Source organism: Syngnathoides biaculeatus, chromosome 22 (genome assembly GCF_019802595.1).
Source record: "Syngnathoides biaculeatus isolate LvHL_M chromosome 22, ASM1980259v1, whole genome shotgun sequence".
Classification (NCBI taxonomy): Eukaryota; Metazoa; Chordata; class Actinopteri; order Syngnathiformes; family Syngnathidae; genus Syngnathoides; species Syngnathoides biaculeatus.
In genome coordinates this window covers 658,296-910,741 of record NC_084661.1, presented here as the reverse complement: position 1 = coordinate 910,741, position 252,446 = coordinate 658,296, and the positions used below count along the sequence as shown (strand labels likewise).

The window sequence follows — 252,446 nt, the reverse complement described above, 5'->3', positions numbered from 1 at the left end:
AGTAGTATGTACATGATTGATGTTTTGCTTTTTATGAGTTATTCATCTCAACATATGTTAATCGGTAAATAACTGGTTTTATGTTTCTGTACCTTTGCTTTATGGAGGTGTCTTAACTATTATTGATCATTTATTGAGATAAAACCCTCTGATGATCTTTCTATAAGACTAATCTGCGCTGCCAAGACGAATGTTGGGGGAGAAAATGGCTTGTTGATTTTACATGCGTAGTAGACAACATATATCTATTGGGTTTTTCATTTTTGTTTTAAAGTATCCATTAATCAATTTTCTTAGCCGCTTATCCTCACAAGGGTCACAGGGTGCTGGAGCCTATCCCAGATGTCAACGGGCAGGAGGCAGGGTACACCCTGAACTGGTTGCCAGTTGATCGCAGGGCACATAGAGACAGACAACAGTCACACTCTCAATCACACCTTGGGGCCATTTTGAGTCTCCAATTAATGTCGCATGTTTTGGGGATGTGGGAGGAAACCGGAGTGCCTGGAGAAAAACCTACGCAGACGCAGGAAAAACATGCAAACTCCACGCAGGTGAGGCCAGGATCGAACCCCAGTCCTCAGAACTGTGAGGCTAACGCCTTACAGCTACGCCATGATGCCACCTGTATTATTATTATGTAATTATAGCAATTAAAATATTTTAAATGGTATTTCACTTTTCAATTGGATGTTGATATTCTATAAATTCAAGGAAATGTTAAAAAGTTAATTTGAATCATAAATGAAGGGGAGTGCCAACCAAATAAAATCCAACCGAGGGCGTTAGATTGGGCAGGGCCAGCCCTGCGTTGAATTTGGCATTTTTGAGTGAAATGAAGCAAACAAGATCAAGAGATGTGATGAATTTCTCCTGCCCATTGTTGTTATTAGATTTGTCATGGAGGGTGTCATTTTTGATGAAGGCAGTACAGTGCATTACTTGCAAACCCCCTCAGGCAAAAACATGAACGGTTATCCATATTTCACAAACTTAATGTCCCCTCACCAAGATAAGCAACGCAAGTCTGATGTTTGATCTGTATCCTGTAAACCATTTGATGTTTGTGCAAGCCGTTTGATCGTTCCATATTCGTCTGTATGTCCCGGTAAAGTGGTGTTTTAGTGATGGCATATACCTGTACATGTATTTACTGTCAGGGATACCACCCACTATGCTGTGCTTTCAGGGAAATGAGGTCAAACTTTCTGCCACAATAACTAATAGTACTCGATGCAATAAGAATGCACAGTTTTGTCTGACCTTCCTTTTGCAACCCCCCACCCCCCATTGTGTGGAGCTGCATGCCGGGGGGTAGACTGAGTTGTAGGTTATATGTTTGTTACTTCTGTGCATGCATATTGGTTTATATGCTCCACAGCAGTGGTACTGAGGGATACAAAACACTAATGGATCCCGACAAAACCTCTCCTCAGAGCAGGATTTCCAAAAAAAAAAAAAAAAAAAAAAATTACTGCCTGACGATGGGAAAGCACTCAATGGCTGTAAACCTTTACTCCAGACCTCATGCTGACATAAACAGTGTATAAACATCAAAAGGGCTCCAAAAATACAGAAAATGCATGAATTATAAATGAAGCTGGATGTGGATAGCAGTATCAATGAGCTTTATATGAAATATTTGTCACAAATGTGTCCAACGTGTGATCATTGGCACCGTGAAAATGTCGAAGGCAGTATAGGAAGATGTGAAGAATTGATCAAAGAAAGGTCTTCAGTCGCAGATCACATGCATAAAGCAACATAACACGGTGAAACCGAGAAAAATAAAGGTGTGGAAGACTGATTTTCTGCTTCAAGGTGGTGGGCGTGTGCGAGTCTTGTTTATGCTTTCCCCCCAGGTCTTTGCAGAATGAAGCCCCTTGAGTAGGCACCATCTCTTGCTTTCATTTGGATTGAGGCTATTTTTTCTGGAGTATTTGGAACGGAGATTGCTGCAGAGGACCTATTTTCAGCTTCTGTCTTCCTACTCTGCGGGGTCATGCTGAAAGTCAACTTCCCCAATATTATATTATCGCTCGCTGACTGCTTTAGCACTGTGCACAGCGCTGAGAGCCACCTGACCTTGATGAGGGCGTTTTAAGGCAGGAGGTGACATCATCAGATGAGAACATAAATGAAGCTTTTCTTAAGTGTTCTCACAAAGGGGATGGAAATCACACAAAGGCTCGAGAAATATGCTTGTCTCATTTTATTTGCTACACCCTGGGGTTGGACGAATCAGCAGCCAATCGTAGGAGACGTATAGACAAACAACCATTCAAACTCACCTTCACGCCTCAGGAGAATTTAAGATTTCTTCAATGAAACTCGCATGGCTGTTTTTGGAATGTGGGTGGAACCTGGAGGACACGATGAGCAACCTACACAACCCTCAGGGACAACACACCACCATCATCGTCCCTATTTTCATTATTATTAAAATCTCAGTAAAGTGTCAGTCTATGTAATTTATTTCGTGTATTGTCTCGCAGTTGATATAGTTTTCCTACTCATGATAAGTAGGATTGTAGCAGTCCATTTAATGAAAGTCCAAGCTGTTATACTGCTGAATGTTTGCATTTACATTGTCCATCACATTTGAGAAGAGGGCAGAAAGAAGAACTATGACAAAATAACATTCAGATTTCAGAAAGGTGTCACGACGAGGCTCAAGGGCGGACCCAAATGCACGACTCCAGAGGCAAGCAGGTAGAGTACAAAAGCCTTTATTCAGTCTGAGGTCTATGATCAGCAAGTCAGTCCATAAGAGCAGCATTAGCAGAAGAGGCAGCCTTACTTGGATGGTCCGGGGACAGGCGAGGGTCGGTACACGGCAGGTCAGGTATACAGGAGAACGTTCGAAGCAGGCAGAAGTATCGAGGGAGTCAGGCTTACGGGGTGAGTCGGAGAACAGGCGAAGGTCGGTACACACAGGTTGTCGATCAGGGATACGAGAGTGCTGGAACGGGACATGAAGCTCAACGATCTGGCGGCAGACTAGTTGTCCCCCGTCTCCTATAAGTACTGGGTGTTCTCAGCCCAAACCAGGGTGCAGGTGTGTGCCGACTAATTGGCTGACCACACCCAGCCTGGGGAGGATGCCAGGAGCATGACAAAAGGGAGGAGTCAGTGATAATAAAAAACAAGAATCATTGCAATTTTGACCAAAGTGTATTATCAGGAAACTCTTGCGAGAGACACCACTGACATGACCTGTTATTGATGTTATTGAGGGAAAGAATCCATTATTAATAGTGTGACAATATGATGTGTTTCTGTGAGCTGAAAATGAAATGCACGGGTTTAATCGTTAGCGGGAGTAACATGTATTCCGGGCTCTTAAGGCCCAGCTAATTGGATACAGAAAAATAATTGTTTTTGTCATTCTTTAATAAACTCAATGCAAAAAACACAGTGACCAGAATGACCGAGTCAAACTTAACTCAAAGTTAACTCACTGTCTGGTAGAATTACTTAGAGCTCTTCGCAATATCACTGTAAAGGTTTGTGTACTTAAACTTACATGGCTCAACCTTTTGAGATACACATCCTTCAACTGAACTTTATTTATACTGCTCTTTAAAAATAACCCCCATGGTAACAAAGTCTTATCCTTAAATATTTAACAGAAATGGAATACAAAGCCTTTATTTTCATTGTATAGTATATGTAATGAGTCTATATATTTATATGTATATATTCCACATCCATCCATCTATTTTATGAGCCGCTTATCCTCACGAGTGTCGCGGGAGTGCTGCAGTACTTATTGAGTACTGGTATAGCATGAAACCCTTTCGACTCAATACCATTCACATTGACAATTCTTTCATCTCATTCAGATGACAATAAACAACACTGTCATTGGAAGCAACGCATATAATTTCACACTGTAGCAGTTGTACGTGATGTTTTTTTGCCTTGTAGTAGTAATGTATGACTCCTCCTGTTAACTTACAGGCTAACCGACTAAGTGACTGAACAGGTGGCTAGTCAGCCTTTTTTATCCCATCAGGCACATAACTCCAGGAAGGACGTGTTTATATCCAAGCACATATCGTTTGTGGGTGTTTAGAATTTTGCTAAGGGAAAATTGCATGGCTCCCATTTGGCTTGAACCACCTGTTGGCTCTCTGAGCAGCTGTGATCAATGAAATGCGTCAAATGCATGGTGAGAACTCAGATGCTGCGGCTTTTTGGGAAACTTTTTTTCGGTCCACAGAAATCTCCTTCCTCTTTTTATCAGTCAGTTTCGCTTTTAGATACAAAATTGCAAGTTAAAGAGCAAAAGTCTTTCTTTATAACGACACTTTTGACTAGTATACAGGTATTGAGGAAGTCAAGGAATTGCTCATTTCTCAGTGCAGGCAAGTGAGCTCATGGTAATGCAGCATGGTGCAAAGATGAGGGCTCACACGTTTGTAATACTGCTTAGTTTAATGCGTACAGATTATAGAAAGTGTACTTCTCAATACCTCTCTACCAATAATTGGCTCTCTTGGTGGTTTGCCAACAAATCAGTATTAAAATTATACAACCAAGTAAATTTTAAGTCATTTTCTACTCCTGAAAAATTTTCCATGAGCCAGCCATACTTGCAATTCTACCAGTTGTACACTGTCAGTATTGTAATCATTAAATTTCACACACATATTTAAAATTATTTATCTAATGGTGACATATAATTCATGTTTTCATCATTTAGAACAGATCCCGGTTGTTTTAATAACATGTACATGACGTGCTTTTTTTGCCATGGTGAATTTGGCTCATTTTAGGAGTGAGTCTTTCTCGTGCAGTGTGCTGGCCCAGTCTTGGGTCTGGTTTTCATTAGAATGACAACCACTGGGCTGGATCTACCGGCATGTTCTTGCTGGTGTTGGGCCATCTCCTCTGCAAAACCTACTCGGTGGCAGGTGTTCGTGGCAGCCGGTTGCATGCTTCCATGAACAGAGCCCAAAGTGTGTAATAAAAGCAGTTTCACGTTTATGTGGTCCATGGAGATATCGCCAAAAACATCACCCCTGTCTTGGCAGGGAGAAATCATGTAAATGCCTCATTTAGCTTCCGAGATACATTTGTGAATTGATGTAGCGATGCAGTGCAAAACACAAATTCCATGCCCCCCAACACGCACACACACTAAACAACCAAATGCTGCTCATGCTATCTTCACACTGAAAGTTGACTCCCCCCACCCCCACACACACATCTTTTGTTTGTGGATATAGATGGAATCTGTATCGGAGTGCAGTATGGATGTGCAGGTCATGCTCATTTCACTTCTATGCCGTCAAAAGGTGAAAACTGTCTTGGTTGTTGGACAAAACAGGCGTGTAAAGCAATGGCAGATAAAGGAGTAGCAAACAGTCAGTGGCGAAAAGTAGATGTTGTAGACCTAATAATGCGCTCTAACATCTCTAAATGCCAGAAACCTCTGCATATTTGTAAACCTGTGACTCTTATAAGAAATACATAATTCCCTATTCATTGAATATCTATTATTCATCATTCTTGTTAGTTTGTCTGTTCTTTGTTCATAATGTTGTACCAGAGTGGCACCGACTGCCGGAGACAAATTCCTTGTGTGTTGTTACATACTTGGCCATGAAAGCTCATTCTGGTAAATCCCAAGTATGGAGAGACCGGTCAATTCAAGTTCAAAATCCTTAAAAATTCCCACAAATGCATCAGGACGAGGGGTTAAATATAGTCAGGTAAAGACACGGTGTTTGTGAATATACACAACCTGCCATCCTGTTTTTTACGTTGTTTGTATCATGATAGATGCAATGTGTACACAACAGAAGTCGCTTCTGTGTATTTTTGTCACGTGAATGGCGAGATAAAAAAATCTGATTAAACCCCCCCAACCCACCCAGAATATCTATACATACCTGAAAATCTGTTAAAAACTTTAACGATGTATTTGTACTTTGTTGCTTGATACTTACAAACACTGTATATGTTCGGGTGGCTGCCTTTCCATTGAAGTTCAGTAAATATTAATAGAACTTTCGAACTGTGGTCAGGTGTTAAAACAATCCAAGAAAAATTTGCATTGACTTTGAAACGATAATGCATTAACAAATTTGTTGATTCACTTTGCACAGACTGGCTGAAAAGCCTGAGAATCGGTTTATCTGTGTGAAACCCATTGTTGCAGCTGTCATCGCACCAAGTTCAAAATAACAGCTAACAAGACTTTGTATTTTCTGTTTTATTTGACTAAAGAGACTAGAATCACTTCAGTGTCTCTCAGTAACCCGAGACTACCACAAGTTGGATTTTGGCTAATGATGGGAGGGGGGGGGTTTGACGGCATGTGAAGGCAATGCATCAAAATGCCTTTGTGGTGCTGCTGATAACACAGCACAGCCTCCTTGAATAATAGGTTTGATTGAATTAGCTCTCCACTTTTTCCACGCGTCTTCATTACAAAGTAGCTTCATCCTGCTATGAACAGAAAGCTTGCGATTGAAGAGTCAGGGAGGGAAATGTGAGGTGTAGGAGTGGAAAAAGATCAAGATGAAACAATAAAAAATAAAAAGTGTTTTATTTGTTGAAGGTGGGTTGAACTGGACTGTCCCAAAATGAAACCTTGTTTTGTAACCTCCACATCTTGTAACCAAAGGAGAGAAATGTGTCGTGCTTTCCGAACGAGAGCTTTCAAACGTCATGAAGAGAGGTCTCTCAACAATTAGACCCTTCCAACAAAATCAGCCCTTCGTATGAGTGATTAGATTGCATGGCACATTACTCAAAAGTGCATTGAGCTGAAGTGTGCTACTGTATGTCTGAAAGCATTTCATCCAGAAACATCTGAGACCAGGGATATAAAAAGGAACATGCTATCGGGCGTCTTTGTATTCACTCACCGGCAGAATGTGAAACATGAAGTTGGGGGTGGCCTCCAAGTGGAGAAGAGGTGTCACTGTGGATCATGTTAGCTCCTACAAGCTCTGACTTTGAAAACCATGACTGGTTATTAATATTCCTGTCTCACTGCGGGCTTTCGCGGAGTCTGAGATGGGATTGCCATGATAACTGGCGTACATGGCAATGGATGCAATCCCCTGAATTACCTGGAACATGACCAGCAAGCTGAGCTGCCTATAAAGCAGTCGGCAAGTAAATCAGGGCCTGTAATTGACTTGTTTCCCTCCCTCTTTTATGCTGTTGCTCACCCCTCTTGCATTAGACCATTGTTGACACAGTCCCAATTTATGGTTCGTCTTGATGTTTATGAAAAGATGGGAAATAATACATTCATCCATTTTCTGAGCTGCCTATCCTCGCAAGGGTTGCGGAAGTGCTGGAGTCCATCCAGGCTATCATATTTTCCTTGTTGTCCATGGTTTGCATCATTATGCAAACCTTTATGACAAAACGCTTGAAGTGAGGAAGTAGTCAACAAATTTTAGTGCAATAAAATATTGATATAGTCAAAATATTTTAATTCACTTTTACTAACTTTGCAGGGTGTTTTTTATTTTATATATTTTTTTCAAAAATTGGTGCATTCGTATGACATTATTGTAAGAATTCTGTTGAATCCAAACGTGTTTTACTTGCCTATTTTAAATAGCTGTGAGAAAAATTTATTTTATATCTGGCTATTTTTTATCTGCATCCGCTTTAGCATTTTAAAATATTGATGCTAAATTGACCAAATAAATGGAGCTTTTGTGTAATACTTAGCGGAATCATGTAATACTTAGAGGAAGTTGAATATTGTTCTAAAAATTGTTCAACTATTGCAATGGAAATGATATGAATAAAATGTGTATGTTGATTTTACATTATTTAATTTGTTTGTGTGTGTAATTTCTTTCTAACACTTCCATCCATCCATTTTCTGAGCCGCTTATCCTCACAGGGGTTGTGGAAGTCCTGGAGCCTATCCAAGCTATCATCAGGCAGGAGGTAGGGTATATATATTTATATACAGTATCTATATATACTGGTCACCAGCCAATCGCAGGGCACATAGAGACAAACAGTCGCACGCTGGAGGGAAATTTAGAGTGTCCAATTAATGCATGTTTTCTTGGGATATAGGAGGAAATGCAAGCATGGGGGGAACATGCAAACTCAACACAGGCAGGGCTGGGATTCAAACCTTGATCCTCAGAACTATAACGCTCTAACCAGTTGCTCAGTCATCCGACCCTTTTCTAGCACCTTCTTTCTTAAATTACATACTGTAGATATTGTATCATGGAATCTTTTCTTCCAATATATTCCTATATATAGCCTGAACCCATCAGCAAGAACAACAAGTTTTTTTAATTCAGCTGCACATCACAGCGTGTGAGTCAAAGTCAGTTTTTTACATATTCGCCCCCTCTGAACACAGTTAGTCAAAGTGAATGTTGACCGCAGATCAGAGTTTAAAGGTTGGTTCATTTTGCCTCTGCAGTCCTCTGCACTTATATGAACGTTGTACAACGAGACAGTATACAGTCCTCTTTAGCTTTGCCTTCTTCCTCCTCCAACTCTGCTACATGGCCTCGTTCAAATGTATTACTCATACGTACGTATACCTGCTGCTGTTAAATGATTCGACCCTGTAGCCATGCGGGGAGCGCATGAGTGCAGTGCCTCATTTGTGAATGAAATGACACCCGTATAAGCAGAGCTGAAGTGAGGTCAGACATAGCCGAATGAGTTGCTACGCCCACGTCAGTCTGCCGAGCACACAAGCACAGTGAGAATGTGTACACTCCACTCAAGGTTCAATCAACAGATAGAAGATGAGCGATGCTGACACTTCAGTGTTATCTTATTCACAATCCACAGAAAGCAGGAAGTGGAAATTCACACTTTTTAGCCTCCGTAGCAGAATCCCCAAAGGCCACGGAGACCAGCAAATAAAGGTGCAAAGGCAGAACTTCAGGTCGGAGGCAGAAGGTTGGGCAAACAGCCACAGGAACAGGGCAAAATGATATGGAAGAACCTGTGGTCAGGCTCAAAAGCAGGTTGTACCGTAACTTCTCGTATATAATGAGCAACATTTTCCCAAAATATTTTCAAAAAGTCAATAGTGTATTATATTTAGGCATGGATTAGAAATAAAAAGAAAATGACATTGTATAGTTCAATACAGGTCCATAGAGTGGTTAAAAAAAAAGGTATCCATTTACATTTCAACATGATCTCCGATGTCTTATTTTACACAAGTATGTACTACGGTAAAAAGCGCCACCAAAGTGAGCTGCTGCTGACCTGTGCACGGGAGTTTATCATTTTACCATTGTTAGTGTAGCATATTTGTTGCTACTGTACCGAACATCAGTGAGTTTGATTTAACTTAAACTAAGATGAAAAAAATGTCGACTACAAGGGCTAGTTGTGCAGCCACTTCTAAAAGAAAAGTGTTATCACTCCTGCCAAAGAAGTGGGCAACCCAGAAGCAGATGACATTTCAAAACAATGAGAGCTCAAGCTATATAGAATTAAGCAAAATGAGCCCATTAAAAGAAAGCGGGCATTTGAATTGTGCACATGCTCGGAAAAACAAACGTACAAACCTAGCAAAATAGAAATACAGTTAATTCCATATGGATACCAACAAATTGGTGGTGCGCATTGTACATTGGTAGAAGTGTTTTCTTGATGTTTTAGGTCAACTTTGGGGGTGGGTTTTATACTTCAGGACGCATTATACATGAGAAATTACAATATGTCAAACAATCTGACAGTAAATGAGCCATGAACAAAGTCTTGAAAATTTGGGTGTAGCTGACTGTGGCTGACAGACTCTCATTGCCTGCCATGGCAAACTGTGACAGCCATAATAAGACCAAAACATTCAGTGAAGCCACGGGCAGGAGGTGGGATACACCCTGAACTGGTTGCCAGCCAATCACAGGGCACATACAGACAGACAACAGTCACACTCTCAATCACACCTAGGGGCCATTTTGAGTATTCAATAAATATTGCATGTTTTTGGGATGTGGGGGGAAACCGGACTGCCTGGAGAAAAGCCATGCAGGTACAGGGAGAACATATAAACTCCACACAGGTGGATTCAGGATCGAACCTGGGACCTCAGAACTGTGAGCCCAATGCTTACCAGCTGATCCACCATGCTGCCAGTTTGAATACCACTGCAAAATAAATAAATAAATAAATAATTTGATAAATAATGGTGGCGCTACATTGGATCAGTTGGTAAAGCGTTGGCCTCACAGTTTGAGGACCCGGGTTCGCCCCGCCTGTGTGGAGTTTGCATATTCTTCCCGTGCCTGCGTGGGTTTTCTCCGGGCACTCCGATTTCCTCCCACATGCCAAAAACATGCAATACTTATTGAATACTCAAAATGGCCCCTTGGTGTGATTGAGAGTATGACTGTTGTCTGTCTCTATGTGCCCTGTGATTGGCTGGCAACCAGTTCAGGGTGTATCCCGCCTCCTGCCTGTTAACTGGGATAGCCTCCAGCACTCCCCGCGACCCTTGTGAGGATAAGCTGCAAAGAAAATGGATGAATGGATAAATAGAGGTTGGAGAGATACTAGTCTGCTTGCCGCCTACTTTTATGGTACCTTTGAGCAGAGCAGAGAATGATATTGAGTATATATATTTTTTTAAAAGTCACTTTTCATCAGTGAATGGTGCCTCATTTGACAATCTTTGCATTAATATAGGAATTGAGTTAGTACAATATGATGATGAATATGCCCGTGAAAAGAAAAGGACTGACATTTGTTCGGAACACTTACATTTTAGTCAAAATTTGCTTTTTGCCACCTCCATCCTGCCCCAGAAGAGGACGTTGTGACAGATGTCTTTTTCTTTCTGTTCTATTGATTAATTTATTGTACACTCTTGCTCAAAGAGTCTGTTTGTGTGTTCAATGGCAGCAGTGACAGGGGGGGTCAAAGACACTGCAAAGAGGCTAGGGTCCCTGTGTCACACGGAGATGGATGTTGAGTGTAATGAGGTCTCCCCAGGACCCCCGTCAACCTGCCTGTCATACACAAACACGCACACATCAGAATCACATTAAGCGCGGTCACTGTGTGTCACTCAAGTCGTTCCATTCACTTTGATTGCTATAAGGAGGGTGAACCAATGTCTTTCACTGATGAAAGTCAATACAGGCAAATACATTCCCTTGTGTACTTCTGATTTGATATAAGATGATCCTTCAAATCTCTTTTAAAAGCAGACTCCAACACCGTGAATGTTTTCCTATCGTAATGCGCACTAAGTATAGAAAATTACCTTTTTATCTGCTTTTGTACCAATCATTGGTCTCTGGCGTACAGGTCCACCAATTAATGAAAAATTAAACAACCAAGAAAATGTCTCATTGGCGCCTATTTCTGAATATATGTCTGTGGGCGAACATTTATTAACAAGTGAAAGCTGGCACATCAAATCTTGATGGGTGCTCGCTTTATGTTTGGGGACATGGTTAAATTAGTCAGCGGGGGCTCGTTTTCCTCAATGCATGGATTGGCATTAGCTACCATCCTTTATTTCTGATAAAAGGCACTTAACTTTGATTGTGTGGTGAAGTCGTGGACACAGTGCCGTTGGTAGCTTAATTCTGTTTAGTGATATGTTGGCTGCCACTTATATTATCCAACGTCCAATAATCCCTCATTTATCGTGGCTGTTTACGTTCCTGGAAACCCACACAATAGGTGAAATCCGGAAAGTATCAATTTATTCCATTATTTGCATGAATTCATTTCAAAAGGTGAGAATGCCCTGCTTGAGAGATGTGAACATCAATTTATGCGGACACAGTATTGACGTGTCATTTCCGACCTTAACAATTAGGCACTGTGTCTCACGAAGCATATGGGAATTAGGGCTAATTTAACCCTTCTGGTTCGGTAAATGTCTTTGAGGTGTTCTTTTTAATTAGAGTAATGCAGGAGTTGAAAAGCTAAACATTGCTCTTTTTTGTTACCATTGCTCCTCTTCACATCGTTGTGAATTTGTCCATTAGCTATAGGTCAGGCTAGCCAGTATTTGTGAATTCATCCAATGAAACTCTGACTGTTGGTCATGTTATAAACAGTGGGATTCCAGTCATGGTCATTACATTTTCAGGCAACTCCGTGATTAAAAAATTTATGAGTAGAAATTGCTATGTAAGGTTTATATTTCTGCACACTAGTATTCCATTTTCCATTTGTCCTTAGGAGTGTGAGTCCTGTCACGTCACAAACAAAAACAGCCATTAATGCCAACTGTACCAGAGATATGATTGTGAATAATTGCACTGATCAATCAAGAAAAACTCTTCGATGGACTGATTTCACAATAGATGAATGGAGATATAGCGAGGGATTACTGTAATTGACCAGTTGTAATTTGGTGCGGCTTCAACATGGGAGACGAGTCCATCGTTAAGCGGCTCGCATTTGGGTCACCTTTACCAGCAGTTGCACGTTCACATTTCGGCTCAAACTTCAGCCACACCTAGTTCCACCTCTAGCCTTCATGTGAACAAAGTCTGGACTCCATAAGTTTCTTTGAACAAAGCATGAAACAGACTAGAGTATTTGCTTGATCTTTTTTTTTTTTTATACTTGTCATATACATCTTATTATGATGCCTTGTAATGGATTTAAATTGTGTGGGGGAAAAATACAGATCATCTTTTAAATTATAACAGTTTTTTTAAACATCATTTCATTGTTCACTACAGCACAATAATTCAAATTGCCATCTTTTGTGACCCCAGCAAATCTTCTGAGACTTCAGCATGTCGTAACTACTCTGCATACATACATACATACATACATACATACATACTTGAGGTCTGTATAAAGACTGCAGACAATTATTTAATTTAATACAAGTGCTAACACAATATTAATGATCTCCAGTCCCTTCACAAATATTGTTGTAACCCATTAAAGATGGAGGGTTTGCCACTGGAATGACACAGCAAATAGATACAGTATATTTTCTTGGAAACGAGAAAACCGTTTCAAAGTGTGAGTCCAGGGGGATCTATATGAGGTATAAAATTTATTCAGACTCAAATGTTTGCTTTTATTTAAAGGGGTGTGGGTTCTTGATTGCTTGGGAACTTGAATATCTGACTTTTAAAGCTTTGTGTTGATGGGATGCTCTCTGTTAGGAATAAACACCGCCATCTAGTGTTGCTTGTGGTCATCGTGAGCGGGTAAGCAACTGGGAGGTTTTGCAATTGAAAAATGAAAGCTAGGAAAGTCTTCTAACGCAAAGTGAACTGTCACCCAGACCGCCATGACTTAAGCTCTTCTCTCTCTTGTCTTATCTGATCCCCAGAGAGCAAAACAGATGCACACAAGTGCCATAAAAACCCCAGCAGTAGACAGAGCATCTAAAATCAATACTTTTCCAGGAGTGCAGCCAGGAAAAAAACAACTGACAACTTGTCTTTCGTGAACTACGGCTTCGCTATCTCAAACCTACGGCCCGGGGGCCAATTGATGCCCACAGGACAATACTTTGTGTCCTCCTATCTGACATCAAAGTTTATTGTTAGTGCGGCCTACATATTTTTTCCAAAGTCATTCCCCTAGCTGTTGATTTTATCTATTTTAATTGCTTTGTGAGCCACAGAGAATTTGCAACATTAGTCAATTGGTTAAAAAGTAATAAGTTGACACCCATTGGAAGGAAATATATCCTATCATATATCCTGTCACCAAATCCCAGTCACGTCTTTCTAAGAAATATTTTAATTTAAATCTTACTAAATTGTCATATGTTTTTCATACGCCCAGTGGAAGACTCAAGCAGCACAAACATGACTGAACTTGTTGGGGTTTTTTCAATGTATTATTTTTCATTCAGTTGAAGTGGTTATGTCTGATGTAACAGACAGACAGAAGGCAGGAGGCAAGATTGCTTTTTTTGGGGGGGGTGGCGGGGGGGGGCTTATGAAGATAATGATATGGCTTGTGTTGGAGAGAGGAAACAGAGAAGGTGGGGTTTGATCCAAAAAAACATGTCTGGGGTTTATTAGTGCCTGTGGGCATGGCAATTTGGAGTTAAAAAAAAAAAAAAAAACTTGGACATGTCTTCGCCATAAAAAGCCAACAACAGCAGAAGTAACTCACTTGCTTTGAGAATACCTTTGATCAGTGCTGGACAAGCTACTTCAAAATTGTAGTGAGCTAAGGTACAGGATAGACTCCATTATATCCAACGTAACTATACCAAATTTAGCCATGTAGATGGATAAGTAATAATAAAATGACAAAAGTAGCTAAACTATGCATCTATCTTCAAATGCAATAAAAACAAATGTGGAATTGCAGCAGTGAAACAGAAATGCTTAATTTCTAAAGCCAGGTGGTGATGTGGCATCTTACAACAGGCTGTGATGTGGAACATAACATACTACGTATATAAATAAGACCTGTGTGTGCGTTGAACTGTAATGGGGAATGATATTAAAAATATATCTTAAAACGAAGACGGTCATTGGCTCCAAGAGGTTTGGGGATGGGTCCCTGCCAGCAAGGGGAATCATTCACGGCAGACCTGCCACTGAAGTGAGCCTTGGATCAGCGATTGCAAAAAAAACGTTTCATAAGAGAGTTTCCATAATTATTTGACCACTGGAAAACTACTTTAGCGTCAGAACAAGTAATGCCAGGATTGCGATACTGTTGCAGCATGCAGGGGGGTTTTACAGAAGGGGAAAACTGGTCTCTCAGTGTGGTATGGTGAAAGAAAGTGACAAATTGCAGCTAATAGAAGAGGAGAGAGGAAAAATAGATGCCTCTGGCTGCTTTGAGAGAAAGAAGAGGGGAGAAAATGAGATCCCTGCTTATCTTTTGCTGCAGTTACCAATTCACAGATTTTTATCTCAGTTGGTAGAGAGGTTCACTCTGCTTGATGATATATTTTATCAACTTTAAAAAAATAATACTAATCTTTTCCCCAGTTAGAGGGAGGGTGGTCCAAATAGATTGACTTACAGTCCTGGAGAATCCAAAGTCTAGTCCTCAATTAGGTTTTAAAATGCTGTACCACTAAGAAAAGCCTAAGCTTCCGTATTGGTCCGTTACAACCCATTCTATGAACTCTGTGTTATAACTAGCAGAAAACGGCCCATGTTGGATGACAAATGCTTGTACCAATTCAGAATCAGAATTGGCTTTCATGGCCAAGTATGTAAAAACACATCTCCAGCATTTGGATCCTGAAGAAGGAAGTAACACAGTTACTGTAGCTGTTGATTTCCCTTTGTCAGATTTTTGCCAAAGTGTCATTCCTTTTGTCCTTTAAGCCCATGTTTCGAGACAATTTCAAACAAACAATAGCTTGCGTTGAAAGGCGTAACGTGATTAACAAATGATCATCTACGTCAATAGCAGGAGCCAGTGTGCTCAATTGGATTATTAATGGGGAATGGAATTGAACATTGTTGTGGCAAAGGCAGCAATGTGTAGACTTGGATGAGGCCTGATTTATATTCTAATGCTGTGAGCATATTGTGTTGAAAAAATACGCTCTATAAATCAGGTCATTGTCCCATATGTAAAGAGCCATTTCATTTTCAGATGAGTGCCTTACAGACACCCCCAAGCATGTCAATTTGGAAATAAATTGCAAGATGCCCATGTCTCATTAATTTCACCAAATCAATTATTCTCCACTGGATCCTTTCCGTGTGACCAGATTTAGAGAGCCGAAACATCAGTTAACACATTCGCTGAAGAAAAATTGGCACTGTGAGTGATGAGAACATCTTTGGGATCCATTATCCAAGAGTCCTGTTTTGACTGATTTTAAGGACAAATCATAATATGACATGGCACTCTCGTTATACATTCCAGTTCCTTATGTGTCAGTAATGCGCATTGCATAGTCTGCAAACTCCCATGACCAGTCAGGGTTTTGTTTTACCAGTGGATCTGCTGCATCTCGTTGGTCTGTCCCAAAGTCAAAGATTTGTAACCCTGTGTGAAAAGGAGACAAATAATCTTGAAAACTACATTTAAAATATTTTCACACTTGGCTGAGGTTGCAGTTTACCAAGAGATGGCAGCAAGACAGTTTCCCCAAAAAGAAGCTTGTGCATAACTTTCATTAAATTGCTTTTTTTGGGGAGGACCCAAAGGATATCTTTGACTTGCCAAGTGTTTTGCTTGGCTTTAGTTGCCAGTTCCCCCTTAGGGCTGTTATGGTATACTTGAGGAAGATACTCAACCCTGTTTTTCAGGTTTATTTTGTGTATTATAATAATATTATTTATTTGTATTTTCCGAATGTACTGTACTCAATTGCTTCCATAATGTTGCCACGAGGAATGGGAAGCGAAAACCGGTTCTTTTTTCGCTGCTCGATCCCAGTAATTAAGTTCTTAGGAATCTTCTTTTTGCTTGCCTGATGATTTTGCTTATCGACTCCTCTTTCGTCTCAAATGAGTGATGGCGTCACACGCAAGAAGTCTATTTTAGCTCTAAACCTTTCCAACATGGCGTCAGGCCTCTGAACAATACAAACCTCTTTCATTTATATGATTATTTTGGTGTGTGGGGTATTTCGGTGGGTATCTGAGACAATATAAAATCTGCCTTTGTTTGACGTTATCCTCGTGCTTTATTCTCCAGGCAAGACCAATCAACCCACTCTTAAACTATCTGTGATTACATTAGCGTCATACCTGGATAGAGAATAAATTGATGAGTCATGTCTGGGGTGTGGGACAAGGGGGATTTTGGAGTAAAGAAGCCATTGTTACTGTTCTGCGACGCAGTGTTGATGTTTTTACAAATGCCTGTTCGTGTCAAACATCACTCCTTTGACAGCCTCGAGTAGGTTAACGTCCAAGGCGCTCAGTATGCTGGTTGGCACACTCGACTCTCACCCTTGGGGACTGCAGTGAAGTGGGTTTGAGCCTGGGGCAGGACCGTTTCAGATGACTGATGTCACATGTGCGCTCCAAGATAAAAGGAGTTCATGACGTTTCGTGTGACAAGGGTGACTTTACACAGCCTAAATCTCAAACGTTACACCGTCATTGGATGAAAAATAAAGGAAGGTTAATTTAACTGTTTCATCACCAGCAAATACTCATTTACAGCAGAGAGGAGCATAGAAATAAATGAGCTTTACACAATGACAAAGTACATTTCTTTCTTCTCTGTGCTGCACACTGTCATTAATTGGGAGAAATCCATACTGTACATTCTAACAATTTACAAAATACATTCAAAGTGTTTTATTAACAAATGCCAGCCATCAGTACTGCATTGTCTTAGTAATGGATTGTAATGAGCATAGACAATAGAAATGCAGTATGGAAAGGGTGCTTTCTCATTTCCTACAATCCTATTCTTCTCACAAACAAGCCAATCACTGTGACGACCTTGCAGAGGACAGTTTGGCCATAAGACACGTCTGTTTTCAACGTCTTCCCCTCTGCCTCCATCCATCCCCCATTTAATCCCTCCCCTTCACACGGTGTCTGATTTTAATGACCAGGGTGAAAACAATATCCACTCAGAGAGTAAAATAGCATTTGAGGGGGAGAGCTTTCATAGTCATTCACTACGTTCCCAGTTCTTCAGTTGTGTTCAAGTGAAGCAAGTACTACAACGATCAAAGCTGGAAGTGGCAAAACTGTAATTGGAGAGTAGATCTCTCAGGACAGCAAAGAGGAAAAACCCTCATAAAAAGAAGCAAAACTATAATGTGGTGCTCAGGAAAGTGCAGTTCTCATCCAAGGTTGAATCACAGACACTCTGACAAGAACAGGGGCTAGATTTTTTTTTTTTTACAGGGTAAATTAAGACTCTAAACAAAACAATTAATCACATTCTTTGTAGTACAAGAATAAAATTCAGATATCTCAACAATACATTGATATGGGCAGAATAGCCAAACACTATTTACTGTTACAAAAATATAACTCAAATGAAATAGATTACAAATAATGACTTGAGTAAGAGTAAGTAATCAGTGAAAAACCTACTTAAGTACATAAAAATAAAAATTGTAAATAAAATAACAGCCTAAGGAACATTCAGCTGCAAGAAATGGTCCTAAATGAACTGTTTACATACTGAAAGTTGAATTAGGCTCACCAGGCAGAGATAATTAATTTTTTAACTATACACAATTTCATGATAGTGAGTTTCAACATTGGACTTTATTCATATTTTGGGGATTTCAGAGAACAATATTTTGGCAATACTTTGCCCGTTTCACCTATTATGAGAGTGGTCCGCATTAGACAAAGAATTACTGCACAAGAAACATACAGCGGTCCAAACTTACTTTTTCGCAAAGCTACTGTCACAAAAGCAACTCAAAAAACATCAACTGCCAAACACAAAACTTCTATTCCTTTGTCCTCTGTATTGTATGATGGAAACGCGGGTCTAGAGTCGCTCTTCACCCGTGGATCATAGATGTTGCGATCACAGCGGGCATGAGGTCAGTTCCATTCGCCTCAAGCACTGGGGCTCTCCTTCAGTGAATGTGCCGCTGCCGCTGTAAACAGTCCACCATGGGTCCACACACAAGGGACAACAATACCAAATGACAAAAAAATACACTTTTTTTTGTACAATGAGACTACCGAAATTGAATAATAATAACTTAATAAAACGGAGAGTGTCAGATTTACTCATGACACATTGCTTCTCTACTGTGGCTTAACCACAGTGCATCAAAATCTATTGAATAAAGTAAAAACTGTCTCAGTAATGTGGCACAAACACCTGTACAATACAACACTTTTATGTATCGTGTGTGAGAAGATGGCGGCAGGGATGCAGTACCCAATTCTGGACACCAAATTCTGGGCCCCCAAACCCAGAAGCATAAATGAGGAGCTTGCGAACCTGTTGTTAGCAGACTCCCTATGTATCCTCCAGTGCACTGACATGATAATTTTAACAACATTTTAGCAAGTTAACCTTTAAACTATCAAGGCAGCAACCTGCATCATACACAGAGATTTGGCAAACGATAACCTGGTATCAAATGCAGGGATACTTGTCAAATTAATTTTGATCGCCATCAGTCGATAATATTGCCCAACAAAGTGCCATCCTGAATTTTCTGGACATCCATGAACTATTCTGTTTAGTTCTTATTCCACAGACATAATATTATCCAGAATACCATCTTCTGGCTAGTGGTGGCACATACAACATATTCTTGAAAATAAATCAATTAAAAGTATATATAATAAAAAATAGAAAATCTTGAGCAATCTGGTTTTCTCACTCAGACCGGCAATTCTTCATATGAGAACATTTTGCCCACTGCTGCTCACCCTCTGAACTTACATATATGGTTGGCAGCATCATGTGTTGGGGTTGTTTTTCAACAGGAGGGATTGGTGCACTACACAAAATAGAAGGCATCATAATGTCACAACATTATGTGGAAATACCGAAGCAACATCCCCTCATCTCAGCCAGGAAGTTAAAATTTAGACACAAACAGCTCTCACAAATGGACAAACCACACTGCCAAACTGGATGCAAAGAGGCATAAGCATCAATGTTTTGGACTGGGCATCGCAAAGCCGTACTCTCAATCCTTTGAAAATTCATGGGCAGAACAACCCTGAAAAGGGCTGATATCAGTTTGGAGTTGAGTCTTTTATATTTTTCCCCAATGTAAATTGTGTTAAAAATGCCAGGTGCCAAACATTGCATATCAAAAAATATTTGGTCATAACATCACTACAGTTAACATGGATTAAGATGAAGTTTAAAAAAAAAAATCAATAAAGCATAACAAGTACAGAACCCAGATTTGAACAAGGCCTGAGAACTGTGAGGTGAATGTGCTAACTAGTTGGAATCTAAAATATAAATTATTAATATGTTGTTGAATTTTACTGCTGAAAGGCCCAACCAACTTTCATGCACAACATACACAAACACTTACACACAAACACACACACACAACAACAACAAAACACACACAACAACATTACATTGACAACAGGCACTTTGGCCATCTCGGAGAAAAGGGGTAGGTGGTCCATCACACAATGGCGCACCCACATGTCCCTTTTTGTGGTGTGACCCAAAATAATAGTTTTATAAATAATTTAAGTTTTATAAATAATTTACAACACAAATCATAACATCTTGTACTTGATTAAAAAGATGGGAGGAATTCCAGCATGACTTAAAAAAAAAAAAATGTCATTGCCTGTCTGTCTTAGCTGGAAAATGTTTGCCATGTCATAACTCTCTTTGTATAGTCTAATGAACCATGGTAAATTACATTTAAGTTCCGTAAATCCCCCTTTTGGTGACAGTAAGCCAAAATAATGGAAAAATAATATATCACATTACAATTCAGATTATTATGACATTGGGCTGTGAATGGTATAGTATATGTAATGACTTTAAAATAACAATAAGTTAACTAGTAATTTAATATATAGAGGTGTCATATTTTCAAAGTAATTCCCAAATACTGTTGAGAAGATATTAAAACTACATTGTGAACACAAGTAAGGTTCTCTATTGGATTTTTGGACTTCACTATTCAGAAACGAACAGTTTAAATCATGTCCTCATCAAAATCGGTTTCATAAACATGGGACAGGAACCAAATGCAGGACTCTGTGGCAGTGACATGATTTTGAGGATTGTTTTATTCCAGGCAGTGGTCATACACCGGTAAGCAGTCCAATAAAGGCAAAAAAAAAAAAAAAACAGGTGGCAAAGGGAAGGTCCAAAAACATGAAAATGAGGTCGGATAACTACAAGCCAAAAACAAGACTGAAAAATACTTAGCTATGGTCGCACAGGAACGCTGGGACGTGGCAACGAGGCAAATACTGTACTCACAACAAGCTTGCAACTCATGCTAAACTCCCACAGTCTCATACAACGGACTGGCCCTAGTAAGACAGCAAATAAGACTTAAATACATGGCATAATTAGAGCCAATGGGGCCTAGGTGAGGAGCTGCTTCCAGAGCCACAGGGCAGTGGCCTGGCCACCCGCCTGACAGAACCCCCTGTCAAGGCGCAGACCCCAGACACAACAAAACAAATGGAAGGGGGCCTGGAGGACGGCCCAAACCCCCACCCCAGTCTGTCCAGTGGCCGTCCAGGCCACCCAAAGCAAGGGGCTTGGCTGAGCAGTTAAGGACATGAAGTCGGTTATTCCCCTCTTCTGAGCCCATGAGAACCGCAACCAGTGAGGCCAGATGACACATTGTTCAAACCCACTGCTCCAATTGATCCTTGAAATGGTGCTCCAATTGATCCTTGAAACGGAGGCGGAAGGCAGCAAATTCTTCAACCCACTGCGCTTGAAGGGTGTCAAATTCTTCATCCCGCTGCGCTTGAAGGGCGCGGGTCTGAGTCCGATGGGTCCATGTATGGCCAGTTTGTTCTATGGGAACAGATCATGAGGTTGGACCCAGAACGCACAACTCACAAGAACAGGTACAGTTCGGGGAGAATATTTATTCAATCCAAGGTCGACACACAGGTAGGCAGTCCAAACAGGCAACAGTGTGAGAGTCACATGGCGAATAGGCAAGACATGAACATGAAACTGTGGGTATGTGACATCTAGGTACAGCGATCTGGAAAACTAGGACATACTGTACACATGCGAAGCTTAAATACATAGCCTAATTATCCTGAATGAGGTGCAGGTGAGGAAGCTGCTGCTAAAAGCAGCCACGCCCAGGGCAGTGGCATGGCCACACCCCTGATAATGAGTTTTTTGAAGAAAGGAATGGCCTTTTACTAAATTTCCATTGATCCAGTGAAGCCACAATTCCTGTAGGAAAAGTATGTCGACTAATTTGAGAGAACATACGCAGTCAACCGGCAGAGCTGTCAGAGTCAGTACATTGCCGATGGTGGGAATTAATGTGGGCGCAGACCTTGCACTTTAATAGAAAGCCTGGAGTCTTGCTCCAACAAAACCACTAGCCTTCGTAATGAAGCTATGAGATGAATTGGAACTGCAATTTGCCATTGAGTGACTGTTCTGCACTGTGAAAACTGTGGCCCCTGCAAAGCGTATTAGCAAATTAAACTTCTTCAAAGTTTCAGGTACTGTTGGCATAATGTATACACTACTCCTTTAAGTGTAATTATAAACTTTCATTCTTCCATCCATCCATCCATTTTCTAAGCCGCTTTTCCTCACGAGGGTCGCGGGATTGCTGGAGCCTATCTCAGCTGTCATCGGGCAAGAGGCAGGGTACACCCTGAACTGGTTGCCAGCCAACTGCAGGGCACACAGAGACATACAGCCGCACTCACAATCACTCCAAGGTGCAATCACTCCAAGGTGCAATTTAGAGTGTTCAATTAATGTTGCATGTTTTGGGGATCTGGGAGGAATCTGGAGTGGCTGGAGAAAACCCACACAGGCACAGTGAAAACATGCAATCTCCACACAGTCGGGGCCGGGATGGGACCCTGGACCTTTTTTTTCTTTTTTTTTTTTTTTGTGTGTGTGTCCCGTTCGGCTGTCAGATCAAACAGAAGAGTGACTCTGCATGGCCTTTTTGCCAAAACAGTTTTACTCTGTCACAGTTGAGTTTTTGAGCTTCCTCTCATTTCTTCTTATTTTAATTGAAGTTATATTGAGGATCAGTTGATCAGTTGAACACAATAGAATTTCCAGAGCTGAGAGAGGGGGAAAAAGCAAAGACTAAGCAAGCACTAACTGTAAACAGAATGTGAAGAGTAAATCTTTTCATATGTACAACAAAAAAACATTAAACATGGATGTGGCGCATGATGGGGGTGCAGCTGTAGAGCGTTGGCCTCACAGTTCTGAAGACCGGGGTTCAAATCATGCCTCTGGGGTGTTTGTATGTTCTCCCCCTTCTTGCATGGGTTTTCTCCAGGCACTCCGATTTCCTCCCGCATCCCAAAAATATGCATTAATTGGAAATTTTAAATTGCCCTTAGGTGTGATTGTGAGTGCAACTGTTTTCTGTCTCAATGTGCCCTGTGATTGGCTGGCAACATTTTCAGGGTGTACACTGCCTCCTGCCCGATGAAAGATGGGATAGGCAGTCCTGCAACCCTTGTGAGGAAAAGCGGTTCAGATGATGGATGGATGGATGGATGGATGGATGGATGGATGGATGGATGGATGAATGGATGGATGGATGGATGGCTGTTGTGTGAGACTGTAGTACTACACCCTGTGAAGGAAGATAAGGAAGGACAAGGACAGAAAAGAAGCATGCAAGACAAGGATAATGAACTTGGCTATACAACTGGAATGTGGTGGGACTGACTAAGTAAATTCTACTCGTAGAAGTCTATAAAACGAGAATATAAGTGGGGTGATACATAAGCTCTTAATGGATACTTGATTTGTTGCAATGAGTGAGTAGTTCCACACCCAATGAAAGAATCTCATGGGTGTGTGGCTACAGACGTGTGCAAATTAATTCACACCATTGTGCATGCAAAAAAACTGACAGAACTGTCCTATAATTGCTGTGTCCACAACGCGGAGGCGAAGGACCTCGCCAAATCAATCGAGGATTGAAACTGAGACCAGAGGGCCGCCTAAGACCAAGCATTTGGACAAGACATGTCCCACGCTGAGGAACCCAGGGAGGTTGGCCGGCACCCCCGAGCTGGCCTGCCAACTGACCACTGGGTGGTGGCCACAGGGACCCAATGCCACCCCCTAGTTACCCCCACTCCACCACTGTCCCACGCGCTGGTGATACTCCAACAATGGTTCTGTTCTCCTCTCCTACTCATCTTAACAATTGCAAATTTCAAAATAATGTACATTGCTATGAATGTCATGATCCTGCCGCTCCAGCCCGGGCTCTGCGGGTGCCCGCGCGGTTGCGCTGATTGGGAGGCACACACCTGCGCCTCATGCGGGCTGATTATCCTGTGCATTTATATGACCCCGATGACGACTGGTCAGGGCCAGATCATTGAGCTTCATGTCCCGTTCGAGTACTCCTGTATCCCTGATCGACAACCCGTGTGTACCGACCTTCGCCTGTTCTAAGACCAACCCCGTAAGCCTGACTCCTTTGACACTTCTGCCTTCTTTGATCGTTCTCCCATGTACCGACTGCTGCCTGCCCGCTCACCTGCTCTCTTCGCCCCACGTCCCAACTACCAATGCTGCACCTGACTGCCTGCCCGATCCCCGACCACGGAATAATAAACGTTTCTCCCCGAACTACCTTGCATCTTCCGAGCCTTGCATTTGGGTCCTACTCCCGTTCCGATGGGTCGTGACAATGAATGCTAAAAGAAAATTACACCCGCAAAATAAACAATATTTCCCTGACGGTGTGTTCTGCATTTTTTCTTTAGCATGTAGTCTCGTTTACACAGAAGTCCCACATCAGAGCCATAACAGCTAGAGGATCAGGTGCAGAGCCTCCTTCTCATTTTGTACATCACACAACAAAGGCTGAATATTGTCATAACTGTGCAGGCTTGTACAAAGTGACATAGCATTCAATTAATAATATAAATGCCTCAGGTGTGACATTTAAAATACCCAACAGTCAGCTGTGATTACTTTTAACAAAATGGGAATCAAGTGTGAAACTTTACATCCATGTCACACCTTTCCAGATTCCTTTAAACATTCAAAGCAGAAGACGGAGCCTCCCATCAAATAACCTGAAATGGCAAGGAAATGGAGATACCCTTGCTGTTTGTATATATTTTTTATTTTTTCTTTTGCTCACACTCCTACACTTCCACTCCTCAGGGAAGACGACTTCAAAACAATAATGTTAAGGACATTGGAGTTGAATACCATGTTCTGGTTTTCTGTCGCAAGTGCTGCAAACAAATCAGGATTGATTCGCATTGACTCACAAATTCTAATGAAAAAATTAATTCCCAAATCTGAATATTTGCATTTGAATAAAAAAAAGTCAACGAATAAAATATTTCTCATCAGGGGTTTCACTAAATTTTATGGGTACAAGGGGGAATACGGGGAGATGCACAGCATGTGAACGAAACGGGGAAATGCCTTTTTGACAGGATTTAAAACAACACAGTACTAGATAAATATTCACCGTTGTATTTGTTGTGTTATTTCAGTAATACATCACACAAACACAGGAAATATGTTAACAGCCTCAACCACAAAAATAAATGTAAAACTAGTTTCAGTGAGGAAGCCTGGTAGACGACTGGTTAGCATGTCTGTGTCACAGTTCTAAGGACCTGGGTTCAAATCTGGCCTCACCTGTGTGGAGTTTGCATGTTCTCCTCATGCTTGTGTGGATTTTCTCCGGGTGCTCCAGTTTCCTGAAAAATATGAATGTTTGGTTAATGGAAGACATTCCACATCCCTAGAGCCAGCTTCTGTAGACAGGGACCGCTTAGCTAAGGTCCCTGCTGTTGGGCATCACCCAGCTCACACTGCACCCGACCTCTATGGTCCGTCCCACAGTTGGTGAGCCCATGAGAAGAGGGCCCCATGTTACCCTTTCAGGCTGTGTCCAGCTGAGCGCCATTGGTGCAGTCCCAGAAACGAGGCGCTCGCCTGCGAGCCCCACCTCTAGGCCTGGCTCCAGAGCGGACCCCTGGTTACCCACGCCCATGCAAGCGAAACCTAGATCCAATATTTGTGTTTGTCATATGCGTTTCTGGAGTCATACTTTGTCTTGTCCCTCACCTAGGAACTTTTTGCCGTGGGTGACCCTAAGTCACAGAAGTCACACTGAAGCCCCAGACAATTGCACCCCTGGGATCAATGGGACACACAAACCCCTTCACCTCCATAAGTTGGGTCTAAGAGGGGATGACCAAAATGATTGGAGTAAAATATCACACAATTACTTTTAAATTAAACAAAGCAATATTGAAGTCATCTTGAAAATATATGAACCGGGCCTTGTATTTTTCTCTTAGCTCTCTTCACTTTCCAATCAATGTGCTCCTAAATAAAATTTTGAGTTAACAAGCTTTATATGGTGCACTTTCACAAACAAATTTCGTATTTCATATCCATCTACAGTTGCAAATGATTCCTAGACTGCATCAAAAACACCTCTTATGGTGTGAAAACCTTTTGACTCACATTTCCACTAGATGTCGCTCCCCTGTTATTCTTCCACTCATCTGTTGTGATTGCGAAAGTTCATCCATCCATCCAGTTTCTTTGCCGCTTATCCACACAAGGGTCGTGGAGAGTGCTGGAGCCTATCCTAGCTGTCAACGTGCAGGAGGCAGGGTACGCCCTGAACTGGTTGCCAGTCAATCAAAGGGCACATCGAGATAAATAGCCGCACTCACAATCACACCTCGGGGCAATTTGGAGTGTCCAATTAATGTTGCAAGTTTTTGGGATGTGGGAGGGAACCGGAGTGCCCGGAGGAAACCCACGCAGGCACGGGGAGAACATGCAAACTGGCTGGGATTGTACCCAGGTCCTCAGAACTGTGAGGCCAACACTTTCCAGCTGAGCCCACCGTGCTGCCTGCTAAAGTTCAGTAGTCTATTATTAATATGCACTCAAGTATAGGTGAATGATTACAGCTCCTGTTTTATGGTGTAAATTCACACTCACAAGATTGCTGTATAAGTTCCATTGTGTTTATGTAAACAGCCAGAAGCTTTACAATGCATTTCAGGGTAATTGACAAGCTAATTAGTAGCAGCATGGGACTGTGGTGTTTTCTGTGCGTCAGAGATAACTAATTGTTACTACCTTCAGTGAGGATGACTTACTTTCTTGAGAAACTTTCTCATGTCCATCCTTTACATTCTGAAACCCCCAAAATAGGTCTCATGACGCCACTGTTTCTTACTTTATTCTGACAAGCACTGCAATGTTACCCACGGGCGCTGCCATTTTGACTTAGTGCGCCTTGCTTCTGCGCATGAACGCATTGTAGCTTCATCGAGATCTAATAAAATTTGTTTTAAAAAACAAACAAAACAAACAAGCTCTCTGCTGAATGAGTCTTGTGTTTAGCATAGCTCTCCAATGATCTGCACGGATAACATAGAAGCCCCTCAATGGAGGCCATGAAGGAGCAATCATTGCAGAAGGCGGCGTGGCATAAGAAATCCAAATTTAGCTAGGGCAAGGGGGGGCCTTTTCTTGCAACATTTTAAGATACTTTTTAGAATGAACATTTCCATCATCTACAAAAAATGGTTAAAAAAAATTTCCACTCAACTCCACATCCTTGCCAGCAGCCTCGATTTAGTGGCACCTTGCACCTCATTTCGAGAGGATTGCTAATATTTCAATGAAGTCCATTTTGCCAGTTCACCTCTTTATTACTGGAAGACACACTTTGAAACATGTTTTGTTTTACAATGGTAATCATGTAGTGTTTGTTATAAAAAAAATAATTAAAATCCTTTTGTGTAAAAATTTTTCTTTTCTACGGAAGCTTGATCTATGAGATGCAGTTTAAGATTATTCTTTTCCTTCTTTTGAATCATCTTTCTTGCACAGTACACTGTTTTGTTGTATTTTTATTTTTATTTTTATTTTAATTTTTTATCAGCTGTTTGTTTTTAAATGTTTTTAATCATGTAAAGCACATTGCCTTCCCTTGTATTTAAAACACACCATGTAAAAAATGTGTTTTGCTTTGCTTTATGTCAGATAGAGCACGAGTAGAGGAAATGGTTCTGTTATTAGGATATTGAATGATCCAGAAACTCCTTGGAGAATAATTGTGTCCATGTGAAATTGCGACTTAGCCACCACGAATATCAGTTCTGCGTCGCCATGCTCAGGCCCTCAAGGATAACATCTAGAAAAGGTGTTCCTTTAAAATACATTTTATTAGAGGAAGTACATCCCTCCTGTTTTTGCCCTAGGTAGGAATCACAGAATTGAAACCCCAATTTCATTGAATCGCTCCCCTCCCCTCTACTTGTGAAAAAGAGCAGGGTAAACATTTAATGAAATGACTTATCCGACAAGTTTTTTTAAAACACTTTTAGAAGTTGTGCTGGTCCCTTTATACATCGCTAACAGGCAATGGGAACTGAAATGAAGCGTGGGCGGATAGAAGAGGCTGTAATACGGAGATGGGTGCAGTTTGTGAGGCTGGATGGGCGGTTTGCGTGGGGGTTGACTGTTTAAACACTCACAAACATCCATGCGTGTCGAGAATGCCAATCCTTGGGGAAATCAGGGCATAGGAAGCCGTCAAGCTCCCCCGGCAAGATCCCCATTTCTAAGCACAGCGATCTGACATTTTTCAAATGTGAAGCGGCCAAATCACCTGGCGCACTGAGAGGTTTGATATTAGCTTGTGATGAGATAGACAGGGGTTCTCGTTTGTCGAATTTTTAAATCTCATTACGGCCTTTCTCTTGCTCGCTCCCTTCGCTCCTTTTCTCTTCAGATTCATCATCGTTGAGCAATAACTTTCGGAAGTGTCTGGGTATCTCTGTGATGAGAACAACCCCCTAGATATTATTGATCTACGTCCTCAATTACCGTGCAGCTCTTGGTTATTTTATACAGTTCCAGCTCCTTTACTTGCAGAAGCGGTTCACGATAACATGACTCTCCAATTGTGCCGCTTTCTGGCAAAGATTAATTGTCACTACACTATATACTGGACCTTTTCTGATTGATTATGTGTCTTTATACAATCCCCAGAGATGAGCATGTTCTTTGTGATCCCACAACGCAATAGTGACTGGGTCACTGGATAATATCTCTACCCTTCCTGAACCATGCTGTGTTTCTTAATATCAAAATATGCTGCGTAGGCAGTGGAACAAGTTTGCATTATTATGGAATTTTACATGTTAGAAAACAGATGATGATGATGATGATGATGTTGAGTTAGAATAAAAATGAAATATGGGCAGAAGTGAATACAGACTAAGTGCCCCAAAGCAGGAAAAGGGAAAAGTCCCATCCAGTAATAACGTGGCTTTTATCAGTATACAGTACATTATTGTAATCCCTTGCATGCTAAAGATAAACCAACTTAACCTGGAGCATTTAGAGATTATCCTCAAGCAGGCACATCCTTTACCGAGCAAGCCAATCAAAATGTTGCAGTAAGAACTGTCGGTGCTCATCTCAGAACTTTTAGACAAGGAGTGGTCAAAGTGGAACTTTTTTGGACTGCATGTTTATCAGCATTGATGTTTTTATCCTTTCATTCATGCGGTATTCAGTTTTTGCACATTACTCTCGAAAAATATGTTATGACGGACAGACAGATTGGACTGTTTTAAAAGTGTGAGTAAGTGTGGAGGATAGAAGGGACAGAGTAAATGAAAAAGAAAAAACCTTCCAAAAGCTTCCCTCGTGCATGAAGCACTTGGAGTATATTCCAACTTTTCCCTACTTTTTTTAGATCACTGGTCATATCATATCAACTATGGCAAAATTCATTTCAGTTCTGTGTTTCCTAGTATATGAGTTATTTCAACACACTTCATGTGTGGTGTCAGATTTTACCCATAATGATGGATAGGCAGAAAAATCTAGTTGCGATGCACTCAGGACAAGTTAAATCAAACAAAAAATTTATGAGGTTGCTGCTTCCCCAAAATTATGAGAGCAATGGGTTTCTTTTCAATAACTCATTATTAGGTTTGTTTGGCTCTTCCATTAACACTTCCAGTTCCATCACTTCAAATTAAAGCCCAAGTGTCATCCCTATAAACATTCTAAAATAGATATTGTAATGAAAAATACATATAACATTATTCCCTTCAATGACTATACGAAAAAATAAATGTGAGCGGAGAGCGCATCAGCCACCGCGGCTCATCGCAGTCGGCCGGTGTGGCTTATGACAGAGCCGAGCGGTGCTGCTTTAGGGGCTTGTTTATAGACGCCGCAGTACGCGATGAATAACACAGTCGAGCCGGGGCGCTGTGCTCCGCGCACGCGGGTGAGTGAGGCATTCTCGGCTGGGTTCTTCAGAGCCGCCCCTGTCCCCAAAGCCTTCGCAGAAGTCGTGATCGCCAAACGCGGCGCCTCAGCTGGTGTGGCTGATTTTCAGTGCCGTCGTGGCATATAATGGAGCCGAGCCATGCTGCTTTTAGGGGGTTGTTCATGACCGCCGCAGTACACGATGAACGCCGTCGAGCCGGGGCGCTTTACTGCGCGCACGCGGCTGAGTGAGGCATTCTTGGCTGGGTTCTTCAGATTCGCCGCCATCTGACGCGCACATCGACACATTTCCTCCGCGGATTTTTTGTTATGTTATGAGAGACCGATTATTATATACTATTATTTTTTTTAGTAGCTGTATACACACCTAGCAGTTATTTGGAACCCACGAAGCTCTCGTCCTCTGCACCCGTGCAATTCTTTTTTCACAACGAACCTGGTCTCTACCTTCCCGGAGGTAAAACTAATGGAAACAAATGAGTCCACTTGGGGGCGCTGCTGTCCTTTACGTCACTTTCTGCTTCCTCTCAAAAACAAATCCCTCGAGAGGATTTTCATGGCGGGAGTTAAAAAAAGCTATATACATCAAAATCATGTTTTGTGGTGAAAAAACACATGGCCCCATATTGGCTGACATTTTTTTCATTAATAACATACTAAAAATCATCCATTTCATGACAGTAGCCCTTTAATTTTGCACTTGTTCTACCAAATCTTCCATGTTGAAAATCAAGAATTATATTAAGCTGCAGCATATATGAAGCAAAACAATACCAACAAATATAGGGATAAATGCAAGAATTTGAGGAGTAGACAAAGTTGTACTGCAAGTATCCCCTTTTACCCCAAGACCACCAAGTCCTCATAGCTATACAAAGAGGAGTTCTGGCCACAGATACTTATGCAGCTCCAATTCTGGGCCCGACCAGTACTAAAGATTGTGCTGCTGGTGTTCATTATGTGTTGTGCTAAGCTCGTGTAGCTAACCTCTTGCTAATGCAGTGCTCAGTCTGTCTGCCCTGAAGCTAGGGAAGCCCCCAGGACACAGAAGTCAAGGAATTACTGGAAAACAATGCCCTAAACATTCCAGAAACCGAGGGTGCTAGGTGGGTATCTCCCAAGGAAATGCCAGGACGGGGGAGGTCCAGGCGACCACCCAAACTATTTACTATGCAGACACCACTGCACCCCAGCTACCCTGGGACCACAGACAACGCCCTCTATTTGGGATCTTAGAAATTAGACCCTCACAGTCTCTGAATGTGCAAACATTGAAAAGTTTCCTTTAACTTGCTAATTTATAGGAAGTTGCTGAGGATATTTTTCACAGCACACTGTCGATCAGATAAAATTATGTGTTGCACTTTACGATTGCAAAGTTAGAACATCGGCCGCTGCAATCCACCAAAAGCACAAAATGTATGTTTGGGTTTTTTTGTCCATTTTTTTTTTACGTACTATACTGCATATGGAAAAAAATACAACTGGTTGTATGTATTTTGGAGTGGATGTCTGAATAAATCTAAATAAATGTTTTTTTTTCTTTCAATACTTCTTGTTTTTATGGCCTTTATGTATCCTTTTTAAATTTTCCTTTCAATGTGATTTGAACTGCAGTGCCCACCCTCCCTGCACAACTCCCATATAGCTATTTAAAAGATTACTGGCGCCCTCTAGCAGTCAAATGACAACACAGCTAAAGTAACAATGCATCAGAATAATAAGTACTATACACTAGTACTCGTGCATTCAAATCACGTACCAGTTGTGTCAATATTATGCCACACAAGCAGACCGAGTTGGAATTGAGTTATAGTAGAACGATCTTCTTTTCTTGATTTAGTTTCTGTAGGGTCGTTTGGAAATCTGAATTATCTTCAATAAACACAGAAATCAATTTGAGCCATGAAAGACATCATTGAAGACATTCAAATCCATGCAAGTCAACCATTTTATTGAATGTATTACCTATTATATGGTGTATCAAGGAACGATGTGCTTATTATGTCCAATTTCCCTGCTGAAGCTTTATAATTTCAAAGTCCAACTAAAAATGCTTACATCTCTGAATCTATTTAAAAACGTATCCCCGAACATAAGTTATTTAATTTTGGTGTGTAGTGAGACATTTTTGGTGGGCTATTGATTACTGTTCTGTTGCAGTGCCTCGGAAGACCTTAACGACGTGACAAGTTATAAGACATACTGTAAGCACTACAAAACTGTATTGGCACCTTATTAAGACTTAGATTAAGAAGATTAAGAAAGTGATACTACTCAGTAAGGTTAGTTTAGATTTTTCTTGAAAGGCCAGTCAATGAAGGCATTGTTTTCATGCCTTGGTGACAAGTCCGAGTTTCTAGATAGTTGACACTTACACTAACTGCGGGCGTGTTGTGTTTTGAGTGCAGCACTGGGGTGGGGACGAAGCAGCTGAATAACAAGCAAAAAGGCCACTCAGAGATATTTATGGAGAGCAGCTTGCAGGCCCGTTTATGGTTCATAAATCGCTCTTGAAATATCACTTTGAGGATGACGAAGTCACTGTTGTAATTTGTGACTTATTTGTGGTCTGAATGAGTTCTTCAATTTAATTGGATAGTTATTTTTTTCACTCTGACAACATACATGATAGATGTAGGGTCGGAGTCATGGGGGTAGCAGAGATGTTCCTCTCCCCAAACACTTGGTCCAGCACTTCTGGGGAATTCGCAGAGGCCCACAGTCTTTCCAAGATTTCTTCCCCAAAGCCTCTTCCCAGTGGGAAATGTCTGGACTGAAAAGAAGACCAAAAAAACACTTTACATGTCACATGTATTAAGAGCTGGCTACCATTGGTTTGACTTCTATGCTGTCAAAATGATGTATTGTATTGTATTCTCATTGATTTGCAACTGTTGTGACGTCAAGAACAAGAAGGGTTAAATTAGAGAATGATCGCAACTGAAAAAAATCCGCGTACTTATATATATGTTTTCTTAAATTTGATGGAGAATTTTCAAACCCCACAAGCTGGAGATTTTTGCTATGGACAATACTGTATTTGCCGAAAAAAATTGCAATTCTCAATACAACTGTCATTTTGATAAACGTTAACATACACACCGACAGTGTTGGTTGTTTTTTTTTTTTTTTTTCAGGAGTAAAACGGGCTTTTCTAGTAAGTACTAAAAATATCCCAAATTAACCTTATACTTATTTTGGGCACTATTATATGAAAATAATTGCACAACATATAAAACAAACGGAAGTTTTTTTCACTAAATTAAATGGTAATATATGAAATTACATGGACATGAGAAATTTTCTGCCTACTGGTATTCAGTTTAGGGGTGATTGAGCACCCCAAGAATGGAAACTGATGGGTTTGGGCGGCGGGAGAGTACCAAGCCCATTTTCACAAAGTAAGAAGTACAAAATATAGATATCTCTTTTCAATCGTAGGGAATAAAATTTCTAAAATCTTCACAAATTTTAAACCATTTAAACTTCAGAAACCTGGAAAAGGTTAATCTAGTATGGGAATGGTGTATAGTATTGTTTTGGTGTTGTTTTTTTGTGATACATATTTGACTAAATTTCATGTAGAGTGGGTGTAGGTAAATAAAAACAAAATACAGTATTCGGAAAGGAAAAAGAACATCTATGTAGGCTAATTTCTGTTTATCACACAATGTCCCTGAACGCACCACATCAAGGTGTCGGAATCCGCTGCTTAGAGTGACGTCAGGGGGGAAAAGGTGGGACTTGCTCGCAGGTAAAGTGGACCCGGAGCAGGTGTGCAATCGGGGACATGTGCCGACTGAAAATCAAGTTCAACAGTTGAGATTCGTTCTAGAGGCCAGCGTGTGGCCCTCCGCCGCAATGGCTGCCCGCTGCGTAGGCAACTGCGCGCCAGTGTTCTTCCTCGCCATCATTTTTGACGCCGCCGGTCTGGTTGTCATTCTGGTGGGGATTTTTGGGAATCTCAACGTGAACGGCCGCTTCTACGGAGACTTTCTCATCCACACGGGCGCCCTTGTCATTTTCTTCAGTCTGGTGTGGTGGGTGCTGTGGTACACTGGCAATGTCCAATCGGCGGATCACGGGAGAAGTACGCTGGACATCAGTTTTACGCACTGGGCGAGGAAACTGTCTGAGAGGCTCTCCAGAAGCGCCATAAAGTCTCTAGAGAAGAAGAACGTCGGCAAAGAGTTGAACGGAACCCCGGCTCGTGACGTTCCCACTCGGATTACTTGGCAATTGGCAGCAGGTCACGACAACAGGGGATTCGATGGCGGGACTGAGTGCAACCCAGGTGGCAAAAACGTGGAGTTGAGTGTCTTGAAGGACTAGGATGTTAATCTGTACGCTGTGGAGAGCAAAAACAAAAACAAAAGAGAGAAGGTGAGTCGAAACTCTTAGTTCCTTTCCCTAACGCCTTTCCGATCCCACAAAAGCGATAGTTTGACATTTAATGCCGATTTTCATCCCTGAACGTTGGAGGAAGCATAAAATGCATCAAAGCATACTCGTGCCACAGCTGACGTCCAGGCACAGGCATCGACACACCATTCGATTTTTTTTTTCCCCCAAATTTGTGTCTGTGCATGTGTGCAAATACTGTACATTTACAGTGACTTGGAAAAGTGTTTCAATAGTGTGTTTAACGTCTGTCAGAGGGATAAAATCTGCCATATTTGATGTCACTTATTTTTAAACCAATACCAGTATACTCGTTTAGGATTACTCAGATACTGACTACTGATACCATACAACTCGTACTTTTGATCTATGAAATGTCAATTAACATAATGGCAGGTAAGTGTGAACAAAGACCTTTTTTTATGACTCCCATGAAGTGAAGCCACGATCTTCTGGCAAAGAAGACTTCGGTTGTAAGTGGGAACTTTTGCCCAAACATGGTGCTTTTATTTATTTATTTATTTATTTATTTATTTATTTATTTATTTATTTTTCATTTATTGCAGGAAAAGTGTTTTTACATTGGGGAAAAAAAATTCATTTCTCAATTTCCTGCTATGATGTACTCTAAAAAAAGAAATGTGGTGAATTCCATTACAGTTTTAAGTAGGTGACCAAATAATAAAGAACTGGGTGATTGTTGAATTAAACAATTACTTTAAAAAGGACAAAACATGTATTGTTGAGTCACCTTTGTACTGTATATAATTCCATGTAGTGTAATCAGAAGCATTCTTAAGACTATGTATATACTATACTATAGTATATTATATCAGTGTAACATTGCAGGTACCTTGCTGTCTTAAATTTAAATGGACTGTAATCCTAAATCTGTATCTTCTAATTTATTTATTGTTTTACTCTGTTCAAATGACCACAATGAACATGTTCAAAGAACAGAAGCGCTGGTTATATTCTGAGTTCACCTCACCACCTCTTCTTCTGCTGCATCCTGTAAACATCGTTTTTGTTTACGGTTACTACTGAAATTTGATTCTTTAAACCTCCTTTGTCTTTGCGTTGTGTTTTGCGTTTTTTTCTGTTTTGAAAAACTTCAGGCGACTTTCAAAACACGTATGACCTACTAAAGTGGAGACCTGTGGAGCCAACAATCAATTTTGAACTGAGAGTAATAAATAAGGAGCACATTGGCCTTGGTATCACTCCCCTGTGGTTGTTTATGCTATTATTTCTTTGCTGCCAATTATGAATGTCTTTTATCATGCTGGCATCTGCTTCTGACGACTCATAATCATGAAACTGCTGACTTTTTGTTGGTGATTAAATAACACTTACAGTGAAGCCTGCGTTTTCAGGGAAAATAGACATCCTTTTACCTTGATCTTAACTTTCGTTTAGAATGGGTCGCACTTCTTATCTTGGCAGGTGTGTGGTATTTTTTTCTCATGGCCGCCTTTCTCAATGCAGCAAGTTTCATCCTCTTCCTTGTCACACGTTTCAGTTTCTGGGATTTTTCTCTTCTTCTCCGGAGCTTTCATCCTTCTCCTCAGCCTGCTGTTCTGGATCTTCCTGGTATCTGGGAAACCTGGAGGGGCGGATGGATGAGCACTTTGTCAGGTTACCTGAGTATGAGTGAAACCAGAACCGATCTTCAAATTAAAAACTGCATTAAATATGACTTGACTTCTAATGCATATGGAACAGCTCATACTGCCTTTTCACGATAATCGTGAATTAATTTTTAAGGGCTGCATTTAGGGGGCACATTTTTTGAGAAGTCTTTTCAACCAAGCGTTATCAGTAGTTGTACAGTGCCCTCCAAAATTATTGGAAAAGAGAGGTCATTTCTTTATGATTGTATACTGAAGACTTTTCAGTGGTCAGCCATTAAATTAATTTAAAGTGAATAACGTTTGACTTTTGGTGGCAAAACCAATACTTGCAAAAACTGGATTTAGCCTGAAAACCATTGACTTCACCAGACTGTTGCATTCATTTGCTTTTCCAGGACTTTACTGCAGCCTCTTTCAGTTCTTGTTTGTTTCTATGGGGTGCTCCAATCTGTCTCCTCTCCAGGAGGTAGAATGCATACTCTATTGGCTGAAGCTTGGGTGATTGACTTGGCCAGTCTTAGACCTTTCACTTTTTCCCCCTGATGAAGTTGGCACTGTGTTTTGGGTCATTGTCTTGTTGCATGATGAAGCGTCTCCCAATTAGTTTGGATTAATTTTTCTGTAAATTGCCTGATGCAATAGTTTTGTAGACTTCAGATTTCATTCAGCTGCTAATATAATCAGTTCAACTGTCAATAAAGACAAGTGAACCTGTTCCAGAAGCAGCCATTCAACCCCAAGCCATAACATTCCCTCTACCATCCTTCACCGATGATGGTTTGTGTTTTGGATCATGAGGAGATCAGAATCAAAATCAGCTTTAATGCCCAAGTGTGTAAAAAAGAAAAAACACAAGGAATTTTTCTTCGGCAGTCGGGGCTGTCCTGGTACGACATTCAAAACACAGACCAAGGAACAAGAACAAAGAACAAGATACATTTCTGTTTATAGGAACTATTCCTTATAAGATGTGCAAGATGTAAAATCTTCTTCATTTAGAACAGGTAAGCGATTAGTGTGTTAACATCCCACATTGTGTTAAGCTTGTGCAGCGTGGCTCTACCCGCTCGCAGTTCCCGTTACACACCAATGCATTGTCAATTGTGCAAAGGGAGCAGTTTAAAGTGACGAATCGTGCGGTCTAGAAAATATTTTATATATGTAGCATATCCTAACATGGCACAAGGCACAAAAATAGTCAGTTCGCTGATCAAGAATTTAATATCTTAATTGCCAGAGGGGAAAAAAGTGTTTGAATGCCTGCTACTTTTGACTTTCTGTAGCGCTTTCCCGACGGAAGGAGCTGGAAGAGCTGGTTGTCAGGATGTGAAGGATCCGAAAGGATTTTGCCTGCTCTGGACCTAGTTCGTGTTGTGTGCAAGTCCTCAATAGTGAGTAGCATGGTGCCGACAATCCATTCAGTGGTTTTGATTGTCTGTTGCAGTCTGAGTTTGTCCTTTTTTGTGGTGGCCCCAAACCAGTCTGTGATGGAGGTACACAGTACTGATTGGATAACCGCTGTGTAGAACTGTCACAGCAATTGCTGAGAACTTGAAGGTCTCGACGGTTGACACAAGACAGTTGGACAGCATCAGGGGCAGCTGTGGTGAAGGATGCCTCCTTGAAGTCCACAATCATCTCTGCAATCTTTAGTGTTCAACGCCAGGTGGTGCTGACCCCACCAATGCTCCAGTCTCACCACTTACTGTTGATACGCAGACTCGTTGCCGTCTTTGATGAGGCTGATGACCTCTTCAATGTCGGTCGCTCAGTCCACCAATAGATTATTTCGTTTTCAGGACATTACAAATTGTATTAGCAATGGCGATTTGTTTGTTCAATTGTTCAGATCCATTTTTCCCTTTTTTCTCAGCGTCAAAATGGTTTGCCTTTCTCCCACAGGCAGGTCTCTGGCCTTCATGTTTGCTTAACAGCAAATGCAGTTTTCAAAGATGAAACCCAAATCTCAAAACAAGCACTATTTAATGTTTAAGCAATTTAAAGGTGACACATGAGCAACATGTTCCAGTACTTTTGCTCAATTGAAAAGCTAGCAGCTTCAAACAAAAGGTTCTCTGTCCCAAGTTGTTTAAAGCATCTAGATTTAAATACTATTAAATAAAATCTGCTATTCATAATGTTTGTATCATATTCATCTTTTGTCTGAAACAGACATGTATTCAGTATCCAACAAAACAAAGTAATTAACCTTGCCTTTCCAATCGTTTTGGAGGGGACTGTAGATTTGTAAGTTAGCTGTTCAAGAATTTATCAACATAATTGCAAGAGGGGGCAGCACGGTAGCACGTCTCATCAGAGCGTTAGCCTCACTGTTCTGAGTACAGGGGTTCAAATCTCGGCCACCCCTAAGTGGTGTTTGGATGTTCTCCCCGTGCCTCTGTGGCTTTTCTCTGGCCACTCCGGTGTCCTCCCACATCCCAAAAACGTGCATTAATTGGAGACTCTAAATTGCCCTTAGGTGTGATTGTGAGTAACCAGGTTCAGGTTGGCAACCACTTCAAGGTGTACCCGTGACAGCTGTGATAGGTTTCCCCGCGTCCCTGGTGAGGATAAGCGGAACAGAAGATGAATGAATGAATGAATGAACTGCAAGCGGGAATAAGCTGTTGGAATGCCTACTAGTTTTGGTTAGGCCTTTTGGCCCATTAGCCTTAACAAAACAACCATCTGGGGCAGGTTTGTGCCTTTAACACACTAACTGGTAGTGTTCAGCAGTGTCCACTATTGAGCCTTTTTTTTTTTTTTTTGTCAGGCCACATTCTTCTCTATTACCTCTTTCTCCTGTCTATTGTCTCTATTACTGGGTGCAAAAAAAAAAAATTATTTTTCTGGTTATGTAGCAAGCCAGACTGTGTCATTACTTCCTTTTATCCGTTTACGACCATGACAAACAGGGACTCTTAAACAGATGCAGGAGGGGACTATGCCCCATCCTTATTGGGTCATTACTCTTGGGACATGACCAGTTCACTTGTTTCATGGTAATATAATAACTGGGCATTCAGATTTGTAGTGGTTTTCAACCTTTAAAGTACTCCGAGAACTTTAACACAGTCTCCACATTCAGCTACTGCAGACCCATTATCAGGAGGAACTGAGGTTTCCTTATCTTGTTCAAGGATACTTCAACTTAGTCACAACAATACAGGATCAAACGCACAACCTTTTGAGTTGGGAGACAACGCTTCTACCACTTGAGCTATACTGACAACTATATCTAATTCTAATTCATATTTTCTTGCCTGTGCTTGCATGAAAAGATGCACAGAAGCCCTTTTTTTAAATAAGTATTAATGAGCCAGACTGGATGTGCTCACTCTCACTGTTTTGTTTTGTTCCAGCCAATTTGTAATAGGGTACAAAGTCAGACAGCCTTTGGCCCATATTGCACAATTGCATTTTAATGGAGCTGGGCGATTTTTATTGATCCGCAGGACGGAAGTGGGTGGTAGGGAAACAGGAAAGAAGATGTGTAAGGTCTTTTCTCTCATAAGTCTGCCTTATGCACATTCACGCCACACACTAGTTCCAGTTAGTAAATTTGAATGTGCCTTAGCCAAGTTCTTATAATCTTGAGATATGTACTGTGGGAATTGGTGCAGTCAGAAGAACAAACACTGCACTCTGAATGACAATGTGTTCCTTCCCTTATGTGCTTTTTTTTTTTTTTCCAAAAGATAAGGCAATGTCATGCAGTATTTATGAAACTTCTGCATTTTGCTGCTTCACTCAGCTGTTCGCTGTGAAGAATTTTTGTGTAGGGCTTGACTGAAGAAAGATGAATTCATTTTTCATCTGAAAGTTGAATGACTCCACGTGTTCACATTGAAGCGGAGTTAAGAATTGCATGTCTGTGAGCATGATTTATGACCTTCCTGGAAACAATTTAAGTTGAAATGAAATTTTTCAGGGCTTGAACTTTTCAATACTTTTATCCATTTTCCATACCATTTTTTTTCCCTAACTTGGGTCTGGAACAAGCAAGACAGGATCTCACCTGACTTGAGAGGCACAGCACACACTAAACTGGTTGCCAGCCAATCGCAGGGCACATAAACAAATCATTCCCAGTCACACTTACACATACGTGCAATTTTCAATTTTTCAATTAACCAAACAGGTTGATTGAGGTGGCAAACAGGAGTACCAAGAGAAAACCCACACAGGGATGGGTCGAACATCCAAACTCCACACAGGCGAGACCAGATTTGAACTCTGGTCCTCAGAACTGTGAGACAGGTGTGCTAACCAATTGGCCGCCGTCAAATACTTATGTGGGCATCTGAGTGAGTCAAAAGATTTTTTTTTTTGCCATATTCTCAACTGTCATGAGTCAACTAAGGTTCACAAATTATGTGATGCTAGTTTTCTGTCTTTGTGATAATTTAATACAAGATATTAAATATAAAATGCACCATGCTATGTCACTGACATTACCTCTCTCTTTCTTCACAGGTCAGATTCCCATCAAAGATGAACGGGTGCTGCTTTTCAAAAGACTGAAAACCTTGAGATAAAAAAAATGCATCCCTTTTTTTTTTTTTTTTTTTAAGATTTCTTAATCAGGGACAAGCCCAATTCAAGGTAGACGGGCTGCACACAGAACATTTTTCATATGTAAATAACAAATTCATATTTTTTTATGTGCTGATTTTTAAAAAATATTTTTCAAGAAATAAAGTTGAACGTAGTTGCGGTGGTTCTTGCTTGATTCTAGATCACAGTTCTAGACCAGTTTCAGTAAGGGATTCATCTAATACAAAAATGCATTTTGGCAATACATAGTCAATGTGTTACGGAGAGGAGATTAAAAAAAAATCGTGTTTATAAAAATTGGCATCTAAGGAGGCTCTGCTATTTGTCAAAAAGCAAACAAGATGGTGCTGTTGAAAATGTTTTCAGCAGATCAGTCTTGTTTTTCCACTTCAAACTATTACCATGACTGGAAAGGTCAGCTAGAAAATTTGTTTATGTCCAAAGCATAATCCAATTCTTTAGAATGGATTACAACCCTTTATATCTTGGCTGCTGTCTGCTTTTTTTTTTTCTTGAAACTATCTTACTCGACACGACAGTCCTCATCCTCTTCCTTGTGGGTGTCTTCCTACGGTTTTTGGGCTTTTCTCATTTTCTCCAGACCCCCTCACCCTTTTCATCAGCCTGATGGTGTTCTGGACTTTTCGGTGTCTGGGGAAACCTGGACGTCCTGCCTGATGGCGAAGCTTTGGACCAGATGGAAAAACATTTTCAGGTTACTTGAACAAGAAACCAAAACTGATCTTGAAATAAAAAACAGCCTTAAAAGTTACTGAATTTCTACTGGGAACTGCTCAAAATGCCTTGTCATGATGATCATGTGACTAATTAATTTCTAAAGGATGACCATGACCGTGTAACTGACCATTTTTGCGGAGGTTCTTCAATCTCATTCTACAGCTATCTTACACTTTGACAGTTAATGCATTTTACTCTGTGTGTATTGATTTCCTGCTCAATGTTGTCTCCGTGGGGATTTTTATGTTGTCAAATTTCAGTCATGGTCGCGAAGCCCATTCAATAGAAACTAGTCAAACTGGATATATTTGTGACTGGGGCAGGGAGTGCTCTCATTTGACAAGAATTGATGTCTGTAAGGAGACAAATGCTCTCAATGACCACAAAGACAGGGCGAGGGGGTGTGGGTGGAGGGGTGGGGGTAGGGGTCCAAAGGTTAGATTCTAATTTTTCAATACATTTTGTTGGGCACCACCCTGCAGTGCAATCTTTACATATGTGGGCCACTGGTTCTGAAGTGGACGCACCCTGTTGACAGTGTGGTTTATATTTAAACTGAAATAATCTTTGTTTAACAGTAAACAGTACTATCCATAAACACTTTCTCTACATGCCAAACAGTTACAAAAGCTATGCAACACTTTTTTTTTTTTTTTGCCACACATCCATGCACACAAAAAAATTAGTTTGTGAGGCTTCACATAAAGATGGCATTAATTAATTAAGAATGTTCAAGATCACAAAGATAAATAAGTCAACGTGGATCTCTGAGGTGTCACAAACTCAATGTCAGGCAGTCTCCATGGGTTTAAATTTCCTCCTTACACCTCATGTGTCAGTCCCGCCTGCTATCACGACCACATTCAACGCACACACACAACACACAGTTCTGGGTCAGCTGAACATGACACCGTTTGACTTCACACTGCAGTGACAATGATGATTGAATTCTAGGTGGCAGGTCAGTAGATTGCTGTGCTGGTAGTTTATGATTTGACTGTAAAAGGAAGAGATTAGTGACAGTAAACTGTAAAAAAGAAAAAAAGCACAGTATGTATGAGTGTGGTATTTGCAGTAAGTAAGTGCTGGAGAATGTTCAAACAATTTGTGTATCAGTGAGGAATGCTTTTTTGAGTAAAGTTGATTTTGAATGCCTTGTATATTGTTTGAAAAGTATCACTGAACAAGAATTTATTGAAGTTCCCAAGCATGTTTTTAATGCTGAAGGAAGCAGGAGTTCATGGAGAGAAAACATCTGAGTACGGCGAGAACATGCAAACGCCACTCAGAGGGGCCTGAGCCAAGGTTTTAAACGGTGAATTTGATTTTGCAGATTGTCACTTGTTAATTAATGAAAGTAATGTTTAACATCATTACTGAACTGGAGTTGTTTTTTTTTACATTCAAATATAAAAAGAATACAGTAATTCAAAGATGGCTATTGCTAAGTAAATGTAAAACAGTATACTATACAATGCTTAAAAAAAAAACATTATAGCTTTTAGGAATGGGTCTACAAGAGCAAATGAACAAACATTATGGATTAAAGTTCATGTCCCCATAGGTGCCATAATTACAGACATCATAGTCGAAATATTTCACAACTCATCTCATTTCATGTAAGTGCCCATTGGGGGTTTGATGTATTAAAAATGTGTCCATAGTAAGGTGCTAAATTCTTTTTTTTTAAAGTCAAACCTTCCCAAGGTGCCCTAGTTGAATTGAGATGTACCAAAATGATTTCGGAGGCAAATGTTTTAGAGTTGGATGAATCCAATTACCTAGGTGGATGTTAGAGTGGTTAGAGCGTTGGTCTCACAGTTCTGAGGATTGGGGTTCAAATCCCGGCCTCGGCTGTGTGGAGTTTGCATGTTCTCCCCGTCCCTGTGTGAGCTTTTATTGGTCACTCCAATTTCCTCCCACATCCCAAATACATGCATTCATTGGAGACTCTTAATTGCCCATAGGTGTGTGTCTGTGTGCCTGCGGTAGGCTGGCAAATTAATGTCAAGAAGCGATTGAAATGAAAAGAACAACTTTTGAAAAAAATGTGAAGTAGACCCTTTAGTGTGCCACATAAAATACTCATCTATTCTCTCAGCCGCTTATCCTCACAAGGGTCGCGGGAGTGCTGGAGCCTATCCCAGCTGTCAATGGGCAGGAGGCAGGGTACACCCTGAATTGGTTGCCAGGCAACCGCAGGACACATAGAGACAAACAGCCGCACTCACAATCACACCTATGGGCAATTTAGAGTGTCCAATTAATATTGCATGTTTTTGAGATGTGAGAGAAAACCGGAGTGCCCGGAGAAAACCCACACAGGCACGGGGAGGATGTGCAAACTCGACACAGGCGGATCCGGGATTGAACCCGGTACCTCAGAACTGTGAGGCCAATGCTTTCCAGCTGACCTCAGCGTGCCGCCCAACATAAAATATCAATCCATAAAATGATGCAGCAAACCAGACGTAGCCCCTGTGTCTCAAGTTTGACACCAGTGGCCTCAAGGTTCAAATACTTTATCCACCCTGCATTTCAAATGTTTATATGGTCAATAAAAGAAATTGTGTGGTATGATTTCAGTCAGTTGTGACTTAGCTGAAGATCAGCTCACAATCTATGCAAAAACAAAAAACACGTCATTCCAAAGGGTTAATACTTGTACTTTTTCTTCCAGCTTGAGATACATGTCCATCAAGTATTGTAGTCTATTATCTATACAGACTATGGTTCCTTATTATTGGGAAACTTTGCAGAAACAAAGCTGGGACACAACATCAGAAGAACGATCGTTGAAACCCACAAAAAAACACCCAAATACGTGAAAACTCCAGTAAAGTGAATGCTGGCGCTTCAGGTGCAACTGCATGTTCCTGAAACGCCAGCAGAGAGCAGCCTGGTACTAGAAAATCTCTAGGCCTGTGCTCGTTGATCACTACACCACCACCAACCACAATAATAATAATAATAAGAATAAGAATAATTTGTGAGGACAAGCAGTTCGGGAAATAGATGTATAATAATAATAATAATGTACCTATGGGTTACACCTAAGTAGCTATAGTTTTATTTAATGAAAAGGATATTTCTTGCTGTACTATGTCCAATTATGGCCAAATATATGAAGTATGTACAGAAATGTACATTTAATGTTCAACTTCGTCGTAATGTTCAGCATTCGTCTTGAATGTAAAGCAGACGGTCCTGGTGACGTCATCTACGGTGAACACGTGTTTTGCGGTTGCAGCGTTTCCACGCGCAACACGGCATTCGGAATACACGACTGCAGGAGTTGTGCACGCGCACGCATCAATATCTCTGCATGACCAAACTCTGTGTATCCGTTGTGTTGTATTGTATCTCACTGCGACAAATAAAGGATTTTAAAATAATAATAATAATAGGAAGCTATTTTAGAACAACAAAGATTGAAATATAGCAGTACTTATGTATACAAAAGTCGAAAGGGAAAAAAAATGCAAATAATACATGTACGATTAATTTTGATTGAAAAAAAATCCACTCAAAATAGTTTCCCTCTTCAATTTAGTACAGTAATGAAGTACTATTTGTACCTATTTTTATGATATTGATTTTAAAATCTAGTCATTACACAAATTATGACTTCCGATCAAATGTATTTTAAAAATGGACTTGGCTTTGGGGCAGGAGACATTTGGAGAGATCTCAGTTCGGTTTCCAAGTTGTGCTGAAATGTTCTCAAGCAAAGGAATAAAACCGAATTGAAAAGGGAAGATTACGGAAGCGTATTCATACGCTGCCGCAGAAAATGAATCAGAAAGGAAAGTATAAAATGAAATCCAGCCACTGTTCAACAAGGCATTCTTTCCTATTACATGAGTGCGTTTCTTGCATGTAACAAACAATTATGTCTAACACATTCAACTTTGGGGGGCAGCCATGGCATTATTGAAGAGACAAACTTAGCTGCACACATGCTTTGCTTAAATTAATAGATGAACTCCATCCACGATGTGTGCCGCTTCTGCGCGCAAGGGTCGCGGGAGTGCTGGAGAAGCAAGCAAAGACCCTGCTGGGGTTGACTGAGTAGACGATGCGGTCATGTATGCAGTTAATGTGTATTGTTTGCGGTACTGACAGATTTAATTGACATAATATCCCCATGGGATGAGGTTTTCGGCGTAGGCAGCCCTTCTTGACCAAATCTTCCGTACTCGTCGGCTTGGGACCGGTTTCCGAGTTTCATGCAAACCACACACAAAGTCAGATTTGCATACAGATAGGATCCCGCTCCACCTCAGCGCAGTGCCGAGTCTTCCACACTTCCATTCATGTGCGTGTCAGTCTGCAGCGCAACCTACCGCACGTTGCTTCTGCTATTTTTATTATTGTTGCAATTGGTAAACAGTGCAGCGATGCCGATACCCAAAGCCGCTTTTCATTGGCCAAATAGGACGTCCGTCTGTGCACTTCCGCCCGTTTGTTCGATTTTGATTGGGCCGAGAGCTCCTTTTTTCCTCTCCTTCACGGCGGTGGGTCGGAGCCGCCGTAACCCTGGTGTGGCACGTTCCTTGCTATCTGAACCTTGTAAAATTGGGCCTGTTCCCCCCCTCCCCCTCGCCCCCCGAACTCAAGTCACCCCTTCACTTTATCACAGCTACCTAGACGTTATTGCGTCAAACACAACTCCAAATACCCAGCAGATACCTCAGAAGATGGCGGTGGTTAGCGGGATGTCGGGGTCGGCAGTAGCCCGGCTGGAGGGCCGAGAATTCGAGTATTTGATGAAGAAAAGGTCGGTGACCATTGGTCGGAACTCCTCGCAGGGCTCCGTGGATGTCAGCATGGGACATTCCAGCTTCATTTCTAGGCGGCACCTTGAGATTTTCACGGCGAGCGAAGATGGTACGGGCATGGGGGAATTCTACCTCCGATGCCTTGGCAAAAACGGGGTGTTTGTGGATGGGGTGTTCCAGAGAAGAGGGGCTCCACCTCTGCAGCTTCCACGAATGTAAGACGATTGAATTAGCGCGCTTGAAGCCACGACTTGTCAACACGTTAGCTTGTCCCGTGTTGTTGTTTTTGTTGTCCGGCAGCGGTGTTTGCACGTGCTGTGTCAAGGAACCCGTATGGCAATAACGTCATGCCAGATATGCCAGTGGAAGTAGGTTTATACCGGTCACCAATCAAATAACTCTTCCCAATCTTCAGTGATTTCCTCATTTGGGACGTTTTTTTTTTAATCTGCCTTATTCGGTGTGTGTGTTTTCACGTAAAACCACAGCACTGGGATACCTTTTCCCTAAGAACTTGATACGTTCATTTACCCTCATCTCGTTTTGTTAAGGGGAAACATGTAAGTCTGGTATTTTCATCATTGAACTACTTTGTTTGTTGTATGCCGAATTGAAGAGCATGGTGTAATATAACTGACATGACCTCGAATCTAAGTGAAACCCTTCATAGACTTGGATTAATTTGGGACTTTTTGGTTCAAGTGGCTGCATTTTGTATGGGCTATCGCCCTAGGTACTTGCTAGCCACAGGTTAGCTACAATCGTGTGTTGCCAAAACACTCACGTACGGCATTCGACACTGTGTTAACTCAAAAAAATTGCGGTTTAGTTTTGGTTTATTCTTGAAGCAAATCATATCTTACAAATAACACTGGCCCATTGGTGTCTAATAGGCTGGGCCAGTAACAATCAAGATAATTACTGTAGCTAATTTGATGTGACGGCCAAACTTTCCCTCAATGTGTTCCACGCTTTATTCTGGGATTGCAGTCGCTCAGAACAGTCAATAGGCAAACTCCCAATTTGTTATACTCCAAATACTGTATTCCAAGGGAATGTCACAGTAGGTGACCTAAAGCTCAATTCGATTTTTAAGAATAAATTAAAAAGATGCTATATCGTCATCTTCATTGATCCAGTAGTAGATGTATTAATTTCAAGTAGGGATGGGTGAGAACTGATACCAAGTATCTGTATCAGGCCAGTGTTGGTCTTTTTTCAATGTATGGGTCCCTCGTAAAGGCTGCCGATACCAGCCACTAATACTCAAAGACAAAAAGGTCTGACATGGACACATCAGTGAATCATCATGTCTCACAACAATCATTTTAATTTTAAAATGGTATCTAGCGCCTCTAATTTCAATGGTATGCTTTTTTTTTTTCTTTTTTTTTATGTTTTTAGATGTTGCTTCCGATTCCCTAGCACAAGTATAAAAATCACATTCACTGCACTTTTAAGTGACAAAAAGGAGCAGAGGAACGTGCCCGAATCACCGGTCAAGTCCGTACAACCTCAAATTTCCCCACTTACCATCAACATTCCAGACAATATTGCCCACCTTATGAGCCCACTGCCTTCACCTACTGGCACATTAAGGTGAGTCAGAGTGGCTGTTTTATTGTTTATTGACTCAAGTTGCTCTACCAGAAAAACACAAGGTAACATTTTGACCAATCTCATAGTGCTGCAAACTCCTGCCCATCAAGTCCAAGGGGGGCGGGACTGTCCAGCTATAGGAGCGGCCGAGTTCTGGCCTCTGACCTTATAGCAGATAACTCCCAGTCAGAAAATGACAAGGAGGCATCAGGTGAAGACAGCCCAAAGGTGCGTAGTAGTGGTGCTGGATGCATGAGTCCACTTGTTCTGACATTTTTATTTTTTTATTTTGCACAATAAAAGCTGTACACTGCAGAAAACCTTTAATGTGCTCAGAACGTCCCTGGTTACTCATTGAAGTCTAAAAATTGCCCAACACTCCTTCAGGGTAGACTTTGGAATACAGGACTTGATTGAACTATTTTGTGCGCTAGCGTGTGTTTGTGTGTTTTAGTGTGTATGAACAACTTTTGTTTTTCAGCTTGCAATATGCTCTCTGTTGAGTTTTTCTCTCCCACCCTGTGGTCTTCTCAACAGGGGGACTCCAAACCACCATATTCATATGCACAACTGATAGTCCAAGCCATTACCATGGCCCCAGATAAACAACTGACACTGAATGGAATATACACTCACATCACAAAGAATTATCCCTACTACAGAACAGCTGATAAAGGCTGGCAGGTCAGTGTCATGCACTTTATTGGTGATGTTTTATTTGTCATTCAGCTTCTCACAAATTGAATTACAGCTTGGGTGGCCACACTTTTTCAGCTTGTTACCAACTTTCAAAATGATCTATTTATTAAAAAAAAAAGGCAAAACTTGTATTTATGAATGAGTTGTGTTCTTTATTTTTACAACTCTGCATAACCGCAAGTATACACGTTGCACAATACAGCTCTACATTTTCCAGCAACAAACTTTCACTACATAGAATTAGGGCATGGCTATGTAGTCTCGGCAGTAGCTGTTTTTTGTTTCGTTTTAAGTCTTGAAACAACGAGTCAGCCACTTCACCAATAGCCTCTTTTCATCATCTCGTCTCTTGGTGTCGGTAAGATTTTTTTTAATAATGAAATGAGATACCCAGAACGAAGGATGTTTTGGTGTATACCCTGCCAAATCTTGTAAGCTTTGATAAGTTCTGCTGTGCAGAATGCATTTTAGTTCATTTACCCTTCTCTTTCTCAGCTTGATTTTTGGAGGGTTGTCAGTATCGTAGCTGCCGCTGACATCATAGATTGTTTTTTACGCTATGAGGACTGGTAGCTAGATCAATTCCACACACACACACACACACACGTAATTGTAAATAATACCTCGCGGTGGACAAATGTGCAAGGGCATCGGCCTGAGGTTCCGCCTGTGTGCTCAGGACCTGTTTTGGATAAGTCACACGAGTTGATGAGAACAAAAAAAACTCTTCTACCGCTTCTTGTGTTAACAGTCAATGGTACTTTTGCTCTGTTATAATGACCTAAATGCCACTCTCTGCTCTTATGAATTACTTATCAACTAAGTGCTAGTAATGTTTAAGTCTTGTTCACCAAACACCGCAAGAAAGTCACATGACTTCACACGTATTCTGTTCGGCTTCCCGGGTATTAACACTTCATAAGCCAGTTCAGATGATTGCCGTGCCTACGTGGTCACGTTCTGGTTAGGTCGTTGTTACCAATAAGCCAGTGGCGTGCTCCTCGTGTTTACATTTAAATGAACAAAAATGACAGTTTACATGTAGTGTTTGTCTACTACTGTCTGCCCAAGTGTTGACATTTCAGCTCACTTATAACCTGAGAAAACACCATGCAGTAAATTGGAGATTTTTTGTTGTAGTTTTGGCTGCATAAACACGCAGGCACACACATACCACAAGATCAAAATGTGCACATTCACGTTTTATGTTCATGCTGTGGTTGGGGGAAAAAACTAAATCTGATTTCTCGCTTTTTCATCGTTACTTGAGTAATTCACTGGTTATTTTTTACTCAAATTTTTTAGGGTACTACTTTTTACTTTTAGTTAAGTCACATTATTCTCAAGTAACAGTATTCTTATTTGAGTGCAATATTTGGCTACTCTATACACCTCTGGAGCGGACCGCCATGATTGCTACTCTTATATTTAAGCAACATTTTTGCTCATCTGATCAGCCAGTTTTGTATTTGTTGCACTGGTCTTTCATATTTTAGCATAGAAGTGCTGCGGGTTGGGCCCGATTGCGGTCCCAGTGAAACGGCAAAAGCCCACGGAACATTTTGCTGGATGATGCGTTTGGAATTAGCCTTTGAAGTTGGTAATGGAGAAAAATGAAGTTTCCTGAATGGAAGCACTTAAAGAGGAGGATGATGCTATTCATGTGGCACAGCCTGAAGCAGGCATCAGGTGAAGGTGGGGATGGGCCTGGCTCAAGTTGGAGCCCAAAACAAAAAAAGCAAAGAAATAAGTCGATTTTATTTTACTCTTAAATATGTACATCGACATTTACTTGAGTGGTGTAAATACTCCTGCCCCATGTTTTGTTTTTTTTGTTTTTTGTTTTTTTTAGTCCTTTGCTGTTTGCATTTTGGTTCAGCAGTATAATACTTGCAAGGACTTGGGCTTTGGAACTGCAGGGTCATGATTCGGCTCCCGGTGCAGGAACAAACCAAAAAATAAACACCAAAAAGGCAACAAGTTGTTGGAGCGATGTTTGTATGTTTCCAGTCTTCTATTGAGGTGTTGCGCATGGCACCTCCCTAAAATACACAGCATATCGTGAAACCTCCAAGGTCTAACACCATTTGTTCTGTGGCACTGACTTTTGATAACATGGAAATAAAAATAAAATACTTCAGCAATGTTTAAATTCAGAAGCTCCACTCTACTGTGAATAAATGTTTTTTTTTTTTTTTATCTTGGATTGAACATTTAAGTAAAAACGCATTACTTGCTGCCATAACACAATCCACCATAATTAAAAGCCTGTTGACCAGCATCCTTTTACAGACGAATTTTTTTTTTCATCACATCAATGGAACTATTCATGAATTTGTGTATGGCTCTGTGTGTCTAGAATTCCATTCGCCACAACCTATCCCTGAACCGGTACTTCATCAAAGTAGCACGCTCGCAGGAGGAACCCGGGAAAGGATCGTTCTGGAGGATCGACCCCGCTTCTGAAGGAAAACTCATAGAACAAGCCTTCAGGAAACGTAGGCCCAGGGGAGTGCCTTGCTTCAGGACCCCTGTAGGACCCCTCTCTTCTCGGTACTTCGCTGTTCTTAGCATTAGAATATTGCAGTGGGTTCATTGACAGCGTTCATGAAATGAAAAGTATTATAATTGACTTTTCCAGGAGCGCTCCTGCTTCTCCCAATCACACAGGGGCGCTGTCGGCTCACTCCAGTGGCGTGCAGACCCCAGATAGCCTTTCTAGAGAGGGGTCCCCAGTGCCCATGGAGTCGGAGCCAACCCCGGCACCAGCACCTACCCCAACTGCCACCGTCCAGCCCAAACTTGCTGTCATCCAAGAGGCCCGCTTTGGACAGAATTCCACTGGTAAAAATAAAAAAAAAAAAAGCTATTAGATACATCTGATGGGATCTCTTGTAAATATCTTTTAAAAGGGATTTAAATGCTAAATTCCTTTTTGCCAGAATGCGTTGTATGTGCCCACATCAGTCTAAGCATGGTATTCGGATTGCTATTACGTTTGTTGAAATGAGAATTAAAAGGATAAATCCATCTCAGCAGGCCACGTTTTGCTGCTGATTGAAATGAATGTCACAATCTTTGGGAAAGTCAGATGACCAAACCTGGAAAGCAGGTTGCGGACTCCCCCGTGTGTGGTGTTGTAACTAGCAGAACTATGGGTTGTTTACTTGAACATTTGAACTGAAAAATTTGTTCAACCCATCAGTAATGATCTTGTAGTTCTGGTGGTTATCGTGGTGTACATATAGTCTGCCAACTCATTTCTGGGTTTAATCACGTGACTTGCAACACAAGTGGAAAAGCAGTTGTGATGTGAGAGAGTTATTTCGGCCAACAGGAGAGGGTTGACTCAATGTCGGGTTTATATTTTGCTTTCCCTATTGGCAGCTTGTGTTTGCACCCATCATCAGTACCGGATACATTGAAGCCTGATACTGATACCGATATTGGTCCTCGCCCATCCCAACTATAAGTGTAATCTCAATAGATTGTATGCCAACCCCACAGGAATCAGTTGTGATAGCGTATAGATGACATCACTCGACAACTGTGTACGCCACCAGGTTCTTCACTTTCGAACCAGCCCGTATTGATTGCCGTGCAACGCCAGATGCCTCAGACGACCATGAAGCCTGTGACCTACGCCGTAGCGACGCCAGCCATCGTGACGACGACCGTCAGCTCGGCGCCCGTCATGCAGACGGTGCACGTTGTCCATCAGATCCCGACCGTCACCATGACAACAGTCAGCGCTCAGCCCACTGCTACACTGATGCCAGACTCTCAGGAGAATGGAGGGGGAGAGCACCAAGGGATTAAAGGTTTGCCCGCTTGCTTTTTTTCTGTCCCTTTTATGTGCAAGGGTTAGGACGTCTCCTTTGTGAATAGTGAAAGTGGAGCCGCTCCCGTCGATCTCCGCCTCGTCAATAGGTGGAGTCGGTCGCATCATCCAGAGCTCTCAGGCCGCTCCCCTGACTACAGTAACCATAATGCAACCGGCTCCGCTCGGCCAGCACCAGCTTCCCATAAAGGCCATCACACAGAATGGCACTCACTTGGTCCCCATTAGTTCTGCAGGCACAGGTGAACCTCTCTCTCTCTCACACACACACACACCACACACACACACACACACACACACGCATGGTAGTTCGTTATACTAAAGTCCAAGATTTCCAATTTGGTGTTTGATTTTTAAAGAGAGCGACTCCAAGTATTTACTAACAGCATTACGCTTTTCTTTATTGCCTAAAACAATTGTCTGATTTTGCTCATCCAATTATTTGTGTTTTTTTTATTGACTGGAAGTTGGTTTGGTCATTTCTGGCCTTTTCTGACGTCACTGTTCATGTCCACATAATGATGCATCCTCGTAGGCTGGCCTACTATTGCTGAGTTGCACGTGACGTCACATTTATTCATCCGGGTACTTGACCGCCATTGTTGCAGACAAGCAGTCAGATTTTTGTTTCGTCTACGGATGTGGAAATCACAGAACCGGAGACATTGGGAAGCCATTTTTTCGTGTTCCAAAGATTAGATTGCATGAAGGAGAAGATACAATGGAGTTATCGAAAAAAAACGGCAACAAAAGTGGCTCGCAAATATACGATGTGCAGATCTGAACGAAACTCAAGTACACAATGCAAATGGTTATTTGAAAGTTTGTTCTGATCATTTTGTAAGCGGTAAGCATGTGTATTTCTAGTGTCCAGATATTCTACTTCAGGGAAGGTTTTCAGATCCTTTGAAAGTACGTCATTGTGAAGAGTATACAGATCGATATCGTCACAGAGTTTGATCTTCTGTACATATCTAGCTTTGGTGACATCATCGAGTGAATTAAAGTAGGCAGAAAACATCCGCCGCTCGCTGCTAACACATGGGTTTGTGGACGTTGCCATGGTGATGTAGTCTGCAACGCCGAGCTTGTCTGTAGAAATGGCAGCGATTATCACGTGATTGCAACCCAAGAATATATCACCTGTCTCTTGCCTTTTCCATGGCCGTCATGGCAATGCATCCCCCCTCCCCCTTATACTAGCCAAAAGATCCTGACCTATTAATGGATGATGTGTTCAAAATAATGCCTACTGTCATTTGTGTTGACTAAATATAGCCCCCCCACCTCTAGTATTACAGATAAATATTTTCCAAAAATGTGTGTATATGTGTGTGTGTATGTATGTATATATATATATATATATACACACACACACACACACAGTACAAATGTTAGTAGAATTTATCATTCCTAATTTGTGGGTGGCCTTTTTTTATTTTATTTTTTTAATTCCATTTTAAGCAGCTGTTGCAAGCCCTCTCCACCTTCTGGCCACACACGCCTCAGCGTCCGCGTCCTTGCCCACCAAGAGGCAGAATGGTGAGCTTCAGGAAGCGCCCGCATCCAAGAGGGCAAAAATGCAGGATGGCAACGAGGGAGAGGCAATGGCCGCGAACGGCAATAACAACAATGGCTCTGCGGCTGCTGATGGTGCCGGAGAAGCAGAGGTTAGTGAAGCAGTGGACAACCAGTAGCCACCACCCACCCAGACCCCCTCCATATGCATCCTGAGCCCTGCCGTCGCCCATATTGAGCCTCACGCCGTCCACACTGACCTCTTCATTTTTACTGGTTATTATCTACGGCAAAGTGCCAAAAAGAGAAGAGATTACTACAGCAAAAGAGAATGTTCCAATCTCGTCCTTCCCTCTCCACGTGGAATTAAAAATCCAAGCATTGTCGGCTTTTGAGCAGGGAAACCCCTCTTGAAGCACAGGAAATTAGAATCCCAAATTCCAGCTGACTTATTGGGACGGAAATGCGCCAACAGCCTCACCCCGGTTACATTCTCAGCACTCGGTGTGTGGCGCGATCAAACATGCCACCTAGTGAAAATCCCCCACTAAGGGAAGCGCGTGGACGGGTGGACATTCCCATCTTCGGCAGCTAGCCTCCCTGACCCAGTTGTGAGTAGATCTATATGCAGTATTCTATTGTGCAAATGTGTCCTTGGATCTCTTCATTTCTCCAAGGACCAGTGATGAATTCATAAATCGTATTCAGAAAAATATAAAGTGGGGTCTTGATGAACATTTAAAATATCACCTGATATTTTGGTTAGCTTTTGTTTTGTATGTGAACTTTGTTCTGTGAAATGAATGTAGTCTTTTTTTTCTTTTTTCTTTGGAAAACACTATCTAATAGATTGGATTCTCTATTGCTCATTCATGCAAATATTTAGTTTTTCCACCACTGTACATGGAGACTTTTTTTCACATTTTACAAATGTCCAACAAGATGATTTAAAAAAAAAAAAAGTATATTGCCATGCGTATTTGACCATATGCTTCATTGAGCTTGCATGTTAACACATCTGGAGATATAATGTACTGGTTATCTGAATATGGAACTGAAGAACGTTTAGACTGAATCTATGCTTTTGAGTCTGCCCAGTGCTGCACTTACCCCTCTAAGTTTTTTTTTCTTTTTCTATTTTTATCATTTGAGCTTATTTTCCCCCCCTTTTTTTACCTTTTTGTGTTGGTTGTTGCAGTGTACTCAATGCTGTTCTGTTAACTAAACGTGTCGAATCATATTGTATTCTGTTACAAAAGGAAAGGCAAGTGATATTTGTTCTGCTTCAGTGGGTGTGTGTGTGTGTGTGTGTGTGTGTGTGTGTGTGTGTGTGTATATATATATATATATATATATATACACACACACACATACATGAATTTATTTAAAACACTGCCTTTTAGTTTGTATTTAGTAAAAAAATCTATGCTTGGCTAATCTGCATTCACAAAATCTGATAATTATTTTCTTGTCGATGAAATGAATTTTCAACTCTGTCAACCTGTGTGTTATTTACGGTCAAAAATAGGGATGGTAGGCGCATCCAATGGCAGGCAGTTAATGGGGCTTTGTCGACTCTCTACCTCCCCCTATGATTCGTAAATATAATAATAATAATTTTTGAGCCACTGTGTAAATGCATCCAATCTTCAGCACAGTCTGGTCGTCAGTCAGGATAAAAAATATATATATAATATGAAAAGTTTCCAGAACCCCACAGCTCAGGGGGCCAGTACCAGCCTCAATCATCTATAAATGGAAGCGATTCAGATCCACCAGAACCCTTCCTGGAGCTTGCTTATTAAAATGCTTTAATACATTTGCAACATTGAAAAACAAAATTATGATGGGATGTGTGTAGACTTTGGAGAAAAAATGATTTATATGGCACAATCCAGTAGAACATAAAGCACTGTGAATGTTTCCCAGGTTATTAAAGGGCTTTTTGGGGGGTAATTATATGTTATTCAATTTAAGTCATTGTTTCTAAGCGGGGCGGAACAGTCGGTTAAGCTGGTAAAACGTTGGCCTCACAGTTCTGAGGACCAGGGTTCGATCCCGAACCTGCCTGTGTGGAGTTTGCATGTTCTCCCCGTGCCTGCGTGGGTTTCCTCCGGGGCACTCCAGTATCCTCCCACATCCCACAAACATGCAGCATTAATTGGACACTCTAAATTGCCCCTAGATGTGATTGTGAGTTTGGCTTTTTGTCTCCATGTGACATGCGATTGGCTGGCAACCAGTTCAGGGTGTACCATAACTACAGTATATATTATATAGTGCATACTGTGCTTGCTGTCACAACTCATTGGTTGGTATCTTTTAGGTAAGACTGAAATTGTTGAATGTTAGTTATGTGCTTACACACAGAGAAACTCAGAAGAGATAAAACCATCAAACTTGTATGTGTAAAAGCTGCGGTTATATTTAACAAATGTAAATGCAGATTTAGTTTTACAATCAAACTCAATGCCATATATGTACTTAGCAGTTGGCTTGTCACTTTTGTGCAGCGTCCCTTCAATGTTCAGTGATGGTGAAACTATACAATCTGGTGAACAAGTGAAATGTTGCAGTGTAAGTGCTCTTACAACCTGATAGAAATGTAGATGATACAAAAACAAAAAATTGTTTAAGTACAGCTTTCTGCTGATGAGACCGGTTTAAGTAATTCACACTGGTGTCACAAAGACAACTCCTTGATTTGCATTAGCGGAGAGCAGAAAGAAGCAGGTTTTAAGTACAATATACTGATATTACACGTGCCCTGTGACAGTTGAAGGGCAAGTCTACATGGAACAACATAATTGGCTTCATTTCCAGACAAGCTCAACTCAATATTGTGAAAGAGTGAAAGAAATCAAAATTTCAGATCACCATGACCACTCCAATCATGAACATGCGCTGTTACATGTTGAAAAGAAAAAGTAGGGTTCTGTTTTTTCCCCCTTCCCCATTTAAATGTTATCTAAGTTACTTGGCTCTTTGTGGTAGTATCTTTTTTTTTTTTTTTTGCATTGTGACTACACTACCTCTTAACAAAAATCCACAATACATGGATACATGTTATAAAATGACTTGGGTATAGCAAGACGTTTACCGCCAAAATAGAAAATATATATATATTGCACAATGTATGGGGGCAGGGAGGTTGAGGCAAATATGATTTCACTTCATCCTGCACAGTGGTATGCAATTAATTCAGTCTTGTGTTCAAAGAGTGAAGGATGCAATATTAAAGTATGAACTCGCAGCTGTATGTATGTATGCTTGGTTGCTCTTTGTGACCCTGCTAGTAGCACACGCTCATAAACACAGACACGTGCACGCAGTGGTACATTTGTCTAGCCATGTCATGTGACATGACGTGTTTGCAGGTTCAGTCCACTTAGAGGCACTCCCTAGAATTAACTTAGGTGGTGTGAGTCGACAAAATCCCTCAATCACAATTATCTATGTGACTTAAAAAAATAGCCATCTACTGGAAAGTCATCGGAAGACATCATAAGAAAGGACTGTTGTCCAGAATCCTCACTTTTTTTTGTCTCTCTCCCTCGCATTTCAGTCAAGAGTCAGCATCCACATTGCCCTGCCAATCCAGAGACGGCTTGTCTTTTGTTTTCTGTCCTCCGCTCAACTAAAGGTCTTCCAGCAGAGTCATTCAAGAAGTGCAGCAGAGGGACCTCTCGTCCCTTCCAGATAATGAGGAAGAAGAAAGAGAAAAAAAAAAAAAAAAAACAAGGCTGCGTTATGGTGCCTCCTAAAGGGCGTTGAAAGGTCATATTTTATCATCTGTCATCTCCAGGAACTGAGCATAGACGTCTCTGGAACACTCCCCTTTCTGGTTGTACAGGAACTTGTAGTAGCTGCCATCGGCACAAATAGCTGCGAGACACACACAGGGTGGGGAAAGAAGGGATGAACTTAACTCTTAAGTCAATGCTGAGAAGCATTCACATTATGTTATAGAATGCGCACAAATATTGCTCAGGCTGTATGCGTGACTGCAATAATGTTGGGAAAAGATTACTAAATCACCTGACCTTAATTTGGGGTTAATCAGGCACTTAATATGGTGGCAGGTATGTGCTCACTCCAATTTAATTTGAGTTGGAATGTGACTGTGTTAGTTGTTTTCATCCTGTTGTCTGATGATATTAAAATTATCAGTTTGGCTATGACTAAACAGAATTGTTAGGTTTGGAGAGAGAAAGAGGGCGATAGCAAGCCTGAGAACACCATCTCAACTGTGAAATATGGGGGTGGCACCATCCTGTTGTGGGCTTGCTTTTCTCAAGGAGGGACTGGTGCACTTCACAAAATAAATATGTGGAATGACAAGTAATGTTTCAAAATATACCAAACATGTTATAAGTATCATAAAATACAAGGAAGTCAATGTTTTGGAGTGGCCGAAGTAAAGCCCTGATCTCAATCCTATCCTGAGCAAAGTGGTCAACAAACCTAGCTCAGTTACACACCAATTATGTCAAAAGGAATCTTGTTAATTATTGCGAGAAGCTTGTGGGAGAATATCCAAAACATTTGACCCAAGTCTAATAAAGAAATGTATGTAGACTTCAGACTTTGAAGAAAGTCATGAAAAATTGTCACCCCCCCTTCAAAAAAATCATATCCTCATTATTGTGGCATTTAGCTAATAAATTATTTTTCATCATCCCAACTAGTCTAAAACCAAAAAAGATTAGTCTAATTCCATGTCAAACAACCAGAAAACAAGAGCCCATCTTTTTATATAGTGAATTTAAACTTCTTGTTTCAACTGTACAGTAGTAGATATGGAAAGTATTCAGATCACTTAAATTTTTCAGTCTTATTTTGTAGCCATTTGCTAAAAATCATTAGAATTATGCCCCCTCACCCTTTAATGTACACACAAAACCCCATATTCACAAAAGAAACCTCGAAATTTTTGCCATCCATCCATTTTCTGAGCTGTTTTGCCACTTTGTTAAAAAAGAAAAACTGAAATATCACAGCCATAAGCATTGAGACCATTTGCTCTTTGCTTGTATTTTATAGAAGCACCCTTTTGAGCTAATACAGCTATGAGTCTTTTTGGAAATGATACAACAGATTTTTCACATCTGGATTTGGGGGTCCTCTTTCATTTGCCATTGCAGATCCTCACCAGTTCTGTCAGCTTGGCGAGTGAACGTTGGTGGACAGCCATTTTCAGGTCTATGCAGAGATGCTCAAATGGGTTTAAATCGGGGTTCTCGCTGGGCCATTCAAGAACACGCCGTCATTATTTTAATTTTGTGCTTGGGTCATTGTTTTGTTGGAAGGTGAACCTTGCGCCCTGGTCCTGAGCACTATGGAGAAGGTTTTTCTCCAGAATATCCCTATACCTGGCCACATTCATCTTTTGTTTGAATGCAACCAGTCTTCCTGTCCCTGGAGCAGAAAAACACCCTCCACAGAATGATGCTGCAACATCCATGCTTTACTGTTGGGACTGTCCTCGACTGGTGGAACACTGCAATGATGGCTGACTTCCTAGACCTTTCTTCCATCTCCAAACTGGATCCCCAGAGCTCAGCCAGAGTAATCTTTGGGTTCTTCTCTTTTACCTCTGTTACTAAGACTCCTCTCCCCCGATTGCTCAGTTTGCAAAGAAGGCAAACTTTAGGAAGGGTTTTGGTTGTCCCAAACCTTCCTAATCATGTCCAATCAGTATAATCCACAGGTGTCAAACTCAAGGCCCGGGGGCCAGATCCGGGCCACCGAATGATTTTATGTGCCCCGCGAAGGCAAATTATGTGTATTACCTACCATGCTTTTTGTTCAAATGTGTATCAAAATTTCTAATTGTAATATCATAAATGATAACACTGAGATACTTCAAACATTTTTGTGTTACCAAACATAGACACTAGTTGAAAAAAAACATTACCCTTGATTTCTGATTCCAAACGTAGTTCATAAATTTCATGAGTAAATATGATGAGGTGAAAGATTTATCATATCACATCAGTTCTATGATGGAAACCACAACTACACTGGGGCCCGCAACCAAAATGAGTTTGACACCCCTGGTATAATCAAACACAGTTGGACTCCACTGAGGGTGTAGACCCACCTCAAGGATGATCAGAAGAAAGTTAAATATGAGTTTCACAGCAAAGGGTCTGAAAACTTATGAATACCTAATACCTATATTTCAGTTTTTCATTATTAACAAATCAGCAAAAAAATTCAACAATTGTTTTTTTCTGTCAATATGGGGTTTTGTGTGTACATAAATGAGGATAAAAATGAACGTCAATGATTTAAACAAGTGGCTGCCATATAACATTCATTTTCTGTTCACTTCTCCTTAGCCTATCATCGGGTGAGAGGCGGGGTACACCCTGAACTGGTCGCCAGCCAATCACAGACAACGATGAAATAAATAATCATCCACACTCCCCTTCACACCTACAGGGAATTTAGAGTCTTTAATTAACCAACCATGCATGTGTTTGGGATGTGGGAGGAAACTGAAGTACCCGCAGGAAAGAAAAAAAAAAAGATGCTAACTCAGAACTGCGAGGCAGATGTAATAACCAGTCAACCACTGTGCCACCTGCAATAGAACAAATGTAAGAAGCTCTCAATACTTTCCATACCCACAGTATATGGTTGGCAGTTGATTTTCATTTTCAATTCTGAAACCATTTTTTTCTCACACTTACAAATAAGGAACAGCCAAGGACGTTCAATTGCTCTCACCTATGACAGCGTTCGGCTCTGTTCCGAAGGCACACAAACATGGGGAGCTCGAGGGCAACTGGAACTTGGAAAAGCTCCACATGGAGCTGAAATATTTGGGAAGAAAGCTGGCTGAGGCCAAGCTGGAGAAAGAATGGCACAAATAGCAGATACAGAGTGTTAAAAATGTCTAAAACACACTGATGATTCATTTTTGTATTTAACTTAAATATAACAAAATTGGCGTGCCTGTTTAATTCACCTTCCAGAATAATATTTTGTTGCAAACATAGTAAATAATTACAATACTAAAATGCTGACCCCAAAGTATGCTCACAATTTGTGATTATTATGAAGACTATCATTTTGATTTTTTAATCATTATAAATTTGTTAAATATTGGCTAATGGGGCAATGTGATAGCCATTATCTGCTGTGCTACAACTTCTTCTTTTCCTTTCGGCTTGTCCCGTTAGGGGTCGCCACAGCGTGTCATCTTTTGCCATCTTAGCCTATCTCCTGCATCTTCCTCTCTAACCCCAACTGCCCTCATGTCTTCCCTCACCACATCCATAAACCTTCTCTTTGGTCTTCCTCTCGCTCTTTTGCCTGGGCGCTCCATCCTCAGCATCCTTCTATCAATATACTCACTCTCTCGCCTCTGAACATGTCCAAACCATCGAAGTCTGCTCTCTCGAATCTTGTCTCCAAAACATCCAGCTTTGGCTGTCCCTCTAATGAGCTCATTTTTAATCCTATCCAACCTGGTCACACCGAGCGAGAACCTCAACATCTTCATTTCTGCCACCTCCAGTTCTGCTTCCTGTTGTTTCTTCAGTGCCACTGTCTCTAATCCATACATCATGGCCGGCCTCACCACTGTTTTGTAAACTTTGCCCTTCATCCTAGCAGAGACTCTTTTGTCACATAACACACCAGACACCTTTCGCCAGCTGTTCCAACCTGCTTGGACCTGTTTCTTCACTTCCTTACCACACTCACCATTGCTCTGGATTGTTGACCCTAAATATTTGAAGTCGTCCACCCTCGCTATCTCTTCTCTCTTGAGCCTCACTCTTCCCCCTCCACTTTTCTCATTCACGCACATATATTCTGTTTTACTTCGGCTAATCTTCATTCCTCTCCTTTCCAGTGGATGTCTCGATCTTTCTAATTGTTCCTCTGCATGCTCCCTGGTTTCACTGCATATCACAATATCATCTGCGAACATCATGGTCCAAGGGGATTCCAGTCTAACCTCATCTGTCAGCCTATCCATTACCACTGCAAACAGGAAGGGGCTCAGAGCTGATCCCTGATGCAGTCCCACCTCCACCTTAAATTCTTCTGTCACACTTAAGGCACACCTCACCATTGTTCTGCCATCATTCATGTCCTGTACTATTTTAACATACTTCTCTGCCACACCAGACTTCCGCATGCAGTACCACAGTTCCTCTCTTGGTACTCTGTCATAGGCTTTCTCTAGATCCACAAAGACACAATGTAGCTCCTTCTGACCTTCTCTGTACTTTTCCACGAGCATCCTCAAGGCAAATGCATCTGTGGTACTCTTTCTAGGCATGAAACCATAATGTTGCTCGCAGATACTTACTTCTGTCCTGAGTCTAGCCTCCACTACTCTTTCCCATAACTTCATTGTGTGGCTCATCAACTTTATTCCTCTATAATTCCCACAGCTCTGAACATCGCCTTTGTTCTTAAAAATGGGAACTAGAACACTTTTCCTCCATTCTTCAGGCATCTTTTCGCCCACTAGTATTCTGTTGAATAAGTTGGTCAAAAACTCCACAGCCATCTCTCCAAATTGCTTCCATACCTCTACCGGTATGTCATCAGGACCAACTGCCTTTCCATTTTTCATCCTTTGTAGTGCCTTTCTGACTTCCCCCTTAGTAATCATTTCCACTTCCTGGTCCTTCACTCTTGCCTCTTCAACTCTTCCTTCTCTCTCATTTTTTTCATTCATCAACTTCTCAAAGTATTCTTTCCATCTATTTAGCACACTACTGGCACCAGTCAACACATTTCCATCTCTATCCTTAATCACCCTTACCTGCTGCAAATCCTTCCCATCTCTATCCCTCTGTCTGGCCAACCTGTAGAGATCCTTTTCTCCTTCTTTCGTGTCCAACCTGGGGTACATGTCTTCATATGCCTCTTGTTTAGCCTTTGCCACCTCTACCTTTGCCCTACGTCGCATCTCGATGTACTCTTTCCCCTCTCCTCAGTCCTCTCAGTATCCCACTTCTTCTTCGCTAATCTCTTTCCTTGTATGACTCCCTGTATTTTGGGGTTCCACCACCAAGTCTCCTTCTCCCCTTTCCTACCAGATGACACACCAAGTACTCTCCTGACTGTCTCTTTGATCACCTTGGCTGTCATCGTCCAGTCTTCCGGGAGCTTCTGCTGTCCATCGAGAGCCTGTCTCACCTCTTTCCGAAAGGCCGCACAACATTCTTCCTTTTTCAGCTTCCACCAAATGGTTCTCTGCTCTACCTCTGTCTTCTTAATCTTCCTACCCACCACCAGTGATTCTACACACCACCATCCTATGCTGTCGAGCTACACTCTCCCCTACCACTACTTTACAGTCAGTAACCTCCTTCAGATTACATCGTCTGCACAAAATATAATCCACCTGCGTGCTTCTACCTCCGCTCTTGTAGGTCACTATATGTTCCTCCCTCTTCTGGAAATAAGTGTTCACTACAGCCATCTCCATCCTTTTTGCAAAGTCCACCACCATCTGTCCCTCAAAGTTCCTTTCCTGGATGCCGTACTTACCCATCACTTCTTCATCGCCCCTGTTTCCTTTACCAATATGTCCATTACAATCTGCACCAATCACAACTCTCGCTGTCAGGGATGCTCAGAACTACTTCATCTAGTTCCTTCCAGAATTTTTCTTTCAACTCTAGGTCACATCCTACCTGTGGGGCATAGTCGCTAACCACATTATACATAACACCCTCAATTTCAAATTTTAGTCTCATCACTCGATCTGATACTCTTTTCACCTCCAAGACATTCTTAGCCAGCTCTTCCTTTAAAATAACCCCTACTCCATTTCTCTTCCCATCTACTCCGTGGTAGAATAATTTAAACCCTGCTCCCAAACTTCTAGCCTTACTACCTTTCCACCTGCTCTCTTGGATGCACAGAATATCAACCTTTCTCCTAATCATCACGTCAACCAACTCCTGTGCTTTTCCTGTCATAGTCCCAACATTCAAAGTCCCTACACTCAGTTGTAGGCTCTGTGCATTCCTCTTTTTCTTCTGACGCTGGATCCGGTTTCCTCCTCTTCTTTGTCTTCGACCCACAGTAGCTGAATTTCCACCGACGCCCTGCAGGTTAGCAGTGCCGGGGGCGGGCGTTGTTAACCCGGGCCACGACCGATCCGGTATGGGATTCTTTAGATGAACGCTCATATTTGTTTGGCACAGTTTTTACGCCGGATGCCCTTCCTGACGCAACCCTCTGCATTTATTCGGGCTTGGGACCGGCCACCAGATTGCACTGGTTTGTGCCCCCATAGGGCTGCTCTGCTGTGCTACAACAAAACGTGTGAAATTTAAGGAAACATCACAAACTGTTTCAACAAACGATCAGAGGACCCATTTCATAATTATTGACCAAAAGATAAAAAAAATAATTTTTGGTTATAGCAAATAAGCAAACCTCGATTGTCTATTCCTCTTTGCGTCTTCAGCCGCGAAGATGTGGACAGTTCCGTGGTCACTTGACACACAAATGAGGGATGCATCCTGGTTGAAATTAATGCTATAAAAAGGATACAACAAAAGCAAGAAGAACAGATTAACCATGACCACTGTGCTGTCAACACAAACATAGAAAAGATTAGACTTCATTGTTGAATATATGTTGAGCCCCAAAAAACTATACTATCGAAAGACTATTGTATATTAAAAAAAAGCAACTACTTCTCATATACACAACATTTCTTGATTGCCTATGACCCATCATGTGTTTGTGCTTAGTGAGGACATACAGTGAAGAAAATAAGTATTTGAGCACCCTGCTATATTTGCAAGTTCTCCCTCTTAGAAATCATGGAGGGGTCTGAAATTTTCAGCCTAGGTGCATGTCCACTGAGAGAGCGATAATCTAAAAACAAAAATCCAGAAATCACAATGTATGATTTTTTTAACGATTTATTTGTGATACAGCTGCAAATAAATATTTGAACGCCTGAGAAACCCAATGTTAATATTTGGTACAGTAGCCTTTGTTTGCAATTACAGAGGTCAAACCATTCCTGTAGTTGTTCACCAGGTTTGCATACACTGCAGGAGGGATTTTGGCCCACTCCTCCACACAGATCTCTTAATCAGACAGGTTTCTGGGCTGTCGCTGAGAAAAACAGAGTTTCAGCTCCCTCCAAAGATTTTCTCTTGGGTTTAGGTCTGGAGACTGGCAAGGCCACACCAGAACCTTGACATGCTTCATCAGGAGCCACTCCTTGGTTTTCCTGGCTGTGTGCTTCGGGTCAGTGTCATGTTGAAAGACCCAGCCACGACCCATCTTCAATGCCCTGACTGAGGGAAAGCGGTTGTTCCCCAAAATGTCATAATAGATGGCCACGGTCATCCTCTCCTTAATACAGTGCAGTTGTCCTATCCCGTGTGCAGAAAAACACCCCCAAAGCATGACAGGGTTCACACTCACTCTGACCAAAAAAGTTTAAGGGCTTTTTAGGGACATTATTAGGGGCCGACACGAAAAATTTAGGGCCATCGTGGCAAATCAAGAATAAGGAAAAAAGACTCAGCCAATGGTGCCATAAACCATTATTGGTTCATCAAAGGTTCAGTACCTGTCACAGTGATCACCTGTCGCCCCTTGTGGTAGTTCTCATTGATATGACCATTGTCAAAGTCTTCACATAATTACTTCACATAACAGTCTACAGATTCTAACTACAATTGCAACTACATACACATATTTACAAATGTCTTCTACTGATGTCTGTCTCAGCACCCCTACTCTAGCTCCTTGAGCCTACCCAGTGCCTCCTCTATTTGTTGCTGCAGAGGTGCCAAAGTGGCTCTCTTGTCCTTTGCTCTGCCTCTGAGTGCATTGGCCTAGGTGATAAACCTCAGATTCCTCTTTTCTTCTGCCTCCACACACAACCTGTCAGCCTTCTCAATAAATGTAGATATGTCAGTCTCTATTCTGGCTTTGAGGCTGTCTATCTCTACCTTAGCTACCTTCCTCTTCTCTGCCTGTTTTGATGCATCTTTCTTCTTCTTTTCTTCCTCTAGATGCTGGACGTAACTACTTCTGGCAGAAGACGCAGTGACCAACAGTTCCTTTATTATAGGCACCATGTCAGGCCATCCATATTGCTGGACCACCTCCACTATTTGCCTCCGAGCAATCTTGACTCCTTGCTTAGGTTGTCTTCGGTGACCTCCTTGTTTGTGGAGAAGCCTCTTTCCACAGATGGCTGTCCATGGGACAGGAGCAGCAGCTGCTTTATGACGCCCCACAGCTCCTGGAACTGCTGGCTTTCCTGCTGATGGAGGGTAAAGTGGAAGAGAGTGTCGAGCCTGTCCTTAAAGATGTTGTAATCAGAGAAAGCGACCCTAATCTCCTCATCTTCTTGGATCTTTTCACTCAGTCTGGAATACTGGAACAGAATCCTGTCACAATGGCTTTCCTCCACCCTTCTGTGATCCACCATGATGTTCAAGGTTTTTTGGAGTTTTTTGTTGTTGTTCTCCTTCTTATCTTTCATGACAATCTGCCGAGGGTCGATCCAGCTTAGTAGGCGGACTAAACAATATATGATGGGGGCCTTCTCCAGCAACTTTTCTATCATCTTTACCAGGAAAGTTTGGCAGCTCATCCTAAATTCGTGGTTTACACGGTCAGTTGTAATGCCAGATTTCAGAAGCAGTCTCAGCAGCAAAGCTTATGCCTACTTTTGATAAATCCACCCAGTGTGACTTGTCACCGGCCTTGTCAAGTGACACGGGCCTTGAGAGAGGCTGCCTTTTCTTTAAGGACTTCAGGCTTGATGAACTTTTCCATCAGAGTCTTGATGAGGGTGCCCATGTCCTTTGCGATGAAGGGAAGCATAGGCTTGTCAGTCTGGTACAATTTCAGGAATGGTTCCACCAGCCTGGCGCGCACAAGAAAGAAGTGAAGCTTGCCAACAAAGATGGGGTCCTGTGCTGCTTTCTGAACAACAGTGAAGGAGCTGTTGGTTGGGCAGATCACCTTCTTCATCCTTGCTGCCTCGCAATAATCTCGTACGTGTGGCATCAGGGTGATGGCTCTCTCTGCCACATTAATGTTTTCAAGCCATCTGTGCTTGCAGAACATGAGAGGGACAGTGTTGACTTGTTTAAAGTCCTCGGGCCTGGCAGGTACAACGCGAAACAAGTTGTAGAGGCTGGACAGAAAATCTTCCACCCCCCATCCAACTGCATCGCAACCGATTCGAAATGCATTATGGAGGATATGTAGACCGCAGCTTCCAGTCTGCAGCATGCGGCGGGTGGTCATCTTTTCTATTTCTTCTTGAATAGATTTGTACAGCTTCCCATTAAATTTGGGGCCATCCATCGAGAGCTGGAGCAGCTTTTGGTGACCACACGATAGGGTCCAGATGCTCCTGAAGATCAGTTGCTGCTGAATGTCCCAGGAATTCAGAGGTGAGGTAGAAAGTGCGGACCCGGTCATCCATCCACAATCACACATGAATGTCCAGCTGATTCTCTTGCACCTCATGATTTAGAGACTCATCAAAGAGGAGGACATACACTGATTCAGCCTTCACTTTCTGCCTCAGTAGAAATTAAAAGTGGGCAGCGATGCCAAATGTAGCCAGGTACGAAGTCTTCCTTTCCCCACAGTGGTAGTTTTCAGCAATGTCACTGTCTAGAAACATGAGTGCAAACACTTTTGAATTATTTTCACAAGATTTGTAACTGTAACGGCTGCAGATCACTTTTAAAGTGCACAGGATGTCTCCCTTTAACGAGTCTGTTTTCGTGTATTGAACTACATTCATAGAGCCTGACTTCTGGCTGGTTGAAGTCGATGACTGGCCAACTGTAGGTGCACTGCCAGTACTGGTGATTGGTTGATCCTGACTACTGCCTGAAGTTGATGCTCCACTATCTTGATATTTTGACAGAAACAGATTCATACTAACAGAATAAAGGACAGTCTTCGCCAAAGCAGCGTGTCTCCTGTTCATCTGGTGCGACTCCAGTGCTTTCACGCCCATCTTTCCAAGCTGGTAACTCTGTTTGTACAGATGACAGTAGAACATGCGCCGATCTTTTGGATCTCGACGAACCCAGCTCCCAAACTCTTTACTTTCAACCCAAGCATCTTGAAAAATGCACTTCCCCATGATACATGTATTCTTATTGGATCCATCAAAGAACTACGCTATGAAGACGAAGTGAAATGCCTACTCACAAAAACAAACAATGGAATATCAACGACAAGATGGTGACTATAAGAAAAAAATTTGTCAACACAGAGTGACTTCCCTTGGCAATTTCCAGCTGTTTAGGACGCCAGACGGATCTTTTTTTTTTTTTAAATAAAAGATTTTTTTTTTTTAGGGAGAATTTTGGCGGTAGAGGTCCTCCCTTTGATTTTTTTTAATTTAAGGCCTTTTTAAGGGCTTGACCCGTTTTCTGTGAATTTTAAGGACTTTTAGGGGCCCCTAAATGGCCCCTCGGAAATTTAGGGGTTTTTAGGGAATTTTAGGGCCGTGTGCGAACCCTGCATGATGCTACTACCCCTAAGCTTCACAGTAGGGATAGTGTTCTTGGGATGAAACTCATCCTTCATCTTCCTCCAAACATGGTTAGTGGAATTTTGACACAAAAGTTCCATTTTGGTCTCATCTGACCACAAAACTTTCTCCCATGACTCCTGTGAATCATCCAAACGGTTATTGGCAAACTTAAGATGGGCCTTGACATGTGCTGGTTTAAGCAGGGGAACCTTCCATGTCATGCATGATTTCATACCATGACGTCTTAGTGTATTACCAACAGTCACCTTGAAAATGGTGGTGCCAACTCATTTTAGGTTATGGACCAAGTCCTGTCGTGTAGTCCTGGGCTGATTCCTCACCTTTCCAAGGATCATTGAAAACCCACAAGGTGATATCTTGCATGGGGCTCTAATCCGATTTAGATTGACCATCATCTTTAGCTTCTTCCATTTTGTAATGATTGCTCCAACAGTGGACCTTTTTTCACCAAGCTGCTTGGCAATTTCTCCGTAGCCCTTCCCAGCCGTGTGGAGTTGTGCAATTTTTTCTCTGGTGTCTTTGGACAGCTCTTTGGTCTTGGCCATGTTACAAGTTTGAGTCTTAGTGATTGTATGGAGGTGGACAGGTGTCTTTATATAGCTAACGACCTCACACAGGTCCATCTGATTCAGAATAATACATGGAGTCAAGGCAGACTTTTAAAAGCGAACTAACAGGTCTTTAAGGTTAGAATTCTAGCTGATAAACAGGTGTTCAAATACTTATTTGCAGCTGTATCAAACAATAGAAAAAAAAAATCATACATTGTGATTGCTGGATTTTTCATTTTAGATCATCTCTCTCACAGTGGACATGCACCTACGATGAACATTTCAGACCCCTCCATGATTTCTAAGTGGGAGAACTTGCAATATAGCAGGGTGTTCAAATACTTATTTTCTTCACTGTAACAATAGTCCGTCAATAACTATGCACTCCGAGTACATCTCATGAATGAAGTACAATGTTGATTTTCAATAGGTCATATGAAGGCTTGTAAATTAAAAAAAAAACTATAAAGAAAACTGTACATTACGTATGTATATGTTATTTTTAACAATTTGAAATAACATTGCCGAATGCTCACTTCATCTGAAAATGACAGTGGTAGCAGGGAACCAACCTGCTATAGAAGTAACTTTAAACTCAGAGATACTACAAGTGCTAATAATTCTCAAAACTTTCTTTACAATGTTTGTGGACTAGCGTTTAAAACAGAGTAATTTTTGAGAAGGGTGATTATAAATCACAAAAAAAATGGTGAACTCTGATGTTAAATCACACAAACTTTCATTGCAATGCTATGTAGACAAACAGGTTACTGTTAAACAGTAACAGGTCTTAAGACGTTATCACTTCAAGGCTTCCAAATCTCAAACCACTATTATAAAGCACATAAATGCCAATGAAAGCATCTGCCATTTTTCATTATTTATGTTTGTCTCAGTCTCACCAGTAAATGTTGGCTGTCTGAGAGCCTCGTCTCAGCTCCTGTATGAGCTGACCTGCCGACGTGTCAAAAATTCTGATAAGTGTCCCCTGTGGAAATACAACACACATTCGGTCGAATTTCACGTGGCAAAAATCATAAGTAGCCCCCAAAATGACGTTTTCCTCATTTGAACTACTGGCCTACTTTTTCTGATGCAGTTGCTATTCTGGTCCCCTGCAGGTTCAGGGCGATGCAGCACAGCGCCCCCTCGTGGGCAGGGATGTCCACAGGGGGCTTCTCTGTATTTGCCAGGTCAACAATCTGAACATGGCCTGAGTGAGTCCCAGGGAAGGCCAGAAGGGAGTTGTTGCTGTTGGGACACAGCACACACAGACCTGAAGAAAGAGGAGTGAGAGTGGCTTGTTATGTGGATTCACTCACTGTAGTAACTACTGGAATGGTCTAAGGTTGTACAGTTTGTAATTTGACTGAAAATTGCCAGAAAAATACACAACTTCAGAAGTTGCACATAACTTACAGTAGACAACAATATGGATAAGCCACTTAAAATAAAATGAGCTGTGTTAACTATATGCTCACATTTGAAACACTATACCATCAAATTAGAGTCTGACTATACATTTCATTCTTACATTTTATCAAACAGTCTTCTATAGATTTAAGGTTTTATGACTGTTAAAGAGCACATTTTCTATCTTCTGAGTCTGACCTAGGTGTTGTTCAGGTTTAAATATAACTACACTTCTGGTGTGAAAGCAACTGGGAAAGTGCGGGGACTGACCTTTGGGGTTGTAGCAGGTCTCAAAAACATGCAGCTGATGGGGGTTATGGGTAAAGGTGAACACTTTGATCATAGAGTCCAAGACCACCACAATTCTGACCACAAAAGGGCAAACAATTATAAGTTCTGCACATGGGTTGATGATTTGTTGAATTTAATTTATTGATGGTTTTGGGGGAGAGAAGAGTGAGTGGGTGGGTGGTACCTGTCACGCCGAAGTTTAACTGCTTTGACCTCAGTCGAGAACTCAATCTCAATGACAGTCTTTTTCTTCAGGTCATCCCAGATCATTACTGGAGTAAAGTCAGCCAAAGATAAAGAGATAAATATTGTTAACAAAAAAAATTAAAAATAACAGTATGAAGCACATTTCATACTAGAAGGTCCTGTTTTGCTTCAGATGCATACCTTTATTGGTTGGGTACTTTGGTTTCTTTCCTCCACCCACAAGAGCAAGATAGTTACACCTGAAGAGCATCTCCACGTGGCCGACCCCACCCTCCAAAAACTCTGATGGTGAAAAGAAATGCTTGTTATAAACCTCAAGTGCTCTATGAATTTTAACACCAGGATGGAAAATGAGTTTTAGCCTCTGATCAGTGTTATAAACCTCAAGTGCTCTATGAATTTTTACACCAGTATGGAAAATGAGTTATGGCCTCTGATCAGTCCAGCTTATTTATCTGCCTTTGGTTAAGAACACAATGAAGAATAATTATATGCCCCGCCCCCAACACATAAAGGTCTCAGTTGTCAGCATGAAAAAGCTCAGAGCCTACAGCAAATCATGACTTTTACTACTAACACTGGAAAGTGTCAAGCTGATGAGTAATAAATTTACACTAACTTAAGGTGACATTTTCTCCTTTTCTCCCAACTTATTATGTGCCAACACACTATAACACCTGGATGTACTAATATGCTAAATTTTACTAGGAATATAAAGTTCCAGAATTCTGATTAGAAACAGTAGCAACAAAGACAATTAAGGTAAAAATTAGGTTACCTCTACCTTGTGTATGACATGTGCTATATAAATTTAGCTTTTGCTAAGAATTTGAAATCTTATAACAGATAACATGTGAAAAGTTTGTAACTTTATGATGATGAAGATGTAATAATACAGGATAATATATTTGAAAATGTTTTTGCTTCAGTCTTGGATCCTTAACTTTGAAGTAAAGTGTCATTTTACAAGCATGTGTACAGATGTATTAAGAAAAACAATGAAAAATACCATCAACAGTAAGGTAAGTTTAAAATTATAGCTCAATCACTGAAATTTTGTGTGTTTTTTTCCTATTCTATAATGGCATACATCCCATGCGAAAACAAATGGTGAAAGGGAGATCTTTTTGCTATACAGATTTGGACTGTGAAATGTATTCAGGAATTTTTACCTTGCTTCTCCTTCTCTTTAAGAGGATCTGTGTTGTAAACCCGAAATCCATTCTCCATTCCACAGGCAAAGCACCCTGGAGAGGCACACATTTATCAGAACGTAATAATGATTAATGTATTAACACTTTTCACAGCAGACTTCTCAGACTACCACCAGGAGGCTGATGGGCATATATAAACATCACAATGACTGGGGTACTGGACGTTATACAGAGCATAAGGCCTATTTAGAATATAATATGTCAGTGATTCTCAGTGTGATATAAGTACCACTTTTGATATGTGAGCTCTAGTGGTATATGAAATAATTGCTCACTACAATGTATTTTTTTTTATAAGTACAGTTCAGTGGTATTCAATTTTTGAGTACAGCTCAAAATATTTCCACTTAATTTTAAAGAACGGTTGGGTTTTAAACAATCTTAAATGCAATTTATACATCACTTCATGTGCCAAACATGCAACTGAAACAGTTTAGTACATTTACCTATGCTTCAGGTTGATGAACACTTGGGCCTAATATGTTACTGTAAGTTATTATGGAGGTGCGTGGAGAGCTAAGCATATTTTGAGACGATACTTGGAGTAAAACGTTTGACAAACACTGGGCTACCTTATTTACTGTACTCAAGGCAATTAAGCCATTATTAACAATGATAATCAGCCCCAAAGCTACGGTACACATACTGTTTGTGTGAGATAGTCACTTAGTTCGTAATATTTTGCTTTGCAGTTTTACTGTTTGGATCTGTAGAAAGGAAAAACACGAAATAACAGGAGGACAGTAAAATTTGATGACGCTAATGGAAAGCCCGTTATAAGTAACCTTTCCTCGGTAGTCCAAATGTGATGGTGCTAGGCTAACTGGCTGATTTAATTTGTTAATATCTTAAATGCCTGAACATATATACCACAACATATACTGACTGGAATATTTGCTGTTGTATGACTGTCGAAGGAAATAGCAATAATAGCGTAAGCAGCAGCAAGCCTCAGCTAGCTGTGGCTAACAACAATAGATTTGGTATTTGACGTTAAAAGTTCCTTAAGTGAATGTAACAACCGCCGTTATGCTCAATATTGAAGAGTTAACAAAATAAGATGCATTCCTTCACATCTAGCTTCCATTATTTGCAAGGAAGGCATTGCGTTAGCAGTTTTAGCTTAGCATTTGTGGCGCTGTCTGTATTCATCTATGGGGCGAGAGGAAAAAAATAATGCCAGCGTGACATTTTCTTACCATGGTCTTGATTAAATCCAGCGTAAAGCAGCCCGTTGCCTTGCGGGTTAGACAGCAGTGAATTCATTGTTTCACGCGAGTAACCAAATTCCAAATAATTAGAGATAATAATGATCGCACAAGTGCTCCTCGGATAGCTAGCTGGCTAACGTCGTCATCCCTCCAGAGTTGGCAGAATGGACATGCAATGAAGGAAGGAAGGAAGGAAGGATAAAACAGACCAGACGCTGGTTCCTGTGTTAGATTTCGTTGGATGTATTTTTGTTATTATAAATGTATATGTGATCGTTACGAAACAAATTACTCGTACATGGAATTTATTGTATTCCAGAAAACGAAGAAATAAAGTTAAATCATCCTACACTGCTGAGGATCCGAGAGAAAACACTAGGGACAAAGAGGAAGTCCGAAGAGTTGCTTTTCCACAGTCAGTGAGGCGTTCCACCGACTCATTGGCTGTGGGCAGGGGGGAAGAAATATTGCCACTGTTGTTCCCTTCCATTAATGAAAGCGTGTTCGTAGCCCCAGTGGCCTAATGGATAAGGCACTGGCCTCCTAAGCCAGGGATTGTGGGTTCGAGTCCCATCTGGGGTGATTTATGATTTTGCAGCCTCTTTGTCAATTTATAACAATCGTGCTGACCTACAACCCAATGCATTGACGGACCACTAAAAATCGCATCTTTCAACTAGTCCAAACTCATTGGGTCATTACTCGTTTGTCAGCATGCAATTATGTAACCATTTGCTCAAAAATGCAAATTTGACAGCAAATAATGCATTTTTACATTTCAACAATAACTGTTGCACTTACTATTGTAAGAGAAGTAGCCCTTGAAACTGTTGACAAGGCTGCACACTTTTCAAAAGTAGTGCGAATTATGAATCAAAAGTTGCTTTTATAAACTTGTAACTCCCACGGTTGCGGCCAGAGGGCCCCACAGCTTCAGTTATTGAACATAATCAGGGCTGCCATGTCTGTTTATGAGAACATTTTCACCAAGAAAAAAAGACCCCAGAAAATGACCCATAGTTACTCTTCACTCGCATGCACACGCCTGCAACAAGGTGCTTCAGCGGAAAAAGACGCAAAAGCAGAGCTGTTAAAGGAATGGCCCGTCGCTATTATTAATTTCTTTGGTGTCCAACCTCATAAATTGATTAAAATAACATTTCTAACATCTAATATTTTTCTTTTTATAGGAAAAGGCATATCCTGGAAAAAGTGGAGGGAAATGGATGGAGTGACATTTAGATATTTCTCTAATATTTCAGCCTGTAACAGGTTTGGTTTCATTCTAGAATACACAAATGTTTTCATTTTTTTAAACTACGAAGGTTTGAACTTTGAGTTGTTTAAATGAGATCAAATGTTAATGCCTGTCAGAAAGGTTTAGTGTGATTAGATTTTTAGCAGCCTTAAAACATTTAAGAAACGAGAAAAAAAAACCTGCAAAATAACTTAAAAATACTGTTAAAAGAAAAGCCTGTAAACATGCAATGTAAATGGGGGGAAAAAAATCCTGGAAACAAAATAATGAACAAGAAAAAAAAAATGTACAACAGATTTCACTTAGCATATGTTTTGGTACATGACCCCCACGTTAAACGAGGGAACACTGTCACATTTGAGAAAGACTAACACGGTGTGAAGTGTCAATACCATGTCTTGTGTCAAAATTCAATGAAGTAAATAACCAATACAAATAAATGTGTTGAAGAAAAATGAATTTATTCCCAAAGAAAATGTTTTATCATTTGTACATACTACCTTATGTAGAACTACAGCAAACCTTTCTGTAAAAAATACAGTTACATGACATGAGGATTTTACACTTTGAGTTCTTTACAGTTCATGGTGTGACAGAGGAAGCACGAGTTGACGCCTTCCTATTAACCTATCATTCTAATCCCCCCAAACACCACTTCTGTCTCTGTGCCTCAAGTATTCATAAGCAACACATTTTGAGCAAGTCTCCCAAAATCATGTCTTGTTATGATGAGGTCAAATCCACATTTGTGTTAACTATGCATGGACAAGCCTGCGATGTCTTTTTAGCCCATGTAAACTGGAAAACGCTTTGGTACAGACAGTACAAACATACGGCCTCTCCCCAGTATGGGTTCGCATATGTAGTGTGAGAAAACAGGACTGGACAAAGCCCTTTTCACAGATTTCACACTTAAACGGCCTTTCCCCCGTATGGTATCTGCGATGGATTTTAAGTTCTGCAGAGGACCGGAAAGACTTGTCGCAGTCATCACATTTGAAAGGCCTTTCACCCGTATGGATCAAAGTATGCCTCACGAGTGCATCTTTACCGAAGAAACCCTTTCCACAATGCTCACAGGGGAAGCGCATGCCTTTGTGATGGAAGTTGTCATGTTTCAGGAGGCACCTCCTTGAGGTGAAGCTCTTCCCGCACTGACCACAGGTAAACGTTGGTAAAGCTTTATCGCTGACAAGTTCGCCAGACTGATGTACACGCTCAACATGTCTCGTCAGTGTGACACCGTGTCGGAATTTCTTGCCGCACTCCCAGCAAAGAAATGGATAAGCCTTAGTGTGTTTCTTCTGGTGCTCGACGAGGTCGGAGTACGATCGGAACCTTTTCGAGCAGTGGGGGCACTGAAACGGCTGGTAACCAGTGTGTTTCCACTCATGTCTGATGAAACGTTTCAAACTGGCAAATGTTGTCTGGCAGTGGGTGCAAGTGAACGGCTCTGTGGGATTATGGACGTCTATGTAGTGCTTATGCAATGCCTTAAACACGGGAAAGTTATCCTCACACTGGTTGCACTGAAACGGCGTGTGTGACTCTTTATGCATGGCCAACGCTTCAGAGTCACGCACCAGTTTCATGCAAACCTCGCAGTACAGTGGGTTGTGAGTTTGTTTGTGGGAATCTAAGGTTGATTTGTACTTGAAGGCCTTGTCACATTCATTGCACCGGAAACAATGCCTAACGTCTTCGAGTTGATCCGGATCTACCTGCTGCTCGTTGTAACAGATGTTTCTTAAATGAAACCGAAACGTCTGTTTACACTTGAATTCCACGCTGCAATGGGGACAATAAAATGGACCATCAAGGATATTTTTGGTGTCCTCTGGAATTTTCTGTCCCAATTCTTTGGAAGACCTCTTTTCTTCACCGGGTGAGTAATCAGGGTCATCTGCGGTGTTGTCTGCAGGCACCGGTTCATTGTCTGGTTCACAAATAAGGATGGATGACTTGTCATCTTCTTCTCCCGCAGTCTCTGTGTTCTCTTTCTGGGATTCGGTCTCTTTCGTCACACTTTGGCATTTATGTTGCTGTAAGAAGCGGAAGTTCTTGAAACTTCTTTGACACTCTGCACAAGAGTAAGTCATCTCTTCCGTGTGTTGACTCATGTGGCGTTCCAAGAATTTGGCATGGTTAACCACCTTGCCACACACATTGCACGTTCTGTCGTCCAAGTCATTGCCTTTGGGTGACACAAGGGAGCTTGAAAATCTTTTTGGACTACTGTTGCTACTGCTGGCGGCCGATGTCCTTCCAGATTTCCTCCACTGTGACAGGAGCCGTTTCATCTTAAGTCCGCGATTCTTTCGTACTGGTCTTTTGAGCAAATCAAAGTCTGGATCCCTTGCGCCTCCCGGCATTTGAAAATCTTCATCATCAAGACGCTTCTTTTTTCTCCCTCGTCTGTTAGGAGTCTTTACTAAACTATCAAGCACCGTCACTTTGCCATCCTCCCCAATGATCAGAGTTTCAGATAGGTTGTCATGGTGGTCTTCCATTTCACAACCAGCAGCACCTGCACTTTCTGGAACGGCCTTTGTACCAACGTCTGGCTTTTCTTCATGGCCAATTCCCAACCACGGTTTTTGCACGTTTGTCTCTGGAAATGGCATTTTGTTTACAGACTCGACCTCCATCTCTGAACAGTCTGTATAAACCACACCACTCTCTGGATCGGTTCCCGTTTGCTGATTGAGGATCACATCTCTTTCCACAGGAGGAAAACATAGTGCGGATAAGATGCCACTATCAACCTCACAAGAGTCTAGAAATAAGAAAAGGGATAAAATTAAAAAATCATCCTAATCATCCACATTTGCATCTGTTTGGTAACAGGAATTAAATAGTTGAATCAGAATCAACATTATTGGCCAAGTATGTAAACAACACAGAAGGAATTTCGCTGACTTTCCTAACAACGGTTTGAAGAAGGACCATAGAATAATTTGTTTTTGTGTTTTGTTTAGTTTGACATGAAACTTTAACTGGGATTGGCAATTAGAAGCTTGAAGGGTGCTCCTCTGTGAATTCAGTGAAGTTTATTGCCACTGTCAGGAACTGATTCAAAGCAAATAAAAAAAAAAATTTCTAAGATGAGCCATCGCTTGGATGATTGTGTGTGGTCAAAAGTAGTGTCAAGGTACCACTGCATTAATATTGGTACATCAAAATTACTTTAACACTGTTAATGACACTCTTTCTGAAAGGATCCAATCAATTAGTAGAACTCATTAACTACCAGTCCCCCAGGTTAACATCCATCTTCTACCGCTTATTCGGGTCGGGTCGCAATGAACAGAATCGGTGACAGAGGGCAGAGTCGGAGGAGTCTAACTCTCACCGGAAACGAGTCAAACTTACTGCTGGGAATGTGAACCAAACTCTGACGCCAGCTGTACGGGGACCGAACAGCTTGCATCGAGGGTTCGGTACCTCATACTCCCAAAGAACCCCCCACAGGACTCCTCGAGAGGCACGGTCAAGTATAAGTATACCCACACCTGCTCAGCCCCTCTCACCATCGGCAACTCTCAGAGTGGAATCTCAAAAAGACCGGTAGCTGAGCCCAAACTGTGTGTGGAGGCAAGTCCAACTACATTTACAGTGAAGAAAATAAGTATTTGAACACCCTACTATATTGCAAGCTCTCCCACTTGGAGGGGTCTGAAATTTTCATCGTAGGTGCATGTCCACTATGAGAGATAATCTAAAAAGAAAAATCCAGAAATCACAATGTATGCTTTTTTTATTATTTATTTGTGCGATACACCTGCAAATAAGTATTTTAACACCTGTCTATCAGCTAGAATTCTGAATCTCAAAGACCTGTTAGTCCGCCTTTAAAAGTCCACCTCCACTCCATGTATTATCCTAAATCAGATGCACCTGTGTGATGTCGTTGGCTGCATAAAGACACCTGTCTACCCCATGTAATCAGTAAGACTCAAATTTGTAACATGGCCAAGACCAAAGAGCTGTACAAAGACACCAGAGACAAAATTGTACAACTTCACACGGCTGGAAAGGGCTACGGAGAAATTGCCAAGCAATTGGTGAAAAAAGGCCCACTGTTGGAGCAATCATTAGAAAATGGAAGAAGGTAAACATGACTGTCAATCTCAATCGGAGTGGAGCCCCATGCAAGGTATCACCTCGTGGGGTCTCAATGATCCTTAAAAAGGTGAGGAATTATCCCAGGACTACACGACAGGACTTGGTCAACGACCTGAAAAAAGCTGGGACCACCGTTCCCAAGGTAACTATTGGTAATACACTAAGACGTCATACTTTGAAATCATGCATGGCACGGAAGGTTCCAAAGCTTAAAACAGCACGTGGACATGCACCTACGATGAAAATTTCAGACCCCTCCAAGTGGGAGAACTTACACTACAGCAGGGTGTTCAAATACTTATTTTCTTCACTGTAGTTGAAACTTCTCAACCTCACACAAAGTCGGACGCCTTCCCTGCCAGAGAGGTGATATTCCACGTCCGTAGAGCCAGTTTCTGTCGCCGGGGGTTATATTGCCATGGTCCCGGCCTTCATCCACCACCCAGCTCACACTGCACCCGACCTCTATATCCCCTCCAACAGGCGTTGAGCCCATGGGATTGGGGACGCACGTGACCCTTCCGGGCTGTGCACTGCCAAGCCCCATAGGTGCAGCCCGAGCCACCAGGCTCTCGCCTTTGAGCCCCATTTACAGGCCTGGCGACAGAGGGGGTTTTCCCTAATTTTGTCCACCAACACTAACTCACACACAGAAATACATTGGTGTGACACGTTGTTGTCTCTGCCACATTTTCTCCTTCCACCTCTCAGACAGTGTTTGATCAACCAAATTAAAGTCCAGTGTTCGTAAAAGATGCAAAATGGTGTGATCGGATTAAATGTGTAGTGTCACCACTCTGCCTGAGAAATGGCGAAATTTGATGGCAGTAGTCTGGCATACTGCAAATTGATCTAGGCATTATATGCTTACCAACATCCTCCAACTGGGTGAGGTCTTTATGGGTGTCCAACACAGTTTTGAGCCCCTGAGACGCAGTAAAAGATTCCATACACTGTCTCAGAACTGAAGAGGAATCACTTAGCAAAGATGCAATCTGAGAAAGAAAAGCAAAATAGTAACTTGGTGTTTGCAATTTAAAAGGCTTAACTCTGACACTAAAGTACACATTATGAAAGAGAACATACAGCACAACTTCATAAACCTTTATCAGGACCCAAAGCGGGTTGGCATGTCAATTTCTATTGGGTCACCAGACTAAAATTGTGTTGTTGCGACTTTTGGCTTTAAGCTGCTGCTTCATCAGATCACCTAACAGTCAACTATATTTTAATTGTGATTGTTCAAGGTAATTTGTGTTTTCTTTGTTCTTGATCAGTTTATGTACAGTATTTATATCAATGTTCAGGTAATAAATTGTATATTTCCTTAGATTTGTGCACTAGTAGAAAACGGATTTCGAATTTCGGTTTCAATCTTTAAAAAAGTTTGGCAAAATCTCGGCATTCAATATGTTTAATGAGATGGTGCGTAACCTACCTGTTGGAGAGACTGACTTGGAATAAGCTTTTCGAGCCTGGACAGAAACAGCCACATCAATGTCTGGATTGCTTTGTCATATGTCGGACCAAAGTCTCCAGGAAAAATGTTCTGCACACAAACAATTCACACATGCTTTGAGATTGCCAAGCAAAGGAAACATTCTCATACAATGGTAAAACATGCGAGACACAAGCTTTATTTGAAATCTTGCGGCTGTTCAGTATTAACAAGATTATGTCATTTAGATAGATGGCTGTGCATCAGAACATTTCTTTGATCCTTTGTCTAAAGATATGATCATGATAGAGTAATGTGAAATAAAGACATGAAACTAGCAGGGCAGTATCAAGCAGGGCATTAACATTTTTTAAGTGAAAATTTTGTGCCATTAAGGTGAAGGGGGAAAAAACACTTACTTGAAAAAAGTTCTCTCTCTCCTCAGAATTTCTCAGCATATTTCGCGTCAGGATCATAAAATGAGATTGTGAAATGTCTGGTGCTGCATTACCAGTCTGTAAAACAAAAGAGGTAAAAGTAGACAAAAGAACAAATGAAATCGGTTTCAGTTGTTCAATATGACAAATTCAATGAGTGGGTGTGCACACAAAAGCAAAACATCTCTACTCTTTTAAAGGGGAATTCTGGTGGTTTGGATTAACAATGTATCCAATAGGTCATGTCATATATACTGTATCTTGAAAATGTGATGTTAATCCTCTCTCATTTAATGGTGTTATGAGTAGATTTTTATCAGCAATTACGAATTTTCATGGGCGCCACAATTTTGGCGTGTCACATGACCTACGTGCGCGGATGTGACGTATTACGTGCCGCACCAAATGCCTGATTACGATGGGACACGATTATGGCCAGCGCTGGTTTCTCTGATTTATCCTCATCTGATGAAGAAATAGCAGTATTGGTTGATCAGGAAGACGGAGGAATACGTCCATACAGATTTGAACCTGTGGTTGTAAATAATGTTGAATATTCAGATGGTTCTTTGGACGGGAATGACGCAGAGTTTGACTTGGTAGCTCCCTCCCCGGAGCTCACCGGCTCACTCGTCAGACTCCGCGTCATTCCCATCCGAAGAATCATCCGAATATTCAACATGATTTAAACCAACAAGTTTTTCAAGATATAGTACATATGACATGACCTATTGGATACATTGTTAATCTAAACCACCGGAATTCCCCTATAAAAGGGCTACTGGACTGCAAACGCTACTTTTAACAACCAATTGCAGGGCACAAACAGCACTCACTGTGATTTGACGGGCGTGTACACACCCACGCGCCATCGCACTCATAAATCTGCACAGTTGAGCACAAAAAATTACGCACGTAAAATTTGTTACGAGTAGAAATACATAGATATTGAAAGACGTCACTTATTTTGTGTTGTCTTGACCAATGTTCCCTATCAGCTGCGCCACTGCGCAATTGGGCACTTGTCGCACACTCTCAGTGCACTTAAGAGCCTCACTGAACTTCTGGAATTAATTTGCTCCACTGAAAGTAAAGGGGCCAAATAATATTACACGCCCCACTTTTCAGGTTTTTATTTGTTAAAAAAGTAAAAAATGTCCAATAAATTCAATTCCACTTCACGATTGTGTCCCACTTGTTGATTCTTGACAAAAAAAAATTTTTTATACATATCAGTGGAACACAATTTATTTAACTGATTTTTTTTATTCCACAAAGTATCAGAACTCAAGTTTGACAGCTTGTGACCCACAGTACAAAAGAAAAATGTGACAAAAAAATCTGATACCATCTTAACAGAAATTTTGTCACATTTTTGTTTACTATAAAAAAGAAAAGTTTCTCAAAAATTTCTACCAATCACTCACCTCTACTTTCCACAGTGTTTGGAGGCTTTGCATACGGTCAAGGTGCGGCTGAATGGTCTGTACGTTGGCAGTTTCCTCAGAGCGGCAAAGCTCCAAGATGAGCTGCAGTCAGAAGGAGAAAGTCATACAGAAATAAACTGCTGTGGTATTAACATGTTAAGTATATTTGTATAGGTTTAACAGTGGTACTTGGTGGAGTGGGTGTGTTAATGTACACGCACGAAAAATAAAAACGTCACATTTTCAGTACGGGTACTTCTGCAAAGTTGGGCAAAAAGGCTATGGTATATGGAAATGGAAAGAACCAAGACCGGACGAGACCACTGGTCTGCAAAAAATTTTATTCAGCTTCTGGGTCCCCAAACTATAATACTGCAGCAAGTGGAGTGACAGCAGCTGAAGGATCTATACATCTATAGAAGACAAAAAACTAAACCACATTCCTAATCAAAATGTAATTTATGAACCTAATGTACAATGCATATTTTTCTTTTTTACAGCGTATTTAAGCACCAAAATGTTAAACCAAATCACACAACATTCTCAAATGAAATGTTCCAACATAAAATGTGATCTGACCAGAGTGGTAAAAACTGTGGTGACCGCAAATGCTAGTTAAAGTTAAAAGATCAAGGGGTGGGGAGCATGGCTATTAAAACTATCAATCCATCCATTTTCTGAGCCGCTTATCCTAAGTGTTGCAGGAGTGCTGGATCCTATCCCAGCCATCATCAGGGAGGAGGCAGGGTACACCCTGAACTGGTTGCCAGCTAATTGCAGGGCACTGAGACAGACAACAGTCACACTCACAATCACACCTAGGGGCAATTTAGAGTCTCTAATAATGCATGCTTTTGGGATATGGGAGGAAACTGCAGTGCTTGGAGAAAACCCATGGAGGCAAAGGGAGAACATGCAAACTCCACACACCCAGGCTCGGGATTTGAACCTCGGCCCTTAGAACTGTGAGGACAAGGCTCTACAGCTGCTCCACCAAGCTCATTTAGGTCACCTGTATGAGAGCATTTCAGCTACCTATCTGAGAACAGAGATGGAAATTGCACAGTCAACAAAATCCCAAAAAAATCCCTACGTAAATATACACAAAATTACAGGCTATTTTTGGCTTTGTCCATCCATTCTCAAGACAGTTGTCCTCATTAGGATCACGTGAGGTGGACTTCAACTGGTCACCACTTGCCAGCCAATTCCACAGGACATTTAGCAAATCAACTATTGAGATTCATGTTCACGAAATTAATAACAAAATTTGCACAATTCCAAACCATGCCATCACACTAATTCATGATCAGAAATATTCGACACTATGAATCCTGGACATGCAGTGATTCTAAAAATGTGGCACGAGAGTACCATGAGTGGTACGCAGGCTCCCCCTAGAGGTATGCAAAACAAATCAATGACTGTTGTTTTGTCCTGGTCACCAGAACTGGAAGAAAGTGCTTTGACCTGTTCTGCCAAAAGTACTGAAGTTGGTCACGCAATTTTCCGTACAGGAACTAGGGTCGAGGGCATACTGGAACCTACCCCAACTGAGTCTGGGCAAGAGGTGGGGTACACCCTGAACTGGTCATCAGGGAACATATAAACAAGTCACACATTCAATTTAGAGATTTTAAATCAACCTACCATGCATGTTTTTGGAAGGTGGGAGGAAACCGGAGGAAACAGATAAAACCCACGGTGGTACGAGGAAAACATGCAAACTCCACACAGGCCAGGACACTATAGAGCGACTAAGTGCCAAAATCTCATGAAACATTTATTCCTGTAATTTTGAAATAACTGCGTTTTTCAATTAATTTAGGGGCACTCGTGGCACGTGCGGCACATCATGAAATGTTAACGTATTATATGTCATTCTCGGCCATCAAAGTCAGTGGGTGTGTACTTGTGCTGATTCAGTTCCAATCAAATGGCTTGTTTCTCCATGAGCGCTTCCTGAGTTAAACACAAACTTAGTGAATACTTAACGCCTCCTGTCATGAAATATACGATTTTTTTTGTATGTTATTAATGAAAAACATCAGCCAATATGGGCCCATGCGTTTTTTTTCCCCAACACAAAACGTAATTTTGACGTATACAGCTTTTTGTAACTCCCGCCATGAAAATCCACTCAAGGGATTTGTTTTCAAGGAGAAGCAAGAAGTGACGTAAAGAACAGCGGCACCCCCTAGTGGACTCTTTTGTTTGCATTAGTTTTACCTTCTGGAAGGTAGCTCGCTGTTCCTTCGTGTTAGCCAAAATGCCGGCTCATTGCATTGCTGGACATTGCTTGAACACTCGGAGAATGGATTTAGCAGTCATAAGTTTGCAAGAGACCTGGTTCGTTGTGAAAAATGGAATGCACGGGTGCAGAGGATGAGAGCTTCGTGGATTCCAAATAACAGGTAGGTGTGTATACAGCTACTAAAAAAAATAATAGTTTGGGGTGGACCACGTAATCGGTCTCTCATAATGTAACAAAAGAAATATGTAGATTATGTAACATATGAAATATGTCGATCTGCGCGTCAGACGGCGAATCTGAAGAACCCAGCCAAGAATGCCTCACCCAGCCGCGTGCCCGCAGTAATGCGCCCCGGCTCAACAGTGATCATCAAGTACTGCGGCAGCTTTGAAGATCCCCCTAAAAGGAGCACGGCTCGGCTCCATTACACGCCACCACGGCGGCGAAAATCAGCGTTCAGCAGTCACAGCTTCTGCAAAGGCTGCGAGTCGGGCTTTGCGGCCGGGGGCAGCTCTGAAGAACCCAGCAGAGAATGCCTCACTCAGCCGCATGCGCACAGTAAAGTGCCCCGGCTCGACTGTGTTGTTCATCGCGTACTGCGGCGTCTATGAACACCCTCCTAAAGCAGGACGGCTCGCCTCTGTCATAAGCCACACCGCCCGGCTGCAATGAGCCACGATGGCTCATCTCCGCCACGGAAGTGGATCGGACGGGGATGCGGTTTGGCCGTGATCGCATATCATCTGAAAGTGGCTCGAAACAATAGTGTAATATTGCCCCGAGGGCTCAAAACAATAGTGTATATTGCCCCATGTAACTTCACTCGGTTGTGTAGTGTTCTCCTTTTCGAAAAGAGCTTCCGTGTCAGAAAGGGGCGCGTTTGTCTCCCATAGTTAGGGTGCACTGCGTGTTTTCATTGGCGAATGTCTGGGCGACGTCACGGACGGAGGATGCCCCCAATATAGCGACCACTTGGATATCGTAGAATGACACTTCTGCAACTTTGCGCATGGATGACGCGCCCTCCGCTCACATTTATTTTTTCGACTAGACATTGAAGTGAATAATGTTATATGGATTTTTCATTACAATATCTATTTTAGAATGTTTATAGGGATAACACTTGGGCTTTAAGGCTGCAGTCCGCCACACACAGATTGCCACCGCCAAACCGGACAGAACTTTCGCGCAGTGTGCATGGGTTGTCGTTTTCACATGTCCGATCAGCCTGCCACTGGTTTTGGCTCAATCACCATCTTAACGTTGAAGTTTACAGCCAATCAAAATGCAGATAATACACTCTCAACAAATATACATTCAAAAATATTGTAGACATAATTTATTAACAAATACAATTTGAGTAATGATTATGGTGTGAAACTAAACAGTATGCAGAATTTCTTAACCTATTAAATATACCTCAATAACAGACACGCAATAATGTTTTTAACATCATTTTTAAAAATATGAAAAAGAAATAGAAATTCTGACAAATTCTTCTGAAATCGAATTTCTATAATTCAGCAGAATTTTCATTTCAGTAGATTACTAGTCATTATGGTGGTACTTGGAAAGCTAAGTATTTTTTTTGGGGGGGGAGGGTTCGGACTCTGTGTAAAAAATTTGAGAACCACTGCTGTTAAGTGTAATGCACCAATTTTTTACAACACAGTATGCAACGGATGACGAAGAACTATAGGATTTTTCTTACCCGTGCACGCAGACCCAAAATTAGTTCCGCACGTTGCCTTGTTGAAAGGAGTTGAGGAACAATTTCAGTAACCATAAACACAAACTCTTCAAGCAGTCCATAATCCAATACAATCTTGTGCTCTATCGTCTGCCAGATGGCTGCAGAGACCAGGCGAATTGGTGGAAACAGAAGGCGCAGAGTGGGGAGGGGGAGAGATGGACCTAAATGCAGAGAGAATTTTCTACTAAATTATGTAACATTTTATCCAAAAAATGCTGCTATATTAGACGGGAAATTTACTCAAGTAATCATGGAAAAAAGTGAACACAGTTGTCCATACTGATACAGTAATACTGTACCATCTTGTATCTTAAATTTACGCACTAGGGCGAACCCAAACACACTCGACGCTCATTAATATCAAAATACAGCTAAAGAGCAAATTAAATAAACTAGTAAAACAGAAACAAAATCCGATGAAATGCACACTTAACTGTAATCAATACTACTGTTAGATAATACTTTGGATGACGTAAACACTTGACCGTAGTCTAAATTCAGTGCTAATCCTAGCTTGTGATTGCTAAAGCGGAAGATGAAATCCTGATTAACAATAATTAACAGCATCACTAGCAAAGCCACACTTAAATTAGCCAGACGTAATCGAAATAGTGTAAAGCAAATGGTTTCTGCACGGCAACCAAATCAAAATTTGCAATCAATTCTAACTCGACGTGAGCTAGCAATGCTATTCCCGCGCGCCGATCGCGTCGCGGCCTATCTTATACTAAACCACCCGGTTGTTACTCACCCGGCTGCTCAGAGGAACCTTCGTCCATCCTTATGTATTCACATTACACCACGCTGGGGAAATGTGCATGAGGAGGTCAACACTTTATCTCCAAGTTGTTATTTTTTTAAAAACCACAGACATCCAAATACCCCGTAGGAAATGGATCTTTGGGCGTCAAAGGATGCCTTGGCGTTCCGCCCGGAATAACCTTCCGGTAAACTACGCTCTGGAATATTAGTTCCACTTCTCATACATGTTTTATCCGTCAAATACTTGGGATATTGTTAATAGAACACACTTTGAAGATTAGCATTAAAATATTGACTTATGTAACACAGATCGTATTTAGATGCATTACAAAGAGTATTGTAGATTCTGTTCCCGAGGTATAGTGTCAAAGTATTTGATAGTCAATGCCATATTCAACATTGTTTTTGTTTTATATTTTTCCTAGAATGAATTTAAGATGAGCAATAATTATTCATTCATTAATCTTCTGTACTGCTTATCTTCACAAGGATCATGAGTGGGCTGTCTATCCAAGCCTGACACTGGGCAAGGGGCAGGGCACATGGCCTGATCTGGTCGCCAGCCGGACACACAACTATTTGCCCTCATATATATTACACTTACGGGCATTTTAGAGTCTGTAATTAACATATGCATGTTTCTGGGATGTGGGAGGAAACCAGAGTACTCGAAAAAAGCCCACGCAGGGACGCAGAGAACATGCAAACACCAGACAGGTGAGATCGGATTTGAACCCAGGTCCTCAGAACAGACGTGCTAACCAGTCATTACCATGCCACCAAGAAATAATCATTTTATTCAAGCATCACTGGCAAAAAAAAAAAAAAAAAAAAAAAAGGGGGGGGGGTTCTGCTAGATTTACAATTAGGTTTAAGGATAATTATTTTCAGTTTTAGTCAAAAGTATTTTCTGGTGGTTGCTGTTGAGCAATCAGGAATGTGGTTATGGATTAATCATTGTAAATGCATCATGTGGAGAGTACTTATTAGGACTCACACCAACAGGAGGCAACTGCTGTGGTCCTGTCCTAGTTTAGACCAATTCCAGTGGGCGTCACCATGCTCACAGCTAACCTTTGACCCAACAAACCAGTCTTTTCCTGGTCCTTTTTTGTTGTGCAGATTAAATAGGACAGGGTCATTTCTATTGACAGAGCCATTGACAGAGGCCAAAAAGGGACAAGAACTGAATGACGCTAATTTAAAACTATCGGTAGTAGTTTGAAAACTGCATTGTCCCATAAGGCTGCATTTTTATATCATGCAGAGCCATGAAATTATTTTTCAGCACAACCACACAGTTATATGTGCGGTGTGGTGCATGATTATCACTCATGTTCAATGTACTTGTCAATAAAAACTGGTGAAATTTTAAAAAAATAAAAAAAATCTTAAATTGATCAAATGAGCAGTTGGGGAAAAATGGTTTTGCTGGGGTCTCATGCAAAAAAAAATGGTTTTCATGTGTTGCTTGTACTGGGGTTACTGCCACATCCACCACCCCACACACAAAAACAAAGCCAAGTAAAACATGTCATGTAAATCCAAAAATAATATGCTTGTGGAAAAACATTCCAAGACAACAATATTTATTCCTTTAATCATAATTTACAGCTCACCATTAAAATGCAGCTGTGCGTTGAAGTGTCAGGTGCAAACACACATTCAGAGCTCTTCACATGGGCTTGTTTAGCAAACTAGTTAAAGGATGCTCTCTCTCAAGTTCCCGCTTGAGTTGTCGGACTGCTGCATTTCAGTATGGATTGCTGCCGATCTGTTCCATGTATTGAAGTCCAAAAGGGCTTGATTGAGTTTCTCTATCCAGTTCAATTTCTCCTGTTTGGTGTCAGTTGAAAACCAACACCTGAGGGGAAACAAAAGCATCAAAATGTTTGGAGTCGTACTCAGAGACTACTACTATATGCAGCACGTCTTCAAAGTGTTTTTGTGCAACACCAAACCCTCATTTATCACAAGGGTTACTTATCAGAAAACCACCCCAATAAATGAAAGCCAAAGTAGTGACCTTTTTTTTTCCCCCCTCAACATATGCCATCATGATACTTCAGGTAGGGTGCAGGTATTTTGTCAACTTGAGGTCACCATCGCTATATTTGAACTTAGTGCTTCTCAAATGGTGGGGCACGACCCCAGTGTCAGACCCTGAAGAACATGATTTGCCATACTGATAAGAGTAATTGCTCATCAACTGAAGTAGATAGTGGCGCTCTCATTGCACTCAGTATTTGCTCTATGGCATAGTAATGTTTATTGCAATAGTATAAGCAGTTAAACTTTGAAGACACCAAGGGAGGAAAAAAAAACATGGCTGAAAAAAGTAAGTTAAGTTTTCTACATTGTTGTATATGTAAAATGTTAACGGTTTAAACAAGTTGATTTCAGGGAAAAACGATGCACTTTTTCCTTATTCAGAACAGTAGACATGACTTTCGAAGATGACAGATCTGTTTACTATGAGGAATTGCTGTATGCAAACCAATCATGATAGATAAATGTGGACGCATTTGATTATGTCATGTCACTTCAGAGAAAAAGTCATTAAAAAGAAAAAAAAAAACCTCACTTGGCAATGGCTCCATCGTTGTCGTCTTGCTGTAGATTGCTGCTCACCAGCTCAAAAGTGTAAGGTCGAGCACACGCGTCTCTCTTGACTGGTCTGACACACTGATATTGGGCGCTGGACAGGGAGATGACACCCTCTGCTTCCTGTGTTTATACAATCATAAGATTCTCATAGAGCCCAGAGGTTTTGATTGATCGATTTCAACTACAACAACTTGACTATTCACACCTTGGATTCTTTCTCATTGGGGTGATTCCAGTAAAGCATGGTACAGCCATCCAGAGTAAAATATCGACGATGCCACGCCCCATAGCCGCTGATAACTTCAAACATGGTCTTGAGAATGAAAAAAAAAAAAAAAGACTAATTATTCTTGGCCTTGTTCCTCCCCACCCCAACAATCCATCACAAAACTTGGCATTTAATTTGTGCATGGAGAACCACTCACACGCAACCTCTGACAACTATTATCTATCCCTCAATCCAGTCCTGTCTGGCAGGAGCTACGTGTGTCAAATATCTACACTGACCAGAAAACCTTGGTTTTGCACACACGAGTGGCTCTTGCTGTCCAGTTGCAGGTAGATGTGGCCCTCTAGAGGAGAAAGAAAAGGCACCTGCAGATGGGGGGGAAAAGGATGTAGGATTTAGATGGCAGGTAGAGAGAAAAAAAATGTGTATTCTCTCTAAAGAGCATTCTGGAGAATAAAATTGTGGCATTTTATTCTACAAAATAAAATACATTCTACCAATCACTATCCTACCGTATTACCTCAAAATAACGTTATTCAGGACAACTTGGTATGTATTTATTTCTACATCCATTATCCTGTTGAAATGAATGGATGGATTTCAACTTTGGAACTTCAGCTAACATACCGGTGGGATATCTTGTGATCTATTTTTCCTCATGCCTCAAAATTCCATCATCATAGCTCAGGTCAATGAAGACATTTTAAGTTTCCAAATGAAGAGATGCTTTAGAAATTTACTTCCTTCCAGTTTTCTTGACTAGTCCAAACCATTCAAGAGGTCTCTCATTTAATTACATTTCAACATCTAATTCCTCAGCATTTCAGTACAGCTTCAGATTTTCTACATTCACATTTGAAGTTAGGCTCTAATGTTTCGACTATAGCTGTAAACATTGTACATTTTTAAATCCTAACAGTAAAATGTTCAAAATCTCAGTATTTAACTTAGTTCTCCAGGTAGATTTCTATTAGCTTTTGAGCTTCTCAGTGTGTGCAATTATTGTCTGTGTGCTTTAAAGCTGCTAAATTGCATTTCATTGAAAGCCGTCTTACAGAGTTACAAATTATAATAGGCATGTTTACAATTTAATCCGTGCATCAGCAAACGTAAAACTAATAAAGCCCCCCCCCCCTCAGAGCACTCTGTAAAATCAAAAAGATTAATATTGAGTACAGTTTGCATACATCATGAGCCTAACAAAACAACATGGTGTCACATTCTTAGCAGTGTTGTGCAGACCTTTTCCTGAAATTCATCTCCCAGGAGCCTCCTAATTTTGCCATCGAGTTTCATCTGAGTGTGGGAAGCACAAAGGAAAGACAGAAAGGGGAAAGGGAGACAAGTGACAGACGGGTTACATCAACAGTGACCCCGCCCCCACCCATGAAGGAAAATTTGACCCAAGTGGTGTGAATAGCAACATGCAATAAAGTCTGTCAGTGGCGTGCAAAAAAGGTGTGGAGTAACTGAAGAATTTTTTTTTTTTTTTTTTAAATTTAAACTTACACTAAGATTGTAGAAAACCAGTTGTCGATCGCTCATGAGCCATTTAAATAAACAGTGATATTTTCTGGGCCCTCCCCAAACTATTACCTTATCTAACAGGAACTTGTTGTGTCCCAGACTGGCTAATGTGATCTTGTGGGACCCGACCAGACAAAAGTTACTAGAGCGACGAGTGTATACAGTTGGAACAACAGGGGCTGGTGGGAGAGTGGGGAGAATAATAATTAAAAAAAATAAATAAAAAAAAAAAAAAAGAAGAAGCAATTACCACAAGAAAAAGCAGTGTTCTGAAATAAGTCAATCAAATAAAACCAAAACAAAATAAATACATGGGTCAACTTACATGTGAGATTGCTGCTGGTTCGGTGCTATAACAGAAAGATGACTTAATTAACCCGCAAAAGCGCTTTAAATTTTATGCATAATTCAATACTCACTGTTAGGGTATTCAGAAGCTTTTTTGGGGTTACCTGCAAATGTAGAACATGGAGCAAAGATGACAATGTATAAAGAAGTATGAGGAGGAATAATAAAGAAATGTCACAGACCCTTGACTTGGTGATTGAATGGTCATTGCCACCGTTAGTCCCTGATGTTTGAGACTAGACAGCATAAAAACAAGCATTGTAAACATTAGGGTTAGATTAGGTCTTACAATGAAAATACATCTACAGTTTGTAGTGATGCTTTTGTTTCGCTACACTACTATCTAGGAAGGGTTAAAAAAAAAAAAAAAAAAAAAAAAAAGTGTGAAACCAAAGTGTCATAAGTGCCAAAATTACCAGGTTGGCTAGAATTATAAATTGGCTCAAAGAGAAGCCGGACAGATAAGCGAGCTCAAGGAGGATCAGGAAAAGGTTGAGACGCAGCGAGCAAAGACATATGGGCAGATGGTATTAGGGAGCAGGATGTAGAAGACAGGCCAAGATCAGAGGTGTCAAACTCATTTTTTGTCACGGGCCACATCGTAGTTTACCATAACAGTGAAAACCATAAAAAAAAAAATTTCACCACCTTATGAAATTTATGAACTAGTTTTGGAATCAGAAATGAAGGGTAATTCCCCCCCAACTACTATATAGTTGTTTGGTAACAAAAATGCTTGCAATAATCATTGTTGTCATTTATAATACTGTATGACAATTTGAAATTTTGGTACATATTTTAACAAAAAATCATGGAAGTTGATACACATGATTTGACTTCGCAGGCCATTTAAAAATCATGCGGCGGGCTGGATCTGGGCCCCGGGCCTTGAGTTTGACACCTGTGGCCTAGATGAAAAAGGATGACACGCTGAACCAAACCCCCAACAGGAAAAGCTGCTTTGGATTTGATAAGATCTTGCCTCACCAGGCTATAAACTTCAACATCGATTTCAAAAGTTGAGCGAATATCCTTCCTGAAATGTCAAATGACAGAAGTTAGGTTTCAACAACAGCTTGGAGAATGTGTACAAGAAATGGATGGAAAAACTGTTGATGAAACAACTTACAGAGTTACAGAAGTGGGGAAAGAAATGGCATCTCCATTCTGAGCATCTGCTGTCGTCGCCAGTGGGGTAGAAACGATATTGCAGGGACCGTAACGGATCAGGATGAAGAAATAGTGACTTGGACGACCTGAATTTGTTAATTCAATTAATAAAAATAAAAAGCTACTCCAATAATTGCTAATTGACTAATACAATATTAGACTTTTGCAATCACTGAATACACAAATACCTGAGATGTTGTGTGAGGAACAAACGTATTCCAACTTGAGAGGCAGTTGTATATTTGTGATGGTAACAGTCCCTCTGCAAGGCTGCTGTGTATCATTCTCCTCCGCTTTAGAATCTGAACCAGTCTCCTCCCTGAGCTTGACCACTTCTGCTTGCAATGCTGAGCACTTCTCACCTAAATAAAAACCCAGATATATACACTTGTTGGGTATATTGCATTGTTTAAACAGTGGATATATTAAAAAAAAAGTACAAGTTCTTGTTCAATTACCAGGTTTAGTGATGGAAGCGGGGGGTTAAGTTTGAACAACGATTCAAATTTTTTCCACCCTTTAAAATGACCTATACCGTTTTGCCCTATATAATACTTTTAAACTCTAATTTTTGCTCACGAAAATGAAACTGGTGGTCATTTCCAATCATAAACCCTTTTGGAGCAATTTGTTTGTTGCCTTAGAAACATCCATTTGACGTCGCCAAAAATCAATACACCACCTTGTCTGTGTGTGACATAGGCGACAAAACAAGCAGACAAAACCTGTGTATACAGGCGGTTGCCTTCTGCAGTGAAGCATTAGAATGATCAATAAACAAAACAAACCCAAATGTATTGAATCTGTCGATAAATCTTAATCGAGGGGACGAGACCGCAAAGACTCTTACTAAACGAAAACACCGTCTTCAGTCACTGACATCAGCAGGCTCACACAGGGTCCAGGCTCAACGTGACCCAACCAAATACTGCCGGAAAAACAAATATTTAAATCAGAAAGCTAACTAAAAATAATTAGTCTATTTTTGGAGAGGAATTCTTTGTGCAGTTTAATTCTAGAACTATGCAAGAAGTGCCATCATTCACAGCATTAAAGTGCTTTAACGTGACTTGTACAATGCAATCAAAAATCTTTCAGACAAGTTTAAATAACGCAGTTGCACAAGTGTGCACAGCCTCAATGATGTACCGTATTTTCTGCACACCGCATTAAAGACGCACCGCATTAAAAGGCGCATAGACTAGATGCTACAGTAGAGGCTGGGGTAGCCATCTCGCTTTGTTCCCTCGGAAACTCTGTGTAGTCTTCTTTACTTGGCGCAGATAATCTTGTTGCTTCCTCCACTTTCGCACCATTGATTGGTTGTTAAATTCTCTCACTGATGCTCTATTCCCATGTTCTACTACGTGACTGATCGCCTTGAGTTTAAACTGTCGTAAGCGTCTCTTAATAAGAGCCATTTTGGGGTCTTTACACACAAACAAATAGAAATGAAACAGCACGCTCCGTGCAGTCGATTATCCCACCATGCACCGCGCGCTACTTCTTCTACAGGGCAAAATAGGGTCGGCGGTTGCTTACCGTAGTTGCGAGACCTGTTGCAGCTCAATATTGTTCCATATATAAGGTGCATCGGATTATAAGGCACATGGTTGGTTTTTGAGAAAATTAAAGTCTCTGAGGTGCCCCTTATATTGCGGAAAATATAGTAGTTTCTTTCAAAATTAACCAATCACAAAATCATGTTAAATGAGTCAGCACACATCTGCCGGTGCATGTGGGTTAGTGCAAATAATCTACAGCTGTTCTATGCTTTTCATGACATTTTTGTACTTACAACACGAGCAGCTGTTCGCAGAATTCTCCCACAGGATCAGAGGGTATCGTTTTTCAAGGGTACAAAAAAAAAAAAGTTTTGAATGCAGCAAATAAAGTATACCTTGGAACACAGCAAAGATACTCATTTTCAAGTGGAGAAAATAGTAGTCACTGTTGTGCCACTACTAAGTACCGTAGGTCCCTTTAAAATTTCATGAGAAAAACTTAGGGAGGCTGTGGGAAGAGGTTGACAGGAAAGTTGAAAGAGTTGCAGAAATTTACTGGCTGTTTAGTACTTGTAACAATCTCCCGCCATCTTCATGTCCGGGATATCGGGTAAGGGTGTCGAGACAGAAGCATTATCTTACAAAGAAAAATATCCAAACCTGGCTAAAAACATATGTGAAATCTCCACAATTCATGGGAAAATGTGCAATGGTCCAAAGAAACTAAAGGTAAATTGTAAAGCCTACTCGATCACTACTTGATTTGGAGTTAATCAAGGCACATCTAATGGTGACAATTGTCTGCAAATTCATCTAACATGAATTCGAATGTGATTGGTTCATTCTGATGAGTCAGATTTTCAGAAGTATAAGGTTTTACACCTGTGCATACATCTCTTTTCCTTTTTACTTCATCTCTCTGCACACACACACACACACACACACACACACACACACACACACACACACACACACACACACAAATGTTGAAAAGTTCTGAAATGATTTCTTGGCCTATTTTTTTCATAGATCGCAAAAACTAACTTCATATAAATAAATGTATAGGCTTTATATATCCTTTATCAATTATTTGGAAGAGTGATCTTGATCAAAAAAGATTTGACTAATTCTTTTCAGTGAGCAAGGCAAGTGAAATGTTCATGTACATACAGGTCACAAGTAGCAGCTTTTCAGCCTCAGCCTCCTCAAGTGAACCACGTCCATGCTCACATCAGTGCAGCAACTTAATGCCTGCAATGTTTGTTTGATGACAGTCTGCAGCTTGGCTGCTTCTTCATTTAGTGCCTGGACAAACGGGCCAACATTCAAATTTAATACTGTCAGTGTGTGTTTAAAATTCAACTAGAGGTAAAATGCAATCACTTCAGTGGAGTTTATATTTTGATATGAAATTTTCCATCTGTTACTTATGACTGCCCACCAATATTTTGTCCTTGATGTTGGTTGGTGCTTGAGGCTGGGGCTTTTCAGGTATTCCTCTCTCCACCCCATGTGTAACACACTGAATGGCCAGCAGCTTACTCTGCCTTTGTGTGCGGTAGGCATCGATGCTGTCAAATCACAGAACAAAATGGAGACTGTAAAGAATGTTACAGCGACACTGAAGTGCTCCACAACATTTCTTGCATCATAACTCAGACACTCATGCACAAAAAGTATATGTACTGTACAGGGTCATTGTGTATAATCGTAATTGTATTAATAAAAATCTTAATGTGATTGACAGTTTTGTCATTCTTCCTCCACAGCTAACCTGTTCTACCCTCTCACTCCTCCATCTTAACCTAACTGCAAGGTAGACAATCACCCCACAGACTCGAGTCTCTTAAATGTTTCTTCCTTAAGCCTGTGAAACTGTGATTTTTGTTGCTTATAAGATGAAAGCAACCAATATTTCACAGCATGTTCACATTGTGCGATGAGACTTTCATTTAATTTTGGTGACATCTGAGTAAATATCAAGCTAATTGTAATATCAGTGCAGCTCATTTTTTTTTTGGTTAAAAGTCTCTGTGAGCAGAAATTTAACACTTGTGGAGTTCACGTATATGGAAAAAGATCTAGACCTGCTCTTAATGCAAAGTGCCTTTGACTTCAGTCTTGTAATGTGCAGTTTATAAACAATATTGCCTTAATTATGGCTTTTAGTGTGCGTCAGTTCGCACTTTTTTTTTTTTAAATTAGATGCGGGCCGCAAACAACGACCATAGCCGACTCCAGTAATGAAAACTGTCCTAAATGTTGACCCAGCTGTTAGATGGTGGTAAGTGGGAAAATGCCAAGTTAAACAGAGCCATGACTGACTTGTTGTGATTTAAATGCATGCTACTTTTCTTTTAAAAGGCAGGGGTTTTTTTTGGAACAAGTCAGAGATTAAACTTTCCCCCTTTTTGAAAATAGCTACATTTTTTTTTTAAAGCTGTGTTCAGCTTTGGGGCTTACTGCGGCGTCAGGGGGAGTAAATGCAGAGGACAAAGAGTAGATGGCACTTTTGAGATAAAATGCTTAAAGAGTACACAATATTATTCATGACAAACTTGAGCAAAATAACTAACAATGTACTCTCACTCAAACAAAAACTGTGCTCACCTGTAGAGTGGTGAAGTTTCCACAGGAGAGCTAGGGGTCTCTCCTTGGGTCAGGAGCAAAGATTCAGGGTCAGCTTCCATGCCGCTTGCTAGTCTCTTTCGTTTCTAACCAATGGTGGATAGAAAATCATTCATCACATTCTCAACATGTTGGACGTGTTTTGGGCAGGGTACTGCATTTGTGAATTCATCAGGTTTTTGAAAAAAGTGCTAAACACTGTAGTGTGGGCATCCAAATATATAGAAATATGAACCCTTTGAACTTACCAGTGGAATTACCACAGCCTCTACGGACTTGCTGAGCGGAGAGAGGATACCATCAGGAGGGAAAGTCAATAGTTCATCCCCATTGCTTTGAAACTTCTCACACTCATCTTTGGCATTCAAATGTTCTCTACTTTTCTTACTGTCCAACTTAATATTCACTCTCTCTTTCTCTCCACACCAATTGCTGATGCCACTATCCTGGTCTTCTGTGTCCTCTTCATTGTATTGCTTTTCTTCCTTTCTTTCTGCATACTCCAGCACTTCCTCAAACATTTGGTCAATTATCTCAGCAGTGTTGGTCTCATCAAGAGAGCTGACCTCAACATCTGAGAGTGAGAAAATAGATTCTGATTGTAGTTATTAACACACATACACAGAAAAATAAAAAATAAATAAAACCAATCAGTTTCTCATGCAATTAGGATTAAAAGCTCCATTCTGCAAACCCCACAAACATCGCAATGTTGGTGTCACTGTGATAGTTTTAACCCGGTAATATGAAAATGTACAACTCTGTGATAAGAAAACATGACACTTTACATTAGCTTTCGGAGAAAAACTGCTCAACAGACCACTGTTACATTGAGGTCCAACTCTAATACAAAAAAAGAAAAAAAAATGTAGCATTAAGCACGTTAAAAGTCCTGCCAGACATTAAGTTAAAATCATTTCATGTTTATACTGTAGTATCTTTTAGTTACATGTTAAAATATAGATTTTATATCTAAAGCGCAATGTGAGTGAGTCATGTACATTTTTATCGCTTCAATGTAGCCTAGCCACTGCCCGATCCTCCCCTAACGTAATCTGTCAAGATTCATTGCTTTCGTTCTGAGAATGATACATTACATATCAGTGTGCAATTGTTAATCGTGTCATTAATAGTTAACATATTAGACGTAAACACTCTGGGCTGCGCTGTGTGTGGCGTTCAAAAGTTTGTAATTACACTAACATGCATGTTACTGCTTTTCACTGAGGTAACTGATATTTGTAGTTTTTTTTCCCCCATTTTGTATGTTTCCTCTGTTTGACAGGAAACTACAAGTGGGAGTGTCAAACAGCTAGAATGTTTTGTCTCATTTCGAGAATTGCTTACAACAGTATGTGTCAAAATATACACTGTAAATGTGACTACTTTTAAGACAAGGTACTGCAGTACAAAGAAAGACCTGCGATGCTCTAATGATACTGTATATTGTGCGGCACTAATACATACTGTACGATTATATTTACAAGATCAGTACATTCGTGCAATTCCCTAATCTGCTGTAAGACACTTGTTGCCCTCTTTATTTCACCTGCCACACTTGTCTCTTCTCTCTGCTCCGTGGAGCCCCCAGAGGAACTTGAGGCATGGATCGTCTCAAGCTTCGGGTTCCTTGAGTTTGCACCTCCTCCTGCTATGTAGGTTTCTTCTGCTCGACCACAGTCTGCCATACTCTGGCATCCATCTAATGCCATTTCCTCAATTTCTTCAACATTCTTTGACAAGAGAGTGACGTTCTTGGGGCGAGGAGTCTCATTTACCTCTAGCAGTTTAACTTCTGGCTTTTGGTTTACAACATCCCTACTACCTGCCTCATTAGACACCAGTCGCAGGCCTTCTTTCCCATTTGTGATCTGGATTTGATTTGGCTTCCGATGTCCATCACTCTCATCAGGGTGCTGTTCTGACTCATGGTTATTGGTAATATTTCCTGCGATAGTTTCTACTTTAACTTTTTTACGAGACTCTTCCACTCCCTCATTATTCGTCAATGAAGGTAAACATTTGTCTCGTCCTTGGTCACTTGTGCACCTTTCTGACTCACAGTGGCTCCGTTTTCTTCTTGGCGTCCTATCAGTGTGTGTGTAAGAAGAATCACGTATCGCAACAAATTCATTTGCCGTCCGATGTTCATCTTGGTAGATACGAGTGGCCCCACCATGCTGTGCAACACTGCTTACTCGAGGTTTATTCTCTTTTGGTAGTTCACCCAACCTATGATCTTTGTTAGCACATACACTTTGCGCTTGGTTTTCAGACACCCCACATTTTGGACCATGACAAGTAGGATACTTCCACAATCTCAACTCCTCCTCTGTTGAGAGCTCCATTGGTTCATCACCATAAGATGATTCACTATCCTTGATATTTTCTTCAGCCTGCTCTTTCTGTTCTGTTACACCTGAAATATTCTTGCGTTTGATATTGAACTCAACACGAATTGATTCATCACGGTTCTGTTCTTCACATGCAGACAGCTCAGACTTGTTCTGATTCTCATCCCTAGATACTCTGGCGAATATTTGACCTGGCTGATCATCTGGCTTCTCCCCTCTTTGTTCTCCATCATTGTCGATTTGAGCAGTCTTCGTCTCCTTCCTTTCAAATTGCAGCTGCCTTCCAATCTTGCCATCTGATCCAAGAGATGTTGCACAATCTTCAGGAGAACATACTGTAGTTGGATGAAGACAAAGAGTATTGTTATCCAAATAATAGTGATGCCTTGAAATGAGTTTAATTCGTTCCTTGACCACATTCACAACTCAAAACACCTATCCCTACTGAAATGAATAGAAGTGCCTTTATCTAATAACCCTCCAAAGAAAACCTTGTACGTAATTTTTTTTAAGTGAGAAAAATCTGCACTCAATGCTGCTTTGAAAAAACATTGTAATAAGTAGAATCTTGAACAAAGAAATCACACTTTCCCCTTCAGTGCACATCATGCTTCTCATTCTGATGTACATACCTTGGCCACCTGAAAAGATAAGCATAATGTACTGGCGACTCAGCTCCTCACCAGCGCAATAATAGTAATTCTTTGCAGAGGCTAAAGAATATATGCCTGTGTCGATGGGTCTGCCTAGATGATGGTGTCGAGTTTGTGTTCAGATACCTGTTGCTTAGAAAGGTAACAATACCACACATGCCTTTTCTCCATTCTAGATCAAACAGCCTGGCTCTGCCCCGCATGGCTGCTTCTCATTTACAGGTTTTCAAGGCCGAGCAGGGTTACAACAGCACCACTTTTCAGAAACTCCAATGAGGTTTACAAAGCCGGGGTGAGGAAGGCCGTTATGTAACAATCATCTGAGAGATGCATGAGCTGATATTGTTTTTTTTCCCCCCTCACTTCCACAATCATGGCATCTAAAGGCTTCACACAGAGCACTGGTGCCAAACCAGACTGCATTCTTTTTGTGGTTTAAAAAAAAAAAAAAAAAGTGAAAATGTCCACGATACTGAATACACAGCATCAAATGCCTATACAGGTTCACCAGGCATCCACTTGTGATTGGCTCAAGTACGTCAGCAACGCTACATGATTGTGTGATCCAGTTGGTTTCCACCATGTCACGCAGTATGCGGCAGGCTTAAAACACCTTTTATTCCGTGGTCAGCCAAGGAGGATATTCTTACATATTGGCAGAAAGTTAAATACAGCTCAATGAAAGGCGTAACAAGAAACAAGTGCATCACTTTCTTGAGCTCGCTCCAATCCCTCATAATTTTGATTGGTGCCTGTTGTAATGGAGGCCAGGCCAGTCCAAGCGAGGCGGGCACAGAGCGGGGCCAGGCTGTTCATGAACTTGTAAAAGAATAAACAGCAAAAGATCGAGTGGTGAACCAGTGCCAATGTGGAGTTTCCTCTTGAATGTTAGCAATACGGTAACGGAAGCTATGTGATCGTGTTAAATAGACATTTCTGCTTTGTTTGGGTTTATTTGACAGTAATCTTCAGCTAAGAGTAGAGTAGAAATAAACTGCTTGTAGTATCTTTTTCCGCCGATTATCTGCCAAACTTCTGTTTGGAAATTTAACCTATTGTATTCCCCCCCCCCAAAAAAAAGTAATCCTTGAATCGCAAGTCACCACAGTAATTGCCACAAAAAGGCCACAAACACAAAAATTATCTGGCATACCAGAAGCAGATGACTTAAATTGGAAAACTAACAGTAAAGAACAGGCAAACTTCACTATACTGCAAAAAAGCATATACATCCTTTATATCCATATCCATCCTTTTTTGAGCCGCCTATCCTTACAATGGTTGTGATAATGCTGGACCCCATCCCAGCTATTGTATTTTAAGACAGCAGGTGGTGTACACCTTGAACTGCTTGCCAGTCAATCGCAGGGAACATTGAAAGTCATTTGCACTCACCATCATACTTAAGGGCAATTTAAAGTCCCCAATTAATGCATATTTTTGGGACGTGGAAGAAACCAGACTGCCTGGAGAAAACCCACGCAACCACAAGAAAAACATGCAAACAGGCGGGGGCGGTATTTGAACCCCAGTCCACAGAACTGTGAAGCCAACACTAACTAGTTGCTACACTCTGCACCTGTGAAAATACACTGTACTACATGTTCCAACCTCGATTATATTGTATAAGTTGTGCCTATGAAAAGCATCAACATTTCTAAAATGAATATATAAAATCTTTCACCTGTTAACGGTCCTGTCCATGCTCCTGCTGTACCAGCTTCAATATAGCTGCCATTGTTCAACCCTCTGTCGTTGACCTGCTGGGGATAATGCTTTTGTCAGTCTTACTGTTTATTAACAACACATTACATATATACCACATTCCAAATGGGAATACACAGACTGTGGTGGCAAATAGACTGTAAGTACAGTAAGACACCAGAACAAGAGCTCCATTCTCCTCCCGCACGCAGCCAAATCACCTCCCTGCTTAATGCATCTCCGCAAGCGACGACAATGAACAACGCCACCCGTGGCCACACACATCGACATATTTAGCACCCCTGACTTACATACTTTATTAAGTTATTATGATGCGGATCTTTTGTTACTTGAGAGGATTATGTTACCCCCCCCCCAACTATTTTTTTTAAATAGCTGTATATACATCTACCTATCATTTAGAACCCACAAAGTTCTCATCCTTTGCACCTGTGCAATCCATTTTTCACGACGAACCAGGTGTTTTCGGAAACGTGTGAAGAGTGAATCCATCCTCCCAAGTGTTCGAGCAATATAATGATACGGCATTTTGGCTAACATGCAGGGGAAAAAAAAAAAGCTACTTCCCCTCCAGTCAAACTGGTATCAACACACGAAGCCGCCAGTGTGGGGGTCTGGGGAAAAAAAGCGTCACCTCCTGCTTCTTCTCCAAAACGAATGCCTCGAGAGGATTTTCATGGCGGGAGACACAGAAATCCATATAGGACAACATCATGACGTGTGGTGAAAAAACATATTGGCAGTCAGTCACATTTGATTAACCCGTTCGCTCCACTCCACACTCTCAAATCTGCACAGTTGAGCACGAAAAATCACGTGCATAAAATTTGTTACGAGTAGAGAAAATAGATAAAAGACGTCGCTCATTTTGTGTAGTCTTGACATTAATTTACGTGTTTATTTCATGAACGTTAACAAAAAAAAGCCTGCTCCTAAACAATCAGTATTCACCCGGAAACACAAAATGCAAGTTTAGAGTACTGAGCATGTACAAAAGTGATGCCAAAAGCGCATGTTACGAACTGCTTCGCATACTGGGAGCGTATTTACGTCGAAAGTGGTCAACATCATGAGCCGTGTCAAAGAAAATTCAGTTACACCAGGCAAGCTCAATGAGTCGATCGCGAGGCAGTTTTGGTTGATCATGTGATGGCATGCCCCCACCCCCCTAAAAAAAAAAAAAAAAAAAGAAAAAAAAAAGATGTTAGACTATCATCCACCTTGTCGCTTGATTCAGGTGTGGCCATCACGTCGAGTGCACACGCACAAAGGCGCGTTCTTGCCGGCTTCCTACTTACGGCAGTTGCGGTGATGTGCGCGTGCACTCCCCACCCTCCAGCCGGTCGATCTCGAGAAGCTGGCTGCTTGAAAATTAGATCTTTGGTGGTGGTGGGCTGCTTGAAAATTAGATCTTTGGTGGTGGTGGTGGTGGTGGGGGGGGGGAATGATCTGGGCACCCCTGATTTACATTGAAAACATTTTTCGGATATACCACAGGTAATGTTTCAGTATCTAACTATAATAAGTATGAGATTGTGATTTACTTTGACTTGATCTAAATTCTAATGTTAGACTAGTCTGTCCATATCTAAATGCGAACGGTCATTTTCCCCCCCGTGGTACCACGTTATCTTGAAGTTGAAAACTTTTCCTCTCTCCATGCTTTAGGAAGATCTAAATAACCTAATGTTATCTTTCATCAATGGACTGACAAGAGATAGCACTGTAAACTATGCAAGATTATAACATAAATATACATACCATAATTTACAGCGCTATCTATTGTCAATCCATTGATGAAAGATAGCAGTAGGTTATTTATACCTTCCTAAATCATGGAGAGAGGAAAAGTTAAATGATTTGATGATATGAATATTTGGTTTTGAAATTGAATGTCTATTGACCGCTTTAAAAATGTCTGTCTCAGTCTGTGCAGTGTGAAATTATGATTATAGTACTAATAAACTAAAATAACTACATACTCGGGTATAACAACTCAGTAAGCTATTTTAAGGTCTTGAGATTCTATCCCTAATCACACCTGACTGGGGGACCACACCCGTAACTTTATATCTGCGGGCATGACTGACCACACCCGTACATTTATCAAATGTGAGTGACTGGATGGGTCAATTCCGGCTGCCTTTTTTTCCCCATTAAAAACATACTAAAAATCATGCTTTACGTGTCAGTAGACCTTTAACGGTAGTTGAGAACACTAATTGTGTACTTTTTACATTGCAACACAGTGTCAATTCTTCAGCATTGTCCTGTATTCTCAGTTTTGAGATACTGTACATCAGTCCAATGGCTGAAGAGGGAAACGTGTCTTAGCAAAATTATAGTATTTATATGTAAATATTTTTAAGGCCGCTTCACTTTGATCAAAAGAAATCTATTCTCCAAGAGTGGTCTATGTGGTTAATAGATCATGTATGTCAAGAACATAAAGATGCCAGTAGCAGTTCTGACAAGGCCACAACTTGGCTCCTGGTGGCCTTAGTCAAAAAGACTTCAGTCAAGTGAGGGCATTTCGCAAACAGACCGCAATATGACACGCTACAGTTCCACACCACTGCAAGTTTCAACCACAAAAATGAACAAATTGCTAAAACTACGTTTTCTCTCTTTGATACTGCGCTTACATTGGCGGTCATTTTGTGCAGTTAGTCAGTGCGATTGATACAGTACTGTAGTCAGACAAATAATTACAAGGAAATTCCACCTGAAATAATGAAGGGTCAGAGCTGCTCCTCTTTAGCCAGGCATTTTCACTAATTGGTTGGAAAGGCAACTTGTTCAACTCCTGCTCCCGCTCCTTTGTTAACATAAACATAAAATACTACACTTTAAGAAGATACACCAAGTCAAGACAATAGTCACACATTTTCAAACAAGAACGGGAAGAAAATTATGACTCACTTTTGTTGACAATAATACCAAACGAATGCTTTCAGACTGAACAAACCTGACGAATGCGAGAAAACTGCTGAGAGCTCGGGGTCACATCATCTTGCAGCTTGTGCTGAAGGTTAGATACCACATTGGAAAGGGTTCGCACACGTGGATTTGCTGGGCTAGCATAGGTCTCTGGCCCAGACTGACAGAATGGGTCTTTGGAACGATCCATGCGTTGATTCGATTCTGCCTCACTTGAGGGGGAAAAAATAATAATAATAATAATGCACTGTTTGTTCCCACCCACCCCTAAAAGCTGTCATTTTGGAGGCAGCAACACTTCACCTGACAGCAAAAATATATGACTAACTACTCCTCATTAATAGTAAAGTTATATGCAATCTACACAAAGACATGGATGTTTATTTAAACCAAACATGTAATCATTGAGAGTACAACGTTACTTTACTTTCATATTTTGAATGGAACTGTAGTCTTACAACGAAAAAAAAAAAATTTTAATAGTCCTGCAGTTGTGTTAAAAAGATTGTTCAGGAATGTTGCAGAGACCGCACGAGTCATCACTTAAACTGCTCCCTTTGCACAATTGACATTGTTAAGACACTTATCTGTATAGATTTCAAATCTTGCACGGCTTATAAGGAATAATTACTATGAATAGAAATGTCTCTTGTTTTTTTTGTTCTTGTTGCTGTGTTGTTTGTTCCTTGTCTGTTTTCTGTTCTATATGTCGTACCAGGGGAGCACCGACTGTTGGAGAAAAAAGAAATCCTTGCGTGTTCACAGCTGATTCTGAATTGTTCAGGAAGTACAGTATTTACATAGGAGACACGCAGACTGAGTCGGTTGTGAAAAAATGCATGAATAATTGAATTACGTTTTGACTTTATTACAGCAGAGTGTAACCATTTGTCGATAGTTCCTTGCTCGTCCTGGTTCCTTCGTCCATGCTTAGCCTAAAGCTACAATATAATTAACTTTCCCTGAGAACTGTGATGATCAAACACACACAACCTAACTTCTGTTTACTAACTCCAAAAAAGTGATTAATCAAATCGAGCCTTAGTTCAGAGCAAACAGCGGAGCGTTAGTAAAACTTTGGGAATCACCGGACTAAGATTTATATAATCCTAAACGATCGCAAACCCTAAAATCCTCACCTGAAAGTCGATTTCAGTACGCCTGCCTGCTTGTAAAAATTGCTGCTTCCTGCCGCTGATTTTCAAGCGCAAACAGTGTACGTAACTTCCTTAGCACGCCATTTTCATTGGCTAATTCCTCCCGCCCCTTTAAACAAAATCAGTTCTGAATGGGTGACGTCTTTTGAAGTCATTTCCGTCTTGGTTTTATTGGTTAACAAACGTGTCAATATCGTCATCGACAACATTTCAGAAGTCATGAAAATCTGTGGTGGTGGCGTTAAGATTTTTTTGACTTGTCAACTCTAAATTACATTGTCAAAAATCAAATGTCCTAGGCAGTTCCTCCGGTGTGAAGTATATGTATGGAACTGCATCCCCCAGTATGTTTTCTCTTCGGTTGGAGGTCTAAAGTTTTTCTTATTTCGCACTTTTATTAATTTAACTTTAAACTGTGATTCAATAAAAATAAAAAAAATGCTTACTAGGCTGGACCCTAATGTACACACACAAACTGACTCCGCATAGATTTATCATATGAAACAGACGTAAATTAATGTTTCTAAAACGCTGATTTGACATTGACCTCCTTAAATCATTAATCCCATTTCTCAGCAGTTTATCCTCAAGAGGGGAATGCTGGAGCCTATCCAGACAGTCATCAACAGGATTAAGGGTACACCCTGAACTGGTCACCAGCCAATTGCAGGGCATATGGAGACAGACAAAAGTCGCAGGCACAATAGCACTTAGGGGCAATTTAGAATGTAGAATTAATGTTGCACATTTTTGAGAAGTGGGAGGAAACTAGTGTCGGGGGGGGGGGGGGGGGGGGGAACTGAAAACATTCAAACTCCAACACAGGCGGGCCCAACGTTCTAACTAGTTGCATCACCATGCTTCTGGGTGGACACATACTAAAAATCAATGTGATTTTCCACACACACGCACACACTCTAAAGTCAAGTATGTAATATTCATACCCCTGGCGGGTATTTACTTTATTTACTTTTCTTGAACCAACAAGTAGTTTTTGTGGGATTTTGGAAATACAGGAATAACAAAACTGTACGAGAGGCATCATTGTGAGAAAAAAAAAATACACACATTCACTTTAACTTTACATAATCCCAGTTGACAGGGAGTCTGCCTTTCATGGTGTAAATAGTTAATTCTCATTGTTGGCAGTATGGTGTTTGTAAAGTACCATGTCCCCTTAACTCTAGGTAACGTTTGGGCTATTTTGTGGCTCTCTAATGTGGATTGAGTACCAAAGGGTCAATGTCATTTATGACAAAAAAAAAACTTTTGCTATTAGTGTAAAAAAAAAGGCCCCCTTAAATAGTTTTGGATCCACTTTGTACATATTTAGATAAGACTGCCTCCTTTCTTCTCATTGCCTTCCTCTGTGTAGAAGGCCAACTTGTGGTAGCATAACTTTTTGTTGCCAGAGTGGGGTGGGGGAGGGGAGGCAGAATTCTTGGCTAATGACGTAGTTCAGTTTAATAAATTCGTATGACACGATTTCAAGCCTCTCAGCAGAAAAACTTAGAAATGCATGAATGATTTTCATCTACTGAGGTACGATAAAGCCAATATTACATACCACATACCAAAAAAAAAAAAGTTGGTACAATTATGGCTCCTTTAGCTTGATGTATGCACAAGCTTCTTGTGCCTAATCATGCTGTTGCGTTTTGGGAAAGCCTTGTTGCAGATGTCGCATACAAACGGCTTCTTGCCTGAATGGTTCTTCGAATGCTCATTAAGTAAGCCAATTGTGACAAAGCCCTTCCCGCACGTATAACATTTGAAGGGTCGTTCAGTGGAGTGGTGCATGAGAATATGCTTCTTCTTTTCAGTAGCTGACAGGAAAGACTTGTTGCAATCAGGAGCCGTGCATTTTAAAGGTCTCTCTCCTGTGTGGATCAACCTATGTCTCGCGATGGACGATGCAGAGAGTGTCTTCCCACAGTCCGGGCACAGATAGTGAATCAGTTGCTTGAGGTGTTTCCGCCTCTGGTGCTGTATCAGAGCTCCTTTCTCTTTAAACGACGTCTTACACTCGGTGCAGAAGTACTTCTTCTCGTTTTTTGACTCGCTGTGCAGAAAACGCTGGTGCCGTCGCAGATTGTGCTTCTGGGAAAACGTTTTCCCACAGTCTCCACAGAGGTAGGGTTTCTCCTTTGTGTGAACCCTTTGATGCGACACGAGGTCGTAGTCACCTCTAAATCTCAAAGTACATTTATTGCACTGGAATGGAAGATGACCAGTCTCCCGCCATTCGTGTCTGATTAAACAATTAAGCCTGGAGAATGTTTTGGGGCAGTGATTACATTTAAATGGTCTGCTAATCTTGTGGAAATGTTGATAATGGCTGCGCAAGGGCTTAAAAAGAGTGAAGGACACTTCACATCGAGTACATTGAAACCCGGTGTGGGAAGCCTTGTGCCTTTCTAATGTTGTTGCGTCTTTTAAGACTTTCCTGCACACACTGCAGTAGAGTTCATTGTGGGTCCGTTTGTGGGCTTCCAGTGACTGGTTGTACCTGAAGGCCTTCTCGCAATGGTCACATTTGTAAAGAAGATGGGCCGGCCTGGGATCTACCGACTGCTGACCATAGTCGTAACATTTTTCTAAATGCGTCGTCAGAGATGAGAATAGTTTAAACCTGGTATTGCATTGTAGGCAGGTATACTGACCCTCTGGAAAGTGGGTTCTTATGTGAGTTTTCAGGTTGATGCTCACTTGCTCATTGCAGATGAAGCACTTGACTTGAGACTTTATTGGAGGAACTTTGTTTTGGCTGGTGGCGAACTTTGTGCTGGTAGCTGCTGAAGATTTATCATTTGTGACCAAAGTCAAGTTCAACAACTTTGGAGATGAAATGGCAGGAGTCACTTCGGATACATCGTCACCAGAGGAGTCAGACCATGAACTTTGATAACTCTGAGAGTCCTCATCGGAATAGAAAGACCAGGAGGAATATTCACTTCCATTGTCCTCATCGGAAAAGGCTTTGTTAACAGGGAGATCCTCTTCACCATCAAGTTCCCTTTTCTCTTCCACCAAAATCCTTTTCATTTTTAGTCCTCGGTTTCGACGCACAGGTCGAAACTGCAAAGATCCCGCAAGTGTTTTCCCTTCTTCACAGCTATCCAATTGAGGGCAAGATACATCATTATTTTGACTTTCAACATTTCCTTTACTGTTGGTGACTTCTCCTGAATCACATTCTACCGTGTCATGAGTTTCATCAATCTCCATCCTGAGTTCATCCCCTTTGTTTGTTTTAGATTCTACATGCAGAAAAGATTTCCAGTCAGGGGTCTCCTGGGAGCAATGATCTTTTAGTGCAGCACACATGAGAGCAGACATGATGCAGGTGCCATCTGAGGAAATATCTGTAAAGTGACAAAGGTTGGGTGTTTAATTAATGACGTACTCAGTCATTCACCATCCACTGACTATGCAAAATACCTGGTTTATTAAGTCAAAGAAGTCTTTAAAAATACAAGAAACCAAATTTGGTACCTTAAACAGTAGGTTGGTGAAGCCAATCATTTGGCAAATCAGATTGCAAAATTTAAAAAAAAAAAAAATCTATTATGGTCTAATTATTTGTTTTTATCTATTTACATTTTTAAGTAATTGAAAAAGACTTCCCACTGTGTCCGGGTTGGCTATGGTTCTTGTGATACTGAAGCAGAGTTCTCAGCTCATCACTGTTATATATGGACTTCAAGCAGTCCCCCAAAACCGAGGACACATCAGCACAAGTGGAGGCGACCTAAATGGGAATAAATGTTTGCGAGTACAGTAGAACCAATGTCTTTATAATACATTTACATTGTCATGTATGTACCTGTTGGAAGGGTTTCCAGGGAAGAAATGACTGAAGTCTAGACAGAAAGTGCTCCATCAGGCACCGGAGAGCATTGTTATAGGATGGGCCAAAATTCTTTGGAAACACATTCTCAAGAAAAGAAATAGAACACGTTTAGTCTCCTAAGGGATTGATTTCCAACCTTTATAGAGCCAAGGCGCATATTTTACAATTGAAAAATCCCACGGCACACCAACAAAAGTAAATGTCACCAAAAATGGACCGATTAATTACTGTATGTACTTCCTGCCATCTAACAGAAAATGGTTTTTTTTCTGTCTGTCATTGTCCCTCACTGGCATAAATAGATGAATAAAGATACATTATTTCTTGGAATAAATGTTTTTTTTAGCAATTACATAAAATTGGATAACTTCCCACGGCACACCCGGCACACCAATGTACCCCGGCAGACAGTTTGGGAATCACTGCTCTAAGAAATATGACGGAAAAAAATGTGCCATTTTTGTTTTCAGAATACAGTGAGGGAAAAAAGTATTTAGTCAACCACCAATTGTGCAGGTTCTCCCACTTAAAAAAAAAAAAGAGACTTCTTTAATTTTCATCATAAGTATATCTCACCTATAAGAGCCAATGGGAGGAAAAACAGGAATATAATGCCATATTTTGAAAGAATTAGAAGATTCTGGTGGAAAATAGGTATTTCGTCACCTACAAACAAGCAACATTTCTAGCTGTCATAGATCTGTAACTTCTTTAAGAGGCTTCTCTGTTCTCCACTTGTTACCTGTATTAACGCCACCTGTTTGAATTTATCAGAGACAAGACAACTGCCCAAAACTACAAACAGTCACATGCCAAACGCCACTGTGGGCAAGACCAAAGACCTCTCAAAGGACAACAGAAACAAAATTTTAGCCCTGCGCCAGGCTGGGATGACTGAATCTGCAATAGGTAAGCAGCTTGGTGTTAAGAAATCAACTCTGGGAGCAATTATTCGAAAATGAAAGTCAAACAAGACCACTGATAATCTCCTTTGATCTGGGGGGTCTAAGAGAGATCTCACCCCATGGGGTCAAAATAATCACAAGAACGGGTGAGCAAAAATCCCAGAACCACAAAAGGGAGCTGATGAATGACCTGGGCACTCTGGTTTCCTCCCACATCCCAAAAAAACATGCATTAATTGGAGATACTAAATTGCCCCGAGGTGTGATCGTGAGTGTGACTGTGGTTTGTCTCCATGTGCCCTGCTATTGGCTGGCAACCAGTTCAGGGTGTACCCTGCCTATTGCCTGATGACAGATTGGATTGGTTCCAGCTCTCCCGCGACCCTCGTGAAGATAAGCGGCTCAGAAAATGGAAAGAAGAACATGCACAATTAGTCGCTGACTCCCCCCGCCCCACTATAGTACAATTTACATTCTCTGAGTGAATTTGCAAATGTGTTATTAGAATTTTTATCACGATAAAATACAGTTGGAACAAAAAGTAGTGAACCCTTTTGAATTTCCTGGAAAGTATTCATAAAATGTAATCTGATCTTTGTTATTACAACAGACAAGGTATGCTTAAACTAATACCAGTAAACTATTGGTCACACCATGTAAGGATTGCGGGGATGAAAAAAAAGCACATGAACCCCTAGGCTCATGACTTCTCACAGAGCTAATCGGAGTCACCTAACTTAAAATCAATCAATATAAAGAGATTGGTGGCATTAGTTAAAGGTGCCCCCATTTTTTTTTTAGTTTTATATTCGAAAGAAGCATCGCCTGATGAGAACCACGGCACATAAAAATGAGCTCTCACAAGACCTTCATTCATCCATCCAACCATTTTCCATTCTGCTTATCCTCACTATTAAGAGTTGTTAACTTACAAGGTTGCTGGAAAGGGCAAGCTCATTGTGTTTATATTTCAATATTCCCCTGCATTTAAAAAAAAAAGTTCCAGAGTTGGTATATTACTGTAAATTAAAAAAAAAGCTTAAAATTCCCTGAAATAGCAGGGGTGTGAAAAAATAACCGTAATGTGGTAGAGAACACTGAAAGGTTTCCCATACATTTCTTGCAGCTGAAGCTGTAACTATCTGTGCATTTTGACTGTTTCAAAGTGTTTATTTATCACTCAAATTTTCGACAATAACGTACTGTCATCTTGAGCTCTGTGTCAAAATTTTCACCTCGTCCTAATTGTATCCAATAAAATGTTTCTTATAAACCTGCGGTTGGGTGATGACCAGCTCAGGTTGTACCCTGCCTCTCACCCAGATATGGCTGCAATAAGCTTCAGCAAGCCCACAAACCTAGTGAGGATAACAATAATAACATAATAAATAATAAACAACAGGGATGAGAATGACAAATTTGGAAAGACTAAAAATGTCTGTCAGTTAGGGTGGGGGTGGGGTTGAGTTTCCTCCTGGATATTTTTTGCTCCTATCAGAACACACAGTGCACAGCACTTTGCCAGGAATGTCCACTTTTTGTATGTGTTCGGTTAGACATGTTGATACCGTTTTCGGTTCTATCTGCATGGTTACACTTTTTTCAAGCCATGCCCGTCTGAAACAGTTTTTGATTCCAGCATCCTTGTCAATTGCCCTCGCTCGATCTACATCCTTTTTTTCTAACACTTTCGCCATCGTAAAACTTTGAACACACCGCCGCTCAGTTCGCGCTATGTAAGTCCCACGCACCATTACTTGGCTAACTAACAAGTTACACTGCGATTTCTGAGAACAGAGAACACATGTACATGGCAATGGTGAAACTCGATTAACCACTAACACGATTGGATCGTTATACTGTATAACTCTGTTGTCCAATCGAGTAATCTACCGCAAACAAGTTTTAATGTTTATGTCACAAAATGCAAATATTTACACTACCGAGCATGTTAGAACGGCATATGATAGTCGTGCTTGTGCTAGCACGAAGCTGAACTTGCAGCTCGGAGCCCACCACTGATAGGCAGGCGCACAATACCCTACCCCCTGAAATTTTCTCAACGGATTTGCGCTTATCTGGAGAATGGTCATTTTGTTCTGGAAAAAGTCGGAAATCCGCCGATCGGCGGAAAATTCTCATCCCCGGGATAACCAACGTGGAAAATTTATGGATATTACTGAACACGTTTTTCAGACATAAAAATCCAGGGCAGAAGATAGTCATTATGACATGTATTGGCCCAAATCTGTCCATTTTACAGCATTGACACTTACAAGAAAAAAGTTTTTCCTCTCAGCAGGGTTGTTCAGCAAGTGTTTCACAAAATCCACAAAAGTTGAGCATGGATCATCATGGCCACTTGCAGCAGATGTCTACAGAACATTGTGAAAGCTCATGAGCAGCAAAAATAAGGAGACTCATGCAATGAAGGCATGTGAGCTTCAAATAAAACGACTTTAAACTCATGTCACATGCTTATGAATACCTTCACAAGGATGTTCATCCTTTCCAGATGTTGCTCCATAACATTGAAATGAGCGTTTTCTTCCAATTGACATAACTCCAGGATTTGCTAAAATCATTAAAGAATACACGTGTGTATGAATATAATTACAATTGTACTGGTAAACTATCATTTCTGTGAGAGTACCTGTGCTCTGAGGCCCAGGATGAGTTGAGTTCGCTGACTGTTTGTGAGCAGCTGTGGAACAATGTCTGTAACCATGGAAACAAAATCCTCGAGTATCCCATAATCAGCCACAATTCGTTGTTCTATGGTCTGCCAGATCGCTGCAGAGACGAGTTGAATTGGTGACACCAGGAGGCGCAAAGCTGAGACAGGAAGTTGCACACCTAAATTACCTAGAAGGACGTTAAGCATTTCCAATTACATCAGAATAACATACACTGATTGTATGCAAAGTAACGGATGTGTACTGATAGTATTTTAAATGAACAGTACCTGTATTCATTTTTATTTCCTTCGAGTTCAGTCCGTATGTGGTTTTCCCCCAAAAGTAGCTTATTCCTACAACTCCATACATCAGTGATTAAAAATGTCTTTCGGAGTATTTCAAAGCATTTTGCTATCGTTAGCTAATATATAGTACAAAATATCCCGAAACCATAAAACTGGCTTCTCACCTGGACGACGTTTATCAGCCCGACTATATTGTGAGTCCGACTTGCTTTCTCACACTGAGAGCATTGGTTCCGCCACTCGCAAGTGCACCTGAGGATATTTCAGCAACAAAAGCATGGAATTGGTCGGGTCTAAAATTGCTTACTAACATTGAGTCACTTCATATCACTATTTATTTTGGAATTGGAAAACTAAAGAACTGATCGAAACGATCACGTGACATGAACGCCGCACCTACCCATGAAAAGGACACACACTTTCATCTCCCGGTAGTATAGTAGTCAATGTATGTACAAGAAATGTGTTTTTAACGACCAACATTTTTTTTAAAGAACAATGGAGACTGCGTAATAATCCTGTATTTGCGGAGCCTCACGTGACAAAGACGGGTAAAACGCGATAGCGACCACCACCCACTGAGCTAAAAAAAAAAAAAAAAAATTACTGAATAGCGCATACACATCGAGCGGTGTGTCGATTGGTTGAAACCCGTTGGCCGCCATCTTGGTACTCCCAAAATGCGTGTAGGACATTGTTTAAAGGTTAGATTATGGCGGGGTTTTTCTCAATAAAGTTTGGCATGTAGAATTAAAACTGGTCGTGTGAGCTTAAAATTGTTTCAGTTCTGGTAACATGAAGGATTTTTAATTCGACCTGGTAAGCCAAAAAAGGCTAAGTGCAAATGAAAGACATATAACACCGTGACTACAAAGAAACCTTGCATATTACCTAGGGATATATTAACTTCTTCCAAATTGTGCTGTGAAGTATTATCATCATAACGTAGCAAAAAAACTAAGCATTTCTTGTCATGAAAACATTAAGTCAATCAGTTAGATATATTTTTGGAAATAAGGATTCACAATGGGAAAATACATGTTAAGCGCATTGTTCATGTGTTGTCGTTGCAACGTCCTATTTCAGACAGAAAATGTAAACTTGTTTCCTCGCATTTGAAAATCAAATTCAATTTGCAGAGGTCTGGATTGTGAACTCCATCAAAAATTTCACTGAATATGTGTTTTCTTGTTTATCCAATGATGAAGTTTGGGAAAATATTTACATCAATTTTTCGTGAAAAACCGTCAACTTATAAAGATGAAGCAGAGGGTGAACACTGAACAACAACAACAACCGTAAACAAAACTTTGTTCAAGTGAATTGAACTCATCAGAAAATAAAAAAAAAACCTTTACAAACAAACATTTACAGTGTCGAAGTAAATCTTTCTAATTTACCTGTAGAACGTTTACTCACAGCCACAAAACCGGCTGCACAGGTCGGCATGGTTGTTTTGGGAGTATCAAGATGGCGGATGGAAACTTTAGTTTTGGTGACCAATGAGCCATCCAGTCTTTTTTTTTTTTTTTTTTTTTGATCGGTGCCACCACCACTACGGGTTGTTGCCAAGTTGGTTCGAAGCCGATTCACTGCTTCTTTTCCTTTCGGCTGGTCCTGTTAGGGGTCGCCACAGCATGTCATCTTTTCCAATCTAAAACAATCTTGTGCATCTTCCTCTCTAACACCCACTGTCCTCATGTCTTCCCTCACAACATAAATCAACATTTTGTCTGGTCTTCCTCTCGCTCTTTTGCCTGGCAGCTCCATCCTCACCACCCTTCTGCCAATATACTCACTCTCTCACTTCAAGACATGTCCAAACCATCAAAGTCTGCTCTCTCTCACCTTGTCTCCAAAACATCCAACTTTGGCTGTCCCTCTAATGACCTGATTTCTAATCCCATTCCAAGCAAGAACCTCAACATCTTCATTTCTGCCACCTCCAGTTCTGCTTCCTGTTGTTTCTTCAGTGCCACCGTCTTTAATACGTACATCATGGCCGGCTTCACGACTGTTTTATAAACTTTGCCCTTCATCCTGGCGTAGACTCTTGTGTCTGTTCCTCATTTGCTTACCACACTCACCATTGCTCTGGATTGTTGACCCCAAGTATTTGAAGTCGTCCACCCTCGCTATCTCTTCTGCCTGTAGCCTCACTATTCCCCCTCCACCCCTCTCATCCACGCACATATATTCTGTTTTACTTTAGCTAATCTTCATTCCTCTCCTTTCCAGCGCATGCCTCCATCTTTCTAATTGTTCCTCCACCTGCTCCCTGCTTTCACTGCATATCACAATATCATCTTCAAACATCATGGCCCAAGGGGATTCCAGTCTAACCTCATCCTCCACAGCCTATCCATTACCACAGCAAACAGGAAGGGGCTCAGAGCTGATCCCCGATGCAATCCCTCCTAGACCTTAAATTCTTCTATTACGCCTACAGCACACCTCACCACTGTTCTGCTGCCTCATACATATCCTGTACTATTCTAACATATTTCTCCACCACACCAGACTTCCACATTCAGTACCACAGTTCCTCTCTTGGTATTCTGTCCTAGGCTTTCTCTCGATTCATTCGAAGCTGATTCACCGAACTTGCAAAAACTTTCTTTATGGCTGGTATCTGTTAAATACGGGTCTCATCGAACTATACAAAAAGATGAATGAAACAATGCATTTATTGATCCTGTGAGTTCTTTGCCTTAAGTGTGTTAGAAGTGCTTAGAGCTGTGTTGCCGAATGTGTAAGTTGGGTATTGATATTGATTGCTGTATTATTAACAATTGATAAGTTTGAATGAAAGCAATGACTAGTGTAATGTACTGAATTGCGCTGTCTTTGTAATAGTAACAGCTACAAGACAAGTTATTTTATTATCTTTATTTGTGGTGGCATTGATGTGGAAACTGCTCGGATAATTTCAAAAGGTCTTCAATTGTTTGCATGAATGAACACTGTAAAACCAAAGGCAAATGAGAGCTGAAGAGTGCTCTAAAAGTTACAATTATACACAACAGTGGGACAATTCTGACTCTTGTTCATTACAAACGAGTTATAAGATGAACATAAATATCTGCACCCAACAAAAATATAAATCTGCATTTTCTAACAGTAAATAGGTATTTCACTAGAAAATTTAGTGAATTTGCTGTCTGGAGAAAGCCATTTAGCTTTAGAAGTGCTTACTGTGATTTTTAAGGAAATGTGCAACATTTCTTTCAGCAATTACGCAACAACGTGGCATGATAGAACACAACTGATACTGATCAACTGCGAAAGAATTTCAATAATATACTACTCCTAAACTCCAATTATGCTTTTTCCCCACTCAGCAAATTGTTACTGTCATACAATGGGGGAAACAATTGTGCTAAAACTGAATACAATTACAGTAAGTTTGTACGTATTTCCTTTCTCCTAACATAAAAGTGAAGGAATCTGCATTTAGAATGTACATAAAATCTCAAACTGAATTATATCCCACGTAACCATTTCAATATTATACAAGGCCAAATGAATTTGTAAATGAAACAAAATCTTACATATTTTCAGAGAACTTTTTTTTAATGTAGAAAATGTTTCCCACCCCATTTTATACAAAGTAATAAAAAAACAAATTAATGCAAGATGCGTCAAACAGATACCCAGCAAGCCCGGACTAGATTCTGCAGATGTTTTGAAGCTGGTCAGAAGACGATGCAGCCAGCCACTCCTACTTTTTTTCTGTCTCAGGCATCTTACTCTGGCCGGAGGGGAAGAGCAAGAAATTGTGGTACGGGGGAAACTAGGGGTCAGAGGTGTCCACTGCATCTCCTCCTCCCAGCCAGTCCCCCTCTTTCAGTCTGCCAGTACACTCCTTTGTGGCAGGCACTTAGGCAGGCAAACTGAGCTTCTTTCCTTTCAGAACTAAAATGAGAAGAGGAAAAATTAAAAACACAAAACGAACACAGAAGACTCGCAATTCGCAATTCCTTCCAAGTCAGTTTTAACCCCAATGTTAATCCCTCACAATGCACAACTTCACGTGGCCATTGTGTGTGTCAAGTATTTTCTCCGTAACAGACTACTTACAATAGTACCACCACTATAACCAACATTAAAAAAACAGCAGAGTAGACACAAATCTTAAAGAGAACAAAGTTTCATTCATCTAAAGTACATATGCATGCAGGTTAAATAAATAGTTAAACCCTTCCAAGTTACAATACTGACTGTATTGTAATGTTATTGAAAAATAACTGCACTGGAAACATTTCTACAATTTTTGTGGCTTTATCAGAAAATATTCTCAGTGAAGGTTTCTCTGATAAATACTGGATGGGAAAGCAGAACACAGAAGAAAGTAGAACATCTTACATGTGTTCTTTGAGCAAAATGTTATCCAATGTATTTATCAAGAACACTAATCAATTACAAGTTAATTTTTTTTTTTTTTTTGGGGGGGGGGGGGGTTTGGTTATATATTGTGTACACCACATACTACAGCTTGTTGTACTTGCTTTTATTTTGGCTTTTTTCCCCCCACTCTGCTGTCACCAGTCAGGTCAGCATTATAAAGGAGAACCTGTTCTCAACTGTCTTACCTGGTTTAAATAAATAAATTGTCGTAAACGTGTCCAAGGTCCAACTGTCAGTACGGCATATCTAATGACGGATGTGAAGAGGAGGATGACTTACCTTTTGTTACATACAAGTAGAAAAAGTCGCAGTAGAGGATGGTTTGCACCACCCCTGCAACGATGGCAATCATGTCGAAGAATCCTTCAAAGTAGAACCTCCATATCCAGTTAACAAGGTATAGAGCTCTGTAGAGTCCCAAAAAGAACAAGTAGTGGGTGGTGATGGTCTCGGCCTCGCCCGTCTTGCTGATCATGAAGAGTTGTGGCAGGATGGCCACAGACTCCAAGTAGATAGAGAAAGTCCACAGGATCTGGAGCAGAACCCATATTTGTTCAAACCATCATGTCATCAAAATCAAACTGTAGTTATGCTAGTTAGAGATATGCAAACACCAAACAAACGCATGCAAAAGGTGACAACAACACCAACAACAACAAAAAAGAGGAGGGGGGGATAAATCCCCTGGGCTACCGCAGAAAATGTTTTTAATTTATAACAAACTAAGCAATCTGCATGACTGAAGAGTAGAAAAAGCCCAAAGTAATTTTTCTTCCCACAGAAAAACATATTTACACCACTCAAGTAAGTACATGATGTAAAAATTCAGGATTGAAATGAAATTTGCCCAATTTCTTTTTTTGTTTCAGCCTCCAATTTGAGCCAGGCCCATCTGCACCTGATGCCTGCTTCAAGCTGTGCCACATAAATAGCATCCTTCTCTTAAAGCACTCATTCTGGAAAATAATTGACTAATGTCATTGTCTCTCTCACTTCATTTTTCACTCTTATTACCTTCAAAGGCTAATCCCAAATGCACCTCCAGCAAAATAACGACGTTAGGGAGGTCTAAAGTAGTGTGGAAAAAGTGCTTGGCCTCTTCCTGATTTATTTTTTTGCATGTTTGTCACACAAAAATGTTTCCCTTCATCAAATAAATTTAATTAATAGTCAAAGACAACAAAACTAAACACAAAATGCAATTTTTAAATGAAGGTTGTTCTGATTAAGATGAAAAAAAATCCAAACCTACATGACCCTGTGTGAAAAGGCGATTGCCCTTCTTGTAAAAACATAACTATGGATAATAATACCCAAATTCAAACTCTCCAGCTGCACTCAGCTTTGATTCTTTCACACCTGTCCTCAAAGACCTGTCTGACAAAAATTAAAGTAGATCAAAAGATCCTCAGAAGTTGATATGAGATGTTAAAAATAAATAAATAAATAAATAAATTCAGGAATAAAGGAGAAAAAGAATTGAGATTTATTGGTGGATCTATTAGTGTGGAGAAGGTTGTAAATCTATTTCTAATGCTTTGGGACTCCAGCAAACCACAGTGAGAGCCATAATCCTAAAATGGTGAAAACACTGGTGACCCTGTCCAGGAGTGTCCGGCCGACCAAATTATCCCAAGACCATAGTGACAACTCATCCAATAGGTCATAAAAAAAAAAAAAAAAAAAAAAAACAATAAAACATCCAAAGAACTGCAGGCATCACTTGCCTAAATTGAGATCAGTGTTCATGACTTCACCTTAAGAAAGTGATTGGCCAAAAATGGCCTCAATTGAAGAATTCCTAGACGAAAACCACTGGTGAGTAGAAAGAATATCAAGCCTCATCTCATTTTCCCAGAAGACAACTTGATGATCTCAAAGACTGTGGTCTGATGAGAAAAAAAGTTTTCACTTTTTGAAATGCATACATTCCATTCCCTTTGGTATCAATGTAACACAGTTTCAGAAAAAGAACATCTTACCAACAGAAAAATATGGTGGCGTTTGTGTGATGGTCTGGCGCTGTTTTAATTGTTCAGGAACTGGACGACATGTTGCGATAAATGCAACCATGAATTCTACAAAAAAATTCCTGAAGAATGTTTGCCCATCTGGTTGTGACCTAAAGCTAAAACAAACTTGGGTTCTGTAGCAGGATGAGCCAAAACACAATACTAAGTGCACTTCTGAATTGCTGTGGGGGGACGGGACGACTCTGGAGTGGCCTTGTCAATATCCTGACCTGACCCTAATTGACCCCTCCGTAGAAATTGCGTCATGCGCGTCGCTGACCAATCAGAGGCCAGAGATCTGCATAAACCATGCCCCTTTTTTGGACCCGCAGTTTTCCCAGACAACGTTGTATGGTCCAGTATAGCTTCTGTTAGCGTTTTATCGCGTATTTGGGTTCTTTAACAATAGATATGGTTAAGAGGTCAAGTCACAGACTTTATAATAGTGACGACAGGTATCCTGAAAGGCTAGTTGGTGGAGTTCAATTCGTACCCTTTCCAAAACCGAAGACCCAGTACGAAAAATGTCTTTGATGGATCAAACTTTGTGGAAGACAGCATGATCAACTGAATCCATCAACCGGAACAGATATGTTTGCACGAAGGTAAGCCCTATATTAGATTTTCAATACATGTCTCATATAAATGAATTAGCAGTTCTTCGCTTGCAAAACATAGCTACGTGTGAATGATTGACACACTTGATCTGTGTTGAGCGATATTTTGTGATGATCTGACTGCACAAACGTCTCTGTTCGGCGCTCCAGAGCTAAGCTAAACCGGACTTTGTTTGTTTGCACGACGGTATGCCCTGTATTTGATTTTCAATACATGTCTCATATAAATGAATTAGCAGTTCTTCGCTTGCATAACATAGCTACGTGTGAATGATTGACACACTTGATCTGTGTTGAGCGATATTTTGCGATGATCTGACTGCACAAACATGTCCCTTTGTTCGCGGCTACGGTAAACCGGACTGTGTTTGCACGAAGGTATGCCCTATATTTGATTTTCAATAAGTCTCATATAAATGAATTAGCAGTTCTTCGCTTGCATAACATAGCTAAGTGTGAATGATTGACACACTTGATCTATGTTGAGCGATATTTTGCAATGATCTGACTGCACAAACGTGTCTCTTCGGCGGTGAGCTAAGCTAAACCGGACTAGCAGTCATAAAAGCCTTCGACGTGCACCGAGACACCAAGACTGAAGGAAGGATGTTTGAGGACACTAAAGTAGTGATTGTCGTACTCGGTCGGGACTTACGTAGGTTCGGCACTAATTCAAGAATAATTATTGAGGGGAGCGCGTGACGTTACACAAAGAAAACGACAGAAACAACTCGTAAATCAAGCCTCGCCTTCTTTTCCTTCATACGGCGGTTCACAAACGGCTATACAGATACATATACAGATTCTGCACACAAGTGTGATATGTAACACGAAAATAGGAAACTGTCAATGACGAATTCGTCTTTGGGTTATAATATATTATATTATGTGGCTTCTCGGTCTTCCTCTGACTCTGGAAGATCTTGCTCTCATATCAATGGTTCTCCGTCGATATGCATGTACATACCGTTGAAATACCCCTCGCTGAAATACTTGAAGCCCTGCTGTCTGCTTTTCAACAATATTTTACTGTTAGCTAAGAATGCGAGTGAGAAATCAGCCGGTAAATCGGACAGTTTCGCTCTATTCTTTTCTTGCTGCGCCGCCCTTTTTGCTAATTGTTTGTCTGACGTAGGCGCACGTGGCGTGACGTCACTTCAGGAGGCGTGGTTCAGTGCCCTGTACGGAGGGGTCAATTGAGATGCTGTGGCACAACATTAAAAAGGCACTTTGTTGTTGAAAACCTTTGAATATGGCTGAATTACAGCAATCCTGCAAAGAGAGTGGGCCAGAATTCCTCTACAGCGCTGTAAGAGACTGATTGCAAGTTATCGGAAACATTTAATTAATTGTTGCTGCTAAGAATGGGCCAACCAGTCATTACGTTTAGTGGCCAATCACTTTCCACACAAGGCCATGTTGGTTTGAATTTATTTTCCCTTCCTTAATAATAAAACCTTTATTTAACAAATGCTTTTAATATTTACTTGTCTTTGACTAACATTTTAATTTGTTTGATGATGGGAAGCATTTGAGTGTGACCAAAAAAAAAAAAAAAGCAGGAAGGGGTAAACATTTTCGCGTCACTGTAAATAAAATGTAAAAAAATATGGGACCCATAAATTTTTCCTTTGCTATTACAGACAGTTTTCTGTGTTGGATTTACAAACAAAGCAAAACAAACTTGGGGAGTTCACCCAAAAGTGTCACAACATTGATTTCCCACACATGCATGTCGACAAGAGTCCTGTATTTTGTTTGTTTTCTAGAGATAGTTCTACTCAATTTAACTGTCTCCACATTGTAACTACTACGTCAGGACACTGTGCTTGACGTCACTGTGTAAATAGTGTTGACAGTATGTCACAATGCTGAACCAAAAATGTTCCAGAACTCTGGTACTCTCATCAATACGGGGCATGCAAACATGGGGAATGTCTGACCTCCAAAGGAGAGAAGTCATGATTAACAAGAAATGCGAGGCCGCCGACGGGGACGACGAGAAACTCCACTCGGAACGTATCATGGTTTCCATCATAAGTTGCTTTGAACTTCAGGTAGATCAGGTACACGGTGGCATATGCACAGCCGATGTAGACGATCTGGAAGACACAATGGCAAACATTCACGCCTGCTGTGTTCAAACAAGTAGAAACGTTATATGTATTTACTCTCATCTAGTCAAGCCACCGCAAGTCAACAAAGGTGTGTTAACTCAGCATACCGGTGAGGCCTTAATACTATGTGTTGAAATGCTGAGAGGAAAACGGGTATCAAGGACAAATACATCAGGATGAACAATGGGTCTCACCTTCATGGTTGTGTTGTAGAGGGAGATGAAGGATGTGAGCAGGTCCAAGTAGCGAGTGGTGAACACCAACGCAAACAGGACCTGACTCTTTCCGGAAATTCCTGACAAAGGACACCAAACATTTGCTCCATTTAAAATACTGAATAGTACCTACATTTTATGCATTAATAATGAGCAATTTCCCCCATTTATGTAGGGTACTATGTTGATAGAGACTCTTACGTGGGCAAGTTTAGTTTTTGCAAGTACAGTAAGTAAGTATATAATTGATGATATGGCTATCTGAATTACAATGTTACAAAGCAGAACCATACTCTAAATAATTGGTGTCAGGAAAATTTTGGATCTGTGCAATAGACAACAGCAGAAAACAAAACACAAGGTAGATAGATTTGTCAAATTGCTTTCATTTTTATAAATCATAGTCAAAATTGATTGACTATCAAGAATGCAATTGTGTGTCCAACTAACAAGATGGTTAACTCATTTAGCTTTTCCAAAATATTGAAAACATAACTTTGTATCCTGTCATCCAATTCATGTCCAAACTATGGCTGGAGGGCCACTTATGGCCCACCTTTCATTTTCTCAGTCTCTAACACAGAGCTTTTCCAGATCCAGATTTGTGGATATTGTCAGCATAATTGCAAAATTTATTGTATAGTTTTTGGAAAAAATATATATACTTTTAAACCCAACATATTAAATCAGTCGATTTGCTTTGATTCAACCAGTGCTGATTACTATTACTACCTGCATGACTGAGAACCTGATCTTAGATGGAAAAACATGACACGCTGTGGCGAACCCTAACAGGACAAGCCGAAAGGAAAAGAAGATTGTGAGAGTAACTTAAGGTGCCACTGTCATGAAATGCATGATTTTTAGTATGTTATTAATGAAAAAACGACAGCCGACGTAGACCCATGCGTTTTTTCACCACAAAACATAATTTTGACGTATACAGCTTTTTGTAACTCCCGCCATGAAAATCCTCTCGAGGGATTTGTTTTCGAGAAGCAGGAAGTGACGTACATGGCAGGACGGCCCTCAAGTGGACTCGTTTGTTTCAATTAGTTTTACCTCCGGGAAGGTAGCTTGTTGTTCCCTCGTGTTAGCCACAATGCCAGCTCGTTGCATTGCTGGACATTCCTTGAACACTCGGGACGAGGGATTTACCCTTCATAAATTTGCAAGAGACCTGGTTCATCATGAAAAATGGATTGCACAGGTGCAATGGACGAGAGCTTTGTGGGTTCCAAATGACAGGCAGGTGTGTATACAGCTACTAAAAAAAAATAATAGTTTGGGGCGGACCATGTAATCCGTCTCTCATAATGTAACAAAAGATCTGCGTACGTATGACAGGGGTGCCAAATGTGTCGATGTGCGCGTCGGACAGCTTCCGCTTCGGGCTCGCCCGCAAAGGCTGCCGTGTCAGCTCGCCTCCGGAGGCTGCCACATCGTGCCTCGCGGACAAGCACGGCTTAGGCCAGGCTGGCTCATACATACTCTGTGGGAGTCTGTTGCCGCCGCGCCACTATGTATGAGCCAGTCATGGCTTCAGTGCAGCGTCTGCCGGTCACGCCTTCGGCTGGGGGGGGGGGTTCATCTTCGGCGCCGAAGTGGCTTATCACAGTGCCGAGCCGGGCCGCTTTACGGTGTTGTCATCGCTCGTGGCTGAGTACGCTACATACTGTCATACTGTCTGGGAGTCTGTTGTTAGTTAGAAGGGATCCGCATATAATCTAAATATGGCTCGAAACGATAGGATAATATTTGCCCCGGACACTTGACTCGATTGTGAGACGTTCTCTCTTTTTTTTTCTCGAAAATAGCTTCAGTGTCTGTCCCACAGCATGGGCCGCAGCGTGTTTTCAATGGCGAATGTCCGGGGTGACGTCACGGATAGTAAATGCAGCCAATATGGCAACCGCTTGAATGTTGAATGAGACTTCCGCAACTTTGCGCATGGATGACGTGCTCTCCGCTCATAATTATTTTTTCGTGTGGACATTGAAGTGAATAATGTCATATGTATTTTTCCTTTCACTATATATTTTAGAATGTTTATAGGGATGACGCTTGACCTTTAAAAACGACTCAGGCTGTTATTATGTTACATTTACAACCCAAATAATGAAAGTTGTCTTCATTACGTTTCATGAAGATGAGCAAAAATTGTTTCCTCCACTTACTGCTTGGTCCTAATCTAAGTAATGACCTTAAAAATAATTTTAAAATGCACGCCTCAATGCCTTTCAGAGAAAGCTATGATGGAACAGATTTTCTCTTAATTACAATTAAATAATAGTTAATAAATACATAATTGCTTAGTAGATTGCATTTAATAAAGGAAGTTTAAACATGGCCCGTGCATCCTTAAAACGTGTGGACACTCCCACTGTAGATTCTAACTGCAATGCCTCAAACGACCACAACACTTTAACGTTATGGTAAAGGAATTCCACCAAAATGCTGCAAAAATTTCAAATGATCGTTATAATGAACAAAAAAAAAAAATTGTACCGGATCTCATTATATTGTGGTGATGTAGCCCATACGTGTTTGTAATGCAATCATTTTGGACTGAAGTTGCTGAAACAGCAGGGAGGCAAAACAAACAACATTTGAATGCTCCTCTAAGCGCCTTATTGCACTAAATGCATGCAAGCAGGCAACTCGATGAACGGTGCGGGATGCCATACCAAGTTTCTCTTATTTGGGGTGTAATATTTTCCCTTTGTGGATGCTATTAGATGCCACGTCAGTCAGAGGCTGAATAGACCACATCCTTTACACGCATCTATTTTTTTTAAATGACATACAGATGCAACGAGTTGGGGGGGGGGGGGAGAGACAACACCGGCAGTTGTTCTGAGATAAACTTTCTGACAATCAAACTGTGCGGCCGAGAGTACTAACAAAGCTAGCTACAACTAGCAGCGACTGTGATCCACCTCCAAATGCATCATGGTAGAGTGTGACGTCACGTGGCATTAGTTATCGCTCTTAAAAGAAATGCTGAAGGCTGCCGGTGAAGATATGCGGCCACTTACCGGCACACGAGCGGGTTTTCCATATTTTAAGCAGAAGAATAATGATGGCTGCTAGGTGGGACAGGTCACCAGTTAGCCTGAAGATATTCATGTTGCAGAGAGCTCCAGCAAACGAGATAGGAATGAAGGGTCTACGATGATCTAAAAGCGCGTCTGGTGACGAAAAACGTGCGGCCTTTTAGCTTTGGGGGGCGGGGGGGGGGGGGGAAGAGAAGATAAAAGTGAGTATAGCTCGCTAAGATTGGGGAAAATGGCGAGTAGTGAGCGACGTGGCTCGGGTCCGTGACGAGTCCTTCAATAGCCAATAGGAGATGGGATCCGCTGCCGGATCGACCAATCAGAGCAGAAGCATTCTAAATTATAATTTTCCTCGCACAACATTGTATTTGACATCAAAGTAGGTTTTTCTCCTTTAATTTGGCGTAGAGGTAAAGGAAGAAAAGTCGCGTGACCTTATATGTATTTTCTAACTTTTGACTATTCCTATAGTTTGCATGAAAAGTTTTCATTTATTCAAGCCGAGCAAATGCAAATCTTTTTAGCAATATCGGCCCAAGACAGCTCGCAATTGGAAAAGGTAAAGTCTTTTAGGAACCGTCTTCAATACAAATATTTGCCATGTCAGGATTCTGCAATAGTAATACCTAGAGTATCACCAAAAGGAGTACACTCCATATTTATGTCAATATTTTATTGTATTGTTCATGGTACAACACTAAAGAAATAAAACTTTGGTACTGTGTGAAGCAGTCAGTCGCTAAAATAGCCCTGAATAATTGAATGCAACGCCGTAACGTCAGAATTGCTGGCCACATAACTAAATTAATCTCTTAAGTTAAAATGTCCAATGATCGGCCAGTCCACTCTCAGCTTCTTTAGCAAGACAGTGGTCGTCTTGGAGGTGTTCTATAGGAATACTGCACTGCAGCCCAGTGGGGAGGGACTCATCCTGTCTCAATATGTCACAGTACATGCAATGTTGATCTTGATGGTTGTCACTGAGCACTCATGTAGCCCCAGACCATGATAGTTACACCACCTTGCTTGACTATAGGAAAGAGAGACGCTTGTATTTTGTGCTCCTCAATCGGTTGCCACAAGGTGATTCAAAAGGGTTTATATTGGACTCATCACACCGATCAGGACATGATTCCAGTAATCAATGTCCAGGGTTTCCTTGTTTTGAGCTAGCATTTGCATTGGTGGCAGCAAAATGTCCATTTATAGAAGCCAACCTCTCCACTCAACTTGTTTGGGGACAAATGACAAGGCCTGTTCTTGGGACAACTTGGGGTGGCCAGTATAAACAGTAAAAGAGGTATGCAGTATAGGTTTGCCTCAAAATAGATGCATAAAGATACCAAAAAACCCTTAGTTTTACTTATCTGAATTTTTAAATAAACCATTACCATCTAAATTGTACACATTTGTCATGAGGTCAACATGGTGTGGTATATTGGTATTCTACATACCGTACTGTACAGATACAACCCAACAAATTACGAATTAGGAATCTAAAGTATTGACGTAAAACACACTTTGATGCTTTATATACTATTTATTGGGCTTTAACATCACGGGAAAAACAGTCGGCAAACCACTGCACGACAGTTCAGTCAGGTTATGTGGCATCGCCCATAAATCACAAAAGATGGGAACTTCTTAATCTTGGTTCTGTACCTATGTGGTAGAAAGCACCAACTCTACAAATACCAAAAACAAATGATAAATGCGTAAAACATCACAATATCTACAAGTTGATCAAATCAGTTCTTTTGTTTGCTATTTTGTGGATTCATTTAAATTATAATGGGAAAGAAGCAATCAATAATGGCTCAATATGAAGTTTAACGCCAACTTGGTTTTATCTTTGCATCTATACATATTCAGTTGGGTTGTTTCACTACATAGCAACAGATTTACAGTAAATATTGGTACATTTTTAAAAACTGTACGGTATTTAAAGTAAAGTATTTGAAAAAAAGTTTCATGCTTTCATTTTAGGATTTTAGGGAACAATCTATTACCAGCATGTAAATACAGTATAAAATCAATGAATCAGTCATTTTAATCAGATAGATAAATATTACTTTAGATATGATTTTTCACATTGATGAGGAAAGAGAAGCCACTGACTTAATACTTCTTACACAATAAAATACTTATTGAAGTACAGTATAGCAATATGTAGCTCTTGTCATTTCTATAAAGTACAGTACATCCACTTTGGGGTATGGGAATAAAGTGACATTTAAAAAAATATGATGAGGTATCTCTGTCATCCAGAATAGTTTGTAGACAAAACCTGAGCTTCTCATCCCGTTTTTTTTTTTTTTTTTTGCTAAGAAACATCCACTCTTTCACTGACTTCCAACACTCCCCTTTCAAAGTTCATTTTGGCAAAATAGGTGAACCTTAACTTCACTCTTCATTGACACGACTCCTCAGTCCAGTTTGAGGGCTTGAGAACAAAAACGGCATCATCGAGAACGTAGTAATCGTTGTACATGTCCCCTTCGCAGAGGTACGGCAAGCGGGTCATAGTCTCTACCTCAAATCCTGACTTTCGGAAGACGTCATGTGACAGGTTAGTGACTTGCTCTTCCCATGTTTTCCCTTGTACTTTTAGGTGCTCTTGGGGACGCTGCCATCTTCCACCTAGAAAGAAATTACAGGGGGGAGTCACATTTTTAAATTAGTGATGGGCATACAAAAGATTGACCTTTAAAAAAAATGTATGTCACTATTAAGCAACAATCCAGCAGAAAATGCAAGGATGATGAGCCAACTAGTTTTCTGTCTCAAGGGGCTACAGGAGAAACAGATGTTCCCAAAATCCGTACTGTAATGTCATATTATGTCTCCTTTAAACTAACCAACTTCTACATAAGGCTGGAAAGGAAGAACAGCAGCCAGAATGAGCCGTCCTGTGTGAGGAACAAGCGATCGCCTTATGTCCCGCAGGAGATGCAGAGGATCTTCGCAGCGATCCAGCAGATTGAGGCAACTGATCACATCATACTGGAGGCCATTCTGATGCCACTCGTCGATCCCCATCAATCTGTGGATGATGGTAGTCACTTGTTGCATTCCAAAAAAAAAAAAAACCCAGAAAAAAACAAAACACACCTCTATATCCTTACTTGAAATTCCTCCTTTGGAGATGCCATTTCATGGGTGGCGAGACCTCCGTAGCATAGACCTCTCTGAAATGGCCTCTCATAATTTCTGTGACAGCACCGTCACCGGCTCCAAGGTCCAGAAGTTTCTCTGCCTTCCAGTCTGGTCCGACCTTGAGAAGTTTCTGGAACTGCTCCATGGAAAACACAAACATAGATCCACGGCCCAGGAACCTAACCGGGACAGTATATGAGTAGAAATGTTTGCTAAATGTGGAAAAACTAGTTGTCTTCTTCTGGGCTCACCCGTTGATGGATGTGCGTGACACCAGAGGGGTAAGGACACTTGATACGAAGGAGTGATAAAGTTGTGTGAACAACCAGTTAGACTTCTCAATACTTTGCTTGAGGAAAGCCTTGGTGCCCGAATCCAGATGACTCTGAACAAACCGAGGTCGCAGAGTCTCCCCCAGTAGATCAGGGCAGCATTTGTACCACTGAAATAAAAGAAAAAGTGGATGACGGTAACATAAATTCAAACTGAGAGTGCTTCCAACCCATTTACGCTTCAGTATTTTGCAGCTAAAGAATAGCATAACTGTGCTAGGATGGTCCCAACACCAGATTGCAAGACATGTCCAGAAAGGAACCGTCCAAATAATAATACAAAAAAAAAAAAAAACCATTCATCTTATAAGAATTTTATTATAAAACCAGAATGGAAAAACTTTTGAAAAAAATCAAATGAAAGATATTGCGGACGGCAATAAATGACCACTGTCATTTCAGTATTGTATCAAGTTATAATTGCCTCAGGTGCTGATCAATTCTACCTCGTGTCTCTCCACCGCTGTTCCTTCACCTTCGCTCACCATGTTCACTAAAAGTGAGCGTGCCAGTGGACCTCGCGCGTACTTAGCAGTCCATATCATCTTGATGGAGGACAGAAAGACGGCGTAACAAAGCACCCAGGCCACAAAAATCAATGTCCTAAGCTCTAGATGAGACATAATGGAAAATAACCCTCAGTGAGCAATGGAAACTAGAGCAGAAATATCGTCGGGAAGAAGCGAACTCACTCGAGAAGAACTGCGGAATGTTGGTAGAACTGAAACAAAAGATGAAACGAGTGGAAAAAAAAAAAACAACCAATCGTACATCAACACGACGACACTTTGCCAAAAAAAAAATATTGTCAAACAAACCCGAGGGTGTGGTGGGAAAAGACAAACAAAAAAAGCCGGCCAAATTTGCCCAGCGCTAAAGTCTCCAGTGAGGTCCTTGCCCAGAATGAAAACAAATATTGCGACTCGTATACACTTCCGGTGTAACCCAAAACATGTCCGGGTCACTAGGACGGTGCCTTAAAAGACCATTGTAAAGTTTCTACATTCGAACTTTTCCCCCAAAAGTGTAGTGTTTTCCTATTGAAAGTATCAGAAAACATAGTGCGTGCAGGGGGGAATCCCTTTCTACATACTAAATGCAGAATACTAAAAGGTCATTACAAATTCAATTGTAATGCTCAGTCGTCCTTCTCAGTGGTAGTGGTAATATTTGTTCTCTCAGGTTGAATGGCCTGCGTGGGCAATTTATTCCAAAAACTCGGACAGAAACTTGAAGAAAGACACATGGATACTCTCCACCCTCAGCCAGAAATCAGGTGTTCTTAAATGTTTTTAACTCAAGCTGCTTGAATACATTTCTCGATCTGATGTTGTGCTTTGTAAATTGTATGTCTATAACTGTGTATTTATGCTGCCTGTCTTAGCCAGATCTTTCTTGAAAAAGGTGTTTTGGGTAAAAATAAACATTTGAGGGATTAAACAGATTTTACAAAAGTATTCAAAGTACCATTCAATCCTTAAGAAGTAAAAATAAAAGTGACATCTCCTTTGACTCATACATCCAGCTTCTATTGCTTATTCGAGGTTTGGTCGCAGGGGGAGTGGGCTTACCAGGGACGGCAGACTTTCCTTTCCCCAGCCACTTAATCCAGCTGTTCCGCGGGGATCCTGAGGCATTCCCAGGACAGGCAAGTCTTTCCAGCATGTCTTGAGTCGTCTCCTGGGTCTCCTTCCGGTGAGATGTGCCTGAAACACCTCACCAGGGAGCCCCCATCTAATTGAGCTTCCGACCCTATCTCTTAACGGAGAGCCTGGACACCCTGCAAAGGAAACTAATTTTTAATTTTTTACAGTTTGTATCCAGGATCTTGTTTCAGTCATGACCCACAGCTTGTGATCGTAGGTGAGGGTAGGAACGGAGATTGACCGGAAAATTGAGAGCTTCGCCTTTCAAGTTAGCTCCCTCTTGACCACAACAAACAGATAGAGTCCACATCACTGCAAACGTTGCAGCGGTCCACCTATCAATCTCAAGTTCCGTTCTTCCCTCACTCGTGAACAAGATTCCAAGATACCTGAACTCCTCCACTTGAACTCTGACCTGGAAAGGGCACGCCATCCTTTTCAGACTGAGGACCATGGTCTCAGATTTGGAGGTGCTATTTCTCATCGCAGCCGCTCCACACACTGTTGCGAACTGCTCCAGTGAGAGTTGGAGATCACGGCTTGATGATGCAATAGAACCACATTATCTGCAAAAAGCAGAGATGGCAGTACTGAGGCCACCAAATTGGACTCCCTCTAACACCTCGGTTGCACCTGGAGATTCTGTCCATAAAAGTTATGAACAGAATCGGTGACAAAGGACACCTTTGGTTGAGTGCAACTCTCACCAGAAACGAGTTCGACTTACTGCTGGCAATGCAGATAAAACTCAGACACCTGTCTTGTAGGGACCGAACAGCCAATATCAGGGGGTTCGGTACCCCATACTCGCCTGAGGGACATGATCAAACGCCTTTTCCAAGTCCGCAAAACACATGCAGACTGGTTGGGCGAACTCCCATCCACCCTTGAGGTGCCTCCGAGGGTGTTGGGCTGTTTCTCTGTTCCACGGCCAGGACGAAAACACATTGCTCAACCTGAATCTGGAATTCAACTTCCCGACGGACCCACTTCTCCCGCACCCCGGAATAGACCTTACCAGGGAAGCTGACAAGGATAGAGTTGGAACACACCCTTCTTAAAAAGGGGGACTGCAACCAAGTCAGCCAATCCAGGGGCACTTTTCCCAATGTCCACATGATGTTGCAGAGGCATAACAACCATGACAGCCCCACAACATCCAGAGCATTTAGGAACTCCCCCCTCCCCACTTTTTCCCCTTGACTGTGTAGGTTTGGATTTTTCTCCCATAACAACCATATTCACTTAAAAACTGGATTTTGTATTTACTTGTATTGTCTTTGACTCACATTTAAATGCATTTGTTGGGAAACAAGTGTGAATTGCAAAAAAAAAAAAAAAAAAAAATGAAAAAAATAGGAAGGGTACACTTTCACACCACAGTCTCACACATCACTTCTGTTTCCATAAAAATAAGTCATGAAATGTTTCATGAGAGGCTTTTATTGGATGCAACAATACATCTCAGAAAGAGATTTTACTATAACTAAATGCATGTTTCTGTCTTTTTGACTCCCAATCCTTCACTAACCAGATCACTGGTCTCAGGGTTCTTGTTAGTCATTACTTGCGGGGGACCAAACTGCCTGCTGGAGGCAATGAGTCTGATATGGTTAAAAGTACACAAACAGCAGAGATCCGAGTACACAATAGACCCCCCCCCAACTCAACAGGTGCCATGAACATCCAGGTACAACAGGTTATTATAAAGAACTTAAATACATACTTGTAGGAGGGATATACAGAACTCACAGCATAATTTTTTCACCTTTTAACAGTAACACTACCACAAAAGGTTCTCCTGTCTTCCATTATTCAGTTTTTTGTGTGCCAGAAATAAAAAATTGTCTAAACTGACCCGCTTTCACCTCTTAAGATCACGCGTTTGTTTTTCAACTTGTGGTCTTATGTCATTATGATTTGGGGTAAGCTTTAACAAATTACCCTATTGTCAAATTTAATCTTTTGATGAGAATACAGACTTGATACAAAAAAAATGCCACAGAAGATAATACTGATAGAGTTTGAGCATTTTAGTGCAGATTTTTGTGTACTTCCATTAATGTATGTGATCATCTTTATTAATACCCTGTATTATGTGAAGTGGATAAAGATGTTAGATAAAAAAGATTTAAAAATTTTGACTTATCTGACATTTTTATAGCTAACTTCAACTGTAGAAACTCATTTAAATCCAATCAAGGACATTTCTGTTCATCAACATCTTTTGAACAATGGGTTACGACAGCAGTTTCATAATGTTCAAGGGGGGACTGATTTTTTTCATTTGAATGACAATGAGGAACATTTTAGACAATGGTCAATAGCACAAAATGTAAACATGCAGTGTTCAAGATTTAGGATACTTTCTACAGAAAACAAAGCTAAACATATATATATATAATAAAGATAATGGTGAGGAATGTTTTGGAACTGTAATATGCATGTGGAATGTTATGTTTCAACCCTCCCTTGCGGTGACTCTTGGCTCAGCCAGCGAGCTGTGAATGATGCTGCTAATAGAGTCCACTCCCTCTCCTTCCAAAAATGTGTGGTGGTCGCCTTCAATGACATGCACTGACACCTTGCCGTCACATACCTGGAGGGGAAGGGGGGGGGGGGCACAATTGTGTAGGCATGCAAAAGGTTACGAAACCAAATCCAACTTCTGTTGTTTGTACTCAAAATTATTCAACTTACCTCACTGAGCTTGTAGTCGGCTCCCAGGTTTTGTCCGTATTCGCTGCTAGTTTTGGCGCGCAGGAGCAAAACGTTGCCGTTGTATTTGGTAACAGGTATATAACTGTCGGCTGCCTTCAACTTGCTGTAAAAGGTGGTGGCCGCGAAGTTGAGCAATTCTCGGCTGATATTCTTGTGGGTTGATGTGATGAGATCCACGGCTGCGCTCACACGAGCCTCCAAGTCCGGCAGTGGGAGAAGAGTGTCCAGAAGCTGGTGAGCAAGAGAGGGAGATGGGAGGATTATGATGCAAAACAACGTGCACATTTTTTTCCTAACCAAATCTATTTAGGCCACATTTTTCAGTCTTGACGGCTATGAAAGATTTTGATAATACATTTGATGATGTTAAAAATTAGGTAGGTGCAAAATTTCAAGTGGTTTTCAGCGTGGCCCAGCTACACACAGATTGGTGGTCGAGAACCGGTGTGGTGGTGTTTGCCACAGGTTGTTTACCTTGCTATACTCCGCATCTGTGAACTGCTGGATGAAGGCGCACAAGGCTTCAGTTTCAGCCTCAGATTCTTTGTCTGGTGTCAGCTTGGCCCTGTAGCTCTGAAAACCAAATACTATGTTCAAAATACAAACTATGTGAAAGTTGACAGTATTGTTGACTGCCCTTGAACTCTACATTGCTGAGAACTTGAGTTTTTTAGATTCAATATTTAAACCACATGAAAATTAAACTGTTTTGTTCACTGAGAAATTGGCGAAAATCATTTAGTACTTTTTATGTTGGTGTAGTAGGTACTGATTTAGGAATGATCTGAAAATGTACATTGAAATTTTTGGCAGAACGACATTTGTGGATTGTGCATGTGTATTTGCACCTCTAACCTGTGTATAGGCTGCCACATATGAGTGTGACCCATCAAACAGGAAAAGATTCTCTACGGGTCGTTTCTGGTTCTGCAGCTGTGTGCACATTTCAAACGCCACACAGGCACCGAACGAGTAGCCGGCAATTCGGTACAACCCATCTGGCTGAATGAGTCTAATGCAATCCACATAGTACGCTGCCAGTGATTGGATGCTGTCCAGAGGAGCAGCTGTGGAGGAAAGGGAAGAAATTGATAAAATGTATTTTTTGTCAGTTTAACCATACAGCAAACACGGTATTGTGGTTCATTAAATAGCAGAAGAGATGGTAAAAGATGAGTCTACATCAGTAAAAGTACATTGGCTTATTTGCCTGTGACAGAGAACCCTCAAATATTGGTGGTTCGGGATTCGGAACTTTGCCTATTCAGATTTTTTGAGGGGGAACCCGGCAAAAAAAAAAAAAAAAAAAAAATCTGGCGTTTTTGTGCTCAGGCTATATAGTCTTGTGTAACAAAATGGTGCTTTGACACCCTCCTGTGTACTCTATAGGCAATTGGGTGTCATTTACTCACAGATGTAAGCTATAGCAGGGCTCAGTCACTATCCCGTAATTACATCGGAAGAAGTAAACAGTTTTGACTCCTGGGGTTGATTTAACATACCGTATTTTCCAGACAAGTCACTCCAGAGTACAAGTCATAACACCCATAAAATCCATAAAAACAAAGATAAAAACATACCATAATTTACGGCCTATAAGCCACGAATTTTTTCACACACTTTCAACCCTGCGGTTTATGTGGTGATGGAGCTAACTTGTGCAAGGGGGCACTCGAGCGGAAAAGGTAAGAGTGAGACCGGTGGAATATATGTACCGAGGAAGTGACTTTTACCAGTGCGGCCCTGTTAGCGCTGCGCTAGCGTGTTACTGCCGTGTCTCAGTGATTTTTACCAGTATGTTTTTTTTTTAACCAGCCGTGTTAGCGCAACGGCGTCAGCATTAGCGCAGCACTAGCGTTAAACTCTCTGTGTACCATCTTTGTCAATATATCGTGTTTTAATGTGGGTTTGAATGCGGGAACTTGCAGCTTTTACACAGTTGTTATGTATGTATGTAGCAAATGGTATTTCCTTTACAAATGTACTGGTAGAGGCTTATAACCAGGTGCGCTCTGTAGGCCGGGAATTACGGTATAAATTGCACTGCAGTATAAGTCGAATTTGGGGAGAATTTTTTTTGATAAAATCCAACACCAAGAACAGACATGTCATTTAAAATTTAAATGATGAACAATTTAAAATAAAAACAGGATAGAGAGAACATCAGGCTGAACGGTATGCTTACGTTACATGACAACCGAGAACGTGCCTGGTATGTTAACAGAGTTATTCCGATAACCATAGCATACATAACATACTAAAACGTTTACCAAAACCATCCATGTCACTCCAAATACCCGGTATCTAAAATCTAATGAAATCTTCATCCTCTGTGTCACTTCTAAACAAGTCCGCCAACTCCAGAGGTAGACGACGAGGAGCTTCCTCGTCTACGTCAGACTCATAGTCAGTGGCAGTTACAACTATCTTATTCCAGCCTTTTCTGAATCTTGACAGGATGGTTTTTGGTTGTCACGGAAGCCCATACTTTGTCGAGCCATCCAATGACTTCCTGGAAAGTTGGATGGCTGATTCACCTGGAAGCTGTGCTCACCGCCAGTCAGATAAACAGGTCTAGAGCGCCCCCTTATGGTTGCCAGTGTGAAAATAACATAAGCGACTTGAAAAATGGATGGATAGATGTAATGTTGTTGTTTTCCTTTCGGCTTGTCCCTTTCGGGGTCGCCACAGCGTATCATCTCAGATGAACGCATATATATGTTTGGCACAATATGTGTTAATAATTTCACATACACGTTGCTCTGGAGAATAAGTCGCACTCCCGGCCAAACTATGAAAAATGACGAGAGATTGTCCGGAAGATACGGTAAATTCTTGACAGTACCTTTGGTGCACTGTAAGCCATAGCAAGGCACACTAAGTTTGGATGCAAGCGTCTTGAAAGCAGCAATTGAGCCCTCAATTGGATGGACGAGGAACAGCGGTCTTTCCTGGCTCTGCACATTATTGAGTGACATCAGGGTGGGGCCATCTGGGTTGACTAGAAGCTCTCTCAGATTAGACTCCGACAAGGTGCGGATCCCATCCCTTTTCACTGCAGAGAAATTATATAGTCATTAAAAAAAAAAAAAAAAAAACATGTAGCACACTTCATTCTAGAAACATCCATCCATTATTTGAGCCACTTATCCTCACATGGCTCACGGGCATTCTACAAAGAGTAATATGAAATATCGACATTTGGAATGATACCATTTGATCCTTCTGGTTTCTTATTGGACAGTTCACGCAGCTTGTTGATGGTAAGCTGCCGGATCTCTCTCATTGCCATCACAATGTCATAGTCACGCTCAAGAGTCTGGCGAACCTCAACACCCATCAACGAATCGAGGCCCAAGTCAGCCAATGAGGCATCAGAGTTCAGGCTGTTGACATCCCGCACACCTAAGTTGGAGGTACCAGATCAGTGAGTATGGTCAGAAGACATTAAAGAAGCATAAACTAAAACGACATGATGCCAGATAAAAGGATCAACACTTTTCCCCTCACAAAATGGGCCCCCAAAAATGAAACAAAAAAATTACCGAGGATGTGAGCAACAGCGTCCACCAAGTCCTTCTTGCTTCCGGTCTCGTTCTTAATAAAGGTCCGCTCTGCCAGTACAAAACTTGACATCACCGGGCTCCGCTGGCACAGGAAGTGGTCGAGCACGTCCAGGCATGAGCTGATCCTCTGTGGTAGGGTGCCACCAATCACAGAGTCATTCCCCCCCATAGTCTCCAGGACCACACCCACATCCCCTATGGCCCCCCACTGGACTGCGAGTCCAGGAAGACCGTCGTGACACCGCTTCTCACACACACGCTCCATCGCAGAGTTCGCATAACCGTAATTACTTTGGCCAGCATTGCCGCGGCCACAGCTGACCGAGGAGAACGCAACAAAGTAAGCCAGTTCTGGACAGGATGTCCTTGTGACTCTATAGAGGGAGTGAAAGTGTGTCAGTAAGATTCCTTCAAATATACTTAGATTGTCAAAAGAAGAAGGGACCAGTGTCTTACTTGTCTAGGTTTATGGTGCCATCGTATTTAGGTTTGTTAACATCAAGGAACTGCTGAGGAGTCAGATTCTCCAACATGCCATCTTTCAACACCTGCAAATATAACAATAAGGACTATAACTAATATACATGAGGGACAGTCATTAAATAATGAGCCCAGTTTTCACCTAGCTTTATTTGTTGGAATTAAAGGGAAAAAAATACTAATTGAAATAAAACACTAAAAATGGGGATTGCAATTGCTAATTTTCAATATGTTCTTTTTCTCAACATGGACTTTCCATTGCTGAAGAGGGCATGGATGGCAGCCTCATAAAATTCTGAAATCTAAACACTTTTATATGAGGACGGAAGAGTGTTACCATGGCAAGATGGAAGACACCACCCACTGGACCCAGATCGCAGGCCTCAGCAATGAGCTTTTCCGCTCCCTCAAGCGTGCTGACGTCACTGGTCGACACCAACACCTCCACATTCTGACTTTGCCAATCACCCACACACTTTGCCTGGTAACCTAGCAACAGTTAAAATAGAAAAGTTACACAGACTCTATGCTGTATGACGTGGAGGTTGCTATTACACGTCAAAAGTCTCCTCTTATCTCTTACCATTCTTGATCCCAGATCTGGAAGTTAGCACTAATTTGCGAGCACCTTTTTCAGTCAGCCACTGAGCAAGCTCAAGGCCAAAGCCCCCAAGTCCCCCAGTGATAACATAAGAGTGGGTGGCGAGGCAGTATGTCCGGCAGAGGGCTGGGATAGTTAAAAGGGAAGCAGTCTGGTCAGATGTTTCTGTCGCCTCTTGACAGACCTAAGTGACATACGAAACAGTTAAAGGATGCATCAGGTCTTGATCCATGTGCTTCTTCGATAGATAAAGTTCATTTCAATAATAACCAATTTGAATTGTTGATGTTCATTGAACTATAAAACATTGTAAAATGCAAATTTCACCGTCAGCGACGTGACTGACCTTCAGAAGGACCTTGCCAATGTGTTTGCCTTGGGCCATGTATCTAAATGCCTCCTCTACTTGGTCCCTCTCAAAAACTGTGGTCTTTAGAGGCTGGACTACACCCTCTGCAATGCCCTCCTGAAGCAACTGCGACACCTCTTCCCACTCAGGATTGCCCTCTTCAAAGAGAGCGTCAAGCAAAATGCCATGGAATGCCACATTCTTCAAGAACAGAGCCATACCTGGAGGGATGAACCAAAACCAGTGAGTCTGCAGTCATGTGTTTTTGTTGATGGTAAGCCCCAGTTGTTATTTGGCTTCATACTGACCAAGAGGAGAGTTGTTGGAAAGGTCGTATTTTCCAATTTCCAGGAATCGTCCGTGTCGTGCAAGACAACGAACACTAGCTTGAAGTTTCTCCTCAGCCAGAGAGTTCAGCACCACATTTACACCTGTAACATCATATACAGTTGAAGCCAGATGTTTACATACACTATGTAAAAACATTTAATTTTTTGTCTCACTGAAGTAAAATCATCATCATCATAGTAAAGCTCTCCTTGTTTAAGGTCAGTCAGGATCACCAAAATTATTTAGTTTTATTAAATGCCACAATAATGGGAGAGCATTTCTTTGAGAATTCTATACTTTGTTTGAGGTCAAAAGTTTTGATACATTTCCTTAGTATCAAGTAGGATTTCCTTTGAACTACATGAATTGGGTCAAACGTTTTGGGTAACTTTCCACAAGCTTCTGATAGTACTCTGCTGGACTCCTGGCCCATTCCTCCTGAGAGAACTGGTGTGTAACCGAGTCAGGTATGTCAGTTGCCTTGCTCGCACACACCTTTTCAGCTCTGCCCACAAATTTTTGATGGGATTCAGATCAAGGCCTTATAATGGTCACTCCAAGATATTGACTTGTCCTCAAGCCACTTCTTAACCATTTTGGCAACATACTTAGGGTCATTGTCAATTTTGGAAGACCCATTTGCCCCCATCAGCTTCCTGGCTGATGTCTTAAAATGTTGCCTTAATATCTCCATGTAATGTTCTTTCCTCATGATGGTCTCTATTTTATGAAGATCTCCAGTTCCTGCGCAACAAAATGCTTCCAACTCCGTGCTTCACAGTTGATTTTGTGTTCTCAGGTCTACAAGCTTCCCCCTTTTTCCTGTAGAAGTAACAGTCATTATGGCCAAACAGCCATACTTTAGTTTCATCAGACCACAGGACATGTCTCCAGATGTTAAGATCTTTGAGTCTTTTCATAAACTGTAGTCTGGTGTTTTTATGTTTCTTTAAGAGTAATGGCTACATTCCTAGTGAATGGCCTTTCAACTCCTCATGTTGGTGCAGGACTCGTTTCACTGTGGAAAAAAAAACAACACTTTCTCACCAGCTTCATAAGGTCTTTAGCTTTTGTTCTGGGGTTCATTTGCACGTTTTGGTCCAAAACATGTTCATCTCTGGGACATTGAGCACATCCCGTTCCTGAGCAGTGTGATGAGTGGACATCCCCGTGATGTTTACATTTGCCTATAATTGTCTCCACAGATGAACGGGGCACGTTCAACCATCTGTAAATTGCACTCAAGGATGAGCCAGCCTTGTGAAGCTCCACAATTCTCTCTCCGATTTCTTTTAATTTTCCTCATGATTTCAAACAAGGGAGCAGCGTGTTTGAGGTGTGGCCTCAAATACATGCCATCAATTCACCCATGTTGTCAGTTAACCTATCAGGAGGTTCCAAAGCCCTGACATCATCATCTGGGCTTCCGCATGTTCTTTAAAGTGTATGGAAGGTCCTCAATGCACCTTTTTGCTGATATTATGCAGTTTTTTTAATGCAGAATTCAAATCTGAAATCGGTTACGACAAACATTTTTATTTTTCAATTATAGGCAAAAAATGATCGCACATTGCTGGATTCGCTGGAAAAAGACAGAAACAAAGTGGAAATGGCTGAGTAGGAACATGATGTCAGAACCGGTGACAACATGGCGAGCATTGGAGTACATTGTAAGAACGACAATGAATTTTCCAATATTTCAAGCGATGAACACTATTCTGAAGGGTCCCACGAAGACGGTGAAGAATAATCGCTTTATAAAGGCATTAAAGATTATCAATTTGAGCCAGTTAGACAGCATACACATTCAAATGCAGACGAAATAGCTGCCCATGAAGAAAGCGCCGAGCACGCAGGGAGCAGGATATGGCTCGTGTTGGAAACAAAGACAGATAAGCATTTGTGAAGTTCTTGTTTGGTCAAGTTAGTCATAAACTGATAAATAGTAAAGGCTTCGATATCCTGAATGTATCTACAAAGTTTTCGGTCTCCTTTTAAAATTATGCAAACGCCATGTGTTTGGTAAATAGGTACGTGACCAACCCGGCTGTTCATTGTACAGCGCGATGGCTCTGCTTGTGCTTGTATGAGAAACTATCTGCAGTATGATTTGTATACCTGTAGTGACGTCAGAGGTCAGCCACACGCGTTTTTCAGACATGGGAAACTAGGTCAAAGATCAAAGACTAATTCATAAATATTTTTTTGGTAAAAACATCGAAAAGGTTATGCATTTCATGGTACAGTTGAACATATATTTTGGTCTAGAAAAGATAATTTGCGTCAGAAATTAAAACATTCCATACACTTTAAAGATATATAAACATTCAACCTCAAAGAAAATATTACATTCTATAAGAAATTGTCTCTCATTAAGGTGACTTTTAACAAAACTTTTGGTGACCTTGACTGACATGAAACAAGAGAGGTTTGGTATGATTTGACTTCAGACAAAGTGTCTTTTGCGCAGCGTATGCAAACTTCTGACCTCAAATGTACTTTACTCAGTAGACCAAGTATGCCGCATACATTATTAAAAAGGACCAAACTATTTGAGCACAAAGATGACAATACAGAGTCGCTTTCCACAGTGCAGATGAATCTGCTCCACTATTCCAGAGTATTTGTGATTAAAGACAGATGGCACAAACCTTTGCCCTGAGTGTGCAGAAGGATGTGTTGTTCAAACAACGTATCTCTAGAATTAGCAAAGGACTCTGTCAAGAGCTGTGGGAACCTTTGCTGCAGATAAGCCTGCTTCTCCGCTGAGCCTACAGATGTGAATCAAAGGGAAAGGTTTGTTTGGCGTGTTAGACATACTATAGCTACACATATTCAGGTGCCTTTAAACAATTACAATATATATTTAATTGCCTAGGGAATTCTAATGTTCACATAAAAAAAGCTGTGTTTTATTTTGAAATCAATTTTAAATTATATATTGGACATTTAAAAAAAAAAAAAAAAAAAAAAAAAAAAACCCTACCAACTGTTGTGAAGACTTTGCAACTCTTGCTGAGGGCAATGGCAATGGCGGCCTGCCCAACACCCCCTGATCCTGAGTGGATGAGAACACTCTCTCCAGGCCGCAGCCTGCCGCGAACCACAAGGGAGTAGTAGGCTGTGGCATAGACCACCGGCACTGAGGCAGCCTGCTCCAGCGTCCTGCATGTCAAGAGAGATTGAATTGTAGCAGAACATCTCTTTTGAAAACTCACTATTTTAGTGGGTACTAAGACACTTATGACCAGCCCTTTGGTTCTGTATATGTATCGATTGTGACTAACATGCTGGACAAAAAAAAATAAATAAAAAAAAATACAAAATTGATTTAATGTTCTTGATATACTGCATTCATATTGTCATTATGATCATTAATACAGTTGCATATTTTTTTCCATTGTGTAGTATGTTAATCATAGATCTTCAATGGTCAAGTGGCTACTAAAGAACAGTAAAAAAAAAAAAAAAAAAAAGCCTCCATTCTTATACTGTATGTGAATTGGCACACACTAAAATGTGACACTAACCAGGTGGAGGGGACATCCCAGAGGAATCTTTTATCTGCATCCACACACGTCGCTAAACCTTTAGCAGGTAAAAGTCCCATTACACGGCGACTGTTAGGATCATGACCAGAAAACTCCATCCCCAGCATACACTGCTGCAGTGCAAGGTCCCCTACACAGTAGGGAATTTATTGTATACATTTTTGGTAAATAGGAATAAGTGGCCTTCTATACTGCTGGTATCAGAAACAATAGCAACATTCTTTAGTTTTCCACAGAAACCTTACCTGGAATTGCATCTGGTGGGAGCTTGCCCGTGGCGAGCATTATATCTCTGAAGTTCAGCGAGCTGTAATAGACGCGACAGAGCTGCACGTTGGGATTGCTGGGTACAAAATGTCGGAGAGGCGAGGCAATCCAGCTCAGTGACGATAGGTCTCCTCGAGTCAATACATTGACATAAGCGTACTCCGTCAATTCTTCATTTCGATCTACAAAAGGAAAAAAAAAAACAAAAAACAAAACCATGATAGCCAAGTTATGTCTATCATGAAAAATCCCTTCAAAATGGTCATGACCTCCACAGACACCCATGACAAAACAGTCAGGATCAAATGAGAAGTAGTGCATGCACATTTTATACCAAGAGTTTTTTGTTGGTGCCTGAAGACGCCCCAGCACCCGTCTCTGAAGACGTTCATGACAAGGTCCCCCTTGAGCACCGCTTGCATGGATAGATTGTCAACCTGGAGTGTCGGCACTTCTGACGAGCAGTTTAGATTTGACACAAATGCACATCTGGGAAACATGAAACCAATGACAATTAATAAAAGAAAGGGGAGGGCCAGGTTTTTGGAATGCAAAAAATGAGAAATTTTCTTTCCACCATATAGTAATGTGGTCTACATCTACAGCACAATTTATCTTTGACAGAGAAGGGGATGCACAAGTGAGTATTCCATTTTAACTCTGACATGGCTGTGTTTAGAATTAATGTAATGGGAGTAACTACTGACCTGCCATGTTTGCCATGCCTCCAATTAACCCCAAATATGCTTGGAAATATGCAATATTTATCCTTTCTAGCAGAAGCATGAAGGTACTGTGCAAACACTGACTGGTATTTGGAACTTTTCATAATTCCCTCCACTGTGTCTAAGGCCCCTTTTCCATTTGGGGGAAGTTGATTGATCAGTCACAAAATTTGCCAAATGCATTAAGGAAAATGTATTAAATATCTCGCAGGAGGTCAAGACCCTTTTTTAGTGTACCCAAAAGACAGAATGCCATGGGGACAACCAGGTAGGGCATTTAGCCAATGAGTTTATTCTGTATCAACTCATGATAGTCTAACTTATTTAGCAAAGTACTTAAGTGGTAGATTGGAAGTTGCTAGGTCACATCCAGCTCTCCAATGAAGTCCATTAATTCTATAATAAATAAATGATTAATGCAATAGATGCAAACCCTTTATGTAACAGACTACCTACTGTATGAGTTTTAGATACAATTGAGTGTTCTTTACATAGATACAGGCTGCTGTGCATGGAAATCTAGCTTAAACACTGGTAAGGCTGTGCTGTACCGTATTCGGAGGCCACCTGGTTCCTGCCGCAGACAGTTGACCATTCCCACAATGCCACAGTGGGCTTGGGAGGCAGTCAACCACACCGGCGAATCAGAGGGCTCAGCAAGTGTTGCCTGTTTAAGAATAACCAAGAAATATTCAGGGAAAGAAGGACATTGATGTTTTATATACTGTGTACTGTACTGGTAGACATGACAAAATCACAGAGGCAGCTCCACAAATTTACCTTGAGTGTTTCTACCCACTCGTAGTCAGCATTATCAACAGCAAGGACAATTGGTTGTTTAGCAGGAGCCAGACGGTGACAGAGAAAGAGTACTGAACCATAAAAAGACTTCCTGATGGCCACCAGGGTGAGCGAAGCCTCAGCAAACACTCTCTCCCACTCCGTCTGGCGAAAAGGTTGACAGCACATTATTCCTCAATCATTCAAACTATGTCCACACCATGCTGATACACAAAGTACATACTGTTAATGTAGTACGTGTATGTTTCAGTCCATTTGAGGAAAAATTAAAACATGTCAATGTCAGAGTAAAAAAAATAAATAATCTGCTTTTGTCATTACTTTTACAAGGCATTTGCTGACTGGACTCATCAGCAGTAAATACCAGTTAAAAGGGGTCAATGTCCCCTAATGTAAATTACTAATTTGCACACATGCATCTACATACAAATCAGAGAGCAATCATTATAGCACTTGTAAAAGATTTAATAAATCTTTCAGTTTATATTTCACACATATAACTGACAGAATGCACACATATAGCTTTAAGGGGATTTGTGTATCCTCTCCACTGACCTGTGTGAGCAGTCCTTGCTTACTGTTATTGTCATTGACACTGGAGAGGAAGCTTACGGTTTCCCCAAGCGTCTCTCCCTTTAGCAACGTGTGGAGGAGAACAAATCCCCCTTGTCTAGCTCCAGAAGCTAGATTTGCCACCAGCACATGAGGGTCTACCCTGAGAGGGCCCCAGGCATGGTTGCACACCACCAGATCAGCCGCTCCTACTGCACCCCCAGGGGCTGGCCCCAAAAAAGGGTCCCACTGAGCAATGGTGATTGCAAGCTCCTCCAGTGTGGTCTGGTTGGGAACCAGAAGATCTTCATTGGCTGCTGTAGCAACATACTCCACACGCAACATGGGCTGGATATTAAGGAGTTCTACCACACGGGGAAAGAGCTGACCGTCATTGGATAGTGCCTGGCAAAGCAACATGATAAAATACATGCAATATTAATTGAATGAAGAGGTATTACATAATATCACATTTGACAAATGCCCTCACTTCTAAGACTTTGATCTTTCCAGGTATGCTGTTTTCCAGGGCAGTGTCCACACAGTGCCTGAGAGCTGGGCCATCCAGAAGCCCCCGCAGTAGACTGTCTTGTAACAGACATGCCCTCTCCTTATTCACTGTCTGCTCCAGCTCTGAACTGAGGTTCCCATTCAGCTCCAGGTTACAGAGCATGTTAAGTAATCGCATCAAGCCAGGCTCAGAGGATTTTGTGCTGGGGTGTGAGCTTTCTGCCACCCCCTGTAGCCCTGGGATGCAGAGCTTCAGCCCATGCGGAGCCAACTTTTGCTGCAGTTTGTGGATGAATCCTATATGGAGACAATAGGTAAAAAAAAAAAAAAAAAGACATGGACCATGGGCTGGTATTTTTTGTTTGTTTGCAGGACATTATCCTAAACAGGTGAACCAATTGGGTGGGACAGCTGTAGAGCTTTGGCCTCACAGTTCTGAGGACCAGGGTTCAAATCCTGGCCCTTTCTGTGTGGATTTTGCATGTTCTCCACGTGCCTGCATGGGTTTTCTCTGGGCACTCCGGTTTCCTCCCATATACCCCAAAAATCATGCATTAATTAGAGACTAAACTGCCTCGAGGTATGATTGTGAGTTCAACTGTTATCGGTCTCCAATTGGCTACCAATCAATTCAGGGTGTACCCTGCCTCCTGCCAGATGACAGCTGGGATAGGCGCCAGCACTCCCGTGACCCTCGTGAGGATAAGCGGCTAAGAAAATGGATGGATGGAAGTTAAGACTAAAACTGTTCATACCCTAACCAAATAGTCAAAATTACTGTTAACAAATGTAGACATAGGAACTGACAAAACACTTTCAAAACGTTTAAAGGTCTTTGTTTTTATCCAGCTTGATAATTACTCAATTGACCCCTCCGTGGATATTGCGCAATCCGCGTCACTGACCAATCAGAGGCCAGAGATCTGCATAAACCAAAGCCCGTTTTTGCTCCCACCATTTTCTCAGACAACATTGCATGGTCCAGTATAGGTTTAGTTAGCGTTTTATCGCGTATTTGGGTTATTTAACAAAAAATATGGTTAAGAGGTGTAGTCATTGACTTTGTAATAGTGACGACAGGTATCCTGAAAGGTTAGTTGGTGGAGTTCGATTCGTACCCTTTCCAAAAACCGAAGACCCAGTACGAAAAATGCCTTCGATGGATCAGACTTTGTGGAAGACCGCATCATCAACTAAATCCATCTAATATCAACCGGAACACATATGTTTGCACGAAGGTATGCCCTATATTTGATTTTCAATACATGTCTCGTATAAATGAATTCGAAGTTCTTCGCTAGCATAACACTGCTGCGTGTGAACGATTGACACTTATTCTTTGTTGAGCGATACTTAGCGATGATCGGACTGCACAAACGTATCGATTTCTTGCTGGCTCGCAGCCGAAGCTAAACCAGACTGTGTTTGCACGAAGATATGCCCTAAATTTGATTTTTAATACACGTCTCGTATAAATGAATGAGATGTTCTCCGCTAGCATAACACCGCAACGTGTGAATGATTGAATGAAATCAGAAGCATGGCGTCTCTCTCAGTTAAGAATGTATTGTATTTAGAATCTATAATATATCGTTGATTTGAATGAAATCAGAAGCATGGAGTCTGTCTCAGTCCAGAATGTATTGTATTTGCCACTTTTACTGTTTGTCTTACGTCAGCGCACGTGGCGTGACGTCACTTCAGGAGGCGTGGTTAAGTGCCCTGTACGGAGGGGTCAATTATAAAACAACCACTTACCCAATAACATTTGAATGTAGTTAATATTTGACCAACGCATTAATAATTATTATAATGCAGACTTGCTTGTGAAAATCGTAATAATGGAATGGTGGTGTAAAGGGAGGTGAATTACAATGCAAGATTCTTTTTTTCAACTATATATAATAAGTAAATAGGATATAATAAAGCCAAACAAAAAAAGTTGTAGTTCCAATTTCCTACATTTCATAACCGGTAGGTAGTTTTTTTTTTAATTTTTTAAACAATATATTTTTACTCCATCTCCAGCACATAGTGCCATCATTTTCTTGTTAATTCAGCCTCTCTTATGCATAACGACATCAAAATTAATGAAGGCTTGGTCCAAGAAACATGAAGCAATGTCAAAAATCAAACATGGCAAAACATGAAAACATAACCTGACTTTATATAGCTCAGTCACGCTATGACATGGGACGGGGCAGTTACGCTAGCTGACGCTCGTGAAAACACTTGCATATACACACACAACAATCTGGCAAGAAGTGGCATGAAAAACAAGATTTAAATGCACAAATTAATCAGCATGCACAGGGAAGTGGCACATGGCTACACCACCACAGCTGCTGTTAAACACCTGACTTAACTCTGTGCTTCCACGTGGGGCGCGCCGGGAATAAGTGCATGGCCGTGGAGAACCACATCCCTTACATATTTATTATGTGGTGTAAAAATGTAAGGGTTAGTGGGAATTTTTAGAGATGGTTGGGAAATCGGAACCACAAGCTTTTTTTTTTTTTATACGATATTTATGATCGATTAGATAAGGACCTTTGCAATGCCTCAGCTGCTCAAGAAGCTTTTCATTGCCTGCCAGGCACTCCGTTTCCACATAGGGAACAAACAGGAACTCCTCCAGGGTGGGTGGGTTCTGCTGCTGCTGTCGACGTGGTGCCACAGTTGCATGTAGACCGCTGATCTGTACTCCACCAGCAGTTATTTTGTCAAGGCAGCGGTTGACGTGGACCGTCACAGCTATTGGAATATTTTTTAATACAAATGTCTGATCAGGCAAATCCTTGGCTTCATTTGAATGCCAATATGGTATGAACAGTATGAATTACAAAGTAAAACAGTAACACATACCTAATTTTCCATCACCATACTCGCAGACCTTTTCCAGATGAACAACAGGGTCAATACATACTGAGCGAATTCTGGTTGGCAAACGAAGACTACGGCCAGAGAACCCAACAACAATCATCTGGAGCATTGTATCCAGAAAGGTAACCCAGTTTCCAATCCACTGCAACTTCCCATTGTCACCTGGAGAAAGAAAATTTACAACAGTGGAGTTGACAAACAGCACACAGCAGCAAGATATCAACGCCATAAAGTGTATTAGATTAACATATTACATGGTAATGCAATATTTTATCTGGGGAAAGATTTCATATCAATCATTCATTCTCATCAAGAGCCTAAGTGATTCCACCACTGAATTGTTAAAAAGGCGCCAGGAGCTAAAATGAGTTTGGTTGTACTTTGACGTATGTAACAATGTAAGGAGCGAATTCGGTTGTACTTTATTGAAGTATTTAAATAGCATACATGCACCACCACGTATGCACCTAATAATGCGGTGTGCCTTATATATGTGTTAAAGACTGAAATTGAACCCACAGCTGAGACTATGCCATTTAATATGGTGCGCCTGCCTTATGGTCGCGAAGACACGGTAATTCAAATTTCTTGAGCTCATCTATGTCACGAGCAAAGAGCTTAGTCTGCCTCTTCACTCCCAAACCAGTGCTGGTAACAAACACGTGTGGTCTCAAGTTGGTCTTCTGAATGGAGGTAACCGATCAAGGGATAGGTATGTATTAGCCAAATATGGATAAAGCAGAGACAAAACTAGGATAAACCGATGTAGCTGTCGGAGCAGTCTATTCTGGACCCTCGTATGACAAAACAGAGGTGGTGTTTTTCTATTTTTTTTTTTTTTACGAAATTCACACTTTTACAGTTAGTCCAAGTTAGTCACTCTATGGAGGTCTAAATAGCCAAAATATAGGACTTTTAAGGAGTTTGCTGATAAATGAAGGTTATTGATAAAGGAAGTCTGACATCATTGTCGTTCGAAGAGCTCTGTATATGAAGGAGGAGCAAATGTGTTTGAGGGGGGCTTGGTCGGGGAACATTCAAGATAGGATCACTATTAACCGCAGACCTTTGGCTGGAGGTTGTTTGTTATCCGTGACATTTTAACGTTAATGAATGAAAAATCCTGGATCTGCTCTAAAATGTATTGGTCACTTCCTTGTGTCCATCACTACATGAGTCAAATAAATGCAATGAACATGCAATTTAACCCAAAACAGACTTTGTACTCAAAAACATACCCGCATTGTTAGATTCCAGGATTCCTTGGAAGGTATTGTTATAATCATAGCCACGAAGTCGCAGTTCCTTGTATACATCATGTGCCAGAAGTTTCAGTATGGGGTCTTTGTTGTCTTTGGGAGCTTCCTGGATCAACTGACTATGGAATGAACCTAGGGCCGCATCCTCCAGAATGCTGACTTTTCCTGAAATTAACAGAATACTTGTTTGGAAGGTATTTCCACATTTTGATATAAATTACGCTAAGGACAAACATTCACAAAACCTTAGAAAATCTGAAGGTTTGTTTTAGAAATCCTAATTTTCAAAATACAAAAGATGATGTATCCAGTAGCTATGTGCAACTCAACTTTTACTTAACCTTAAAAGTTGACTTTATGCTCTCAGTGGAGGTTGTAATGTCATTCGAAATCATAACTAAATCGAAAACCTACCACTGACAGCCAGGTTTCCATTCTCTGAAACTTCAAACTTATTAGTGGCAGGCATGAAACGTACTTCCAGCTGGACAAGACCTGTAAAAAAACAAAAAAAAAAAAAAACACATTGGCTGTTTTACAGGTGGACATGATTTTTCCCCAAAATCCGATAAATCCATTTTGCTTATTCTGTGTGTGTGTGTGTGTGTGTGTGTTGGGGGGAATTATAAACAGATTTTTGCCTTTTAAATGTCCTTATTCTGTTTAGCTAAAGTTAATTGCATCAGGACAAAATGAATGCCATGGCATTTCAATAATCTCAAATGCAGCTCTTCACATCCCCCCCATTGCTAAGTTACCTAATATGCGCCAACAGCAACCTTAAACTGCTCACCAGTCTTTGGTAGAATGGTAGCCCTGTGGATGGTGACATCATCAAATGTCACAGGAGTGGTGTCTATGACAAGTCCCAGGCTTCTCACTAAGGTACGCCAGGCCAGAACCAAGTAACCTGTTGCTGGGTAAAGGACCCGCCCATCGATGCAGTGTCCAGTCAGATAATAATCTGGAGACTCTGGATTTATGTCTGTGGGTTAGAATTGGAAACCAAATAAACATAATAGCTCAGTGGAAAGATCACATTTTCCTGAACAAAACAAAAGCAAAACAGGTGTACGTACTTATGTTGTAGACAATGGCTGAATTAGATCCAGAACCTGAGGCAAAATCCTCTTTCTTGGGGACATCCCAGGTCTGAGAATGGTCCCACTGCACCAAGGGGGAAATCATAGTGGTACCAACTGGAACTGGGTATTTAACTTCTGAACACAGACCATTGCCATCCAAGTTGATGCTAAAAAAAAAAAGTGCATAAATAACTAATAATTATCAGAATATACTTTCAAATGAGCCATTGTTGTTGAATGCAGGCAGATGAGACATATACTGACCCATTCATGTATAGTTTGCCGATGTTCGAGAGAAAGAAATCAAGGTTATTGGGGTGACCTCTCTTCATGAGGGAAAGTGAAGTGCATGTTTGCTTCAGGCTACGCTTCAGGATGGCCTAGGGGAGATGACAGGAAGTAGAAATGCAGTATTTTATTGAAATTTACTGAACCTTTTAGAATCTATTTCAAAACTGTTTTAAATAAATTTTACTCAGTTTGATGTTGAAAGATAAATATACAAAATATACTGTTCATGCACATAAATTCGGAGTTAAACTACGCAATAAAACCTTTGAGGATTATTATTATTGGACATTGTAGATTGGTTGTTGCAACATTGTTTTGAACCCTTAAACAAATGAACAAACAAAAACAAATAAATAAAACCGGAATTGTTGTGCACACCTGAAGAAGAGCGTGAGGTGCTATCTCCAACACAACAGCATTGTCAGGCACCAGGCTGAGGCCCTCTTGGAACAGAACCGGGCTCACGAGATTGTTGACGTGATAGTCTGCCGAACTGTACAGAGCCAGAGGAGAGTCCCATTCCGACTGAGGAATGCTGGTGCTCACCCAACGGGATGAACGAAGGCTTGGATTCTTAATGACCTATCCCCAAGACAATTATTACCATTTAATCAAATACTTATATAGCAGTATCAAAATAGTACAGTTATACAGCATGTTTCAATCTTAGTCTAAAACTAATGTTGAAAAACATTAAGCACGTCTGTATACCTTTTTTAGGGCAGCTAAGAGGGTTGGAGCAATAGATGCCATGTAGTAAGAGTGGAAAGCCACACCAGCGCTGCGCACCTCTTTTGCAAATACTCCATGCTCTTTGAGCTCTGATACAAACTTGCTGACAGCTTCCTGATGAATAACCACATCATTTTATCCAAACCCTTTCAAAACAATTGGTTAAATCTAGATGACAATGTTCAAAGTATGCATGGCAACAAGCGCTTACTGTCAGATACTATGTTTGTCATTATATAGAATTGTGTGAAAAGATCTGACCTGAGGGCCAGAGATGGTAACTGTGTCCTCAGCATTGTGGCAGGCTGGAACAACACCCTTAGGACACTGAGCAATACACTCCTCCCAGCTCAATCCTGAAACATGAAGCAACAAAATTATCAATTTTCTACAGTGGCTGTCCAAATTCACATCACAGGTGAACTGGAGTCTATCCCAGCTGATTTAGGGCAAGAGACAGGGTATACAGTATCCTGAACAGGTCTGGTCATCAGCCAATTGCAAGACAAAAATTAAACTGACACTCAAAGTTACACCTATGGACAGTCGTCTTCATTTAAATTCAAACGCCTGTTTTGCAAACATGAGATAGAGCTCAATATAAATGTAGAGATTATATATAGATTTAACAAAAAAATTGATTATATTACTTAGATTAAACTATATACTGTATAGTCTAAATGCTGGAGAAAGTGGTTAGAGCATTAGTCTCACATTCTGAGGACCGGGGTTCAAATCCTGGCTCCTGCTTGTGTGGAGTTTTAATGTTCTCCTCGTGATTGCGTGTTTTTTTTCCCGGGCACTCCGGTTTCGTTCCACATCCCAAAAACGTGTCAATTGGAGACTAATTTGCACTGATTGTGAGTGAGACTGTTATCTGTCTCTATGTGCCCAGTGATTGTCTGGCAACCAGTTCAGGATGCACACCGCCTCCTGCTCGATGATAGCTGGGATTGGCTACGGAACTCCCGCGACCCTTGTGAAGATAAGCGGTCCAGAAATAGGATGGATGGATAGTCCCCATAAACGTCAAATCTTTTAAAAGCTATAAGCGAGCCATACAATATTTTTAAAACTAAATACAGGTGTATTTGTGCATTTTATGTAAGACCAACACTTTAAGAGTACAATAAGTCTCAATTAATTTAAATAACATTATGATGTTGCTAACCAATGATGACAAAAGTACTTCTTACCATTAATGCGGCTTTGTCGTCTGTTTCATAAGTCATTAAATTAAACTTCATGAAGCCTTTGAGACTTCCATCAGTTATTCGTGAACATAGGTTGGTCTTAATGTTTTTTTTTTTTTTTTTTTTTTAAATATGAGAGACTTTTCATAGGCATAGGTAAACCAAACATCGTCAGTGTAGTAATGCTCACACGCCGCAGTGTGTGGCATATGACGAGAAGTACGTTCCAAGTTTTCACAATCAGCTGGTCTGCAGGTTTAATTTTTTTTCAGGTCTCCACACTAATGTGAGCTCGCCAACAATGCTTGGCGACAGAGGCATGTCTTTATGTAAAAAAATATTCCGGTGGTGGGCGGCACATAAGTCCTTATAAACCACATTGATAAGCTGCGTAAGGTAACGGTTGTAATTACGAGTTTACACCTTTAAGAGCGGAGGGGGGTGCAAGAGAAGTCAGGTTGACGTCTTTTTTTTGGGGGGGCACGAAGTCACACAAGATCAAAACTGCCCCAGTTGATCACGATGGACACATTGAGCACCCCTGCTGTAAGCAACTACCAAGAGGGCTCGCGAGTCGTAGCTTCCCGACCCCTGTTCTACATGTATTAGAAAAAGAGCAAACAGTGCTATGCCAATAAATGTAAGTTCATTTCAAAACAGATGAGTGCTTCATCTCACCCACTGCTGCCATGCCCCCAGGAGGAAGATCGGCCTCTTTGATGCAACGTCCTCTCCAGTATGCAGCCAGAATGGCCTCCTCCTGGCTGAGGGAGCCGTCAGCATAACCGCACGCCAGTTCACCCACCGAGTGGCCCACAATACCATCAGGCTGGATACCCAACTTAGCGAGCAGGTCTATCTGAGCTATCTACAACCAGATGAGGGAAAGAACACATTAAAAAAATATATATTTTATATCTGTTATCCATTTAAAAAAAATAAAGTCTAGAAATGTATAAAAAAAAATTAAAATTTGAAACAAAACATTTGAAATAAGGAACAGAAAATCCCCTATATAATGCAGCTGTATCTAAGTTTTACTTCTTTTTTTTAAGAAATTTAAGTAACATTCATCTTAACTTATGAGACAGAATATTATTTCTCACAACCAAAACATACGTGCTTCTCTACCTCTATGGTGGCGACTATAAATAAATAGTCTCATCTATAATGATCATTTGTATATGTCAAATGAGAGTGTCAGATAAATTAATAAATCTATCTGTAGTATGATATGTGTCTGAAAAGTTACAGGACTGTTAAAAGATGTATTTTAAATCCTAACTATCAGCAAGAAGTATTTCTCTTCAATTTGGGGCAGACAGTTAACCAACATGTCAACAGGACAGATCCTGCTCTATTTGTTTCGTTCAGTGAAGGAGAGGGGGACAAGGGTGGTGGCAGGACCACGCATGGCTGTTTCACCATGACAACACGTCTGCTCACAATGCCCTCAGCTTTCAACACGTCCTGGCCGCGAAAAATATTGCACGGTTGGAGCAACTTGCCAACTCTGACACACTTTAGATATTGACTTTTCGTTTGTTACAACATTTAAAATTAGGAATAGAAAATTCCCTATATAATGCGGCTGTCGCAAAGTGTACCAACCCCCCCACCCCCCCAAATCAAAAACTTTAAAGTTACATTCATCTTCCTTGAATTATAACCCAGGATATTATTTCTCAACAAAAACATAAATACTCCACTACCTGTATGGCGGCGAGACCAACAAAGGCATGAACTGTGTCTTCAAAAGTAGCCTCATCAGCTTCCATGAGGAGGCGGGACACGACCAGACCAGTTTCCTTCAGGGCCATGTCTGACCGCATTATAGATTTTCTGAAGTCTGATAGCTGCATGAGGCTGCGGCCCATGCCTGCCCACTGTGTCCCCATACCTGTGGTACCACACAATGCAATAGTGGTATTGGTCATCAGTCAGGAGGTAAATATCAGTCAGTCAAAAAGTAATGAGCCAAATTTTCCTTTAGCTCTATCTACCGCATTTTAAAGGAAACGTATAAATAAAAATGAAGCCCAAAAAGTGGGGATATCATCACAACTTTTCAATATATCCTTTTTTCTCTAAACACTATGACTGTTGTAACATCCATGAGGCTAAACTTGTAACTTATTAAACAGCTTGCTTACATTGTCATCAGAAAAGTGCTGAGTTCTAACTGCTCTTAAAAGAAAATAATCTGATAAGATGAGTATGGGGTATGGTTGTCCAGCCAAACAATTCAATGACTTCACAAGCGCTTTTGCTTGTCAGGTAGCAGCAGGTTCTTATTCTTTGCCTTTGATCCTGGGCATCAAACTTTTTTTTACTATGCTGTTGTCTCTTGCAGTTTCCCTTACACATTTTTCAACCTTTCAAAAATGCTTAGTGGTGGTTCCCCTTCTAAAATTAGAAATTCAATCACAGCTCTATGCTTCTGACAGAATCCAAGAATGATGTCTTTACCAAAATGGTTGACAGGAAGAGCTTAAAGGGTTTAAGCTTAACTTTTTAAAGTAACACTTCAAACAAGTATTTAGACTATTCATCCATCCATTCATTCATTCATTTTCTGAGCCGCGAATCCTCACAAGGATCGTGGGAGTGCCGAACCCTATCCCTGCTATCATCGAGCAGGAGGCGGGGTACACCATGAACTGGTTGCCAGCCGGTCACAGGGCACACATAGACAGACAATATTCATACTCACAATCACACCTAAGGGCAATTTAGAGTCTCCAATTAATGCATGTTTTTGGGATCTGGGAGGAAAACAGAGAATTCGCAGAAAACCCATACATACAGAAACGGGGATAACATGCAAACTCCACACGGGCGGGGCCGGGATCTGAACCCCGGTTGTTGGAATTGTGAGGCCAAAGCCCTACAGCTGCGTCCCCGTGCCACTATAAACTGAAATGCCCTCCCCCCAATTTAAAAAAAAAAAAAAATTAAGTGAAATTGGGATTATTATCTTTTGACTGCATCTCACAATATTTCAGATTGTTGATTTTGAAAACATTAGATTGGTACTTCTGGGGTCACTTTAATTGTCTCACCTGAGCATATGTACCAGAGGGGCCTGGGAGTGCCCTGCACCTGTTGCACCTCAGTGGTGTCAGTCTGAGAGCCAATCAGTGTGTAGCCTCGGTAGGGCATAGCAGCAGCGGGACTTCCAGACAGTCCATTGAGCAAAGACAGGAAGCAATCATCAACAGAGTTTTCTTTTGCCTTTTGAAGCAGTGCGTTCACAGCATCCTCTGTACGGCCACAAACTTGAACCACCCGAGGGATCGTGCTGGTTGGTGTGGTAATGTCAGCCTGAGTCTGACCACTCCTTTCATTGGGGCGAAGAATTACATGGACATTTGAGCCCCCAAATCCAAAGGAGTTAATGCCGACGATGCCACCCCGTACAGGGATAGGCCGGTCAACAACTTTGATACGACCATCAGTGAGTGCAGGAATGTCAGTGTTAGGAGTGTTGAAATGTAGATTTGGGGCCCACACTCCTTTCTCCAGAGAGAGCAACACCTAAACATGGAATAAAAAATAAATTATATAATGATACACCATGGAACGTTCAATTGTTCAGGGGCTGAGGCCATTTTTGAGAAATATTTTTTGTAATAACTTGAGTAAAGCAGCAATATATGAATGATTTAATTTGAAAATAATTTGTAACAAAGGAAACAGCATCTCTGTCAGTGCAACGTAGTGGTCCGTAAAACCGATTTACCACGCTCTGCGATATATTTTATTTTGATCATGTGTTTATTGGTTAACCAGATCAACGTTGGCAATGCTAAACTAATAGTGTATTTAAAGTAAATTCAAAAACTTTCTTCCCAGTATTCAATGTAATGAATACTCTTTGGATGTTATTTACCAATTTACAATCAACTTGGCCTATGTTTGGTCCATGTGTTGTGTGACAACTTGGCCTATGTTTGGTCCACGTGTTGTGTGACTAAGTCTATAGCCATTTGTTGTGCTTTGTGTTCCACTCCCAAGTACATAATTTCTTTGCTAATGAGCGGGTAAAAAAAAAAAATAAAAGATTTTCTTAGGTCCCGAGTTCATAGTGCATGAGGCCAAACTGCTAATACGTAAAGATAACCATTGACAGACTTCACAATTAGTTAAATGGGATGCAAGGCACACCAATTGTTTAGGGATAGTATATAATACTACAACATTTTCCTTGACTCTTGCTCATAGATGACTGCATGATACTTTTTTTCAGACCTCTTTGCTGCAAAGACAATACAGTACATCAAGTGTTGTTTTTTGATACTTCTACTTTCCTGTTACTTTTTCAACACCACAAGCTATGGCAGAAACCCTGAAATTATGTAAATTTATAAATCAAAATTAATATTGTATTGATTTTAACAACCACACAAAACACAGACCACCTCCTTTACCTTTGCCATGGCAGCAAGTCCAGATGCTGGTTCTGGATGACCCATGTTGGACTTGGTGGACCCAATAAGCAGTGGCTCTCGATTTGACTGGCAGAACACACTGACAATACCATTAACTTCTTGTGGGTCACCGACCTGCACGTAGAGACCATAGACATCCCATTTGAGTGCAGATCCTATTATAAATTTTTCACAAATTACTTTGGATTGAGGTTTTGTTCATTAAAAAAAATTGAAATTCAGACGGTTTTAATAGATTTTTAAAAAGACACTGACTTACCTTTGTTCCTGTTCCATGGGCTTCGACGTATTCGACCTGCTCGGGTGTGATGTTTGCCTCTTGATAGAGAGAATGCACCAATGTCCGCTGCATCTCACCTGAAGGAAATGTTACTCCTACAAGACAAGGCAATTAACAAAAATCTCTTTTCATAAAAGTACACTGAAGAATATTATAAATCCCAGCTACGTTTAGGTCAGATGCAGGGTACATCTGTGACAGGTGACTCAATCAATCACACAGCATATATAGACAAACAAAACAACTCTTAAACACATCACGGTCTTGGGCAATTTCATGTCTTTAATTCAGCCAATGAGCCTTTTTTGCGATATGTTAGGAAGTAATGGGGAAAACCTGCAAAGACTCATATTTCAACTGAGATTTGAACCCTTGTCACCTGATTGTGAGAAGGCATGCCCTGTGGCTACATCCAACAATGAAAATTACCCCCGCAAAAAAACTGACAATCATCATTTCAACCTTTGTGAGGTGTCACTGAATCATTCAACCAAACATGCTGCTTTTGTGCTAAGCAGTGATTTGTGTACCTCTCCTCACCCTGTTCTTTGTATCCATCTGTGTTGTTGCCAGCATTCAACACAGTGGCATAAACTCTCCTAGCTGCCGACCTCTTTGTCAACAACACCACCACTGCTGCCTCAGAGCGACAGTATCCATTACCTTGACAACAAAGTAAAAAAGAAAAAAAATGGGTACCATCACAGAGAATTCAAATTTAACATGGCCTAAATGTTGTTACCTGAGGAATCAAAAGACTTGCAGGTCCCATCAGGACTTAGCATGCCTAATTTCATGAACTGCACCGAGGTGTTTGGCTTGAGTAGCAGGTTAACTCCCCCAACTAGGGCAGCTTCACAGTGGCCCAAGCGGATGGCTTGGAAGGCATTTTCTAAAGCCAGCAAGCTGGAGGAGCAGGCTGTGTCTATGGCCGTGCTGGGGCCTGCAGTAGACAAAAAGAGAGCAATTAAACCAAAAGACAAGTGTTTAAGGGGACTTCCAACGAGAAACCCTGCTATACTATAAACATTGAAATATTAGTGTGCATTCCCTGGAAGGTGGACATAGGATGATACTTGTAAACTTCTAGTTTGCAATATATTTAGACAGATGGCAAACAAGCAGAAAGAAAGTCATCCATGAGCCTACTTTGTAGTCCGTTTTAAAGCTACTACTTACACCACTGTAGAAGTGTATTATTATTTTTGTATTAATTTCAAGTAAATATACACGAATAATTGAGCAATCCATGCTTTCGTTCCATCTTGGCAGCATTACTGTGATGTACTTTATTTTGTCCAGTTGGCTCAAAATGTTGCCACTTCCCAACAGGAGCACGATGGAACACGTCGCATGGCGTTCCCTCGCTATGTTCTTGTGCATTTAGTCCCTTTTAAGATTCTTTTTTTTTTTTTTTAGGAGTTTTGAAATATTTAAATGGTCTTGAACCTCACCTTAAATCTCTGGGCTGCTCCACCCCTACAGTCCTGCCCAATGATACAGGTCAGTTTACCAGACTCTCCTGGAGGTTCCACGGCCTAACCTCAGACTCAGCAGGGATATAGTTTTTTCTGTTGCCAGTCCATCTCTTTAGAATAACCTCCTCCTTAACATGATGCAAATTCCCTTACTGTACATTTTGAAACCTCTTCCTGGAACCCATTTCTAACCTTTGGCTATTAACTCAGAAAAAGACCCGAAACTTGAGTGTTTTATTGTTTTAAACACAGCTATTAATTTGTTTTAATTGTCTTGTGCATGGTTTTGATGCTTGAGTTCTACATAATGTACATCACCTTGTGTATAGCTGTGTTTTTTTTTTCAAGTGCACTCTACAAATACAGTTGATCACCTATCAAGTGATCTGAGAGAAAACCAGATGACCACTGATCGATAATGGTAATAAAGAAACCACAACATGTACATACGAACATTAAAAGAATAACATTTTGTACATCAAGTTGTGCATGTGTACCGTTGAAGTCAAAGAAGTAGGAGAGTCTGTTGGCCAACATAGCACGCTGGCAGCCAGTCATGCTGTAGCCAAGAAGTTCCTCTGGATCTCTGCTCAGTGCCTCGCCAGCTTCTGAACCACTAACTCCAATGTAGACACCAGTCTTACTGCCACGCAGAGTGGTGGGGTTCAGTCCTGGATCACAACAGATTAAGGTGATCATCAGGCTTATAGTCGCAATGAAGTTATTATTTAAATCTGATTATAAATTTCAGCAAACCTATACAATCATACGTTTTGCTACTCGCCTCTATACGGTTCAATGAGCAAGGTTCAGGATCCTTACCTCCATCCACGATTGCCTCGTAAGCGACCTCCAGCATGAGACGGAGCTGAGGATCCATAGTGTTTGCTTGTTTAGGATGGACTCCAAAGAACGCAGCATCAAAATGGCTAATGTCTTTCAGTTTACCGTTCCTCTTTGGGAGTCCATAGAGGCCTGGAATACAACCAAGGAAAGATCAGCAACAATTAAAAACCCATTCAAGAATTTTAAGATTCTTTGTACTGGATTTTTACCATTACTATCAAATGTGGAAAAAATATTGAAATCTGTTTTATATAATAAGTAAGGAGGAATCTGGGGGTTAAAATTTCTAGATAGCAAAATAATTACAATACATTAATATGATGGAGGTTCAATATTGCGGCAACCATTTGTTGTTATACAGCAGATCAGGTCAGACTGATGCGTGAACAAAAGTCAACCAGACCAAACCAAAACGGTATGCACAACAACAATGTTGCATTAGGGACTATGAATAAAATCAATCATATGCTCAACAAGCCATATTATTTAAAAGGACAAAGATATTTCAAATACAGTTGTAATAAGCTTCATTCCTTCATGTTTTTGTTGCAGTCAGAACCAGTCTGTGATTGTTTTCCTTCTGGTCAGTCTGTGTGTATCACACTGTAGTGATGAGATGTACAGACAGTTTCTCATGATAAAAAGATTGAAATAAGAGTGAAATTATCAATACTATTGAAGTACATAACTCCAGGTGTACATGTGGTGCTGTGTGCTGATACGAATGAGTCGAAAACAAAGCGATCGGACAAACAGACATGAAACCATTTGTCATAGCTTCCTCTTATTTAAAAAAAAAAAAAAAAGGTATTTTGTTCCACTAAATATTAAATAAGTGTGCATGCTAAAACGTGGCTGACAGATCAAATGATGGCTGATGGACACGGGTGTGAGTGATTGTGCATCAAAAAAAAGCTAACGTATCTTTAGTGATTCACATTATGAAAGTTCTGTCACCTAAACGACCTATTAAAAACAAATTCAGTCCTGTAACTCCTTTTTCTATTTTGTATTGTTGATAAAAGCCTCACATTGATTAAAAATATATATTTTTTGCTTTGTGTTCTGGATTACAATATAAATTAAAACAAAAAAAATAAATGGAAAGATTGAAATATATTACACCAATTAGAACAGCTCGATTCCTGATTAAAACAAAAACAAGAAGCATGCAGTTATTAAAGAAAAAAAAAATACAAATCAAAATACTCCAGATTTTTCAGTTTTACAAGACTCAAATGAAAGTAATGAGAACAACACCTATATTTACAAAAAAAAAAACATTTAAATAGTTTTTAAAAGGCCAAGATTAAAAGATCTAAACCAAACATGAATGAAAGCACTGTGATACAACAATGAGCAAATGTGTACTGGTAATCAACCTCAAATACTTCTACAGACAGAATAGCACCTTCATACCATACACAGGTGCTCGAAAGCTAGAAAACGTCCTCATATATATAAAGGGGAAAAAATTATGTTACTACCTAGATTATAGTTGTACAGTACACACAGTGTATAAAGTAAGTGTTTCACTCCCGAATTAACACAATAAAATCCTCAATAGAGGTCCATCTTTTTAGTGGGTCCAATAATGGAAACAAACCTTATGTTTGGAGTGAAATTAAGTACAACCCCAGATCACTGTTTTAACATTGTACTACATGCATACTATGTTCATTCCTGACACACAGTTAATTCCAAAAATATTGAACAACACAAGCCCCCCCCAGACCCCCCACACACATTTTATGATAAGGAGTTGTGAGTCCTGTAAAACAACACTGTCATCTTACAATACGGATAATACTGTAAAAAGTATGGCTTGATACTGTTATTTTTTTTAGCTGTTGATAGAATTTGATTCTGTGACTATACTGAAGCACTACACAGGTCAACTAAAGTTCATTTGCTGCCCCCATTCCTCCACACCAAGCATTCAAATACTCACCTGGTGTCCATCTGCGGTCGTCTTCTGTCACCATGTCCACTCCATTGATGAGGTTCTCCCAAAATTCCTCCAGATTGTTGGACTCGGGTAACCGGCCTGATATACCTGCAATGACTATGTCATCCATGCTGTGTTCCTGTGAACAACAAGTAGGAATTTGGTCAGATGCAATTCAACCATCCGTCTTCCTCTTCCTAATGCCTCTGACAATGTAGCTCCTAGGATAATTGGGAAACACAAACCCCTCTACCACAATAATGTGATGGTTCACAGATGTCTGTCGGTAATAAGAAGGATACACACACATAAAAATTACAAATGTCATAATGTAATTCTGTGTTTTTGTTACTTGGGATTTGAATCAGGCAGCAAACCAGTAATACAGTGGTTACCATGCCTGCTTCACAGTCCTAAGGTTCTTCTTTTCAATGTCAGCTCAAGCCATTTTGTTCAGAGTTTGCATGATAGATTTATTAAATCATACATGGTCAGAAAATAAATAAGCCAAGTCAATGATTGTATTGCCATATTGATTTCATTTCTGAATATCAAAAGCTTTGAATTTCTAATTCTATCCTATTAACACTGTGGCTGTGAAAATACTACACTGACAGGAAGAAAAAAAAAAACAAACTTGCATCCAAAAATACAAGACTTCACTATGTGAACAATGAAGGAAGTCTGACAACTGGGTTTCCTATTTTAGCTCCAAAAGACGAAGTGTACAATGTATTAATTCACAGTGAAGATGGTTTTGTACCAAAGCATATATAAGCATCTCGGCTTTGACTAGCAAGTTTGGAAATTAGGGCTCCAACCAAACACGGATGAACAAGCAATTTCAGCAGACAATGTAGTCAGCGTCGACGCGTGTACACATCAATGATGCAGTGTGTGTGTGTGTGTGTGTCTTGCTCTTTATTCCTCCTTTCTGGGCCATGCCTTTCTGTGTCAGCAAGTGCTCTCGACAGGCAATGGGTTCCTCCTTCAATCATTCTGCCACTGTGGTCAGATTTAACTGAAATTATTTTAATTTAATGAATGCTTGGGGGTTTCAACAGGAAAGAACAATGTTTAAAAATCAGCCCCAATGGTCCTAATATGATTCTGTTTAGAGAGCACAGTTGCTGTTAACCTTTCTCGAAGGGATTTGGGTTCCAGGATCCACTGTCATTAGGATTAAAACAACAGCTTCACTATCAGACAGCCTTACCCTGACCTGGATCACATGCTAACACAGACCTGGCAATGACGCAGCGGAAAGATCAAACCAAGTCTCGGATGTGTTCTATCATCTACTGCTTTTTGCCGGGTCTGAGGAGAACAAAGAATATCTACACTAAGGAATTCAATGTATTTTATCATCACTCCTTTATCACATACTTTACAAAGGATATTGCTCGGCAAACAGTTATGTTTTCTGAAAGACAAAAGAAGAAAAAGTCCCATAACCTGATTCGAAGCAAAGCAAAAGGTATTTGTATAGCCCATTTCAGACAGAAGGCAACTAAATGCCCTAGCCATGATTAAAAGCATTCAAATACAAAAATAAAAACATTTCAAAACACAAACTAAAATTAAAACAGCTTTTAGTCACTGAAAAGTACTCTAAAACGCACGAGAAAAAAAAAAAAACATTTTTAACCTGGATTTAAAAACATTCACACTTGGGGCTGTACCCAACCTAACCCTAACTGAACCCATTTTTTGTAGCATAATAGCTAACTGCCACGTCTCCATGTTTGCTTTGGACTCTGCACTCCGTTATTAGACCCGATTCAGTCGATTTCAGAGCCCTAGTGGGTTTATATTCCATGAGTATTTTTTTCATGTATTCAGGATCTAAACCATTTATAGACCAGTAGCAGAACTTTAAAATCTATTCTAAAACTGAGCCGGTGTAAAGACTTTAGAATTGGAGTTATCTGTGCTGACCACTTTGTTCTGGTCACAACCCGCGCTGCAGCATTCTGAAAGAAGTGCAGCTGTTTCATGCTCTTTTTGGAGAGCCCAGTCAGAAGATCATTACAATAGTCAAGTCTATTTGAGATAAAAGCATGGATGAGGTTCTCCTGGTCTGCTTGACACATGGAAGCCTTCACTCTAAATATGTTCTTCAGATGGGAAACGACAATTTTAGTAATTGATTATTGATAATTGACAATTTATAATTGATATGACTGTTGAAGGTCAGGTCGGAATCTATCAGAACACCAAGGTTTCAGAGTTGATCTTTTCTTTTAAAGATAGTGAGTGCAGGTATTTACGAACAGCAATCCTTTTTATCTTATTGCCAAAAACAATTCTGTTTGTGTTTTTTTATTGTGGTTTAGTTGAAGGAAATTTTGGCTCATCCAGTTATGTATCTGTTTTAGACAGCGGCCCAACATCTCAATTGAACTGTAGTCATCTGGAGACACTACTGCATATAAATGTGTGTCATCTGCATCGCTACGATCGGCAAAACTGAAGTTCTGGAAATTTTTACCCAAGGGTAGCCTATACAGGCTTAACATGAAGGGTCCAAGTACTGTGACTGAAAGGATTGAGAACATGAAGGGTCCAAGAACTGTGACTGAAAGGATTGAAAGAAAATAATTTGAATATGAATAATGCTGGCGGCACGGTGATGACAGGTTAGCATATCTGCTTCATAGTTCTGAGGAGTGGTTTTAAAATCCAGCTCCCCTGTGTGGAGTTTGGATGTTTTCCATGTCTGTGCGTAGGTTTTTTGTCCAGGTACTCTGGTTTCATCCTACATCCCAAAACATGGATGGTAGGATACTTCATCCATCCGTTTTCTTAGCCACTTATCCTCACAAGGGTCGTGAGAAGTGCGGGAGCCAATCCCAGCTGTCAACGGCCAGGAGGCAGGGTACATCCTGAACTGGTTGCCAGCCAATCGCAGGGCACATAGAGACAAACACAATCATAACTAGGGGCAATTTAGTGTCCAATTAATGTTGCATGTTTTTGGGATGTGGTCGGAAACTGGAGTGTGGTAGGATAGTTGAATTAAATAAATAATAAATTGCCTTCACACATTAATATGAGTGTGAGTGGTTGTTTATATATGGCCTGCGATTGGTTGGCGACCAGTTCAAGGGTGTACCCTACCTCTTGCCTGGAGTCAACTGGGACAGAGTGCACATTCACAATCCTAGTGAGAATAAGTGGTACAAAAAAAATTAATGAATAATGCCTTGCAGATTTGAAAAAGTGTGCTTCTGTATGGTTGGGCTTCCTCCGCTGAAAACGACTCTGCTCGTTGTTATGTGGAGGAAGACTTTCTGAACCTCATCAGTGAGGGAGACTACCTCCCTGAGCAGGGTTTAAACATGGCCAAAACAGGCTTTTTATGAAATAGGATGCCTTCATGCACATTCCTCTTCAGGGAGGAAGTGAAGAGGCCAGGCATCAAGCCCCACAAAGACCATGTGAAGCAATGCTGCTGGTTTTATGCTCAAAACAGGCCTTATTTATACAGCAAAAAAATCAAAATATTTATGTACCCACATACAGTGAAGAAAATTATTTGAACACCCTGCTATATTGCAAGTTTTCCCACTTAGAAATCATGGGGGGGTCAGAAATGTTCATCATAGGTGCATGTCCACTGTGAGAGAGAAATTCTAAAAAGCAAAATCCGGAAATCACAATGTATGATTTTTTTTCATGATTTACTTGTGTGATACAGCTGCATATAAGTATTTGAACCCCTGTCTAACAGCTGGAATTCTGACCCTCAAAGACCTGTTAGTCCGCCTTTAAAAGTCGACCTCCACTCCGTGGATTATCTTGAATCCGATGCACCTCTGTGAGGTCGTTAGTTACATAAAAAACACCTGTCCACCCCCATACAATCATTAAGACTCAAACTTGTAACATGGCCAAGACCAAAAAACTGTCCAAAGACACCAGAGACAAAATTGTACAGCTTGATATGGCTGGAAAGGGCTACGGAAAAATTACCAAGCATCTTAGTGAAAAAAGCTCCACTGTTGGAGCAATCATTGGAAAATGGAAGAAGCTATACATGACAGTCAATCTCAATCGGAGTGGAGCCCCATGCAAGATATCACCTCGTGGGGTTTGAATGATCCTTAGAAAGGTGAGGAATCAGTCCAGGACTAGACAACAGGACTTGGTCAATGACCTGAAAAGAGCTGGGACCACCATTTCCAAGGTAACTGTTGGTAATACACTAAGACGCCATGGTTTGAAATCATGCATGGTACGGAAGGTTCCCTTGCTTAAACCAGCACATGTCAAGGCCCATCTTAAGTTTGCCAATGAACATTTGGATGATACAGGGGAGTCATGGGGGAACATTTTGGTCATAATTCCATTAACCGTGTTTGGAGGAAGACGAATGATGAGTTCCATCCCAAGAACACCATCCCTACTGTGAAGCATGGGAGAGGTAGAATCATGCTTTGGGGTGTTTTTCTGCACATAGGACAGGACGACTGCACTTTATTAAGGAGAGGATGAGCGTGGCCATGTATTATGAGATTTTGGGGATCAACCTTTTTCCTTCAGTCAGAGTATTGAAGATGGGTCGTGCCTGGGTCTTTCAACATGACAATGACCTGAAGCACACAGCCAGGAAAACCAAGGAGTGGCTCCATAAGAATCATATCAAGGTTCTGGCGTGGCCTAGCCAGTCTCCAGACCAAAACCCAATAGAAAATCTTTGGAGGGAGCTGAAAATCCGTGTTTCTCGGCGACAGCTAACTTCTGATCTAGAGAAGATCCCTCCTGCAGTGTGTAAACATGGTGAATAACTACAGGAAATGTTTGACCTCTGTAAACAAAGGCTACTGTACCAAATAACATTGGTTTTCTCAGGTGTTCAAATACTTATTTGCAGCTCTATCACACAAACCGTTAAAATAAATAAATAAAATCATACATTGTGATTTCTGGATTTTTCTTTTTAGATGATCTCTCTCACAGTGGACAATGCACCTATGATGAAAATTTCAGAGCCCTCCATGATTTCTAAGTGGGAGAACTTGCAATATAGCAGGGTGTTCAAATACTCATTTTCTTCACTGTACACATACACACCCAAAACCTAATCTCAGGGGTTTAAAAAACAAAAAAAACTCAGCTTTGTACACTACCAGCGCCTCCAGAGGATTCTCCGAGTGAGGACTGTTAACTACGTACTGCAATAAAAATGTTACTGTACAGCATAAGGTTTTATAATTAGAGATTTAACTAGACACTTGTACTGTTCTAATGTTCGTCTCAAGTAAGTCAAGTATAAATACAATCTGCTGACATTTTCAACATTCTGGTACTCAGACACACACAAAACTACAGATTTCAAAGGTTTACAAAAAAAAAAAAAAAAAAAAAAAACAGCTCCGTCAGTGCCTCCAGCAGAAGATTCTCCAAGTGATGAATGGTAACTGTAAAGTAATATAATACAGTAAGAGTTTGATAATGTACATACATGTATAATACGGTATATATTATATTTACATGGTTTTATAATTAAAGATTTAAATAAAATAAGCAAATACTGTTTCCATATTTTAAACGTTCTGGTAGCCACATAAACATACATGAAAATAGGAGGGACCATCTTGTGGTTTTTCACTTTGTGGTTGGTTCTGGTCCCAATTGACCGGGAAAAACAAGTGATTACTGTACAGTATACTGAACAATAATTTTAATGTAGATGATATACTTATCTGACAATAATTACTCATAGGCTTTTAAAGTAGAAAAGTACACTTAAATTGATAGAGAAAAGCTAATGTAAGGCGCATATCAAGATGACGATAACGACTGTCAGATGGACTTCAATGACGAATTCTGCTTTCTATGTCACGCTATATGACTCAGGTTGTTTCGATGAAATGATCGAGGATATTTGAAGGATTAGCTCACCAAGCAGCAGTACAAGTTTGGACTTGTCAAACAACCTGTTAGTGGAAACACAGGATCCTCTTCCTCCAAGAGAAGAGAATAAGCATTTTACACCAGTGATTCCTAACCAGTGTGTCATTAAACACCATTAGGGATGGTACTTATTTAATTTCATTTATTTACTAATTTCAAATATATATCTTAAATCCATCTATGCCAGTGATGCCTAGTTAGAGGCATAACAAAATGGTCTTTGATTATGGCAGAAGATACAATAAACCCATGATACACCTGTTGCCAAACAACAAAATGAGTCATGGTCATGGCTTTCTGTGAATATACCAGCTTTGTATATAATTAAACATGTCCAAATTTGACAGTGAGTAAGTACATTACAATGAGATCATTATTTCAGTATTGAGACTTTTTGCGGTGATTTGGGTGTTCTGTGAATTTATCTGCGCTAAAATGGGTACCTTGGCGCAATAAAGGTTGGAAAACACTAATCAATTATAAGGTGCTCTTTCCGACCCTGTAATGAACACTTAAAGACATTCCTCCTACATATGGCTCCATATATAAGAATTAGAGCATTATGTGCATCAGAGACAGGTCTTTGTTCAAAACTATATTTGATTGCGTTCATTCAAAGAGGTCTGAAAAAAAAGTATTTGGAAAAATCATTAAGACTGTCTTATCCTAGATTGCTAATAATGTAAGTATATTATTACACCACATTACCAATAATGGGACAATTTTACAGTTTTTGAAAAGTACTGTATATGATTGTCTTTGTTTAACTGGTCAGCAATGGCATCCACTCATTTTGTACGGCCTTGAAGTCTTCTGGAAAGCCAAACTGACCAATGTGCCAGTGACGCTCATTTAAATTTCCAACTGCCTACTTTTGGCACACACGCGAATTTCTCAGCCTCCTTGGGAAAATGTTTCACTTTTGTGTTACTTCAATAGACTTCATTTAGTTCACCCGGTTCTACCTAGCAGCCATTATCTCCAAAGTAACGCAGATTAGCAAATAAAAAAAGGATATAAAGACTTTTTCCCCCTCTTTTTGGCAAACGTGGTGACCACATCCATTACATAATTACATGCATTCATGACACACTAGACCACAACGTGTGTGTAAAATAGTGTTAATTGATATGACGTGTCGACATCGCTCCCTTCTACACATCCTCGGCCGTTCTTGTTCGTTTGCTAACATTGACAAAAAGCACTTTCAAAAGATAGTGAGTCACGCTTTAAGTGGGAGCAGTTTTCGTGCTTACCTGTGTCGTGTGTTCCTTCTTCTAAGTAACGCGCAACAACCGCTTGGCTGGGATGCTAAAGACGCTGCTGACTGAGCATGCGATCCCTAGTTTATTCCGTTAGCTGGTCCAGGGAGGGAGGAGGTACTGTGTCGACTATCAACGAGCTGAAAAACGGCATCCGTACTTGACTGTTTTCGCTTCTTCCCTCTGGTGAATTTAAATGTCTCACATTGTGTCCGGCCACGCCACATGGGCTGACGGCTTGGTCTGGCTCAGCAGTCCAATGAGAAAAGAGGCCGGGCTCTCGGATCCAGCCAGCGGCGTGTAATTCGTTCAACCCCTCTTGTAGTCAGACGTAGGGGGAGAAAAAAAAAAAGGGGGGGGGGGCAGGGTTAGTAGAGTTCAAACCGACCTTGCAGAGTCACTTTCTCCTCTCATGCAATGTCAGCCTTGTCGTGGATATGCCTCTTAATTTTCAAGGCAACTTTCAGTTAATAACGTATTTGTGTCTTTTGATAACTGGATACCGGCATTCGATGTTTTGGTTACACTTTATTTGGGTTTTACCTCTTGCCCTCCAATAGCTGTCGGTGTTCATTAACCTGTCACGTTCAGACAAGCCACAAATAAAACCCGAGTTTACTATTACGTAAATTGACATTGAACTTAACTTACCTACCAGTGACGAGTCAGGAACTGCGCACGTGTTATACACGCACGTCTTGATGTGACACCCATGTTGCCCAATGGTGTAACGAGGGTGTGGAGATTCATCCAATCAGAGTCAACAGGAAGATTGATAGCGTGATTAAGAGGCGGTGCCAGTTGGTGACGTCTATGGCAAGGCTGGTGTGACTTTCTGAGGTTACTGGCGTTCATAAGTTCAGCTCGCACGATGTTCGGCAGAAACTCCTACTGACCCACACTGATAAGCACAGACCAAAATCTAACAACCTTTCAATGTTTGATTTAAAAAAAAAAAAAAACGTGCTCTCTTGGGAGCCTCATCACCATGGGCTACTTATTCTATATCGTCTTGTCACTTGGTGAATTATATTTTTTCAAACTAAAGAGAAACATCATATTAACATCTGATTTTGCAATACAGCTGTAAAATCGAGTTTCCAGGTGCCCCAGGTCCTTATCTCTTATAAAACAGAAAAAAACAATAACACATTGTAGCATTAAATGATTGTCATACTTCCCACACCACAAAAGGTACTTTCCCACCTTTTTTTTTAGCAGTTTACTGAGTGACAGGTCCACTTTTGTGATACTTAAACTATAAATATTGTTTTTACTATCAGAGTTTTAAAGCACCCTCTTTTGTTTTATCATGTGAATGAGTGGTAACATAAGATTTCCACCCAAATTCTGAACTTTATATTAAAAAATGTCACCAAATGACAATCATTCCAGTCTGTCAACTCCACTTTGGAAGGATGTGAGTGGCCACAGAGTCACTAGTGGACATCGTCTGCAAAGCCCACTTTTTCACGTTAGAGCATGAAACTTACCACATTACAATGTGGTAATTTTTAACCTTTTTTTTGTGTGTGGCAGCAATACGAGTCTGTAATTCTGTCCATTTTTTATTTTAATTGCTCTAAAAATATGGGGTAGAAAGAATCAGCTCCACTGAAAATTGCTGTGTAATGCTGAGGGTTGAAATAACTATAAAAATCAAACATTACAAATTCAATGCACTCAAAATACACAGTTTTGCCACTAAAACGACAGATTACATCTGAGTTACTAACAGCGTAAAAGTGCAATTGTAACTCGATAACTCATCTTTCCATTCTTCATTTGAATCTTTCAAACAGCAAGTAGCTCTGATCGAGATGGGCTTTATTGGTTAACTTACCAAATGTTGAAATAATATACTGATAACACAATGATCATTTTGATGATTGTCTTGTATGCGCGTCAGTCTTTAGCATTGTAGTTCCTGATCTTGCCGATTTTGCCTGGAGCTCCATGCTGGGAGTTCTTAAGAGGGTTCGATTGTCCTTTGGAGGGGTTCTTCTGCTGAAAACTGGATGGGGAACGACTGTGGATTGGAGCACTGGTACCAGTCACTATCACTCCAGCGGTGCCCGACTTAGTTGCCCTGCTCCTCCACAGATCACTTTCACCTTGATACAGATATGAAATGTATAGTAATTATCATTTGAACTATTTCTGAATTTCCACCATGTCCATTTTTAATCAACTAATGGTACCTGTTAAAATATAAATTCTGGCTGGCCTTCCATGTCACTTTGAAGGACTTGATTTCACGTAACAATACTTAAAGCCCCACTGACACGAAAAGCATGATTTTTAGTATGTTTTAAATAAAAAAAAAGCAGCCGGAATGGACCCATGCGTTTTGACGCATTTGACTTTTTGTAACTCCCGCCATGAAAATCCTCTCGAGGGATTTGTTTTAGAGAAGAATCAGGAAGTGACATTTTTAGTAGATGCCCATTCAGGCAGTCTTGTGTGTTTTTACTAGTTTTACCTGCTGGAAGGTAGCTCTTTTTTCCTTCGTGTTAGCCAAAATGCCGGTTCGTTGTATTGCTGGATATTGTTCGAACACTCAGGATGATGGATTTACTCTTCATACTTTAAAAAAAGACCCAGTTCGTCGTGAAAAATTGATTGCACAGGTGCAAAAGGACGAGAGCGTCGTGGGTTCCAAATGACAGGTAGGTGTGTATGGAGCTACTAAAGAAAACAATATTTGGGGGGTGGGGGGGGCTGCGTAAATCCTTTCAGAAAGTAACAAAAGATCCGCGTACGTAAGTCAGGGGTGCTAGATGTGCCCGTTGGCGCATCGTCTGCCGAGCAGCGCTTCGGCAGCGCCTTGTCCGTCGAACATGGGTTCGGCCGAGGTGGTCATACATACTGTTGGGGAGTCTGTTGTTAGTTAGAAATGATACGCATATCATCTAAATATGGCTTGAAACGATAGGGTAATATTGCCCAGGTTACTTCACTCGAATGTGAGATATTCTCTTTGAAAAGAGCTGGCGTGTGCCACTACATGTTTTCAATGGTGAATGTTCCGGGGAAATATCTGCTGATGACGTAGCAGGCAATATGGCTACCACTTCGATGTCAAGTGAGACTTCCGCAACTTTGCGCATGGGTGACACCCTATCTGCTCATATTTATTTTTTTCGTATAGACATTGATGTGAGTAATGGTATATATAGTTTTCATTACAATATCTATTTTACAATGTATATAGGGACGTCATTGGGGCTTAAAGACTAACACATTCAAACTATGGAAGTAGAGAAGGCTAAAACTATCATTCAAGTCATTTACTGTGTGTGGCGTCATAGTGAAAGAGGTTTGTGAAGTGTACTATTTCGGTGCAACTGGCAGAGGCACTCTTAATGTAGTCTCAAATAGTTGTGGTCAGAAGATCAACAACATGATGACAGCTATGAGAAATCGAGCTACGTGCACGCTGCGGCCACTAGTTTGTGGAGTCCAACCCATTAATCTGATTAATGCAACACTTGCATAGAAACATGAATTTGAGGTTAATGTGGCATCAATGTGTTTAATTTCTAGAGGTTTTAGCTTTGTCTTGACTCTATTTCCATCAAATGGACTGGCTTTACATTCTATTTTCTTTCATTATAGACAGCATTTAAAGTTTAACTGTTAAATGTATTGTACAGTGTAATAATCATTATTCTTGAAATAATCACATCCATATTGTTGGTATTTCTGATGCATGCAGTAGTTAGTGTTTTTTTTACTTTTTAATCTTCTTTATCAGTATCTAAAATTAATGTATTTTGGTATCTAAAATTAACACAATTCTTTAAAAAATATTTATGGTTAATTTTCCCTATCATCTATTAAGAAAATTTAGATTAAAAGCCAATCCTGCTTTACAATATTACGAATAGTACCATAGAAATATTTTTGTAACTAAATAAGGTTCTTTAAATAAAATGTTAGCTTTACCTCACCAACTAATTGTATGTGATACTACAGAATCGCTTTTGTCAAAACAGATCAAAGCACTTCTTCCTGGCTTGAGTGAATGGCAAAGTGATCGGAACAAAGCATTTATTTAACTTTTGTCAGAAGACATCAGCCGAAGTGAAAACATGTTTGCAAGTTCAGCTTCATACTATCATCCCAGGGTGTAAAATATAACCGGGAAATAACAAATATACTGTATAAACAGTATAAAATATACATAAATAAGGTTCTTTAAATAAAATGTTAGCTTTACCTCACTAACTAATTGTATGTGATTCTACAGAATCGCTTTTGTCAAAACAGATCAAAGCACTTCTTCCTGGCTTGCGTGAATGGCAAAGTGATCGGAACAAAGCATTTATTTAACTTTTGTCAGAAGACACCGGCCGAAGTGAAAACATGTTTGCAAGTTCAGCTTCATACTATCATCCCAGGGTGTAAAATATAACTGGGAAATAACAAATATACTGTATAAACAGTATAAAATATACATAAAATATTAAATTATAAGGTGTATTGGTACACACACCCGACTTTGGTGCAGGTAGCATGGGATTGATTCCCATTCAGTGATTGTGTCGATATGTGCCCTGCAACTGACTGGCGACCAGTTCAGGGTCGAGTCCGCCTTTCGGCCATTGTTAGATGATAGTAACCTAGCAATACCGAGCATAATTTTTCTAGAAAGCACTATTTATTTGTCCAAGTGTTCCCTTTACACATACAGTAACTACACTTTTCTATGTGAAGTATGTTTCATTCCTTTACATATATCGAAATTAATTTAGAAGCTGGTGGTATGGGCAACCAACATTAGGAAACATCCTTTTTAAACAGAAAGACTCAAAGTATGTTTATGCTGGGCAGGTGGTCATTTCACATGAAATACAAAAATTTTGTGGGCCTCATGTAACAGTACTGTACCAGTCTATAAAGCATATTTAAAACTGACTGATAACATTACCTTCTGAGTAAATAGATGAACTGAGTCCAAGATCCAGTATTTCCCAAATCTCCTTCAATGAGTGCTGAGAATCTTCAGAGCTGTGCTGTTTCTTCACCTCCAAAGAGTTCTGTAGCTGGCTGATCATAGGAATTTTAAAGTCCTGAGGAAGAGGATACAAGTTCAAATTAAAGACGTATTTGTTTTTGATTACTGTTTTCTCTTCATTTTTTCTTCCATCCATCAATTTTCTGAGCCATTTATCGTCACGAGGGTCACAGGGGTGCTGGAGCCTAACCCAGCTGTCATCGGGCAGGAGGCGGGGTGAACTCTGAACTGGTCATCAGCCAATCGCAGAGCACACAGAGACAGACAACAGTCACAATCACACTTCGGGGCAATTTAGAGTCTCCAATGAATGCATGTTTTTGGGAGGTGGGAGGAAACCGGAGTGCCCGGAGAAAACCCAACGCAGGCACGGGGAGAACATGCAAACTCCACAGTCCTCAGAACTGTGAGTCCAATGCTCTACAGCTGCTCCACCATGCCGCCTGACAGAAATCATGCGTGTTGACTTACTGTAATCAAATTACTTTATCCATCCATCCATCCATCCATCCATCCATCCATCCATCCATCCATCTTCTTAGCTGGTTATCCTCACAAGGGTCATAGGGAGTGCTGGAGCCTATCCCAGCTGTCAACGGGCAGGAGGCAGGGTACACCCTGAACTGGTTGCCAGCCAATCACAAGGCAGATATAGACAAACAGCCGCACTCACAATTACACCTAGGGGCAATTTAGAGTGTCCAATTAATGCTGCATGTTTCTGGGATATGAGAGGAAAATGGAGTGCCTGGAGAAAACCCACACAGGCACGGGAGAACATCCAAACGCCACATAGGATTGGATTGAACTCAGAACCTCAGAACTGTGAAGCCAACGCTTTCCAACTGATTAACAATGTCGCCTCAAATTACTTTATTCTCATAATATTACCTCACATACCCCATTATGTTCTTATAATTCACACGACACGACTGATTGTTGTGGTCATGGCCGTTGTAATTGCTGTATTCAGTCGCGTTTGAGATGACAAGATTAAGCCCAGTGATAATGAGAGACAGGATGCAGTTATATTGGAATACAAGTTTTTCTTGCAGTAGTCTGACAGAGTGCAATCATAGAAGACCAAATTTGTCTTGTAGTCATTATGTGTCATCCATTCCACACCTCCTACATGTTTTTTTTTAAATAACTTTAGTGCCTGTCAGATATTTACAGTCTTCTTCTTTTCCTTTCGGCTTGTCCCACTATGGGGTCGCCACAGCGTGTCATCTCAGATATTTACAGTACTAAGTCAAAAGACACGTGACAAGGCTGAACTAGGTTTTGGATTTAAATTCCCTACAGGAAGGCAACGAACCGGAAATGTCTTTTGGCGAGGCAATCAATAATATCATTGATGGTAACGGTGAATTTTGACATGAAAGCCGATCAGCATAAAATGCTAATTATCATCTGATAGCGATCAGATCAGTCAAAGGCCTACTTCTTAGGTCTTCATTTACCATCACATTTATTTCATGTTCACACATGTATGGCCAAAGTTAAAAATGTTACTTTCAAATTGTCTGACCAGTTAATAAGGGTTTGATGACCCCGGAATGGATTGTTTCCATGACTAGCCACGGAAATTTGTGCTTCTATCTGAACGAGTCTGAGTCGGATTTATGTTCAACCTTCGTAGTTGGACTGTATCCAGCAGTAAAAGCTACATTTTGATTTGACATTTTGTACATGTTTACCCCAGACTCATCAGAGGGTTTGTGCCCGTTGGAACAAAGGTCAGCGTCTCCTCTTATGGAAGGCCCTGTGCTGTCAGATGAGGTGGCGTGTTCAGGAACAGTGCAAGCCATCTGCCTCACAGCATACTCGAGCTCCTGGAGACATGCACAATTGCACATACACGAGTGAGCCAATTTCGCCCTCTGGTGGTCTAAAAATCTATCAGCTCCCTTCTAAAACCCGCTTTAATTTCACCTATTCATTCATTTTTCATGCTCATCCTGTACAGGGGGTGACACTAAAACATATTAGTATACAGTATTAATAATATCAGTACTTATAGTAGTATTAAATGTAAGCTCTTTGAATGGAATCATAGCGTCCTTTATGCAATGTTAGTTGTCACAAGGATTATTGATGTGCTCTAGCCATAATATTCCAGTTACAACAACATGATGACAGGCCAAAGCAGCCTTTTCAAAACTTAAGAGTTGGCACCAACAACAGGTTGTGTGTTAGTTTTTACTGGGTCCATATCTATATTTCAATGTTGTGACAGTTCAGTATGTTTTTTGAAGTTTGAATCTGGGAAAGAAGTAAATTGAGCATTTGTTTCTTGAAAAGCTTGAATTAGTTGGCAGTGGGTTACAAAATGAGCAAATAAAGCCATTCTAAACTTCTATACGACGAAGTTTTGACTTTAGAATACATATTTAATTTGGATACCGGAACCTCCGCTAAAGACTGAATCTGTGTTTTTCTTGAGACCACAGTCTGGAATTGGTTTTAAAGAAATACGTTTTTAAGATCAAAATGTAAGGGAATATCCTTGGAAGAATATCAGTCTAAAAATGCTGGATTATATATCACTGGACAAACCAAGTATTATAGCACTAAATAAAGTCTTAGACTATCAATTACAGAATGTACCTGGGTGGTGAGTCTATATTGCAGCTGCTCCAGAGCAGAAAGACGATCGTGTTGATTTTCTTGTTCCCCTGTGGAGGAATCTCTCTTTTGCTCAATTGCCTCTATAAATCACACAAAATTGGATTACCAGTAAATGAAGATTTGCATTTGATTTTGGTTGCTCAACATACACGTTGTCACGCATCTGGCATAACTATTATGATAAACACCAAGTTAAATATATATCTTATGGTACCCTGCAATCCAGCGGTGTTGATGCAGGCACGCAGGCAGTTGCCCATCTGAATGAGCTGTTGCTTCTCTCGGCTCAGACGAGCGATATAGGCCGCTGCCCGTTTCAGCCTGGCGTGCAAAAGCACAATGTTCCTTTTAACACCCGGAAAATGACGAGTTGCAGCACTGGCCATAAGAGCTGAGTTCAGTTGCTGCTGCCACAGATAGAGGTTCTCATCTCGAACTTGCTGCCGGCCAGCACACTGAAAGGACACATGGTGAATTTGCTGTAAAATAAAATTGAAAGGCTGCACTGAAGTCAAACAATCTGCATTTTCGCAAGTATTTGAATTATTTGGAGTTATTATCAAAACAAAATAAAAGTAATACTGCATTTTTCAAACTTTCAATGCCAAAATCTCCTTCATAATAGGTGCATTTTTCATGAAAACTAATGCAAAGGCATTGCAGATTATTTTGTTTTGGTTCTTTTAACAAAGCGTTCTTCTTTGTCACTCAAGCTGACTTTATCATTAATGCCACTGGAGAGAGCCAATACACCAGAGAGAACTGTGAGCTGAAGAACCAGGATAGGGCAGACATTTTGCATTCACACAATTGCAGACAGCAAAATACAGTCCTCTACAAAAGCATTGCTACGGCAAGGTCAATTACCTTTTTTTTTGTTGTGTACTGAAAACATTTGTGTTTCAGATTACAAAATATCTATGAAACAAAAGTTTAGAGTCCCAGCTTTTAGTTAATGGTATTTACATCTAGATGTGTTAAACAACACAGGACAGAGCACCTTTTGTTTGAAACCAACCACTTTTCATGTGAGCAAAAGTATTGGAACAGAAATTATTATAGTGAATCACATTTAATATTTGGTGGCATAACGCTTAATTGCATTGCATGAAGCCTGTGACCCATTGACTTCACCAGGATTTCAGGCATTTACTGCAGCCTCTTTCAGTTCTTTTTTTTTTTTGTTTGTTCTGTTTTGTTTCCCTTTGAATTTCCTCCTCAGGAGGCAGAATACATACATGCATTTTAAAGTCTGATGACAATTCATTCTGCTGCCTACATCATGAGTTCTATCACCAATAACGACTAGTGAGCCCGTTCAAGAAGCAGTCATGCAAGCCCAAACCAAGACATTACTGTGACCATGTTTCACAGATGAGCTTGTGTGTTTGGGACGATAAGCAGGTTGCGTTCTTTCTCAATAATTTTCCCTTATCATCACTATAGAGGTCAATCTTGGTCTGATCAGTCCATAAAACTTTCAAAATAGATTGTTTCTTGCACTGGCAGCTGTCTGGTCTTCGTGTTTGCTTAACAGAAAACGCAGTTTTCACAGATGAAACCCAAAGCCAAACACAAGCACTCGTCTATGGTTTAAGCAACCAATCTAAAAGCAAAAGTGTGTAGCTTTAAATAAAAAAAAAGTTGCTCTGTCCTGAGTTGTTTAGCACATCTATATGTAAATACCATTAAATATAAAAGCTGTAATTCTAAACTTTTGTCATATTCATCTTTTGATTTGAAAGAGAAATGTCTCCAGTATACAGGAAAGGAATTGACCTTGCCATACCAGTACTTTTGGAGGGCATAGTAGATGGTGTTATTTGGGAGCTATGAATGAATATGTATGATTTTGTGAATGTGTGGGAACTACTGCGTGCCTTTCACATTACAACTGTATAATAACATGGATTTTATGAATAGTTGGAATCAATTTATGCACTTGTATCCACAGTCTGAAGAGTAACGCGTAAATTGTGCAACTAACAATTTTTATGAAGTTGTTTGTCTTTACGTTTATGCACTTTTGTCTATAAAAATGATAAAAATAAGTGTATTTGGCCCACACCTATTTCTTCTCTCAATGTAAATTGTCTTAACTATGAATGCCTTTTGATAATAGGACTTAAAGCGTGGTTGTTTGAGCATGGGAATTATTTGTCTCAAATATAAAACTACAGCAGGATACAAAAAAAATTATATTTAATTTTTTTTCCCAACAGATCTTGATCTTTAATCAGGAATAGATGAAAATGACCCTTCATGCATTAACTGAGAAATTGATTCAATGGATTATCAACATAGTTACATTTGTTTTCTTTTTTTTTTTTTAAAGTTACATCTCACGGAATAATTTACTATTAAAATACACTTTGTTTTGTGAAACTCCTTTAGATAGTGTCATCCTCCAATAATACAAACATTGTGCCGATGCAAATATAATATCTTGGGCAGTAACTAAGTGACTGTAAACAAATCCCTGGTTCGGGAGGCTAATTTTTGATCATAGTTGAATACAGATCAGGTGACTTGAAATAACAATCTGTACAGTACCTGATCCCTTATGCTGTTGGCATGTAACTCTGCATGTGGCCCCCTCACCAATGGAGCAATGGAGTCAGCATGTTTCTCCAGACACAAAACTGAAAATCAAAACCATAACAAGGAAAACTAAGACTGGCGCAGTGTGAAAGGTCTTGGCTGCACGGAATCAACTAAACACCAAAATCTGTCTCAGTTCGGCCAAAAAAGACTATTAAGGGCAAACCAAAACTATACGGAGAGCAATTGGTTGAGCTGTAACAAGTGGCTCGTCATCGAGTGTCAAAGAACACACAGAGCCATCAACTGCTAAGGGTGTACCTTTTTGTGTGCAGCCCCCTCCCTCATTTTGACATTCCTTCATATGTTTATGTTAACAAGTCTATGAGACTACATTATGTGTGTCGGTACGAGTGTGTTAATGGGATTTAGAGGTAGGAAAGGGATCATTTGCTATATTCTCTACAAGACCCCTAAACGATCATGTAATATATTGGCCAGAGAAGAGCAACTTCACTTGGTGGGTGTGGATATCCAATTTCAATTTGTTGGTTCCTTTTACTCTTCAATGTGAACCTTTGGTGGCATTTTTTTTTTGTTTCCACTTAGTTGATCGACTTATTTTTTTATGTTTATCTTCTTAAGATAGCTTTGGGAAGCACGCTCAGAAATACGTGCTGAACTGCAAGGCTGCAGATTTAATCCAACAAATACATAAGTATGAGAACAAAAGGGAACACAAAGTTGTGTTTGTGGAACAAGAATACAAAAAAAAAATGACAAACATACTTTGTGACGTAGTGAACCTTAAGGGTTGAACACAATCAATCCATTGATTCAGGTTCCACTTAGATTTGTTTATATTCGAAAACAAGCCATGGTCAATGTTTAAAGAAACATTTTATCATTCTTTAGAGTCTTAAAAATGTAAAAGTATGATAACCACTGTTAATTATTTTAGCCAGGACAGGTCTTTTTTGTCACTTTAAACACCTTTGTGATGTAATCCTTCACAAGCTAACTCCTCTGAAGTCTCAGAAGATTTAAAAAAATTATATGAGATATGGTGACGTTTCACAAGATGCCACAAATGAAGATGGTTTGATCTCTAAAGTTTCTGTGCAACTTTAAAGGCATAGTTTGTTGAACAACATAGTCTGTTTCCAAATTTTGCAACCTTCAGGAGATTGTAGTCCAAAGGATGATCCTGTTCCATACGAAATGTGCCTTTAGTCAATAACATTGAACTAGAAAACTACCTTCCTTATATCCTTGGTCATGTGGATATGGTTCATTTACAGATGTGCGAGTCTTGAACTCTTTTGATGTCTCTGCAGCTGGAACTAGGCTTAGGAGCCGTAAAGCACCTTCAAGCTGCTCCTCGAGGTGTCTGCATCGAGCGTTCAAAAGGCCCACCTCGTGCTTCAGAGTTTTAGTATCGTCTGAAACATAGCAATGAAAAGGTTGGCATCGTTTGGCAGCGTACATCGTGTGACTAATGTTTACAATGGCGACTTGAACTTCTGGGTGACATTTTAAAATCATCAATTATGTTTCTGTGAGAGACCTGACAAATATGCAGGCATCGTGTTGGCAGAGACGTCCGGATGCTTGGCAAGAGGGTCAGTTGTGAAGGAAGGTAGAGGCGCTTCGGGGGTTTTAACTGCCTTGGGAGAAGCGTCTTGAAGCTTGGTCTGTTGATGTGGTAGGAGATCGCCAAGATTCTCCATATCCTTTCTCATCTGGGAAACCACAGCTCGTAAAAAGCTGTTCTGCTCAACCAGGGAATTTATCTCTTCTAATGTCCTCACATCTGGTTTTGGTGCGAGACCCTGTCAGTATTTAACATAGTATACAGTAAACTGCTGAGGAAAGCAAGGGTATTATTGAAATCCGTTTGAGGAAAATGAACATGTACAACAACCAGTACAGTATGTAAATGAAAAATATAATCAATTACATAAACAATTCTATGACTCCAGCTACAGTAACAAGTATCTCTCATGTTATTCAAAGTCAGAGTTTTCTTGCACTAACAAAGGTCATTAGTAGTATTTTGGCAGAGCCAGCAACACTAACATTTGACCCAAGTTGTCGCAGACATCTTACGTAAGATAACCTTTAAAAGCACTTTTGAGATTCACTCCCTGTTCATCATAAATCTTTGATTTATTGATGACTGACTGTGGGGTCTGTCAAGAACGAGGCTCGAGGGCGGACCCAAATGCACGACTCAAGAGGCAGGCAGGCAGTACAAAGGAGGTCTTTATTTGTTCCGATGTTGGTGACCAGCAAGTCAGTCCAAATGAACAGAAGTACTAGTAGCGGCAGGCTTACAAGGGTGGTCAGGGGACAGACGAGGGTCGGTACACAGAAGGTAGAAGTCAGGCAAACGGGAGTGCGGGAACGATTCATGAGGTGCAGGTGTGTCAGTGCTGATTGCCTGGCCCCGCCCAGCTCGGCATGACGGTACACCCCCCCCCCCCCGCCGCCACCCCAACGGCCGGCTCTGGACGGCCCAGGAGCGTCAGGATGGGGTGCGTGAAAGTCCCTGATGAGAGAGGGGTCCACGATGAAACGAGAGGGGCTCCAGGAGCGCTCCTCCGGTCCATATCCCTCCCAGTCCACTAGATACTGGACCGCCTTTCTTCTGTGGCGAGAGGACAGCAACCGGCAAACTGTATACACTGGGCTGCCGTCCACCATTTGCGGGGGCTTGGCCGGAGGAACCAGTGGAGATGGACGGGTTGGACGCAGTCTGCTGATGTGTAAAGTCGGGTGCACCCTCATCGACCTAGGTCATTTGAGCGACACGGCAACAGGGTTAACAATCTTGGTGATCGGAAACGGGCCAACGAACCTGGAAGTGAGTTTGCATGATTCCATCCACAGCGGCAGGTCCTTGGTGGAGAGCCACACCCGCTGGCTCACCTTGAGTTCTGTTGCGACTCTCCTCTTGCGGTCTGCTGCGGACATGTAGACGCTGCCCATACATAGCAGTGTCCTCCAAGCTGCCTCCCAGGTCCATTTGCAGCGTCTTACCACCGCCAGGGCTGATGGCACCGCAGAGTCCGTGGCCAATGAAGGGAACAGAGAGGGAGGGTATCCGTGTACGACGTGGAGTGGAGCACTACCTGTCGAAACGGAGGGTAGAGAATTGTGGGCGTAGTCTACCCATTTGAGGTCCTGGCTCCACGTGCTCTGGTCCCTGGATGCCAAGCATCGAAGTCCGGTTTCCAAGTCTTGATTGACCCTCTCCGTCTGGCTGCTGGAGTCTGGGTGATGGCCCGATGTTAGACTTTCCGAGGCGCCGGTGAGGGTGCAGAATTCCTTCCAAAAATGACGAATTGCGGACCTCTGTCCAAGACGATGTCCCGGGGGAACCCATGGTAGCGAACCACCTCATCTAATAACAGTTGGGCTGTCTGCTTGGCCGAAGGGATCTTCGGGACCGGCACAAAGTGGACCATCTTAGAGAACCGGTCCACTATAGACAGCATCACAGTGTTCCCTTGTGAGGGTGGTAGGCCGGTGAAGAAGTCCAGGGCAATGTGCGACCACGGGCGGGACGAGATGGACGGAGGCCGCAACTCTCCAACCGGACGTAGGCGAGACGTCTTATTGGCCGCACACAGCGGGCAGGCATTGATGAATTCCCTCACGTCCTTACTAAGGTTGGGCCACCAGAATCTCTGTTTGATTACCGAAGGAGTCTTTGCCATGCCCGGGTGGCAGACCGTCTTGTTGGTATTGGTATGACGTCCCCCCGCAGCGATGGTGCGACGAAAAGGCGGTCAGACGGACAACCCGCGGGAGGCTGCGTCTCTCTCAGGGCCTCCTTCACCCGTGACTCGACCGCCTAGGTGAAGCCGGACACAAAGCATGCCTCTGGTAGGATGGAGGCGGTTGCCGATTCCGCGCAACCCCCTCGTGGATTCGTGAAAGGGCGTCCGGCTTGCCGTTCTTGGAGCCTGGGCAGTAGGACAGACTAAAATGGAAACGGGTGAAGAATAAGGCCCACCTGGCCTGGCGGGTGTTCAGCCGCTTCGCGGTCCTCAGGTACTCGAGGTTCTTGTGGTCGGTGAGGACCATGAATGGGACTTGCGAGCCCTCCAACAAGTGACACCACTCCTCCATTGCTGTCTTGACCGCCAACAGCTCTCGGTCTCCAATGTCATAGTTTTGTTCAGCTTGGGACAACTTATTTGACAAGAAGCGCACAGGTGGATCCTTCCATCCTTTGGACTCCTCTGTGATAGGATGGCTCCGATCCCCGAGTCTGACGCGTCGACCTCCACCACGAACTGTCTCTCCGGGTCCGGCACGATGAGGATGAGTGCGGCGGTGAAACTAGCCTTGAGTCTATCAAAAGCCTCCTGGCAGGTCCTGGACCACTCAAAGGTGCTGTGCGGGGACGTAAGAGCGTGCAAAGGGGCGGCAGTGGAACTAAAGTTTCGAATAAACTTCCGGTAAAAGTTTGCGAAGCCGATGAACCTCTGCACGTCCTTCCTACAGGTGGGAGTGGGCCACCGCAGCACTGTGTCGACCTTCCCAGGATCCGTACGTATCTCCCCCTCCGCCAGGATGAAGCCCAGGAAGGACACGGATGCTTGGTGAAATTCACATTTCTCCATTTTTATAAACAGTTGATGTTCTAACAAGCGCTGGAGCACCGCTCTGACCTGTCGGACGTGGGAGGCCAGGTCTGATGAGAAAATCAGAATGTCATCCAAATATACAAAAACATTCTTATTCAGAAATTCCGAGAGAACATCGTTAATGAAGTTCTGAAAAACTGCCGAGGCATTCGTCAGCCCGAACTGCATCGGTATTCACAGTGTCCCGTCGGGGTGTTGAACGCCGTCTTCCATTCGTCCCCCTTCTGGATCCGCACCAGGTGGTAGGCACTGCGCAGGTCCAACTTGGTGAAGATCCGGGCTCCCTGGAGAAGTTCAAAGGCCGTGGCGATCAGCGGCAGAGGATACCTGTTCTTTACTGTGACCTCTTTAAGTCCTCAGTAGTCGATGCAGGGTCGTTGCGTCGTGTCTTTCTTCTTGATGAAGAAGAACCCTGCAACAGCTGATGAGGACGACGGACGGATGAGGCCGGCGGCCAGCGACTCCTCCACGTATTCCCTCATGGCCTGGTGCTCTGGTCCTGTTAAGGAAAATAATTTCTCTCTAGGAGGAGAGGTGCCGGGGAGGAGTTCAATGGCACAGTCTTACGGTCGATGCGGAGGCAGAGATTTCGCTTTAGTCACTGAAAACACCTCCTTTAGGTTGTGATAGCAGGCGGGCACCGCGGTTAGCTCCGAAGCGGTACTAGATTCCTCAAGTCGTACTGGCACGACTTGAACCCTCCCGTCTACCTGAACAGCGAAACAAAGTTTACAACAGTCCTCACCCCATGCCTTGATCTGACCGATGGCCCAGTCTATGTGTGGATTGTGCTCCTTGAGCCACAGGCTCCCCAAGATAACATTGCTGCTATGAGAGTTGAAAACGTGGAAGGTAATGCACTCTGTGTAAGTGTCCGGAAAGACCATACGAAAAGTCTGAGTGCGGTGCCTTACCCGGCAGAGGAACTTACCGTTGGCGGCGTAGGCGTTACGAAGCCGCTGGGTAGGGAAGGTCGCTGCACCCAATAACTCGACCACGCGGGGATTTATCAGGTTAGCATCCGACCCGCAGTCGACAAACACAGTCACACGACATGAACGAAAGTCCGTTCCCAGGGTGAGGTACAGAAGCGACCGTCCTGACTCTGCCACGGTATACCGCACACTCACCGGAGTGGAGATCTTGAGTCGGAGCGCTTTGGTCGCACCAGGCAGAGTGCGATCGAGTGTCCCACACGACCGCAGTACAAACAGCGCCCCTCCCGTCGACGGCGCAGGCGCTCCACCGCTGGTCCGCCGAGAACCTCCACCTGCAGAGGTTCGACCGTGGAAGGCAGCGCGGACGGCCGGGCAGCAACCGGACTGGACACCTCCGTCTCCCCATCGGGCATAGTGTCTATTTGCCCCTGCATGACCAATCGCTGGTCGACCTTGAGGCCCAACGCTATGAGAGCGTCCAGCGAAGGAGGGAGATTCACAGGGATGAGAAGACCGTGGATCTGCGGAGGGACCCCCTGGAAAAAGGCGTCGTGCAGGGCGTCCTCATTCCAACCACTTTCGGCGGCGCAGATCCGGAACTCAATGGCGTATTCCGACACGTGGCGACCCTGGCGGAGCGTCATGTGTGAACATCGCCTTACGTTCTGGCGCCGTATACTGGAACACCTAGTTGAGTGCACAAACCAGCAGGTCTCTGACTTGTGACACCATTCTGCTGTGGCCAATGCCTCCGTCTTTCCCATCATGTGGGAAATGACGAAGGCGATTTTGGAGCGGTCCGTGGGGAAGGCAGACGCCTGCAACTCGAAATGGAGGTCGGACTGGGCGAGGAAAGGCTTGACGTTCCCTGAGTCGCCTGAGAATCGTTATGGTCGGGAGAGCGGGGTTATACAGGCATGGGGAAGCTCTGTGGCCACCGCCGGCGTGGCAGCCGCGCTATCCTGGGAGGCTAACCACGGCTCCAGCCGGCCGCAGATCTCATGCAGCCTCTGATTGGTTACCTGGAGAGCAGCCTCCTGCTCAACCAGGCGTCTGCTTTGGACTTGTAGTGAATGGCGGATGGCTTCTGAGTCGGCTGGGTCCATATTGTGGCCAGATCGTTCTGTCACAAACGAGGCTCAAGGGTGGACCCAAATGCAGGACTCAAGAGGCAGGCAGGCAGTACAAAGGAGGTCTTTATTTGTTCTGAGGTCGGTTACCAGCAAGTCAGCCCAAACGAACAGAAGTACTAGTAGCGGCAGGCTTACAAGGGTGGTCAGGGGACAGGCGAGGGTCGGTACACAGAAGGCAGAAGTCAGGCAAAAGGGAGTGTGGGAACGAGGCATCAAAGGCAATGAACGATCTGGCAGAGGACTAGTCATCCCCCGGACGGAATACTGAGAGTTATTAGGGTTCATGAGGTGCAGGTGTGTGAGTGCTGATTGCCTGGCTCGCCCAGCCAAGCTGGGTGGCAGGAGCATGACAGAGTCTTGTCATTTACTGTAGCATTTAATTTTATGTATCCTGTTATTCTGCAACACCACAAATCCATATAAATTATTCTTGTTTGTTCCACTTGGCAGAATCACTAGTATTAGTCATTAAAACAGAAAAAAACAGTTTATAGACATTTTGCAACACAATAAATGGTTAACAATTACACAAGTAAACAGTGTTGTCTGTTTTCTCATACATGAATAATGTATCAATGAAAGTTTGCGGAATATTTATTTGAGTTTTCTAATGTCACAAAAATGTACCTGCTCAAGGTACCGTTAGCCTGAATGAAAGTATTCAACAATTATGTCATGGTTTTCATTACAACCACTTTGCCTTTAAGTGTTATTTGATATAGTGTTGTTTGACCCTTGATGTCAACAGTTTATAGCAGCTGCCAGTTTGGAGAGGAGAGGAGTCAAGCTGAAAGGCCATTACACCTCACAGAGTGCTCAACGAAAAGGCCAGACCTAAAAACTATTCGGGCTTGAATACACAGTACAAGTACTGAAGGGCATCAGTCCATGCCGCGTACAGTATGAGTGTGTAGATTTGTGGGGATTAAAAGTCTCACTTTTTAATCAGGAAATTGTGATTTTTTTTTTCAAACAATTCTATTATTTTTTTTGTTGGTTATCAAAGGAAACAGTACAAGCCTTCTTACCTGGACTGCTTTGTCATTCACAACAGACGGCTGCAAGACAGTCAATTCACGCAACTGTTTTTCTTTCTCACCAAGATCTGCCTTTGCCTGATGAAGATATAAAAATATACTAGTATTTAAAACACTAAAGAAGCTAAGATAACTCTGGATAACATCCATCCATTTACTGAGCCACTTATCCTCACAAGGGTCACGGAAGTGCTGGAGCCTATCACAGCTGTATATACAGTGCCTTGTGAAAGTATTCGGTGCCCCTTCAACTTTTCAACATTTCGTCACATTTCAGGCTTCAAACATAAAGATATAAAATTTCATTTTTTTGTCAAGAATCAAAAACAAGTGGGACACAATCGTGAAGTGGAATTAAATTTATTGGCTAGTTTATACTTTTTTTTTTAAACAAATAAAAACCTGAAAAGTAGGGGAAGCAACATTATTCAACCCGTTTACTTTCAGTGCAGTAAACTCACTCCAGAAGTTCAATGAGGATCTCTGAATGATTCAATGTTGACTGATGATGATAAATAGAATCCACCTGTGTGTAATCAAGTCTCTGTATAAACCTGCTCTGTGATAGTCTCAGGGTTCTGTTTAAAGTGCAGAGAGCATCAAGAAGACCAAGGAACAAAACAGGCCGCTCCAACATATTGTTGTGAAGACGTTTAAAGCCAGATTTGGATACAAAAAGATTCCCCAAGGTATAAACATCTCAAGGAGCACTGTGCAAGCAATCATACAGGTAAGGAAGGAGTATCAGACCACTGCAAATCTATCAAGACCTGACTGTCCCTCTAAACTTTCACCTCCAACAAGGAGACAACTGATTAGAGATGGAGCCAAGAGGCCCATGATCACTCTGGATGAACTGCAGAGATTTACAGCTGAGGTGGGAGAGTCTGTCCATAGGACAACAATTAGCCGTACACTGCACAAATCTGGCCTTTATGAAAAAGTGGCCAGAAGAAAGCCATTTCTCGAAAATATCCATAAAAAGTCCCATTTAAAGTTTGCCACAAGCCACCTGGAAGACACATGTGGAAGAAGGTGCTCCGGTCAGATGAAACCAAAATTGAAATTTTTGGCCACATTGGAAAACTAAGTGTTTAGCGTAAAAGCAACACAGCTCATCACCCTGGAGACAGAATCCCCACTGTGAAACATTGTGGCAGCCTCATGGTTTGCACCTGCTTTTCTTCAGCAGGAACAGGGAAGATGGTTCAAATTGATGGGAAGATGAATGGAACCAAATACAGGACCATTCTGGAAGAAAACCTGTTGGAGTCTACAAAAGACCTGAGACTGGGACGGAGATTTATCTTCCAACAGGACAATGATCCAAAACATAAAGCCAAATCTTCAATGGAATGGTTCACAAATAAAACTATCCAGGTGTGAGAATGACCAAATCAAAGTCCAGACCTGAATCCAATCGAGAATCTTTGGGCAGAGCTGATGACTGCTGTTCCCAAATGCTTTCCATCCAACCTCACTGATCTCGAGCTGTTTTGCAAGGAAGAATGGGTAAGAATTTCAGTCTCTCGATGTGCAAAACTGATAGAGACACACCCCAAGCGACTTGCAGCTGTAAAAGCAGCAAAAGGTGGCGCTACAAAGTATTAATGCAAGGGGGCAGAATAATATTGCACGCCCCTCTTTTTAGGTTATTTGTTCAAAAAGTATAAAATATCCAATAAATTCTCATTCCACTTCACAATTGTGTCCCACTTGTTGATTCTTGCCAAAAAAATTAAATTTTATATCTTCATGTTTGAAGCCCGAAATGTGGTGAAAGGTTGAAAACTCCACACATGCTGGGAATTGAACCCTAGTCATCAGAACTGTGAGGCCAACGCTCTACAGCTGCTCCAACGTGTATAAAATAATAAAGCATAACATCACCAAGAGAAACTTGTACTGCAGATAAGAGGAAATTCAACTTTTCCAAGAAATTCCATATGAGATTGGAAGATAAGAATTCAGGACTACAAATGGCTTAATCAATATAGCACATTAGCAATCTCCAGATACTATACAAAGTGGCCTCCTAAGAACAATCAGAAGGAGGATTAGAATGTCACGGGAACAATTCACTTGCATGCTATATACAACTACGAATCAAAATCAAAAACCCTTTCCGGTTATTATGCTATGCAATAAATGTTTTTGATCATAGTTCTAGTCTAATATGTTGTATAGAGCCCTAAAAAGGACATCTTGGTTAAATCTTAGTTTTGTATGTGAAAACAGATCAGGTTAGGTGAGAGATGAAATCATAGCACACAACATGCAATATTGTGCTGTCCATGCATACATCAACTGCTAATTTTTGATTTTTTTTTTTTTTTTTTACAGTGCAGCTTCAGAGTGGAGCAAGTGGAAATACCGCGAGTGCACGCAAACCTTAATATGAAACTTAAAGAGATTTTAAGATTTTCCAAGATTTCAGCTGATATTCACGTGCACTATGAGTTCTTGTGTGATGTGATTCATACATGACCTCTGACCTGGTTTGTGCTTGAAAAAAACCACTGATTGACACATACGAAGAAAACATATTTTAAGGGGACTTTTATCACTGACCTGATCTCTTGCCAGTGTCAAATCTTGTATCAGCTGCTCATTATCCAGGTAGTGTTTAGCCTTGACGGCATCACAGCGCTTCTGCCACTCCAACTCCATCTGGACTCGGGCCTGTTCTAATGCTGCCTCTCTTTTCAAACCGGCACTTAGATCGTGTTTATACCTGGCAACACACAAATGGTCATTTAAATATGCGCAGTTCATTGGTAAAACCTGTAATAAACAGAGCCACTTTCGAAAAGTTACAGATCCAATTCTCAGGGAACACATCAGAACAATTTTCAGATAGTTTAAACTCCTACCCCCTGTGGTTAAATTCTTGTGAATTACAAATTCTTTACTGTTAAATTTAGCTTTGCTAGAATTGTTGTGTACACAATTTGCTACATTTCCTGATTACAAATCACATGCACATTGACATGGAGTTTTTTCTATGACTGCAGAATAGGCTATGCCATAGAACAGGTTTTCTTACACTCATGTAGCGCATCCTCTCACCTGCTAATCTCCTCCCTGCTCCTCTCCAATTCAGCCCAGAGTTTGTCATTACTGTTCTGTAAGGTGATGAACTCCGTGTTCTTGGCAACCATCTCGTTAGAAGCCTGACTCATGTATCTCTCCAAGAAAGTCTGGCCTCTAGTCATTTCGGCACGAAGCCTTTAGAACATATTCACAAAAAATGACACACTTCAGCGTTAGCTCTTGTGCAGCACTATACACTCATCTCTTATTGTAACAGTGAGGCCAATACGTTTATTTTGCTGTAACTGAAAACATTTATATTGGACATTGATAAATGAATGAGGAAAGTTACCAATATTCAGCTGTTATTTTTATGGATTTACAAGATATAATACACAACTTAGAAAAAAGTATTTGAGTGTGCCTGTAAGGTGTGATTTGTTTACAGTCAACCAGAGAGCTGTCAGGGTGAAAGAAACGAGCAATTATGAGGCTGAAAATGGAGAAAAAATCTTAAGTACTGTTGAAATATGAACGTGGAAAACATTGACGTACTGCCTGTTGCCCTCCCCGGTATAAAGAATCTCTCAAGAAAAGATCAACTATGGAGATTACAGGGACTGCAGTGCATGCAACCTCTACACCAGCACCACCCAAACCAGCAGCAGCTAAGCCTTTGCTTTACGGTTCACGGAGCTGAGCTAACACTGCTGTTGGTGTAACAAGAGAGGGTCGAGTCATATTTCGCTGATGAATGTCTTTTTGATAGAAATGGCCAAAAGGTGATAGGCTGGACAAAAAAAAAAGAAAAAAGAAAAGAAAAAAGCCTGAGAATTGGGGGGAAAAAGAGGCCCACGGTGAAGAGGAAAAGTGTATTCCAGGATGCTGGATGCATGCGACTACATCAACAGCTCAATGACTGTAATCTCTAGGGAAAGGAGGGGGAGTGTCAGACTGACAGGGCTCTTTGCCTTAGAATTTCTACTGAAAGCAGTTCAGTCCAGTAATCACACAATGTCAATTTACTGCAGTCGCGTTTAGTTGATTTGAGCTAAGAATGGAAACTGATTTTGTTGCATACATTGTCGGTCAATCACTTTGGGCATTTTTTGTACATTCACTTTCTGCTCAATTGTCATGTACTTTTTAAAATAGTTGCGATTAATCAGTCTAGGGTGTGCCTTGCCTTTCGCCTAAAGTGATCTGTGACAGGCTCGAAAAGAAAAATATAAAAACTAGGTAGATAGTTGGAAGTACGGTGGAACCTTCAAAGTTTGTCATCCAAGGGTTTTTTTTTTATTTTATTTTTAAATGAATGGTTCTAGTACAGAAGAAGGAAAGAATAACAATAAGAAATGGGATTGACTGCAAGCTCGCAATAAATGTGTGACAGATTTTGGTTCTGGCTGCTCAGTACAATCTGGCAAAAGCAATAAGTTGCCGTCAATAACAGACAATGGAATGTACAGTCTGCTCGGTTTGATTTTAATGTGAAGAGATTGGCCGACCCTGTTAAGTTGAATACCCCTGAAGTCATATAATTCGAAATGTGACCAAACCTTTTGCAATACAAAACTTCAGTTTGAGTCTGTTGACCTCATGACTGCTCCATTCAGCAACATCAGAGAAAAAAAATCAGTTTGGCTTTTTCTTTGACTAACTGCAATGCAGTGTTCCCTCGCTGCTTTGCAGGTATTTAAAAAAAAAAAAAAAAGTTAGCCGGTCTTGGTGCTGTGAAAAAGTGTTGGCTCCCCTTCTGAAATTTTTATATTTTTGCAGTTTCCCTACTTCAAGATCATCAAACAAATTTAAACATCAGGAAGATATAACCCAAGTGAATTTAAAATGGTGCTTTGAACTGTGATTCCCGACAAATTCAAGTCAGACAAAAAATCTGAAACAGCTGCAAAAAAATGACCTCATCCAAAGAAATTCCAGAACTGTCGACAAATAAAGTAATTCACTATCGATCTGAAAAGGGTTACAAAAGCCATTTCAATAGGTTTAGGATTTGAGCGACCAATAGCAAGACACATTATCCTCACATGAAGAAAACAGAGGTGGACATTCCCAGGAGTGGCCAGCCTAACAAAGACTACTCTGACAGAATAGCAATGAGTTATCCAGGAGGCCACAAAAAGATCTCAAGACAACTGCTAACCTTGCTTGTCTCAGTTGAGTGTTCATGACACAAAAATAAGGAAGAGACTGGGCAAAATGGCACCCATGGCAGCATTCGAAGGGAAAACAACTGTTGACCAAAAAGAACACAAAGGCATGTCTTACTTAAGTGAAAAAACAAAACCTGAATGATTCCCGAGATTTTGGAGAAAATATTATATGGGCTGACAAGAGGAAATATGCTCTTTTTGAATGTGTGTGTATTGTTACATTCTGGCATAAATATACCACAGCATTGCAGAAAAAAAAACTACCAAAAGTCAAACATAAAAGTGGAAGTGTGATGGTCTTGGGGTGCTTTTCTCCTTCAGGACCTGGACAACTTGCTGTGATCAATAGAACCCTGAATACTATTCCTAAAGGAGAATATAAAGACACCAATTCATGAACCCAACCTGAGGCACACTTAGTTCAGCACTAAGATAACAATCCAAAACATATCAGCAAATCAACTTCTGAATGGCTAAGAAAAACAAAATCAAGGTTTTGGAGTCGCCTAGTCAAAGTCCAGACTTGAATCCAATTGGAGGACAGTGGCATAACCTGAAAAAGGCTAAGCTCAGAAACCTTCCATACAGTATTTGCTGAATTTAATACAGACCACAACATATTACTATATTAATAACAATAAGTTCTGAAAGGACAAGTAACCAAAATATCTCCAAAGATGTGTAAGATTAAATCATTTTCCGACAGTACAAGTGAGGAATCAATATTGTCCTTGTGGGGATTTATTACAAAAAAAGGGAAAGTCTTTGTGAAGAGTAAAAGGTGGAAGTATTTGAGTTGTCACTCCTTAAAGAATCCCAGACAAAAACTCCCCTCATTATGTGTATCAAAGTAAGAGACAGAGAAGGAAAGCAATTACATCCAGCTGTCCTGTCAAGAATCAGTCAGAGGCGATACCATGTGAATTGGGCCCGCCATGAGCCTTCCGGGTGCGAGCAATGTGGTCTTGAGCCTGTTTTGGGCAGACTCTTTGTCGATGTTCTTACTCCCCAGAGTAGCGGCAGATATGATCTTCTTTAGTTCGGTAGTGTCTTTGTAAATGTCCTTTTTCTCCACAACACTAATGCACATGATCTGCATAGGAACCACTCGCTCGGTTATTAAAGGAGGGGCTGTATCTCCCTCTTTTACCCCCTTTATGTCCCCTGCCTTGTCTGATGCCACGTCCTTGGCTTTGAAAGTGGCCTTCAGCAGGAACGCAATCACTGGCATTGTCCCATCTTTCACAAGGCAACCTCAGATATGGGGACATAGGCAGAGATACAGTAATCAGTTTCTTTGCACTCTTTTTTTTTTCCACAATATTCGTATCAAACTTTTTTTTTTAACCTTCTCACATTTACCTCTGTCAACCATATTTCCAGACCGTTTACACTTTTTTGTTAAAAATCTTTGTTTTTTTGTTATTCTCCAATCTTTCCTTCAGATGCTGTAACTGCCCAACACTTAAACTTCCTGTCACTGCGAAACCACATTCAATTACCTACTACTCCACACATCCTAGAGATTTTTCCCCACATTTTCCTCTCATTTGAGCCATGATACGTGACGTGTACACTGGTAATTCTTTGTTTTTGCTCTTTCCACTTCCATTTGTCAGTACCAACTACAGTACCTAGAAGCACTTCTATTTATTACAATATTTGAAAGTCTTCAAAAATTAGGAACGAAACCCTAATCCCTGCACTTCAACCTGGAGAGCTAGACCTTAACTAGACTCTTGAACCTGGACTTTGACGAGACTCCGCCAATGGAATACGGGGAGAGCAACAATGCCAATACAACTTAATCCAAAAACAAGATTGTTTAAAACAAACTACAGCATTTGAAATGCACTGATTTTCAAGGAATTAAAATTTTCTTTTACCATAACTCTTTGCTTAGAGGACAGAGCTCCACTTGCATCTTGAGGTGAAAGCCAACATCCAGACCCCCTGGTATTGGATGATCAATCATTCCTGGCATCCTTTGGATCGGCGATCAATCCTAGGATCCCACTTCTGACACCAATTGTTTTGGCAAATCTTGTCTTTGTCTTTTTTTTTTTTTAATTACAGAAAAGTCTTTGCAAAGAGAGGAAAAGGTACAAGCATTATGAGTTGTCACCCTTACTGAAGCCCTGGCAAGAAATTCCCTCATTATATCAAAGTGAGAGAGACAGAGAAAACTAAAAATGATTTACGTCTAGCTCGGCTACGAGTCACAGCATAACTAGGAACAAGTATTCAACATGGCGGCTCAGCTGGAAAGTGTAGGCCTCAGAGTTCTGAGCTCCCAGGTCCAATCCCGGACCCGAGTGTGGCGTTTGCATGTTCTCCCCGTGCCTGCGTGGGTTTCCTCCGAGCATTCCAGTTTCCTCCCACATCCCAAAAACATGCAACATTAATTGGAGACTCTAAAGTTGCCCCTAGGTGTGATTGTGAGTGCGGATGTTTGTCTCAATGTGCCCTGCGATTGGCTGGCACACAGTTCAGGGTGTACCCCGCCTATTTGTATATATTTATGAAGCATGTTCTCCCCGTGGGTTTTCTCTGGGCACTCGGGTTTCCACCTGCAATACCCCAAAAACATGCATTAATTGGAGACTCTAAATTTCCCCGAGGTGTGATTGTGAGCGCGACCGTTGTCTGTCTTTATGTGCCCTGCGATTGGCTGTTAACCAGTTAATAGTGTACCCTGCCTCCCGCCTGTAGATAGCTGGGATAGGCTCCAGCACTCCCACGACCCTTGTGAGGATAAGAAAATTGCTAGATGCTTTCTCACAGTGGACATGCACCTAAGATAAATCTTTCAGACCCCTCCATGATTTCAAAGTGGGAGAACTTGCCAAATTGCAGCGTGTTCAAATACACATTTTTCTCACTATATATATATATATATATATATATATATATATATATATATATATATATATATATATATATATTGGTGCTGGGTATGATCAGCCAATTATCAGGGGTCATGACTCCTTTTTCACACAGCTAGGTAACTGAATAGTATGGAAAAAACAAGAATTTGAGTAAGGGATCAATACTTTTTCCCAGCTCTGTTACCTTGCTTTCTCCATCCCATGTATAATTAATATGTTTTTAAGAGATTACAAACCACTGAATAGTAGCTGCTAATGCTAACGACATATACATACATGTGTCTCACCTCTTCATTGTGTCATCTTTCTCCTCCAAGATAATCTCCATGTCTTTTTGTGCTAACCGAGTTTTCGCAGACTGGATCTCCAGCTCATCCTTCAGTTTCACGTTGTCTTTTTCTGCTGTCTTTAACTGCTTTTTGTAGGCCTGACACTGAGTCTGCAGCTCATTCAGCTTTTTCAGAACCTCGGTCATGTCCTCATGTCTTGAGAGATTCAAATAATTATATTTATTATTATAAATTCAAATAATACAACAGTCTGGAACAGGAGTGACATTAGGGTCATGCTTCTTTTAAGACCACTATTGGTGACATGAGACTAACAACACTGACTTATAATTTTTGTAAAAGTGAAAGACCTTTTCCTTTCGAGTTGGCACAAATTAACTCGTGTCTGAGAAGGGCCGAAAGGGACAAGCCGAAAGAAACTCTCTTAGTACATGTTGACTCACTTCTTAATGCGGCCATCTTTCTCCTTCAGTTTGTTCACCATCCATTTCAACTTGTTCTCAAGTTCCTTTATCCTGAGACAAGACAGTGACAACAGAAAAGATGGATGTTGAAAACAGTGGTGATCTTACATTAGGGTCAGGTTTGGCCAAAAGATCAACATTTTGCTGGAGTAAAAATACCTTCTTATTTTTTTTTTCCATTATCTGTATTTCATACAAATTATCAATTGAACTACAAAATGTTAAAAGTATGTCTTCTTCCTACATTTGCAGTACTGTACTTACCTTACCTTATGACTTTTTTAACCACGTTTACAATGAAATGGTATTTATGACAATGATTTTATTGCTCATCCCGTAACAAATTATACAAGAACCTTGGCCCCCATTAATTATTCATATCAAAAGGACCAACAAAAGAGGCCCCATAGCTCAATGGTTAGAGCATTGGTTTGGTAAACCAGGGGTTGTGAGTTCGTATCTCACTGGGGCCTCCACTCCCCAAGAGGGGTTGCGTCAGGGAGGGCATCCGGCGTAAAAATTGTGCCAAACAAATATGAGCGTCCATTTGAGATGGCACGCTGTGGCGACCCCTTCCGGGACAAGCTGGGGAAAAAAAAAAAGATCCAACAAAAAATATGCAACATAGTGCAATACCTGAGCTCCTTGACAGCAATGGCTTCATTTTTTAAATCAGCCTCACGCTGGAGCTGGGTTTGTAATTGCTTAAGAAGTTCTTCAGATGCTATGAGTGCCTGTGTTGCTTCCATTTGAGCCTGGCTCTGGACCTCACACTCTTTAGAGAGAAGCTTAATCTGAAAAAGCATAAATACAGAACATGTCAAACAAAGGCTAGTGACATTCTGTATTCAAGTAATGTTCAACCTTTCTAGACCTTCAGATCGCTGGACAGCAGTGCTGCATGCATCTCATCCATTTTTAAATTGAACTCGTGTTCTTGTTGTCTGTGCTCTTGGTCCCAAGTTGCTGTCATTTCCTGAAAAGGAAGGCAAAAGTGTGAATGTGAGAGAAAGAGAGAGAGAGAGAGAGAGAGAGAGAGAGAGGGGGACGGAGAGAGAGAGAGAGAAAGGGAGACAGTTGAATTTGAGAAAATGTCTTTTAAACTTAATATAGAAAGCCTCATAAAATGTGTCTAGTGAAAAATTAATTGTTTTTACCTGTTTCTGGCGGATGAACTCTACTTCCATCTCATGTAGCCTGTTCTGCATCTCTAACTTCATCCGCTCATTTGCTTCCATTTGCTTTTGAATTGTACCTGTCATAGACCTTTCATCCAGCCAAACAAAAACACACACATTTACAGAGTTGCTGAACACAGAAATTGTACTTCGATTTCTGCCCACATCCCAGAAACATGCTTGGAATATTAAGTAAAGACTCTAAATTATCAGTAGGTGTGCTTGGTTATTTTATACAGTAGGGCAAAAAACTATTTGGTCAGCCACCAATTGTTCAAGTTCTCCAACTTCAAAAGATAAGAGGAGTGTAATTTTCATCATAGGTATACATCACCTATGAGAGCCAAAATGAGGGAAACATTTTTGGAAAAATCTGATTGATTTTCAAAGACTTTATTAGCAAATTATGGCGGAAAATAAGTATTTGGTCACCTACAAACAAGATTTCTGTTTCTCATAGACCTGTGACTTCTTCTTCAAGACAATCGTCTGTCCTTCACTCGTTACCGTTATTAATATCACCTGTTTGAACTCATCAGTATAAAAGATACCTGTCCACAACCTCAGTCACACTTCAAACTCCACTATGGCCAAGACCAAAGAGCTGTTAAAGGAAACCAGAAACATAATTGTCGACCTGCACCTGCCTGGGTAAACAAAATCTGCAATAGGTAAGCAGCTTGGTGTGAAGAAATTTACTGTGGGAGCAATTATTTCAAAATGGAAGACATACAAGACCACTGATCAAGACTCCAAGATCACACCCTGTGGGGTCAAAAGGACCACAAGAACAGTGAACCCAAATCCCAGAACCACACGTGAATGATCTGCAGAGAGCCTGGAACGAAATAACAAAGCCTGCCATAAGTGCCACACTATGCTGCTAGGGACTCAAATCCTGCAGTGCCAGATGTGTCCACCTGCTTAAACTAGTATATGTCCAAAACCTGTCTGAAGTTTGCTAGAGACCATTTAGATGATCCTCAAAAGGATTGGGAGAATGTCATATGGTAAGATGAAACCAAAACAGAACTTTTGGGTAAAAACTCAACTTTTAATGTTTGGGGGAGAAATAATGATGAGTTGCATCCCAAGATCACAATTCCGATTTGTGAGGCGTGTCAGGCGTAAAAACATGATGTTTTGGAGCTGTTTTTCTGCAAAAGGACCAAGAAGACTGATCCGTGTACAGGGAAGAATGACTGGGGCCATGTGTCATGAGACTTGGGGTGAAAACCACCTTCTAATGGCAAGGGCATTGATGAAATATGGCTGGGACTTTCATTATGACAATACTGTAATCCCAAACACTGCCGGGGCAACAGAGGACTGGCTTCACAAGAAGCATTTCAAGGTCCTGGATTGGCTTAGCCAGTCTCCAGATCTCAAACTTATAGAAAATCTTTGAAGCGAGTTGAAAGTCTGTGTTGCCTTGCGATAGCCCTAAAAGATCAATGTTCCCGAGGAGATCTGTGTGAAGGAATGGCTGAAAACACTAGCAACAGTATGTGAAAATATGAAGATTCTGGAAAACATTTGACCTCTGTTGTTGCCAACAATGGGCACATAACCAAATATTGAGATGAATTTTTGTAATTGAACAAATACTCATTTTCCACCACAGTTTTCTAAAACATTCTTTAAACATAAAAATGTGATTTTCAGAATTTTTTTTCAAATTTGATCTCTAAAATGTACAGAATTAGTGTCTGACAAAATCTTTTTTTTTGCCTTTGCCCTGGGATTGACTGGTGACCAGTTCAGGGTGTAGAGCTCGTGCTCCTACGTCATAAAATCACGTAACTCGCCATATTGCCAGTCAAACAAAGCATTGTTGCAAGTTAATTCTGTTGAGATTAAACGAAAATTTGTCTTATAGCACGAAATCCAGTGTTTTGTCTGATAGTGTAAAACATTTAGAAGGTGATAATAAACGAAGGTATGTGGAAAAATTAGACACTTGACATAGAGGACCCATATTTAATGCCGAAGTCGATGTTTTCGCCGATAAGAAATTGAACCGTGAATTCGCTTCCGCTTGTCTTGGACAGGTGGATATACACATGTATCTGATGAGAAAGTCGTCGAGATTTACACAGAAAAGTTTGAAAGCGTAAAAAAGTCTGGACGCGTACAAATACTTCATTGCTGGATCTGTATTCAATCAGGAATAAATCGGACATAGTGACGGGGACATGGATCGTGAACGCGCAAGGATATTCGGCCACACGTTAACCTTTGCTGAAGTACATCGATCTTTTCAGCTGGTATTCAATACAAATACCAATATTTAAATAAATGACCTCTGGTTTTACACAAACTCGCATTCGTTAACTATGATTGAAAAAAAAAAAGAGGACAGAGTCATTTCCATGGAACGTACACGGAAGCGATTACAGCCACACGTTAACCTCTTTGCTGCGACAGACGGTTTATTTTCTTTTTTTAAATACACATTGTTGTCAAATGAGCCAACTTGGCATTATAAATTTTTCTTGGTCATTTGAGATTGAGAACAATAATTCCCAAATGAAGTGATGCAACTGCTACACAGGCGTGTGTGTATTTTGGTTGGGCACGATCCATCAAGTTTATTTGCCGAAATCTATTGATATTTTCTATCTTCAGTCTGTCTTTTCAGATGGTATTCCATAGAATAATCTCTTTGAATATCTGTCTCGTCTGTTGTGACAACCAACAACACAACAGGTCTCGGACAATTTGAAAAAAATCTATGTTTCAACGGCTCCCGCATTGCAGAGCAGCTAGGTTTGACGGGCAATATGGCGCCGTGCGAACTGTGACGTCACGTGCACGAGCTCTATATCCCTCGCCCTGACTCAGTAGGAAAGGCTCCTCCATGCCTGCGTCCCTAGTGAGGATAAGAGGAATGGAAAATTGATGTCTGTATGAATGAAAGACAAGGGCCTAGACATCATGATTGCATCTGGAACACCAGAGCACTGTGGGGAACTGTGCATTTTCCTTCCTTGTTCTCCCTCAACACATTAAATTCTAAACCAAATGTCACAATATTCGCCGACATCCAGAAGTTCTCAGATAAAACAACAAGTATTGGGGATTCACAAGAAAGTGAATACAGAAGCCTGGTTACATGGTGTAGATAGAACAACCTCTTCAAGAGCTTTAAAGAACAATGAGGTGGTGCTGGACATAGGCCACCTGCAGTCTTTATCGGAATTGATGAGGTCAAAATAAACGTGGTCCTGCACCAACACGATAAGACACACTTTACAGGAAGAGACACTACTTCCCGAGAGTCCGCCCACCACAAAACATCATAAGGCAGAGGAACATGTTCAATAGCAGGCCTTTCATCAAGGTAGCGACGGGAAGTAGTATCAAACTGTGAGGATTTCAAAAACACAATGTATAGTTAAAATTACTACCTCTGCATCTTGTATTGCACCATGTATTGCCCATGGTTTTTGTACTCCTTGTCCTTCATTTTGTACACTTTACTGACTACTGTGTTACTTTTACATTTTGGAATATCTATACCGGATATGGAACTCAATCTATGTAGTTCACCGCAGTTGAAACCAGGAGTTTATATACACTTCATAAAAAGTTGAAGTTAAAAAGTGGCTGATTTGTTTTAACTCTCTCAGTGTGTTACACAAATAAACATTGTGTTTAAGGTGTGCCTTCAAATGCTGTACACTGGATTGCACTTTTCTCGTGCATTCATCTTTTCCTGAGCGATGCTTAGACCTATGTTGTATTCTGTGCCCATGAACTTTTAGCCTTAACTAACGTGCAACAAGTCACATTCCAAAAAGATTGGGGCCCAGGACATTATTTGCGTGAGGGTCGTACATTGCTGAATGAGCAATTCCCGGATCAGCAGATTGCTCATTGTGTTCCCATGGAATGGACTCCCAATTCACCTGATCTCACACCATGTTATTTATTTCATCCTGAGGTTACATTAAGTCGAAGGATTATGGAACAAGGCTTGGGATCTCACGTCACTTGAAGAACACATGGGAAACGCATGTGATTCAGTAACTTCCAAAATGTTTTCAGATGTTGGTCTGGGATGCGTGAAACGGTGCCTTGATTGCTTCGAAAAAGGTGGTGCACACTTTAAGGTGGACCACTGAATTACAGATGAACAATCTCAACCAAACATGGCGCCACAAATATGCTTAGTTAATGTAGATTTTTGCTGTGAATTTCATCCACTTTGTTTCAATAACATTTTCAACAATATTTAACCATGAGTGACTTTTGAAACACCTAGTATAGCCAAATGTTTTCAAATCAAAAAATGTGTTATAACGTAATGTGACATATTGCTGAATGCTGCTATCAGAATGTTTTTCCACCTCCAGACTCACTTTCTGAGCTCGTCCAGTTGCAGCCTTTGTTGAGCAGCTTTGTTCTGGCTGATACGCTGCTCCTCCTGTCTCGCCTTGGCATCGTTGGCTTGCTTCTCTTCAAGCTCGGCAACCTGGATACGGAGGAAGCTCAGCTCCTCCTGCCTGTAAATGACCACAGTTTTTCTGAATTAGTGGAGAACTGCCTGTCAGAACCATTCCTGTCCTCACTGTTCTTTTGCTAATATACTGTAATATAATCCACAACGCACACTACTATAGTTCATCTACACAATATGAAATCATTACATGAACAACGACCTTCAAAGTCTAACTATCCCATTTTGTGATGTTGGCTGGCTTCCAAGTTTTTAAAATTTCAAAATAACTTTTGCAGTATAAAATAATGCTCATTGAATGTATAATTCAAGGCTAGATAAAGAAGTTAACAAGAGTAACATAAAACTCAGAGAAAAAACACTAAGCCTTTGAAAATAGTGAATTTGTAGCTTCTGTTGTCATTTGCGTGTCGTTGGTCAACATGACTTCAGCTATTTAAGTTAACATCTGCTTGGTAAAACATTTTAATGAACAACCAGTCATTTTGTTCCATCAAAACGAGTTAATTTTTCTATTCCATCATGATTATTATTATTATTACATATTCCATCTTTTACTATATGTATCAGCTTTGCCATTCGTGGTACCCTTCTGCATTATGTCAACACACATGATGTGTTGAGCTCCATGCTTCTTTTTACATTTGACCGATATGCATTGACGGGAAGTTTTGGCTGAATTCCAACATTGTTCAATGTTTACATTTTGTCAGTGGAAAAAAAGAAAATTGTTACCTAGGTTTTATATCGCTTCCTTTAAATGCCTATCACACTTTCCTTCTTGTTTCTAAACATTTCCATCTTGCAAAAGAAAAATATGTATCCTGGTACATTAGTTCAAGACCAATGGTTAATCTTAAAGGAAAGCTCCGGTCATTGCTTACCTCGACGAAATGCCGATTATCTTATAAATATAAGCACATCCAGAAAAATTCTCGTAAAAAATTTCAAATAATAACTTTAATACGCTCGTTTATCCAAGTAATCGCATTTTTGTATGATCGTCGCCAGTTTGACTATTTTTACGAGATCACATGACTTAAAAAACGGGAAGCGAGATATCGTGTGTAAACAAAGGCTTGGTTACAGATCAATTCCTACACAATCACAGCGCTGATTTATTGGATATATCCTCATCTGATGAAGAAATAGCAGTATCGGTTGATTTGGAAGATTGAGGAATACATCCATACAGATTTGAACCTGTGACTGTTCCAGCCAACAGGGCGGCCAGGGTCCAAGTCAAGTCAAGTCATGTGACTGGCCAAAGTGGTGGCGCCCATGAAAATTCATAATTGCTGATAAAACATCTTCTCAAAACACCATTAAATGTTATCGGATTAACCTTAAATTTTCAAGGTACAGTACATATGACATGACCATTCGGATTAAGGCTTTTCATTTCATTGAATGACCGGAGCATTCCTTTAAATCCTGTGGTATAACAACATTAATAAACTACTACCTTATCTGTGAATGTATGTTCTTTCAAAAATTACTGTGGTATTGTTGTTGAGTTAATAGCATTCACTGATGTCCTAGAGGAGGTGTTTAACCACTAGAACCCACAATTAATGTAATTTAAAGATATTATTGAATCCACGTAGGCCAAGTAAAACTCAAGATAGCTACATTTCTTATACAGCTTTGATGTGTTTATTGTATTTAATATGCATGTGACACAAAATGTAGTTGTCATAAACATGGACCAAAGGAGTTATTGGTCTACCTTTTCTGCTCTGCCTTCTCAGCCTTGGAAGTAATGATGTCATTTCGCTGTAACTCTTTCTCTTGCTCATCCAGAATGGACAGATTATACAGGAAGTCATCTTTCAGCATCTTGTACTGATGTCTTAATAAACAAAGTACCAGAAAAGAATGGGTAAGGTTATCATACAAATAGTATCATGTGAGAAACTCAATAGATTTCATGGTGTCCATCCATTCTTTTTTTTTATAATGCTTATCCTCACAAGGGTGGTGAGGGAGCTCGAGCCTATCCTAGCTGACTTTGGGCGAGAAGCGTCATAAACCACAAACAACCATTCATACTCCACCCCAATTTAATCTTCAATTAACGCAAGAACCAATGTTTAGAGAATTTGCGAGGAAGCCAGTGTAACCCGGAGTTCAGCCCAAACTCCACACAGGAGCCCAGATTCATGATTGTGAGGTGGATATTGTAGCCACTCACCAGACCTAGATTGAGTGTGCCATACAAAGAAAAAGAAAAAAAACATTTGTGGAGCAGTGTCGCTTTGCTTTGTGAGGACTGCTAGAAAAAGTCCAAACTACAAACTTAACTAACAAGTGTAACTAACTAAGTGTTAATAAAAGTAAACAAATAAGTTATTCCCTTGAGAATGGCCCACCCTAAAGAAGTGTTTTTCTGTAATCATACAACGAAACAAATATTATATATTGGTGTCGTTAGTAAAACAAACTACTGAGGTGGCTGCCATTAAATTTGTTCTCATAGTAGCATTGTAAAATGTCATTTTTAACAGTGATGTGTCTTTCCACATCCAATGTCCTGGTTACTTTTGATAGTCCACAAAATTCTATTGTATGGAGTTGGAGGCAAATATCCTGGAGACATATTTCCAAACCATTGCAAATAAAACCAATTCTGTGTGTATGATTCAATATAGTAACAGCTGTGTGGGGAAATATGCTCCTTTGTGACGTGATTTAACACGTTAAGAGTTCAAATGTTCAAACTACTGTGTAACTGTACAGTAAGACACTGAGACATTTTACATGATAGTAATCTATCATGTAAACTTATAAAATATAAACAGCCATTTCATATCCATGAAAACTTTTGTCAATTGAATGACAAAGTAAAATCTTAAAAACCCCAAATGATCAAAAAAGAGATTACTAAAGACATTCTGACTGGTTATGTTGATATTCTAATGATAAGTATAATGAAAGAAACACTGAGAGCCTAGGTCCACATCATTTGAGAAGTTAAGGTCTCTATAACACACAGTGGCAAATACCACTGTTACCACCCCCATTAAGGATAACAATGACATCACAGACTTCTACAAAACTTTAATCCTGAAAGTTTAGAAAAATGCTATATACCCATCCATACATTTTCTTAGCCACTTATCCTGACAAGCTATCAACTGGCAAGAGGTGGGGTACACCCTGAACTGGTTGCCAGCCAATCACAGGGTACATGGAGACAGACAACAGTCGCACTCTCAACCAATTTGGAGTCTCCAATGAATGCTAGTTTTGGGGATGGGGAGGAAAGTGGAGTGCCCAAAGAAAACTCACACAGGCACGAGGAAAATATGCAAATTTCACACAGGTGGGGCCAGGATTGAACCCGCGACCTCAGAACTGTGAGGCCAACCCTTTCCAGCTGATACAACGTGCCGCCTCTATTTATATCAACTGATTAAAAAAAAGGCGATTAACATTGAAGGGAAGAAGGTAATCTCTGTTGTTTTAATATGAGATTGATGGTGTACACCTGAGAGAAGAACACTCCTCCTTGGCCTTTTTAAAAGAATCCTCCAGCAGATGAATCCTTTTAGCATGAAGCTCCCTCCACTCCCTCTCTTTATTGGCCAGCAGGTCCTCCAGGTCACGCTGTCCAGTGTACAGGTAGTCCTCACCTTCCTGCATTCTGGAACTGGAAAACATATCCCATATGCGATATAAGTTGGGTTTTACAAATAATAAAAATACATCAGATGTGTTTGTAAACATTCGGCAGTATGAATAAATCCAAAAAAATTCTCAGACGCCAATCTTATTAAGCTGTTATGGCAGCCAGAATGCAGTTTTGGTTGGAGTGCTTTCTGTTGTTTTTTAGTGCTAATTTTGATTTCAAAACTAAACTCCGGTGTGTATTGTTGCAACTCGGGTGAAGAGAGGGACGAAGCAGTCAACTGATCACTTGGTGGTGAGTTGGCTCCAATGGTGGGGGAAGATGCCAGTCCGACGTGGCAGGCCCAAACTTATTGTGAGGGTCTGCTGGAGCAGCTGGCAGATTCCCCTGTCAGAAGGAATTTCAACTACCACCTCCGAAAGAACTTTGCTCACATCCCGGAGGAGGCGGGGGACATTGAGTCCGAGTGGACGATGTTCCGCACTTCCATTGCTGAGGCAGTCGAGTGGAGCTGTGGCTGTAAGGTGGTCAGTGCCTGTCGTGGCGGCAACCCATGAACATGTTGGTGGACACCAACAGTGATGGATGCTGTCAAGCTGAAGAAGGAGTCCTATCGGGCATTTCTGGCCTGTAGGACTCCCAAGGCAGCTGATAGGTATTGGCTGGCCAAGCGGAATGCAGCTTCGGTGGTTGCTGAGGCAAAAACCCAGGCATGGAAGGAGTTCGGTGAGGCCATGGAGAAGGACTTCAGGACGACTTCCAGGAAATTCTGGTCCACCGTTCGTCTCAGGAGGGGGAAGCAGTGCACCATCAACACTGTGTATAGTGGGGACCTCAACTCGGGATGTTGTGAGTCGGTGGGGACACTACTTCGAAGTCCACAATTCCAACAACACGCCTTCCCCCGGGGAAGCTGAGTTTGGGTGGTCTGAGGCGGGCTCTTCTATCTCTGGGGTTGAGGTCACCGAGGTGGTAAAAAGCTCCTTGGTGGCAGGGCCGGGGGTGGATGAGATTCAGCCGGAGTTCCTAAAGGCTCTGGATGCTGTGGATCTGTCCTGGTTGACACGCGTCTGCAATATCGCGTGGACATCGGGGACAGTGCCTCTGGATTGGCAAACTGGAGTGGTGGTCCTCCTTTTCAAGAAGGGTGACCTGAGGATGTGTTCCAACTATAGAGGAATCACACTCTTCAGCCTCCCTGGTAAGGTCTACTCAGGGATACTGGAGAGGAGGGTCCTTCGGGAAGTTGAGTCTGATTTAGGAGGAGCAATGTGGTTTTCATCCTGGCCGTGGAACATTGGACCAGCTCTACACCCTTGGCAGGATCCTCGACGTTGCATGGCAGTTCGCCCAACCAGTCTCCGTGTGTTTTGTGGACTTTGAGAAAGCATTCAACCGTGTCCCTCTGGGAGTCCTGTGGGGGGGGTTCTTTGGGAGTATGGGGTGCCGAACCCCCTGATACTAGCTGTTCGGTCCCTGTACAACCACTGTCAGAGTTTGGTCCGCATTGCTGGCAATAAGTCGGACTCATTTCCAATAAGAGTTGGACTCCACCAAGGCTGCCATTTGTCACCAATTTTGTTCATAACTTTTAAGGACAGAATTTCTAGGTGCAGCTGAGGTATAGAGGGTGTCCGGTTTGGTGGTCTCAGCAACTCATCTCTGCTCTTTGTAGATGATGTGGTGCTCCTGGCTTCATCAAGCCGTGATCTCCAGCTCTCACCGGAGTGATTTGGAGCCGAGTGTGAAGTGGCTGGGAATCAGCACCTCCAAATCCGAGACTATGGTCCTCAGTCTGAAGTCTGAAAAGGGTGGCATGCACTCTCCAGGTCAAGGATGAGCTCCTTCCCCAAGTGGTGGAGTTCAAGTATCTTGGGGTCTTGTTCATGGGTGAGGGAAGAATGGAGCGGGAGATCAACAGTTGGATTGGTGGAGTGTCTGCAGTGATGCGGACTTTGTATAGGTCCATTGTGGTAAAGAGGGAGCTAAGTCAAAAGGCGAAGCTCTCAATTTACCAGTCGATATACGTTCCTACCCTCACCTATGGGCATGAGCTGTGGGTCGTGATTGAAAGAACAAGATCCCGGATACAAGCGGCCAAAATAAGTTTCCTCCGCAGGGTGTCCGGACTCTCCCTTAGAGATAGGGTGAGAAGCTCAGTCATCCGGGAGGGCCTCAGTGTCGAGCCGCTACTCCTCCGCATTGAGGAGCCAGATGAGGTGGCTGGGGCATCTGATTCGGATGCCTCCTGGACCTCTCCCTGCATGTTCCTCCGGAAAGAGACCCCGTGGACGACCCAGGACATGCTGGAGAGAGTATGTGTCTCGGCTGGCTTAGGAACGCCTCGGGATCCCTCCAGAAGAGCTGGAAGAAATGGCTGAGGAAAGGGAAGTCTGGGTATCCCTGCTGAAGCTACTTTCCCCACAACCCGACCCGGAAAAGTGGTGGGATGTATGGATGGAGAATAGTCCAAAAACATAGAGCATTTGGTTGAAATGTATTATTTTCACAATGAAATAACAGCTCCCCCCATTGCGTGAAAAATGGTGCACACCAGCCAGTCTCTCAGCCTCTCATTTTTCCTGCATTTAATTGTAGGTCGGTGTTCATGGTTGGCAGGAGTTAGCGGATCATTTCTCTCAAAAGAAAACGATTGGTCAGACAGTACCACTATTCTCTGCTTGAATGCCAATGGGAGAATTTAGTTGTGTCAGTGCCAATTTATCATTAAAGCCAAGGTGCAACTGAGTAGCTTAGTGAATGGAAGCCGATGAACATTATTACTGTACTTCTTTTCAAAGAGAGATACGAGCAAAGAGAGTTCTGATATTAGTATTTGAAAGGATTCTCAAAACATACATTTCTTAATGTCGTTTTATCCACTGGATTTCAAATAAACATATATAAAGCCAAACGCTATTTTTAGTTTTACTCCAGAAAAAAATAAAAAGAAACATTCTGTTAACGTGCGTGTAGAGGTCCTGCAGTGTCAAAACAATTGATCGTCCCCCAGAAATTAGAGGCACGATATTTATTATGACGCCAATCCATCATCTACCACAATATACGGGGTGTCCCAAAAAATGCATACACACTTTAAATAATATTTATACATTATTTTACGTTAAAAATTATTCGAATTATAATAAACATCAAGTTTACAATTATTTAAAGTGTGTATACATTTTCTGGGACACCCTTTATTAAAAAAACAAACAAACAAGTATTGTGTATCCTCGACGGGTGTCGATAAAATTGTCCTAATCATTTGAGCGTAAAAGTCGCCGCTATTGATAACGTACAAATGTACAACTAATGTGTAGACGACGACACGACGAAAATAGACATTTATTACAGAATAGCTTGCTAGCTACCTTTGCGAGGGGGCGTCACGTAGTTCCGAAAACATAAGCACGTATGTAAATTACTTCCCTGGTGACAAAGACAACGACAAAGGTTCCTAGATTCTACCATAGTCTTATGAGTGATCTTTGTGGCTTCAACGTTTTAATGTACTGTCCGAATCAATTCTGCCTTTGAATTGAATACAAAAACACTGTACACTATATGTGAAGTCTCAACGGAACTACCTTGTATAATTACAAACAACATGGCTTCAGTTCCTGGGAAAGAGTGAAGGTTTCTATGGTAACCAAGTCTGTTAATATCTTCCCCAGCGACACAGACAAAGTAATAAATGGTTCCTAGACAATTTTGTTTTATTTAACCAATATCATACAGTTCTGTATTTGATCATAATCCGCGCCAAATGCTGCGTGAAAAGTACATTAAATTCTTCCCAAAAGTATTATAAAAAAATCTTTTTCTATATTTCGACACACCATATACATCCATTCTATGTGTATTTGTTCAAGGTCGTAGGAAACTCTAACGGAGAAACAATGAAAATCTGTAAGATGCACACGATGCACGGCGATCTCTGCCTCATCGTAAATATGCGTGGGGACCTTTTCTAGTGATGTCACAGCGACACGTAAGTCCCAGTAGGTTTGGTCCCATCAGCGCACCGCCGTTTATAAAACCGGTGACGACAGCACGTTCACATGGTGTGAAGCGGCTCTGCGATCGACAGCATCTCTCAGCAGGTACTGTGTGATTGTGTGGGGGGGGGGTTTTCACTTCCGTTTGTTATTGTACTCTTACATTTGCCGACAGCAACAGTGCTATTTTCCACGGTAGAAAGCAACAGGTGTGATTTTTTTTAAATAAAAGAACGGAGTGATGCATTTTGGGAAAGGAAGGCAAACGTCTGTGTAGAATATTACGTACTGTACAGTATTTGTCACAACGGATTCTAATCACGTAAACTTACTGCTGATAGACCAAAAAAAATCACCTTAGATTTCTGGAGAACGATGTGTCAATACAAACATATTTCGTATTTAAAAGGCCGTCAGGCGCTCTGTATAACCTGATAATTCCACAATACTCGTGAAATCTGCACTAGCCAATGATTTCAAGTTGAAAAGATTCATTGAGGAGAGACGCCGCAGTGCTCACGTACGCCAACCGGCTTTGCCCAGCAGCATCCGTGTGACGTCACACCAACCGACACACGTAAGACGCAGCCGGAGTCTCCCAAAATAGATACTACTCATGTAAACACCGGCGAATTATATACATTTCCATCCATTCATCATTAAAAATTACATTTCTATGTTTATTTTCATAATATGGTTGCAGATCACTCACTGACTGAGAAAGCTATTTTTTCCAATGTAAGTTTAAAAAGGCAATTTAGTGGAACAAATGCTGTTAATGGTGAAGGGAAATCGCAAATTCAGTCAAGATTATCCGACCAAATAAATTTACCAACAAAAATAAAATAGAGACACATATTATTTGCTGATGTGATGGACCGGGCCGAGGGCCTTGAGTTTGACACTTATGATATAAATGGACAGATATATACGGTACAGTAGACAGGTAGGTAGTTGCATTGACACAGCAGAAGGTTACCATGTTACTGCACACATGCACAAAGCGTGTTGGTTTACTGAGACCTTTCATCTGACTATTAAGGATGAGAAATGTGCCATTTGACAGCTGCAGTTTGTGCGTGCATGGGTGTTCATCCAGTGGATTGCAGTGGCCCGGCGGGGTCTTAAATTAGTAATGGTGCTGATATTTCTTTGGCTGTGGACAGAATGGTGGAGTCAGGCCGAGGTCACTGGCTCAGAATCGCCATGCTACTGAATGATAAAAAGGAAAAATCCAAGCTAAATCTATAACATGGGAAACTAATTGCGTCAATCCTAACCACCCAACTTTTTGTGTTACTCGTTTTACTTTATTCCCGCTATATGGTCATCTGAGTCACCAGGAGAATCACCCAAATGAGCTTGTATAAGCTTTCACATTTTAGTTCGTCTCGTTATCAAGGAATTGCTCAAACAAATTTTGCAATACAGTGATGAAATATCCTGTCACACATTTCACAAGATTAACAATAACAGCGAATTCACTGGACAGCTTAACCTGGAGAGGGAATGTTAGCCAGGTGACAGGTAATAGACAAAAAATACACATCTAAAAGTCACTCTTCTGGTGTGTTGTTTGTCAACAAAAGATCCAATTTTTCAGAAATGTTCCATTGGTTGCTTAAATTGTACCCTCCAAGCTTTGTTGCAGACATAAAGCTTTAATACTGGGTGCTAAACTGCACTTGGGGACTGAAAATGTCTTGACAGGCAGCTATTGGACAAAGCTGCTCTCAAGTCAGTTGGTGAGCCTTTTGGCAACGGAATGATATGCTGACCAAAACTACAAATATGCCCAAGATGACAAATGTTCATGGCCACTGAATCATACCTTAAACAAAATAACAAAACAAGTGTATAGTGACAAGAATGCAGTCACTAAGGAGAAAGCTTCAGCTGGCCTGACAAGCTGTTAACAGTTTTACACCCAGAGAGGATGCAGTGGTGCCATATTATCTTCATTTATTGTTCTCTGACCCCCCCGCCCCCACATAATCAAATGCCTCTAACCTCCAAGTATACTGTATACACAATTACTTGAAATAGGTTCACTGTAAATGTGAACAAACTCACTCTAACTGGGACCTATGGTGATGTGTTTTTGTAGGTTCTGAAACACATCAACCTAAGAACGGCATGGGGGGAGCAGTGGTGGACGATGGACCTACTGGCGTGAAGGCACCTGATGGCGGCTGGGGATGGGCGGTGCTGGTCGGCTGTTTTGTGATCACTGGATTTTCCTACGCGTTCCCCAAGGCTGTCAGTGTTTTCTTCAAGGAGTTAATAAGAGAGTTTAGTGTCGGCTACAGCGACACTGCCTGGATATCATCCATATTGCTCGCCATGCTCTATGGCACAGGTAACGACTTGTGTCGTGGAGCTAAACAAAAATATAACAGTCCAATAATTTTGTTCTCACTGTGTGTACCCCTCACTAGGTCCTCTATGCAGTGTTTTGGTGAACAGGTTTGGCTGTCGTCCGGTGATGATGGTCGGAGGAGTGTTTGCCTCGATGGGAATGGTGCTGGCTTCCTTTGCAACCAGCATCATACACATTTACTTTTGCATTGGTGTTATTACAGGTAAAGTTCCAAGATAGACACAACAGGCCTCATCATTTATGTAGAACACACAGGATAACAACAGGCAAGATTAGAGCTGGATAAATCATCTGCTCTTAAATAGCTAATAATGCTTACTGTTATTAAACATAAATATGGATTACTTTTCCTGTTGTGCTGTGGGGTGCATGCATGCAACTTTTAATGTTTAGTCCCCTCACAAGTCACTGAATGAATGTTTTGGAATTGACTGAATACTCAAAGCGTCCCAGAAAACAAAATTTGAGCAAACAACTTATAAAGCAAAGACGCATCCTTACAAGTCAAATTGTACTGCATATTTTTCTCGCATTCTAATTTGCAAGTAGATTCAAAAAGTGTATTTGCGCCACCTCGTGGACAAATTGATTAATTGTAATTGGTTTAAAACGTTACCAAGCGTGCGTGTGCGTGTGGGTGCGTGTGAGGCTTCTACCTACCTTTGGCCAGTGTATTTAATTATAAAATACATTACATTATTAAAGAGCTACGAGCTTAATACAGGGATACAAAAAATATATTTTGGTAATTATTAGTACTGATAATTTAGGCTGCTGTGGGAAAAATCTTATATTGAGTGCTATTCATTCACATTTGTTCATCACTTTTTATAAATATATATTGTTTGACCTATTATTTGGTAGGATTACACACACAAAAAATCAATGCACGTAGTGTATTGATTTTTTCCAGTTATTTGGGTATGCCAGCTGCTTTGAAATGATGGGCAAATATCGACTGCAATGGCTTGTGGTACTTGTGCTATTTTAGATTGCTCATTTACGGCATGTGCCTGTTGCTGTCTGTTTCACACTGCTTAACTTTCTGTATAATTTCCCACCAAATCAAACCTAATTTTGTATAGGTACTGGTAAAATAAAGATGAGTGCTGCGTGTTGCAGAAAGAGGCTCAATTAAACCGCTTCACATTACATATAGAAGACTGTATAACATGGGAGTAGTAGTGCAATAGATTGGGATTCCCATCCCCAACAACTAATCAAATATTTAAATGATGTATCTCAATCTTATGCAACTGTTTCTTTTTATAGTCCTATCCCGTGAAAGTCACATGCTTCTCAGTTATTTCTGTAACGCCGCCCTTTTGTCTCTCCAGGTCTGGGCCTGGCATTGAATTTCCAGCCATCGCTGATAATGCTCAATCGGTACTTCAACGAGAAGCGACCTTTGGCCAATGGCCTGGCAGCTGCGGGCAGCCCCGTGGCTCTGTGCTGCCTCTCCCCCCTGGGACAAATTCTTCAGTACCAGTATGGCTGGAGAGGTGGTTTCCTCATACTGGGGGGGATGTTGCTCAACTGTTGCGCCTGTGGGGCCCTAATGAGGCCCCTTTTGCCACCAAAGAAACACCAAGACTTTGAAGATGGTGGTCATCTTAGAACTATAGAGGAGAAGAAGCCCAAGCCAAAAAAGAAACTGCTAGACTTCAGTGTGTTTAAGGACAGAGGATTTGTCATCTATACTGTTGCGGCCTCAATTATGGTGCTGGGCTTGTTTGTGCCACCAGTGTTCGTGGTCAACTATGCCAAAGGACTCGGCTACGAGGACACTACTTCGGCCCTGCTGCTCACAATTTTGGGATTCGTAGATATGTTTGCCCGTCCTCTGTGCGGAGTCATTGCAGGCCTTAAGTGGGTACGGCCAAGGTGCGTCTACCTCTTCAGTTTTGCTATGATCTTCAACGGAGTCACCGATCTTATTGGATCGCAGGTAAGGATAAAGGGGATTGAGCTGTATTTAATGGACAACAGTTATCTTTGAAAACCCCCTTCTTGTCTTGGAATACAGGCAAACACCTACGGAGGTCTGGTGGTCTTCTGTGTCTTCTTTGGCATGTCATATGGGATGGTGGGAGCCTTGCAGTTTGAGGTTCTAATGGCTATTGTGGGCACAGACAAGTTTTCCAGTGCCATTGGCCTTGTGCTCCTGATGGAAGCCATAGCTGTGTTAGTGGGCCCTCCTGGAGCAGGTAAGAACACTTAAATCAAATGCATCGCTACTGAGGTACTCATAAGATGTGAAATGCACAAAGGTCCATCATTTTTCAGGGGCTTTAGAACTTTATTTGCACACTGGAGCCAGGGTTATAAAAGGCTGCTTCATTTTCAAGCTCAAATGGGAAGGAGGTGAAAAAATAGGGTGCGAAAACAAAACCATCTACAGGGGCTCACGTTTGATGAATGTCAAAGCACAAGTGTAAAAATATTGAATATACAAAGTCTGAGCATTTCTACCACAGAATATTAAAAAAAAAAGGGATGTGACTATGTTGCAGGTCATGGGTGTATTTTACCTAAACGATAGTGGCTAAATGTCCTCTCCGCCAGGTCGCCTCTTGGATGCCACCCATCAGTACATGTACGTCTTCTTGTTGGCGGGCTGCGAGGTGTCATTGTCAGCCATTGTGATGGCCCTGGGAAACGTCCTGTGCATTAAAAGGAAACCGGAAGATCTGCAGGCTCAACTGGAAATGGCTGTGACGACTGCAGAGATGGAGAACCTACACTGTGAGACCAAAGGCCCAGATGTGGAGGAAGAAGAAACGGGGAAAAACAATGGCGAAGCTTGCAATTTGCATGGAGGGGGGGATAATTTGCGGAATGGTGGGGAAGAGAATACAGAAGGGTCATCATTATAAAGATGTAAGAAAAGACACTCAGTATCTTGAGAACAAACAAAAGTACCAAGTATGATCAAGCACTGTCATATTGATTGGTTCATATGCAGTATTGTGTAAAAGGAAAAAAAGCTAGGGAAGTAAATGGCTTTTACCTAGATACTATAATACTTGGGAATTAAGATACTTCAACTCCTGCCACCTCATGAACATTTCATGAGCTCTACCAAGGGCATTGTTTTAATTAAATAAAATCATTTTAGCATCTCATAGCTTGAATCAGAAAAAGTTTGCTCATACGTCACCGTTAAGGTGTGGTTAAGTGGTTGTATGCAGGCTTTGAGTAACCACCTGTTTGGGCTGGCGTCTGCAGACCACTTTGGGAGTACTTTGCGAAAAAACACTCAGCAGTAAGCCTAAAAAAACAAATCAATGGTTATTCTGTATCAGTGGGAAAAATACTTGTGTAAACTGAAAATTTCTTGAGGGATTATGCTAAAATACAACTAAAGGACCACTCTTGCCATTCTACAAGTGAACATGACGAATTTCATTTATTCCAAAGTGCTGAGATCTACTTTTATAGCAATTAAATTTTTTCCTTTTCAGTCACAAGTACATTTAATGTTTGTAGCACTGTTGATGGTCAAATTTAAGACATTCCCCCAGAAAAGCTCTGCATTGTAGCTCTTTTGTCAATGCTGCAACATTGGTTTAGTGATATATTTTTTAAAATTACTCAATGCTGCTTTATGCAATTGTCTTTATCATTTCACCAGTGAAGAAAACTCATTTTATTCGTTCTTTATGATGCAAGGCTGGTGTGATGCAATGTGTCAGATGTGAGGTCTGCTTTCTATGAAATGTCTAACAATCTAACTTACATAGCACATTTAACTATTTTGGCTAGGGAAATGTGATACCACCTGCTTCTTGCACTATATTCTAGTGAAAATAAATGTAAATGTGTATGTTGCATTGATCTTGATTTTTGTCTATGGTGGAAGTTGACATTCCTCTACCTTATTAAAACTATTTAGACAATTTAAGACACCAGTATCCCATGATGCACAGTATAGTTTAAAAAGCTTGGATGTGTAAATGCCTCAATTTAAAGATTATACATATCAATAGTCCTTCAAAAAGGCCATTAAAGAAAGTCACGGCACAAGAGGATACAAGGAGTTATTTATTTACAATTTAAGTACACAAATACAGTGGCAAATATAAATGCGAGAAACGCTGACCAGATTGCTTATTTTCCTCAATTTGCTGAGTGAAAACCTGTCAAATTGAAAAACTAGAGGGTGGCAAGCAGAAAATGACTGCATTATTTTAACTGACATGGTGACTCAGCCTGGTGACTGGGACATTTTTATCCAAAATGAGCGCGTGTATGTGTGGTGGTGGGGGGGGGGTAGGGAGGGGGGTGCTGCTGCTGCTGGAAAAGCCTGTAAGTTAAAAAAAAAAAAAAAAAAAAAAAAAGACCACCCCCCCCCCCTTTACAATATATTTTAAATAGTGGATATTTTAGAGGATTGCATTGCTCAAGGGCATAGGGGAAAATCACCTATCATACTGACAACAGTTCCCCTGACAGCCATGTATGAAAAAGTGTTGGCCACATTCAGTACAGTGGCCATGACCACCACTGCTGTGGGGGGGAGGGAGCGAGAGAGAACACAAGAGTGGGCTGGCCGGACACGGACAAGTAGACACTACACTCGGCCGCCTAACCTTGCTGCAGCTGGCCTCCTAAACCAAAGCTTCAAAAGAATGGAGAGACTCATCCCTATCTAGGAAGGAAGGAAATCAAAGACAAAAATATTTACACATCTACATTGCAAGTATTTCACAGCTTCATAGCAATACAAATAAGACGGCGCAAAATGTTTTTTTTTTTTTATCTGTACACAGTGAATAGAAGTCTGGTCAAAAGTGTAAAATGAAGCTCTTGCCACCCTTCATAAAGTGCAGTTGTTTGGTACAACACTAAGAAAGGGAAGAGGGCCCACTCAACACTGCACTGTGGACAAGAAATGATTACTGTATGCATTTTAACGAAAAGAAGAATACAATAAGCCTTGCCGCGTCTGAAATACCAAAGCACGTTTGGTACATTCACCGTATGTGTAGATGTGTGTATTAATTTACACACACTTAAACTATATACTACAAAAAAATGAGACATTTTATTGATTAGCATAATACAGTAGAAACATAGAACGAACCATCTATTGAGTCTGTCGCAAGACTCAAAGACAGATTGTAGATTATCATCAATGAAAGGACTAGGAAGTTGCCATGTTGGCCCTGGACACAATCATTGTCTTTAGACATGCTTAGAAAAAACTGTTGACCTGATTGGGATGGGGGCAGTGCAGCTTATCCAGATATCTCCTGCAAAAATGGACAGAAAACAGTCCTGAAATCCAACACTCAGACTGAGACAACAACCAAAGGGGCTCGGGTGGCAAAGGGCAAATAGTTAACAATATTAGGTGATGGTACTGAGAGCAGTCAGTAAGTAAGCACTTCCAGTTAGCTGGTTGATGTGAGGTGGCTTCCCATGGTAGCTGTTGCAGTAGTAATTCAGAGTGGCCATAGTACTATTCGTGTCTGTTTGTGTCTCAGTGGGCATGGACTGGACTGCAAGGCTGCTTGAGACTGGCTCATCGAGGAGCAAGAGGATGGAGAACAGCAGGAAGTGCGTTTGACACCATCTAGCGGAAATAAGAGATGGAAAGATGCATTGTCAGTGTGAGTCAAGAAAGAAGACCGTGATCAAAATCACTTCCTATCCATTGTATTGTGCCCTATATAGCGAGTATGCAGTTTTGTAGTACTCTTCGAATGTGTTGTTAGTGAGTTATCCACACATACTCCCCTCAATGTACCTCATGATAAAACACGAAAAATTGCGAGCAAACATATTAGAAAAGCAAAAAGTATCATTTATAGGTTTGATTTTTATAATAAGAGAGTTAGAGATGAAATTGGACTTTCGTGAAAATTCATGAAAATACAAATGCGAGCGCTAGGGGGGTCCGGGGGCGTGCACCCCCGTGAAATTTTTCAAATAAAATGGATGGCTGTGGTGCATTTTGGTGATATCTGTGAATAAAATTCAGACAAAAATTGAAAGTCAAATTTCTAAGTCCTGACAAAAAAAAAAAAAAAAAAACAACAAAAAAAAACTGGGCAGAAGTTCCCCAAGGGCCAAGCCCAGATTTTTTTGCCCCCATCCCTCTATCACTGGATAGCACAAAATCACATTTGTCATTAAAATATGCCAGTTTATCTCAAGACAAATGAATGAACTATTCAGTAAAAAGACATCTAAAATTGTACTTTTCCCCACATTATACATATTATAGTATATAGAATATACACAAAAATATATCCTGGAATTTCTACACTGTACAGCAATACATGTTAAAGAAGTTGATGTGTAGTAATTACTATTAATGCTTAAGTCTAAAACTTGTTCCGTCGCGTTGTACTGACACTCAACCACATTGCTCTCACTATCTTAGATATAGATCTAGTAATACTAATAGTATAATATAATGAGTTCTTTAATATTTTTAAACACACACACACACTTGAAAAATGTACAGGTGTGGTCAGTCATGTTCGCAGATAGAGTTGCGGGTGTGATTAAGGATGGCCTTAAAATAACTTAATATAACATAACTGTAACTTTAAAATAAAATATATAACTATAATAGAAAACCAAAATTTAAAAGTCAGAAATGATTTCCAATTTCAACTGATATTAGTAGAACATGATATAAAACGGTATTTAAAATTTATCAGCAAAAGTTCTTGACACGAACGTTCTATATTCGCAATGTTTTGAAAATAATGAAAGTTTAGTAAAACATAATTGGCGATCATGGCAACAAGCTAGCAATACATTGAAGAAACATTCCTGTCGGCAATCGTGACGTATTATTGAGTGGGGGGTTGAGGGGGGGACGCACCATGGGACTGGCGTAAATAGGAGTCGGGCTTGCTGGAACGCGCCTTTATGTGCATGCACTCAACGTATTGGCCACACCTGAATCAAGCGACGAGGTGGATGTTTTTTTTTTTTTTTAAACGCCGTCACACTGCCTCGCGATCGACGCAATGAGCACCCTTGGTTTAACTGAATTTCCTTTGACATGGCTCATGATGTTGATGACTTTCGACGTAAATGCACTCGCATTACGTGAAGCAGTTCTGAACACGTGCTTTCATACATGCTCCGTACGGTTAAATTCCATTTCCTGTTTCTGGGTGAATACCGGTTGTTTTGGAGGATGCTCGTTTAGTTAACAACATTTATGAAATAAACACGTAAATTAATGTCAAGACCACACAAAATAAGCAAGGTGAGCAGTAGCTTATCTGCATGAGACAGGACTGCAGGAGCCCTTATTAAGAAAGGGTCACTTTTTAAACCAAGACCTCCAACTTTATGTTGTACTTGGACACATCACAGTATGTGTGGAAAACAAAAATGTAGATAGTTATGATCGTGAGACCTTTGTTTCTTGTTTGCAGAAAACTAACACTATTTACTTCATCTTTCGGCATAACACGTATATACACTGATGAGAATGACCAATTTGGAAAAACAATGATGTCTGTCGATGGGGGGTGAGGGGGGTTCCCTCCTGGATATTTTTTGCTCCTATCGGAACACAGAGTGCACAGCACTTTGCCAGGAATGTCCACTTTTTGTACGTGTTTGGTTAGACATATTGATACCGTTTTCGGTCCTACCTGCACGGTTACACTTTTTTCAAGCCATGCCCGTCTGAAACAGTTTTTGATTCCAGCATCCTTGTCAATTGACCCCTCTGTAGAAATTGCATCATCCGCGTCGCTGACCAATCAGAGGCCAGAGATCTGCATAAACCACGCCCCTTGTTGGCATCCGCTATTACCTCAGACAACGTTGCATGGTCCAGTATAGCTTTTTTACAGTTTTATCGCGTATTTGGGTTCTTTAACAATAGATATGGTTAAGAGGTGTAGTCACGGACTTTGTAATAGTGACAACAGGTATCCTGAAAGGCTAGTTGGTGGAGTTCAATTCGTACCCTTTCCAAAATCGAAGACCCAGTACGAAAAATGTCTTTGATGGATCAAACTTTGTGGAAGACGGCATGATCAACTGAATCCATCTATAATCAACCGGAACAGAAGACAGGGTACGAAAAATGTCTTCGATGGATCAAACTTTGTGGAAGTTCGTCTGATCAACTGAATCCATCTAAAAATCAACCGGAACAGATATGTTTGGACGAAGGTAAGCCCTATATTTAATACATGTCTCATATAAATGAATTAGCAGTTCTTCGCTTGCAAAACATAGCTACATGTGAATGATTGACACACTTGATCTGTGTTGAGCGATATTTTGCGATGATCTGACTGCACAAACGTGTCTCTGTTGGCGGCTACCGAGCTAATCTAAACTGGACTAGCGAGTCCTAAAAGCCTTCGACGTGCACCGAGACACCAAGACTGAAGGAAGGATGTGTGAGGACACTATAAAGTAGTGATTGTCGTACTCGGTCGGGACTTACCTAGAAAGAGAAAAACAACTCGTAAATCAAGCCTCGCCTTCTTTTCCTTCATACAGCAGTTCACAAACGGCTATACAGATACACATACAGATTCTGCACACAAGTGTGATATGTAACACGAAAATAGGAATATGTCAATGATGAATTCGTCTTTGGGTTATAATATATTATATTATGTGGCTTCTCTGTCTTCCTCTGACTCCGGAAAGATCTTGCGCTAATATCAATGGTTTCTCCGTCGATATGCATGGAAATAACATTGAAAAACCCCTCGCTGATATACTTGAAGCCCTGCTGTCTGCTTTTCAACGATATTTCACTATTCGCTAAGAATGCGAGTGAGAAATCAGCTGGTAAATCGGACAATTTCGCTGTAATCTTTTCTTCCTGCGCCGCCATTTTTGCTAATTGTTTGTCTGAGGTTAGCACACGTGGGGTGACGTAACTTCAGGAGGCGTGGTTAAGTGCCCTCGTTCAATCTTCATCCTTTTTTTGTAACACTTTCACCATCGTAAAACTTTGAACAAACCGTCGCTCAGTTGGCGCTAAGTCCCACGCGCCGTTACTTGGCTAACTAACAAGTTACACAGTGATTTCTGAGAACCGAGAACACATGTACATGGCAATGGTGAAACTCGATTAACCACTAAGACGATTGGATAGTTATACTGTATAACTCTGTTGTCCAATCGAGTAATCTGCCACAAACAAGTTTTGTTTATGTCGCAAAATGCAAATATTACATTACCGAGCAAGTTAGAACGGCATATGATAGTCGTGCTTGTGCTCGCACTAAGCTGAACTTGCAGCTCGGAGCCCACCACCGAGAGGCAGGCACACGATACCCCACCCCCCGAAATTTTCTCAACGGATTTCCGCTTATCTCTTGGTCATTTTGGTCTAAAAAAGTCGGAAATCCACCGATCGGCGGAAAATTCTCATCCCTGTATATACGTTCAAAATTGTAGCACTAACATTTTAAAATACAACCCTTCTTATAAAAATACCGCAAATATACAGAGGGTGGTCAGTTTACGATGGTCTCATCCTACCAGGTTCCAGGTTTACAAACCACATGCAATGAACAAATATGCGCCTTTTCCAGAGTGCAAGCCAACCACAGGAATAAAGTTAAAGACCCGGTAAAAAAAAATCTTGACAGTATTTGCTAAAAATGACAGTCAGCAAACATGCTGAGTGTGTTTGGAATAGCCACTTCTGAGTACAGCACGCCCAAAACTTCGAAAATTCAATGATGGGTTCCAGAAGAAAAAAAAACTTTTTTGGGGACCATTTTTGTGTGACATCGCCAACAGAAAATCTGTCCTCAAAATAGCTTCAATTTACCCTAAAACAGTATAACTGTAGCTTCATAACTTAACGCATCTCCTTAGGTATTTTGTTTTATCTGCCACTAAGGAAATCCTTTCTCCGAGTAGCTGACGTATTTCAGTTAAAAATGTCCGGCAATGATTTCGTACGGGCTGAAATTCCGAGGGGTTTGCCTAGTTGATGCAGCAAAATTACAGGAACTTTTCAAACAAGCGTCACCTAAAAACATGACTTGAATAGGACAAATAGAACGTTATTCGTGAGAAGAGCAGCATGGCTAATAGAATGTCAGGTACTTTGGTAATCAATTGTATTTACATAAATTGTGATTGATGATTTTAAGGGCAGCATTTTTTGGTTGAAAATTCCACCAACATGGTGCCCGTTGTCACATCACTACTATAGTGTGAATTAAGAGATTTGTGACTAATGAGGGGCATTCAGAAAATCAGCCCAATTTAATAATAATTAAAAAACAATTCCTTAAATTTTGAACAGTTGGAAATTCAAATTAAAAAAAAAAAATATTCATTTGAAGTTCCATCCATCAATTTTATGAGCTGCTTATCCTTACAAGGGTCGCAGAAGTGCTGGAGCCAGTCACAGCTATCATCAGGCAGGAGGCTGGGTACACCCTGAACTGGTTGCCAGCCAAACGCAGGGCACAGAGAGACAGGTGGGGCCGGGACTTTAACCCTCACTTGAACTGTGAGGGCAATGAGCTTACTAGTTGCTCTACCGTGCTGACCTTGTATGAAGACTTAAAAAAAAAAAAAAGACCCTTTGTCAGAGCCAGCCCTCTTTCTTCCATGTAATTTGGTCAATAATTGCCCGTAATAAGCAAAGAGAGATGTGATTTAATCTGTTGCTTTGGAAGAACTACCAGTAAACATTTTCCAAAGGCCGTAAAACGCTTATTGTGTAGTTGCAATAGGCTATAGCAAGCCATAAAGTTGGAGGCCAGTGGGTGTACCAAAGACGAAGAAAAAGAGCCTTGCACGATTCCCAGGACGAACCACTGAAGGTTTGTCGCCCCTTTCCTATTTGTCTCTGATCCTGGACACAGTTTTTAACTGCGCTATAGCCTACCGCAACTTCCTCATACATATTTCCAACCTTTTGAAAAGGTCTTGTCATGGTTTCCCTTGTTAACAACACGTCTCTGTGATGTGACAAATGTATGCCTTTTTAAGGTGATGTCAGGAATTAATTATGACTAATGTTGTGTAAACGTTAGGGATGGAGACTATGGTGTGTTGCGACTTTGTGGTCACATCGAGGTTGTAGAAACAAGACTTCATGTAAACAGATAACCCTCTGTACTGTTTTTCTGTCAAGGTTTTCCATGACAGTGCACTGGGATTCATAAAAAAATACATAGTCAATTTGTTGTGCAGCTGACCAAACATTCACATAATACAGGTAAAAATTTGCCATCATGGAAAATTAGTTCACAGCCAGTAGGAATGTTTGCAGCCATCCAGTCATTACCCAACACATTGTGTGTGTTCATGCTCTATTCAGGTTGTCATTTTGGTGAATATATACTGTATTTTTGCGACCATAAGGAACAGTTTCAATTACGGCTGCACCATATTATTGGACGCAGGCATGGTATAACATACGCTATCTTGTTTTTTTTTTGTGGCACTCATGAGGCAGTGAGGAACTATTACACTTTTACTTTTGTAAGTAAGAGAAAAAGCTTACATTCTCCCCAACAATGACAGGTGTAGGCAAGTCATTAGTCCACGTCATGCACAATCACTGCGTCATATTAAAACAAAAGTTTTCACACCACGGCAAACAGAATAGCATAACTAGCAAATAAAACAATGACTGTAGAAATAATTAACACAAAACATTTAGTTTAAACACTATTTACATCCCTAGTACCGCAAAGCATGCTGGGTGCGCAACAATACTGTACAATCACTGGGAGGCTGGAGGCGCTCCCTACATGCTTAGCAGCACTAGGGATGTAAATAGCATTTAAACTAAATGTTTTGTGTCAATTATTTCTTTCAGAATTGTTTTAGGTGTATTATTTGCTAGTTATGCTATTCAGGTTGCTGTGGTGTGATAATTTTACTTTTGATATGACACCATGATTGTGCACGACATGTTGACTCACGACTTGCCTACACCTGTCATTGTGTGGAAGAATGTGAGCTCGTTCTTCTGCTTACAAAAATAAAAGTGCTATTGTTCCTCACTCCCTTGTGAGCGCCATCATACGATAGCGTGCATGCACGGCCAACACAGGACAGCATGCACGCTAACAACGTATCCGGGGCATTTGATTGTCACAACATTTACAGATTTGGAACTTGTTCCACACATAAGGCACGCTGCATTATAAGGTGCCCTGTCCATTTTGGAGAAAATTTAATTCTTTTAAGTGCACCTCATGGTCATGAAAATACAGTAGCTTATGAACTGAACATTCATTTTTCCCTTTAAAATACAGAGCACTCCATGTCTGAATAACTGGATGGTGTACTTTCTGCCAGAGCCATGAGGAAGCTTCAAGCTAAGATGGAAAACAAGTAGCTCAATCTCGTGCAAGTGTTAAGGGGTGAAAATCACACAGGTATATGCAGGGACGCAGAATTTGGGAGTTAAAAACAATAACAGAAACCCACAACTGCACCAAGCCACACTGGGGAAGGGGTGGGTAAAAGGGTGAGAGTTCGTTTTGGGCCAGTGAGTTGTATGCGTGCCATTGATGTATGTGGCTTCAAACCAATGGTGCAAGCAACAAGCCACAAAGACAAAGCTGTTTAAAAAGGTATTCTTTCTGATCTGCAATATGGAGGGGGAGTTACATTCCTGGACTATCGTGAACATTGCAATGCATTATCCAGACCAGTTCTCACACATGTAACCTACAGACTTTTGATCCAGCATCTTTAAGACACACATTAACTGCCTGTCTCACTGACACTGGAGGCCAGGCTTTTGATTTATGTATAGTTTTATTCAGAGCTGATTAGAAAAACAAAGTTCCCTTGGGATTACGTATTGGCCTCCAGCTTTTAACTACCAATAACTAAAACAAACAAAAAAAAACTGCTAGAACCAAGAGCATAATTTATTCTGCGGGAGTACAGTATAGAACTGGAAACTGGATAAATGCATTCCTGGTGCTGGGGGGGGGGGGTGCTACTCACCCAGTGTTGCCACGGTCACACAAGTATGTGGCGAGCGTCTACTTGGCGTGATGTTCGTAGGGAATGCTATTCTGAGGTTGGGGGAAGGGAGAGACAAGGCCCAATATGTCAAGTCAGAAACCTTGTCATGTAACGACTGCTCGACTGGTGAAATAGACTAAAAGCGCAGCACTTCAAGTAAAACATTGATGTGCTGTACAAGGTGTAGGGAACTGAGTTTATAGGCCTTGGGAAGTTTCTGCCATGTTTTTTGGCCTAGCACTTGATGACGATTATCTCAACACCATCATATCAGCAGATGGAATTTAGAGACTTGAAATTAATTCACTTGCACAATGTGCATTTTTTTTTCTTTTAAGAATTTTTCAGCCAGGGGTGATCCACGGTGATCTGCAGCACACAAAGCAACAACCTGTGCCACTATTCACAGCAAGCAGGCAGGCACCCATTGCTTGCTCTATGGTTAGTTCGCAAACAAAGATGACAATGTTCTTCCTTCGTCTACCTGAAAACGTGTGAAACTTAGCATAAAAATGGGACACGGCAAATGTGCTTGAAATAACAATGAGCAGATTTAAACTCAAGCGTCTTGTACCTGTGAGGTGGACATGCGTGAGGTGTCTTGCCGGCCAGTAAGGTCTGAGGAGGAGACATTGACAGGGGCACCACGGTGCAGTCTCATGCTAACTTTCCGCTCACGCTCCATACCAGATGCTTGACGTGGGGAAGCTAGAAAACATAGGGCGTGGGGGGAACTTAATTTTCAAGTAACTCCAAACAAGTAGTGGAGATGTAACTAAGCAGAACATGACAGTCTGAAACTCCTACATTGCAGATGGTGGTGCTTAGGAAACAAGCTGAGATAACAATCAAATTCCAACTGCTACGATACCAACCAGTACCTCAAAAAAAAAAAAAAAAAAAAAAAGACGCTTTGATGGCAATTATGAAAGAGCCTAAAGTTACACCAAGAGCAGAATTCCCAAACCTGTATGTGAAGTGGGTGTTAGTGGTGTGGGTGGGGCGCCATCCTGGCCTCCCCGAGGTCGCCCTGATGCAGCAGGCACTCCTCTGGTTGCTGGGTTCCTACCATGTCTCAGCCTGTCTTCCCGGTCACGGCGCTCTCTCTCTGCCTCCTCTGCCGCACGGTTGGCTCCCTGTTGAGAACAATGATTATCAGAATCAAGAGACTAACAAAGTCGGTACAAATCAAGACCATGATCTCAACAGAATTAATAATGAGACTTATTTGAATAAAGCACTGACATGTTAAAGCACACAGGTCAAAGAAAGTACCCAAAACTTAATGCAGTAAAGTTGATTATCTGATACTCACAAACTTGAGCATATTCCAGTCGAAAACATAGTCATAAGAAAATCCTTGTCTGTGAAAAAGGTTTCGGAAAAGCTGCCGTAGGTATGAGTAGTCTGGTTTGTCATCAAAACGCAGGGAACGGCAAAAATTCAGGTAGGTTGCAAATTCAGCTGTGACAATCAAAAATTACTGTCAGTTGAAAACTCAGAGCATGAACTGATTACAATTTTGAAATCCCTCCCAGTTAAGAAAAAGATACAAGAACTTTACTCACATGGGTATCCCTTGCATAGAACTTCAATAGGGGTGGACATTTTCTTCTCACTAATTCGTTCATACTTTTGCCTCTTGGTAGCAGCCTTCAGGCCTTGCCAAGGCAGGGAGCCCAAATTGAAATACATAAGAACATAGCCCAAGGACTCCAGATCATCACGCCTTGACTGCTCTGTGGAAGATATAAAAAAAATAAAATGAAAAATAACAAATGGCTGAAAACTTCCAATTCCTTTTCAGACAAGTAGAAGCATGTTCACATCAAAACAAGACTTTTCCATCTGTGAGAGTATGTACCAATCCCCAGATGGGTGTTGATTGAGGCGTATCGTGCAGTTCCAGTCAGGTTTTTGTTCTCACGGTAGGGGATGTGCTGGTGAGTGCGAGCGTCACGATATTTCTTAGCTAGGCCAAAATCGATAATGTACACCAAGTTGCCCTTTTTACCCAGTCCCATCAGAAAGTTATCTGGTTTCACATCTCTGTGGATGAAGTTCTTGGAGTGAATATACTCAATGCGACTAATCTGCAGAGGAGAAAAAACAAGATTATAGCAAAAAAAAAAAAAAAATTCAAATTAGCCAGAGTAGGGAAAGGAAAAAAAATTATGAAGGTAAATTGTCAGTTTTTTACATTGTACAACACTTGCCATCGCAAAAAATAGACTCCTCAGCAATATAAATGCTGTGCTGGATGTATTATAATAAAGAATCCATCAACAAGTTTAATAGTTTAAGCGATTTTGCAGCTGCAGTCTAGACAAGTCAGATTTGGAAAAAAAAGATAGAAACAAGTTTAAAATTAAAAACCGAGTTTTACATTGCATTGTTTTCCAGAAACACATGCTGTCAAATGGGATTATGCAATAACTACCAAAGTTATTTCCACAAAACGTGTTCAAGCACGATCCACAGAAGCCTGTATTGAAATTGGGAGGCACACCTAGGTAAAATAAGAGCACAAAAAAATCTGTCGTTTAAAGAATGCGTGCAGAACCCATCATTTAAAAGTTTTTGTATATCTTAACCTGTAATAATGCTCACTCTTAGCATTGTTTAAGATGTTTAACATTTAGATATGATATCCTTAAGAGTTTCTTAGCTATGTGATTAACTGTGAAAACTATGAAACAAGAGGTTGTACATTACACATGCATATGTTGGTTGATAGGCTAGTTTAGCAATCAATCAAATTATGCAAGAAATTGATGCTGTTTGATGCCTTTATAAGTTTGATTGCTGATCATTATAGATCACTTTGCATTGAACCAGTGACCAACTAATCAAGCAGGTGAAGTTGCGATGAAAAAGACATGGTGTGTGTATAACAGTGGAACACCACTTTAGAATAACGTTTACAGCCACCCATGACGGATGGATGGAACTACAAATGTTTACAAAACGAACCAAAATACTGACCACTGTTGCGGATTTTGATATGCTATCTTTAAGATGAAACAGAAGAAGATTATGATTACTTTTATGATTATGAAGATTATACTGATGCTGAATGTAGCCAAGACAATGTAGCCCATGGGGGAAAAAGGTACAGTGGAAGATGTCAGTCATCTCACCATCTGGTCGGCAAGAAGCAGGACTGTCTTGAGGCTAAACTTGCGGGAACAAAAATTGAAGAGATCCTCCAGGCTGGGTCCCAGCAGTTCCATCACCATTACATTGTAGTCACCTTCTGCGCCACACCATTTTATAGTTGGAATACCCACTACAAGTAAAAGAGAGGACAGAGTCATTAAAAAAGAGGGAAATCTAAACGTCCATCAGCATTTTAAATTCAGTGGAACTTCTGCCGCTTGTAAGCCACCCCCATTCACCACTTCCTGGGCATCTGTGTAAGCTCGAGAAGCGACTTGGTTCTGAGGCTGGAACGGGTTAACTGCATTTCCATTAATATTCAAGGGGAAATTGCTTTGGTTTGCAAAGGGAGTCAATTTATGTTTGTCAACAGTGGTTCCACTGTGCACATGTAATTTAATAAAAAAAGAAATATACCTGTTAAACTTGTACCTCATGGACCAGTAGACAAATGGAGAATGAGCCACTGATAGTCCATTTTGTTTTTTTAAAAATGGCACTGTGAAGTAGAGACCCGTCTTTAAGATGTTGGCTACTTGTTTTTTTTGGGTCATTGTTTGACATTTGGTGTTGGTTGTCCCTTGCCTGGATCTGTGGTCAACGGTTTACAACAGCAACAGGACATTCTATTACTCAGCTGCGGGCCTGCAGCAACAACGCTTGTTATGAGGGGAATATCAACACTTGAAAAAGTAATTTCAACCTTGTGTTTGTTCCACATATATTAAGGGCTGACAAATAAATGCTATCATACCAAAAATAGCAAGTGAAAGATAACATTAATAACACTTAATTGAAATTTAACAACATTGACCAGTCAAGAATCAAAGCCATTTGTCAGTCAAATTCTGTTATTGTTTATATAGCATTTTGTTTAGTAGAACAATTTGGAATAAATGCTTACAATGGAGAAACGTGTGAGAAAAGGAGCACACTGGAGGCTTGAATGCTTGTTAGGACAAGAAAGGATCTCCTGGATTTATTTATACATAAGAGTGGTGACCCAATAGGGGAGTGCCATGACAGTCTGCCATCTTGAAACTGAAGTTGCCAGCATTCTCCTTGATAAGTCAACACTGCCTAAAGCTGTCTTTTCATTAGGCTTTGTTAATATGTTGTTGCTGTTTGAGCATTTCTTTATGTACAGTGGCTACTGTAGTTTTAATATGTGCTTGAAAAACTGAGGGTTTAGACTGGAGTATACATTTAGATGCTAAATACAATTTCAAAGCTAATTCCTACACAGTATCCCTTTAAGATTAAATGGCTTTCAATTCCTTTTTTTGATGAAATGTGTACATGCAGACATGCTGAACACTAACCTCCACTTATCACCCAGAATAATCTTAGCTGCTCTCCAACAAACAAAAGATCTTATTCTATCTGTTGAGACCTATCACTTGAACAAAACTTCCTTGAGACCAATGACTACTTTCTTATTAAACATGACTAACACCACCTTATGGCGTATTTGAGTATGATGGTAAGCACACATGACAAAAGCGGAGTTTATCAGCAAATAGGCGAGGGAGAATTGCATTGGGGGTTGGGAATAGAAATTATGAATAGTGAACCACGACTAGGCAGGAGTTTACCATTTAGACAAAGAAAAAGACTGGATTCTATTATTTTACCTCCTCCTTGCATCATTTTGTAGATCTTGCTTTCGATGTGGAGCTGGGGGTGCTTGGTCTTAACGCATTCCAACTTTATGGCAACCTCTTCACCCACGGAAATATCTGTGCCTGAAAAATTGACATACACAGAACTCAAAGCATATAACAAACTAGAGAAGCATCCCACCAATATATTTTTAACTCAGGAGAACTACATTTAAATTCTTATGAATAAACAATAGTTTACCATATGCACAAGCAAATACTACATATGTGTAATTAAGTTTATCTAAATACAAGTTAAATAAACACTGGATTGTAATATAGTTACAGGCTAGATACTCTATGTAATCACACTGGCCGGTCTTTATAATGGTTTCACCATGATACATTTTTCTAAGTACCTAAAAAAGGACAACTGCTATGATCTTATTACTGACCTCTCATTGCTATGCAAGTCTTTTCAAAGATACTGTATTTATATGTTGCTCTATCGATCGAGATATATATATATATATATAAAAAGATATAAATAAGGACAGCTTGACAAAGCATGATCAATGAGTTGGAACAGATGAATGAATAAATGCCATTTATTGTCATTATACATCGCATAACAGGATACACGACCTCCTGTTTTCAGTGCATACAAAAGTGAAAGGTAAAAATAGAAAAAAAAAAAAGATTGACATGTAAAGTGGAATGCATCAAAGTATGTGCACAAGACATTGAAACCAGTGTAACATATTGACCAGCTGATGTTAGATTACGTTTTTAATAAAGTGTACTCAAGGGTAACCCCCAATAGTAAAAGCATTTCTACAGGGTATATTTTTTTGGTAGAGTTTATCTATTTATGTCTTAGAGTAAACCTTCTAAAGACAACTATACAAAAGTTGTACTGTCTGGGGTATGTTGAAATTAGTCTAGGAAAAATGTGCCTCAACAAAAGTAAATCAGAAAAAAGTGAATCTGAAGTATTAATGCCCTGAGTGCTTTTTCCACTTTTCTTTGCCGTTTTGCGATGACACCATATGAGGGGAAAAGGAAAAACGCAATGACAACCATTGAACAACAAACAGAACTTATTCCCACAAAGTGTCACGCTTCTCACTGCAATATGAGCTGCACGATTATATTAAAAAAGAAAAATTACCAAGCATACGGTAATGTCAAACATCCATATCTGTACTACTTTAATTACCTGTACTACTGTAGTACAGTAAACAAAATTCCACTTAAATGTTGCCTGTACCATTACATGTTTTATAATGGCTAGTTTGATCCTGGAACAATTCCACAAACTATGGGTTACATTCTTTTGAAATATGAAACAACCAATGCCACAGTCAATTTTGGATTATAATATGCTCACTCTTTAAAAACATTTTCCCAATCAAACAACTGAATGGACTTTGTTCAGTTTCAAAACGTGTCAAAACAATGTCAAATCCTGAATTGCAATACACTTCATGAGGTCCATTGCTTTAGGTAATATGTAAACCTCCAATAGTCAGTGCCCAAACCATTAATATGGGCAGTGCAGTCTGTTGAAGGGTTTCATGGTGAGTAATCAATGCAAAAGTCTGCAATCTCCACTGTCACGTATTATGTTATGCCATGTTAATCTCTTGTGACCTGCCATGTAATTTCCACCCAACCGGAAGTTGAAAGATAAAACGAAGAATTAAATTAGCCAAAGTAGAAATTCAGATTAACAAACAGTTGCTTGTACATTCCTTATCATTACAGGAACAATGTCTTTAAAACGTGACAATTTATTGATATGCATGCACTGAACACAGGCCTCACAGTCAAATAAAAAAAAAAATTCACTGGGGACAAATAATTTGCTCAATGGGTAAAACAACTGATATGATTAAAGCCACGACTCAAAATGATTGCATTGATCGAATCTATTTGATCAAAACGTGAATATCCATCCTGAGAAATACAAGTCAACGAACTGATTCTGATTTTCAGCAGCACAGCAAGATGAGACCGTGGCCTCCTCTGTGGTGACGGGTTATGGGGGTTGTATTGTGTAACTACGGCCAACTGTTTCTCGACCGACTCGATTGAAAACGAGAAGCTTGTAGCAACGGGTAAACAACGGGAACTTTAGGGTGGGTCTTCTCGGCTCATCTTGAGTGAGCACAACCCGAAAGTATGTTTCATTACCAGTCCTGTTCATTTTACGTAGTACATTCGAATGAAACAGGCTAACCAAATAGCATTCCGGAATTTGCTCAACCTTTACAACACCACGTCCAAAATTCAACTCAAACTCCTTGTTTTCAAACAGCAGTCAATAAAACTAGCCAAAAGACATACTGTTTCAGTAAAACAGATTGAAAACTATATCGCATGTTAACCAAATCAGGTGCTGATCTTAACACAAAGGTTAAGACCAGAGATAATGACGATGGCTTTTTAAACTACTGCCTGCAGTACCATGTTGTTAAAAGGTCAGTGCAAAATAATGAACATTTAGGAAGTTGCAAACACAAACGTTTTAAGTAGATTTTACTTACCTAAATAGATGTCACCGAAAGATCCGCTTCCGATTTTTCTGCCTAATCTGTATCGGTTCCCCACTCTAAGTTCCATTTTGTCGCTGGCTAAATTCAACGTTTCTTGGTCTTAAATACACTTAAATTTGCACCTTTAGTTTAATTTGCCACCTTCCTTACGTACTTAAATGCTAATTCTCAATTCTTCTTTCCCGGAATCCGTCTCTTCTGAACAATCCAAAATTCACCATCCCTTTTTTCTTTGTCCGAGAAACGAAGACCTATAATTTTGGTATCAATCGAGAGTATAAAGAGCGCAGTTTATGTTCTAAATCTTTGAGAAGTCATCTTAAGAAAAACAACATGAGGATTGAGATGGATTTTAAGATGAAGCAGTTGTCTTTCAGCTCACCCGAATCGTAAGGCTAGTTTTTTTTCTACGCCGTCAAATCGGGTAGGACTGTGACGTCACTTCCCATAGCAACCGCTGGCAGATATTTAAATATCCCAAATATGTCTGGACCATTATTTTCGTTATTTACAGATTATGTTGGTCTACCTCACATTAACGAATACCATAAACAAAATTCAGAAAACTTCATAAACATCATGATGTTTACTTTCATGATTTCAAGTTGAAAAAGAGAGTGAATGTCCGGCATAGTATATTTTCCTTTGTATCAAAAGCAAGACTCCAAGGCTCACTTGTTAAACAATATGGTGGTCTAAGACAAATTTCCTCATTAATGAAACGGATAAACTTCTTTAGGAAACGCCCTGCCTTGCAAGGGCAAAACCTCGGCGACGAAACACGCCCATGTTGGTCCGGCCCAAATTTGGAGACACAGCCTTCGGTGCTGCTTTCTGATTGGCAGTCTGTGCGTCAGCTGCTGGACATTTTTTTTCATTGGTTGGAAGGGGGCCAATCAGCATAATGATAGAGGCCGCTCACATGGCCAAGATGTTGTTCCACAGATTGGATAACTGGCTGGCACGTGTACTCCAACGTTCTGCTTGTTGTGTACGTACTGCATTCACATCCCGTAGGATTAAAGGTTTAACGCAACCTGATCGAGTTAATCTAAGAATAATTCAACACAAGCAATACAGATGATAGTCAAAAAGCCTGTTCAAAATACACCCTCAATGCAAAGAAACAAATCAGTTGCTGTAAAGTAATGCAAATCAACCAATAGATCGTTTTGTTTTGTTTTGTTTCGCAAGACTGTAATTGTACACATTTTTATATTCGATTCCGACAAGACAAAACAGTATTTGCATGTTTTGATATATTTATTGCATGTGGTTTTTGCATGTATGTTGATCATCACGCAATGAAATGAGGCCCAGGGAGGAAACCTGACACACAGCACGGGGACAGTTCATGAGTTTCCTCCGTCCCCAAACAATGAAATACATGCAATATAACCACTGTCAACTTTTGAGGAGATATATTTTATGGTTTATACGTATGCTTGCTTTAAGGTGGGACGGTGAGCAAATGGTATGTACTTCCATCTCACAGTTCAGAGATTGTGGATTCAAACCCAGGCTCCAATTTTCCATTTAAAGTCATCATGACGAGATCTATATATGTAATTTGTGATGCTGTTAAATCCTCCTCATGAGCTATCACGTAGTTACAATGCGATATAAAATTGTCATGATGAAACGTAAAGTCATCATGATGAGATTTAATTTCTACAATTGACAAAGTGCCTCCCAGTTTATGTGGACTTAACGTATAATTGATGAGTGGTGGTCACACGGCACTCAGTCGCTACGTCAGTGTAAATCTTCATCAATTGTTGATTTTTACGTTAACGCTATGTTAACCGGGATGCTCACATCAATTATTGACTTTGTCATCATCATGACTTTAAATTTCATCGTATTAACTTTATAACATGATGACTTAATATCTCATCATGATAACTTTTTCACTTTAAATGTCGTCCTGGCTACTTTAAATCATGTTGCTGTTTTTTTTCCTCCCCCTTTCACTACCCTTATGCGTTGTCATACTTAACAAATAATAATGTACTGGATTCAAAAGAAGTTCAAGACACCGACATGCAGAATTTGAACACTTAAATCAGTGGTTCTTATGCGTACCACTAGAGCAGAGATCTCAAACTCAATTTACATTGGGTCCTTTGGAGGCAGGATTAGGCTGAGGCTAGGCTGCAACATCGGTGCACATGCACGTGCCAACAATTTCAATATGATTTGAAATTTTGATCTTTTCAAAAACCTTTTTAATTTTGTTTAATACACAAAAAAAGATAAACAAGGAGACTGGTGTCAACAAGTTGTGTGGAAAACTACTAATAAAATGGCAGTGCTGCTATAAGTTTCACTCATTGTCATGCTCCTGGCTTCCTGCGCAGGCTGGGCGTAGCCAGCCAATTAGTCAGCGCACACCTGCACCTTGTCCCGGTTGATGGCTCTCAGTATATATAGGTCCCGGGGGACGACTCGTCCTCCGCCAGATCGTTGCCCTTGATGCCTCGTTCCCGCACTCCTGTTTGCCTGACTTCTGCTCTCTGTGTACCGACCCACGCCTGTTCCTTGACTACCCTCGTAAGCCTGCCGTTACCATTACCTTTGCTTGTTTGGACTGTCTGCCTGATCCCTGACCTTGGACCGAATAAAGGTTACCTCTGTACTGCCTGCTTGTCTCTGGAGTCGTGCATTTGGGTCCCCCCTCGTGCCCCGTTCGTGACACTCAGAAAAATATTTCTCTGCTTGCATCAAGCCCAGTCGATGTCACACCCCCAAGAGCCGTACACCCCACCATGATTGGTTGGGTCGTAAGATGCACACACAACACTGTGAAAGTTGTATTCATGGAAAACTCGAGGGCCGCACTAACGTTCAACTTCAATATTGAGGTGGGGGCCACAAAATATCATCTTGCAGGCTGCAGTTGTTTGCAGGCCACGAGTTTGAGACCACTGCACTAGCGGATGGTATGGGTACCACTACCACACTTGGAGAACCACTGCTTCAAGCAATGTACAGTATTTACAGTATACATATGACTAGAGGATATTGATTCCGTTGCAACTCATAAGAGACCATCCTCTATGTTTTCTTGTAAGGTGGGAAGTTACTCTAAAAATGAAATCAAATATAGATACACCTGGCAAGTAAAATCTTCTTGAAAATGTCCTTTCTGTGTAGTTGTTATGTAAACGTAGCCTACGTTGTTAAGCCCGTTTGTGCCACTGTCAGTGCTTAGTATCTGTTTGTTCAAGAAATTGACTGATACCAAATGAAAATATTCCCGTCCAAGTACAGTCGGTGAAGTAGTTTTTAATTCAGCTCGGTTGTTTAATATATTTTTATGTTGTTCTGTTTAGTTATTTGTAGTTCTGTTTTGTATTCCAGTACCAATGTAAACCTTACATGCAGCGGCTTGATATATTAGTCAACCACTGTGCGTTAATTTCAATGAAAGTGGCCTTATTATTACTTCTGAATCACTATTAATTTGTTTTAATAATTATTCCTTTATTCCTTTGTTTTAACAACCGTACAGTGAACATGAGCGGAGCGTTTTTGGATTCAACACGGTGCCATTAGCATCTACTGGTGGCCTGGCATACTACTGCATATCATGCCAATGCAGCATTTTCAGTGTTGTATCAGCAGGTTAGTGTGTATAAAGGGTTTAAACAAAGTTGATGTTACACTGTGAAACTTTAAATATCTAAAAAAATTACCAATAATACAACAACAACAACAAAGACCTATTTAATATGAGTATTTAATCCCTGTTCATGTTTACATACATAATGGTGTAATATACTGTAAATATCAGACCCGTACAATATTGGCAATTTACTTTAGAATAACTTTAGGTGAATTTTGTAAATAATGGCAATCAGTTTGATACACTAATCTTCTAGTGAATACACATTTTGAGGGAATTACCAAAATACAGTGAAGAAAATATGTATGAAGTACTATATTGCACGTTCTTCCACTTAGAAATCAAGCAGGGGTCTGAAATTTTCATCGTAGGTGCATGTCAATTGTGAGAGAGATAATCTAAAAAGAAAAATCCAGAAATCACAATGTAAGATTTTTAACGATTTATTTGTGTGATACAGCTGCAAATAGATATTTGAACACCTGTCTATCAGCTAGAATTCTGACCGTCAAAGACCTGTTAGTCCGCCTTTAAAAGTCCACCTCCACTCCATGTATTATCCTGAATCAGATGCACATGTGTGAGGTCATTAGCTGCATAAAGACATCTGTCCACCCCATACAATCAGTAAGACTCAAACTTGGAACATGGCCAAGACCAAAGAGCTGTCCAGAGACAAAATTGTACAACTCCACACGGCTGGAAAGGGCTACGGAGAAATTGTCAAGCAGCTTGGTAAAAAAAGCTTCACTGTTGGTGCAATCATTAGAAAATGGAAGAAGGTAAACATGACAGTCAATCTCAATCGGAGTGGAGCCCCTTGCAAGATATCACCTCGTGGGGTCTCAATGATCCTTAGAAAGGTGAGGAATCAGTCCAGGACTACACGACAGGACTTGGTCAATGACCTGAAAAGAGCTGGGACCACTGTTTCCAAGGTGACTGTTGGTAATAGACTAAGATGTCATGGTTTGAAATCATACATGGCACGGAAGGTTCCCCTGTTTAAACCAGCACATGTCAACTCCCGTCTTAAATTTGCGAATGACCATTTTGATGATAAAGAGGACTCATAGCAGAAAGTTTTGTGGTCAGTTGAGACCAGAATGAAACTTTTTGGTCATAATTCCACAAACCATGTCTGGAGGAAGACAAATGATGAGTTGCATCCCTAGAACACCATCCCTACTGTGAAGCATGGAGGTGGTAGCATCATGCTTTGGGTGTGTTTTTCTGCACATGGGACTGGACGACTGCACTGTATTAAGGAGAGGAGGACTGTGGCCATCTATTGTGAGATTTTGGGGAACAACCTCTTTCCCTCAGTCAGAGCATGGAAGATGGGTCGAGGCTGGGTCTTTCAGCATGACAATGACCTGAAGCACACTGCCAGGAAAACTAAGGAGTGGCTCCGTAAGAAACATATCAAGGTTGTGGTGTGGCCTAGCCCGTCTATAGAGCTAAACCCAAGAGAAAATCTTTGGAGGGAGCTGAAACACTCTGTTTCTTAGCGACAGCCCAGAAACCCATCTGATCTAGAGAAGATCTGTGTGGAGGAGTGGGCCAAAATCCCTCTTGCTGCATGTCCAAACCTGGTGAACAACTACAGGAAACGTTTGACATCTGTAATTGCAAACAAAGGCTAATGTATCAAATATTAACATTGGTTTTCTCAGGTGTTCAATTACTCATTTGCAGCTGTATCACACAAATAAATTCTTAAAAAAAAGTCATTGTGATTTCTGGATTTTTGTTTTTTGATTGTCTCTCTCACAGTGGACATCCACCTACGATGAAAATTTCAGACCCCTCCATGATTTCTAAGTGGGAGAACTTGCAATATAGCAGGGTGTTCAAATACTTATTTTCTTCACTGTATGTATATATATATATATATATATATATATATATATATATATATATATATATATATATAAACACAGGAAACAGGAACAGTTGGTGGAAGGTGTCTGGTGTTCTATGTGACAGAAGAGTCTCCGCTAGGATGAAGGGCAGAGTTTATAAAACAGTGGTGAGGTACGATGTACGGATTCGGTGGCACTGAAGAAGCAACAGGAAGCAGAACTGGAGGTAGCAGAAATGAAGATGTTGAGGTTCTCGCTCAGAGTGAACAGGTTGAATAGGATTAGAAATGAGCTCATTAGAGGGACAGCCAAAGTTGGATGTTTTGGACACAAGGTTAGAGAAAGCAGACTTCGATGGTTTGGACATGTCCAGAAGTGAGAGACTGAGTATATTGGTAGAAGGGGGCCGAGGATGGAGCTGCCAGGCAAAAGAGCGAGAAGAAGGCCAAAGAAAAGGTTGATGGATGTGGTGAGGGAGGAATTGAGGACTGTAGGCGTTAGAGAGGAAGATACACGAGTTAGGCTTAGATGGAAAAAGATGGCATGCTGTGGCGACCCCTAACGGGACAAGCTGAAAGGAAAAGAGGAAGATATAAAAAAAACATCCTCGACACAAATGATGTGAAATTAAACTGATAAAAATCAAAACTTTCTCCTTCCACCTTTGTGACACAAGTTGTCATTGGCTTCATGAGCCAAAACATTTCAATCCAGAAGATGGCTTATTTAAAATGATCCCACTTTGACCAAATACTTTTGAACCTATGAAAATGGAGCTACTTTCCATTTAAAAACAAATAAATAAAAAATAGCTGTAATTCCTGAATGGTGAATCATAATGCCATATGTGTTGTGTGTTTCTGTTTATACAAATACATGTCAATATTTGCACAATTGAGAGAAACTACCCTTGGACCGAGTCCATTTGTACCTCTAACACTCTGTTTTGTCCAATTATGAGCTCTTCTAGTTTCTTTTCTCTGCATTTGCAATTGCCCCCTTTGGATTTCAGCTCTCAAAACTCCCCCTCCCTCTCCTTACAACCATGAAGCTACGCTTTTCTGTCTTACACTTTCTCAGTTAGCCCCTTGTATGCACTGTTCCTCCTCCCCTTTGAGTTTGTTTTTGGGGCAGTCCTTCCTGGCAGCCACTGTCTATGCTCTGTGTTTAAAGAGCAAAGAATTATCTAAGGAGAAAGATACGCAAAACAAAAATCAAGAAAGGAACTTTGCTTGATTGAAGAGTGGGACGGGAACTAAAGGATAGAAGAAAATAACGTGTGACGGCAACAAAAGTAAGATTTTGCTTCTTGCAAATAGCTTTTATACCGCAACAAACAAGTGTAAGTGAAGTGAAACAATTGAAGTCAACATCATTGTGCTCATGTTCTGGAGTCTGAAATAGTCACACCATTTTATTTTGATGACTACTATGGCATGACCCCGAATGCTCTGCAATTTCACAAGAATTTAGTGTCTTCAGGTTTGTTCCATTAAACGCGGTAACTTGTCTGAGCATGTATCAGCACTAGGCACTTCATTAGATATGCCTCCTCAATTGAATATGCATCATATTAAAAACAGGTGTTTGTCCACTTATCTCATTCTTCCAATACATTTGGAGTGTGTAGATTTATACGGCTAACACCTATCATTGTTAAGATGATATTTTAGCTACTATAATCTGTGTTTTTTTGTTCTTTTTTTCAAGGCAGAATTGATTTAGCCTTGCATTTAGAATCATAAAACCACACATTGTACACAAGGTTTGAAAAATACGCAAACTGCAGAACCAAACCTTTTTTTCTTTCCTTGTTTTCCCTCACAAACAATTGTTTTGCCTTGTATATTGCAGATGACACTTTCCATTGTTTGGATTTTTATGCTCACATGGCATTGTCCAGTCATTTCCTACCGGACTACTCAAGATGCGATGAAAGATCCAAAGACCAGAAGGGAATACGTGGAGCAGGACTACTATGGCGATGCTAGGTGTACATCTAGCCAAACTAATGCACTCTATGTTCTGTTTGTAACAGAGATTTAAATACTGTACTGTACTTATTTTAAAAACAAAGACAAAGGGCACATCAACCATCAGTAATGCTCAGGTCCAGTATGGTAGGTAAAGTAGAACTTTTGAAAGTGAACAGCCTGAGGTTATAAAATTGAGAATTTGACCAGTATTTTGTGGAAAAGGATGACCCTACTGCAGGGCTCAGCAACGTTTTTGAGGCCGAGGGCTACTTCATGAGCACCGATTGTATGAAGGGCTACGTGACCTGTTTGAGGAAAATTTCAGACTCAGTTCATTGCACGTACATAAAATATTTTTGTTTTAATTTATTGTAGTAAAGGACATTACAGGTATTTTAAAATTTTAATTCACGTAACAAGTCAGATTCAGAATTTAAAGCACAAATAACAGTAACAATTTGCCTATAGTATTTTTAGAACATACCTCGCGGGCGCCTTATATGGTCCTCGCGGGCTACCATTCACCCGCGGGCACCACGTTGGTGGCCCCGGCTCTACTGTATATTCTCACATGAGTTTCAATACTGTTGTTGTCTCTCATGTCGTGCATTACGCCAATGTAGTGAGAGACGTCAGACTTGGATTCAGTGAGCATCAAAGGATTAGCTGGTTGACTTTCTTTTGCTTTGACCATTTTGGGCTTTTTTTGCAACACAGTAAAAGAACATATTCAAAGAAAGGGCATAAGGAGCGTGAGAAGGTGAGATGAAAAAATGAATTCACATGAAAAGTTTGGTGAAACTGAACCCATGTTCAAAGAAATAAGAACCCAGCATTCAGGAAAAAGTTGTTTTATTGTTACATTCGAACAGTCAAAAAAAAGTTTAATGCTAGTATTCTTGATCATTACTATTTCTCTCATTTCCTTTTTGGAAAAAATGCAAATGTCATATATGAAGATGTCAGAGAGTGACCATTGTGTTTGATCTTAGACAGTCTTCTGTACTTAATACTTCTTCTCTTTTGATGGATGTTTGTAATGCAAAAACAATTGCGATGTCTAGTTAGATAACTGGTCTGTTTTTTTTTTGACTGTATGTATGAAGGAGTACAGAGTGTCGCCGGTGCTGTGACCCAGGAGAGCATCCCAGCCAGGACAACCCACAGTACCGGATTGTACCTCAAATCAACATTACCTTATTGAAAGGTAGGATCACAATAAACATCTTACTACAGTTATCTGTAGTATCAATATACAGTATTCCTGTTAACACAAGTCAATATGTATGACAAGTGCTTGTGAGTGCTCTCCCCTCATCTTTTTTGCAGGGAGGACGCTTGATTGTCTCAAATAATCAAAACTATACTGAGTACGTACAGCATTTTGCTTGATTTAGGAGCTGGAAAAGTGTTGGTCTCACAGTTTTGAGGTCCAGGGTTCAAACCCAGCCCCGCCTGTGTGGAGTTTGCATGTTCTTCCCGTGCCTGTGTGTGTTTTCTCCGGGCACTCCGGTTTCCTCCCACATCCCAAAAACATGCAACATTAATTGGACACTCTAAATTGCCCCTAGGTGTGATTGTGAGTGCGGCTGGTTGTCTCTATGTGACCTGCGATTGGCTGGCAAACAGTTCATGGTGTACCCCGCCTCCTGCCCGTTGACAGCTAGCATAGTTTCCAGCACTCCGCGCAACCTTTGTGAGGATAAACAGTTTAGACAATGGATGGATGGATGTTTTGAATAATGAGTCGCTGATGGTGTAGTGGTTCACCCGCCTAACTTCCATGCAAACAGTGTAGCTTCAGTTCCTCCTAAGGGATGGACAAAGGTTTGTCTGTATAATACAGATGTGAAAATTGTTGATACACAAAGAAAAGAAAGATAGAAGACCCCATGATGAAACAGAAATGAATAAAAGTTTTGCTGAAAAGTAATTCGGGAAAATCAAGTAAGTGCATCATTTTTGTGAATTGGCAGAATGATTTACTTATTCTAGCAAATGTAAGAAAGCCAATGAGAAATATTATAGCTAATCAAAACACTTTTGGTAAGGACAATGCTTTCCAGCTGAGTCACCGTGTTGCCCAATGTGATATATTTTCAATATTTTATATTAATTTGACCGGATGGTGAACGACTGGTTACTGCGTCTGCCTCACAGTTCTGAGGTCCGAGGTTCAAATCCCAGCCCCGCCTGTGTGGAGTTTGCATGTTCTCCCTGTGTCTGCGTGGGCTTCCTTCAGGCAATCCGGTTTCCTCCCACATCCAAAAAACATGCATTAATTGGAGACTAAATGGTCCATAGGTGTGATTGTTAGTGTAAATCGTTTCTCTTGTTTCTTGTTGTTTCTCTTTGACCTGCGATTGGCTGGCAATCAGTTCAGAGTGTTCCTCTCTCCTGCTCATAGATAGCTGGGATTGTCACGTCCCATCAGAACGAGAGTAGGACCCAAATGCAGGACTCGGACGATGCCAGGTAGTTCAAGGAGAAACGTTTATTATATGCCGAGGTCGGGGTTCGAGCAGGCAGTCCGGTGCAGCAGCGGTAGTTGGGACGTCGGGCGAAGAGAGCAGGTGAGCGGCCAGGCAGGAGTCGGTACACAGGGGAACAATCAAAGCAGCCAGAAATATCAAAGGAGTCAGGCTTACAAGGGTGGTCGGAGAACGGGCGAAGGTCGGTACACACAGGTTCGATCCGGGATACCGGAGCACACGAACGGGACATGAAGATCAACGAACTGGCGCCGGCCAGTTGTCCTCGGGGTCATATAAATACATAGCATAATCAGGCTGCATGAGGCGCAGGTGTGCACCTCCCAATCAGAGCAACCGCGGACACCCACACAGCCCGAGCTGGAGCGGCAGGATCATGACAGGTATAGGCTTCAACACTCCTGCAACAATTGTGAGGATAAGAGGCTCAGATAATGGCTGGATTATTCATTTGGATTGCATTGAAATCAGTTACAACTCTTTCCTTGTTCAAACCGTAGGGACAAACCTCATCTTGATTTAATTTTTTTGACCTAACCCTAATACAGTATTTATTTTCTAACACAAAATAGCATTCTTTTGCGTAGCCCAGGTCAGGTATTAATAGAGGCCTGAGTTATGTGGAGAATTATAATATTGATGTTTTGATTAGACGGCACAGTGAACGACTGGTTACACCATCTGACTCACAGTTCTGATGATCAGGGGTCAAATCCTGGCCCCGCCTGTGTGGAGTTTGCATGTTCTCCGTGTGCCTGCATGAATTTTATCCGGGCACTCTGGTTTCCTGCCACATTCCAAAAACATGCACGGTAAGTTGATTGAAGACTCGAAACTCCTCGTAGGTGTGAATGTGAGCATGACTAGTTGTTTGTTTATATGTGCCCCGTGATTGGCTGGCAACCAGTTCAGAGTGTACCCCACCTGCTGCCCAAAGATAGCTGGGATAGGTTTCAGCACTCCCGCGACCCCTCTGAGGATAAGCAGCTCAGACAATGGATGGATGTATGTTTTGAATAATGAGTCGCTGATGGTGTAGTGATTCACCTGCCCAACTTCCATGCAGACAGTGTAGCTTCAGTTCCTCCTAAGGGATGGAGAAAGGTTTGTCTGTATAATACAGATGTGAAAATTGTTGATACACAAAGAAAAAAAAGATAGAAGACCCCATGATGAAACAGAAATGAATAAAAGTTTTGCTGAAAAGTAATTTGGGAAAATCAAGTACGTGCATCATTTTTGTGAATTGGCAAAATGATTTACTTATTCTAGCAAATGTAAGAAAGCCAATGAGAAATAATCAAAGCACTTTTTTAAAAAAATATACAATAACCCTCTCAGTAGAATATGAATAAAGCCACAAATTAAGTGCAATCCTTAATATTACAAAACCAAGACATTGACTGTCTGAATAGAATTCTTTACAATTACAGCTATTACAGGTTATACTCACAGTTCATTTTCAGACTTATGCTTCCACTTTTTTACATAAAGTTTTAGATACCAAGGTTACTTAGTGTATACCGAAACCTGTCCTGTCCAACGTTCCAACGAGGTGTGATAAAAAATGTTCAGTTAATGAGAGTAGCACCGGGCATCAGAATGATGATAAAAAGATGAAGATGAAAGAAAGATAAAAATATGAAAATACTTCAGCTGGGAGTTATTCACAAATAGAAGATATTAACATTGAAGTCATCATAATTTATTATTGAACGACTTATTTAGCCATGCAGTTTTGATCTGAATGGACCAACCCATCTCGGTTGAGTGAAATTATACTTTAAACATTCTTTTACAGTCATAATCCAGTATTCAGGCCATAATCTGCACCTGAATACATAATATGCATTCTGTGTCATCATTCATCTTTAATGGACTATCAATAAGGGAGGTGCATTCTAAATGCACAAATTGATAAAAAATTCTGCGAACTTATATTACTGTATATGCATGCTGTGGTTCTAAAGATGACGTAGGACCATTTATCAATGGTTTCCAGACTACACTCATTTACCAGGGCAATAATTTCTTGTAACTACGTTTTCCGTTAAATTTTCATTTTCTTAAATTCCTAGAATTTGTAATAATGCTGTAAAAAGTAAGCAGTTAAGCACATGGACACAAATAAAGTAATAACATATTAATAAAAAAAGATTGCTGGACACACAGTTACTGTATTCACCCCCCCCCCCTTCCTATAGGTGAGAAAGGTGAGGTTGGTGAAAGGGGATCTTATGGTAAACCAGGCAGAACAGGTGAAATGGGGCCCCCAGGTTCTGGTGGCACAAAAGGAAGCAAAGGTAGCATGGGTGTTCCAGGGGACCCCTGCAAGTCCTACTTTGCAGCTTTCTCTGTGGCTCGCAAGAAGGGCCTCCACTCCAACCACTATTACCAAACATTGACATTTGACACAGAGCTCGTAAATCTTTATGGACAGTTCAACATGTTTTCAGGTAAGTTTTATTGCTATGTGCCGGGGATCTACTACTTCAGCCTGAATGTGCACACGTGGAACCAAAAGGAGACTTACCTTCATGTGATGCACAATGAAAAGGAAGTTGTGGTCCTCTACGCGCAACCCAGTGACCGCTCCATCATGCAAAGCCAAAGCCTAATGTTGGAACTTGAAAGAGGTGACCAGGTCTGGGTCAGACTCTACAAAGGGGAACGTGAGAACGCCATCTTCAGTGATGAATTTGACATATACATAATATTCAACGGGCATCTGATTAAACACAAAGATGAGCTGTAGATTACACTATGACCTAGTTTTATTGGTAATATGTATATTCTTCATGGCAATGGTTCACTGGTAAAATATTACAATCAAATTGTTCTGGAACTTGTTCAGTTGATCATCACTATCGTGCTAGAATTGTGATATATACACAGTGGTGTTACATACATCTGTATTCTCTCTTAAAAATGACGGTAAACAGGTTGATATGTTAGATGCAGCCAGTCAACCTCTATTTGGTATACATTTTGGCTTCTGCAGATAATCTTATGAACTAAAATAGAAAGTATTTTTTAGTTAATTAGACTAAAAAAAGACTGGGATACTTTTACAAGTAAGTTTGAAAGTAAGTGGAACTGAAACATATTACAACTCAATTCATGTACTCACTTTTTAATAGCTTTACATTTGGTAAACGTACTTCAAAACATACTATTTACATATGCACTGTAGAGAGAGTAGCAAAATCTATAAATGTGTAAATATGAGTCTTATTGCCTAGTGCCAGAAAATGTTTTGTGATCTAGACAAAACCCTTTTAATGAATGACGAAATTTCCAAGTTGTGCATCGTTAGAAATGTCAGAATTCAAAATTTAAAGATTTATACCTCTCTGACAATGTCAGTTCAAACTGACTGCAAAGTTTCATATTACAATTCATGAATATAATACTGTAAATAAATAATGACCAGTAAATGTTCTAGATATTTAGAATGCATTGTTCTCTAAAAGATTTCTACATGTATAAAATAAAACTGTTATTGTAAGGGTAAGGTTCCTACCCGTGTCTTTGTTCTTTAAAATGAAGAATATGTTGTAGAATACAAAACTGTATACAATATTGTATATTTAATGGTATCACAAATCACTGTGAAGTACCATTATAAACTTCAGATTCAGATCATTTAAGATATTATCTTATCTAAATGTTTAAAAAAAATGCTCTCAAACCAGTTCATTTTATTAGCAATACGTAATCAGTCGTTTGAGTTTGAAATTTCGCTCTAGTTTCCACTCACTATAGAGCACTAAGCCTGCTTCAGACAAGATCCGTAATGATTTGCTGCTTAGAGCTGACAGAGGTCAGTATTCTATTTTAATACGCCTTGACTTCAGCTCAGTATTTGATGCTGTAAACCATGATGTCTTGCTCAACCGTCTGAAAAATTACGTTGGCATCAGTGATGTGCTTCTGGATTTATCTGTCAAATGTCCTTCTTGGTCATGATCAGTAGCACCTCCTCCTCCCAGGCTTTGTTTCTATACGGGGTCCCCCAAAGGTCGATCATGGACCCCCTTTATTCACAACTTTATTCATAACTTTTGGGTAAATTATCCCCAAACATAACATCAACTTTCATTGTTATGCAGATGATACATATGTCCTATTATATTCTGGTTGTACCATCCTTTCACGTGTCTTGTTTGGCTGATATCAATCACTGGATGACTTGGGTGTCATGTTTGACTCTAACTTATCATTTGACACCTAGCTAAACAGAGTTCCACATTCGTATTTCTCATACAGAAAACATATCGAGATAAAATAATTTCTTTCATTTCCTGACTTTGAAAAATTACTCGTGCCTTTATCTTGTCCAGATGTATGGAGTTCCTCATTGTCAGTCCTAGGACCTCTCCTATTCAGCCTATATATGTTACCCTAAGGTCAAATTCTTCAAAACTTTTATTTTGACTGTCAGATGAAATACAGATATATTTAGCAGTGTCTCCAGATAACATTTGAGGTGTTGTGTCACTGTCTAAAGCAGATAAATAACTGGATGAACCAACATTTTCTTTGAGTAAACCACAACAAAACTGAGATAATTGTTCCCAGCAAAAAAGAAAAGTGGATTTATGTTAGTAAATACCTGAACTCACTAACTTTAAAAAACAACTACCTAGTTGAAAATCATGTTGTTTTGATAGATTTTGACCTGACTTTCAACAGTCATATCAAATCAATTACTAAAACTGGCATTTACCATCTGAAGAACATATCTAGAGTGAAGGCTTGGACATATACCCATATCCAGGAGAGGGTCATCAATGCTTTTATCTCAAGAAGACTTGACTATTGTAATGGTCTTCTGACTGGACTCCCGAAAAAATGAGCTTTAAACAGCTGCAACCCATTCAGAATGCAGCAAATTGGGTTCTGACCAGAACAAAGAGGTCAGCGCATATAACTCAAATTCTGAAGTCTTTTCACTGGCTTCCTGTTAACTTTAGAATATATTTAAAAATTCTACTGCTGGTCTATAAAGCACTAAATGGTTTAGGTCCTGAATAAGTTTCTTTCGGCTTGTCCCTTTCGGGGTCGCCACAGCGTGTCATCTCAGATGAACGCACATATGTTTGGCAATCGACCTGAAAGAAATGCTAATGGTATATAAATCTAGTAGGGATCTGAGATTGACAGAGTCAGGTCAATTAATGGAGCGCAGAGTCCAACGCAAACATGGTGAAGCAGCATTTAGATATTTTGCCACACACAAATGGAAGTGACGTAAGAATGTTTCATACTCATAATCCAAGTTTAAAACTTTTGGCACGTTTTTCAGAGTATCTCTTTTCATACGAAATTTCTTGCACTGTATGGTGTTTTAATTGTACTTTTATCTTTATTAATATGTTAATTATTTTTTAAAAAACGTTCTTGATCATATAAAGCACATTGAATTACCTTGTATATTCCGCCCATTTTTTCACAGGCCCAAAAACAAGAGACCATGTCACACCAGTTCTTCACGGGTAACCTCTGAGTTTTAGAATTGATTTTTACATTTTACTTACTTACTTTACTTTTAAAAGCCGGGCTTTGGCTTATATCTGTGATCTGTTTACTTCCACCAAGCCTGATCGCTGCCTGAGCTCTCCAAGCCAGGCCCTCCTTACGATTCCAATAACTTGCATGGTCACTAAGGGTTACCAGACCCCTCAACTTTTGGACTCCCTGCTCGAGGATGTCAGGAAGCAAGCTCAATCTTCTCTATTAATTTTACCCTCTTCTGAAGACTCACTTTATCATTTGGCCAGTCTTTATTTTTAACATTTTTAACTCTTATCTTTATTGCGTGATTACCCATGTTGTTCTGTTTTATGGTTAAGCAGTTTGTACTTTGTTTTTGAAAAATGTTATATAAAAAAATTATCAATATTATCTATGGAGTGATTCCAAACTACACTTGTTTTGAATTATTGGACAATGCTTTAAATACAAAACAAAAATGATATAAAACAAGGCATTGCGTTGCACTCGTTTTGTGACATTTCTCCCAGCCGTTTCCATTATGACGCTGAATATATATAGAAAAAAAGACAATTTCCTCCTTGTTTATACAGACATTACAGAAATTTCCCTCCACCAATTACCGTATTACCACATGGGAAACAAAAGTATTCAGCATTTTTGTTGCTATTTTCCATGAATTATGATTTAAAATGTAATTTGTAGTTACATAAATAATGCAATGACATTGAAAGCAAAGCTATATTAGTAGGTCTAATAATATGCTGAGATCATTATATATTTACATAATTTCTACAATCTTCCCGGCCTTTTGGAGGAAACCACACCCTTTATGAAGTTCAACCTCAAGCTGACACCGTACAAAATGTGGTTTGAATCCATTACACTTTTACACCACATGATGGCAGGCTTGGCTGCTTAATATGAGCCTGGCGCAAGACTGCTGAGGGTTTTATGAATTAATTCAATGTCCGTGATCTCCAATGTTACGGTAAGATCACATATGAAAATGTAACTGTTGTAATAGCTTCAATAATGCTATTTGTAATGTCCATTGGCAAGACAAATGTGTTTCTGTTAACAGTTATGCCATACATGTCTACACTCTGCAAGAATTAGCAGTCGTACAGCGTCTTATAGATCACCTAATTGATAGGTATACGTTACAATACAAACAAAATATTGTTCATAGTTTCGTTGTATAACAAAATTGTTACTATAGCTTGATGCAATTTTAGTTATGCTAGTAAATGAAATGTTACTTTAGCCTCTTACAATTCAACAAGTTTGTGAATAATACGTATCAGAGATCTATAGTATTTGGTACTCAGCTGTTGGATAATCTGCATATAAAGTAATTTATGCATCCAAAATCATTAGAATGTTACTTAAGAAAAACTCTTTCAAAGCCATAGATAGAAGAATTTGTATAAAAACCCACATCAACACAAACTGAAGAAATACAAAAAGCTGTGGTTGTTGCTCTTAATTTTATTATTTAGTATGAACTTGTGACTGCATTTTCCTCCATCTGATTTTACCTGTTTGAAAGAAAAAATGTTCAGTCGCCTGTTAACCATGTATGACCATGGCAGTCACAAAGCCTCAGCCAATCTGTTTTCGGGTCATGTTTTTTACCATTAATTTTCCAAATAACGGCATTTGTCATCCTTCTCTTGCGCTTCGGCTCAGAGAGCCAGTCACCTCATTCCCAAGCGGCTTGTGGGTACTCAGGAAATACAGCTATAAAGCCATTGGATATGTGTGTCTATATGTGAGGGCCACAAGCAATATCAATTTTTAATTCAGTGAGCACATTGAATGGGTTGCTACAGACATGCCAGCATTGTCTATTTATTAGCATATGCCGATGGGAGGCCTGCTCTAAATAATCAGCCTATACGGGACACCAGTGCAATGAGACATTAATATTTCATAGCACATTGTGTACCTTGGTATATAGAAACATAAATAGTCTTGGTTCATGATGTTTTATTAGCTATTAAAGATTTAATACTACCCCCTTCTCCCTCATTTAAAAAAAAAAACCGAATTGCCATTCAAACATTCAAAATTGAATTTCGCAAACCCTATGCAAGCTGCAAATAAACTTGTAGTTAAACACCTTTTTCTTTATTTACGGTTAACAATGTACTGTAGTTATTTTTGGCAGCATGGTATCTGGAAAACGTTCGCCTCACAGTTCTGGGGACTCGGGTTCAATCTCAGCCTTCATGTGTGGAGTTTGCATGTTCTCCGCGTGCCTGCATCGGTTTTCTCCGGGCACTCTAGTTTTCCCCCACATCCCAAAAACATGCAACCTTAATTGGACACTCTAAATTTCCCCTAGGCGTGATTGTGAGTGTGGCTGTTTGTCTCTATGTGCCCTGCGATTGGCTGGCAACCAGTTCAGGATTTACCCTGTCTCCTGCCCGTTGACAGCTGGGATCGGCTCCAGTACTCCGCGACCCTTGTGAGGATAAGCAACAAAGAAAATGGATGAATGGATGTAGTTATTTTTCGGTCAGAGTAAATTCAAATCGAGACATATCTTTACAATGTCAATACCAGTGTGTGAAAGTGCAAGAATACATACTGAAGGTCAGTTGTCAAAACTAACTAACTAACTGTCAAAAAAAAAAAAAAATCAGCAACAGCCTGAAAGAAGTATCATTGCGTACTCTCTTGAGCTTTCTTGCAACACAGGAATACATACTGAAAGAAAGAAACTAAATTACACCCGAAAGTAGTATAATTGTTTACAGTCTTCATCATTCCTTGCAATAGCAAATATTTATTGTGTGGGTGTTGAATACTAATGGAATTGTTATTAGTTGCACTCTATTTCTCTAATCAGTCACTAGGGAAAGTACGTAACTACCTCATTAATTTTCCATGATATACATTTTAAAAGCTCAATGAATTTGGACCCCACCTAAAGCCCTGCATCCTATATTCAAACAGATCTAAAAAGTAATATGCATGTAAAATGATTTATAACAAATGTCAATATTATAATGAAAAAGATACAACCTACATTAAATTATTAACAAAAATAAATAGTATCCACGTCAGTTCATTTCTGTTGGCAAATTATTCCTTTTGTGTGCAACAAGATATGTATTACTTCAGATATTATAATGACTATTTTTACAAAGTGGATCAAGAAAAGAACAATAGACATTTTAAAAGTTTTGGTATTTACTGCAGCTCAAGTGGCTACAACATCACATTATCTTTTGTCCGGAGTGTACTATACATAATAGCGTGTAAATTAGGTCCTCTAATTTTATTCAATTACAGAAAAGTAATGGCTCTTTTTCTGGTTCAAGAAGGCTGCTTTAGATTCTACCAGGTTAGCACAGCCTGTTGTTGATTGTTTACTCACATTCGTCACTGTGCGTGCAACTTTGTTCGCTTGACTCCATTCGCATGTAAACAATGCCCGCTTAACTCTGCCTCTGATTGACTTCCAATTAAAATTTACACTGCCTTACCCAATCATCATCACTTATGAGGAACAAAAAACAAAGATTTCCATTTTTTTTTTGCGTGAACAGTAATTGGGTTGTTTTGACTGAAATACTAATTAATCAGACTACTTACTACTGAAAAAAGTATTACTGTTAGTTATACTGCTCATTTTGAATGCTTTTTCTTCCACAGGTGGTGTTGAACACACTTACCAGACATGACTGAAGAATCAAATATGACACCCCCACAGATGTGATGCATTGAGTATGTGCCCTGCTTCAGCAGATTAAGCCCTGTGATCCTCCACTCTTGCCAATCAATGATGGGGCAGTGGTGGCTGTGTCAGCAATGCTGAGCGCTTTTGCAGCCACAACAATGCTGCTCATTCTTTGTTGGGGATTTTCAGGAGTCAGTCTCCAGATAAACTGATCTGAAAAAAAAAAACTCATCGTAAAAGTGCAAGAAAATGTGTACAAATATGAAATTATGAGAATACATATCCAAGAAAGAAAATATAACACCTAATATACATATATACAATAAAAAAGCTGTGATTTTGAACAGTGAATTCCAAAAACAAGTCTGAGACCAGGAGGTGCTCTCACTCTCCGGAGAATTGACCTTTATTTATTATTTATATTAATCGTGTAATAGCCTTAAAACACTTCTGATCATGAGCAAAGAAACCAACAATAGTGGTAATTCCAGTTGGTGTATTTTTTTTCTCAACAAAGACAAACATTTGCACAAGCAAATTACCCTTGTTCCTGGATCCTCCAACTCACACTCACACACAAGACAAGGCACAGTCAAATACCATCCCTAGCGTCACAAAGCACATGTAAACTGGCTTGGTGAACTGCAATGTAGCCTCCAGGACCCTGCTGCTGGTGTAGAGCTACTCCAGTTCTGTGAACCTGACCAAAAACCACACTGCTTCTCTTTAAATTGGTTTTCGACTTTCTGACAAACACTCTTTGCTACATTGCCTTAATAGAGTGTATATGGGTAAGTTAGGACCGTGATTCCCTGTGGTCGACACACACACCCTCTGTTCCCACTTTTTGAAATCGAAGACCACCATCCCTCTGTCTGCCAATCCCTGCCTGTGGTCCTGCCTGCCAGGAATCCCATTTACCACCTTGGCGACCAAAGCAAAGAAACAGGAGACCCCACCTCTGAATCCCCAGACTCTGCTTCTTCATTGGAAGGCGTGTCAGAGTTGTTGAAGTCTTCGAAGTATTCCGACCTACAACAACCTGAGTCAAGGTCAGCACTTGATAAAGCACCTTTCCTACCTCTTGAATCTCCTCGAAACCTTCCAGAAGTCGTTTTTAATGACTTCACTGAAATCCTCCCACACCTGGGCATTTGTCTTTGTAATTGCCGAATTTGCATTCTGCTTGGCCTGCCGATAACTATCAGCAGCCCCCACTGTCCCTAGTGCTAACAGGCCCTATATGATTAATTTTTCACATGGCACCCCTCAGTGCCAGTATCTATAAGTGGCAAGGTGGCAAAACCAGACTCTAATTGATGATTTCCTTGTGTGTGCAAATGTGTGCGCATAGTGACATCTGCCTTGGCAGGAGCCCTCTCTCTGATGGCAGCTGACAGTGTGACAATCACTGTTGACCAATTAATTCCTTGACATCAGACACCTATAAGTGACGGAAAAAAAACAATCACAATATAAAATAATCATCAGGTCATTCTTATTCCAGTGTTTTATTAAACATTAATACATTCTGTATATTTCTCCCCCTTCTCATCTCTGACTCAATCCTGTGGTTATATCTCTTGGGGGAAAACTAATAATGACGAAAAAAATGTAGAAATGATTAAAAGTTGCTTCTCTGCAAGACGAACATTAAGATTAATGGGGAGGTTGGGGTGAGGGATATGGAGGAATCGATCTAAGGCTTGGTGGTAACTCAGGGAAAGAATGAGTGGCCAAGGAGGAACAGAAAGAAGGAACATAAGGAAAGCTGATCTCATCTAAAGGAGCAAAGAGAAAGGTAGAAGAAAGTTGATGTTGGAGAAAGCTGAGACTGACAGCCGCTGTCTCTG

General features: G+C 40.8%; 13 protein-coding genes, 1 long non-coding RNA gene and 1 other non-coding gene across 45 annotated transcripts; 5 read left to right on the top strand and 10 right to left on the bottom strand.

Moving 5' to 3' along the window:
- Positions 1-25,118: 25,118 nt before the first annotated feature.
- Positions 25,119-33,656, bottom strand: LOC133495406 (uncharacterized). The gene is made up of 3 exons (XR_009793559.1): positions 33,519-33,656; positions 32,458-32,605; positions 25,119-25,244 (listed from the first exon to the last, which is right to left on the bottom strand). It is a non-coding gene; the product is annotated as an uncharacterized LOC133495406 (long non-coding RNA).
- On the top strand, positions 33,569-40,481 carry LOC133495405 (transmembrane protein 238-like). Its single transcript, XM_061809996.1, has 2 exons — positions 33,569-34,215; positions 40,344-40,481. Exon 1 carries the CDS (start codon positions 33,694-33,696, stop codon positions 34,162-34,164), a length of 471 nt encoding a protein of 156 aa, XP_061665980.1. The 5' UTR covers positions 33,569-33,693; the 3' UTR covers positions 34,165-34,215; positions 40,344-40,481.
- A 4,732-nt stretch (positions 40,482-45,213) lies between these two features.
- foxk2a (forkhead box K2a) lies at positions 45,214-56,626 on the top strand. The gene is made up of 9 exons (XM_061809994.1): positions 45,214-46,158; positions 47,348-47,542; positions 47,629-47,770; positions 48,080-48,226; positions 50,601-50,794; positions 50,883-51,085; positions 51,805-52,062; positions 52,130-52,324; positions 53,550-56,626. The coding sequence occupies exons 1-9, from the start codon at positions 45,479-45,481 to the stop codon at positions 53,777-53,779; spliced, it is 2,244 nt and encodes a 747-aa protein (XP_061665978.1). The 5' UTR covers positions 45,214-45,478; the 3' UTR covers positions 53,780-56,626.
- Positions 56,627-56,766: 140 nt separating this feature from the next.
- Positions 56,767-73,458, bottom strand: wdr45b (WD repeat domain 45B). The gene is made up of 10 exons (XM_061809995.1): positions 73,021-73,458; positions 71,780-71,854; positions 70,788-70,889; positions 70,585-70,672; positions 70,380-70,474; positions 69,782-69,972; positions 69,599-69,684; positions 64,020-64,121; positions 60,336-60,457; positions 56,767-57,485 (listed from the first exon to the last, which is right to left on the bottom strand). Exons 1-10 carry the CDS (start codon positions 73,085-73,087, stop codon positions 57,379-57,381), a joined length of 1,035 nt encoding a protein of 344 aa, XP_061665979.1. The 5' UTR covers positions 73,088-73,458; the 3' UTR covers positions 56,767-57,378.
- Positions 73,459-73,541: 83 nt separating this feature from the next.
- trnar-ccu (transfer RNA arginine (anticodon CCU)) lies at positions 73,542-73,614 on the top strand. The gene has a single exon. It is a non-coding gene; the product is annotated as a tRNA-Arg (tRNA).
- A 1,116-nt stretch (positions 73,615-74,730) lies between these two features.
- On the bottom strand, positions 74,731-86,934 carry LOC133495817 (zinc finger protein 420-like). Of its 2 annotated transcripts, none has more exons than XM_061810788.1 (7): positions 86,476-86,934; positions 85,683-85,885; positions 81,718-81,819; positions 80,273-80,368; positions 79,854-79,964; positions 79,287-79,410; positions 74,731-77,066 (listed from the first exon to the last, which is right to left on the bottom strand). In XM_061810788.1, exons 1-7 carry the CDS (start codon positions 86,501-86,503, stop codon positions 75,046-75,048), a joined length of 2,685 nt encoding a protein of 894 aa, XP_061666772.1. In that variant the 5' UTR covers positions 86,504-86,934; the 3' UTR covers positions 74,731-75,045. The 2 variants fall into 2 exon arrangements, with proteins under 2 accessions (XP_061666772.1, XP_061666771.1); XM_061810787.1 differs by lacking the exon at positions 86,476-86,934 and adding an exon at positions 86,159-86,422.
- Positions 86,935-88,058: 1,124 nt separating this feature from the next.
- anln2 (anillin, actin binding protein 2) lies at positions 88,059-105,448 on the bottom strand. The gene is given in 22 exon segments (XM_061810036.1): positions 88,059-88,350; positions 89,071-89,213; positions 89,299-89,406; positions 89,601-89,687; positions 90,565-90,618; positions 90,919-91,028; positions 91,175-91,199; positions 91,269-91,301; positions 91,380-91,433; positions 92,185-92,233; positions 92,327-92,453; positions 92,556-92,729; positions 95,043-95,102; positions 95,105-95,177; positions 95,314-95,443; positions 96,483-96,586; positions 96,749-97,074; positions 98,050-99,189; positions 101,192-101,267; positions 103,958-104,050; positions 104,201-104,384; positions 105,312-105,448. Coding segments are annotated over 21 exon segments (3,291 nt in total). The 5' UTR covers positions 104,363-104,384; positions 105,312-105,448; the 3' UTR covers positions 88,059-88,187.
- Positions 105,449-106,109: 661 nt separating this feature from the next.
- Positions 106,110-115,067, bottom strand: LOC133495426 (zinc finger protein 879-like). 18 transcript variants are annotated; one of them, XM_061810047.1, is made up of 11 exons: positions 114,919-115,059; positions 114,471-114,687; positions 113,235-113,322; positions 113,053-113,124; positions 112,741-112,952; positions 112,576-112,662; positions 112,364-112,462; positions 111,362-111,445; positions 109,156-109,266; positions 108,958-109,080; positions 106,113-108,695 (listed from the first exon to the last, which is right to left on the bottom strand). In XM_061810047.1, exons 4-11 carry the CDS (start codon positions 113,060-113,062, stop codon positions 106,938-106,940), a joined length of 2,484 nt encoding a protein of 827 aa, XP_061666031.1. In that variant the 5' UTR covers positions 113,063-113,124; positions 113,235-113,322; positions 114,471-114,687; positions 114,919-115,059; the 3' UTR covers positions 106,113-106,937. The 18 variants fall into 18 exon arrangements, with proteins under 18 accessions (XP_061666035.1, XP_061666036.1, XP_061666034.1 ...); XM_061810043.1 differs by having other exon boundaries at positions 113,053-113,118; XM_061810051.1 differs by lacking the exons at positions 114,471-114,687; positions 114,919-115,059 and adding an exon at positions 113,471-113,658 and having other exon boundaries at positions 106,110-108,695; positions 112,741-112,922.
- An 877-nt stretch (positions 115,068-115,944) lies between these two features.
- Positions 115,945-125,676, bottom strand: kdelr2b (KDEL endoplasmic reticulum protein retention receptor 2b). The gene is made up of 5 exons (XM_061811302.1): positions 125,477-125,676; positions 122,418-122,518; positions 122,050-122,208; positions 117,757-118,009; positions 115,945-116,985 (listed from the first exon to the last, which is right to left on the bottom strand). The coding sequence occupies exons 1-5, from the start codon at positions 125,565-125,567 to the stop codon at positions 116,951-116,953; spliced, it is 639 nt and encodes a 212-aa protein (XP_061667286.1). The 5' UTR covers positions 125,568-125,676; the 3' UTR covers positions 115,945-116,950.
- Positions 125,677-126,100: 424 nt separating this feature from the next.
- Positions 126,101-130,156, bottom strand: mettl9 (methyltransferase 9, His-X-His N1-histidine). Of its 4 annotated transcripts, none has more exons than XM_061811299.1 (6): positions 129,429-130,156; positions 128,902-129,092; positions 128,620-128,829; positions 128,353-128,537; positions 128,028-128,134; positions 126,101-127,179 (listed from the first exon to the last, which is right to left on the bottom strand). In XM_061811299.1, the coding sequence occupies exons 1-6, from the start codon at positions 129,603-129,605 to the stop codon at positions 127,093-127,095; spliced, it is 957 nt and encodes a 318-aa protein (XP_061667283.1). In that variant the 5' UTR covers positions 129,606-130,156; the 3' UTR covers positions 126,101-127,092. The 4 variants fall into 4 exon arrangements, with proteins under 4 accessions (XP_061667283.1, XP_061667285.1, XP_061667284.1 ...); XM_061811301.1 differs by lacking the exon at positions 126,101-127,179 and adding an exon at positions 127,187-127,937 and having other exon boundaries at positions 129,429-130,155; XM_061811300.1 differs by lacking the exon at positions 126,101-127,179 and having other exon boundaries at positions 127,189-128,134; positions 129,429-129,592; positions 129,675-130,152.
- A 1,897-nt stretch (positions 130,157-132,053) lies between these two features.
- Positions 132,054-169,489, bottom strand: fasn (fatty acid synthase). Of its 5 annotated transcripts, none has more exons than XM_061811295.1 (43): positions 169,360-169,489; positions 168,703-169,026; positions 161,531-161,666; positions 159,556-159,708; positions 159,231-159,404; positions 157,998-158,198; positions 157,796-157,918; positions 157,235-157,350; positions 156,955-157,089; positions 155,587-156,061; positions 154,237-154,424; positions 153,203-153,392; positions 151,593-151,687; positions 151,311-151,445; positions 150,978-151,181; positions 150,573-150,688; positions 150,303-150,475; positions 150,017-150,208; positions 149,638-149,718; positions 149,203-149,388; positions 147,947-148,126; positions 147,632-147,835; positions 145,062-145,378; positions 144,575-144,976; positions 143,999-144,163; positions 143,770-143,885; positions 142,828-142,982; positions 142,472-142,675; positions 142,206-142,356; positions 141,662-141,840; positions 141,327-141,446; positions 138,654-138,776; positions 138,343-138,566; positions 137,979-138,180; positions 137,733-137,884; positions 137,372-137,463; positions 136,895-137,289; positions 136,563-136,754; positions 136,195-136,404; positions 134,205-134,416; positions 133,824-133,922; positions 133,329-133,580; positions 132,054-133,227 (listed from the first exon to the last, which is right to left on the bottom strand). In XM_061811295.1, exons 3-43 carry the CDS (start codon positions 161,655-161,657, stop codon positions 133,090-133,092), a joined length of 7,548 nt encoding a protein of 2,515 aa, XP_061667279.1. In that variant the 5' UTR covers positions 161,658-161,666; positions 168,703-169,026; positions 169,360-169,489; the 3' UTR covers positions 132,054-133,089. The 5 variants fall into 5 exon arrangements, with proteins under 5 accessions (XP_061667279.1, XP_061667280.1, XP_061667277.1 ...); XM_061811296.1 differs by lacking the exon at positions 169,360-169,489 and adding an exon at positions 169,252-169,269; XM_061811293.1 differs by lacking the exon at positions 169,360-169,489 and having other exon boundaries at positions 168,703-169,349.
- A 774-nt stretch (positions 169,490-170,263) lies between these two features.
- ccdc57 (coiled-coil domain containing 57) lies at positions 170,264-209,265 on the bottom strand. Of its 4 annotated transcripts, none has more exons than XM_061811327.1 (20): positions 209,141-209,265; positions 204,643-204,804; positions 202,882-203,004; positions 201,055-201,198; positions 196,670-196,778; positions 196,387-196,488; positions 196,149-196,306; positions 195,492-195,563; positions 195,046-195,243; positions 189,736-189,894; positions 189,238-189,400; positions 186,658-186,744; positions 180,468-180,732; positions 180,160-180,342; positions 178,913-179,001; positions 176,574-176,814; positions 176,339-176,439; positions 175,429-175,563; positions 173,642-173,783; positions 170,264-170,822 (listed from the first exon to the last, which is right to left on the bottom strand). In XM_061811327.1, the coding sequence occupies exons 2-20, from the start codon at positions 204,795-204,797 to the stop codon at positions 170,614-170,616; spliced, it is 2,835 nt and encodes a 944-aa protein (XP_061667311.1). In that variant the 5' UTR covers positions 204,798-204,804; positions 209,141-209,265; the 3' UTR covers positions 170,264-170,613. The 4 variants fall into 4 exon arrangements, with proteins under 4 accessions (XP_061667311.1, XP_061667310.1, XP_061667309.1 ...); XM_061811326.1 differs by lacking the exon at positions 209,141-209,265 and adding an exon at positions 208,374-208,399; XM_061811325.1 differs by lacking the exon at positions 209,141-209,265 and adding an exon at positions 208,158-208,364.
- slc16a3b (solute carrier family 16 member 3b) lies at positions 208,758-215,069 on the top strand. Of its 2 annotated transcripts, none has more exons than XM_061811329.1 (6): positions 208,758-208,889; positions 210,892-211,143; positions 211,223-211,366; positions 212,502-213,112; positions 213,191-213,371; positions 213,730-215,069. In XM_061811329.1, the coding sequence occupies exons 1-6, from the start codon at positions 208,763-208,765 to the stop codon at positions 214,038-214,040; spliced, it is 1,626 nt and encodes a 541-aa protein (XP_061667313.1). In that variant the 5' UTR covers positions 208,758-208,762; the 3' UTR covers positions 214,041-215,069. The 2 variants fall into 2 exon arrangements, with proteins under 2 accessions (XP_061667313.1, XP_061667314.1); XM_061811330.1 differs by lacking the exon at positions 208,758-208,889 and adding an exon at positions 209,291-209,361.
- Positions 215,070-216,189: 1,120 nt separating this feature from the next.
- csnk1db (casein kinase 1, delta b) lies at positions 216,190-232,172 on the bottom strand. 2 transcript variants are annotated; one of them, XM_061811332.1, is made up of 10 exons: positions 231,437-232,172; positions 228,921-229,031; positions 227,268-227,416; positions 225,992-226,220; positions 225,696-225,866; positions 225,443-225,591; positions 225,095-225,263; positions 224,702-224,835; positions 224,107-224,177; positions 216,190-216,742 (listed from the first exon to the last, which is right to left on the bottom strand). In XM_061811332.1, the coding sequence occupies exons 1-9, from the start codon at positions 231,510-231,512 to the stop codon at positions 224,145-224,147; spliced, it is 1,221 nt and encodes a 406-aa protein (XP_061667316.1). In that variant the 5' UTR covers positions 231,513-232,172; the 3' UTR covers positions 216,190-216,742; positions 224,107-224,144. The 2 variants fall into 2 exon arrangements, with proteins under 2 accessions (XP_061667316.1, XP_061667315.1); XM_061811331.1 differs by lacking the exon at positions 224,107-224,177 and having other exon boundaries at positions 231,437-232,163.
- Positions 232,173-238,063: 5,891 nt separating this feature from the next.
- Positions 238,064-246,837, top strand: c1qtnf1 (C1q and TNF related 1). Its single transcript, XM_061810950.1, has 4 exons — positions 238,064-238,232; positions 238,793-238,929; positions 240,021-240,121; positions 243,611-246,837. The coding sequence occupies exons 2-4, from the start codon at positions 238,793-238,795 to the stop codon at positions 244,159-244,161; spliced, it is 789 nt and encodes a 262-aa protein (XP_061666934.1). The 5' UTR covers positions 238,064-238,232; the 3' UTR covers positions 244,162-246,837.
- The last annotated feature ends 5,609 nt before the right edge of the window (positions 246,838-252,446 follow it).

What these genes read in the sequence shown, in the direction of transcription:
- LOC133495405 (XM_061809996.1), top strand. Translation starts at nt 33,694, where the DNA reads ATGGCTGCCCGCTGCGTAGGCAACTGCGCGCCAGTGTTCTTCCTCGCC.
- foxk2a (XM_061809994.1), top strand. Translation starts at nt 45,479, where the DNA reads ATGTGCGTGTCAGTCTGCAGCGCAACCTACCGCACGTTGCTTCTGCTA. An exon ending in CCTCTGCAGCTTCCACGAAT is followed by an intron (nt 46,159 to 47,347) that starts GTAAGACGATTG and finishes TTATGTTTTTAG; the next exon opens with ATGTTGCTTCCGATTCCCTA. An exon ending in AGAGCACCAAGGGATTAAAG is followed by an intron (nt 52,063 to 52,129) that starts GTTTGCCCGCTT and finishes CTTTGTGAATAG; the next exon opens with TGAAAGTGGAGCCGCTCCCG.
- wdr45b (XM_061809995.1), bottom strand. Translation starts at nt 73,087, where the DNA reads ATGAATTCACTGCTGTCTAACCCGCAAGGCAACGGGCTGCTTTACGCT. An exon ending in CAGACAGCCAACATTTACTG is followed by an intron (nt 64,122 to 69,598) that starts GTGAGACTGAGA and finishes TCCTTTTTATAG; the next exon opens with CATTAATTTCAACCAGGATG. An exon ending in AGAGCCGAACGCTGTCATAG is followed by an intron (nt 57,486 to 60,335) that starts GTGAGAGCAATT and finishes TGTGTCTCGCAG; the next exon opens with CTATTTGTGCCGATGGCAGC.
- LOC133495817 (XM_061810787.1), bottom strand. Translation starts at nt 86,291, where the DNA reads ATGCTGTTAATTATTGTTAATCAGGATTTCATCTTCCGCTTTAGCAAT. An exon ending in TTTTGGGTCTGCGTGCACGG is followed by an intron (nt 81,820 to 85,682) that starts GTAAGAAAAATC and finishes TTCTGACTGCAG; the next exon opens with CTCATCTTGGAGCTTTGCCG. An exon ending in CACCCAGTTGGAGGATGTTG is followed by an intron (nt 77,067 to 79,286) that starts GTAAGCATATAA and finishes TCTTATTTCTAG; the next exon opens with ACTCTTGTGAGGTTGATAGT.
- LOC133495426 (XM_061810040.1), bottom strand. Translation starts at nt 113,134, where the DNA reads ATGTATGGAGTTGTAGGAATAAGCTACTTTTGGGGGAAAACCACATAC. An exon ending in GGAAATAAAAATGAATACAG is followed by an intron (nt 112,953 to 113,052) that starts GTACTGTTCATT and finishes ACGTCCTTCTAG; the next exon opens with GTAATTTAGGTGTGCAACTT. An exon ending in ATAGCCAACCCGGACACAGT is followed by an intron (nt 108,696 to 108,957) that starts GGGAAGTCTTTT and finishes TGTCACTTTACA; the next exon opens with GATATTTCCTCAGATGGCAC.
- kdelr2b (XM_061811302.1), bottom strand. Translation starts at nt 125,567, where the DNA reads ATGAATATCTTCAGGCTAACTGGTGACCTGTCCCACCTAGCAGCCATC. An exon ending in GAAAACCCGCTCGTGTGCCG is followed by an intron (nt 122,519 to 125,476) that starts GTAAGTGGCCGC and finishes GTCCTTTGTCAG; the next exon opens with GAATTTCCGGAAAGAGTCAG. An exon ending in TCTACAACACAACCATGAAG is followed by an intron (nt 122,209 to 122,417) that starts GTGAGACCCATT and finishes TGTGTCTTCCAG; the next exon opens with ATCGTCTACATCGGCTGTGC.
- mettl9 (XM_061811298.1), bottom strand. Translation starts at nt 129,605, where the DNA reads ATGTCTCATCTAGAGCTTAGGACATTGATTTTTGTGGCCTGGGTGCTT. An exon ending in CAGCGGTGGAGAGACACGAG is followed by an intron (nt 129,093 to 129,428) that starts GTAGAATTGATC and finishes CTTTTATTTCAG; the next exon opens with TGGTACAAATGCTGCCCTGA. An exon ending in CCAGCCTTATGTAGAAGTTG is followed by an intron (nt 128,135 to 128,352) that starts GTTAGTTTAAAG and finishes ATTTCTTTCTAG; the next exon opens with GTGGAAGATGGCAGCGTCCC.
- fasn (XM_061811295.1), bottom strand. Translation starts at nt 161,657, where the DNA reads ATGGATGACATAGTCATTGCAGGTATATCAGGCCGGTTACCCGAGTCC. An exon ending in GACTTGCTGCCATGGCAAAG is followed by an intron (nt 156,062 to 156,954) that starts GTAAAGGAGGTG and finishes TTCCATGTTTAG; the next exon opens with GTGTTGCTCTCTCTGGAGAA. An exon ending in TGGGGGCATGGCAGCAGTGG is followed by an intron (nt 151,688 to 153,202) that starts GTGAGATGAAGC and finishes TTCATGTTTCAG; the next exon opens with GATTGAGCTGGGAGGAGTGT.
- ccdc57 (XM_061811325.1), bottom strand. Translation starts at nt 208,192, where the DNA reads ATGTTTTCGGAACTACGTGACGCCCCCTCGCAAAG. An exon ending in CGTGACGCCCCCTCGCAAAG is followed by an intron (nt 204,805 to 208,157) that starts GTAGCTAGCAAG and finishes TATGTTTTCCAG; the next exon opens with TTCCAGAATGCAGGAAGGTG. An exon ending in AACCCTCTGATGAGTCTGGG is followed by an intron (nt 173,784 to 175,428) that starts GTAAACATGTAC and finishes CCTCTTCCTCAG; the next exon opens with GACTTTAAAATTCCTATGAT.
- slc16a3b (XM_061811329.1), top strand. Translation starts at nt 208,763, where the DNA reads ATGTCACAGCGACACGTAAGTCCCAGTAGGTTTGGTCCCATCAGCGCA. An exon ending in TTGCATTGGTGTTATTACAG is followed by an intron (nt 211,367 to 212,501) that starts GTAAAGTTCCAA and finishes TTGTCTCTCCAG; the next exon opens with GTCTGGGCCTGGCATTGAAT. An exon ending in CCGATCTTATTGGATCGCAG is followed by an intron (nt 213,113 to 213,190) that starts GTAAGGATAAAG and finishes CTTGGAATACAG; the next exon opens with GCAAACACCTACGGAGGTCT.
- csnk1db (XM_061811331.1), bottom strand. Translation starts at nt 231,512, where the DNA reads ATGGAACTTAGAGTGGGGAACCGATACAGATTAGGCAGAAAAATCGGA. An exon ending in TGCTTCTTGCCGACCAGATG is followed by an intron (nt 226,221 to 227,267) that starts GTGAGATGACTG and finishes TCTCCTCTGCAG; the next exon opens with ATTAGTCGCATTGAGTATAT. An exon ending in AACACCCACTTCACATACAG is followed by an intron (nt 224,836 to 225,094) that starts GTTTGGGAATTC and finishes TATGTTTTCTAG; the next exon opens with CTTCCCCACGTCAAGCATCT.
- c1qtnf1 (XM_061810950.1), top strand. Translation starts at nt 238,793, where the DNA reads ATGACACTTTCCATTGTTTGGATTTTTATGCTCACATGGCATTGTCCA. An exon ending in GACTACTATGGCGATGCTAG is followed by an intron (nt 238,930 to 240,020) that starts GTGTACATCTAG and finishes GTATGTATGAAG; the next exon opens with GAGTACAGAGTGTCGCCGGT. An exon ending in CAACATTACCTTATTGAAAG is followed by an intron (nt 240,122 to 243,610) that starts GTAGGATCACAA and finishes CCCTTCCTATAG; the next exon opens with GTGAGAAAGGTGAGGTTGGT.